General features: G+C 45.2%; 2 protein-coding genes across 4 annotated transcripts; one reads left to right on the top strand and one right to left on the bottom strand.

The window, feature by feature from the left end:
* The first annotated feature begins 20,445 nt into the window (after positions 1-20,445).
* BCL2L14 (BCL2 like 14) lies at positions 20,446-70,425 on the top strand. Of its 2 annotated transcripts, none has more exons than XM_060254400.1 (6): positions 20,446-20,759; positions 50,114-50,553; positions 53,857-54,054; positions 56,444-56,514; positions 58,569-58,841; positions 67,917-70,425. In XM_060254400.1, the coding sequence occupies exons 1-6, from the start codon at positions 20,743-20,745 to the stop codon at positions 67,956-67,958; spliced, it is 1,041 nt and encodes a 346-aa protein (XP_060110383.1). In that variant the 5' UTR covers positions 20,446-20,742; the 3' UTR covers positions 67,959-70,425. The 2 variants fall into 2 exon arrangements, with proteins under 2 accessions (XP_060110383.1, XP_060110382.1); XM_060254399.1 differs by having other exon boundaries at positions 20,665-20,848.
* Positions 70,426-76,591: 6,166 nt separating this feature from the next.
* LRP6 (LDL receptor related protein 6) lies at positions 76,592-222,811 on the bottom strand. 2 transcript variants are annotated; one of them, XM_060254397.1, is made up of 23 exons: positions 222,714-222,811; positions 198,102-198,495; positions 145,168-145,365; positions 132,081-132,277; positions 129,000-129,131; positions 122,731-123,127; positions 120,596-120,767; positions 105,078-105,294; positions 104,319-104,608; positions 102,932-103,158; positions 102,036-102,220; positions 98,178-98,504; positions 95,716-95,918; positions 94,057-94,268; positions 93,063-93,253; positions 91,353-91,562; positions 90,185-90,310; positions 85,835-86,071; positions 83,609-83,719; positions 82,175-82,405; positions 80,529-80,665; positions 78,922-79,019; positions 76,592-77,459 (listed from the first exon to the last, which is right to left on the bottom strand). In XM_060254397.1, the coding sequence occupies exons 1-23, from the start codon at positions 222,766-222,768 to the stop codon at positions 77,168-77,170; spliced, it is 4,839 nt and encodes a 1,612-aa protein (XP_060110380.1). In that variant the 5' UTR covers positions 222,769-222,811; the 3' UTR covers positions 76,592-77,167. The 2 variants fall into 2 exon arrangements, with proteins under 2 accessions (XP_060110380.1, XP_060110381.1); XM_060254398.1 differs by lacking the exons at positions 122,731-123,127; positions 129,000-129,131; positions 132,081-132,277; positions 145,168-145,365.
* Positions 222,812-248,724: the final 25,913 nt, after the last annotated feature.

Below are 248,724 nucleotides of genomic sequence, written 5' to 3'. Positions count from 1 at the left end.
TTCCCCAGTCATCTACACTCCCCCCCCCCAGCTGGGTACTCATTTTACCGACCTCGGAAGGATGGAAGGCTGAGTCAAACTTGAGCTTGCTACCTGAATCCAGCTTCCGCTGGGATCGAACTCAGGTCGTGAGCAGAGGGCTCCAACTGCAGTACTGCAGCTTTACCACTCTGCGTCACAGGGCTCAGAAACAACTGGAGCTTGCACAGGGGACCTTTCCTCACAGTCTTACTAGCATTTTAAAGTGGGTGAGGGAAGTATGTATTCTACATACTCCTACTCTTTAAAATGTAGGAGGGTGATAAAATGCAGGGTGCTAACAATTTATATTCCATTCTCCCCACAGGCAGGCTCAGGGCAGATTGCACATCAAATTAAACATCAGATAAATTACAGCAGTTAAAACAGTTAAAAGCAGCATAATTTAAAACAGATCAGATAAGTATCTATACTATGATTTCCAGTTGGTGCCAATAGGCCTCTAGGATCCTGGGCCTGGAAAGACAGTAACTTCAGTTTCAGTAAGGGAGGTGGGGCTTGTTTAGGCTTCCCCCTGCCAGGGGACCCCTGGTTAGCAGCCTAATCCCCCGCTCCCTAAAAATCTGATAGCGGGGGTGGGGGTGGGTTGGGTGGAATGGCGTCATGTCTCTTTCCTTGCCTGGCTTCAAGCTTCTCCCTTCCTCCGAGTTACAAAGACCCGCCCACCGCCGGCCTGCTATTCGCTCCAGCCTGGCCTCCCTTCGTGAGGTGCATGCTGGGACTTGTAGTCCTTGCATCCTCTCACGTCTGCTGAGCATTATTCTCTATGTGGAGATTGATTCTCATAGGGTATAATGGGGAATTGATCTGGAGGTTTCGGGGGCTCTGAGGGAGCTGTTTTTTGAGGTAGAGGCACCAAATTTTCAGTATAGTATCTAGTGACTCTCCCTAAAGTATCTCCCAAGTTTCAAAATGATTGGACCAGGGGGTCCCATTCTATGAGCCCCAAAAGAAGGTGCTCCTATCCATTATTTCCTATGGAAGGAAGACATTTAAAAAGGTGTGCGATTCCTTTAAATGTGATGGCCAGAACTCCCTTGGAGTTCAATTATGCTTGTCACACCCTCGTTCTTGGCTCCGCCCCGATGTCTCCTGGCTCCACCCCCAAAGTCTCCTGGCTCCACCCCCAAAGTCCCCAGATATTTCTTGAATTGGACTTGGCAACCCTAGGTTTGTTTGGACTTGGCAACCCTTTTTTAATGCCTGCCACCTCAGCCAAAGGCCTGGTGGAACAGCTCCGTTTTACAGGCCCTTTGGAATGGTGATAAAGAGTAAAATTAAGTGGAGGTTGAAGGGTTAAACCTAATTTTTCTTTCTCACATGGCTCTAAGGGAAATTGAGCCTGCGCAAGACTACAATTTGAATTTAGAGGGTATATATGTGATCTTATTATTTTTTAAAAATCTGTACCCCACCATCCTCCCCAATGCATAGAACCAAAGCAGCTTTCACCATTCTCCTCTTCTCCATTTTAACCACACAACAACCCTGTGAGATAGGTTAGGCTGAGAGAGTATGGTTGGCCCAGGGTGACCTAGGGAGTTTCCATCACACAAGTGGGGGTTTGAACTTGGATGTCCCAGATTCTAATCCAACAATGTTAACCACTACGCCACACTGGCTCTCTGTTCCTCTTGTTCACTGGCGCTCTCAATCATCTCATGAATTACATCCACAGCAAACTATGAAGTCATTCAGTATTCTTTCAAAGAAACAATGGACAATGTCAAAGAAACCCAGGAAACTCAAAGGAAAGTTTAATTGCTGCTCAAGGAAGCATGGCAATACTGTACATGAAGGTTTGGAACAAAGGAAAAGGAAAGGTCCCCTGTGCAAGCACCAGTCGTTTCCAACTCTGGGGTGATGTTGCTTTCACAACGTTTTCACGGCAGACTTTTTACGGGGTGGTTTGCCATTGCCTTCCCCAGTCTTTTACACTTCCCCGCCCCCAGCAAGCTGGGTACTAATTTTACCGACCTCAAAAGGATGAAAGGCTGAGTCAACCTTGGGCCGGCTACCTGAATCCAGCTTCTGCCAGAATTGAACTCAGGTCGCGAGCAGAGAGTTCAGATCACAGTACTGCAGTACTGCTGCTTTACCACTCTGCGCCACGGGGCAAAACAAGAGTATTAATGCTTCAGGGCTGCTAATATGGAGTCTTTAAATAACAAGGTTCACTATAACAACATTCAGTTAACAATATAACTAGATTCAGTTAGCAATATGTAGTCTTCATATAACAGGGTGCTAACGTGCAGTCTTTATCTAACAAGATTCTGGATATCAGCTTAAGGAGCAAAAAGGGGAAAAAGTTCACTCAGAAGAATTTTAATAGACTGCAAAGCTGTGAGCAAAAATTCCGGATGGCAAACGTGATTTTGAAAATGAAGATGCTTGGCCAGATGCTTTTTGATGTCAGACTCGAGTCAAGCACTAGACTTGGAAGTGAAAGGAAGGAAGCCGCGCTGATTTGTCCACAAAGATTTGGTTGCAGTGCATCTCTTGATCAAGCACAATGTGATGAGGAAATGGAAGCGCATGACTCTGCTGCACTGAGCATTGCCCCGCTGATCTATTTAATCTGTTTTCAATATGAAGGAGATTTTTGTAGGCTGCAGTCCCCAGAGATTCTTGTGTCACTGTGATGTTCTGTGTCCCAGAAGACTACATGGAGAGAGGGAATGCCTATTTCCACTTTCAAGCAGATGGGAATGCCAGGCCCATATCCTGCGGTGTGAATGAGGAGATATGGGCATGGCACACTTGCTTCCCTTCTGTATGTCTAGTGACTGAGCCAGCAAGGGGAATCTATATCCCAGCACTTGCTGCCGCCTTGGATCTCCCAAAGGCTTTGCTGAGATCATGTTGATTCAGAAGTGGCTCATTGCACCTTACGGAAAACTTACCACACTGCCTGGAGGCCACCTAAAAACCTCTTTGCAGATGGAATCTGAGCCTTTCTTTACCCTTTTGAAGCTCTGTTCAAGACCAGGCCCTGTGCCAGTGTGCTGGGGCAGCAGAGTGCAATTGGGAAGCTGAAAGATCTTCCCCGCCCACCCCCAAAGAAGAAGACAAAGCACCAAATGCCATTGTAAAAAGGTGGAGGGGAAAGTGAAGATGGGGGCAGGCTGTGTAGGGCACAGCTGGCAGTCCCGGGTGGGCCTTCTGTGCTGTAGAAGGTGGACAGAAGGCAGAGACTATCTGGCTGGAGAAAGGGAAAACAGGATAAGACAGAAGTGGGGATTTTCCTAACCTTGGGAGGGAAGGGTGGCAGAGGGAGAAGTAGTGCTTTAACAGAAGAAGAAGAGTTGGTTCTTATGCCCACTTTTCTCTACCCTAAAAAAATCTCAGTGGAAAAGAGCAAAAGTCCAGTAGCACCTTAAAGACTGGCAAAATTTGTAGCAGGGGATGAGCTTTCATGAGTTCACTGCTCACTTCTTCAGATACAGCTGAGCTGATTCACAAAAGCTCTTACCTGGCCACAAATTTTGTCAGTCTTTAAGGTGCTACTGGACTCTTGCTCTGTTCTATTACTTTTGTTGTTGTTCAGTCGCACAGTCAAGTCCAACTCTTTGCGACCCCCATGGACCAAGTCACACCAGGCCCTCCTGTCTTCCACCATCCTCTGAAGTCTGCTCAATTTCATGTTAGTTGCATCAGTAACACCGTCCCAAGATGTTGATGTTCAGTCTTGCCACCTCATGTTTGACCACATCCAGCTTACCTTGATTCATAAATCTTACATTCCACGTTCCACGTTCCAATGAAGTATTGTTCTCTGCAGCATCGGACTTTCCTTTCACCATCAGACACATCCAGACATACTAATGTGGCTACCCATCTTGATCGAAGGAGCCCCAAAGCAGCATGGGTGCTGGGGACCCTGCAGAAGAAGCTGAGCCTGCAGAAGAAACTGTGCCCCTGCCACCTGCACCAGTGCCCCTGCCACCTGCTGGAGAAGATCCAAGCCCCCCTGCCTCGCCCTCTCGGGTGGCTCGTGTGCGTGACCGCCTTCGTCAGGACCTCAGGGATCGGAGGAGGGCGGCACGCTCACGAGCAAGATGCTCCCTGAGCCCTGAGTTTTGAAAGGATACTGACCCTTCTAGGAGTGAGGATGCTTGAGTCTCAGCAGGATCCTGGCTGCCTCTCTGAGCCAGCAATTAGCCCAAATGGGCAGCAGACAGCAGAGGGCTATATAGCTGTGGGCTTTGGGAGGAGGCTTTGTGGAAGCAACTAGTCACTTACCTGATGTTCTAGCATCCACTTCGGCTTTTGACTTTGGCTTCTGGACCCCCTGAGTTTGGCTCTGACTTCTGGACCCCCTGACTTTGGCTTCTGAACCTCTGACCTGCGATACCTGGACTGTGATTTGGTTTTGGCGCCTTGGACCCTCTTTGCTCACCGGCTACAGACTGCCCCTGGACTTTGCCTGACCCGGCCCCAGCCCATGACACTTACAATCGCCTTCCCTTCCTCTCCCCATAACAGGCACCTTGTGAGGCAGGTGAGGCTGAGAGAATTCTGGGAGAACCATGATTGGTCCAAGGTCACCCAGCAGGCTTCATGTGGAGAAGTTGGGAAGCAAACCTGGTTCTTCAGATTAGAGTTTACCTCTCTTAACCGCTGGCCCAGATTGGGATGATCAGACTGAACAATGAGAATTTGAGGTAACGGAACTGAAGGCAGATTGGTTTGGGAGTGATTTGTGGGCATATGAAAGTGTTCTGTCTGAGAGACATCTGAGGGGGGTTAAGAGCAAACCAGCTCTGGGCTCTTTCAGGAGTGGGCAGTCCTTTTCCCAGCCCGTCTGGCCAGCTGCTTCTTTCCTGTCATCACTCCCCAAGAGTTCTGTCAAGCTTGTCTGTTGATAGAACAGCCAGGACTGAAGTCCTCCCTCTTCTTCTGTGTGCCTGCCATTGGCCTTGCCAATCCAAACAGACGCAGCTCAGGACGAGGTGCCAAGGTGCCACCAGCTGCTGGCAACATGAAGGTCAGCTCAGTAGTTCCTGCTTATCTTGGAGAAGTCTGCTGCCTGTGATTTAAGAGGAGTGCTGCTCTAATTAATTCGGAAAGTTATCTCGGTTATTCCATTTGCTGGTGTGCTTCTCAATATTGAGAAGAATATAAAAAGACATCTTCAGTCTTCCAGTACTTTTTTTTTTTTAAAGGAACTCAGCAAAACCCTCGTCAGGGCTGGGTAACAGTGCCGGATTAAACCCTGTGGAAGCCTCTAATCTTGGGGGGCCCCTTGCAAATTATCTCAGAGTAAGAGCACCCGCCCTGCCACCCACAGCCCCCACTGCAGCCTGCAGGCACCTTCTCAAATGCCCCTTTCACAAAGCTATGGGGGAGAGGCAAACTTGGTGACAACGCCAGCAGCAGCCGCACCAGGCAAGTCAGGCAAAGAGCAGCTCAGTTGCTGGCTGTGTGTGCAGGCTGGGAGGGCTGCAAACAGGGGGGAAACGGGGAGGCGGGGAGCCAGCCTGAGGCCCCTAAAGATGTGGGGGCTCATAGGCCAGTGCCCAGTTGGACTAATTGTTAATCCGGCCCTGGCTGGGTTGTCTCCACAAATGTGGGAGGAAGGGGCTGCTTCTCTCTCTCCCCCACCTTCCCTTGAACATCTCTAAGTGATTTGGAACAATCAGCCCGTAAACTATTTGCACAAGGCAAGTCAAAGCCCATCCTTTGCAAAGACCTGGAGAAAGAGTCAAGTGAAATGTCAGAAATAACCCACCATCACAAAACGGGCCACAATCCAGTCTCTTTTTCCTCAAGGCAACAGACTTTTAAGCAACATCAAAAGGAACTCTGCCTCAATAAAACCTTCCCGCTCAACAGCCTGAAGTGTCACTCAACAGGTTTATGTCTTTATGTATATTATTTATAGCCAGCCTTTCTCTCCGAGACAAGGCAGACTCTGCAGAAAAGTCAATACAATCAACAGGTAGATCCAGGTGGGCAGCCGTGTTGGTCTGAAGCAGCAGAACAAGGTAGGAGTCCAGTGGCACCTTTAAGACCAACACAGTCTTATTACCAGTTCATACATACAGGTAGTGGATGAGCAGCAAATTAGCATACAGCATAAAAGGGGGTTTGACAGATGCAAAGGACAGCTTCCATTTCAGTGCATCTGAAGAAGTGTGTGTGCACATGAAATCTTATACCCGGTATAAAACTTTGTTGGTCTTCAAGATGCCATTGGACTCCAACAATCAACAAGGTGAGACATCCAGCAGACAATGCAATAGGAGTTGATTTGTAGAAATCTGGAAACCAACCTTGGAGTATTGTGTTCAGTTTTGGGCACCACATTTTAAGAAGGATATAGACAAGCTGGAACGGATCAAGGGCATTGAATGCTACCACCTTTGTACCTTGAACTTTATACCAATAAAGCTTTTATATTAAAAAAAAAAAAAAGGGCATTGAATGTGCCGGTCTGATGTGGGACGTTGGGGAGGGGTTGGCGATCTGGCTGGTGTACCGTCCGCCTAACGCACCGGCTGGTGCCTTACCATCCCTGATGGAGGCCACAGCGGGCTGGGCGTTGGAGTGCCCAAAGCTTTTGGTCTTGGGTGACTTCAATGTTCATGCCGATGATGCGGCCTCCAATCGAGCGATGGACATGGTGTCATCCATGGCGACACTGGGACTATCCCAAATTGTTACAACGCCCACCCATCAGGCAGGGCACATGTTAGACTTGGTCTTTGCGGCGGGAGTTTTAGTGAACGATATTACTGCTAAAGCAGTGCCATGGTCGGATCACTATGCCCTCAAGGCTCGTGTGGATGTGCCACCCCAAACCTGTTTAGGCGGAGAGCGTATTTTAGCTTGCCCGCGGAGCCTGATGGACCTGGAACGGTTCCTAACGGTGCTATGGGATCCCTGGCCCCCTGGCGATTCCTTGGATGATCTGGTGGAGTCTTGGAATGATAGGCTCTCCAGAGCCATCGATGAGATCGCACCTAGGCATCCTCTGCGCCCGCGTTAAAGTCGACACCTTGGTATAATCAAGAGTTGCGGCAATTAAAACAGGGACTCAGACGACTAGAGAGGCAATGGCGGCATACTCGAGACGAAGCAACTCGAACATCTTATAGAGAGATTATGAAGTCCTATGAGATGGCAGTCAAAACCACAAAGAAAACATACTTTGCGGCTAAGATTGCATCTGCAATTTCGTGCCCGGCACAACTATTCAATATAATTCGGAATCTTACAACGCTGCCACAAGGCAGACCAAATTCTAACAAATTGGAGATTGGCTGTGAGGCTTTTGCGAATTTTTTTGCGGATAAGATCATGTCGCTCCGCCGCAACCTCCCTGCCATATTAGAGACAGTTTGTGAACCCGAGGCACCGTGCCTGTCTTCGGATCATGTTCTGGATGGTTTCAGTGCTCTCAGCCTGGAGGAAGTTGACAGGATCCTCTTATCTGCACGCCCAACAACTTGCAATTTGGACCCATGCCCTTCCTGGCTGATTAAATCCTGCCAGAGGGAGCTTAGATATCCTGTACGGGATATCATAAATAGATCCCTGAGGGAGGGGCACTTTCCAACACCGCTTAAAGAGGCGGTGGTCCGCCCCCTCTTGAAAAAAACAACATTAGACCCGGCCGAATTGGCACACTACCAGCCGGTCTCGAACTTGCCCTTTTGGGGCAAACTTATTGACAGGGCAGTGGTGATGCAGCTACAGAGATTCCTGGAGGATGCTTCCGTTCTTGATCCCCTTCAGTTCGGCGTTCGCCCGAGCCGTGGGATGGAGACGGTGTTGGTTGCCCTGGTAGATGACCTTCAATGGCATCTGGACCGGGGCAGCTCGGCAGTGCTGATGTTGTTGGACCTGTCGGCAGCGTTCAACACAGTCGACCATCGGCTACTGACCTGCCGACGCGGGGATTCAGGGCTTTCCTTACAATGGCTTTCCTCTTTCCTTAAGGGTCGGGGACAAAGGGTTGTGATAGGGGGTGAGCTGTCCCAGAGACAGACGCTTGATTGCAGAGTGCCTCAGGGAGCGGTTCTCTCCCCGATGTTATTTAACATCTATATGTGCCCCCTTGCCCAAATTGCCCGAAGGTATGGGCTGGGTTGTCACCAGTACGCTGATGACACCCAGCTCTATCTGCTTATGGACAGCCAGCCTGCGTCCCAGAAAACTTGGACCGGGCGTTACAAGCCGTGGCCAGGTGGCTCAGGCTGAGCGGGCTGAGGCTAAATACGGCGAAGACAGAGGTCCTTTGCTTGGGTTGTCGTGGTCCGGGAGGGGAAATCCCCTTGCCAATTTTTGATGGTGCGCCACTGACAGCGGCGCACAAGGTCAGGAGTTTGGGGGTACTATTGGAGCCTTCCTTAACGATGGAGGCTCACATAGCAGCCACTGCTAAATCTGCATTTTTTCATCTTAGGCGGGTGAGGCAGCTGGCTCTTTTCCTGGAGTGCGACGACCTAGCAATGGTGATCCATGCAACGGTCACCTCGAGGTTGGACTACTGTAATGCCCTCTACATGGGGCTGCCCTTGTGCCAAACCCGGAAGTTGGAGTTAGTGCAGAATGCTGCGGCCCGGTTGTTATTGGGGCTCCCAAGATGGGAGCACATTCGGCCAGGGCTCTGGACTCTGCACTGACTGCCAATAATATACCGAGTTTGGTACAAGGTGCTGGTTATTACCTTTAAAGCCCTATATGGCCTACCTTAAGGACCGTCTCTCCCCACATGTTCCCCAGAGAGTACTGAGATCGGGATCTCAAAATCTACTTGTTATCCCCGGGCCAAAGGAGGCCCGCCTGCAATCCACCAGGGACAGGGCCTTCTGCATAACGGCTCCTTTCTGGTGGAACCAACTGCCGGAAGAGATGAGGGCCCTGCTGGACCTTGGTCAGTTCTGCAGGGCCTGTAAGACAGCCCTCTTCCGGCTGGCTTATAATTAACTGTCATTGAAAGCTGAGTGTAGTTCTGATAGACCGCCATTATATGTTTTATATGTTTTATTATTCTACTGTTTTAACTGTGTAAGATGTTTTAAATTCAAATTATGTTAGATTTTTATGTGTTGTGAGCCGCCCTGAGCCACTTCGGTGGGAAGGGCGGGATATAAATAAACTTGAACTTGAACTTGAACCAGAGGAAGGCGGCGAAGATGGTGAGGGGTCTGGAGACCAAGTCCTATGAGGAAAGGTTGAAGGAGCTGGGGATGTTTAGCCTGGAGAGGAGGCAGCTGAGAGGTGATATGATCACCATCTTCAAGTACTTGAAGGGCTGTCATATAGAGGAGGGTGTGGAATTGTTTTCTGTTGCCCCAGAAGGTAGGACCAGAACCAATCGGTTGAAATTAAATCAAGAGTTCCAGCTCAACATTAGGAAAAACTTTCTGACCGTTAGAGCGATTCTTCAGTGGAACAGGCTTCCTCAGGAAGTGGTGGGCTCTCCTTCCTTGGAGGTTTTTAGACAGAAGCTAGATGGCCATCTGACAGCAATGAAGATCCTGTGAATCTGGAGTAGGTATTTGTGGGTTTCCTGCATTGTGCAGGGGGTTGGACTAGATGACCCTGGAGGTCCCTTCCAACTCTATGATTCTAACCAGAAGTGAAAGACAGCAGGAGTATTAACATTACATAGAATTCTAGAGTTGGAAGGGACCTCCAGGGTCAGCTAGTCCAATCCCCTGCACAATGCAGGAAATTTACAAGTACCTCCCCCCTACATATGCACCCAGTGATCCCTTCTACAAGGCCAAAAATGCTCTCCCCCTAAAAAAAAAACAAAAAACCTCAGGATCCCTGGCCAAACTGGCCTGGAGAAAAATTGCTGCCTGACCCCAAAGTGGTGATTTCCCTGGGTGCAAAAAGAGGAGCTACGAGAACTAAGCACTGATGCAACCCTTCCCGCCCTCCCTCTCATTATCTGCCTAAGTTGACAGAATCAGCATTGCTGTCCGATGGCCATCTAGCCTCTGCTTAAGAACCTCCGAAGAAGGAGAGCCCACCACCTCCCTCCCAAGGAAGCCCGTTCTTCTGAAGAATATTAAACAAATGCAAAAATTACATAATAGGAAGGAACCTACTTATATCAAAGGACAGTCTGAACTAAACACAGTGGTAGAGTCCAGAATCCCTAAGCCTTTATCCCAAGCTTCTTTAGGAGCCATACTGTCACAGTGCAGCCCCTCTTTCCCATGCAAAAAGCCCTCCTTTTTAATAATTCCGTTTTGTGTAATTTGCAGAAAGCCAGGAGGGTGGGAGCCCTCCTGACCTCACGAGGGTCAGGAAGCGTCAACAGGGAGCAGCAGCCTGGCTGATAGTTTCAAGGAGAGCCAGTTTGGTGTAGTGGTTAAGTGTGCGGACTCTTATCTGGGAGGACTGGGTTTGATTCCCCACTCCTCCACTTGCACCTGCTGGAATGGCCTTGGGTCGGCCATAGCTCTGGCAGAGGTTGTCCTTGAAAGGGCAGCTGCTGTGAGAGCCCTCTCAGCCCCACCCACCTCACAGGGTGTCTGTTGTGGGGGAAGAAGATATAGGAGATTGTAAGCCGTTCTGAGACTCTGATTCAGAGAGAAGGGCAGGGTATAAATCTGCAATCTTCTTCTTCTTTGTTCCACCCCAGCCTAGACAGAGCCCGTTCTGAATCCTAAAAATCTGGTAGTGAAGCACAGAGATTTGGTAGTGAAGCACAGAACAGAGACTGGCAAAACTGGGCAATGGCCTGGCAATAACCCCTTTTGTATGACAAGGGGTGGGACAGCAACCTGCGAAGGATATTGAAAGGACCCTGTGTACCCCTTTCATTTGCAAAGGCAGCAGACTGAGCATCTCTCCTGGCTCTTTTGGTGCCCCTTGCAAAATGAGAGTTGGCAGCTGGGGAGGGGCAACTTTGGCCAGGCCAGGAAGAGGTCCTGTACTCTTACAAGCTGTAATAGGCTCAGGTGTGATGGTCAAGTGTGCCTCCATTTTGAATTCCAAATTTTCTTTTTAAAATGTGCATCTCCCCAGTCAGAAATCTGGAAGTACATGCTAAACTACTCCAAAACCAAGCCCTTTTGAGAAGGGCTCCTCACTCGCTATTCAGGATGACAAAAGTACAGGTAAACATTCTGAGATGACTAATATGCCCAGTTGTGTTCCCCCGGCTAATGCATGAGGAAACCATCCAGCTTCCTGATTGTTTTCTCACATGGGCCGGGGTTTTGAAATTACCTATCCAGGAAGCTGGCTGCCTTCCCAAAGGCAGAACTGATAAGATTATTAGCAGACACAGCGTTCTCTTCCTCCCATGCTATTGGCTGCTAGTTGTGACAGGGGGACATTCGTTAGCATGGAAAGAAATCAAGCTGGGCTCCAATCACTCCCTCCACAGCAGGGGTACTAGGAGGGTGTGTGGAAGGCAGCCACATAGAATATCCCGCTTGGGGGAAGCTGCAAGCATTGAAATGCACATTTCCTTCCTAAAAGTAGAATATTAGTTATGAAGGTCTGTTAGATCACTTTCCCTCACATCTGGAAGAGGGATCTCTCTTCCTGAAGCAGTTTCACTAAGTGAGAATGATTCTTCTAGTTCAGGTCTGGCCAATCCCCCCTCAGGCTCCGCTCCATGGTTGAGCTGCAGCCAGTTTGGTGTAGTGGTTAAGTGTGCGGACTCTTATCTGAGAGAACCGGTTTTGATTCCCCACTCCTCCACTTGCACCTGCTGGAATGACCATGGGTTAGCCATAGCTATCGCAGGAGTTGTCCTTGAAAGGGCAGCTGCTGTGAGAGCCCTCTCAGCCCCACCCACATCACAGGGTGTCTGTTGTGGGGGGAGAAGATATAGGCGATTGTAAGCCGCTCTGAGTCTCTGATTCAGAGAGAAGGGCAGGGTATAAATCTTCAGTCTTCTTCTTTTTCAGCTGAAGAGGCAGTGAGCGCGGGGACCTGTTGACTCCGTGAGCTGAACTGAGCGTTAATTGAGCCACCCTGAGCCCACTTGCGGGATAGGGCGGGGTATATAAATCTAAAAATTTAATTTAATTAAGTAATCTTTAAAATCAACCAAGTTACAATCAACCAGATACAGGGAAACAAAACTTCTTCAGCCATTACATATATAGGTAGAGGGCGCGGGGGATGTTAGTTGCCAGGAAGGGCTAGCTGTAGCAAAGAATATGCTTTCTATGTAATTAAGCTAATGCGATGCTTTCCCACAAGATGTGCTGATGGCCAATAACTCTTAGGTGGCATTAAGAGAAAAATTAGAGAAATTCAGGGAAAACAGCTATTTTCAATACTGATTAGCTAGATGGAGCCTTCATGATGGGGGCAGCATACCTGAATACCAGATGTTAGAGACAAACGATGGGACCACAGCTGTTTCCTTTGAGCTGTGCTTATGAGACATCTTGTTGGCCACAGCTGGCAACTAGATGTTTGCTCAGATGCTCCTTTGGAGCCACCCAGCAAACCAGTTCTTAGGAAACCCCTTCCATGGGTAATCTTACTTTGCGACCCCTGAATCTTCTGAGACGTCACCAACCATTGCCCATGTGGTTTCAAGCACAGCTCTGCAGCCATAAGAGCTAAAAATGTGTTTGTTTCACAATGAAAGCAGAGATTCTTAAGAAACCAAATCCTTGCTGTACGGGAGAGGAAAAGAGCGAACACTATCAATACATCTAAAGCGGAACACGGTCCATTTTTAGAATTATTCTTACTTTAGCAGCATGAATTGGGTGTGAAGGGACCACCTCGTTTGGGATGCAACAGATGTCAGGGGTGATTTTAAAAACCAGCCACTGAAACTGAAACATTAAGAATGCAAGCAGGAAGGAGTGGGCCTTTACGCATAAAAGCATGCAAATGTCTTTTTTATTGAGACAAAAAAAACCCCAGTCTGTTTTGTGGGGGACAGTAATTTAGAAAAAGAGAAGCAGCAAGCAGAGGGAGCACACGCCAAAGCTGTTTTTCTCCCTCTTCTTCTAAGATGAGACACCAAACATGTAATGCAAGATACAAATGTAGAAGTCTGCAGGAAAGTGGCAGAAGGGGACAGGGAGAAGGCATAGTGGAGAAGGGACAGGGAGAAGGTGGCTCAGTGGTAGAGCATCTGCTTGGGAAGCAGAAGGTCCCAGGTTCAATCCCTGGCATCTTCAAAAAGGGTCCAGGCAAGTAGGTGTGAAAATCCTCAGCTTGAGACCCTGGAGAGCCGCTGCCAGTTTGAGAAGACAATACTGACTTTGATGGACCAAGGGTCTGATTCAGTATAAGGCAGCTTCATATGTTCATATGTTCAAGGTGTAGCGGAGAAGGGACAGGGAGAAGGTGTAGTGAATAAGGGACAGGGAGAAGGTGTGGTGGAAGAAGAAGAAGTTATTGGATTTATATCCCGCCCTCCACTCCGAAACTCAGAGTCTCAGAGCGGTTTAACTTCTCCTTTACCTTCCTCCCCCACAGCAGACACCCTGTGGGGTGGGTGAGGCTGAGAGGACTCTCACAGCAGCTGCCCTTTCAAGGACAACCTCTGCCAGAGCTATGGCTGACCCAAGGCCATTCCAGCAGGTGCAAGTGGAGGAGTGGGGAATCAAACCCAGTTCTCCCAAATAAGAGTCCACACACTTAACCACTACACCAAACTGGCTCTCCGGTCCCTGGAGAAGGGACAGGGAGAAGGTGTAGTGGAGAAGGGACGGGGGGGAGAAGGTGAAATACTCTTCCTCATCCTCTTGTCTGCTCTGAATTGTCCCTTATGAAAATGGCTTAAAAAAAAAAAAAGATGTTATAATATAGTGGGTTCAATGCATTGAAGAGGCAAGGTGGTGGTGATCATCAGCTCTTTGTTAGATACAGCATGGTAGGTGGCTGCACTACAAGACTGGGGAACTGGGCCAACTAGATACAACTCAGGGTTCCCACGCACGTTATTGGATCATTCAAACGAGCAGAGGGTTTCTGATTGGAGCAGGGCAGCAGGGATTTGGATCCTGCTGCCCATTGTTCCCGAGTCCCCAAGCTCCATTCATATGGCTCCAATGAGCCAGGCAGGAACACCCTATTCAGTCTTCACTCGAAGCCAGTGCACAACAGATGTTGAAGGCAGTGGACTGTATGGTTTTCATGTCACAGAGGGGACCTCTTCTCACCTTATTCTGGCAGCATGGAAGCCATTGCAGGGCTGCTCCTTCCCACATTTCCAGCAGGACCCCTAAACTTGGACAATGTTGGCCTGGAGAGGAACCGCTGAGTAAATGGCCCAGGATGCTCTTGGGCTCAGCAACCAGTGGGTCTGCGGCTGCTCCCACACCACCAGCAGAAGAAAGGGGTCTAATTCTGGTATTGAGCTCAGGTGGCCAAAACTGTGGATGCCTTCTGTGCATTTCAAGACAACGAGTAACTAGTAAAGGTGAGTCAGTTTAATGTTCACCATGCAGAATTTCTTGGCGGTTGAACATTCACAGGAAAGAAGCCAGAACCACTTCATGCCCCTTCAAAAAGTCCAGGAGCCAAAGCCAAGTTGGTGGTCCTCTCTGCTTCTTCTCACCCTCCCACAGAGAATCATGAAAAGGCTTCACAGCAGCTGTGCTCCCAATCTTGCCGGAAATCCACCCCCGCCTGTCCTGCCTTTGCCAAGCAGCCCAGTTGTTGGTGGCCACCGTGCTTCCCTGGCATCTAAGGTGCAAGTGCATATCGAATCCGCACAGCAGAACCTGTCAATCACAGCTTGTCCCATCCCAGTCACGCAAGCCCAGCTTTTGACATGGAAGGAAGTCACTGGAATGCTTTGGCTCACTTCGCGCATTCATCCGGATGCCACGGAAATTCAGCCCCTACTAGTGATGGGCTTTTCCTTCTTTGGAAAATAAATTGTGGACTAACCGTAGATGAGAAGGCCAGGTGCCCGGACTGAAAGGAGCATCAGGTTTGGGCTGCTAGAAGCCAGCTCCAACAGGAGATGCAAACATAGGACCGTTTTTTTATCCTCAAGATAGCCTGAGGTTCTCTCATCCGGTCTCATTTACCAGGGATGCCCGTATTTGCTAATGCAGCCATTGGTTTTCTCTTTGCTTTGCCTTCTGGAGCAAAGTCTGGGATGCAGTTCAAAGTTTTTCCAACAAGTTTCCAGGTGAGCTGATCCCTAGTTCCTTGGCTGATTCCATCACCAGTCAACATTGCCTTGGACATCCGAACTGAACCTTGGTCCCCTTTCAGACAACTGCTCAGGGTGACTACCAGTGTTCCCTCTAAGCTGAGTTAGCGTGAGCTAGCTCACAGATTTTTAGCCTCCAGCTCACACATTTTTGCCTTAGCTCAGGAAGGGTGACCCCAGAGCACACTAATTTATGCAACAGCTCACAACTTTAATACTAGTAGTTCACAAAGTAGAATTTTTGCTCACAAGACTCCGCTGAGAGGGAACGTTGGTGATCACCTCACTTGCATCCAATGAGAAAGAGAGATGGAAATCTGCATACACACAACTTCTTGTCCTAAACCCTTCAGATATGTACAGAAGTACATAAGAATGTAAGAGAAGCCATGTTGGATCAGGCCAGTGGCCCATCCAGTCCAACACCCTGTGTTGCAGTAAGATGGTCCAGGAGTGGGATGGGAGGCAGACGTGTGCCTTTGGTCACGCATTTTTGGTCTGCCCGCATCCTGTCCGTCTACTGGCTCAAAATGCCCATCTGGACTCAGCCTGAGACTCTGAGTGAAGGGCAGCATATAAATCTAATCTCTTCTTCTTCTTTCCCCCTCAAAACGTACCCCACACTCAGACATCCGATCAGAACAACAGACATTTCCTCTCTCCCACCCTCAGCTGCCATTCGTGCGCCATGAGGACAGGGAAACACAGTGGGTTGGCATCAGAATGGAGGACTGGCCTTATTGGTCATGGTGGAGGTTTTCAGCAGCAGACACTGCTGGTTCTTCTCGCATGTTCCCTCCTTTGCATGTTAGCTTTATGTCAGTTCAACCACTGCAGCTTCTATAGGGTTACATGTAAAAAAAAACTATCTTGGAAGCACAGAAGCTTTGCACAGTATCCCCGATCCTCCAAGTTTCCCAATTAAGGGGAAATGCTGTTCAAACAAATCGCAAAGATGATCTGACTCCAATGGCAACAAGAGAAAGAGATTTTACTTACAAAAACAGAAGCATATCTTCAGGGCTGGATCTAGGGCGGGCTGAGGGAGAACTTGCCCCGGGCGCCAATGGGGGGGGGGGCAAATTGGGTATGGAATCCCATTCTATTCTATGAACCCATAAGATAGAATGGGCCCATAAGGGGGCATCATTTTTTAAACCTCCCCCTTCAAAAACATTTAGATCTAGTCCTGTGCATTTTACAGGACATATTCATGTAGGGACATTCAACTGATTGTGGATTGACTTGGAAAAGGTTAACTTGCCACAGCTCAGAGCCCAGATAAGAGAGAGAAAAAGTGGGGTCCTGCATCAGATGGAGCACAGAAGGCAAGCAAGGACCAAAGAGGCTCAGCATCTAACCATTGAGAGGGTGGGGCCAATTGCCAAGGGTACCCCAGAGAGAGAGAGAGAGAGAGAGAGAGAGAGAGAGAGAGAGAGAGAGAGAGAGTTTTCTTAACCCTTTCCCTCCCAAATCCTCTTGCAGGCAGAGTTACAATATCCAACAGCTTCACCCTCAGAATCCTGGAATTCTCTCAAGGATCTCTTGCCAGCCATCAAATCACAGTTCCCAGGGTTACGTGGAGTGAGGACATGACTGTGAAACCAGGCTGGGGATGTGATGATGATAATATACAAAAGGACTTTCATGTCTCAAAAAATTTCCTTTCCTCCCCACACCTCCACTTCTTCCCAAGATGCATTAGCAGCCTTTCTCCAACTCCAGGACTGCAACAACGGGTAGGGAATGGCAATTCGAAGCCACCTTTGCAGAGATGCTTGCCAAAGAAGCAGATGCCGTTGATGGCCAATGCAGCTGGGCATGTGTTGGTCCAAAAATGGAAAAGGCAGCAGAGGGAAGGGAAACAGACAGCAAAGGCCAGCGCCAAACCATTGTTTATGCAGGACAATTTATGCCACATTTGCCCAGCTGGTGATCAAAGCCAAGGTTTCCTAGGAAGCAAGCTTGTGCAGTTCTACTCAGAAGTCAGTCCCATATGATTCAATGGGGCTTACTCCCAGGAAAGTGTCCTGCTGATATACATAGAAATGATTTGGGTGCAAGTTTAGAATGTGCTCCCAGGATCACTGCTCAACAGTGTACACGGCTCATGCAAAAAAGTAGCTATAGAGGGTTGCCAACATGCCTGGAGGAAAATGTCCTGTTCTTTTAATAGAAGGTTAATACATGGAAAAGGGCAGGTGAGGTTTTTCATGGCAGGGAGGAGAATAGCATTACTGGGTAAATAATAGCACATGAAGCCTCTGTTAGAGAGACAGGGCATTTTTTCCTCCCAGACAGTTAGCAACCCAGTCAACTTCTCTGCCCTTTCTCCCTTGGACCATCAATGCCTACAATTCCCGGTTTCTCTGACTGAGCCCTCTATGCTGCCTTGAAAAGCAGACTGGGGAAGCCCAAAGCAAGCATAGGAGTCTTTCCTCCCTTTGCTTTGTCTCCCTGCCAGGACAAGCTTCACTTCCAAAAATTTCTCTTCTTCCACTAACAAAATCTTGAAAACTGGCATTTCATCCATGCACTTTGCACTTAACCTTAGCAGCAAATTTGGGCTGGTGTATCTAAGTGTTTGGGTAACCAGTGGCATGGACAAAAAAAGCCCTGTCCCTTTAACAGAACGTTATTTATCTCTATGCTGCGAAAAGCTTCAGCTTGCCAGGATGGGCTTCTCCTGGCAAAGCTCTTGAATGTTATTGATGCTAAAAGTGCAGTTGTATTTGATCAACTGAATATTCTCTGTAGTATTTTCATTGCCTATGAATTGTGTTTTGGTTGTGTTTTTGTTGCTTATGAGTTATTTGCACATTCATGTATTCATATACTTCATGTATTCATGTATCCATATCCATATTCACAGGGCTTTGTTTGTTGAAAAAGCCCAGCAGGAACTCATTTGCATATTAGGCCACACCCCCTGACATCACCATTGTCTCCCATGGGGCTTTTTTGTGGGGAAAGGCCAGCAAGAACTTGTTTGCATATTAGACCACACCCCCTAATGCCAAGCCAGCCGGAACTGCATCCCTGTGAGTTCCTGCTCAAAAAAAAGCCCTGCATATTCATATATTCATGCATTCATATATAGTAACATAGACTGGTGTGTATCATATGAACATATGAAGCTGCCTTATACTGAATCAGACCCTCGATCCATCAAAGTCAGTATTGTCTTCTCAGACTGGCAGCGGCTCTCCAGGGTCTCAAGCGGAGGTTTTTCACACCTATTTGCCTGGACCCTTTTCTGGAGATGCCGGGGATTGAACCTGGGACCTTCTGCTTCCCAAGCAGATGCTCTACCACTGAGCCACCGGCACCGTCCCTCCCCATGAACAACAGAACAACAGATATATCTATCAGATTCGTATTTCACCAACTGTTATGTTCTATACTTACTTCTGAGCAACTAATGTGAGACTGCTCCAAGTAAGGGGTCCCAAAGAGGGAAATGTGACCCTGAAATTATTGCTGGTTTCCCTGGAAAGAGAAGAAGGAGACAAGGAAGAGTATTTTTGGACTGGAATGTGCAACCTTGACTTACCCAAAACATTATGGACCTGAGAATGCTTTTAAATATATTTTGGTGCTGGAATTGCATGCCCAGAATTCTGGCATGTAAGACTGGGTCTGTTAGGTTATCTGTTTCAGATTATATTAGTTTAGCTTCATTTTACCTCAGTCCTGCCAAGAAAAGGCTTTCTTGCTGTGTTTGCTTTGCTGATTTATCTCAAATAAAGCTACGTCTACATCCATTCTGAGACGTTCCCTTGAGTGATACTCAGAGCAAAACCTTACACAGCTGCCAATTTCCACACGACGAGTCTCTATGAAAAAACCAGGATCCCACCCCACCCCCAGCTCTGAACACACTGGAAAAGTGGGCAGATGTCAACCAGATGCAATTTAACAAGGATAAGGGCTGAGTTCTACATCTGGGTAACAAAAATGAGCAACACACGTACTGGATGGGGGATACATTTCTGGGCAGCAGTGTGTGTGAACAAGATCTTGGAGTACGGGTGGACTATAAGTTAAATATGAGCAGCGGTGACCGAAAAAAGCTAATGCCATCTTGGGGTGTATCAACAGAGGCATAATATCCAAATTGCAAGAGGCCACAGTCTTGCTGTACACTCCATTGGTCAGGCTGCACCTGCGGCGTTGTGTGCAGTTCTGGAGGCCTCACTTCAAGAAGCACACAGAATGGAGTGGGTGCAGAGGATGACCAGGGGCCTGGAAACCAAGCCCTGTGGGGAAAGGTTGAGGGACTTGGGAACATTCAGTCTGGAGAAGAGGAGGTTGAGGGGGCACATGAGTGCTCTCTTTCATTAGTTGAGCCGGGGAGCTGTTCCTATTGACCGCAGAGGAGAGGACTTGCAATCGTGGGTCTAAATTAAGGGTGGGAAGAGACCAGCTGGAAAATCTTTTTACAGTAAGAATGGTTCAGCAGTGGAACCGGCTGCCTAGGGAGGTGGTGAGCTCTCCTCACTGGCGGTCCTCAAGCAGCGGCTGGGCGAACACTTGTCAGGGATGCTCTAGAGCAGAGGCGGCCAAATTTAATGTAAGAGCCACACCGAATAAATGTCAGATGTTTGAGAGCCACAAGGCATGTTTAAGTGCTGCAAGACATGAACTTCAGATGTCTGAGAGCTGCCCAACAGGAAGGAAGGAAGGAAGGAAGGAAGGAAGGAAGGAAGGAAGGAAGGAAGGAAGGAAGGAAGGAAGGAAGATGGGGAGGGAGGAAGTGGTGGAAAGAAAGCAACTTTAACTTTAAATGCATTCTCCAAGCCATCAGTTGGCTTGGCTTGGAGAAGTGATTTAAAGAGAGAAATGCCTTTTCCAAGTCAGCAGATGAGACATTGAGGGTCACACAATATGTGTGAAAGAACCACATGTGGCTCCAGAGCCACAGTTTGGCCACCCCTGCTTTAGAGACTGATCCCGCACTAAGCAGGGGGTTGGACTGGGTAGCCTGTATGGCCCCTTCCAACTCTCTGATTCTATGATTCTGTTGGCAACTCCTCAGTTCAATAAAAGACCTCACTCACCAGGATGGTCAACTTTTCCCTCTATCCCTGCTCTTATTTCCTGTCACTGCTGTGGAAAAAAAGGACTCCCCTCCAATTCCTCCTTCTAAACAGAAGTTGCAGAGACATAGCATTGCCAACTCCAGGTTTAGGGATACCTGGAGATTTGAGGTGGAGCCTGGGAGGGTGGGGTTTGGGGAAGGGAGGAACCTTGGAGGGTACAATGCCCTGCTGCCCACCTTCCAAAGCAGTCATTTCTCCAGAAGTGGGATCCATCTTTTAAATAAACAATAAGCAATCTATGTGGTCTGGAGATGAGTTGTAATTCCCCAACTGGAGTTTAGCAGCTCTATGAGATACAGGAAACATCCTTTGATTTTGAGGAAAATGTTCTTTAATATTACAACGATAGAGTGTTTGGGAGCATTTCAGCTTCTCAGGCTTAAAGCACCCTCAGCTGCTGGAGGAGTGGCCAAATGTTCCTGCTAAAACTTCAGATCCCCAACTGCTGCCACCCTGAGAAGAAATTCCCTCAGCCCTCCTCCGATGAAGGCCTCTCTTAGGTGAGCAGAAGAAGGCATTTCTTGGGGGAAGTCTCCGCTTTCAGATCTCCTGGTCCTATCATGAAGAGTGGGGCCTGCAGCATTCTCATGTAAGCAGGTAACTTTGATATAAAGGGGAAAGGTACTGCTCCCAGACATCCAAGACATGTAGCTCTGTCAAACTAAGGCTGGTTGAAAATGAACTAACTGGGCAAAAGGAAAAGATTGACTGCCCTTCCCCTTTTGTGTCCTGGCTGCTGGTGCATGTGCATCCCTTGAAATGCTACTGCAGTCATGGGGACTAAATTGGGTCCCCACAGCCACTGCTGGTTGATGGAGAGGCAGGGTTGCCAGCTGAAGATTGGGAAACTCCTGGAGATTTGGGGAAGGAGCTTGAGGAGAACAGGGACCTCAGAGAGGTACAGTGCCATACAGAGTTCCATCCTCCATAGCATCTAAAATAATGGTCTCCAGAGGGACTGATCTCTCCCTCTCTCTCCCCCCCATCACTGAATGACAAATGCTAAGAAAAGCATCCATCCTTCAAGGCCAGTATTGCCTACTCAAACTGGCAGCAGCTCTTCAGGGTTTCCTACAGAAATCCTTTCTGCCTGGTCCTTTTTAAGGACCTTCTGCATGCAAAGCAGAGGCTCTTCCATTGAGCTACAGTCCCACCTGACTACATCTCCAGTTTTCTTGCTCTTCCACAGGAAGCCTACGAAGGACTCTTTTGTGTTCAGCTAACGGTGCTTTTGTGTTTGTGTGCAAAGTTTGGTCAAGTTTTTTTTTTTTTTTAAGTACAGCCTGAAAACTGGGTCGTGCATACAGAACTCCTCCTAGTGGTGGAAATAGGCCAAAGACTTTTAAGGCTCTCCAAATGGAACAAAACTCTCTGTGTGCGTCAAGTGCCATCAGGTCACAGTTGACTTATGGTGACTTCAGCAAGGGGCTTTGGAGGCAAGTGAGAAGCAGAGGAGGTGTGCTCTGGCCTTTCTCTGCAGTGGCTTCTTCGGTGGGCTCCTTTCCAAGTACGGACCCTGCTTAGCTTCTGAGATCTGATGTAATCAGGCTATACCAGGGGTGGCCAAACTGCGGCTCGGGAGCTACATGAGGCTCTTTCACGCATATCTTGCGACTCTTGGAGCCCCCACTGCCCCATCAGCTGACTTGGAGAAGACATTTCTCTCTTTAAATCACTTCTCCAAGCGAAGCCAGCCAGCAGCTTGGAGAATGCATTTAAAGTTAAAGTTGGTTTTCTCCACCTCTCCGTCCCCCCAGCTTGCTTGCTTCCTTCCTAGCACTTAAAAATCTGACAGTCAGGTCTTGTGGCTCTCAAACATCTGATGTTTGTTTGATGTGGTTCTTATGTTAAGCAGGTTTGGCCACCCCTGGGCTATCCCATTCTGCCTTCCTTCCCAGAAGAAATCTGTCCATGTACAAGCATCTGTAGCCACTCTGGGCTAAGGCAAAACATGTAAAAGGGTATCGGATACATATTTTTTTTCTAATTGTCTTTTTAAAGGAACAAAGTAGATGGTCATTTCTATTTTTTTTTTAATTTGTTCCATTTGGAGAGCCTTAAAAGTCTTTGGCCTATTTCAAGGGTTCAGAAGGTAGAAAATCTTTTTCTGACAGCAACTGTAGCATAGGATACCAGACAATAACAAAATTGTGATACTTTCTTTCTGAGATTGTCAAGTTCACTATTATTTTAGACAATACAAAATATGACCATATTTGAGTATACCATGATTGGATATTTAGAAGTAACTCATTTTTTCCAGTTTGAAGCTACTGTGGTTCTCACTGTGGACAGCGTGCTCACACCAGGTTCCATCCCTGCCCCCCAACTCTGGGCAAATTCCTTTTCTTGAATCAGTCTTTAATACTATTCAAGAAGGTGACGTTTTGTTGGGAGGAGACTTAAATTATATAGTGGACCAGGAGTTTGACATAACTAGACCCCCCTGAGCCTGTCAGGGGAGGGCGGGATATGAATATAAGAAAATAATAGTAATAAGAAAAAAGACAGAAAAATACAACAGAGCTTAGCATTTCTAAATAAGAGCTGACCTCTGCATTCAAAAGAGTTACCATAATGTTTCCTTCCTTCCCCATTAACAAACCTCCCCCCCCCCTTCCACACCAGCAGATCAGGGAAAAGATTAAGCCTTAAGATGATAATTTTCTGTATGTAAGGAGACTCTAATGTGAACTTTAAACCTTCCCACACATTCTGAAATAAAAAGCCCCTGGAAGGCTCTGCCATGGGATTTTCCTGCTCCTACTGTAAATCTCTCCCAAATGCCTTTAGGAGCAATTAACTGGATAAGGGGTTGCCAGCCTCCAGGTGTGGACTGGAGATCTCCTGCTATTTCAACTGATCTCCAGGCAACAGAGGCCAGTTCATCTGGATAAAATGGCCATTTTGAAAGGTAAATTCTATGGCATTCTACCCCACTGAAGTCCCTCCTCTCCCCAAATCACACCTTCCATAGGCTCCACCAGGGCTTTTTTTGAGCAGGAACGCATAGGGATGCAAAAAAAGCCCTGTGTGAAAACAATGGTGATGTCAGGGGTGTGGCCTAATATGCAAATAAGTTCCTGCTGGACTTTTTCTGCAAACAAAGCCCTGGGCTCCACCTCAAAAATCTCCAGGTATTTCCCAACCCAGAGCTGGCAACCCTAGTAGGAGAGCTGCTGCTTTGCACACAGAAAGTCCCCTGGGACAATGAACTGCAGGGTTATTGGGTAGTGGCTCTTCTTCTGAAGCAAATCAGCTCTGGTGGGCCTCTGGTTGCCAACCCCAAGGAAGAGCCTGGAGATCTCCTGGGATTATGGATAATTGCTTGACTACAGAGATCAGATCCCCCTGGAGAAGATAGCCGCTTTGGGGAGGTGAACTCTAGGGTTACCATCAAGCATGGAGAAAGATACTCTGTCCCTTTAATAGAGGTTTCATAGGATGTTATTTACTAGTTGATGCTATTTACGGCGTTGCTATGAAAAGCTTCAGCTTCCCATTTCTTCACATCAAGCCTCTAGTAAAGTCATTGACTTTTTTTTTTTTACAGGCCTGCTGGCAGCCCCAGTGGACTTTGCCCTCCCAGGCTCTACCCCAAATCCCAAGGCATCTCCCAACCTGGAGTTGGCAATCCTACTGCCAAAGCCGAGTACTTTCTTTTCCCGGTATTTTTTCCCCCAAAATGTTTTATTGGTTTTAAATAGGAAAAAGGAATGGGGAATGGGATAAAGTAAAAAAGAAAACACAATACATTCTGGTATTATTTTGTATAGGAATACTTTCAAAAAACCTTAATTCTACAATATTTTCTTTACATAGATTGCCCCCTATTATTTTGTCTCCATTGCACAGGAACCATTTTCAAATCTTATAGCATAAACCTTTTGTTAAAATTATCTAATAATTTTGACAATTCCAGTGTAGATAGATTTTATAACATAAAGTACAGGACTTGGTGGGAAAAGTTCTGGAAACAGCAGAGTTGGACTTCTTGTCCCAGCTGTTAGCTGGGAAACCTAAGGAAGAAGCAAGAAAATATTGGAGGAAATTTTATGCCTGGTTAGATAATCAAGACTCTTAAGATTCTCTGATGTGAACTTATTTTTCCCCTGGTATTCTTTGCACGTGTGTCTGTGTACACATGCATGTGCCCATGCCTGGAAGTCATAGTGACCTCTGATGACTCCTACTGGGGCACAGCAGAGAAGTGACTTGATAGCCTGCCTCTGCCCAGTGCCGGATTAAACCCTCTGGAGGCCCCTAGGCAGTCAAAATCTTGGGGGCCCCTTGCAATTATCTCAGAATTGGAGCACCCACCCTGCCCCCTGTGACACTCGCAGCCACTTTCCCAAAAGCCCCTTTGACAAAGCTGCGGGGGAGAGGCAGAGAGAGGCAAACTTGATGACCACGCCAGCAGCAACCGCACCAGGCAAGTCAGGCAAAGAGTGACTCAGTTACTGGCTGTGCATGCTTCAAGCAGGGTGGGGGAAAGCCAGCTCAGGGCCCCTAAAGGCGTGGGGGCCCATCGGCCAGTGCCTACTTGGCCTTATTATTAATCCGGCCCTGCCTCTGCCTCCAAGCCCTGGTATTCTCCTAGGGTTGCCAGTCCCCAGGTGGGACCATGGGATCTCCCAGTTTGGTAAGCTTCAAAGTTCAAACTGCAGCTGGTCAGCAGGGGGAAGCCCTACCCCCTCTACCAACCACCCCACACAATGTCCCCATCATGATGACACCATGCAGAAGTGATGTCATCATGTCAGCAATGCTGCACACTGGTATTTTAGGCAAAACACAATGGTAACCATAGAGTTTTGCCCAGAATACTAGAGTGTCACTGTATGGCATCCTCAGTGTGATAACATCACTTCCACATGACATCACATTGGGGACATCACCTCACCCTTGCATTCTCTCTGCCAGGGAGCAAAGAGGACCTGACTACCCTATGTTCTCTGGAGCTCTCTTTCAAGTCCCATTTGTTTCAATATGAATGCAGCTACATACTTTACATCAAATCAATGTGGCACAGGAGAAGATTAAACCAGGTAGAGCCACATGGCCTGATTCTTTTGGTCTGGTTCATTGCTAGCGTTGTCAGCTCTGGGTTGGGGGCGGGGCCTGGGGATGGGAGGAACCTCATAGGGCTGCCAGATCCTACCTGGCAGCCAGCAGGGGGCTCTTGGGTCTTCTCTGGGATCACATCATTGCATTGCTGAAGTTGGTGGGGGTGACGCTCTAGGTTTTGGGCAAAATTCTATGGGGTTTTGCCTACAAAACCATAGAGTTTGCCCAGAAACTAAAGTGTCACTCCCAATGCTGGTGATGCAATGACATCACTTCTAGGTGATATCATCGTGTTGGATGTTGCATGGCAGCAGATCAAAGCCCTCAAATGGAGGGGAACCCCTGCTGGGACCTGGGAACCCTAGAGCCTCAGCAGGGTACAATGCCATAGGGTCCACCCTCCAAAACAGCCATTTTCTTCATGGGAAGTGATCTCTGTTATCTGGAGATCAGCTGTAATACTGGGGGATCCCCCGGCCCCACTTGCAGAATAGGAACCTTAAATGCTACTCGGATCAAAGAAGGCAGCCTCTGGTGTCCTGGTAAAAACAGTGTCCTGATGACACCCAACTCTAAAGATCTACATGATCTCCCCAAGCAGCTACATATAGAGATATTAAATAACATTGGTGAGAGAAGGGAGCCATAGGACAAAGGATGTGTCAACCTCTGTGGGCCTGATCCAGCCTCCCAAGACCCACAGAGATGTGTGACACTTTCCCATCCATAGCTGGTGCTTGGCCAGGTGGAGTTGGGAAATACCTGGACATTTCGGGGATGGAGCCTGAAGAGAGCAGGATTTGGGGAGGAGAACAACCTCAGTGGGCTACAATGCCATAGAGTCCACCTTCCAAAGTGGTCATTTTTCTCCAAGTGAACTGATCTCTGTGGCCTGGAGATCAGTTGTAATCCCAGGAGATCTCCAGCCATCACCTGGAGGCCGGCAACCCTAGCAGAAGTTATGTAGGCCTGTGGTTGAATGGGTTAATACTAAAAAAAAAAGAGGTGGCTTTCAGCTGCCCAACAAATTGTCCTGCTTCTTTGCTGTGCTTGTGTGCTTTCATGCTCCCAGCAGCTGCTCCTCATTCTATGTGCAGAGCTTGACTGAACACTTCCTACTAGTTGGGTTAACCTCCAGTTCCCCATGAGTTCTCCTCATTACTTTGTTCCCTCTGCAAGGCAGGGTTCTAAATGGTGATGAAATTAAGCTTTTGCATTTGGCTTCTATGTGCGTGTGGGGAAACAAACTCCTGCTTTGGATGTCATGACATTAAGTCGTGTTCTGAGGAAGGGACTGTGAAAGGATGGCAGTGCTGCTGTGAGCAGGCCCCATGCTGAGGTTGTTGTGAGGTAAATGCAGTCTGTGTTTGGGGGAGAAGGAGGGCAGAGCTTGTTCTAAAGTTGCCACTCCAGGTTTGGAAATCCTTGGTGTTTAGGGATGGAGCCTAGAAGGGTGGGATTGAGGGAGGGGAGGGACCTCAGCAGGGTAGAATGTCACGGAGTATGTCCTCTGGTGGAGCCATTTTCTCCACCAGAGGACATACTCTGCCATGTCAACATACTCCACCAGAGGCAATTGATCTTTATCATCTGAAGCTCAGTTGTAATTCTTGAATATTTCCAGGCCCCACCTGGAGGCTGGCAACTGTAGTTTGTTCAAGTCTTTGCAGGCTCACAAATTAAAGGTTCTGACATACCTATATCCTGTTGAATTATTTGGAGTAATTCTATTTAATTGGCTGTTGAGGTGAAGAAATGGAATTCGTATAATAATGTTTGGCACTTGTTGAGTCTTCCAGCGTTGGTTGTGAAATGTGTAATGAATGCTTTGGAACTGTGGTTTTTCTTTTTTTGCATATTTCAATTTTCAAAAGGAACTTTAAGATTAGAACTTGGATTACCAGTGTAAATATTTCTTAATAAACATACTTGTTGTTGAGATCAATGTTGATGCAACATCTCTGAAGGTTGTTTTGTAGTAGGGACAAAAACATATTTGGGTGTCAACATTTCTAAAAAGTGGTTATTCTGCTCCCATTAAACTTGGGAACCTTACTTCTGAGGAAACATGCCTTTGGACTGCGCAGAAGGAGCAAACCCCCTCCCCCCAAATTTATCTTGAGGTAGACAAAAAGAGGAAGGACAAAACAGGAAGAAGGTTGAATCATCTTTGTTTACTGAAAAGATAACAAAGCACTTCTTTAGAATAAGAAGCTCCGCTTTTCAACAACTTTTAAATGACAATGGAGTTATTTAATTGGAAGGAGTTGTAGCTCATTGGCAGAACACCTGCTTGGCATGCAGAAGGTCCCAGGTTCAATCCTCACCATCTCCAGTTAAAAGGACCAGGCAGTAGGTGATGTGAAAGACCTCCGCTTGAGACCCTGGAGAGCTGCTGCCAGTCTGAGTAGACAATACTGACCTCGAGCATTGTGCATGTGACAACTTTCATCAGCAACGGGTATGTGAAAGCTCCAAATTTTGGTCAGCACAGTGTGTTTGTACCCACTTTCCTGCAGACTGGTAGCCTACTAAGAACTGTCCTCTCCTCTGTCCAGCCATTCTCCATGCCAAGGAAGCATTATGTGGACCTAATATCTTTCCTTCACAGTCGGGAAAGCCACTGGGGAAGGGGGTGAATGGTGAAGCATCCCCTCTGCACCTAAATAAAAACAGTGTTGTCTTGTAGAACTTTTTTCTCTTAAAGGTAAAGGTAGTCCCCTGTGCAAGCACCAGTGGTTTTCGACTCTGGGGTGACGTTGCTTTCACGTGTTCATGGCAGACTTTTTATGAGGTGGTTTGCCATTGCCTTCCCCAGTCATCTACACTCCCCCCCCCCCCAGCAAGCTGGGTACTAATTTGACTGACCTCGGAAGGATGGAAGGCTGAGTCAACCTGGAGCCGGCTACCTGAACCAGCTTCCGCTGGGATCGAACTCAGGTCATGAGCAGAGGGCTCCAACTGCAGTACTGCTCCACGGGGCTCTTTTTTCCCCTCTTACATAAGCCTTATTTTGAAGTCTGGGCCCTTTCTGCCTTGAACAGACTAGCTAGGAAGTAAATCCCATTAAAGATGGAGTGGCATGCCTTGAAGGACTCCTGGGTGGGTGTCTCTCATTTCCCCTGTTGTACTTCAAATGGTTGGGAGGTAGCAAAATGAGAGAGGTGCCAAGCATCTAAGAATTCTTCAATGCTGCTCCAAATTTTGGAGGAGGAGGCCAAAGAGACTTTGAGGCTGGGCCTGGGGAATAGGATCTCGACACGTGTCAGAAACTTGCTGTTGAATGTGTTCAAGATCAATTTGTAAAACAGCCCCCCAGACACAATGACAAAATCAGTGGAGCACCACAGTGGCTATTATCAAACGCAACTGAAGTCACCATTTCTAATGTCCTTGTTGAGTAATTCTGCTAACATTCCTGAAACTAGATCCAGGTGGGTAGCCGTGTTGGTTTGAAGCAACAGAACAAAGTTGGAGGCCGGTTGCACCTTTAAGACCAACAGTTTTATCCCAGGTATCAGCTTTTGTGTGCATGCACACTTTCTCAGATACACTGAAACAGATGTCAGGCGCCGTTACATATAGAAAGTGGGGCCAGGAAGGGCTAATTAGAGTCAAGATGCCGAAGTAACTGAGCAATAAATATAGCTAAGATTGAATTAAGGCAATTGGTAAGACCTGTGAATAGTAGCAGTAAATGAGTATACGGCATAATAATAGAGTTTACAAACTGATGTCATTACAAACTTTTTTCTTAATTTGCTGAGATTGTCAATAAGCTTGTTGAAATGAAATTAAGTTATCAATGACATTAGCGTTGCGTAGCAAAATATGTGAAACTGTAAGCGTGCAGAGGAGCTGATGGCTGTTGCAGTTTCTTTGCCCACTAGATGGCAGCAGTCCTCTTACAGAAAAATACGGAGTGGCTGTAAACGGGGCAATGCCTGTGTGCCTTCTTCTCCCCCTCCCCCCCCACCGCCCAAATTTAAATTGAAACCCCTGAATGTATAGGTGGTTTGTACTATCTTGCGAATATGATAGGTTTCATTTCCCATCTAGCACATAATTTACTGCAAACTGGAGCCTCCTTGGGAACAAAATGTGGATTTGACAGGCTTTTGGTCATGTAGAGCTGAATCAATATGCCGCGTGGAAAAGTTGTTAAAAGGCAACACTTATTTGGCAGAGGGAGAAATCAAAGGTGCAGTCTTATATCTGGCTAGGGCAGATGAGCTGTGAGTAAAAAGAACATAGCACATGCTTCTCTTTCAGTAGGTGGCTGTTTGGGCTCAAAAAATTGACATGTTCAGGAAAAGTGTTAGGCCCCACCCTCCAGCTGACTTGAACTTCCAAGAAGGAAGTGAAAGTGTCTCATTTGAAGAGGCTTCTCTTCATTCACTTGGATTTTTGTCCCTGGTCGTGTTTGAATCTAAAGGTGTGCTCGAGGGGAAACACTGAAATCTAAGAAGGAAAGTGGAATTGCACCGTTTTCGTGGCTTAAATAGGAAACGAGTTGAGAATATCAACAGAGTCATTGCGGAGTCGCTGTTCTGGCAGAGTCACAAAAAGGTAACAATTCCTAAAAAACCTTGGGCTTCACTTCTTTCAGTGTGGTGGCCTTGGGCCTCTCGCATAAGAGAATCTCATCTTTTTCTACCGTGAAGTGCTGTAAATTTAGCAGTCAGTGAAAAATTATTTTTAGCCATGCAGGAGATTATTTTCTTTAATCTGTCCTGCCTTTCAGTTTGGAGTGCAGATAGAAGCAGAAGATTGGGGGGGGGGGGGGGGGGGGGACCGAGCTAACACAGTGAAAGGGGCGGGGGGGGTGTGTTTCTCTGGCATGTCTCTCCTGGTTTCTAGCTGACCAGGAGTTCTTGTACAAAGTTGGAGTCCAGTAGCACGTTTAAGACCAATGAAGTTTTATTGAGAATGTAAGCTTTCATGTGCTAAAAGCACACTTCACCAGACAGTATGGGATGGAATTAGCAGTCCTACATATAGAGAGAGTGGGCAGTGAACTAGTATGCAAAATAGTGGAAACGTAGTAGATTAAAATAATGAGGAGTTGGGGGTCTGGTAATCATCAGTTTGGGTTCCCTGGGTGGGAAAAACAGCGAAGGCAATAAATGTCAGAATTGGGAATGTCAAATGTCATTAGGTCTCTTCATTGTGAAGAGTCTGTTGCTATTCCATGGGTCTCTTCTAAAGCAGAATGAAGCTGGAGTCTACTTTGTTCAGATACTAATATAAAAATACATTTTGAGTACAGTGGATGTTTACCTCTCAAGTATGGCTAAAACTAACAACATCCTTTTCTAAAAGTAGGGACCTTGATCTACCAGGATTACTTGAGTGTGTAAAACGTTGCTGAACATATCACCCAGCCGATCTGAAGCAAGACTCCCTTATGCACAGTGTATAACTGAGCTTGGTTGTTTTACTTATTCTATTTTATTATTAAAATATTTGTAGCTGGCCTTTTAGGGTTGACAGCTCTAAGTACAGGAACACCTGGTGATTGGGGGGGTGGATCCTGGAAGAGTGGGGTTTAGGAAGGGGAAAGATATTTATGTATTATTTATTATATTCAATTTATATCCCGCCCTCCGCGCCGAAGCAGGCTCAGGGCGGCTCACAACAATAAAATCACAATAAACAATAAAATTTCACAACTTTAATACATCATAATTTAAAATTCAACAGTTAAAAACAATCTGGTGCTACAATATTGCCATGCAGTCCACCTTCCAAAGCAGCCATTTTGTCCAGGAGAAGTGGAATACATATTTTAAGTGAACGAATAAACAATTTATGTAGTCTGAAGGACAGTTGTAATTCCAGGAGATCTCCAAGCCATGCTTGGAAGTTGGCAGACCGACTCTTGGTGGCTGAAGGCGGGAAATGTACTCCAGTTTTCCTTCCTTTAGTCTGACGAACCTCTGAGGTGCATACAGTTTCTCTCTCCTTCATCAAATTATGGCACCACTTTATCTGTTGGAAGTGTGCTGGGGAGGACTTTTTAAAAAATGTACTTATTTATATAAGTCGATTGGTGCCATTCCTAAAGTTTTAATTTCTCTGGGTCAAAAGGCAAGGGTTAATAAGGGCAAGAGCAGTTGTATTCCCCCCCACCCCATCCAGAGATAATGTCAGAGTCAAAGGGCATTGGGGTTGATAGGGAGGGTTGTTTTTTCCCTTCTCCTGCGCAGACCTGGAGTGAATCATGGCCCTGTGCAATGCCTTTTGCCCTTCGACAAACACCTCATATTTCGGTTTCACATCTTCCTCAGCCCTTGAGGAGGGGCAGATTCATCCCAAGTCTAGTATGCCTTCACTGAAGACACAGTGGCTGGGTTCAGAATGCCAGTGGCCTGGAGGCTGCCCTCCTTCCTTGTTGCCCCCCTCTTCATAAAGAGGTAAAGGTAGTCTCCTGTGCAAGCACCAGTCGTTTCCGACTCTGGGATATCATTGCTTTCACAACGTTTTCACGGCAGACTTTTTACGGGGTGGTTCGCTATTGCCTTCCCCAGTCCCCTACACTTTCCCCCGAGCAAGCTGGGGACTCATTTTACCGACCTCGGAAGGATGGAAGGCTGAGTCAACCTGGAGCTGGCTACCTGAACCAGCTTCTGCTGGGATTGAACTCAGTTCATGAGCAGAGGGCTCCAACTGCAGTACTGCAGCTTTACCACTCTGTGCCACAGGGCTCTTATCTCCCTCTCCATATCCCCAGCCAAAATCGAACTGTTGCTGGACCAGGGGCAGATCAGGATGTTAAAGTAGCTCATTACAAGCTGAACCAAATGGCCCCTGCAATGTTGGCTGCTCTGCAAGGGCCACTGGGCTCGAATCCCAGCTGTGGTGCCCCTGGGAGCCAAGCGTCCCTCTGCGTGGGATCCTGGGCAGCCCTGGAAGTAGGCAGCCTTCCTCCGGGAGATTTGGGGAGGGGAGCCTGGGGGGGGGGCAGGGACAGCAGCAGGGTACAAGGCCTATATAGCCCACCCTCTGAACCTGCCGTTTTCTGCAGGGGAACTGATCTCTGTCGTCTGGAGATCAGCTGTAATTCTGGAAAATCTGCAGGCCCCATCCGGAGTTTGAGACACAAAACAGGGAGAACCACAGTGAACAATATGGCAAAACCAAACTCAAGCACTGCATTACAATGGTGCTTGATATGAATGGTGCTATAATAAAGCTATACAATAAACATGTACACACAATTCAATACAGCAGTAATTGTTTGGTCCACTACATTTAGTCCAAATTCGTCAAGGTACATCCACTGTCAAGAGTTCAAAAATCTATTGTTAATCTCTAGCTGGGGGCTGGGGATCCCCCAGTTTGGAGGCCCTCCCCCCACTTCAGATTTGTCAGAAATGGGGGGGGATGACTGCTGGAGACCAGTTCCCATAGGGTATAATGAAGAATCAATCTGTGGGTATCTGGGGCTCGGGAGGGGCTGTTTTTTGAGGCAGAGGCACCAAATTTTCAGCATAGCATCTGATGCCTCTCCTCAAAACACCTCCCAAATTTCAAAAAGATTGAACCAGGGGGTCCCATTCTATGAGCCCCCCTAAAAAGGTCCCCTATTCTTCATTATTTCCAGTGGAGGGATAGCATTTAAAAGGCATGTGGTCCCTTTAAATGTGATGGCCAGAACTCCCTTTGGAGTTCAGTCCTGCTTGTCACAACCTTGCTCCTGGCTCCACCCCCAATGTCTCCTGGCTCCACCCGCAAAGTCCCCAGATATTTCTTGAGTTGGACCTGGCAACCCTACCTCAATATACAGTTCCACTGATTACAGCGCTACCAGTCAGTGCAGAAGCAGCAAACCAGGCTGTCGAAGATCCTTGATAGAAAAATAAGTGACTATGTGCATCCCGGTCAACACGCATGTTTCAAATCCAATCTTTTTCAAGATCATGAAACCATATATATTATAACTGGAGCTAGTAGAAAAAAATATATTATAATAACCAAGTCTACATCATACAGTCTTCCTGAATGGGTTGGTACAACTGAGAACCGACTTACCCATGCTCAAATAAAGAAATCTACAAGCAGAACTAGCCATTTCCAACTGTCATGGGCAAAAAGGTCTCATCAAAACAGCAAAAACACCCTCATTATAAAACCACCCGCCCATTTAGAGCAATTGCACCTGCGACAAGAACATTCTCAACATTAAGGGTACGGCACATCAACCAACTAGTTACAAAGCGCATATTACTACAAAACATGTATTTGTTTAAACATAAACAAAAAAAAAAAAAAATAAAGCACATATTTGTTACAGCAGAAAATACCCAGAAAACATCATAACATAATTTTATATGAACGGAGAAAGATCCAGCGACAAATTTAAGCCATTTAGTATAACTTTATAATATTACAATTTATATCAAGAGCCATTGTATTGCAGTGTTTGGTTCGTGTTTTCCTGTCTGGAGTTTGGCAACCCCACCTTGAGGGTAGTGGTAAGCTTCTTGGTAAGCTAACAGGCCAGGCCTTCTGCTGCCAAATCTAAGAGTAAGAGAGGCACAGAATGCTCTATACTCAAGAGTTTTTTAAGTTATCCATCCTATTGTTCTGCAGTCACAAGACAGCCAAGTTTGGTGTAATGGTTAGAAATGTGGGTTCTAATCTGGGAGAACTGAGTTTGATTCCCCACTCCTCTACATACAACTGCTGGATTGACCTTGGTCGGTAATAACTCTCTCAGCTCCTCCGACCTCACAGGGTGTCTTTTGGGGAGAGGAAGGGAAAGGGGATTGTAAACTGCTCTGAGACTCCAAGTGAAGGGCGGGATATAAATCCAGTCTCTTATTCTCTCTCTTCTCTTCAGAAAGGCTCTTTTAGAAGAAATGATCTGCAAGGATTAGAATCCTTGATGTGCAAATAAGGGCGTTAACCTATGTCTCTTTTGAAATGTTGCTCGGTAATACTGTTCTCTCCTCCTTGAGAATAATGAAACCGGAGGACAGATTATTAATTGGGTGAATAAATATGTCAGGCATTTATTTCTTATATTTTTATGCTGCCATTCCTTGAAGGAGCCCAGGGAAGTCTCGCTGGTGTTCCCTCCCCTTTTATCCTCCCAACAGTCCATTAAGGTACATTCTGCTGAGAGGGGTTGTGAGTGGGCCAAGGTCATCCAGTGAGCTTTTAATGGTGTTTGCTCCAGATTCACTTCTCCAGGATTGTAAACAGATTTGGGTCTGTATGATTTGTTGGGTCCAAAGGTCTCTGTTTAAAGCAGTTCCTATACTCCTTTCCTGCCAGTACTTAAGATTGAATCATCACTTATCTTTGATGGTTACTAGACTATATGTTGCCGAAGGCTTTCTACTAGACTCCTGATTAAAAAACAGTCAAATTACATTCCTCTCTTATCAGGGCAGTAGATTAGTGCTTGCAAGTGACAGCATTCTGAACAGGTTTCTGTTTGGTTTTAGAAAATGTTAATTTCTCTCAGGTGATAACCAATATTGAAAGATTTGGCTGGTTTTGCAGACCTCAGAGAAACTGCCTGAGGGTCCGGTTTGTTAATTTCCTTTCTGGGATAGCTGGAAAAGTTGGCCAAGGGTTTCTGGGTGGTGGAAGAGTTAGATTCGAGTCCGGTAGCACTTTAGAGCCCAACATGAATTTCAGAGTAGAAGCTTTTGAGAGTCAAACCTTTGAATGAAGGGAGTTTTGATTCTCGAAAGCTTACACCCTGACACATATTTTGGTTGTTGTTAATCCAAAAAGAAGTTGGCTGATGCTCTGTCCCTTTAATTTTTTTGATGTCTCTTCTCAGTCAGTATTCAATTCAATATATTTTCTCACCTGGACATTTATGCTAGTCTCATATCATTTATTTATTTATTTATGAGAGCCAGTTTGGTGTAGTGGTTAAGTGCGCCGGACTCTTATCTGGGAGAACCGGGTTTGATTCCCCACTCCTCCACTTGCACCTGCTGAGATGGCCTGGGGTCAGCCGTAGCTTTCATAGAAGCTGTCCTTGAAAGGGCAGCTGCTGTAAAAGCACTCTTAGCCCCACCTACCCCACAGGGTGTTTGTTGTTGGGGGGGGGGAAGGTAGAGGAGATTGTGACCACCCTGAGACTTTGAGATTCAGAGTATAGGGTGGGATATAAATCCAAAATCTTCTACCTTAGATTTATATCCCACCCAATCCGCAAGCAGACTCAGGGTGGCTAACAGTCATGTTAAAAAAACAGTTTCAGTTGCAATTTTAAAAACGATAAAGCTTGAATAAATAACAATTTAAACTAAATAGAAATTTTAACATAGGCAGATAAGATTATATTTACTTCATGGAATATCGTAGCCATTGCTAACATGTAGCTTACAGTAATCATGAGATTAATTTTGGAGTGCTCAATAGAGAGACTAGAAAAAGCAATATGATCCTTGGTGGATGGTGATATTTTATATTTGTATTTGAATGCAGTGTTGAAAGGATTTAAACACAAGAATTTGAGTAAATGTATTGATATATTTAGTTGTTGACATGGTGAAATCCTTGCTTTCCAGATTTGCAGTCTATTTTCCTGTGGTCCTGTTTAGTTCTGTAGTCCTCAGCCATAGGCCTGGTGGAACACCTCTATCTTACATGGGGTTGCCAAGTCCAATTCAAGAAATATCTGGGGACTTTGAGGGTGGAGTCAGGAGACTTTGGGGGTGGAGCCAGAAGCAAGCATAACTGAACTCCAGAGGGAGTTCTGGCCATCACATTTAAAGGGGCCGCACACCTTTCAAATGCCTTCCCTCCATTAGAAATGAAGGATAGGGGCACCTTCTTTGGGGGCTCACATAATTGGACTCCCTGCTCCAATCTTTTTGAAACTTGGAGGGTGTTTTGAGGAGAGGTACTGAATGTTATGCTGCAAATTTGGTGCCTCTACCTCAAAAAACAGGGGGGGCCCCACCAGAGCCCCAGATACCTGCAGATCAATTCTCCATGATACCCTATGGGAATCGGTCACCAAAGGGAATAATGGAATGTGCAGCAGATATTTCCCTCCCCTGCTTTCTGATGAGCCTAAAGCGGGGGAAGGGCCTTCAAACCAGGGGATCCCCTTCCCCCACCTGGGGATTGGCAAACCTAATCTTACAGGCCCTGCAGATGTATACCAGATCCCACAGGGCTTGGATGTCACTAGCCAGAGAGTTCCACCAGGCTGGGACTAGGGCTGTAAAAGTCCTGGTTCTGGTTGAGGACAGCCGGATTGTCTTTCGGGCCAGGGATCGCCCAACATGAGATGGATTGACTCAATCAATTCCAAAAACCTTAATTGGCTTAACGGATTGACTCAGTCAAAGAAGCCATGCCTGTCAGTCTGCAAGAGCTGATCATGGCTGTTAATGATAGCTACTAATGTTAGGAAGTTTGGGAGGTCGTTCATTGATAGGGTCGCCATAAACTGCAAGCAACTTGGCAGCACTTAAGGCGCATGCAACAGTGAATGCTTGAATTCCCGCCTCTTGTGGAGCTGTAAAAGCTGATCAGAAACAAGAGCCAGGCCTTCAAATCACACCACCCTTGAAAATGTGTCCATTGCAGTAAGATCCCCTTTGCACTATTAAGCAGGCAGTTTGCACAGTATATATGCCAGCTGGGCGCAGTAGTGCCGGCAAAGCAGAAGTTTCCTAAAACAAACCAGTTTCCAGGGCTACGCAGTGACCGTTCAGTTTCTACAAGAGGCGTAGTTCAACGGCTGAGAGCCTTCCCCTCTGTCCAAGAGCCAAGGCACAAGAGGGTTGACCTCTGGGGTTGGGTGAGGAGCTCTCTGATGACCCAGCCTTGACCTGCAGCAGCCTACCTGAAGGTGAGCTGGAAGCTGCCTGTGTGGCCCTGGTCATTAGCAGCCCAGGATGGGGGGTGGCAGCTAGTTTTCCCCTTCCCCTTTTAGGCATTACAAGAGAATTTGAGTGTGCCTTCACAGTAGAAGGCTCCACTTTAGCTGATGTTCAGCTGCCCTCAACCGCTCCATGACTCCTGAAGGAACAGTAAGAATGCTGGTTTGTCACGCTCTGTTGCAGGGGATTTAAATATATATATGGCTTCTTTTGAACAGGAACGCACAGGAATGCAGTTCCGGCTGGCTTGGTATCAGGGGGTGTGGCTTAATATGAAAATGAGTTCCTGCTGGCCTTTTTCTAAAAAAAAAAGCTATACACACACACACAAAGAATCTGCAACATTTTGTAGCAGGTGCCCAGCTATCTTCAAAATATCTAGTTTCAAGAAGTAGTGATTTAATAGCAGGGATAGCCACGAACCAGGAAATTGAAGGTTTGTGGGGTCTTACAAACCATGAACCTCCACAAACCTTTCCATTTACTGAGCCTTCAAGATGTCTTTGCAGTCACAAATGAAAGAGGTTTTGCTGAAGCACACAGGAAGTCTTGTGCTGATTTGTATGCTTCAGAACTGCCAAGCAGAAGTGCACACTCTGGCACGGGGTGCCACGTCAGGCAGTAGCAGAAAATGAAAACCAAGGCATCCGGGCTCACCCTAAGATAAACCACACGGATCTCTAGGGATGCCAGCCTCCAGGTGGGACCTGGGGATCCCTTGGAGTTACAGCTCAACTCCAGACAACAGAGATAAGCTCCAGTGAAGAAAATGGAAGCTTTGGAGGGTGGAGTCTGTAACATTGTACCCCATTGAGGTCCCTGTCCTCCCCAGGCTCCACCCCCAAATCTCCAGGAATTTTCCAACCTGGAGCTGGCAACCCTATGCCCTCCACTGGCCAGTGGAGACCTGGCAATCCTATTTTTTTTAACTGACCTAGGGGAAAAGTCAGGGCTTTTTTGAGCAGGAATGCACAGGAACACAGTTTTGGTGGGCTTGGCATCAGGGGTGTGGCCTAATATGCAAATAAGTTCCTGCTGGGCCTTTTTCTACAAACAAAGCCCTGGAAAAAGTCATTTTTAGGAGAAGGCGCTTCACATCCTCCCAAGAGCTTCCAAATCAGCCCAGTCTCTCAAACACCAGTGGTCACACCCTTCCCCCTCCAGCCTAAATGGAAAGGTTTATTTATTTATTTATTTATTCTATGACTTATATCCCGCCCTTCCCATAAAATGGCTCAGGGCGGCTCACACCAAACGATAAAACAATAAACAAAGTGCAAAATTATTACAATTAAAAAGTCAAAGCATTTAAAAACCTTAAAATCTTAACATTAAAACTATATGAGACTATCGCTAGCCTCAGATCACTGTAAAAAAAGAAATGACTCCCGGCTGCGCAACCCTCTCCTGCCACTGGTTTAAAGTGGGTGCTTGGAGGAGGCAGTGCAGAGCTGCACCTGCGGGGAACCATTGGCCAAAATCCCACACGCACTGGCCTCGAGGGTGCTGAACTGAGTTCTGCTCAACATTGTGTGACCACAACAGCTCATGCTTGTATCTGGCTGGAAGGTGACAGGGATCAGTCTGTAGGAATCAGACTGTAGGGATCAGTCTGACCAGTGTTGGCACTGAGAGGGTTCCATTGGAGTGAGTGGCTCCATCACAGCTTGCCATGCCAGTGGGTTCTACCATGCATTCTATACTCTCAGTGTGTTCCCCCATATTATGAGATCATGTGACTCTTTCCCAGTTTTCCCATTTGCTGAGAACAGAGAAGAGAATCTCCTGGCGCTTGGCAACATAGAAAGTGGAGCTTTGCATCTGCTTATCAATTTTTTTTTAATTAGTCAATTTCAACAGTGGGCCTTCTCCCTTTGCCTGCTTTCTGTTCCCTTCCATTCAAGGAACGAACACTAAAATGCATGGACAATACCTGAACCACGAGGATTTAAATGGAAGGAGCTTGCTGGATGCTACTGCACAACTGTGATTGGGCAATGGTGTAATTAAAAAAGAAAACTTTGGACACCACCCCCCCACGTGTCACAAGTGACGTTCCACCCTGATTTAGGAAAGTGCATTTTTTAAAAAAAATGTAGCTAGAGAATAAATGCACTGGAGGAAAAAGAATGGTGTGTAAGGTGGACACCGAATCTGAAGTCAAGCTTACAGGCTTACTGCTCAGAAAATCTGCAGTAAGCAATGCTTGCATAGTAGGACAAAGCCAAACCATACACTTTCCATCTGTTTAATCTTATGGCTCCCTCCCTCCTCTTTGTACCCTGGAGCAACTTGAGACTAATATTTAGAGTAGTACTCTAAGAGACAATCAAGGCAGTGTGTAGTAGTGGGGAACCATGCAGCCTGCTTGGGGGGTAGGGTTGGGGCTTGGGGTCTGGAGCCAGGAGCCAGGAGAGAAGATATTGGATTTAGAAGATACTGGATTTATATCCCGCCCTCCACTCCGAAGAGTCTCAGAGCGGCTCACAATCTCCTTTCCCTTCCTCCCCCACAACAGACACCCTGTGAGATGGGTGGGGCTGAGAGGACTCTCACAGCAGCTGCCCTTTCAAGGACAACCTCTGCCAGAGCTATGGCTGACCCAAGGCCATGCTAGCAGGTGCAAGTGGAGGAGTGGGGAATCAAACCCGGTTCTCCCAGATAAGAGTCCGCACACTTAACCACTACACCAAACTGGAAAGGGCAGCGTTTGGAGAGAGGAGGGACCTCAATGTGGGACAGTGCCACAGAGTCCACCCTCCAAAGCAGCCATTTTCCTCAAAGGAACTGCTCTTAAATCTGGCAATCAGTTTTAAAAGCAGGAGATCTCCAGGTCCCACCTGGAGGCTGGCAACCCTACAGGTGGGCTTGGATTGAAGAGAGCTGAAATCATAATCAAGCTCTTCTTCTCTCAGTCTTGTGCAGTCACTGCTTCGTTTCGCTCTTGGCCTCTACGTGGCTGTTTTTTTCAGTCTCCAGTTGCTCTAGGGTACAAAGAGGAGGGAGGGAGCCATAAAAGCAAGGAAGGGAAACTTGTGATGCTCTACTGGCTAATGAGGAAGTTGGAAGACGGAAAAGGCAAAATGGGCAAGAGGCAGGAGAAAAACAGAAAAGGAAACTCAGAAGCGAATGGGCGGAGGCCGCTGAGCAGTTGGAGAACAGATGAGTCAGCATGTCTGCAGAGAAACCGAAGGTGTGTGCCCCTGAATGGTACAGTTAAAGCGCAATACTTTTTTTAAAAGCAGAAGACCACCAGACTGTGATCTTACGTGAGTAAACCTGCTTACGTGGGTAAACCCGCTTGCACTCTGTGGGACTTGCTTCCGAATGAATAAACCTAGGATTGACAGTGCACAGAAAAGAAACCTCACTCCAGTGTAGGGTCACAGGGTCACTGTGACACTCAGTTGATAATGGGGGTGCTTTCACGCATGTGAAATGAGGCAGTTTCAATCCACTTCAGCAATTGTTTGCAAGTGGATTTTGCCGTTTCACACAGTAAACTCCAGTTGCAAAACGCATTGGAAGTGGATTGAAAGAAATCTTCTAGAACACAAATCTTAACAAGAAATCTTCTAGAACACAGGAATGTAGAAACATGCAGCATTTGGATTTTAAATTAGTTTAAGAAACCAGCAAGTTGTACCCCCAATACTTTCCATGAGCAGAGTGTTAGGTTTGCTGGCCTCCCAGTGCTGTATGGAGATCCCCTGCTAGTACAGTCAAGGTCCAGATGACCAAGATCAGGCAGGACTGGATCTACATGTTTTTTGAGGGGAATTAAAAAATGACACCCCCTTATGGGCCCATTCTGTTTTACAGGCCCATAGAATAGAAAGGACTCCATACCCAAATTGGTGCCCCCCCCCCTCTGACGGCGCCCAGGGCAAGCACCCCCTCCACTTCCCCCCTAGATCCAGCCCTGAGATCAGGTCCTCTGGAGAAATAATGTGAAATACATGAAATTCTGAATGAAGAGGATTTTTCTCCGCTGGTGCCTGTGTGTTGGGCTACTGGGACTTCTGGAGCAGTGATGCTCTGTATTCTTGGTGATTGCAGGGGACAAAGTGGGAGGGCTTCTAGCTTGTGAACCTCCTTTCTTTTTTGGCCACTGTGTGACACAGAGTGTTGGACTGGATGGGCCATTGGCCTGATCCAACATGGCTTCTCTTATATGTTCTTAATATATCTTTGCTTCAGTACTTTATTGTTTCTATTGGATGTGGAATTGTTTATTATATAAGTTTATAACATTTATGCTTAGTGTTACATACAGTCCTTAGTAATTTGTCACACCAACCATTTGGTTGCTTTGCTCAACCTCCAGTTGGTGGCTGAAGAGCTCCTGGGATTACAACTGATTTCTCTGCGAACGAGATCTGTTCACCTGAAGAAAATGGCTGCTTTGGAAAGTGAACTCTATGGCTTTATACCCCATTGAAGTCTCCTCCCACCCTGAACCCTGCCCTCCTCAGGCACCCCCCCTCCCCCCACAATCAACAGATATTTCCCAACATGCAGCTCACAACCCTATCTAAAGAGACAATGCAGGCTGAGGATCGGTAAACGCCTTCTCTGTTCATCACCTTTTCTCTTAAAAATACTCTTTCCTCCTTCCTTAAGTCTCATCCTCCCCCACTCCTCCTTGTGAGAGCCAGCAGGAGTAGAGGCTAGGAGCGGGAGACTCTAATCTGGAGAACTGGGTTTGGTTCCCCACTCCTCCTCCTCATGAAGCCAGCGGGGTGACCTTGGGCCAGTCAGTTCTCTCAGCCCATCAAATCTAGCTTCCATCTAGTGATCCATAATGCTAAAGAGTTACAACTTCAGCTGCCAGACAATCCTTAGATGATATCTCCTGGCTATACAGCACACACTGCCATAGGATAAGAATGATTAATTATTCCTCTTTATGACCATCCTCTGACGCAGAATTTCCAGTCAGCCAGAAGCTTGGCTCTCTTTTGCTTTCTCTTCTCTCTTGTAACTCTTCATATGGACATCCTTCGGAACACTATTTAACTGTTTTTATGCTTTTCAGTCCCTGAACCCCTATAGTTCCTTCACTGAATTCTGAACCTTGCTTTGGAAAATTGCTAGCTGTTTTGTAATTACTTTGGGCATAAACAATTTTATTAGCAACATATGGTAGTAGAACTATATCTACAACTTATAAAAGACTTAAGATAAAAAAAACATCATTCTACCCCACATCTTACTTTTCTCCCACCCCTCCCCCCAATACTTGACCCCCGCCAGTGTTATTTTTTTTTAAAAAAACAGATATTAAAGGTACCTTTAACTATCAAGAAAAAACAAAAATTGATAAAGAAAAAGATCCCCCCTTCAAAAGTTATATTCTTGTCTTAAATGTCTTAATCATCAAAAATTGTCCAATGTCCTTTTATTTTCCACTCTTTTTCTACATATCTTCTGAATTTCTTCCACTCCCGATTAAAACGTTCTAAATCGCAGTCTCTTAGTTTTCTTGTTAATTTGTCCATTTCACTCCATGACATAACTTTTATAGTCCAATCCCATTTTTCTGGTATTTTTTCTTGCTTCCACAACTGCGCATACAATGTCCTAGCAGCTGAGAGCAAGTACCATATTAAAGTTCTATCTTCTTTTGGAAATTTTTCCATTTGTAATCCCAGCAGAAAAGTCTCTGCTTCTTTGTTAAATTCATATCCCAGGATCTTAGATATCTCTTGTTGAATCATCTGCCAAAACATTTTAGCTCTTTCACAAGTCCACCACATATGGTAGAAAGAACCTTCATGCTTTTTACATTTCCAGCACCTATCTGGCATCTTATTGTTCATCTTTGCTAATTTTTTTGGAATCATATACCATCTATACATCATCTTAAAACAGTTCTCTTTAATACTATGACATGTTGCGAGTTTCATAGAGTTTTTCCACAGATATTCCCAAGATTCCATCTTTATTTCTTTATTTACATTAATTGCCCATTTTATCATTTGAGATTTCACTACTTCATCTTCTGTAGTCCATTGTAAAAGTAATTTGTACACTTTTGAAATTAATTTCTCATTATCTCCAAGCAGAACTCTTTCCATTTCTGTTTGCTCTTTCCTAATTCCTTCAGCTTTAATATCATTCTCCATCAAGCTTTTTATTTGTTGCATTTGAAACCAATCATATTTATAATTCAATTCTTCTGCAGTTTTCAGTTCTATTTTCCCACTTTGTATTTTTAGTAGTTGGTTGTATGATAGTTGTTTTTCCTTAACTGTTTTGGCCGTTAACTTTATCACTTCAGCCGGCACTATCCACAAAGGTCTTTTCTCATCGCCATATTTCTTGTACTTTATCCACACATTTAGTAAGCTACTCCTTATATAATGGTGAGAGAAAAGACCATCCATCTTCTTTTTCCCATAATACAAGTAGGCATGCCAGCCGAATTTTTTCCCATGGCCTTCTAACACTAGAAGTTTTTTATTTAATAGCGTTATCCATTCTTTCAACCATACTAAACAAATTGCTTCATGATACAGTTTCAAATCTGGTAATTGAAACCCACCTCTCTCTTTTGCATCTATCTGGACTTTCATTTTAATTCTAGGTTTCCTCCCGGCCCACACAAATTCTGAAAATTTTCTTCTCCATTTATCAAATTGCTTCGCATCTTTCACAATGGGGATGGTTTGAAACAAATACATAATCCTTGGTAAGATATTCATTTTTACTGCAGCTATTCTGCCCAACAATGACAAATTGAGCTTGTTCCATTTTAGCATATCTTCTTCTATTTTACGCCACAGCTTTTCATAATTGTTCCTAAACAGATCAATATTTTTCATTGTTATCTCTACCCCTAGGTATTTTACCTTAGAGGTAACTTCACAACCTGTTAGTCTTTGTAGTTCTTGTTGTCTATTTTTCTGCATATTCTTACATAAAATTTTTGATTTTTCTTTGTTTATGTAAAGTCCCGCCAACTCCCCAAACTCTTGTATTCTCGTTAACAACAACGGTGTAGCTTGTAAGGGATTTTCATTTATAAACATTATATCATCCGCAAATGCTCTATATTTATAGGTATACCCTTTTATTTGTAGTCCTTCTAAATCTTTTTCATCTTGGATCTGCATCAATAAAATTTCAAGAGTCATTATGAACAACAATGGCGAAAGCGGGCAGCCTTGTCTAGTACCTTTACTAATTTTCATTTCGTGTGTAAGATCTGCATTGATGCACAACCTTGCCCTTTGTTCAAAATATATTGCCTTTATCATTCTTATAAAACTTTCTCCAAGCTCCATCTTTTCCATCACTGCAAACATGAAGTCCCAATTTAAATTGTCAAATTCTTTTTCTGCATCCGCAAAGAATAGTGCTACTTCCTTTTCTGGATGTCTTTCATAGTATTCTACAATATTTACAACAGTTCTAATATTGTCTCTTATTTGTCTTTTGGGGAGAAAACCAGCTTGGTCCTCCTTTATAAAATTTATCAGATATTGCTTAAGTCGTTCCGCCAGAATTCTTGTAAATATTTTATAATCATTGTTCAAAAGTGAAATTGGTCTATAATTTTTCACATTTGTGACGTCTCTTTCTTCTTTAGGTATCAAAGAAATAACAGCTTCCTTCCATGTATTTGGTACCTTCCCTTTAGCTCTTATTACATTCATCAGCTTCTGTAATTTTGGTATTAATTCATCTTTAAAAATTTTAAAATATTTAGCTGTATAACTGTCTGGCCCGGGAGCTTTATCATTCTTCATCACATTAATTGCTGCTTCAATTTCTATTTTTTCGATTGGGTCATTCAAAATTTTTCTCATATTTTCAGTTAAAGGCTCAATTTTTATTTTCTGTAAGTATTCATCTATCTTTTTTCTCTTTACTTCAGCACCTTTAAACAGCTTGGCATAATACTTAAAAAATTCTCTTTTTATTCCCTCTTGAGTAACTACATCTCTTCCATCTATCACAATTCTACTAATTATTTTGTTTTCCCTCTTTTTTTTCAGCTGCCATGCCAAGTATTTCCCCGTCTTATTTGCTCCTTCGAACGATTTCTGCTGAAGCCTTTTCAAATTCCATTGCACTTCTTTGTTTAGTAAATGTCTTAATTGAGTTTGCAATATTGAGATTTCCCTTAGAATCTTCTTTTTCCCTGGTCTTTTCCTCAGCTCTCCTTCTTTTTTCTTTATTTCATTTTGAATGTCCAATAATTGTTTTTCTTTTTCCCTTTTATCTTTGTTGTTCAAAGTAATCAACAATCCTCTCATTACTGCTTTATAGGTATCCCAGACCGTCTGGAAGTCAATATCTTCTTTATCATTCACTTGGAAAAATTCCTTAGTTTCTTTTCCTAGGAAAGTCACTGTTTCTTTGTTCTGTAGCAAATCTTCATTCAGTCTCCATCTTCTCAGTCTTTTGGACAATTTTGTAATCCACATTATTGGGTTATGGTCAGCACCAATTTTAGGCTGTTTTGTAATTACTGATAGCCTGTTGGAGGCAGTTTGAGCTTCCTTGTTTGCTATCCAAGGTTTTCAGGGGTGGCCAAACTTGCTTAACGTAACAGCTGCATAGAATAAACGCAGGGTTTTGCTTTGTTTTGTTTTAAAGCAGGAACGCACAGGAACGCAGTTTCAGCTGGCTTGGTGTCAGGGGGTATGGCCTAATATGCAAATGAGTTTCTGTAGGGCTTTCCCCACAAACCCTGCGTAAAACAATGTGTGGTCAAATATGCAAATGAGGGGGTGTGGTCAAATATGCAAATGAGCTCCTGCTGGCTTTTTCTACAAAAAAAGGCCCTGACTAAAGTCTGATGTTTGAGAACCACAAGACTTGAATATCAGATGTTTTAAAACCAGAAGGGAGGGAGGGATCACATGTGGTAATACTATCTGTGCTGCCTCCCCCTTCCAGTTTGGTTAAGAGTGTACACCCTAATCTGGGAAATCTGGGTTTGATTCCCCACTCCTCCACATGCAGCCAGTTGGGTGAACTTGGGTCAGTCACAGTTCTCTTGGAGCTGTTCTCTCAAGAGCAGTTCTTGAAGAGCTCTCTCAGACTCACCTGCCTCACGGGGTGTCTGTTTTCGGGAGAGGGAGGGAAAGGAGATTGCAAGCTGCTCTGAGACTCTGAGTGAAGGGTGGGATATAAATCCAATCCTCCTCCTTGTAAACCATTCACTTCCGTTGCAAATAGCAGAGGAGTCTGGATATAATCCAGGCCAGGAGAGCCGGTTTGATGTAGTGGTTAAGTGTGTTGACTCTTATCTGGGAGAACCGGGTTTGATTCCCCACTCCTGCGTTTGCACCTGCTGGAATGGCCTTGGGTCAGCCATAGCTCTGGCAGAGGTTGTCCTTGAAAGGGCAGCTGCTGTGAGAGCCCTCTCCAGCCCCACCCACCTCACAGGGTGTCTGTTGTGGGGGAGGAAGGGAAAGGAGATTGTGAGCCGCTCTGAGACTCTTCGGAGTGGAGGGCGGGATATAAATCCAATATCTTCTTCATCTTCTTCATGACATTCTGGTTCCCTTCACTGATCACCCTCTGACTCCCATGATAATCCTGTAACTGGTGGCCCATTTTTAAACTCCTAAGTTTATTTTCTGATCAGTTGTGCCTGCCACAAACAGACCGCTGTTGCTTCCATTGCACATAGTGTGGAGGTGCGTGGAGGGGATGTCGTCAAGACAATCCAGTGCCCTTCAGCTTTTGCACTGTGGATCCCATGACAGTTAAAATGTGGAATTCACTCCTGGAGGATGTAGTGATGGCCAAAGGGATAAACAGCTTTAAAAGGGGATTAGACAGATTCATGGAGGATAAGTCTCTCGGTGGCTACTAGCCCTGGTGGCTGAGTGAAACCTCCACATCCAGAGGCACTAATCCCCTGAATCCCAGAGCCTGGAGGCAACATCGGGGGAAGGCCTCAGCCTCTATGCCCTGTTGTTGGTCCTCCAGAGGAACTGGTAGGCCACTATGTGAGACAAGATGCTAGACTAGATGGACCGTTGGTCTGATCCATTAGGACTCTTCCTGTGTTGTCACTCATTGCTTTATTTTGTGTTGAGTTATGCCTGCCACAGATGTGTGTGTGCATGTGCATGTGTGCACATACATGCAGCCCCCTCTAGTTGTTATGTAAAGGTACCAGGAAACAGATGGCACTTGGTTATCACAGATGCTTGGAGCAAACGGGAAGCCGCTCAGCCTTCCCGCAGCTCTTTTGGTGGGTGTTGCCCTATCCATCTGACCTTGTGCCTGTCAGGAAGGACCAGGAAGGAGCCTGGGGCAGCCCCGGTATGGGTTTATGACAGCCCTAGCCATTTGCAGATTGCCTCGCCCTCAAGCAAAAGTAAAAATGCAAGTATTTAAAGTGACTGCATGGCTGGTTCGTAGCGCATCTCAGCTGCGAAGCCGAAAGAACCGCCGAGAGCATCTTCTGCACTGCATTGGTATGATTACCGACTTTAATTAGCTGCGCATGTTGAGGCTGAGCATTTGCACGAGGCACTGCCCTCCAAAGATGGGAGGCCTGCTGGGTCTTCTGAAGACTAATCAAAGGGATGCTTGAACAGTTGACTTCTGTCTGACCTGGCCCAGTATCCTCCACCTGCTGCCTGGAGCATTTATTCCTCTCCTGCAGGGCAGCTTAGCTAATGGATGGTAAGTTTCCTTTAAAAAAGACTAACAGATATTAAGTTGAGTTGATATTGTAAAAAAGCTGCAGCTATACACAGGTTGCAACTTGCTTTTAGCCACATTTCTGATCGGAATAGGTGTTGTAGAGGGCTAAAAGGGAAGCAGCATTCAGGGCTCCTGACCATGCATTTACTTGTATCTGCATTGAAATCGAGGTCCTTCTGTCCCTACCAGTCAGAAAGTCAATGCAAAGGCAGGAGAAGAAATGTAGTGGATAGGATAAAACGGCCACTACAAGCTCTCCCATTTTACCTCGATGGGGAATTCACGACCAAGGTACCAAGTTACCAGTTCTCAGTGAGGAGAATTCCTTCCTCCACCCTAGCTTTATCATTGCATTCAAATATATAATCATATCTTTTAACCTCTGATGCCAGCAAGAGCATGGTGGTACCTGAGTTCTGCAGAAGTCAGTTCTCCCAGAGGATGCAGCAGCTTTAAAGGGTGGACTCTACGCAGGGGTGTCAAACATGTGGCCTGGGGGCTGAATCAGGCCCCCGGAGGGCTCCTATCAGGCCCCCGAGCTACTGGCTATAGTCTGCTTCCTTCGCTCTCTCTCTTGCTTCCTTCTGCATCGCAGCTTGCTTTGCCAGGCTTGCTCAATCATACAGCAGCTACAGAGCAAAGCCTCTATTTTCTCTATTGGCTGAGGCTCCTGCCTTGGAGAGGAAGGTGGGGGATGGAGAGCTTGCTTTGCCAGGCTCTCTCAATTGCACAGCAGAGCTACTGAACCAAGCCTCTCTTCCTTCTATTGGCTGAGCCTCCTCCCCCTCCTGGTCCCCTAGGAAAGGAAGGAAAGAGCTAGAGCTTCCTTTGCCCAGTTCCCTGGATCTCCGTTGTCTAGAGATCACTTGTAATTCCAGAAGATCTCCAGAACCCACCTGGAATCTGGCAGTCCTACAAACCCTAGCACAAACCTATCTTCTTGACTGAGTCTTTGGTTATGCCATTAAAGGTTACTGGAAGTGGATTGAATCTTTGTTGACAAAAAATGTATTATTATTAAAGAACTTGTAAATGAGCCCAGAGTTTCAGCCAGTTTCTGTCGATCCACTAAGCATTAACTTGGCTACCAGCACGTGTGCAATCTTAAAGCCAGTTACACTCTTCTAGGTCAACTCAAGTTGATGGCTTAGAAGAGCTTAACTCTGTCCAGGAGAGCCTTGTAAATGTCTCACCCCAGCCTCCACATTTTCAGCACGGAGTCTGGCAGCCCTCGCTGTTCTTTATAAGAGACAGAGGGAGGAGCAACATTTCAACTTGGCCAGGGAAGCAAAACAAATGAAGCAAGTTGGGTTGCATCTAGCTGGCTTCCCTGCTGGCCAAAAAGGAAAGGGGGGGGGTCTCCTTTGGGACCTGCATGAACAAAAGTCATGGGTGACAAGGGCTGTAGTAAAGAAGGGAACTGGATGAGATGGAGTGAAAGAGCTGAGTGGGTCCAACCCCTTGGGCTGTTTCAGATTTTTCCAGTTTTGCAGTGTGGTTAAGAGTGGCAGACTCTACCCTAGAGAACCAGGTTGGATTCCCTTCTCCTCCACATGAAGCCTTCAGGGGTGACCTTAGGCCAGTCACTATTCTCCTAGAGGTCCCTCAGCCCCACCTACCTTGCAAGGTGCTTGTTATGGGGAGCGGAAGGAAATGGCGACTGCAAGCCACTTAGAACATGTTTGAATCCAGTGGCACCTTTAAAACAAACAATGTTTAATTCAAGGTATGAACTTTTGTGTGCATGCACACTTCCTCAGATGCAATGAAATGGAATTCACCAGTCCACATATATAAGGCAGAGGTTGAACAGCAAATTAGCATACAACATGAAGATGTTTTCATAGACGCAAACAGGAATAACAATCTAAGTTTATAAGGTCACTATTGTTTGGATTTAATTCTGGGGGGGGGGGGAGACTGTGAAACAAATAAATATGTCAAAATTGGAGACAGATGTGTAAATGTATCCTCCTTAATTGTGGCGGTCTAAGAGCAATTAACAGAGACCTTGCTATTGCGCTCCATGTGTCTCTGGTCAAGCATGGAGGTAACTAATAGCATTTTTTTTTCTTTGAGGTGGGGTGATTTGTAGTGCAGTGTTATATCTCCTCTGTTACCAGAGAAAACGGATTCTGATTTTTCTTCTTCTTCTTCCTCTTCCTCCAAAGGAATTCCAAACATTGTACAAATACAAAGGATTGATAAATGTGGATAAGGGTAACTGAGGAATGTTATCTTTGCAGGTGCAGTATGAATTTCACCAGTGCTTCCAGTATGGAAGAAATCCCTTTGGAGGACGAGGACAGAACCAGTGTAGAATACAGGGTGCTGATGGCCTATGCCCAGCGCCGGCTGTCTGCTAGCAAATATGGCGAACTTCTAGAAAGGGGCGCCAAGGGCCAGGAGGGGTCATCTTTGACCAGGCAGGAGGCACAAGGGGTCACCCCAACAGACCAAGGAAAGGCACCCCAAGAGAAGCTTCCTGAGGATCTCAAACCTTTGGCTAAAAGGAAGAGCCAGAAGAAGAAGACGAGACAACCCCACTGGAAGCGCTTTTTGGTGCTTCCCTGTCTACGGGGCCAAACTGAAGAGGATCCTGGGAAGAGTGAAGTAAATGGGAAGCTGCCAGAGTTCCAGTCAGGTGCTGGAAGAGATTTAACCACTTTCTCAACAGAAACTCAAGGTGGGTTTGATTTTTCTTTGTCTTTTGTTGTTGTTGTTGGTTAAATATCGAAGACATGATCAAGCTGCAATTTGTGCCCCATATGTTTCAAGGGCAAATTTTTAAAATGTGTCCTCAACTTGGGGCTGTCAAACATGCAGCCCAGGGGCTGAATCAGGGCCCCAAACAAGTGGTTGTTGTCTGCTTTCTTCTCTTTCTCTTGCTTCCTTCTGTATCACAGCTTGCTTTTCTGTATCACAGCTTGCTTGCTCAATTGCACAGGAGCTGCAGAGCAAAGCCTCTATTTTATCCATTACAGGTAATACAATATAAGTAACTGGTACTGATGTACAAATGGAATATTTCCAAAAACCACCAGTCAACAATTAAGATATTCACACTCTCAATGTGTGTACATGCATTTGATTTAGTGCAAATACAAGACAAAAAAAAGAACAAAGGAACAATAAGGTACTTGTACTCCCCCAATTCATATACTTTGAAATTTCTACATAGGAAACAGCTTTAGCAAAGTTTGTAAGTAAGTGCTGTAGGGAGGAGTCCTTAAAAGTACCACTTGTGACATTGTAATGGAGAGAATAAGGAGGAACCGTACAGAGAGGAGTCCTCACGGTTTCGCTTATCTCACACTTCATCAGCCTCTTTTCTCATTGTTTTCCGGAGCAATAGTAACTTTGTTTCAGACACAGATCAACGCATGCTCCAAACTTCTGCTGCTGGTTCTCCGATTTTCTCCATTTGGCTGAGGATCTTGTCTTGGGGAGAGGAGTGGGGAAGGGATGGCTTGCTTTGCCAAGCTGTCTCAATCACACAGCAGGACTACTGAGCCAAGTCTCCCTTCCTTCTATTGGCTGAGGTTCCTCCCCCTCCTGGCCCCTGGGGAAGTAATGAAAGAGCCAGAGCTTCCTTTACCCAGTTCCCTGGATCACAAAGGAGAGATACAAAGAAAGCACTTTTAAGAACAATGAGTGCTAATGTTTTAAGCATGTTTTATTTTAATTGTTTTAAAAAATCTTTAATTGTGCTTGTGTACTTGATAAGTTTATCTCTGCTACCTGGCATTACATCTTATGACACACATGGCCCAGCCCGACAAGATCTCATTTATGTCAGATCTGGCCCTCATCATAAATGAGTTCAACATCCCCGCCTTAACTCTTTACCACTGAAACCAATGGACCCTAAACCCCCTTAACATGGGCTGGGCCACAGCCTGCATAGGAAGACAAGAGGGCTTCACCGGTTACCAAGATGAAAGAAGGCACGGTCAGATGCCAGGGAGGGGGGGCAGCAGGGGAACGGAAATTCCCTTTAGGGATACTTTAAAAGCCTCTACGTGTTTCCCACGCAGCTTCACCAAGCATTTGTATTTATACTTGTATTTTTCAATTGATGTAACATCCTCACCTGTGCTATTTCATTTACGTTTCTTCTAAATGTGGTCTTCATATTTTGATTGCTTTAATATGATTTATTGATGGTCCTTGATCTGAGTTCAGGAGCACTGTAGGCACTAACAAGATTTTTGGGCTGTAAGCGTTCGAGAGTCAAAGCTGTGACTTCCCAAAGCTCAGACCCTGAAAATCTTGTTGGTCTCTGAGGTGCAACTGGAGTGAAATCCAGCTGCTCTACAGCAAACCCACACAACTCATCTCTGGAATGAGTCATGTCCCTTCTCTGTCATGTTTCAGATCCCCAATGATGTTGCCATGCAAAACACGTAGGGGTTTTTCCCGTATCCCTTGAAAGAAAGCTAATAGTGTACAATGCTGACAATGCTGAAATAAATATGGTGACAGCAGTTCTAATATTCTTAAGGCAGGGAACTCTAAGAAGAGGCAGCTATTTATATTAAGAATCAGTCCACTAAGTCCAAGGCCTCCCAAGTGACTTGTGTAGATGTACTGAAGTGCACTGAATCTAGCCAAACAGCCACATTGGGTTCCCCGCCCGCAAATTCTTTGTCCCTTCCTCAGATTGATGATTAACTGCACTACAAGACTCAACAGTTCAATATTAATCTCCTCTTCTGAGTCATTTCTGTTGTTCTGTTAGGCAGGCTGTGGAGTCTAAACACCCTCAACAAGTAATTCCAAGGGGAGCTGAGAGGGAGCCGCGGCAGTTAAACTAGAATAAAACCACTGCATACCTCCCCCACCTCCCGACCAGGGAAAGCCTTCGACAACATATAAGTTAAATGTTCCTACGTTAATATGTCATGTACAATGTGCTTCTATTTTTGCAAGCCAAATTTCTTTCTCTTGTTACCATTGGAGTCAGATCATCTTTGTAACTTGTTTGAATAGCATTTTCCCCTTAACTGGGAAATGTGGAGGATTAAGGATACTGTGCAAAGCTTCTGTGGTTCCAAGGCAATTGACTTTTTTTTTTTTACACTTAACCCAATACTTCAAAAGGAAAGGAAAGGTCCCCTGTGCAAGCACCATTCGTTTCCGACTCTGGGGTGACGTTGCTTTCACAACATTTTCACGGCAGACTTTTTACGGGGTGGTTTGCCATTGCCTTCCCCAGTCTTTTACACTTTTCCCCCCAGCAAGCTGGGTCCTCATTTTACCGACCTCGGAAGGATGGAAGGCTGAGTCAACCCTTGGCCCAGCTACCTGAATCCAGCTTCCACCGGAATCGAACTCAGGTCGTGAGCAGAGAGTTCAGACCACAATACTGCAGTACTGCTGCTTTACCACGGGGCCGCTATAATACTCCAAAAGGGGCACCCTAAAGCAAACGTTGCAGCCTTTCTACCTCTACTCAGCATTTAAATGTCTGGGAGAAGATGCTCTGTTGGCATTCACAAGACCATGTGGGGCCTTAGGCCAAACCAAGTCCATTTAACTTGGGGCTGCCTTCCCAAATAGGCCAGGGCTTTCGAAGGGGAATCTTTCCAGCTGTATTGCCTGTGATGCAGGGGCCTGAGCCAGAGACCTTTGGGGTGCAAAGAGGGGGCTCTGTCACTGACTCCTACCCAAACAAGATCCACCCTTGAGGGCAAGTGGTGTCTGTAAAGAAAGCTATGCTCCCCCCCCCTCCGTATCTTGAAAGTGCTCCATCTTTGTGAAGGTGGCTGCTTTGGCCTGTCTATGCAGGCTGTATGGGTATTCCAACCCAGCCCATTAGACAAGGAGTGGACGTGCATTCGACCTCCTCTGTGGTGTCTAGTGGGATGTCCCTGTCTCCTGTGATAGTGGTACAAAAACTGTATGTGCCTGAATACGGCATCAGCTGGAAAATAAAATCCTAGCTAGTCTGATTCTGTGTGTCTTTTATTTTATTTTTTTTTAACAGAAGATTCGGACATCACTCGTGTAGCAGACAAGCTTGCTGAACTAGTAGATAATTCCAGGTCTCGCTCCAAAACGATAGAGGGCAGAGGATTAGTCCGTACACTGAGCCTCGAGGAAGATGGCGGATGGGCCTCCAAAATTGTGCCTGAAGGGGCCCCCAAAGCTGTGCCTCAAGGTTCTTCTGTGGATGACGGAAAAGGTAAACTGCCTCCCCTCACAGTGCAGCCATCGCTCACTCCTGCCGAGTTAAAGTTTTAAAACTTCCTGCTCTCAGGGCACCTTTCCTGTAGATTTACATGCAGGAGAACCTTTGCACATTTGGCATGGAATTCCTGTGTCTTGTACACATGTGTCTGGTACACATGTGCAAGTGCCCCCTGGCACATTGGCTGAGCATCTGGAGCCTCACTGTTGTCCTGCGATCCAGTTGCACACACCCATTACATTCAGAGGTGACTTGGGACACAGCAGGCACTGGAAAGGCCTATGCCTAGGGCATGGTCTTTCAGGGAAGATTGTCTGGCCTGACTGAGCGTGATATGTTTCCATGGAACTGGGCTCAGCCCAAGTCATTCTGTCACGTGATCTTCTTGCAATGATGCAAAGGATTCTGGGACTCAAAAGGCTTGGACTGAGAGTGTTGTCAGGCCAGCCTTGAAGTTAACTAAGAGCCAGGATTAGGAAGTTGCTCTCTTAGTCTTTGAAATGATTGTAGAAGGGGGGGGGGAGGGTTATGTGAGAGGTTTCCTGTCAGAGAGTTCCAGCATTCCCCTTCTCTTATGACTTCTCTTATGACTTCTGAAATCAGAGCATTTCAGTAAGGAAATGCAAATTCAGCTGTGACTGCACAAAAAAGGGGATTTTAGAGTCCTAAAATTGCTGAAAATTGTCCTTGAAAAGCTGAGGAAGCCACAAAGCTGGGAACTCTTAGGGGCTGGGTAGAAACTACACCTGAAAGCCTCAAACGGGCATGACGAATGTGTCATTCTTGTAGTTTGGATGGCTCCAGCAGGGCTTGCAAGTAGGAAACCTATTCTATTGGCCTTTCTCACACAGTAGCTGGAACAGGGCTGGCTTAAAACATTTTGGTGTGTGATGCAGAAAACCCCCAAAGTGTCACCAAACTATTAATATCGGGGCACTCACATCATAATCGAAGATGAATGGAGTTGGAAAGTAGTTAGGTGGTGATCTTCATAACACAAATTAGAGATTTTGCCGTTTTTAAAATGTCTGGTATGTCCCACAGGGAAGTTTCACTGTTTCTTTCAGTGGACTTATGGGGGAGGATTCCCCCCCTCAGCTATCCTTAACCGCACTCAGCTTTCTCTATCTGAGGCTCAGTTACTTGTGCATTAAAGAACATTTTTGTTTTGCAAATTTAGCTGCCCAGATTGCTTTATCAAGGAGGAGGGTGGCATAGGGGGAGAGAGGGAATGTTAAACTATTCAGTGGGTGCCATTTTCTCTCTGGAAAATCGCCCCAAGCTGCTTTTACTCCCATTGGAGGGCAAAATATGGGCAACTGTTAGTTTCCTCCAGAGCAGGCATAATCAGATCCAGTTAGGGTTGCCAACTTCCAGGTGCTGTCTGAAGATCTTCTGTCATTAACTGATCCTCAAATGACAGAGATCAGCTCCCCTGGGGAAAATGGCTGCTTTGGAGGGTGGACTCTATTGCACCATGCCCTGCTGAGGTGCTGCCCCACCCTAAACTCTGTCCTTCCCTGGATCCGCCCGCAGCTCTCAAATTTCCCTACCTGGAGCTGGCAACCCTATCTAAGGTGGCTTTCTCCAGCAACAAAAAAGGAAGAGTTACCAGGGGTGGCCACTGGTAGCTCTCCAGATTTATTTATTTTTGCCTACACCTCCCATCAGCCCCAGCCAGCATGGCCAATGGCTGGGGCTGATGGGAGGTGTAGGCAAAAAAAAAAAATCTGGAGAGCTACCGTTGGCCACCCCTGAGTTAAACATTTCCCTTTCTTTGCATGCCCTTCTCTTCCTTGATAAAGCATTCCTGGCAGCTGCACTTGGGGGAAAAATGGGGGAAGGAACCATAACATAGAGCCTCATAGGGTTGCCAACCTCCAGGTGGTGGCTGGTGATCTCCCCCTATTACTACTGATTTCCAGGAGACAGAGATGAGTTCATCTGGAGAAAATGGCTGCTGAGGAAGGTGAACTTTATGGCCTCATACCCCATTGAAATCCCTCCCCTCCCCAAACCCTGCCCTCCTCAGTCTACCCCCTCCCCTCTCCAGGTATTTCCCAGTCTGGACCTGGCAACCTTAGGTGGGAAGCAAGGAAGTGATGAAATATAAGGGGGGCACTTAGGAAAAGTACATGATTTTATTTGTTTAAAAAGTCTACCAACAAACTCTACAAATTATAAGCATACTGCAGGGGTGGCCGGCGGTAGCTCTCCAGATGTTTTTTGCCTGCAACTCCCATCAGCCCCAGCCAGCATGGCAAACGGAGAGCTACCGTTGGCCACCCCTGGCATACAGTGTTATTCCTTAATTTGATGATGTGTTTAACTGCTTGAGTTCAAAATTAACCACTGTAGGTTTATTCTCCTGTCTTTTTGCCAGATGATGAAGAAAAGATAATTGGCACAATAGTTGCCTTGTTAAGAAAATCAGGAGATGAACTAGAGAAAGAGGTAACTTGTTTGGGGAGGCCCTTACTTTTCTACAATCTTCCTTTGCAGCAGGCAGTGAGTTCTACTGCTCACAAACCAGAAGATTTTCTGTCTCTTTTTGTTGTCAAAAGCCCCATCAGGCCTGTCTTGTCTCCGCTTCCCTTTTCACAAAACTTTATAAAAGAAAGCTTCCCTTGAATGGAACAAGGACAGCAGTTTGTTGGACTGGGCCAGCCATGGTACTAGGCTTGCTCTTATATGTAAATATAGGGAAAAGAAAATTCTTTTTCGAGTGCTCTGTGTGAGTTCAATGCCGTCAGGTCACTTTTGACTTATGACCACCTTATGTTCTCCAAAATATCCTTTCATTGCCAGCCTTGCTCAGGTCTAGCAACCTGAGGGCCGTGGCTTCCTTGATTAGTCAATCCATCTCAGGTTGGGTCTTCCTCTTTTCCCGTGGCCTTCAACTTCTCCTGCCATTATTGTCGTTTCCATTGGTTTTTGTCGTCTTATAATGTGGCCAAGTATGATAGCCTCAGTTTAGCCGTTTTAGCTGCTATGGAGAGTTCATGGAATCTGTTTTTAGCTCTCTCAAGGCCATATTTGTACCGCCTCAGCTACGCCTGAGTGTGTATGCACGCCGTTAGTCAAAACCCTTTCTGCTCATCATTGCCAGCATCAAGGCCTGAGAGCTTGTGCTGCAAACTTCTCTTTTGGCTCCCAGATTGTCCTGTGGAGAACAGAACAAGCCCCAAGAATTCAGACGTGGCTGTCCCGGACACAGATCATTGGCACACGCCTCAGTTAGAGGCAAAACAGTTTTGCGTTTTAGAACAAAATAGGAGTCAAGTTGCACCTTTAAGACCAACTTAGTTTTATTCAGAACGTAAGCTTTCGTGTACTCTCTAAGCACACTTCATCAGACGAGGAATCTGGTACAGTGAGCAAAGCCACACGTAATTGGTAGTCAGTGGCTCAGAATGCAAACTGTTACAAATGTAAGAACCAGTGACAGTATAGTAAAATTATCTGGTAGGGAGTGGTTTAGAATGCAAAATGCTAAAAAGAATTTAAGATTCAATGGCAGAATAGTAAAATTAACAAATTGAGCAAACCTTTGATCTGAGTAGCATGAGCATGCAAAAGCAATAAAACAGTAATATGTAAAAATGTGAGAGTGTCTGTTCATGACTATATTGTATTAGGAAAGGAAAGGTCCCCTGTGCAAGCACCAGTCATTTCCGACTCTGGGGTGACGTTGCTTTCACAACGTTTTCACGGCAGACTTTTTACGGGGTGGTTTGCCATTGCCTTCCCCAGTCTTTTTTACACTTCCCCCCCCCCAGCAAGCTGGGGACTCATTTTACCCACCTCAGAAGGATGGAAGGCTGAGTCAACCTTGGGCCGGCTACCTGAACCCAGCTTCCGCCAGAATCGAACTCAGGTTGTGAGCAGAGAGTTCAGATCACAGTACTGCTGCTTTACCACTCTGCACCACACCAATAATATTGTATTAAGCCTGGGTCAAAAGGAAGGTATTTATATGTGTGAGTGTGCCACAAGGTGGAGTCCCAGAAGCATCCAGCAACGTTTCACAGTTTTTGAGATTGGCTTGAACTCTTTTTCATAAAGCTACTGGCCCTACAGTAAGTTGGCTGCTAAGTAGTCACTTGTGTTGGGAAATGGCAGGTCTTCATCACTGGGGCAGAGAGGGGGAAACTTGATTTACTTTGTCACACTCTGTTTCCTGGACTTGAAACAGCGAGGTCCAAACCACACACACTGCCACTGTCCAGATCATGAAATCAGTTGAGTGGCCTGTGGGGGGCTGGGTTACCAACTTCAAGGTGGGGCCTGGAGTTCTCGGCATTACAACTTATTTCCAGATAGGCAGCTTTGGATGGAACTTATGGCATTGTGTATTCATGGAGCTCCCCCTCCTTCCCAGACCCTGCTCTCCCCCAAGATCTCCAGGAAGTTCCCAAGCCAGTTGGCAGCCCTGGTGGTGGTGGTGGGGAGAACGGCTCTCTCTGGATTCTTCCCACTCTGACAAATTGCTTTATGTTCATCCCCAGATGGAAAAGGACAACACCTTCCGTTTGAACTTCCGGGATTTGATCTCCTACTCGTTCTTCAGAAGAATCATAAATCAGTTCTTAGAGGAGGTTCCTGTGGACCCTACGAAAGACTCTGAGGCCCACGTGCAAAGTACAAAAGTGGCTTATGTGATGGAAGTCACAACCAAACTCACTGCTGTTGACAACCATCCCATGAATCTCGTGCTGGGCTTTGGGACAAAGTACCTCAAGGAAAACTTCAGGCCTTGGTTCCACAGCCATGGCGGATGGGTAAGAAAGCTAAGGATCCCCTTTGACCTTGATCTGTGATGGCTCTGTGGACTGGGGCTGGTGCCTGGGCGGGTAGGGTTTTTATATTTTGCCATCAAGTCACAGCTGACTTACGGCAGCCGGTGGGGTTTTCAAGGCAAGGAGAGTTCAATGGCAAGGAGAGTTGCCATTGCCTGCATCATGACCTTGGTATTCCTTGGCAGTCTCCCTTCCATAAGCTGACTAGGACCAACCCTAATTAGCTTCTGAGGTCAGGCAAGCCTGGACTATTCAGGTCAGGGCAGAAGCTAGGACTGTTTGGATATTATGTTGTGCTCTGTAACCAATGCCTTTGTGCTTCCTCTCCAGAAAACTGTAGTTCTGTGAAAGGGTTAGAAGAAGAAGATATTGGATTTATATCCCACCCTCCACTCCAAAGAGTCTCAGAGCGGCCCACAATCTCCTTTAGCTTCCTCCCCCACAACAGACACCCTGTGAGGTGGGTGGGGCTGGAGAGGGCTCTCACAGCAGCTGCCCTTTCAAGGACAACCTCTGCCAGACCTATGGCTAACCCAAGGCCATGCCAGCAGGTGCAAGTGGAGGAGTGGGGAATCAAACCCGGTTCTCCCAGATAAGAGTCCGCATACTTAACCACTACACCAAACTGGCTCTCTTAAGACACCAAACTGGCTCTCTTAAGAGACTTCATCACAATGTGCTGATCAAATTACAATTTTCAAGATTCTTATATAGAAGTCATGACTGATGGAAATCTGTAGCATAGGTTTTCCCCAAAAGCCCAGGGAGCAAGGGCAGGGACGATGGCTGAGTGCACGTCTATATGGGGAAGAAGAGCTGGTTTTTATGCCCTGCTTTTCTCTGTGGCACGGAGTGGTTAGTTTCAGTCTTGCAGTCTGAGCTCTGCTCATGACCTGAGTTCGATCCTGCCGGAAGCTGGGTTCAGGTAGCCGACTGAAGGTTGACTCAGCCTTCCATCCTTCAGAGGTCGGTAAAATGAGTACCCAGCTTGCTGGGGGTAAGGAGTAGATGACTGGGGAAGGCAATGGCAACCCATCCCATAAAGTCTGCTGTGAAAAAGTTGTGAAAGCGACATCACCCCCGAGTCAGAAATGACTGGTGCTTGCACAGGGGATTACTTTTACCTTTTTTTTCTAACTTAAGGAGTCTCAAGGCAGTTTACAATCCCCTTCCTTTCCTCTTCTACACAACGGGCAGGTGGGGCTGAGACAGTTCTGAGAGAATTGTAACTGGCCCAAAGTCACCCAGAAGGCTTCAGGTGGAGGAGGAGTGGGGAAGCAAACCTGATTCTCCAGACTGGAGTCTGCCACTCTTAATCACTACACCACATTGGCAATGTGGGCACATTGAATTGTACGGGGAATTGCTCACTGCCATTTAGGTTGGCCAAAGGCAACAGGGAGGGGAGCTCTCAGCAGTAAACAAAACCCTGGTTCCTCATGTTGACTTCTGGGTGATCCCTGAGGACCAATCAGTAGCTGATCTGCCCTTGCCAAGAACTCTTCTCCTTTCCCCAATCAGTGTGGCCCACAGTCACCCAGTGGGGTGAAAAGAGATCCAGGTGGGTAGCCATGTTGGTCTGAAGCAACAGAACACAGTTGAGTCCAGCGGAACCTTTAAGACCAAAGTTTAAACTTGGTTGGCCTTAAAGGTGCCACTGGACTCCAACGTTGTTCCAGTGAAGTGACGGCATGGATTCTTCCTTTTAAACTGGGACCAACTGAGAGGGGAGCTTGCGTGGAGTCCTGGCCAGCTGCCTGCGCATGAGAAATTCCTCCGTGAGTTCCATTAACCTGAGCTCAGCTTTAAACTTCTGGAGAGGGCATCGAACAAGAAATTGCACTATTCCTTTATTTTAAAATTTGAAACATTTAAAATCCAACAATTCCTCCTAGTGGCTAACGGAATATCATAAAACTGTACCTAACTGAAAAATCATCAATCCATCATGACAGGTCACGCGTGCAATGATAAGAAAAAAGACAGGTTGCTTACCTGTAACTGTAGATCTTCGAGTGGTCATCTGTGCATTCACACTCATGGGATAGTGCGCCTGCGCCGATCCCCGAATCGGTATCTGAAAAAGCCCGGGATTTTTTCGCGCTCGGCGCCAACGGGCATGCGCAGGCGTCCCAATGCGCATGCCCACCGGCGCCCGCGCGGAGGATCCCGCCAGTTCCTTCCTGACCGCTGAAAGCCTCTTACTGGAGGGAGACCGTCAGCAGTGGGGAAGGAGGGCGGGTAGTGTGAATGCACAGATGACCACTCGAAGATCTACAGTTACAGGTAAGCAACCTGTCTATCTTCTTCGTGGTCTCTGTGCTTCACACTCATGGGAGACTAGCAAGCAAGCATACCTGGAGGCGGGAAGACGGTCAACCTGAAGACACAGCTTGCAGCACCGCAGCTCCCAACCGAGTCCTCTGCTGAGCATGCACGTCCAGCGCGTAGTGCTTCATGAAGGCATGCGGAGAAGACCAGGTAGCCGCCTTGCAGACATCAGAAAGGGACACACCCTTCAGGAACGCCACCGACGTGGCCATCGCCCTTGTGGAGTGTCCACGAACAGGTCCAGGTAAAGGCCTCTTAGCCAGCAAATAACAAAGTTTAATCGTCTCAGTAAGCCACTTGGAAAGTCTCTGAGACGAAATCTTGGACCCTAACTTGGGGGCAGAGTAGGAAACAAAAAGCTGGTTATCCTTACGAAAACCCCGTGAACGATCCAAATAAAACAGAAGGGCACGCTTGACATCTAGCGCATGCAACCTACGTTCCTCGTCCGAGGAAGGGCTAGGGTAAAACGTGGGTAACCAAACTTCTAAGTTAAGGTGGAATTGGGAGACCACCTTGGGGAGAAAAGTAATGTCCGGAGCCAGGGAAACCCCCGATTCCCTAAAGGCGAGGTAGGGGTAGTCACAGCGCATTGCCGTAAGCTCCCCTGCCCGACGTGCTGAGGTGATGGCAACTAAAAATGCAGTCTTCCAAGACAAAAACTGTAGGGAACATGTTGCCATGGGTTCAAAGGGGCGACGAGTCAACTTGTCCAGAACCAGAGTCAAGTCCCACAACTGTGGGGGGGATCTAGAAGGGGGATGAAGGCGAAACAACCCCTTCATGAACCTCTTGGAATGAGGGTGAGCAAAAACAGAATAACCCTCTACAGAACCATGGAAAGCCGAAATAGCTGCCAAATAAACCCTGATGGAGGAGAAAACCAGCCCCTCATCCAGCAAGGTTAAAAGGAACTCAAAAACTGCTGAGAGCCCAACAGAGTCAGGCGGCCTAGGAGAGCCCGCCACAAAGTTACTAAATTTCCTCCACTTCCGCTCATAGGAGGCCCGAGTGGAAGGCTTCCTACTGTTCTGGAGGACCTGCTGGACCCTGGCAGAAAAACCTAGTGGTCGATGAGCCACGCAGTCAACTTCAGGTGAGGCACGTTGTGGTGGAGTACGTGCCCGCCCTGGGCTGTCAACAGGTCCGGATCTGCCGGGAACTGGTAGAAGACCCCCCTCGACAGCTGGAGCAGGATTGGGAACCAGCCCTGACGAGGCCACCAAGGAGTCACCAGGATGCAACGTGGCCTCTCTCGCGTTAACTTGTGGACTACCCTCGTCAACAGAGGCAAGGGCGGGAACATGTAAAGGAACCAGCCCCCCCACTGAAGTAGGAGTCCGTCTCCCAGCGAGGCTGGATCCGCACCCCCCCTGGCACAGAACAAGGGGCACTTCTTGTTCTCCGCCGTGGCGAAGACATCAAACTGTGGGAACCCCCACCGTTGGAACACCGGCTCTAGGAACCGCCACCGCAGTTCCCATTCGTGCGGCAGAGCTGCACCGCTGCTGAGAGAGTCCGCCTGAATGTTGAGGACCCCCGGCAGGTGTGTTGCCTTCACAAAAATGTTCCACTGGAGGCACTCTGTCCAGAGATCCACTGCTAGCGAGCATAGCCTGCGGGACACTGTCCCCCCTTGTCTGTTTATGTAACATAGGGCGGTGGTGTTGTCCGTAAGCAGTGCCACAGACCTCCCCGCTAGCAGAGGACGGAAGGAACGAAGAGCGAAACGAACCGCCAGCAGTTCCAGGTAATTTATGTGACACCGCCGCAGCTTCGGTGGCCACTGACCTCCCACACAGAGGTCTTCTAGATGAGCTCCCCACCCCCACAAGGAAGCGTTGGTAGCGATAGTCACAGTGGGGGCTGGTAGATGGAAGGGGGCCCCCTGGCAAATGTTGCTCTCCGATCCCCACCACTGCAGAGATTGGAGAGTCCCAGTAGGAATAGAGAACCTCTTGCGAGGCGAGTCTCTGAGGGGACGAAAATGGCGTAAGAACCATAGTTGCAGCCCTCTCATTCGCAGTCTTGCGAAACGTAGCACGCTTGTCGTCGCAGCCATCAGCCCCAGCATGCGCTGGAGCTGCTGGGCTGTGCCCCACTGCCGCCTTTGAAGAATCCGTACCAGGGTGATAATGTCCTGTGCCCTCTGCGAAGGCAGGAACGCTCGGTGTTGGTCTGTGTCCAGCAGAGCCCCAATGAATTGAACTGTCCTTGAAGGAGTGAGATGGGATTTCTCCAAGTTGACCTGCAACCCCAGGGCGTCGAGGAGACGTAGGGTGATGGCAATGTGCGTTGTTAAACTCCCCTTCGACTTCACCACAAGGAGCCAGTCGTCGATGTATGGGAAGACAACGACTCCCTGAAGACGAAGATGAGCAGCCACCACACTCATCAGCTTCGTAAACACCCGAGGGGCAGTAGACAGTCCAAACGGCAGGGCCCTGAAATGAAGTGCTGAGCACCCACTGCAAACCGTAGGAAGCGCCTGAATGCAGGATGAATGCTGACATGAAAATAGGCGTCTTTGAGATCCAGGGTCGCCATCCAGTCTCCCTGATTGATGAGAGGCAGGATGGTTTGCAGGGTAGCCATTCTGAACTTCTGGTACATAATGAATTTGTTCAGACTCCTCAGGTCCATGATAGGCCTCAGGCCCCCGTCCCGTTTGGGGACCAGGAAGTAACGGGAGTAGAAACCTCCTGTCCTGGCCTCCGGTGGAACCACCTCTATGGCTTGTTTCTGTAGGAGGTTGTTTACCTCCGCCAGCAGAGGTGAGGAGGGGGGAGTGGTAACTACCACGGACTGGTCTGGGGTCTGAACAAACTCTATCTTGTAGCCCTCTTTCACGATGGACAGAGCCCACCTGTCTGTGGAGATCAACTCCCAGGCAGGCAGGAAAGGGCGAAGGCGGATGGAAGAACCAACAGTGGGAGCGACGATGCGTGCTTGGAGGAAGTCAAACCCCCTGCTTCTGGGGACGAGACCCCTTCGACTTGTTGGAAGACTGGGTGCCGTAACGGTTCCTGCCGTTACCCGAGTAGGAGGGTCGTTCAGGCTGTGCATTGCTCAGGGGAGAAGCGTTGGTAAGGTTTCTTGGTCCAAGGCCTAGGCCACTGCTTGGACTTAGAGGACTTAGGGTTGGATTGGACCCCTAAGTTCTTAGAGGTCTTCACACTCTTGTCGAACTCTTGCAGCGCCGTGTCCGTTGTGGTGCTGAAGAGCCCATCGCCCTCGAAAGGCAAATCCTCAATAAAGGTCTTCGTGTCTTGGTGGAGTGCCGTGGACCGAAGCCAGGAGTGACGCCTGATGCAGACCGCAGAGGTGATCTGCTTAGCTGACGCTTCTACCATATGTTTCGCTGCAGCCAGTTGTTGTCTGGCCACAGCGAGACCTTCCTTTTGCAACTTGAGCGCAGCAGCCTTCTTGTCCTCGCTCAGAGACGATAGGAACGGGGTAAACTGCTCCAGTACGGCATACTGATATCTAGCCATGCAGGCTGCATAATTAGATATCTTTATGCCGAGTGCCCCAGCCGAATAGACCTTTCGGCCCATTCCATCGATCTTCCTCCCTTCTTTATCCGGTGGGGAAGAATGGACCTTCCTTGCCTTCGAGGAGGAGGAGACAACCACCGAATTCGGGCGTGGGTGTGTAAATAAAAACTCCGCCCCTGTCTCTTGGACCTTATACATGTGGTCCAGCCGTTTGGAGGAGACCGGTGTCGAAGAAGGCTTACTCCAAGGCTCCTTGACCACCTGAAGGACTACCTTGGTAACCGGAAGGGCGACCGCAGTGGACGTATTTTTCTGCATGATATCAAACACGCTATCGTCCACTATCAGTTCTGGCTGGGTCACAGGTAACCGGAGGGTGGCAGCGATGCGTTTCACAAGGTCCCCATAAGACTTTAGGTCTTCCGACGGCGAAATCGGGAGGTCCTCAGCCGTCTGGGAAACCGGTGAAGGTTCCAAGTCCTGGACTTCGCCCTCCGACTCCGATGAAGACTCCTGATGAGTGGAGTGCTCCGACAGGATCGGGGTCGACTCTCGCGGTGTCCGCTGGACCAGCAGTGACTTGCCTGGAGTCTCGACCGGAACTAGCTGCCGCTCTGGGGGAATCGACACCAACGCCTTCCTGGGTCGGTGCGAAACCCTCGACATGGAGGAGTACTCCGATGCTCTCTCCCAGTCCTGGTACTCGTCCGGGTACCAACGGCCGGGGTCGTACCGCGAGTAGGGCGGTTGCCACCTTCGTTGCTCCCAAGGAGGTATAGGGAAGCGTTGAAGCGGATAAAATGGCTCCGGTTCACGCCGATCCCGAGGTCGGAACGGGATCGATGGGACAATCGGTGCCGACGGCTCCACCTCCGAGGCCGATCCGCTAGCCGACCGTCGACGGGACCCAGAAGATGACGAACGCTGGGTCAAGTCGATCTCCTGCTCCTGTTCCGACGCCGACAGACGCTGCTGACTCACAGGGCTCCGGCGTGGAGAGGCCAGGATCTTCTTAGGCGGCTTAGGGATCACCGACGCCGATGTATCGACCGATGGGGAAGGAGTGCGGGGTCGCTTCCGCTTTTCCTTCGATTTCGCCTTCTTAGGAACTCGGGTCCCCGAGTCCTCTCGGCGCTTCTTAGCGGGCGTATCCACCGAGCCCTCGCGGGAACGTTTTGTGGAGCCACGCTCTTCCGGCTGATCAATCAAAGTCAGTATCGGAGCAGCATCGGCCGATGCAAGCTCCTGTGCCGGGGTGTCGGTTGATTTCGGTGCCGAAGACTCCATTGGTCCACGAGAGCAAAGCACCGATTCGGTGAGCGCCGCCGACAAACGAGCCGCTCGATTTTTCCTTGTCTGCTTTGAGAAGCGGAGACAATGCGGACAGGAGTCGACTCGGTGTGCTTCTCCCAGGCACAGCAGGCAAAGGGAATGACCGTCCGGAGGGGTGATCTTCCTTCCACAAGCACGGCAGCGCTTGAAAACCCCCCAGCGACTTTCCGTAGAAAGAAGCCGCGGGGAAAAAAAAACTACTCAGAATGATCTGAGAGAGAAACGCGGGGGAAAGCGGGAGCGAAGCACCCCAAGGGGCCGTTCGCCACACAAACAGAGGACGCTTTTTTTTTTTACTAACACTAACTATACTAAACTGTAAACTCTAACTAACAACTATAAACGGGCTAGACAAGAAAAAAGGCAAAGCCAAAAATTCTCACCGACCGGAGAAACGGAAAGGAAACCTCTCAGCGCAGCGGTCAGAAAGGAACTGGCGGGATCCTCCGCGCGGGCGCCGGTGGGCATGCGCATTGGGACGCCTGCGCATGCCCGTTGGCGCCGAGCGCGAAAAAATCCCGGGCTTTTTCAGATACCGATTCGGGGATCGGCGCAGGCGCACTATCCCATGAGTGTGAAGCACAGAGACCACGAAGAAGATCTAACTATTCTTGTTTGAGAGCAGTACCTTTCCCCTTGTGTCCCCAAAGGAGGAGATGTGCTTCTCTACCTCTGGGATAACACATGGGGGCTGCAACACAGGAGCATCATTCCAACTCTCTGGCCTGACAGTGAGCTAGGTCTCACTCTGACTTCCTGTGCAAAATATGAAGGGCTTCCACCACCTTGGGCAATGGCGCTCTCCCCCTACGTAGAATCATGGCTCCTGGGTAGTCTCCAGTGTGGAACGGAAGATCAGGTTGTCCATGGCTCAAGCCTCTTTTTTGTTTCCATGGAGAGAATGTTGAAGTCCCTCGTGAGTCATAAGAATATAAGAGAAGCCATGTTGGATCAGGCCAATGGCCCATCCAGTCCAACACTTTGTCACATAGTGGTCAAAAAAAACCCAAGCGCCATCAGGAGGTCCACCAGTGGGGCCAGGACACTAGAAGCCCTGCCACTGTTGCCCCCCCCACACAAGCATACAGAGCATCACTTGCCCCAGACAGAAAGTTCCATCTATACCATGTGGTTAATAGCCACTGATGGACCTCTGCTCCATGTGTTTATCCAATCCCCTCTTGAAGCCATCTATGCTTGTAGCTGCCACCACCTCCTGTGGCAGTGAATTCCATGTGACAATCACCCTTTGGGTGAAGAAGTACTTCTTTCTCTACCTTTTCTCCTGCATTTTCCTCTCCTGCATTTTCCTTTGAGAGCCCAAAAAGACTTCGATGCTCTGACTGTGGAGTGCTGTGGCAAGCAGATTCTGTCTGCAAAGCCATCACATGTGAACTTTGGTGCCTTCAATAACATCACACCTGTTTGTGTAGAGAACCTGAAGTTGGGAAACTGCATTAAGAAAACTGCTTTCCCTGCATTGAGTGTTGTACAAGTTCGGCATCCCCTGAGTAGAATATGGCTGCCTTAGCTATGCATTGTGGTCTCTCTTGTGCTTGTCTGGGGCAGTGATGCCTTGTATTCTTGGTGCTTGGGGAGCCTCAGTGGGAGGGCTGCTGGAGTTCTGGCCCCACTGGTGGACCTCCTGATGGCACCTGGGTTTTGGCTGCTGTGTGACACAGTGTTGGACTGGATGGGCCATTGGCCTGAACCAACATGGCTTCTCTTATGGCTTCAACTTGTTTTTGTAATCTTTTTTGCTATCTGGTGGGTCACACCTTGTGGCTGAATCAATACGCAGCAGTAGTTGTGAAGCTGGTCTCACTGTTCAGTTGCCCCACTGAGAATCCCAAAGGATCCCGAACTGTATTAATGTAACTTTTCTCTTCACTCTCAGGAAAAGGCTTTGGGAGTATCGAACCAGGAAGAAGTGGAATAATGAGGCTGTGCATTTCTGAAGATGGCTTCTTAATTTGGAACAGCCCCATTGCAGGAAGGAGAAAGAGAAGAATGCTACTTTGAGAGTGAAATTCCTCCCCATTCCCCTGTACAAGATTCATAACAGCATCCTAAGCAGCCTTACACTCTTCTAAGCTTCTTTACCTCAGTGAGCTTAGGAGGATGTAACTCTACTTAGGATGGCCACTTTCAGGTGGCTTTTTGGCACTGCTAGGATGCTTGGTATGCTCCTGATGCTGTGCATACTGCTCTTTGGAAGAGGGGAGCATATTTGGCTGTGACATTCTAGCTTTTGGCTCAGCACACTTTTTTGGTGGGGGGGGGAGGAAACACCCCCCCCCCCATTTCCCCTCAATATGTGTTTATAAAGAAAATAGATGAGTGGAGTTAAAGTGGCCTGGGAACTGGAGGAAGAGGGATGAGAGTGCCAGTTTAGGCCTAAGGCTTTGAACAGGTGCATAAATTTCACCTGCTGTTGTCTGTCCCAGTAACCTTTGGGGATCTGAGGCAGAGAATGGGGGGAATCCTGTAGTGGAGTTCTTGCTGCTTCAGACCAAGTGGGCAACAGCACATTTGAAAGGATTTCCTAGATTAGTCTTTCCCTGTTTCTCCTCCTCTCCAGATAAAGTTCTGCATGCAGGGAGATATTTACAGGGAAAAGTGTTTGCTAGGGGAGATACCCCACCTGCAGCATCATGAAAAATGCTGAACGTCAGCTATGGGGAAAGCATAAGACCCTGAAACCACTGCATACACATATGGAATATAAATGAGTGGTTAAGAGGGCCAGAAGCAAGCCACTTTTGAAAGTTTGTTGAAATGCTCTCAATCTAGCTGCCAGAATCATCTGAGCCTGTAGTTGCTCGTATCATACTTGAAATGTTTGTAAGTGCTTCCAGGACTTCAAATGCCCACCATCGTCGACTCTCATCTCCTTCCCCTTTTCAAAATGGTGCAATCTCCTTCCCCTTTTCAAAATGGTGCAATAGTAATGCCATGAGGGATGGCAAGTGGAGGCCTTTGGTCACAGCCTGCTTCCTTACCTGCTATGCCCATTTCCAACCCAGGGAGGGGCAAAGAGGGCTGTGGAAGTTGTCACATCTATGACCCAAGGGCTCTTTGGAAGGCCAAGTTGTGGGGCTTGGGCTCTTCAACTCTGCTTTAGTTCTCTTTGTGGTCTTCCAATGCCTGTTGCCCACCCACAGGATTTATTGATTGAAGCAACAGGGCAAAGGGCATACATGTGTCAAAACTGTGAGGAATGCTTTAATATGTTTCAGGATCAGGCCTGTCTGCTGCTTCATTTCCTGTCCACCCAAGACCTGATTAATCGGGCAAGTGCAATTTTGCTCAGGGTCCGCCGATGGCTGTGAGCACTTGAAAACTGCCTCTGATGGGCATCTAGCATAGTGTCGTGGAACAGTGCAACAAACGAATCTCTTGTGGGCTTTGTTTAAAAGGCAGCGCTCAGAGTCTTGCCATTCATCTGAGGATTTTTCCCCCTTATGGAGTTGAGCCAGCCAATTGTGACTGATCCCAGTGTACCTTGATCAATAATTTCGGTTCTGACCGGAGGAAGGCATCATGTTCTCTTGGCTTTGGTCAGAAGCTGGGTGGTGGCAAGAATCCCGTCTCTACAGCTTTGCTCTGCCCCTTCGTGCAGGGAGGCCGGATGTGAGGCGGACGTGCCCAAGACACACTAGCTCCGAGGAGGGTGGTGAGCTGCAGCGGTCCCTGAAGACTCAGCTGTTTCTCATTTCCCCCCCTCTTGTGCTGCTGGGTGGGGACCAGAGGGATTTTCTTCATCAGGAGCCAGTACAGAAAACCACTAGCCAAGAAAGCGGAGTTGTATTGAAGGCCTGCTTTTAATTTGATTTTGATTTGCGTCATGGGATTAGTTAAGTATTACAGTCTCTTGCTTTCCAGAAAGTGAGAAAGTAACAGTAGGCAAGACATGTTGACCTTGGAATGCATTAATCCTAGTGGACAAAGCCATATTATGGGCGATTGCTTGTGGGTAGACTAACAAACAGTGACAGGCCATCAGTTCGGATGGAATCATCTGCCCCCGTTCTTTTTAAAAAATTCTCCTGCCGAATTAGTCCAAAATCTGATTCCAGGTTGCACTTTCTGCCATTCTCTCCAAGAGGTTTAGTTAGTTATATTTAAAAAAAGGCATTGTCCATTATTTTTAATGGTTGGAGATTTCGAGACTTTACTGCTCAGTATGAATGTAAAAACAGCATCTCAATTTACGACTATCCCAAATGTAACGGGAGGCCAGAATTTCTTTCAAAGGTGAAGAATAGATTCAAGAATAGCAAGGGGAGGGAGGGTGCCCCAATTGAATGGAATTGTAACTATTGTCAACAGACTGACTGTACAATCTGACCATCTTTACTTTTGCCAAATGTAATAAAAGAGAAAAAAACTAACGAAGTAACAAAGGAACTACTTCATTAGGGTTTGTAGAATCTTTCGGGCTCAAGTGCCGTGTTCTACTGGAGAAAGTTTTCCTTCCAGACATTTCGTTCTCAGCTGCAGAGAACATCCTCAGTGGCGTTGCAGCCGGAGCAGGCGCTCTGACCTTCTTGGCTGCTGTGCATTGAGTGGGGCCAGGGCTGCTGGAGAGCTGGAACTATAAGGAACTACTTGTTGGAAATGGAACCCTGGACAAGATACTGACTTAGTCTAACTCAGCAGGATTTGACAGTGGCTGTGCTTGCTCTACCCACCCGCACCCAACAAAAAGCACAGCTACAGTGGATCTTTCCTTATGTGATAGAGAAATTCCCAGGAGCACCTGCATTAGGAGTAAAATGGTCATTTGGTCCTTCCTTTATAGAACACATGAAGATTCTCATGTTACAGAGGAGCTAAAATTAATTTACCTTCCTGGCTGCCAGGTCCTTTGAAAGTGTACTCTTTTATGAAGTGTGAACTAAAAGTGGGGGTAAACATTGCAAAAACAGGTATTGTGCATCTACTTGGTGAGGCAGGTTCAAATGTTTGATTGACACCGTGCTGTCCAACTGGTATCAGAGTGTGAAAAAGGCTCTTTAATTGGAAACAGATCAGCAGAGAGGATCATTACAGAAGGGCCATGGCTCAGTGGTAGAGCATCTGCTTAGAAAGCAGGTCCCAGGTTCAATCCCCAGTTGAAAGGGCCAAACAGTTAAATGGTAACATGAAAGACCTCTGCCTGAGAACCTGGAGAGCTGCTGCCAGTCTGAGTAAATACTGACTTTGATGGACCAAAGATCTGATTCAGTACAAGGCAGTTTCATGCGATCTCCTCTTGGAGGAAGACAAGTTCAGATAAGTCAGCAGGCCAAGAGACTGGGCAAGAAGAACTGATAAGAGCTGCTGTGCTTATAGCTCCCCACTGTTGTGTAAAAACCATCCCCTTTTGCTAAAGTTGACAGACTTAATGGTGGTAGAAAATTTCTTAAGTTAGCATCCTGAACGAGTAGTCTTGTTCTAGTTACAGACAGCACCAAGAGGCAACAGAGCTGTGGTGATTATGCTGGTATACTTGCATGCAAAAAAAGTTGTTTTGGAGGCTGCTCCTGCCAAGATCCATATAGAGCTGACTCTGACCCAGGCCTGAAAAATAAGATCTCACAGAGAGGTACAATTAGAAAGCCTTAGCAGAAGATGATATTGGATTTATGTCCTGTCCTGTCCTCTGAATCTCAGTGGTTTACAATCTTTTACTGCCCCCCCCCCAACGAACACCCTGTGAGGTAGGTGGGCTGAGAGAGCTCTTACAGCAGTTGCCGTTTCAAGGACAGCTCTGCAAAAGCTATGGATGACCCAAGGCCATTCCAGCAGCTGTAAGTGTTCGAGTGGGGAATCAAACCCGGTTCTCACAGATAAGAGTCCACACACTTATCCACTGCACCAAACTGGCTTGGAGAGCAAATATACAACAATTAAACCTTCAAAACAAGCCCAACTCTCTTACAAGGGAATTGCCCATGTGTTTTGGAAGCTTAGATGATTAATTCTCAGCCTTTTCCCCTACCAGCCCCTCAAGCATTTGGGATTTTGCTCTGGAAGTAGGGCAATGATTTGTGTGCTCTTTGTTGTGACACTCGGTGCTATTTCTGCAGAAATTCCTCACTGCCAAATTGTTTCTAAAAGTGAAACACAGCACACTGGTTAGCCTATGAGGTGGTTCCAAATCGCTTACATGCACATTGTGGACACACATCTACAATACAAGCTTGCACCATCATGACTTCCTCTAAAGCAGTGGTCTCCACCCTTTTTGGCACCAGGGACTGGACCTAGGGCTGGCCGGCCCACTGTGGCCCCAGGGTGGGGGCACTGAATTTGGCCCCCCCCCACAGCACCGTGAAGCCTCGCTCTCCACCCGTGGTGCCTCCTCCTTCCGTTTATGGGGGATGAGGGGGGGGCGGCGAGGCTCCGTGGCCCAGTTAGTAACAGGCCACGGCCCGGTACCGGTCCAGGGATTGAGGACTCCTGCTCTAAAGAATCCAGGGAGCAGTGGCTCAGAGAGGGGCTGAGAATCCTGAGATGCCCCCCGCACCACAACAAAATATCTTCTTACGTTTTCCACGTTGAAAATCCAGACACATGGAACACTGTGTACCGTGAGGACTGCAGGAGTTAGATGTTCACTGGCTAGATATGTATGCCAAAGAGTTCGGTTTCCAAACGTTCACTGTTTTGTTAACCAAAAGCAAACCCCCCCACATCCCATCAATACATCGTCCACTCTTGTTATTATTATAAAAATCAACATTTTTTTATTTGTTACAACTCCATGTATAGTAATAATTGAAAAGGCGGGTGGGAAACTTTTTACAAGGTTTATATACACAGCTTGCAAGCAAAACATTTATTTTATGATACAAAAAAAAAGAGAATGGATTAGTGAGTGAACAGGACTGACCAAATGTTGGTCATTATAACATAAATACATCCTCGCGAAACTCCATCATACAGAAACTGATGGAAGAAGATGAACACATTCGCTGGATTTCTCCCCCCCCCCCCCTCAAAAGACAAGGACAAAGGAATTAAAGCTTATGGACACAGAAGAAATTTTTTAAGAAAGAAAAAAGATTAGAAGCAGCACCAGATCCTTCACTTACAAACAAGGCTTGTTCAGCTTATAACGATGGTACCCTCTTTATGTGAAGATAATGTCGCTCCTCTCTCCCGCCCCCTGTTAGCTAAAACTAATGACAGATTTAACCAGAAGATCTACCAAACCTTCACATCTACTGCACCCCTTTAAACCTCCTCCCACTCCGACAGAGGTGGCGGCTCCCCCACTCTCAGCTGCCCCCCCCCCCCGAATGGATGCTGGAAACATTTCAAAAATGTATTTTACACTGATTGTATTTGGTCTGAGATTTAAGGCAAACAAAAAAGACTATTAAACTTCCGAAGTCAATAATCAGCAGATGCAAATACATTTCAGAAAGAGTGCATGTGCAGGTTTAGGAATTATCATTTTTGCTGCAAACTCTTACACGGAAGGTTTTATGGAAATCCCCAAATCCTATTAATAACTGTTTTTACTATCTTAGGTGCTTTAGTGTATTTTCATTCTTTGACATTCAAATGGAACTGGAAGTTGGGCTGCATGGGCCTGCTCTGGATAAAAGCTACAACTCCTTTGATTAATTTCAGTGGGTGAGATACATAGCTCTCTAGCCTCTCCTTCAAGATTCCTGCCATTTTTCTCATGCCTGTACACAGAAGAGAGCAGCAGCAGTAGCTGCAAAGAATGACTCGGACGGAGCAGTGACACCAGAGGAATGGCATAAGGGAAGGCAGCAGACGGGGCCAGAGGCAAGCTAAGGAAAAATGGAGCCCTCCCATCTTTCTCCATCTCAGCCCACTGGCCCAGTGGCTCCATCTCAGCCCACTGGCCCAGTGGCTCACTCCCTCTGAGGTCGCCCTCCGCATCCGTTCCAAGGTAAGCCTTCTCCTGGCTCAAGCGGTGGTGGGAGTCATTGCACCTCCTGCTGGCAACCCATGAGTAACACTTCACATTAGTGGAGGAGAAAGCGTGCAAATTTAAGCCAGCAGCAGAGCACTCAAGAGGACCCGTCGTGCTTATGCTCAAGGTGGATTTGGCTCCACATCCCAATAGGATCCTCAGCTGCTGGTGGCTCTCCTTTCCAGTGCTTGCCTTTTGCACCCCTCAAACAAAGTGGCCTTCTAGCACAAAAGAGCATCACGCCAGCTCTGCTTAATCCAAATCCTCACAGGTCACAGATTTCACCACCTCCGACTTTTGATTTTTAAAGACACCCCAATGGAATCCAATACGCAGGGCAGACACTGCCACAGAAAGAGGATACCACGACATAAGCGTCAACCACCTTGCAACAGAAATTGGCACAAAACACACGCACTCGTGGCAAGAAGAAAAGATTGCTGTTGATGGAGTACAAAGCTTCTGAACTGAAATAAAGCAATACAATAACCCAGTGTGAATGTAAGTATGTGAACTCCTACTCAAAACGGCATGTTTATAGATCTTGGCATCCCCGAAACATCACTTGTGGCACTCTGGCTTGTGTTCAGCATCCAATACTTTCCACCCAGTGGCTACTTCACTGAGGCTCCTGACTGACTGACAAGACAACATCCATCTTTCAGAAGATCCAATTTTTTACCTCTCCAAAGAGCAAAACTGACAGATGCAGAACTTCCTGCGGATCTGAAATGATACCCCCTTTGATCAGGCTGTGCAACCTGGCCTTTGGTTCCAAAAGTTTGATATTTCCAAAATCTGAGTTGTGAAACTAAAAATCACTGGGAAGTTAAAAAAAAAATTAAACTCAAAAGTTTACCTTTTAGGAACAGAATCCAAAGAGATTTTCCTTAAAGCATCTCTGAGCATATCCAGGGACACTGTATATTTCCACTGGATATCCAAATGCCATGATTGTCCATAGAGCTGAAGTAAAGCTGAGCTTCGGTCAACTGAGATGATGTGAACAAGTTAGTGCAAATTCTCCTGAAACCCACAAATCCAAAGCCAGAAACGCTTGGAGTCTAACAGCTTTTGTTTGGCTGGAAAAGAAGGCAGTTGGGGGCTGTTTCATTCTTTCCGATCGCTACAGCTCCACTGGCATTTCCCAAACAACTGTGCAATTCATGCCTCAAAACAAGGTGGAGGAGAAATGAACTGCATTTTCTGACTCCATCTACATGGGCCTCCAGGTGAGTTCCACCTTTGCACATTTAGTGCAGCAGACACAAGCCTATCTTGAGAGCAACCAGGGCCAATATGTACTGTTGGCATTAGTGAAAGCCATCAAAGTTCCCAACATTGGGCAGAAAATCATTTTCTGAGACAAGGAGGCGAACACTTGCCGCTCCCTCTTCATGCTAGTAAGAGTCAGGGGAAATTTTAGGAAAACCTGTATACAAGATTCAGATATTCATCACCTAAAAGCATTTTTAAAAAATCTGCAGACTCCCAGCTTTTTGGCAACTGTTGCTGGGAAGGTTTCCATGGGTTGTGTTTCTGCTGCCATGCAGAGTCACCATCAAATGAAGACACAGCACCCCTTTCAAATCACTACTGAGGTGGAAACAACACACAAAATAATATATAGGTATATAGAGATATATATATATAATGCATTGTTAGACAAGGGATATCCTTAAAAACATGTTGAGTGGTGTATGCTTAAGAACTGAATTTATGCCACGTGAGAATTAGTGGCACGTCCAGGTCACATGGGCTTCTCAAAACCACATCGAAAGGAAAGCGGTCATGTTTTTAGCAACCCAAACGTCCAGAGAGGGCATCCTGGCAAGGGGGGAAAAAAAAAGTTAAAATGCTTCCTAGTAGTGGATGTGTGTGTCTTTACACACACATGTGCACACACGGAGGATTTGTATACTGCGATATTAACTCTATACTCAAAAGTACTGCAAGAATATAAGATTCATTTACATTAAACTAAAAAGTTCAAAGTTTAAACTTTATATTTTATATAAATACGTTACCCTATATTATTATTACTATGTTGTATAAAAATATGACAATTGAGGGGGCGCGGAAACATTCTGAAGTACTGGGATGGAAAGTGATTCAGGTATAGCGAGGGTTACCTTTGTCATTGTCATGAAAACAGCATTTACAGGAGATCAGAACGTCACCCTATTGCAGTGCCAGGGAAAGACTTTTCCATCTGTTGTGTATGTGGGTGTGTACACACATACAGACTCTAACACACACACATATGCACACTCGCAAAGGGCCTGTTCTTTCACAACTTGGACCCCAGGACTTACTCATGACAAGGCTGGAGGCGGCAGGCTTCAGACACTCCTTTCTCCACTTCTCCCGCTCTGGATAAAAGCGCTAACAACGCAAACGAGGCAATCCCACATTCAACAAGCATCAGGCCTGCCTTACCCTGCGTGAAACAAGTGAGACACTGGGGAAGAAATGTGCCAATTGGGGCCTGATTTGGATCTCCCCAAGGGAAAGACGCATGCGCGCGCACAGCCTTAAACAAGACTACACTCAACAAGACGACCCAAACTCCCAGGATGGGATGAAAAGCTATTCCGCCGTTTCTGATGATCTGAATTAAGTATCCAACATTCTCACTGCGGTGACTGCTGTATTTCTGTAGAAAACAAAGCCCTTTGTGTACCGTTATTTATTTGTAAGAACAGTTTTCTTCAAGTTTAATTTAAACTGCTGGCCCATCAAAGTTAAAACGCAAGAGGTGATTTGGCTCCAGATGCTGCTCCGTGACAGACTCTTCTCGTTCTTTTGCCTTGCTCTGAAAAGCTCTTTTTTTTCTTCTTCCTTTTTGGTATTTGGCTCATTGAACAGTGACATCCTCCGCTCCTTCCATTTCCCCTGTGCTCAGTCACTTCACTGATTTAAGGCATCTTCTTGTGTTCCATTTGGAAAAATAATAAAAAAAAAAACCCCACACAATTCTGTGTACAAATTTTAAAAAATTTTCTTATGGCACAAAGCAGCAGACTCTGTCTTAAGAAAATATATAAATAAACCTTCTGCCCCCTCTTTCTATACAAGTTCTCCAGTATCCCTCCCCCCTCAGTTTAATAATTTTAGTATACCCTGCCTCAGGCCCTCCCTCCTCTTGAGAGAAGCACTGGGTATTTACACAGTCAGGTGGGAGGCAGTCAAAGGGGGGAGGGGGTCTCTCACGAGGAGTCCGTGCAGGGTGAGGGGGGCGGTGGGTACAAGTGATGCGAATAGCTCCGCTCTGTGAACGGAGACGGTGGGCAACTCTCGTAGGTCTCCTCTGCTGACAAATACTGGCTGCGTGGTGTGGGTGGAGGGGGCACAGGCTCAGAATCATAGTTTAAGTCACTGGTGTAGCCCTTGCCCACGGCAGTCACCACTCGACGGCTGGGTGCATAATCGCTGTCACAAACATCCGTGCTGCAAGGCGTCGTGGGAGGGGCAAAATGGCGGTAGCTGTACGGCCTGTAACTGAGGCAAGAAACGTTAAGACGTATCAGTACCTTAAAGCAGTCTCAGGTGCTTGCACTTCTCAGATCTCACAAAAATCAGAGGGATTCACAGGGTCTTATTTATTTAATTAATTAATTTAAAACACATTTATGCCCCTTTTCCCACCCGTATGGGGTCCCCAATTTCTCGCGGTCCACTTGGAACTTAAGACCTAAAACTGGCAATGAGATATAAGTCACAGGCCAACATGGTTCTTATGTGCAGGCAAGACTGCCTGAAACAAAAAAAGCTGAAGTGGGCTTGTCTTTTCACCTGTGGCAGGTTAAGAACCCCCCACCCTACCAGGTGACCAGGCAAGTCCCCATTCTCCACAAAGAGGGTGGAATAGGAGTAGTGTCAGATTTCACCTTCTACATACAGCATTGCATTAAACTCATGTAGAAACCAAGGTCCTGCTTCACACACCATTTTGGTAACTCAGGCTTACACCTCCTAATGTGGGGTGGTGGTTAAAGCATCAGACTAGGATCTTGGAAATCCTATTTAAATCCCCACCACCTTGCTGGGCGACCCTGGACCAGTCACACTCTCTCAGTCTAACCTGCCTCGCCGGGAAAGGACAGGAGAACAATATCAGCTGCTTTGTCGTCCCCACTGGAGTGAAAAGTGGGATACAAATAAAGTAAATAATCGATAAACAAACAATGAGGAGTACAAAGTAGTATCCTCATCTTTCTCTTAGGCTGTAAAGGCAGAAGAGACTGTAAGCAAGAACTATCTTCAGCTGAGCAGACAGAAACCGTTTGTGAACTGCGGGGGGGCCCCCTGGCCAGGTTAGTGAGGTAAATAATTTGCAAGCTTGCTCAGGGGGCAGCTGGGGAAATTAACGCAGTCCCAGAACAAGCCAAGCTCCCTGTTTCAAGCCAGCCCTAGGTGGGCCATGGGCTCAGTGCTCCAGTACCTGCTTGGCATGCAGAAGGTCCCTGCTTCAAGCCCCTCTAACTCCAGTTAGCAGAATCACATAGGAGGAGATGTGAAAGACCTTAGCCTGAGACCCTGGAAAGCCACTGCCAGTGTGAATGCATGAGACTGACCTTGAGAGACCTACAGTCTGCCTTGGCAGCAGGCAGCTGCTAAGTTCACACCTGTTCATTTAGTTCTGATCTGACCAGAAGCACCAACGATGGGTGCGTTCACCCGACCCTAAATAATGTGTTTTGCAACTGGATTGTTACTTTGTAAGAACAGCAAAAATCCAATTGTAAAATGCATTTATGTCGTGTAGTGTAAATGAATCCAAAGTGTATTAGGTTACCTACTGCCTCCTCCTGCACGGTGAACTGACTGCAGAAGAGGGAGAGGAGGGCAACTGGAGACCTGACGCCCACTGCCACTGAAGAGTCTGAGCTGAGAGGTTTTAGTTCCACTTGCTCTTAGCTGACGGTGGCTGTCCAAGACAGCAACCCACACAATCTCTTACCTGTATGAACGATGGGTAGAAGGGCTGTTTGAAGAATAGCCAAACTCCATAGTATAATGTGAACGTTCAGTAGCTGGTGATGGAGGTGGGTTCAGAATCTGTTAAGAAAAAGCAAATGCAAAAGAGGTGCTTCCAAAATCAAGACGAAAGGTTTTTAACACAGGGGGTGGGGCTCAATGGAAGAGCATCTGTTTAGCAGGCACAGGTCCCAGGTTCAATCCCTGACATATCCAGTTTGAAAATGAGCAGGTGATGTGAAAGACCTCTGCCTGAGTCCCTGGGAAGCCACTGTCAGTCTGAGTAGACGATACCGACCTTGATGGTCTGATGCGTTTATAGGTCAAGATGGGCTAGTCTAGTCTGCAGCAGACGAAAAGAGCAAGAGTCCAGTAGCACCTAACAGACTAACGACCATTCGTGGCAGGAGAGTTCCTGATGCGCCGCTCACTTCTTCAGATACAGCTAGGTTGATGTGTTCTCAAGCATCAAGGAACTTCTTGTTGAACAGGACACTGTTTTTTGAAAATTCATCCTGCAACTCTTTTTTGGTTCTTACTGGTTCTTATTTGGTTCTTTTGCATTGGGATTTGCCCAGACACAACTGCTAAGAATGTCCTGTTGCTGCCGAGTTAGTCTGCCAGGTGGCTTAAGAGACACCTCCCTGGCCTAGCAGCCTACTGTCAACGCCCCTGGGACACACCTGTCGGTTCTGTCTGGGCAACTGGCCAAATCCCAACACAAGGCATTTACCGATACATTTAACAAAAGAAGAAGAATAGCCCCTGGTTACAAAAGGCCTGTAATTCTTTCTGCCTGCAGATGGCCAGGTCAACTGAAGCCCTTTTGCTTGAGTGAATGCTTTGCACTCTGCACATGCACAAAGGCACGGTTGTCTTTGGTTCAAAAATGAAAGCACTATTTTTGATACTGTAGTTGTTTAAAGGCTGTAGTCTACCTTGCCCCAAAATATCCTTTAATTTTCTCGTCAGACTCTCCAGCCAGATTAACTGACTGCTGTCACAGCCAGGAAACACTCTGTATCTGCTCAGAGGCCTTGTGATTTTGTAGTTATGTATTTCTGGTGGAAAGTGTGACAACAGTGTCAGGCAATGGTTAGAGTCAGATTAGGATCTTGGAGGAAATAATAAACAGCAGGGCTTTTTTTGTAGCAGGAACTCTTTTGCATAATAGGCCACACACCCCTGATGTGGCCAATTCTCCAAGAGTTTACAGGGCTCTTCTTAGAGGGTCTGCTGTAAGCTCCAGGAGGATTGACTACATCAGGGGTGTGTGACCTAATATGCAAAGGAGTTCCTGCTACAAAAAGCCCTGATAAAACAGTATTTTTTACTTTTCTCATCTATAAGTTTTTGCCTTGTTAGGGTATAAAATAGGACACTGCTCATTCTCTCAGCCTCTGTCTCTTATTTTAGACATTCTTTACACCACATTTTCTGTAGAGTGGCGAACATGAACACCATCAGTTTCTGCTGCTAAGAATGTCCTATTGTGCATGAGCAGAAACATTTAGCTGCTAATCTGATTGGAGTTTTTGCACTGGCATTGGCAGTAAACACCAGAGGAGACGTTTCTGGGAAATTACTTACTGGTGGGAAGTAAGTGCCCTTAGTGCTTGAAGAACTACTGGAGGAGGCCCCAGTAACGTGGGCCCTGTCATAGGGAGGTCCGCTGCTTCCACCCATGATGCTGAGAGAGCTGATCACGGATTTCCCCCGGGACATTCCTGAGGGAAGAAGATGCAGCTTCAGCAACATACCAATCTGCAAAACAGCCGCTGCTCAAAAAGGATGGCGGAAATGAGTGGAGCTCAGCACTACATATACAGGCAAGTTTTTATTCATCAGTGGTCCCCTGGCACGTCATGGGACAGATACTTCAGAATAACCACTCTCAGCCTCGCAGACACTTCACACAAAATTCCCCACTGAGGGCCAGCTTGGTGTCCAAAATTCTGTAATGCAGCACATGGCAGACACAAGGTGAGGGAAGAAGGAGCGACACAATAAAGAAAAGATCAATGGAGACCTACAAAAAAACGATCACTGACATTTATCATAGGTCTCCATCGATCTTCTGCAAATAACGTTCCTATTCCTTCCCTACGTTTGTGGAGACAAGCATCCAAGCATGATGCTCATTAGCACTGCAGTGTTTTCAGCAAAGCATGTGAAGGGAAAATGCAATGGAACTTCCCAAGCGTGCCTTCTACTGAAGCACTGCAGTGCGAACAGACCAGGGGAAAGGGGACAAAGTAGATCCTGAGAATGTATACGAAAAGGGGCACATTTTCCAGGGTCAATTCCATTCCCCACCACTGTAAACCTTTATGCCATGTAATGGCAGCCCCCTTTGCAGCACAAGGGGTTAGGGCTGCCACTGGGTGGACTCTCCTTTTCTTTGGTAGCTCTTTGGAGGTGGTGGGCAAGACATGTCAGGTGGGAGCCCCATCCTGGGCCACTGCTGTCACTGGAGGAGAGGTCCTAGTGAGGCCATGCTGGCTGAGTTTAAGTGAGCTTACATGAAGTAACAACTAACGTGCAGACATGCTTAACTGGCATAATTGACAGAGCTGACACAATTCAGTTTTTCATGTCTGTTTGTGTTATTAGGAGGCAAAAGCTGACTTTAAAAAAAAACCTAGAATACTTTAAAGACAAGACTGTAAAGTATCTTCTAGTTTGGTAGTGGGTCAGCAGGCAAAGGACTCAGCATTTTAGCTGCTGAACTTTAAAGGGTCTTCTTTGTGCAGAACTCCATCTACCTTTTCTCCAGGTTGACCATGAAGGCTATGAGTCTACTCTCACTGCCTTTAGGAAAAGCCCTGCTGGATCAGATCAGTGTCCTTCCAGTCTAACCTCCTGCCCCACACAGTGGCCAACCAGATCCTCTAGAGGGCCAACAACAGGGCATAGAGGCCGAGGCCTTCCCCTGATGTTACCTCCTGGCTCTTTCCACACTACTCAAATCTTGTCATGGATCTAGGAAATGCTGATTTACAGCAGCAATGAAACAGCTGCAGGTTCTTGAGTGCATCTGTTGGCTTGCAGATAATTTCATGACTGCAATTCTGACTGGAAACATGAATTGTAATCTTACCCCACCTCCCAGGTTTCCAATTCTAACTTACATGAAGCTCAACTGCTAAAACTGTAAAGGCAGCATAGGCTGTGTAGGCACACATCAGGTGTAAATATGAAATGACACGACATGCAACAAAATTCTAGAAACTAACCAGGGAGTGATCCGGAGAGTGAGCTCGGGTGAGGCACGTAGCCCAGAGGTACAGAAGCCGGCCCATGCACCACGTAGTCATTGGTCATGGTTTCGCCATCCCCTTTCATGCGTGGGCACAGCACCCTCTGGCACACAAAGTACATAGCACCAACCACAAAAACAGTCAGGATCACACCAATGATGGAGCCGATCGTATTGCTGGCTTGTGGGGCAGGTTCCTCTGTTGTGTCTGAAACCAAGCAGACAAATCAAGAGACGTCAAGTGTGTGTCTTTCACAGCTTTGGTTCTAGAGCCCTTTCCAGCTGCTGCCTTCTTGGGTAGATTCCACCTAGGTGGACAGAAAACCTGTACGGGTATCCTCAAATGAAGGCCCATATTTACGCTACACCTCCTGCTGGTTGGGACTGAGTTTTTCATGCCTGTCCCCGCCCAAAACTAAGGGGACAAGGGAAATGTGAGAGAAATATCTGCTCTCAGCCTTGGTGAGAAGGGAAGGAGGAGGCAAGCGTAACACAACGGTAGAGATACTTGAGAGAAGACGGGATTCATGGCAGCTGAGAACAGGGAGAGAGCAAAAGAAAATATGATGATCTAGTTGAGGAGAGTAAAAGCTCTAATATTTTGGCTACCAATTGGCATCCCACAGTTGAACCATACAGAACGTTCTGCAGCATGGACAGCCTGCATCAGATGGAAAGGCCTGTTATGAAGGTCGAGCCTGAACACAGAATGCTTCCATATATGTGACAGGTGGGACCGTGAGATTGGAGGCAGAGAACCAGCCACAATGGCATCCCCACAGTCAGAACAAAGTGTGCAGTTGGCACATCAGACTTTTCAATGAAGCCTGGACATCCCCAGCTTGAAGGAACATCCAACAGCAACAAAGAAAAATAATCGAAGCCCCCCCCCCCCCAGGCTGGAGTTGTTTATTCCAGGGGCCCCCAACATGGTGCCCATGGTCACCGTGGCAACCGCCAACATCTTCCCTGGTGCCTGCCAAGAGTTTTTAGAAAGTGGAATGAGCCAAGTGCAGCTTCTGCCCAGCAAGGCTTCTGACTGGCCGCTGGAGATTTGATTGGCTGTGCAGATTTTTTAAAAACACTGCTTTGGCAACTGCTGCCACCCACAGCACTGTGTGGCTGACTCCACCTCCTGTGACTGCCATTTTGTGGCAGCCATTTTGTGCTGTGTCCACCACAGTGTCTCAGAATTCCAAACGAGCCCACAGACTCAAAAATGTTGAGGACTCTTGGATTCTTCTGTTCCTGGAGGACAGAGGTGAGAAAGGGCATTCTTTGGAATCCTGAGCCATTTCAGGTAGCTGATGCGAATCAGCATAAAGCTCCATTCCATCCTCTCTGATCCACAAACAAAAGGGATTCTGAGCTGGGCTGAAACAGCAGTTGCAGCATACATTTTCATACTTACAGCAGCCCTGTTCATCGGAGTTGTCACTGCAGTCCAAGTTGTGGTCGCATTTCTTGTTTTTCCCAATGCACTGCCCACTGGTACATCGGAACTGGTCAGAAAGACAAAGCACTGGAGAAGAGGAAAAGCAGGTCAGTGATCACTTGGTGTCAAGAATTAAAATTAAAAGTTACATATATAATATGATGAGATTGTAGCACTGAAAAATCACAGGACCATCCGAAACAGAATTACACGTTTTTAAGTCCAATGAAATCAGTGAGTTTAAAACAGGGTAATGGTGCTTAGGATGACACTGCAAATGTTCTAGAACACAAAGAAAATCAAGACCATTTCACCTGGACAGTGTGGAAGCCTAAAGCATTTAGGGCTTTGGTGGTCCACGGACCTTAGCAGTGAGCAGGGCTTTTTTGTAGCAGGAACTCCTTTGCATATTAGACCACACCCCTCTTATGTAGCCAATCCTTCAAGAGCTTACAGGGCTCTTATTATAGGGCCTTCTGTAAGCTGTTGGAGGATTGGCTACATCAGGGAGGTGTGGCCTAATATGCAAAGGAGTTCCTGCTACAAAAAAAAAGTCCTGGCAGTGAGCCATTCAGAATGCACAGGAAGGGAGATGGTGAATCAAGCACCTTCCCCAAAGTTCCCTCTGTGCTACTTTTCATACCCTTAAAATGTGTGTGTGTGCATGCAGTTCAGAGTATACTGGGGCACAAGGTTCTTGAAGGCAGATGAGGGATGAAGTGACCACTGCAGGCCAGGAAGAATGGACTCCTTCCTCTCCCTTAGTTGCTTGGGTTCCCATCTGTCCCAAATAGTTCAGGAAAACCACTGGGGAAGACGGGAGAAGAGGAGTGACAAGTGTGAATGTCCAAAGAACACCCCTCACACCCCCTCACTCCATCTGCAGTGAAGAAACTGGCTCTCTGAGACACAAATCATTTAAAAACAGAAGCAGACAGATTTAGAGCAGGTGTGTGCAAGAAGAAAGTAAGATATGAAGCGTCTGTTGTTTAAACATTTTGAACTGGATTCTTTAACACTGAGAAGGAAACCTATAATGAAAAATAATCTGATATCCATTTCTGTTGGTCTCAGTGAAACATAGATTTCCAGGTGTACCTACCCATCCTACTAGGCTGAGGGTAGCTCAGCCCCCCCTTCCCCAACCCATCTTGGTGCATACAGTGCTCCCCACCCCCCGGTTTCTATAGCAGAAATCAGCTAAGCTGAAAATACCAGAGCAAAATGGGAGATGGTGGGAAGGAGTTAGCTCCTCAGATCTACACACTGGGGGTGGGGGATGGGGAGGCACAACTGGTTGGAGCTTTTCCATGAAATTACAGGCATTAAAAGATTTCAGGTCCTGAACTAGCAGTTCGGATGGGCTTCCTATTGACAGGGGGAGACTCCAGACCTTAGCCTCTATCCCCTTCAAAACTGCAACCCTGTACCTGCCCTACCAGCTATTTTTTATTTACTTTCTAGCTTGCTTTTCTCACTGAGACGCAAGGTGGATTCTATGGTGTAAAACAATGCAATTGTATTGCATGAAGCATCTAATAAGCAATGCAACAATATTCAAATTAGAAATTTTAGAAACAGCACATAAAAGAAGTATCAGACATGGTGTGTCAAGCAATAAGGAAATGATATTTACAAAAGCAGAAAAGAATGCAGCTAATACAAGAAAACCTATATCCCCTGATACTCTGCAAATTATACAGGCTCTGAAGAGGTAGCAATGCTTGATGAAACCCAGGAAGGGAAGTTTTCTAATGGGTGTTGGCTAGGACTTCAGTATCCTGCATCCTTCCATGCTCATTCCTACTAATTAATAAAGTCAGAGCAACTTATGGACAGTCGGGGTTTTTTTTGAGCAGGAATACAGTTCTGGCTGGCTTAGTGTTAGGGGGTAGGGCCTAATTTGTAAATGAATTCCTGCTGGGCTTTTTTCTACCAAAAAAAGCTCTGTGGACAGTAATGATGGAAACTTGCGAGATTAAGTAAAGTGAGGGTTTGGGCAAACTGACTCAAAATCTGTCATTTATAGAAGTTGCAAAATTTAATCCTTCCTCTCAGTACAAAATTGTATCACCTGGGTGCAGCGCATGTGAAGTATTGGCGTATTAGAAAAACAGGTGAAAGGGAACATTCCTAGTTTGTGTGGCAGCTCTGCGCCCTTCCCAAAGCCATGGCGGCCATGCGTTCGAATTATCTGCCTACCTTCACAGTTCTTCTCATCAGAGCTGTCCTGGCAATTGGCCTCCCCATTGCACTGCAGGCTGCTTTCAATGCACTGCCCGCTCTCGCACTGGAACTGGGCATCTGAGCACACAGGGCAGTTCTGCTCATCACTGTCGTCCTCGCATTCCGTGAACCCATCGCAGCGCCAAACGACAGGGATGCAGTCAATCTCTCCTGTGAAACATGTGAACTGTTGGGGGGAACACGTTGGCGGCTCTGTAACAAAAAAAGGATCAACTGCCTTAATGTGGGCACATCTTTCTGGAAAGGGAGAACTCATACTGGATCAGGCCAGTGGCCCATCCAGTCCAGCACTCTATGGTCACACACAGTGGACAAAACCCAGGTGCCATCAGGAGGTTCATCGGTGGGGTCAGAACCCCAGAAGCCCTCCCCTTGTTGCCCCCCCCTCAAGCACAGAGCATCACTGCCCCAGAGAGAGTGTTTCATCTATAAAAAGGTAAAGGGAGTCCCCTGTGCAAGCATCAGTCATTTCCGACTCTGGGGTGACGTTGCTTTCACAACGTTTTCACGGCAGACATTTTACAGGGTGGTTTGCCATTGCCTTCCCCAGTCATCTACACTTCCCCCCCAGCAAGCTGGGTACTCATTTTACCAACTTTGGAAGGATGGAAGGCTGAGTCAACCTTGAGCTGGCTACCTGAACCCAGTTTCTGCTGGGATCGAACTCAGATCATGAGCAGAGAGTTCAGATTGCAGTACTGCAGCTTTACCACTCTGTGCCACGGGGCTGCTTCTATACCTGGTGGCTAATAGCCACTCATGGACCTCCGCTCCATATGTTCATACAATTCCCTCTTAAAACTATGCTTGTAGCTGCCTTCACTTCCTGCAGCAGTGGATTCCATGAGTTAATTACTCTTTGGGTGGAGAAGTACTTCCTTTTATCTGTTCTAAGCTTACTGTTCATTAATTTCATTGAGTGCCCACACATTCTTGTATTGTGAAAAAGGGAGAAAAGCGCTTTTCTCTCTGACTTCTCCATCCTATGCCTGGTTTTGTAAACCTGCCCCTCAATCAACACTTCTCTATGCTAAAAAGTCCTAACCTCTTTAACTACTGCCCGCCCCCCACGCGTAGCATCCCGCCCCCACCCCCCAGTGCCCCACTCGCCTGCGTGCCGCCACTTCTAGCGTTGGCGCTCCGCTCGCTCCCTTCCTGCTGCTCGCCGGCTAAAAGTAAGCTTTGCCGGTGAGCAGCTCATGCCTGCGCATTTTGCCTCTTAACAAAACGCGCAGGCACGGGCTGCGAAGCCGGCAAAGCTTACTTTTAGCTGGCGAGCAGGGGGGAGGGAGCAAGTAAGCGGAGCAGCAGCGGTGGGCAGGCTAGCAGAGCATGGGGGCTGGGGAGGGCAGGCGGGACACCGCATGGTGGAGCGGGGGTGCAGAGCCGCAGGGGGGGCCGTGGGGGGTGCTTGGGGGGGCCAGGCAACAAGTCTGCCTAGGGTGCCCCAGGGCGTCAGGCCGGCCCTGGCTATAATATCTTCTATGAAGTACAGTGACCAGAATGAGCGTTCCAAATGAAGCAGCACCACTGATTTATACGGGAGCATTATGACGCTGGCCGATTTGTTTTCAACTCCCTAATAATCCCCAGCATTGTATTTGCCCTTTTCACTGTATTTTTGGAAGAAGTTTTGTTCAAACTAACCAAATCTGCAAGTTTATTTGACCGTGCGCTGATGAAGTCAGCTACCTGGAGCTACTAAGCAGATCTTACCGTTTACTTGAATGGAAGACAAAATCCCTAATGTGTTCATTTCAGTTTAAGAACTGTGCTGAACTGACCAAAGCCTTGGGTCATTGTTAAACTCCCTCCTCTCCAAACACCACAAGCATACTGCCGCTGTTTACATCTGTTTACCCTTTGGCATCTTCATGCAATGGACACAGCCTGTTTTTCATCGTGTTCCCGCTTTAAGGGGTACGGCTGTGTCAAATGCCTGGGAATGAGACGGCTGTCAAGTTTGTAATAGGCTACCGCAATTCAATACCCAGTTTATAGTTTGGTATGCCCAAAGCTGCTCTTACTCTTAGAGATGTGAGTGTTTTTCCAGAAGCTGGCTGATCCAATTCATGCAGTGACCTGCAAACTTAGGAAGTTACCCTCAAGGTCATTTTTGGCTGGCATACCCCCAACATATTCTTCATCAATCCACATCAAATTGATCTGACTTCAGTGCTTGCTTTTCATATGCTGAAGCCCGTACAAATTAAAGCAGACACTGTGGCTGCTTTGCTATCTCAGATCTGCAAGGACCCAAGTCACTTAGCATCAGCATCGGGGTGGGAAAATTTTCACACATGTCTCAGAAAGCACCAACTTCCTACCCCCTTTCCCTTCCTAGTTCTGCAGACTCTCATTAGCGAGTTCCTTCTTGTGCCTTCAATTTTCACAACTGCTGCCTTCAGTGCAATTTGCATTCCCAAAAACACATTACATTCCAATGTTCTCTAATAATTCTACATGAAAACATTTTTAAAAATATAATGCCCAGCAGATGGATCCACCACAACTCAGGGTCTAGTTATGTCCATTCTACCACTGCATTTGCTCAGGAAGGACTCAGTTTGCTGCTTCAAGTCAATTATGGCTCTCTCAGTGCAGCTGTTTGCACTTCCTTAACGGGGACGGACAAAGGTTAGCATGAGCCTCATGCAGGAGAGATGGAGATTTCCCCCCCTTCCCACGATTCTTTTGTGGCCTAGTACACTATTCAGGAAAAACACAGCCAGACTATGCTAGCAGTTATTCCAGTTGTTTAATTACCCTGTACAGAACTTGAGACCACTGTGAAATCTGGCCAAGTTGATGAATAAAAGCTCACATACAATTCACACAACCAAACCTTTCCAGTTCAATACTGGTCTCAGAAATTCCACACTCGAGACAAAAAAGAAACTCTGAAGTGGTCTAGTAACAAATTTTAGCTGCAAATGTACCTCTTAATGCCTGGGTTTTGGCTCTTGTTTCTTTAATACAAGCAGAGGAGAGATCAGGAGTGGTCTGTGGTAAGTGCCATCTCCATCTTTCCCTTTCTGTCTGGAATTATGACTTAGTGCAGCTAAGTCCAGTAGGACCTTACAGACCAACAAGATTATTGGGTATCAGTTTTCGAGAGTCAGAGCTCCCTTCTTTGTTTCGAGAGTCAGAGCTCCCTTCTTGAAAGCTTATATCCTGAAACTCTTTTTGGCCTCTCTTAAGGTCCTACTGAACTCAAATCTAGCTATTCTACTGTAGACCAGCATTGCGACTCTCTGAAACGATGACTTAGCGCTGTATCTGTCTAGCACAGAATCACAAGAGTTGGAAGGAGCCATACAGATCATCTAGTCCAACCCTCTGCTCAATGCAGGATCAGCCTAGAACAGGGGTGGCTAAACTGTGGCTTGGGAGCCATGTGGCTCTTTTCACACATATCGTGTGGCTCTTGAAGCCCCCACCGCCCCATCAGCTGACTTGGAAAATGCATTTCTCTCTTTAAATCACTTCTCCAAGCCAAGCCAGCTGGTAGCTTGGAAAAATGCATTTAAAGTTAAAGTTGCTTTCTTTCCACCTATCCTTCCCCATCTATTTGCTTTCCTTCCTTCCTTCCTGCTCTCAAACATCTGACATTCATGTCTTGCAGCTCTCAAATATCTGATGTTTATTCCATGTGGCTCTTCTGTTAATCAAGTTTGGTCACCTTTGGCCTAGAACATTCCTGACAAGTGTTTGTCCGGCCCCTGCTTAAAGACTGCCAGTGAGGGGGAGCTCACCGCCTCCCTAGGTATCTGATTCAACCGTTGAACTACTCTTCCTGTAAAAAGGTTTTTCCTAATATCCAGCCGGTACCTTCCCATCCTGAATTTAAACCCATCATTGCAAGTCCTATCCTCTGCTGCCAACAGGAACAGCTCCCTGCCTTCTAAGTGACAGCCTTTCAGATACTTAAGAGAGCAATCGTGTCCCCTCTCGACTTTCTCTTCTCCAGACTGAACATTCCCAAGTCCCTCAGTCTTTCCTCATAGGGCTTAGTCTTCAGGCCCCTGATCAACCTCTTCACTCTCCTCTGCACCCACTCCATCCTCTCCACATCCTTCTTGAAGTGAGGCACACTTTCATCTTACCCTTTCACCAAGGGGTCCAGGGCAGCATATATCATTCCCTCGTCCCCATTTCCCCTCACAACAACCTGTGAAGTAGGTGAGGCTGATAGTTAGTGACGGAGCCATGTCACCCAACCAGCTTCCTGGTAGAGCCGAGATTTAAAATCAGGTCACCAAGCTCAACACCGGAACCGTTATACCGTACTGACAGTAGGCTTACCTCCACATGAAAGTTCATCCTGAAGCAGGACTAAATGCACTGGGCAGGAGCATCGTGTGGTTCCATCACCTTTCACAATACAAATGTGTGAGCATCCACCGTTATCTTGGGAGCATGGGTGCTGCCCTGCAAAGCAACACAAGAGGGGAGAAAGGATGCGTTGAAATCACTGCTACAAAAGACCAGAGACAGCCGGCCATTAGTGCTTCTCAAACTGTGCTCTGGAAAACGCTGGGCCTCTTCCAGAGTCAGTCAGCAGATTCCCTCAGGTCTGCTCCATTATGATTCTGCACACTGCTTATGCCTTTGGTTCTGCTTTAATGGTCTCCTGGTAAAAAAGGAGAATTCTGGAACACTGATAACTGATACAATGCAAGCAAAAAACTCGAACAAATCAGTTTACGCTTTGGGGGGGTTATAAATCAAAGGTGGTCAAACATGTGGCTCTTTCACACATATTGTGTGGCTCTTGAAGCCTCCACCACCCACCCTGTCTGCTGGCTTGCAGAATGCATTTAAAGTTGCTTTCTTCCCACCTCTCCTTCCCTTTCCCCTGCCTGCCTGCTTTCCTTCCATCTTGTCTTGCGGCTCTCAGACATCTGACAGTCTTGTCTTATGGATCTCAAAATCTGACGTTTATTCTACGTGGCTCTTACATTAAGCAAGTTTGGCCACCTCTGTTATAAAAATACATTAAAAAATTAAAAATCCACTTCCCTGGGGGGGAAAATGCTTTGTTACCTTTCCACAGAAGTGTCTCAGCAAGGCAGCAGAACATAAATAACACAGCATTCCTGACCAGGGCCCAAGAACAAAATAAGTAGAGCGTTGCTCTCACTCATTTGAAAACTGGAACTTGTAAAACAGTCAGACAACATGCACTGCTTTCTCCAGGTTCTAATCTTATCTTCTGCATTCACACTCGGCCCTTCCTTTATGAGCCCAAGGCAGCAAAAGCAAGAGGACTCCCATCCGGTCATGACCATACCCAGGTCTATGGAGCCTCAGCAAGGATGCTGCCTCATGGGTTGGGCTGAGGGAACTGAAGCAGCGTGACAGACAAGTCTCTCTGGATCCACGGTTTGCAGACGAGGGGGTTGAAAACCCTTAAATGCGAATGCTATTAACGATTCAAGTTCTCTTTTCCATCTGGATTCACGGTACTTACTGTACTCCTGCATGTTGAGTTCTTTAACGGCATGAATATCGCTGAGCTGAGCAATACGAGCCTGAACTTTTGTACGCCCTTCCCGGCCGGTCATGTCGATTTTCTCAATCATTTGTTGATGCCGATCGATCCAGTAGAGCCAGTTTTCGAACACAGTCAGTCCTACAGGTTGCAAGATGTTGGAATCTTCTAGAACGATCCTATTAGCACCTTTAAAAGGGGAGGGAAATGATTGCCTGGATATTTTCCAAGAATTTATTTCATGTTCACTTTTCAAACACTTGTGATACTTAGCTGAAAGCTGCTCCCAAGTTACACATTCAGAGCTCAAGCTAATACTGAATTCCTGCATGCTGTTCAGAATCATTCAGCCACCACTGGTCTGTCTGGGAAAGTACTGTCCACGCTGGTTGGCAGTGGTTCTCCAGGTTTTTCACACCTCCTGAAGACCAGACCTTTTAAAGGGACATGCCAGGAATTGGATCTGGGACTTTCTGCACACCAAGCAAAGCCATGGCTCTATGTAGCATCAATGTTTATATAACAACAGGGCTTTTTTTTGTAGCAGAACTCCTTTGCATATTAGGCCACACACCCCTGATGAGCTTACAGGGCTCTTTTTACAGGGCCTACTGTAAGCTCCAGGAGGATTGGCCACATCAGGGGTGTGTGGCCTAATATGCAAAAAAGGATATTATAGCATTGGAGAAAGTCCAGAAAAGGGCAACTAGAATGATTAAAGGGCTGGAGCACTTTCCCTATGAAGAAAGGTTGAAACGCTTGGGACTCTTTAGCTTGGAGAAATGTCGACTGCGGGGTGACATGATAGAGGTTTACAAGATAATGCATGGGATGGAGAAAGTAGAGAAAGAAGTACTTTTCTCCCTTTCTCACAATACAAGAACTCGTGGGCATTCGATGAAATTGCTGAGCAGACAGGTTAAAACGGATAAAAGGAAGTACTTCTTCACCCAAAGGGTGATTAACATGTGGAATTCACTGCCACAGGAGGTGGTGGCGGCCACAAGCATAGCCACCTTCAAGAGGGGTTTAGATAAAAATATGGAGCACAGGTCCATCAATGGCTATTAGCCACAGTGTGTGTGTATATATAAAATTTTTTGCCACTGTGTGACAGCAGCAACCCCGTATCTAATTATCTAAGCTCTATTCTGAAGTCTTGGCCAAAAAAGACTGAAGCAACTGACTACATCAGCAAAATAAATCATTGGCATTTGCCTATTTGATTTTAATCCACTAAAAGGAAAACCACGCCTTTGTAATTCTTTCATCACAACTGCAGTTTAACAATTACATTGCGAAAAACCCAGTTAAATACTTTTAACTTTGCAATGGAGTACAGAGAGAAATAGCACATGGATTCTTTTTTAAAAAATAAATAAATAAAACTGAGCATGAGAAGTTTGACACCCACAGGAAATGTTCCTGCTGTAGTTCCAAAGTGTTCCCGGACACAAAGCAATATCCAAAATTAGGAAAGAAACTGGACTTGCCAACATTCTCCACAAGCAGCCATTGAGAAAAAGAGACATTCAAGACCACTCAGTTAAAATGCAGCAATTAAACCACCCCCACCCCCCGCCCGACTGGAGCAGAATGAGGAATACACATTCCTTCCTAGGAAGTTATGCAACATTTGGTTTTTGTAAAGAAGAAGAGAAAAGAAAAGGTTAAAGAAGCTTATGGCACCTGAGAGGTCGCTGCTCTCAATTCTCCGAAGGTCGGAATCTGCCCAGAAGAGTTTCCCTAACTGGCCATCAATTGCCAGGGCCACCGGCTTGCTCAGCCCACTGGAGAAGAGGACCTCACGTTCCGTCCCATCTAAAGCTGCCCTTTCTATTTTAGGAGACCTTTCCTGGAGGTTGGTGAAATACATGTACCTGTTAAACAAAAAGCCAAGAGGGTAAATGTGTCATATTTTCTAAACCTTGCTCTTCCTTTACCTTTGTGATTTTTGATAACAGTGCAGAATGCTTCCAGTTAAGGGGCATTTATCTCACTACTCAATGAAATAAATTTGGTCCTCATGACTGTAATCCTATGCAGTTACTCCAGTTTAAGATCACTGATTTTAAATGAAACAACTCTGCTTATTGTATTGTGAGGGAAGAAGTGGATTTTCAAACAGCTCTCAGAACCAGTTTGGCGTGGAGAGCCAGTCTGGTGTAGTGGTTAAGTGCACGGACTCTTATCTGGGATAATTGGGCTTGATTCCCCACTCTGGGGATTCCCCACTGCCCAATCCAAGGCATGTGGGAGAACTGGGTTTGATTCCCCACTCCTCCACTTGCAGCTGCTGGAATGGCCTTGGGTCAGCCATAGCTCTGGTAGGAGTTGTTCTTGAAAGGGCAGCTACTGTAAGAGCTCTCTCAGCCCCACCTACCTCACAAAGTGTCTGTTGTGTGGGGGGGGGGGAGGTAAAGGAGATTGTGATGCTCTGAGACTCTGAGATTCAGAGTATAGAGCAGGATATACATCCAATATCTTCAATCTTCTTCCGTTTGGTAGGGAAGATGCAAGAAATCCAAGGCACATGAGTAACAAGCCACATCAGACTGTCACCATGTTGCAGGAGGAAGATACTTGTCAGATTCTCCACCAGGACTCTGCACCAAATATCTGAATTCTGGAACATCTGAGAATATTTGAGAAAGGGGCACCTTCCAAGCAGCATTCCACCTACCCTTTCTCCGGGTTCAGGACGATAGCCCTGGGCCTATCCTGGTCACCTCTCAGTACCACTCCTATTGGTCTCCCATCTAGGCGAGTCACATTGATCACATTTTTGGCTTCACAAGTCCAATAAATGTAGCGACTATAAATGTCAATGCTCAAGTCGTATGGCTGGATGTCAAGGTTCTGGTTTGGAACTGGACTCGTCACCACAGTAAAACTCTGCAGATGAGACAAATTCAGGGAAACAACAAAAGAAAATTATAAACTGGCAAGTCACTGCACAATGCAGAGTTATGTGGAGCTTCAGTTATGTCTTCAAAATAAGTAGGAAATGCAGAGTTAGTGTTCCACCTAGAAACAATCCTGAAAGAGGAAAAATGAACAAGCAATGCTTTCCTTAGTTTTCATGCTTGTATCACAATGTCCAAAAAGGGAACTTGCCCAGCTCCATTGAAGATGTGTTAATTTGACAGCAGGTGCCAATTCATCTGCCTGTGTGTAAGCTCCATTTGGGGGCATATGAGAAGTATTCATCACACCTGCTTCCTATTTCAGTGCTAGATGAAAGCGCCCCTGCTTTTAAAAAAACATCACAAAACAAAACTAAAAGTGAACACGCAGCTAAGTGCTTATTTCAGCAAAGAGAAGCTCTTTTAATTAATTAAGTTTGACTTCTTGGGATTTTCAGTTCAAAACACAGGATCTTCCATGAACACTGATGTGTTGGAAGGAAATTCAATATACTCAAATTTCTTCAGATGTATTAAATTGAGAGTGTTGGAGTTGGAGGAAACGAAACTCCAACAGACCCTTATATTTGCTCCCCAGCTTCCTTAGGTCTTTATGCTTTCTGCGGCAAAATGCCCCATTATCTATCAGACTTAACCATTCCAAGTCATCGCAGGGCATTTAGGTTGGCTAGACTAAATGCGTTTCCCTCCAAAGTTTTACAAGGGAGATATCATCAAGTCCCTTTAGGCGACAGACTCTGTTCCTGTGGAGCGAATATTCCCGACTCAATTCAGCATATATTGCTTGATTGTTCCTTTTATCATAATCTCCATAAAGATTTATTATGCAAGCTTTCTTTCTCCCCAGATTTGTCTATTCTGCCACCCTGTTATTATTTATTGAATGATACTGAGGGGGAGGTTAGCGAGGCTGTGGCAAAATTTTTGGCTGACATCCTTAAATTTAAATCTGACCATGTATGAATGCATCTATAAGCTCAGTTTCATTTTGATTTTATCTCTAATGTTTAAATTTTTATATTCTGTGTATTTTTATTTGCAACTGTTATGCCATTAAAGGTTTGGTATGGTATGGTATGATATACTCAAATTGTCCTAAGTCTCAAAACTCAAACAGTGTGACCTCTGTGCCCATTTTAGGGCTTGGAAAGAGTTAAGTTATACTATATCTAAAGCAAGGCTCCTCGAATACTGGGTTTGACTACTTATCATGGGCAGCGCTATAACATTCATGCATCTTGAGTGAATCTCCAGAGAACCATATGCTGGGGGCACGCCTAAACAAGAGGCAAGGCAGACTCTAGCCAAACCTGGTTACCATAAAACGGAAGTGGTTTCTGTCAGTTATCGTCTATAAGATACTTAAACCATGAATTGTGTTTTTCTGCAAAACAAAGGAACCCTTGCTGAGATACCTGACCACCATCCTCCTGTGACCTCCGGATAATGTTCTGCCGAGAGTCGATCCAGTACAGCTGCTTATCCACAGGATCGTAGTCGATGGCCCGGACATTCCTGAGACTATGGATTGGAAGGATGATATCTGGACTCTGCTGCTCATCTATCACCATCCGATTGATGGCATTTTTCTGGCTGAAAAGTAGGAAACTCGTAGGGGCTTTAATACAAGGCGAGAGGAAGAAATGAAGAGAGTAGTTACCTTTACAAGGAAGGTATGCAGGGCTTGAATTCAGCAGGAGCTCACAGGAGCACAGCTCCTGAACCTCCAGCCAGGGTCCAGGATCCCGGGGCATATGCAAATGAGATATGCTACTGAACTCCTGGACCCTTTTTTCTACAAAATGACCCCTGAGGATATGGAAGTTTCTGAACAAAATGCCGCCTGTATCCCACACAGAGTAAAAGGTTGATATACAAGACCACTTCTTTGATTGAAAGAAAATGGATCCAGATATAACATATCCAAATGGTTTCAAGTGAAGGCCACAGCTTTTAAAAAATTCCTTTTCAAAGAGCATACGAAAGCAATGGATTAAAACAATCAAAAAACACAATAATGTTAATACATAAGTTAATAAACTGAATAGTTATATAGAGACAGGTTCATTTGATGGTATTAGAAAATCATTAGTTTATGTAAAGAGACTTCTAGCATTAGATTATGGTTGTGTGAATGTAACAGGGCACAGCTCATTATGAGTATGTTATCTCAACTGTAGTATAAATCTAGCTAAGATGTGTGCTATACGGAGAGACCCGTGTGTCTCAGGTAAAGTATGGAGAGATCAAAGCAAAATATAAAAGGGATTAAAGGATGTTTTAACATCATTATACTACCAGATTCAGCAGAATTCTGTTTATGCATGATTATTAGAAATGTTCTTCCTTTCTGTTTTGATACACGATTGTAACCCCATTGTTCTACATGTGATACACAAGTTTATGCAGCTTAGCCAAGCCACTCTATTTGGGTGGTAATAATACTAAAAGTAGTAATATTACTATAAATAGTAATGCTACTACCCAAACACAGGATTAATATGACTATTTGATTCAAAGAGACCCTCAATGAATCATCATTTGGTATCTGAAAATGTAGACACAGCCTGGTATAATATAGTGGGTTTTGGCATTCTGGGGTTAAAATCCCCATTCTGCCTTGAAGCTCTCTGATGAACAGGGCCTGTTCTCACACTCTCTCGGAATTATCCACTTCAGAGGGCTGTTGGGAGGATAAAGTGGGGAAGGGAGACTGCTGTGAAATCTCTGAAGGAGGGACAGGGAGATAGGTAGAAAGCTACTCCAGTCTAACATTAAACACATTACATGGTGCAAAGGATCATTGTAGTACTATGGGGCAACTACAGTGGAAAAAAAAGTACACACAAGGCTCACAGAGATTTCACGTAAAATGTGTTAAATTAAAAAGAATTGAAGGGCCTGAATTATCCTGCATGCACAGGAGCCCCAGCATTTAAAAAAATACATCCAGTCCCTCTTTGCAAAAGAACTGCCCTCAGATTCTGCTCATCTTCCAAGAGTTACCACAGTCAGGTCCAGCTGACCACCAGTGGGGTTTCTCTAGGAGTTTTATCCAATGCATAATTTGAAAATGAGAGGACACTCTTTTTGTTCCGCACCATCGGGGCCGGTGCATGGGGTTCTGCCCCAACGTGCACCCCACCCCCGCAAAAAATTTTTCACGCGTGTGCAGACATCACACAGAGGTGATGTCATCATGACGGTTACGAAAGTGTTGTTGTTTCTGGGTAGTGAGGGGCCGGGGGAGTTCTTCCAACCCCTCAGTGCCCAGAAACAACACAGCGCTTTCAGTCCTTGGTGTTCTCCGAGTTTGGAGAGCGCCCAGAAACAATGCGCCCCTCCAAGGGCTGGCGCCCCAGGCAATTGCCTAATGGATGTGCCGGCTCTGCACACCACCTCAGCTTAGCTTGAAGTTTGAAAACATTCCAGCATAGTGGTTGAAACCATAAGTTCAAGTCTTGAATTCAAATCTTGCTTGAGCCCAAAACTAGCTAGATGACCTTAACAAGCCTCAGACCTGGTTGTGCGCATGCTCTGTACCATCAAATTGTTTCTAACTTTGGCGACCCTATGAATTAAGGTCCTCCAAAATGTCTTATCATTGACGGCACTGCTCAGATCTTGAAAACTTGCTTGAGTCAATCTATCTCATGTTGGATTCTCCTCCCTTCCTGCTGTTTTCAACTTTTTTCTATAGTACGATTGCCTTTTCCAGTGAGTCTTGTCTTCTCACGATATGACCAAAGTATGATAGCCTCAGTTTAGTCATTTCAGATTTGGTTTTACCCCGCCACCCCGCCAAACAACAGCAAGTTAAATAATACTATCTGACCTTACTGATCACTGAGGCAGTGCATACATGCTGAAGGCTTACCACTACAAGTTCTGTTGTCCTGGTTTAAGGAATAATGAGCTGGACACCCACAGACAAAACCACCAACTGGCACTGCCAAGCAGAGGTGGGAGCAGTGCCCGTTACTGGAAGCACACTCATTCCAGCCCGCTTGCCGGGATGAGTGGAAGACCAAGATATCCATCACATAATCCAAGTGGTTTTGGATCACTGTTCTGTTCTGGCCACTGGTCTTGTTGGCCCGTTCAATGCTACGCCGGCTCCAGTCTGTCCAGTAAATGTAATCCTGATACTGAGTCAGGCCGAACGGATGAGGCAAATCATCTGCAATAACATCACGGTTGAGTCCTGTTTTCAAAACAAAAAGGAACGAGGAATATGAAACAGGATGCCGGAGACATTTTCCAAGTCTACCCCCGCCACCCAATACGAATCGAGACTCATTAAGGAGGACGGTCTTAATGCAACACATCTGTAGTTTGGGGAGCCTCTCATTTTTTCCAGCACACCCAAAGCATAAAATGAAGCATTCGTATGTCTACGAAGCAGTTTTCATATTATGTTGAACTTTGCAAGTGAAATGAGATGCTGCAAGCTGGCCACTTCTTATAGAAGGAAGACCCCCAAGTCACTCCAAAACAGAACAATTGTCCTTCACAGGGAAAACATGTGCTTTTTAGACATAACAGTCACATGAAGTGTGACTACAAATAGCCTATATTTCTGCATCTTCATTCCAATACTTTAAAGGTTCACACAAGCTGAGAACAAAGGCCGTGCATGATATTCCATGTGTTCATTGGGGCACTTTCAGTCCCCCTTCTCTGTGCAAGTCATCACTGCTCACAAACACTAAGAAGAAAGACCATGCCTGCAGTGCAATCTCAAGCACAGTTACACCCTTCTCAGCCCACGGCCTTAGAGTGATGGACTCATGATCTGATTCAGTATCCGGTGCAAAGCAGAATGACATCCTTCTAGAAGAAGAAGAAGATATTGGATTTATATCCCGCCCTCCACTCCGAAGAGTCTCAGAGCGGCTCACAATCTCCTTTACCTCCCCCTCCCACAACAGAAACCCTGTGAGGTAGATGAAGATATTGGATTTATATCCCGCCCTCCACTCCGAAGAGTCTCAGAGCAGCTCACAATCTCCTTTCCCTTCCTCCCCCACAACAGACACCCTGTGAGGTGGGTGGGGCTGGAGAGGGCTCTCACAGCAGCTGCCCTTTCAAGGACAACCTCTGCCAGAGCTATGGCTGACCCAAGGCCATGCTAGCAGGTGCAAGTGGAGGAGTGGGGAATCAAACCCGGTTCTCCCAGATAAGAGTCCGCACACTTAACCACTACACCAAACCTACATCAGGGGTGGCCAACGGAAGCTCTCCAGATGTTTTTTGCTGGCTGATGGCAGTTGTAGGCAAAAAACATCTGGAGAGCTACCGTTGGCCACCCCTGATGTAGAAGGATGTCATTCTGCTTTGGATTGGATACTGAATCAGATCATGAGTCCATCAAGGGCAGTACTGTCTGCTCAGACTAACCGTGGCTCTCCAGAATCTCTGGCTCAGGTCTTTTGCATCACTTGCCACCTGAGCCTTGAAACTGGACACACCAGGAACTGAACCTGGAACCAAGCCTGTAGTTAGGATTTTATAAGTTGGGGGGCATGTAAGAAAGACAGTGGGCACTTTGAGGCTCCCCTCCCCGGTCCGCTGCCGCCATGACTCCGACCATCCAACTCAGGGTGCCTGACCTTCCCTCCCACCGCCCACCACCACTTGTAATCACAACCATATTGCTCCACTCCTCTCCAGAGCCACTCTGGATGATCTCTGGTTCTCTAGGAGTGTAAAGGGGAGGGACTATGGTTCAGTGGTAGAGCATCTTCTTGGCATGCAGAAAGTTCCAGGCAGGCCTGCAGCTACAAGGGGTCTGTGGGGGCCCTGCCCCCTGATTCCTGGTGGGTGCCCCCTCCCTCTCCTTGACTGCAAGCACCAGTCGTTTCTGACTCTGGGGTGACGTTACTTTCACAACATTTTCATTGCAGACTTTTTAACGGGGACCTTGGAAGGATGGAAGGCTGAGTCAACCATGAGCCAGCTACCTGAACCCAGCTTCCGCTGGGATCAAACTCAGGTTGTGAGCAGAGCTCACCACTCTGCACCACAGAGCTCCTACTACCACCACTTGAGGGCCCTTTAAATGCCATGGGAGGGGCAGCAGCTGCTTCTGGGTACCCCTCCTGTGCATTTTAAATCATGGGGGAAGAGGGCAGCCCCCTGCCTCTCAGCTTTCACTCCTGCGGTGATAGTCAAGGAGAGGGAGGGGGCACCTGAGTTGGGGCACCCACCAGGAATCAGAGGCAGGGCCCCCACAGACCCCCTTGTAGCTGCAGGCCTGCCTGGAACCTTCTGCATGCCAAGAAGATGCTCTACCACTGAACCATAGTCCCTCCCCTTTACACGCCTAGAGAACCAGAGAACATCCAGAGTCGCTCTGGAGAGGAGTGGAGCAATATGGTTGTGCCCGGGCCCCAGAGACAGTATCAGACCCCTCTACTAGGATCACTTTGGGGCTGAGATACCTTCATATTTAGACCTTGTCACTGCCAGGTCACCCCACAAAGCTGTGATACCAAAACAAAGGCACTCATCTCTTCGGATTGCTCTTCCAGGGTGAGATTCTGGGGAGGGGACTAGTGAGTTGCTGGTGAATTTTACATTAGCCAAGAGCTGACTATCATGCACTTGAAAACTAGAAGTATGGGAAGGGAGTGAGGCAATACTAATGGTCAAATTCAGGGGGAGCTATGTTGGTGGGAGAGGGATGAGCCAGGCAAGGGGAAAGGCAAGTTTAGAGAAGGCAGGCCTGTACTTCATACTGGTCTATTGACAAATGGGACTTGAGTTGCCATGCCAACAAGCTGCTGGGCCTGGAGGTGCTTCTGGATAGCAGATTGGCAGATGGGAAGTCACCAATCAGGGACCTGACCCGACTCACCCCTGTAAGACTTGCTTAGATAATGCGGGAAGAACGGCTCTCTCCTGAGGATGTGCTAACAGCAGAGTTTTGCACAGAACTGGTTCAACAGACAAGGGAGGGGTGAAAGTGCATGTCTTTCTACTCCAGGTTATTTGGTTGTGGAGTGTGCTATGTTCTGAGGTTTCTGTTTGGGAGTGTGCTATGTTCTGAGGTTTCTGGAGGTGGTCTGCTTTTGGCTTTTGCTATGAGTACACACACAGGCTTCAGCTGCTTTAAAGTGGAAGCGATCCAGACAATCCACGTGTGTCTAGCCCTACTGGAATTCAGGGGATTTTGGCCAAAGAACTAGGAGGGAGAAGGAATTCGTATAATAAACTTAATAACTGTACAAAGATTCACCAGCCTCTACTGTCCTGCTTATTAGTAAATACCTATGCGCACGCCTTTTAAACAAGCGGCTTCTGATTTTTATTCCTCTCGCCTGACGTTAATCAAGTTTTCCTTTAACTGAATGAAGTCAGTTTGAATTTGCTTTTCACTGCTGGCTAGGCCTCACTTCCATCTTTCTTTGTGGGACAAGAGCAGCTAGCCCATCTGACCATAAGCACTGTCATAGTGCCTTTGACACTTAGCCATAAACTATGGCTTGACTCTTGAGAAACAGATATGCAGGATCCATCACTGTGAGCTTCACACTGGCTCAGCTTTTAACGGTTGAGAAACTGCAGTTATTATCACCTGATAATCATTACCAGTGTGCGACCTCACAGTATCTGAATCGACACCTATCTGGAGGCGACACATTTTGACCTCCTGTTGCTCTGGTAAATGTCTTGCCTCAAAACTTAAGGTGCGAGGGAGTATCTTAATTGTCATGAACAAACTAAAACTTACCCAACATGTTTGAAGATTCTATCAAGTTGGTATCCAAGTCAGTCCAGTATAATCTTCTTTTAGCATAATCAATTGTCAACCCGTTTGCTCGGCCCACATTGGGAACCAACGTAGTACGTTCACTACCGTCCATGGCCGCTCGGTCAATTTTGGGCTTCCCACCCCATTCTGTCCAGTACATAAACCTGAAGATACAGATTTTAAAAAATCATATTTACAGATATGCAGAATCAAGAAGGAATAGTATAGTAGAGAGACAGGTCTGTGCTATAAGCACAGAATACTGAAATGACTGAGCCCAGCACAAGACATGAACCTAGGACACTGAGTAGTGTACTAGACCACTGCTAAGCAAACAAACAGAACAGGAATTCACAGTAAGCAAATTCTCTATTCTCCCTCCTCGTCATTGTCTAGCAGCCCAGACAATGTGGTGTCATAGACCGGTATGCTACCCCTTTTCTCAAGCCCAATGATGGAAAGCGACTGAATAAAGTGTTGAAATCCTCTTTTGGCCACAAGCAACCAAAGCAAAAACAAAACCCTGTAGTATTTTGTGGAGGTGCAGGGAGAAGAAGAAGAGAAGAGACTGGATTTATATCCTGCATGCAAAAGAGTCTCAGAGCAGATTACAATCTCCTTCCCCTCCCCACAAAAGACACCCTGTGAGGTAGGTGGGGCTGAAAATTCTGAGAGAACTGCTCTTGAGAGAACAATGAGAGAACTTGTGACTGACCCATGGTCGCACCAGCAGATGCATGTGGAGGAGTGGGGAATCAAACCTAGTTCTACCAGATTAGAGTCCATGCAGAATGGACAGCCCACAGGTGGTTCCTTGGATGCCATTAGTGACTTGAACAAGCGGTAAACACAACAAAATTAAACAAACAGCTTACCCTTCAGCAGGATCCAATGCCAGAGCTCGAGGACTATCCAGATCCTTCCACACCAGAACCTGTCGATGCTGTCCATCTAACTTGGACACTTCAATTCGATTTGTGCCCGTATCGGCCCAGTATAGGTTCTTCCCCAGCCAATCCACAGCCATGCCTTCTGGGTAATCCAGGCCAAACTCAACTACGTGTTCCAGGGAACTACCATTCATGAATGCTCTGCTGATGGTCTGCAAGATGACATTGGGGGAGACACAGCAAAAACAAGCATTAAGAACCAGTTTGCTCTCTTTAGCCTATTCAATGCAATTTGCCCTTCTGGGATGTTGTCATGGATGCACATTGGCACAGAAGGTGAATCAAGGCCAAACAAAATGTCCTTACTGCTATGGGAACAGAATTCTGGATGCATCCAACATCCCTGGCACCCATCTAGGGACATGTGGCCAGGTTTTCAGTGAAGGCAGCAGAAACACTCAGAAATGCATGGGTCTTAATTTTCTATTTATGTTTATGATAGTTTTATAAATGTACAAAAATGATTACACATATGTACCCAATCAAACCGTGCTGGAGCACTTTCCCTATGAAGAAAGGTTGAAACGCTTGGGACTCTTTAGCTTGGAGAAACGTCGAATGCGGGGTGACATGATAGAGGTTTACAAGATAATGCATGGAATGGAGAAAGTAGAGAAAGAAGTCCTTTTCTCCCTTTCTCACAATGCAAGAACTCGTGGGCATTCGATGAAATTGCTGAGCAGACAGGTTAAAAAGGGATAAAAGGAAGTACTTCTTCACCCAAAGGGTGATTAACATGTGGAATTCACTGCCACAGGAGGTGGTTTCAAGAGGGGTTTAGATAAAAATATGGAGCAGAGGTCCATCAGTGGCTATTAGCCACAGTGTATGTGTGTATATAACATTTTTTGCCACTGTGTGACACAGAGGGTTGGACTTGATGGGCCGTTGGCCTGATCCAACATGGCTTCTCTTATGTTCTTATATTTACAACCTCAACTCCGCTTATCTAGTTTCGACCTCCGCTGAATCTTAGAACTGGTTAACTTTAATGGAGTTAATGTATTCCAACATTTAATTACCCTCTCTCCTATAGCAGGCATTTCCTGGTTCCCCCCCCCCAACAATTTGCCATCAAATTGTTATCCTTACTGCCATTGCTAAACCAAATATCAGCCCAGTTTCTTATTTAGAAAATGGTTTCTTAACACAGACTAAAATAATAACTCCAGGTTCTAAAGTGATTTCAACCCTTCCTCTTTCCTTAAGTATTTGATGTTATCTTGATGTATCTCCCTCCATTCTGCAAACCAAAGTGTTAGTGCTTTGACCAACTTTCCTCCTTAAGCCAAAAGCCACTTGTAGCTCATACCTTTAATGAGATGTCTGTCCAATATATGCGATTGTCTGTGACATCAAAATCTAGAGCAGACGCTTCCTTAACTCCTGTAAGAGGGATAGCAACGTTGTTGTTGTTGGTCTCCAGAGAGATCCGCCTGATATCCGCTCTACGGGAAAACAGCAAGAAAGCTTCTGGGACTATGCAGGTCTTCATATCACTGATGAGCTCCAGTCCCATGGGGCAGGCACAGCGCAAACCCTGGGGCCTATACAGGCATAGGTGGCTGCACCCCCCATTAGTTTCAGCACAAGGATTTGTACCTAAAGAAACAGGAATGAAATTATTTAGCACTGATTATTGATGCAAATTAATCTAACGTACCAGTGATTGTAACTACAAGGGATATTATCAGTCAGGGCAGGGGTCACTAAAGGTTTTGAGCAGGTAGGCACATTTGAAATTCTTACACAGCACAGTGTTCACAGCCACAAAATGTTTGTCACAAAATGAACTGAAAACAAGGGCCAACCTTTTCGTTTACTTTGTAAAGAGGTGTTGCTGAATAAACCATAAATAATAAGGCAATATGATTATATTTTAACCAAATAAGCATAATTGTCTCTAATGCGCCTAAAGGCGAGGTATTAATTTAAATGAAATAGATTAATTCCAGCTAAATCAAGTTTAAATGGACTGTGTTGTATGAAATACAAAAAAATTCAACACACAATCCCCCCCCTCCCCACCCAAATGCTTGTAACTCGGAACTCAGATTTTTTAGGTACTCACCGATGACCTGGTGGACGTTTGTAGCCTTCAGCCCCATGAGGTCAGGTAGTTGGTCTATGATGATCTCCCTTTCAGCTGTCCGCTTATGGACTCGCTCAATGCTTCGCCTTTGCCAGTCTGTCCAATAAATGTAGTCCCCCAGCAGCGTGAAACCAAAGATATGAGGCAACTTGTCCTCCACAAGGACTCTCCTGTTGGTACCATCTGTGTTCATGACCTTCGTGTATACAAAAGAGATGGCTGTGAGGGACACAACACCATTCATGTATCTCAAACAACTGCTATCAGGCCACTGTCCAATAATGACTCAAATTGTGTGCCGCAATACATAAAGAAATGAAATTTAGACGTTCATGTTGAATCCCAGCAGAAGGCTATCAATCACATCTCTGTGTGATGATCCGGCTTTGCTTCCTTCCAAGACCGCCTTTATTGGGGAAAAGGGAATCTTTTAAAACCCTATTTTATTTATTCACATCATTTATAGTCTTGCCTTTCTCACATGGACTCAAGGCGGATTACAAAGAGTGAGTCAACACAATCAGCAGGCTTTGGTACTCAATAACCACAGGACTGGTTCCCCAATCAGAAATCTATAAACAGAACTGAAGCAGAGGATAAGCATAAGTCTTAACATGACACATAGGGGGAGGATCCTAGTTTCAATAAGCTAAACACAGTCGTATAAGACCACAGTCCCTAATAACTTCTTTTAAGTAACTCTGTGAATCATTCCATACAGGACACCACTATATTGCCTGTGTAGAAAAGCTCTCCTGAATAATTCAGTTTTGCATCGCTTGTGGAAAGCCAGGAGAGTGGGAGCCTTCCTGACCTCCTCAAGCAGGCCATTCCACAAGGTTGGGGCCACAACCGAGAAGGCACATGTATAGATAGTTGTTGATTTTGCCCATTTGCAGACGGGCCCCTGCAGAAGACCTTAACCAGATGCTGCAGTTAAGCGTGACTAGGTTCATAAATCCCTTCAGACACAGACAGATAGCAGAATCAACAGCCCTAACAGGAGGATGGGTGTTTCTTCTCTGCATGACTAACAACTGCAGTTATCAAAAGTGTTCCTTCCCTTTAACATCCTTTGGATGTCGGTTATCAGGTGATGTTACTTCCCTCCATACTTCAAGCTTCACCTGCCCATTCCCACACATTAAGCCTCCATTAAAGGGACAGGACATTTTTCTTCTCCAAGTTGTTAGCAATCCTGCTCACTGCCACTGAGCTTCTCTCCATTCAGTTAGCAGGCTTATTCCACAAGTGAAGCCCACCTACATCTGACAAAGGGAGATCTGATTCTCAAAAGCTCATGCCCTGAAAATCTTTTTTCCTTCACTTTTTTATATTTGTGTATTTTTTAATGTGTGTACACCTGGAAGTCATGGCGACCTCTGGTGACAGACCCCTACTGGGGGCCTGGAGGACACACAGGGAGATGGCTGAATAAAGCCTGCCCTTGCCTCCCGGCTCTGGTATTCCAAGGAGGTCTCCCATCCAAGTACTTGCCAGTGTCTGCCCTGCTTAGCTTCCGAGATTTCATGAGACCACGCTTGCCTGGGCTATCCAGGTCAGGGCATGCCTTGAAAATCTTGTTGGTCTCTAAGGTGAAACTGGACTCCAATCTAGTTCTTCTACTGCCAGACACCACAGTTACCCTCTGGAACAACCTATGGCAGTTCAGTTTGTACTTTTGCCTGTCTTAAAAGGTTGTGTAAGAATGAATCATGTTTTCAGTTTTAATTTGGCATGGGTGAAGATTTATGTCTCAACAATGAAGTCAGGGAAAACACTGACTTAGTCAGTTAAATTAAATGTTACTGGTATTAGCCAAAGACCAAAACAAAATAAAAAGCAATAAAAACACCAATCCTCATTAAATTACAACTCATGCCAATATATACACAATTCAATTTACAAACCTTAGCTATTTTTGCTTCAGCTGCTCATACCAGTTTTGAGGCCTAGTCTTCCCTCAGGTCATTTTAAAAAATACCTGGGAGGTACCACTTCAGGCTTTACACATGAGGCTCCCACACTGAAATCCTTATCTCTGTGTTAAAAAACATTCTCCCTGCTAGATTTCTAAGATGATGGAATGTTTTGTAAGGGGAACATTCCATCACATGAGCTCCCACCTTCAGTCTAAAACAGCCCAGCCCAGCCACGGATTTATCACCACAGTTTAAACAAGGTCTCAGTTGCTATCAGATCTATATGATTTGTTGAAAACAAAACTTCAGTTATCATTTACTGCTGCACAATTTGTTTCAAAAATCTTACAGCCATTGATCTCTCATGTGTCTGTACCATACACAGTGTGGTCTACACTCAGCAATGCCTGTCTTTGTGAAGTTTAATAACTTGGTTTCTGCAAACACTTTTTCAGAACCTTAATGGGTACAGATTGGGTACAGAACCTTGACAGGTACAAAACAGGAACAGGCAAGGCAGGGAAGTCCAGTTTCCCTCTCCTGCAATCTTTAGATGGGGGAAGAAAGCATTTTCTAGTCATTCAGCCTTTCCCAAGACCTTCCCTTAGAATCATAGAGTTGGAAGGGACTTCCAGGGCCACCTAGTCCAACTCCCTGCACAATGCAGGAAACTCACAAATACCTCCCCCTAAATTCACAGGATCTTCATTGCTGTCAGATGACCATCTAGCCTCTGCTTAAAAACCTCCAAGGAAGGAGAGCCCACCACCTCCCGAGGGAGTCTGTTCCACTGAGGAACCGCTCTAATGGTCAGGAAGTTCTTCCCGATGTATGGTCCACTAAGACCCCTAGATCCTTTTCGCACATACCACTGCTAAGACAAGTCTCCCCCATCTGATAACTTTGCATTGGATTTTTCCTACCTAAATGCAGAACTTTACATTTATCCCTGTTAAAATTCATTTGAGACTTGTGCTGGCTCAACCTGTCAAGCATCTCTTCCAACAAGAGGGAGAGAGAAGTACTTGCCCAGTGCAAACTGCTTGGCTGTCTGGCACAGGAGAAACTTATGAGAGAGAATTCTAAAGTAGCGAATCCAGACGCACCAGAGGCCAATGAGAATCTTACAGCTAAATCGTCCCGATATAAGCAATGGCTGTCGATTCTTTATGTTTGTTTACTTTATTTATAGCCCACATTTCTACCCAATGGGGACTCAAAATTGAGTACACTCCATTTTATTCTCACAACAACCTTGTGAAGCATGTTAGGCTGAGGCAGTAAGCCTGGCTCAAAGTGACCCAACAAGCTTTCATGGCAGAGTAGGAATTTGAACTTAGATCTCCTGGAGCCAACAGTCTAAACCTCTTCATAACACAAAATTATCTTATTTTTGTCTGAATAATAATAATAATAAATTTTATTTGTATCCCGCCCTCCCCACCGAGGCGGCTCAGGGCGGTTAACAACCTTTTATACATGTACAATAGTAAATAAAAACGTTAAGGTTAACAATAAAAACATTTAAACATTATAAAAACCAGTTAATATTTGAAAATTCATAAGTTAAATTTAATGGTGGCATTCTGATGCTGGTTCTGCCAGTTTAAGTAATTCTATGATAATGTAGGTCCTTGAAACAGGACCATACTGGCGGATCCTTAATTCACAATATTTCAGCAGCCGGTGTATGCTCGTTTAAAAAGGACAGTTTTGCAGGCCCTGCGGAACTGGTCAAGGTTCCGCAGGGCCCGCACCTCCTCCGGAAGCTGATTCCATAAGGCCGGGGCCGCAGCTGAGAAGGCCCGTGCTCTGGTGTTCTGGAGCTTGACCTCTCTCGGCCCAGGGATAGTCATTTTATTTTTTCCGACTGACCTCAGTGCCCTCTGGGCTTCATATGGGGAGAGACGGTCCCTCAGGTAGGCTGGTCCTCGGCCATACAAGGCTTTAAAGGTAATAACCAATGTTTTGTACTGGACTCGGTATGTAATTGGCAGCCAGTGCAGTTCGCGCAGCCCCGGCCGTATGTGCTCCCATTTCGGGAGCCCTAACAGTAGCCTGGCCGCCGCGTTCTGCACTAGCTGCAACTTCCGGGTCCGGCACAAAGGTAGCCCCAAGTAGAGGGCATTACAGTAGCCCAATCTTGAGGTGACTGTTGCATGGATCACTGTTGCGAGGTCACGACGCTCCAGGAAAGGGGCCAACTGCCTTGCCCGCTTCAGATGGAAGAATGCTGACTTGGCAGTGGCTGCTATCTGGGCCTCCATTGATAGTGAAGGCTCCAGTAAAACACCCAGACTCTTTACCTGGCACGCTGGTTTCAATGGCGCGCCATCGAAGGCTGGGAGAGCTATTTCCCCTCCTAAAAATTGTACATTTGTACATTGTACATTTGTATATTCCCCTCCTAAAAATTGTACATTCCTCCTGACCTAAAAATTGTACATTTTAATATTCTTCAGCAGGTGGAACACCAGATGATACAATTTCTGGCCACTCGCAAAATATTTTTGAAGAAAAGGAAATGTCAATAGTAAATTCACTTCCATGCAATGCAATATATGCACACTGCAAACTCAACAACTGACCAGTAGCTTAATTACCTGTTGCGTACCACACTACAAAGTGAGTTACTACTCTGACAAAAAATGGCTAAAAGTAGTGATGTCAGTTTTCCAGAAAAATTTTTGATTAAACTTTAAATAAATAATTTAAATATTTAAATCACACTACTAAAAGAAAGCAATACATACATCAGCCTGGACAATGAACGAACACCAGGATTTGGCCACACTTCATATCCAACATTTAGTCTATCCAACATGATTGATATGTGACACAAGTCCTGAACATTTTCCACTCCACACCACTGATTAAAAGGGTCATCCTAGATCTACTCAGGAGTAAGCTCACTATGTCCAGTGGGATTTACTTCCAGTTAAGAATCTACAGAACTGCAGCCTAGATTCCAATGCATGAGAAAACTCTGGTCCTAAACCCTAAAGCCAGCACTTCCAATGATTTCTGCTGATTTTAAGCACAGTGCGGTCAGGTTTCACATCCTGAGGCCACCCCTAAACCCACCAAAACCACAGCAAGAGTACAGAGTACAATAGAAAACAGATGTGGCTTTACCACATGACATGCTGAATCTTTCTTGCTAGGGTGACTCTAATACACAAAAATGTTACTTCTGCTAATATAACAGGGGAGACGCTGACAGCTAAGACGTAGTGCCTTTTTCCTAATTAAGACAAGAAGAGCACAGCTGGATCAGACCAGACCAGAGATCCATTTATACAGCACTCTGTCCCACACAATGGCCAACCAGTTCCTCTGGAGGGCCAACCACAAGGCGTAGAGGCTAAGAGCTTCTCCTGATGTTTCCTCTTTGCACTGGGATTCAGAGGCTGACTACCTCTGAACACGAATATTCCCTTTAGTTACCAGGGCTAGTAGCTACTGATTCACCAACAGCCAGCAGCTACCCACTGACTCCATCTAATCGCCCTTTAAAGCTGCCTGTCTTCATAGCTATCACTATTGCAGTGAATTCCACATTTTAAAGGAGTAATTCCCCTTGTCCATTAGTTTCATTGGATGCCCTTGAATTCCAGTATTTCAGCAGGAGGACAAAAATCTCTCTTTTTTCAGTTCTCATGCATAATTTTATAACCTCTATCATGTCACTTTAGTGTCTCTTTGCTATACTGAGAAGTCCCAGACTCTTCAGCCTTTCCTCATAGCAAAGGTGCTCCAACTCCCTAATCATCTTGGTTGTCCTGGCCTGCACTTTTTCCAGCTCTGTGATGTCCTTTTTGAGACATGGGATCAGAACTGCACACAGTATTCCACATGAGGCTGCACCATACATCTATGAAGGGGCATTATAACAGCCGCTGTTTTATTTTCAATCCCTTTCCTAATAATTCTCAACACACAGTTTGTCTTTTTTGCTGCTGTTGCTCACTGAATTCACACTTTCTATCTACCGTGACCTCAACATCTTTTTTTCCCTTTCAGTCTCAGCAAATTCAGACCCCATTAGCCTACACTTGAAGATGAGGGGGTTTTTTTTGGTTCCAATATAGATCACCCTACACTTACCGACACTGAGCTTAATTTGGCATATTGTTGCCCACTCACCCAGAATGTGGAGATGCTCCTGGAGCTCCTCACAGTTATCTGTGGTTTCCACCATCCTGAATAATTTTGTGTCATTTGCAAATTTGGCCACTTATACTACTCACCTCTATGAATAAATTAAATCGTACTGGCCCCAGCACCAATCTTTATGGAACCCCAATGATTTCTTCCACTGTGAAAAGTCCATTTATTCCTACTCTTTGCTTCCTGTCATTTAATCAATTTTTAACCACTAAGAGAACCCATCCTCTTATCCCATGACTGCTTACTCAGACATCTTTGGTGAGGTACCTTGTCAGAAGCCTTTTGAAAGTCCAAGTATACAATATCTGCTGGGTCATCATTGTCCTATTCACTTTCTCAAAAAGGTAACTGAGGCCAAACTTCCTTTTGCAAAAGCCCTGCTGATTTTCTCTCAGCAGGCTTCGTTCCTCTATACACCTAATAATACCATCCTTGATTATTCTATTAGTTTTTCAGGGATAGATGTCAGGCTAACTGGCCTGTAATATCCTGGCTCCCCTCTGGACAACTCTTTAAAAATCGGTGTAACATTTGCTGTTCTCCAGTCTTCTTGTACAGCAACTGAATTTAGTGATAGATTACAAGTTGGTAGATCAACATATCTGGGTTCCCTAAAGAACTCTTGGGTGTATGCCATCAGGATCTGGTGACTTACCGGTTTTTAATTTGCCCAATAGATCAAAAACTTCATCTCTTGTCACCTCAATTTGACCCAGTTCTTCATAGTCCCTTCCTGAAAAGAGTGGCTGTGGCAAAGATTTCATGCCCCACAGTTTCCACAGTGAACACAGAAGCAAAAAATTAACTGAGTTTCTCTGCCATCTCCTCAGCTTCCTTTTAAAATTGAATATGAGTGTTTATGAGGCTTTTAAAATTTGGTCCATCACCTTGAGAGCATTATAGCTATGAGGAATCATACAGCAACTTCAAATAAATAAATGAAACCCAAAGAGCCACAAAAAAACAGAAGTTGTCACTAATGTTTCTGCATAAGTATACAAATGCTACTCTTGTTTTTTAAACAAAAGCAGTGGCTTAATTCAGACCATAGTTTGGAGGATCATGAGGAGCCCATGCACTCCAAACAATAGCCCAAGTTCAAAATATAGCATGATTCGCCTTGACCTGGATAGCCCAATGGAAGAGTCCGATGTTCACACTGAAATGAGAAGTTTAATGCTGTGATTAGAGAACGTAGAACAGCACTCCTAAATAATTAAGCCGTCAAACTGAAGAAAGAATTGAAATGTCATCAAAATCTAGAGAGACGTCTTTTTAAGAAAGCGGCTGTGTTGAAGCTACACTTCTCAGGAGCACCCACGTTGTGAATTTCAGTAGGACTATTTCCAAGTTTGGACATAGCTTTTCATTTGGAGATGGCGGTTTTTTGGCCCCTTGGGGTTTTCTGTTACTTTAAAAGGCCCTAGCACCGCTGGCCTCTATCATTATCGTATTGTTTATTGTGCGTTGTACACAATCCTTATATTTTTGTAAACTGAAAGACGGTGTAATACTTGGTGGCTTTGATCAGTTGAGTAACTACACCAAGTGCCCTACAAGCAGCATCTTGGAAACTTAAGAAGGGCTAACCCTGGCAAGTACTTAGATGGGAGACCTCCAAGGAATATCAGGGCTGTGATGAAGGGGCAGGCAATAAAAGCCACCTCTCTGAATGTCCAATCAGTAGGGCTTGCCAGAAGTCAATTATGACTTCCAGGCACGCACACACAAATATGATTCCAGAGATCGCAGCAAACTATGGATTCGTTAATACTAAACAGAAAATGGAATGTGAATGGAGATGGGAGGAGGGAGCATCAGAGCTGCTGACTCTGGGTTGGGAAACCCCTGGAAATTTGGAGGTGGAGCATAGGAAGGGCAGGGTTTGGGAATGTGCAAGACTGCAGTGGGGTACGATGGCAAAGATTTCATTCACCAAAGCAACCACATTCGCCAATGGAATTGTTCTCTATAGTATGGAGATCAGTTCTAATTCTGGGAGCTCTCCACACCCCACCCAGAAGTTGGCAACCACAGGAAGCACACAACTGTAGGATTTGTTCACAAGCCTCCAAACTCCGGATTGGAAGAGCAGCTGGGATTTTAATGCTTGCACTGAGTGCCTGCCTGGGGAGGGACTGTTTTTACCAAGGGCAGAGCTGCCCCCTCCCTGCTCTGCCCCCCCCACTCCTAATCCTGTGCATTAGACTTTTGATGGAAGGCAGATTCCTTACTTGTTATCCTGTGTTTAAATTTTCTGTGGAACCGAGGGACTTGTGGTTGCGTTGGACCTTGTAAGACACTTCAAGGTTGTATTCAAGGAAGAAAAATGGGTTAAAGCACACAAATCTAAAATAATTACAAAATATTCTTGAATTATTTTCTCCCCTTTCCACAACCATATCAATGTCCATATGAGATTTTTTTTAAATGCCCAACAACTCTTCAAAACTTGTCCCAGTCTGCTTTCTGTGCCAATGATTTCACTGAACCCCACTAACATAGAACAAATAGATTTAGGTTTATAGCTTTTGCTGGAGGAAAGCCCTTTTAAGCATTTAGAGACAGGAAACTAAATCAGGACTCCAAGAGCACCCACTGTATCCACACTCATTTGGAAATTTCAATACAGTCCAACCAGCTCTAGAATTACAATACTCAGCAGGTTTGGAGTATCTGTTTCGTCTGCATTTTTCTCCTAATACTTGCACAAGCCCTGGCCCCTTTCTAAACTGAACTATGCAACAGTCTGTTCTCAGTTTGGCAGGGAATCAACTGTTCTCCATATGATATAACTGGAGAGACTTCTCGCTCCTACACTCAAATATATGTAAAAGACGAGTTTTGTGTCTCTTTAAAGACTAACAAATTTACTGTAGCCCATTTCTTCATGTGCATATAAATCTTCTCAGGCAGCTTCTGCTACAACAAACAGGCGTCCTTTATATGCTCACCTTTCTCTTGGGCATTTCAGAATCCAAAATAAGTAATATTAATATAAAAAAAATGATTTGATAAACATTAAAAGAAAGCAGTTTAAAAAAAAAACACCTTAAAACACCTTATGCTCCAACCAACAGGGCATTTCCCTGTTGGCCTGGCTCAGACTCTCCCAAAGCTCTTCAGAATAAATCTGTTTTGCAGCCTCACCATAAAGCCAGGAGGGTAGAAGTCCCTCAGGAAACAGTTCCAGAGGCAGGGGGCAGCCAGAAAGAGCAAGTCTGGCTTGTTGCTGAACATGCCTTAGGGAAGGCTAGTGACCACTTTCTTCCCCTTTCCCAGTCGGGGGCAACTAGGGCACAGCCCTCTGCTTTCTGGGAAATAATGAGGCTGTGGAGACTGTCCCACCATTGCCAGTTGTAACACAAGGTTCCTAGAGATCGTATTGCTTCCTTATTTCCTTGGGATGATGTCACTGCCACCCACATATTTGCAATGAGAGTGAGGAGCAATGCTTTGTCAAGGTGTGTGTGCGCCTCTCTAATGGCACAGTGTACCATGCTTGCCAAACAGCTTAGGATTCACTTGGTTGAGGAATCCAAAACTTCCTTGCAAAATGTTCTATCAAGCAAAATTCTGTCTGATACTTTGTTTATACCTCCCTTTCTCCTTAATGGCGACCCAAAGTAGCTTACATTGTTCTCTCTTCCAATTCAATCTGTGCAGAAGATCAGGTTGAGAATGTGTGACTGGCCTAAGGTCACCCAGCAAGCTTCCGTGGCAGAGAGAATCGAACCTGGATGTCCTAGTCTGACACTCTAACCCAGGGGTGGCCAAACTGCGGCTTGGGAGCCACATGTGGCTCTTTCATACATATTGTGTGGCTCTTGAAGCCTCCCTCCTTCCTTTCCTTCCTTCCTTTCCTTCCTTCCTTCCTTCCTTCCTTCCTTCCTTCCTTCCTTCCTTCCTTCCTTCCTTCCTTCCAGCTGTCAAACATATGATGTTCATGTCTTGCGGCTCTCAAAAATCTGATGTTTATTCTATATGGTTCTTACATTATGCAAGTTTGACCAGCCCTGCTCTAACCGCTACACTACACTGACTCTCAATGAGAGACAGAGGTTTTGGTATCTCAGAAAGCCTCTCTGATGGTTTTTGTATCACCAGACCGAGAGAGTTATTATTGGGGGTGCTGAGTCATCACACTAGGCCCTGATCTCTGGGGTGTCACAGGATCCAGAGCTTCCCACAACATGCATTTTAATGTCAGACCATTAACTGAGACCATCCAAAGTTTTCCAGCTATTAATTTCTTTAACAAAGCCTCCACCTAAATCTATCTCTGGATGCCATCCATGATCAAGAGGGTGAAGGAGAGCAAAACTGAATTCTAGGTAAAATGGAGGTGATGACAGCTGGGAAAGAGATGATCTTGCCCTGGACTTAGGGAAGGGTGGGGTATAATTTTTAATTAAATTAAATTGCAGGCTTGCAGTTCAGCATGAAGGTATTAAATGGAGCACTCTCAGGATACCAATCTTGCCCTCAGGTTTGATATTTTGATCACTGTAAACAGCTGGGCAAGTTCTTGGCCTCTTTACATGCTGTACTTTTAAAGGCGTGCACTGAAAACCCTATGCAAACACTCAATATTAGTATTGTTTAGATCTAAGAACAAAGGTCAGGACGGGGATTGTGCCTGCTGCCCCTCTCCCAGTCTGCAGCGCTAAACAGCTATCTGCACATGAGCCTATGCAAATAGTGCCCTGAATGCGGATCCCCAAACCTCATCCACACATTCATTAGAACACTGAAGCAAATGTCTGCACAAGACTTAAGATATTTACATGGTTATCTGAAATTGAAAGAATGAATGTGAGAAAAGCCTTGTTTGAAAATATCTGCATCATAAAGGGATGCTGGTCCCTGAGCCAGGATAGAATTAAACTCCTTGTTGAGTTTAAAAAGGTAAAGGTAGTTCCCTGTGCAAGCACCAGTCGTTTTCGACTCTAGGGTGAGATTGCTTTCACAACGTTTTCACGGCAGACTTTTTACGGGGTGGTTTGCCATTGCCTTCCCCAGTCATCTACACTTTCCCCCCAGCATTTTACCGACCTCGGAAGGATGGAAGATTGTTGAGTTCACATTCATGCAAATTCAGATTTGCCTCTGAGTGCTTATGTAACGGCTCTCTTTTAGAAGGTTTACGAAGAATTTGTGTTGCAGTGAAGTAGGACTGTGGAAGACTAAATGCACAGACATATGGCACTGTACCATTAGGAACATGGAAACTGGCTTTCAAATATATTAATCCTGCACTAACAAAAGAGCATGCTAAAACTGGAAGACTGTGTCAGTGGATATTAAAGATCACCACTAGTAGGGGTCTGTGTGAAAATGATGTTTTCATTGGACAAGGGAAGGAAAGAGAAAGACGGCTAAAAATAAAAATTAAACAGCAAAATCAAGGGCTTAAAACTGGAAAGCCCGTTGCAACTAAATGGCTTCGTTTTTAATATGCAAGGATGTAATTGTACACTTGTAATTGTGTCACATCGGTGCAGGATATTTTGGACCAAGTCTAGGTCATAAGACAGCCGTGTACGTGACCAGCACTCCAAAAAAAATAAAGAGACAGAAGAAAATCTACCCCATATTCAATTTAGAACAGAGAATAAATAAATATACAACGCCAATTCAACAAAGCAGATCGTACATTTTTAACCTCATGGCACGGCAGGGGGGAAAACTGCTTCGAACCTGTAGCAAGTCAATGAGAAATCTTCCCCACTGGCAAGCACAATAGCAGCCATCCAATTCAATAGACGTTTATCAGCAGTGAAACCTGATCGAGATAAATGAAGAAGCCGTTGAGCCACAGCCTGCCTCTGCCTGCTGCAGGCTGCCAGATAAAATGGGAACAAAAGCTCCCCGCTGAACCCCCCACCAGTCTCCATTAGCCCCCGCTGATGCTTTATTATCTGGGGGGCTACTGGACTGTGCAGCATGAATCAGTGAGCGTGAAGTAAAATAAAAATTAAAAGCACATAGACAACACACAAAAAATAAATAAATCAAAACACAAAATCTAGCTTTGCCCAAGTCATCTCCCTTCCTCTAGTGATGTAGCAAGCAATATCTGAATAATGCCACATGCTGGAAAGCAAAAGGCTGCCATTGTTTATAATGTAGCTCTGGAAGTCTTAAGAATGCATACACTGCAAACCTAAGTAGGTCTACTCAGAATCTCACTGAAGCCTATGCACTGACACTTACTCCCAGGAAAGAAGGACGGTAGCCATATCATTCTAATAGTCCAAAACACGTGATTTATTCCATACAGTATATGCACAATTATAAGAGACCATTAATACCACTCATGTAAATATGTATACTAAACAATTATTACTTGCTAATTTTTGGAGCAGCTTTTCCAGGGGAAAGAATAATTTAGAACTACGGTATCTTAAGATTTTGCAGCCAGTTTGGTGTGGTGGTTAAGTGTGCGGACTCTTATCTGGGAGAACCAGGTTTGATTCCCCATTCCTCCAATTACAGCTGCTGGAATGGCCTTGGGTTAGCCATAGCTATCGCAGGAGTTTTCCTTGAAAGGGCAGCTGCTGTGAGAGCCCTCTCAGCCCCACCCACCTCACGTGGTATCTGTTGTTGGGGGAGAGGATATAGGAGATTGTAAACCGCTCTGAGTCTCTGATTCAGAGAGAAGGGCGGGGTATAAATCTGCAGTCATCTTCTTCTTCCTCTTGACTACTGGTAGTATCCAGAGACATGCTGCACTGGTACCATTATGGCATCTACCTCATCCAAAGAAAATCCTTTTTTTTCCCCCAATGTAGTACTGCTGTTGGAATGGGGGGGGGGGTTGTTTGTTTGTTTTAAAAAGAGCTATCTGCATTCTCTACTAATCCTAGAACAGTTTTGTACACCCAAAAGAAAGCCACAAGACAAGAGGGGCTGCTAATCCTAGAAGTGTCACTCCTTATTCCTTTAAATATATTTGTGATGTTAGGTTCTCTGAAGCCACTGAATCCTAATCACAAGGCATCAGCCAAGGCTGTAGTAGGTCAAAGAATGACTCTTGGGAATATTCCTGTGATTTCTTCCCCAATTATACCCTGCAGCCACTGTGGCCGGACCTGCCTGTCCCGCATTGGTCTTGTCAGCCACCAGCGAGCCTGCAGCAGACGTGGACTATTGCACCCTTCTTAAATCTTCGTTCGCGAAGCCAAGCCAAGCCGAGAGAGATACTCCACTGCACCAAGTTTTTATTACACAACTGTAATAAATAGTTTTACAAGTAGGAAGCCACAGTTTAGAACACGGAGTGGGAACTCAACTCTAGACCCCAGGGATCCTCAGGAAAGAGGCAAAACACCGACCAAAGAAACTCCATGGTGGGAGAAAAAGTATACCAACGTTGGTCATGTCCACTAGATCAGAGAATCTGTGAACTAAATCCCAACTAAAAATCTGCTTTAAAAGCAGTGGCTTTCAAACGGTGGGGTTGCAATTTTGCACAGGTGGGTCTTCAGGCCAGAAGGGAGGAGAAGGATGAGCTAAGAGGCTGAATGGTAAATTTGGGACTGCCTCTGTACAGGGTTCAAAATGGCCATGTAAGGTAGCCTGTTGCTCGGTGATATCATTGTTTTTATAAGTACTGAATATGGAAAAATAAAATGCGGAACTACTCCCCTCCTTAGAGCAGTCCCCAACCACATGGCTTTTGTTCATGCAGCTCCCACGATAGCCCTTTTGGGGGTGCTTTTTCACCAGCAGAAAAGCTGGTTGGAGCCTGCCCTGTAAATTTACAAAGAACGAATAGGGAAGGGGAAAATCGCACCCACTGCTAGTCCCTGCTTCTTCCTGTCTTTCTTACTCTCTGGCCACCTTATCCTACTGCTCCTGCCACCTGTCCTTCCTCTCTGCTGCTATCACCACTGCCTGACTTACTAGTCTGCGCTACCTCCTACCTTGATGCCTTCACCGCCACTGACCTGGTCAGCCTGACTCACCAGCAGCCACTTCCTTTGCCCACAATGCTACTACTCACTCCTCCTGTCCACACTGCCTTGCTCACCCTCCTCCTTTGGTCCCTCCCTCACTTATCTGCCTCCTGGGTCACACAGTAGCAGCAGCAGGCCCTCACCCTTCCCTTACTGCTGCCAGCCATCTGTTTACGGGGCTGCAAAGCTAATTTCTTCCCAGTAAGGTGTGGTTTTAAGGATTTTTAAAAGCCCCATTCTTTAAAAATAAGTTCTGCAAACCTGGGTTTGCCATTCCAATTTGTAGAAAGGATCACTCTTCTCTGTACAGGGCTCTTCTACTATGTGGATTAATTGATCTGTATTCTAGGACCATGTTCAGAACTTGGGGGGGGGGGCAGAACTTGTGGAATTCACTGCCACAGGAGGTGGTGGCGGCTACAAGCAAAGCCAGCTTCAAGAGGGGGTTGGATAAACATATGGAGCAGAGGTCCATCAGTGGCTATTAGCCACAGCGTATTGTTGGAACTCTCTGTCTAGGGTAAGTGATGCTCTGTATTCTTGGTGCTTAGGAGAGGCAACAGTGGGAGGGCTTCTAGTGTCCTGGGCCCACTGATGGACCTCCTGATGGCACCTGGGAGGGTTTTTTTGGCCACTGTGTGACACAGAGTGTTGGACTGGATGAGCCATTGGCCTGATCCAGCATGGCTTCTCTTATGTTCTTATCTTATTTTCCTCTTCCCCACTTTCCTGAAAGCCCATAGTCTCTCCTGTTTCCTTCTCTCCTTACCATCCACCAGATAACCTACTTTTATCTGCCTCCCTGCACCCGAGTCTTCAGCTTTCTCTCCATCCTTCCCCTTAACAGCCTTTCCCTGGGCAAAGTCTGGGCCAAGTTGTGTAGAGAAGGTCACCATGTCAGGCTCAACAGTGTGAGTAGTGAGTCTCCACAGGGCTTGCCCCAGAAAAATCCTCTGCCTGGCTTTAGCTTCATTTTGTGGATCTATTAACCATATCCTTTATGGTGCAGTTCGGAATTAGATGTAATGATGATGTGTACAATAATTTCAGAATCTAGCCTTCTGTGGGCAAGCATACTTAGATAAATGAAGCATAAAGTTCAGAACCAGAAATCCAGGCTCTCTCGCATACAGGCAGAACTGCAATGGGCAGAAACTAAGCATTTTCATAACTGATGGTACCACAAAGCTATTTTTCTTCTCAATGCAGCCTTGACTTTTGCCCAGATCAGCAATGATAGACAATTCAGATAACTGTCCAAAGACTCAGAGAATTCCAGAATTAGAATTCACCACTTGCACAATCTAATCCTAAAAATTACTTCTAGTTGCTGCTTTTTACAATGATAGACACAGCTATGGTTACAAATTCAGTATCTGCCATCTCTCAAAAATAACAGCCAAACATGTATTTTCAAGTAAAATAAAATGCAGCTGCCGTTTACCTCAATTTTGTCCGTTTTGGCATCACCCCAGTATATCTTGTTTTCTGCATAATCCAGCGCCAATCCATTAGGCCAACCAAGTGACGTATTCACCAGCACAACTCTGTCTGATCCATCCAAAGCAGCTCTCTCAATCTTTGGAATCTCTCCCCAGTCGGTCCAGTACATGTAGCTGCAAGAGAAACAAGAGTTAGGGAGAACATCTGATATTTCTATAGTCATGATAATATCTTTCTTTCTCCTAAAATGGAATGGCACCAACAAAATACAATAATCACAAAGAATGAACCACTGGTAAGTTTTAGGGTGTTTTCTGCATAAAGTCCAAATGGTATGGATTTGTGTTGTAGTCTCTGCTTTCTTTAATCCAAGTGACTTATTGCAGTGAAATATATGGCAATTTGTTGTACAATTCTCATAAATTTGCTATGGAATTCTATACGAACAGGGACAGCAGACATTATCTTGCCAGTAATATACTGGAAGAGACTGAGGGGTGCTTTACATGCATGAACACACACATACAGGAAAGCACACTTTGCTTGAGGGGGAAAACTTCTAACATACAGCTACCGTTTTAAATGGTCCAATATGTAACTGCTTACTAGCTGAGACCTAAATATTTTGATCAACACATTTTGAAAGAAGGGAATTTTCTTTTCTGGCGCATGGCAGAGCAAGTTAGTAAATATTCAAAGGAATAAGGGAAGCTCTTATGGCCTAGCAGCAGCATCTAAAACTGTGGGATCCCTGTGCTCCCTCCCCACCCTTTCTCCACTCTGCAAACCAATTAATAATTTTCAGTTTGCAGCTGAACTGGCAAATGCTAGCAAAACTAGCAAAATATGGTGCTTTCCATGGAGACTGGTCAAGATGGGAAGTCATGTTAGTCTATCTGTAGCAGTAAAGAGCAGGAGTCCAGTGGCACCTTGAAGACTAACAAAATTTGTGGCAGGTTATGTGTTTGAAGAAGTGAGCAGTGAATCATGAAAGCTCCTACCCTCACCCAAAAACAGTAGCATGGAAACTGTATTAGGATTATAAAGTAGAGCTAGAACTGCTAGAACTTCTTATTTAGATTTCTTGTTTTACTGCTTATTGCTTTGTTCTTTTGGAAATAAATTTGTAACAAAAAAAAAATGAAAGCTCCTCCCCTGCCACAAATTTTGTTGGTCTTTAAGGTGCTACTGGACTCTTGCTCTTTTCTACTGGCAAAATATCATTTGCACTTTCCCAGCAAATTAATATTCCAAACTGCAAAGAAACCACAGTTTGGAATCCTGGTCTGCAGAGAAAGCACAAACTATAGCTTGCTAGCTTGAATGTAATGACCCCTGTGGTTTGCTGCGAAAGTAGAAATTGTTCATTGGCTTGTCCTAAAAGAAGGGAGGAAAGAAAGCAGAAGTCCAAGTCCCCACCCCATTAACACAGCAGCAACTCACAGTTTTCCATTACATCTGGAAAGAACCAGCTGTACAAGGTCACTAAATTTAGTTTAGTCAGTTTAATGACTAAGCAAGAATTTGCACCAGAGGTTTCTTCAGTAAATATCCCATATTTTGCACATTGCAACAGGTGTCTCACTGGGAATGAGAAGCTCTCCACATACAAAGCATGCACAGCAGCAGCAGAGAACTGCATTGGGGTTGGAAGGCTTTAATGCTAAATGAAAACTGGTATGAAACAATGGCTAGGAAAGTGAGCCATTGAGTTCCCAGTTCAGCAGTCAGCATGTCCCTCATTAAGAGCCTGCAAGCAAGCTGTTCGCATGGCCTCTCCTCATATCCACAATACAGAGATTACAATATTAACTGTTGTTCTGTAGGTTACTGAGAAGACGTAAGTAAAGGGCTTTGAACGCTTACAATGCAACACATAAATTAATACACAGAGATCAGTCATGGCATATTGGTGGTTAACAATGTAAAGGAGAGCTATGCAAAATCAGGGACTATGCTGAGGTTGGTAGAAAACTTTTGGGGAGAGATTTGGCCCTCAGGTCTCCAGATGCCAACTCCTAACTCTAGAACTGGAGTGGATGTTTCTAAACAAGGAGAAACCAGAAACCTGTTAAATGACATTAGGTGTTTGTTTGTTTTTTAAAAAGAAGCTCCACAATAACATAAGCATCTTACCCAGTCATGGGATCCAGAGCTATCGCTCTAGGTTCTTCCAATTCTTCTGAGATCAAAATCTTCCTCATGGTCCCATTAAGCCTTGTCACCTCAATACGGTCTGTCCCAGTATCGGTCCAGTAAAGGTTACGGGCAATCCAATCCACAGCAATGCCATCTGGATGTGCAATTTGCGCTTGGACAACAAACTGGCTAGATGACCCATCGATGAAAGAGCGTCGGATGGCCCTCACCTCATCGTCTGTCCAGTAGATGTACCCTTCTACAGGATCGTAGTCAATAGCAATGGCATGTCGAATGTCTTCCAGTTGCAAGACGATATCAGTAAAATCTGGAGTGTCCAAAGAAATCCGCCTCAAGTCAGTCCTTCTGGCTAACAGCAGCAACTCCATGGCTCCTAGATAAATTGGGGAAGAAATGAACTGAGCATAAGATGGTTACATGACTGTTTAGTAAATCTGCATCTGCATCTTCCTCTTTGTCCAAGATGTTCAGGGCAACACAGGTGATGCTGCTCATGAAAGACATGGTTAGACTGCTGCAGTCCAAGCCAGAGGTCACAACACTTCTTCCAGGAAAGGTCACAGCTGCCATACTAACCAAAGTTAAAGGGGCTATGCGCCACAAAGGAACTCTATGCCTCCATCTGGACACTGGGATCTACCAGCTCCCCAGACTCCAAATTGGCTCTCTAGGGAGAAGTACAGCTCCCTTTGCAACAGGGTGACTCTCCAGAACCACAGCCGGCTTCACAACAATATTGTAACATCTCAGTCTTACCTGTATTCATCTTCCATTTCATCTTGATTACTCCCACTTCCAGATAACAAGTCAAGACATCCACTGTCTCACCAGATTTAGTTTATGACGAGAAGCAGTGTTTGCATCACTCATATATTGACAGCACCCCAAATTCCCAGATCACCTCTCCCAACAATTTCATGTACATATTTACAAAGCAGGGTGCAGTGTTTTTGATAACTGTTCCTTTAATCAGCGCCAGGGCTTAGGCTGCCTTGGTGGGAGTAGGAACAGGGAGAAAGGACCTTATCTGGGCTGCGCTGAGCCCCCAAGGCATCATCACCACCTCTCCTGCAAACTAGGCCACTACTTATCTCAATTGAGGCTACCTAGCCACTGCTGCCACTGGTGGAGACAAAGCCAGAATTGGCCCGAGGCAAGTGGGGTTGCATTGGGGCAGGTGGGTTAGTCAACAGGGTCTGGCACTCTGATGGGGGATCAAGTGGCAGACCAATAGCAGGCCAGGCAGGGTGGGGGCAGGAATGGCAGCATGCCAATGCCAAGCTGGGCTGGTGCTGCCACTGGGAGGTTCCCCAAGGCTTCAGGTCTCACTGGGATCTTGCAGAGGTGTATTTAGAAAGGGTCCACATGCAGGCTAAGCTCAGTAAACCTGCTCTGGATGAGGAGAAAGCAGAGGTTATGGAGAAGAGGAGGAGTCAAGAGAAGCAATCCCTTCCTGTCTCCGATCTGAGGCCTCATAGGCCTACTGTTTGGAAGGCAGACACAGCAAAAGGAGGGGGCTGAGGGCTGGGCAAGGGAGAGCCCCGCACATCCTGCCATAATCCAGTGCTATCTTCTGGAATTGACCAGTCAATAGGACCGAACCACTGGAGCCCAGTGGCCCTGACAACTATCTCTTGGTGGATATTATGACCCCATGTTATCAAAAGCTGCTGAAAGGTCTATGAGAATCAGAGGGGGGTTTCTACCCACTTCACTCTTAGTGAAGGTTGTCAGAGCAGTGAAGACAACCTCAATCCCCAAACTATGTCTGAAGCCAAACTGAAAGTACTTCAGTTTTGTCCAAAAAAGACAGACGTTGTACTTCTACTATTTGGTTAAGTCCTCTGCTGAAAAGGAGGTTATTTTCAACCAGATGGCAATTGTTCCTTCAGGGTCCAGGGAAAGCCTCCAAGGAGGATTCTCATGGCTGAATTCTTCAAAGGCAGCCAAAGTCATCTCTCCTTTGAGAAGCATTAGCCATGCCCCGAACCCAGCTGGAAACTATAAATACTCCAGGGCAAAGGAAGCATATAGAACACAAATGTTATGCCACACTCCTCCAAGCGATTTGACCACCTCCAAGCAATTTGACCACATCCTCAAGTCACAATAACTGAAATTCATCCAAGCTACCACAACAGGTCTGCACTCTGATAATAATGTGTACAAGAATATACGAGAAGCTATGCCAATGGCCAATGGCCCCTCTAGTCCAGCACTCTGTGTCACACAGTGGCCAAAACCCAGGTGAGATCCACCATGCTAGACTACTGAACTGCCTTGTGTTTGAATACACTGCTACTTGCCATTTTGGAACAAATCTGGAGACTGAAATTCAGTGACCAGTTAGTAATTTGTAAAGAAATAATTAGTATAGAGTTCAAGTAAATCTATTCTAGTCTTTATTTCAGATCGTTAATGAATATTTATTTTGGAAATTTCAAACAGAGCTGGAGGCAATTATGCACCACAGCTGTAAGACAAACAATTGGCTTCTCCAAAGTGCAGTTTAAAAAAACATACACACACTAGATCTCTCTGCTAAAAACTGAGATGACAAAAAAGTTAGTTGTCATGGAAACTGCTCTGCTGGGGTCAGCTGGGCTTGCCTGTGGCTGCACGGATCATCTGTCAATGCCAAGACAGTATAAACACTAGAAATCTACACAGTATTCCCTCACTCCCAAAGCTTCTCTAAACTCTCCAGCCTTACACACCAAGGAATGAATGCAAGATGGCTGTTAGGTAAATAACCATTATTCTTTGAATTAATTGAGAAGAAATTGTGCCTGCCATACTTCTGCCAAAACCTGCTGCTGAATCTAATGTTTTACCACTGAGATGCTCCTTCATGCTGGTTTATATGAAATACTTTGGTATAATAAAATAGCAAATCTGGTTATAGATGCAATTTTTTGTTTTTTTTTTTAAAAAAAAGGTAATGGAAAACTCAGCATAACTGACATGCGTAACACACACCCTGGCTCTCTTCCAAGTCAGACTTTAATGCCAAATCTTTCCGTGTCTGTCTTTTCTTCTCTTTTCTTTCTTTTTTTTGCGTGTGTGTGGTTGTTTTAAACAAGCAAACTGTTAAAAAGAAAACTGCAAGACTTCAACATTTCATTATGCAGTGTAAGGGAGGAAAGCTACACAGAAAGCAGAACAGCTTTATTCCTCAAAGCGGAATCAAAGATGAGACTCACAGTAACTACACCAGTCGTCCTGGTATGAGAATATAAAAATTGACCTGCTGGTTCCAGAAGACCATCCTGTTTCCAGGATGCTTCTGAGAAGCCCCCAAGTAGAGGATGAAAGCCACAGGCCAGCTGTGCTTTCTGCTGCCTCACACGTAGCACCTGGCATTCAGAGGCACTCTGTTCTGTTTGATTGCCACAGATGCCTACCACAGCCTTATCCTCCATGGATTTGCAGAAGTCATTAAAATTCATTGAAGTCCACAGCCATCACCAAATTCTGTTAATTGGTGCAATTTATGAAGAGCCATTTTCTTTGGTCTGTCCTGAATCTGCTTCTATCCATTTTCCTGGGGGATCCCAAACTCCACTACTGAACTAGATGCAGAATTCTAGCATTACTGCTGGTCCAGGGAAACTGCACTGCCACAGAAGGCAGAGATGGCAGAAGGGTCAGTTCTAAATTTTTGAGCACGTTGCCTCACAAAAAAATAAAAATAGATGAATAGATGGTAAATAACCAAATTGAAGTTCTTTGTACAGAGGTATACTGCTAGGTATCAGGCGCTTGTAACAAGCCATGGTGGAAGGCCTTCACTGCTTTCCTTATGATCTTTGAAAAGCTGGCCATTTCGTGGAGGACATGGAGAGAACGTTAGTTCAAAGCCAGCGAGGTTGTGCTTATGTAAATCCTTTGGAATACTTCTTTACCTGTGAACTATCCAGAAGCCTTCTGACTAACACTTATTATTAGAAAAGGTCAGATGTCACAAAGAATTTATCCAAATTAGGTAAACCCACTTGGTAATCCAACCCTCCCTCTTCTGTCACCCTCCCAAAAAAAACTACCAAGATTCCGCTTGCGAAATTCCCCCAATTACAGATGCTAGGATTAAACATCAGGGGAAGACCATCTTGCCATACTCGCTAACCAGAAAAACCTGGGTTTATCTCTACTGGAGGCAGAATGCTGAACTAGCAAGCCCCGTGAATGATCCAGCAAAATAAATCTTACATTCTAAAGGGAAATGTCTATACAATTTTGTTGCTGGGGTATGCAGTAGATATTTACTTGAATCGTTGAATTCTTCTGTTACCATTTTGCAATGGCAAAATTATTCACTGTACACCTCCTAATAACAATTTTTTTTCAAACTCCTTCAATACTCCCTGCATATTAATTAATATGCCTTTTTATTTTAATATCACCTTCCCCCCATATGGGTATTATAAAGAAATTCTCCCCACTTTACCATTACAACTACCCTGCTTACAGTTCTCAGCACATACATTTCCTGAAAGAATTATATCTATATTTTTGTTCTCGTTAATTTTAATGCTTTAATGTTTCTTGCAAATATAGCTTTATTAGCGGCTCATGGGTGACAAACTGGAAAATCTAAGTTGTCTAACATATGTGTTACAAGTTGTTGTTTCAAATCACTTTTTGGAGTGTTTTTGTATTTTCTCTTACAGCTAAAACCTGCTTTTCAAAATCCATCCTCTTGCCTAGAATAATAATTGAGACAGACAATGTAAACATCATTAGCTTATGCATCACCACAGCTGGAGATGGGGAAACCTATTTTTGTGCAAGGGCTGGTAATTTACTGCACCAAATTTTGCAAGCTCAGTCTACAGCTCTTGGATGACACAAGGCAATAAATATCTTAAGAAAATATTCCACAGATCTATATAACCAAGTTAAAACAATGATGGGAAAACTGAAATGGGAAAAAAGGGAATTTAATATGGAAAGGTAAATGATGCATCCTGGAAAATGTAGCAAAGAACATTAAAATTGTGTGTATACCAAAACAAAATACTGACATAAATTTTAAGTGTTTTTCCCCTGGTGTTTACACTCAGTCTGACAACTAATGATAACAAAACAGCTGGATCAACAGTTGCCCCTGGAAAGCTTGAAAGCAGGGCTTGGTGGCCAAAGCCTCCTCCTGTAGTGGCCCCAAATGCTGGTATTCACCTCTGAACATGTAGGTTTCATTTAGTTGTGGCTAACAGCCAATGATGGACCTGTACTTCATGAATGTGTCTAATTCCTTGTTAAAGCCACCTGAACTAGTGGCCCCACCAATACTCACATCCAGGGGTTTTGTGGTAGAAAAAGCCCAGCAGGGACTCATTTGCATATTAGGCCACACCTCCTAACATCACTATTGTTTCATACAGCTTTTCTGTAGAAAAAGCCCAGCAGGAGCTCATTTGCATACCAGGCTACACCCCTTGATGCCAAGCCAGCCGGAACTGTGCTCCTATGCGTTCCTGCTCAAAAAAAACCCTACTCACATCAACCACTGGTTCACAACCTATCCATAAATTGTGACCAGCACAGTGAAGCGTTCAATGCACTGTTTGTATGTGGTCAAAGTTTTTGCATAAGCTCAACTACACATGTCCATTCGCATACTGCTTCCCTCTCTAGGCAAAGTCTGTCCTACTCGCTGGAGCTCTTTCAGCATAAAGGGTTTGTGCTCTGACCCCCTCCCCCCTTTCTTATCATCATCCCTTCATTGCTGCTGGATGACTATGGGTCAGATCAGAAACTCCTTTTCAGCGTTACATCAGAGTTTACGACTTTTAGTGCGCTTTCAGAAAAGACTTAAGTCAAGGCAAAATCTCATCCAGGCTTGGCAAGGAAGACGATGTACGGTGTTCTACAAATGCAGTGTTTCAAAAACTTTTTGATACACCCCCCTCTTCTAAACCCATACAAGTGTGACGTCGCCTCCCAGCCCACCAGCAGCCATCTCTTTGCTAGGGAAGCATACAAAACCCTTGTGTGCAGATTCATATACATACAACCCTTAGCACTGCAGTACTATGATGTTCTTCTTGGCACAGCCTGATAAACAATTCTCTCCCTCCCTGCAATTCTGCACATGCATCCCCTTTCCAGGCATCTTGCACACTTCCCCGCAGTTCAAAAAGTCCCTGTCGTAGTTTGCTCTAGATTGGAACTTCTTGCAACTTTGCTTCCCTTCATCGGGGTTAAGTTTATTCCATAATATTGTTTGAAAGCCCAAAGCCTACCATTTTTGCAGGTCTTCTCATTCTCAAGGAGCTTCACTCCTGTGGGACATGCACACTGGTAAGATGGCTTGAGAGGAGACATCAGGCACAGGTGGGAGCAGCCCCCGTTATTAGTTCCACATGGGTTTGTAGCTGTCAAACACAAATAACCCCCAGGTCAATTCTCCTGGTAGCACTATGTGGCATTACTTTACAAATTAAGAGGTATTACTTTACAAATTAGTATCAAAGCTGAAAGGATATGGACAACGGAAACAGTTACAAAAAGTAAAAAAGGTGAGTGTGTTTATCTAGGGAATTTATATGCTGACTCTCCAGAGTCCAATATAAGGTAGATGGAGAATTTAGAAAATGGAAGAAAATTTATGAAGAAGAGATGAGGCCTCAATTAGTTTCCCTGTATCCATTTTCAAAGCCAAAGCCAGCTTTGATTAATCTTTGAGACTCATGGAAAATAAGAGAAATAGCTAATTAAATCACACACAAAAAATACAGATTTGCACAAAATATTGGTTTTGCCAATTCACGCCTCAGATCAGTGTGTCAAAAGAATAAATCTGAGGTAAATGCAGTCTGTATCTTTTGGCCCACATTACTGGTTTCAAGAGCTAGCACTCCACAGTGATTAGCTTAACTGCTTGGATGTTACGGAATTATCTGGGGTTGGTGTGAAGGGATATAGCACAGACGGCCCTGATGCCAGTATCAGAATCAACTGTTGATGCAGGAGTGGTTATAATCTGTATACTTATGCACAGTCATGATTGCAAGCATAAGCATCAGCTAGCCAAAAAAACCCACCCCAAAATTGTGTCAGATGTCGTCATAATAGCCTTTTATAAAAGAGAACAAAATGTATACTGTGCTCATATAGAGAAGCAAAGGAAAAAACAATTGTGGATCCCACAATTGTGGGATCAGCTGTGGATCAATTTAGACTTCATGCTACATACTTCATGCACTAACTTTTATGTTGTAAGCCGCCCTGAGCCCACCTTGGTGGGGAGGGCGGAATATAAATTGAATAAATTAATAATAATAATAATAATAATAATAATAATAATAATAACTACTGTGACACAACAGTATATACATTTTTAACGAGTAAATGCAACATAAATATAATAGTTCAGGAACAAATCAACAGATGGAGTTCTCCCAAAGCAGGCCAACCACCACTTAGCACACTGCTTTTGGTTTTCTATTGGCTCGTTCTGCATTCCTATCTTGCCCAGAGCCTCTAGAGTCAAAGCAGCTGCCCAAAACTCTGCTCTATAAATCCAGACATCACACCAATCCAGATCATATTTAGCTAAATTCCTACACTCAGTGGCACCTTAAAGACTAACAATTTTCATTTCACGATGAGCATTCACAGCTCACTCCTTGCACAAGGCAGGTATCTGAAGAAGCAAGCTGTGACTCGTGACAGCTCACACTGAAATAAATGCTCTATTGGCATTTCTAAGGTACTACTGGACTTACAAAATTAATGGCACCTAATTAGTCCAGTGGCACCTTCAAGACCAACAAAGCTTAATTCAACTTCAACAAGTGTGCTTGCACATGAAACCTCCCCACCCTGAATTAAACTTTTTTGCTCTTAAAGGTGTCACTGGGCTCTAACTTTGTTCTATTGCTTCAGACCAACATGGCTACCCACCTTGATCTATCACTGGACTTACATTATATTTTGCTGTGACACAGTAGCATAGATATCACTTATTGATCAGTTAAAGCCAGGGCTCACAAGCCCCTTCTAAAACCATGACTTCTGAATCTATTTTGCCATATTTTAGACATAACAGCAAACCATGCTTGGCTGCAACATGAACCATCTTGGGGGATCCTTGGGCTTGTGTCTACACTCCTCCACTCATCTCATGTGTAGGGATCTGAAATGGACGCCACTCTGTGGCACATCACAGGTTGCTGTTAGAGCAGAACTATAACTGCTGGTTATTCTTTCCTTATAAACCAGGATTAAACCTTGATCTGGAATCCTGTTGCAAGGAAGAGCGGTAGGCTTCCCAACCCTCCTGCCCTGGCGGGGGACCCCAGGATTTCCACCCTCTTCCCCCGCTCCCCAAAAAAACGGAAACGGGGGGAGGGCGGGGAAACGGCGCCGGGGAGCATGGCGAGCCGCCCGATCCTGGAGCGGGCGAGGCCGCTGCGCCGCTGCCGCCCCCTCCCCGCAGCTGCTTCTCCAAGATGGGCCCAGGCTGAGCCCATCTCGGAGGAGCAGCCAAGAGGCGGCAGCAGCGCAGGGGAGGGCGAGGCAGGCCAGGAGCATGGCGAGCCGCAAATCCGGGCCCTTCTAGGACCCGGACTCGCGGCTCGCCACGCCCCCGGCCCGCCTCCACCCCATCCCTCTGATTCCACCCCAGAGGCGGAGCGGGCGAGGCCGCCGCGCCGCTGCCGCCTCTTCTCCGCTCGCTGTGGCTGCTCCTCCGAGATGGGCTCAGCCTGAGCCCATTTTGGAGGAGCAGCCACGGCGAGCGGAGAAGAGGCGTCAGCGGCGCAGTGGCGTCACCCGCTCCGAGATGGGGCGGCTCGCCGTTTCCCCCCCTCCCCCTAGCTCCACCCCAGTGTCTCCTGGCTCCACCCCCAAAGTATCCTGGCTCCACCCCCAAAGTCCCAAGATATTTCTGGGGTTGGACTTGGCAACCCTAAAAAGCGGAAACCACAGTTTGTGGGTTTTCAAAGGCAATAGTTGTTGACTGCCTGGTGTGAGGGCAGAAACAGACTAACCTGAAGATCCAACCCTCTTCAAATAGAAGCAAACCATGCTTCACCAGAGGCACATCACAGTTAAGCTTCCATAGCCACGGTTTGACCAGTGGTCTGTATCCTGCAATTCTGTTCAGTCAAGTCTGACGCTTCCTCCAGACTAAAGCACGTTTCTTCAATTTAGTTGGCTCTTCCTCTAGCAGAAGAGACATAAGTTGGAGGAAGGCTTCAGACTTTGCTGAGTGCAGTAGTAGGATACAGGCTAGCCTCTTCCTTTTCAAAAGGAAAATGGAAGACTAACACAAATCAGTTTTACTTTGTAGAGAGCAAAGAAAAAGGCAGAGAACTCACCATTCGGTTGCCTCTGTTGGCTGAACACATGGATATCCATGGGCGAAAAGATGTTGGAATGTATTTCACGCAGGTTCTCCCCAGTATATTTGTTGCAGGCCAAGATAGAGCGAGTGGTCCAATCAGTCCAGTAAAGTGTGCTCCCAAATAATGTCAGAGCAAAAGGATGTGGAAGGGATCCTTTAACAACGGCTTGCCTGAAAAGGGAACATATGGGAATAGTGTGACTTCCATTTATATACTACATCTCGAAATCTATAGGAAGATACTCTTACTGGATACTTTCACCCTCAGGGCTAATCAGCTAATGTCCCTTCAGACCCAATTTTAAAAATGGAGGGATCATTTTCTCCTCAGTCAGCAACAAGAAGAAAAAGAAGATTAGGGGGGGTTTTTACACCCTGCTTTTGTCTTCTTACAGAAGTCGCTGTTTTCTCAGAACTTTCTCAGCCCCACCTACCTCACAAGGTGCCTGTTGTAGAGAGAGGAAGGGAAGGTGATTATAAGCCACTCTGAGACTCCTTACAGAAGTGGCTTACAATCACCTTCTCTTCCTCTTCCCTTCCCACCACAGACACCTTGTGAGGCAGGTGGGGCTGAGAAAGTTCTGAGAGAACAGGGACAGTCCCAAGGTCACCCCGCAGGCTTCAAGTGGAGGAGCAGAGAAGCCAACATAGTCTTAATTACTACATCATGCTGTTAAGCCTGGCTGCATTCTTTTAAAGGTTAATAAATTTCATTCAGGATTTCAGCATCTGAGGATTTGTATCTCTGGCATACAATTTATGCATCTGAGGGAACATTTCAAGGTTGTACTGATAAACATGCATTATTAAACTGCGGATGGATCTGCCACTGAATGCAGCTGAAGTCCCTGTCACTGGATGGGGGATCCCCTGGCTGCCCCCAGAGCATCTTTGATCTCTCCAGGACGAATTCCTGGCTACGCTGGCACTATCCTCTCTGCAACTTTAGGAGAGAGTCTAAACTGTAAAACTTTTCAGAGCCATAGAAAATCACGCTACAAACACACCATTTTATGCCTGAACGCTGCTCATAATTATTTCAGAGCAAATATAGCAACAAGGGAAGTGCAAGGCACCTCAGTGCCTGACAGTTGCTGAAGTAACATTTTCCCCCGCTTATATTACAGCGTTGGCCTTAAAAACCTGTCTCATTAGCAAAAATGCTTCCTAGGAGACTGTGCAAGTGCATTTCCCTTCAGCCAGTAACGTGTTAACTTATTAATTAGGACTGTTGCTGCAGGGTAAAAAAATGAGAAGAAAATTAATTCAAGATCCTTCCTTAGCTGGCGATGCAGCTCTACATATCAGTCACAGGAGAGCATGGTAGAATTCAGTCTCATTGAATTATTCTCACAAGATGCGACTGCTCACTCTGATAAGAAAGAAAAAACTTAAAACAAAGAGGAAGCAGACTTTCTCCCAATACCAGGGCTATTTCTCCCCCTTGCAATTTGCTGGAGAAATGCTGTTTTTCCAATCGATACCCGCCCGCCCCCTTTAGAAGGTAATAATAGAATCATTTTAGATTTTCATTTGTTACAAGTCAGTCATTAGAAAATACAAAATTATTAGGCAAGAACTGGTTACTTAAAATTCATTGCTCATATTTGCTTATAAACGCACATTATTTCAATAACGTGTGGTGTGGTTGCCAGACAGGTGGAGCACAAGGACATGCAGTTTCTTGTCTTATTTCACTTCTTTAAGCTTTGCTTGTTTTCATTATTTGTGTCCTTGTGCTCATTCACTTTCGTTGCCCAGACAAATCAATAAGTCTTCTCCCTCCTGCCTTCCCCTGAATTCCCTTGCCATTCCTGCATTTACCTTTGCCCAAGGCTGGTACAGAAGCTTTTTCTGGGTCACTGGCAGAAGCAGGGGGCCTGCAAGAAAGCAAGTCTCTTCCCTCCCACCATCTCTCCGGGTGACTCAGGTGCACTCCAATGAGGACTATGTTTCCCACGGTACATCTTGTTTTGCCTCTGAAACAGTATCTGAGATGCCAGGAGAGGCAGGTGGGATGGAGATTCTCTTCTGCACCAGTCCATCAGCCTGCCTCCCCAGGTGCAACCCTGCAAGCTTGAAGGATTACTGCCCCAGCCCAAAGAACAGAACGGGAGGGAGAAGAGGGTAAAGAGGCAGAAGAATGACCATTGGTACTTACCGTGAGGGGTCATTCTCCTCTGAGTACAGGAGGACATCTTGGGTGCTTTCCACCATCTTGTCAGGGAGACAGGAAATAGAATAATTCTTCTTCCTCTTCCTTGACTCTGGAGCACCCAGATCTCCTCAATTGGGATACTCCGATAAGCAGTCTCTAAACTATCAACCTTACTCACAATAAGGAAACAGTAATAACAGTCAGTTAATATGCAAAAAGCATAACATAAGGAACTGTAAAGAACTGTAGAGCAGCAGAAGAAAACGGAATAGATATAGCAGAATAGACACTAGTATGAGCGATGCAACGTGGTGGGCAAGATGTCCTCCTGTACTCAGAGGAGAATGACCCCTCACGGTAAGTACCAATGGTCATTCTCCCTCTGAGTCAGAGGCCATCTTCGGATCTCCTATAGCAGTAAATTAATGACTGGGTGGGGCATCACTCTCTTCTAGGACCACATGTTGTAAAACCTTTCTGCCAAATGCTGCTTCTGCTGAACTGTAGGAGTTTAATTTGTAGTGTCGGACAAATGTTGAGATAGAGGACCATGTTGCGGCCCTGCACACCTCGTCTACCGAGGCATAATTGTTAAAGGCTGTGTTAGTTGCAGCACTTCTAGCTGAATGTGCTGTAATTCCTCTGGGTACTTGTAATTTCATTGCTCTATAGGTTTCCGCAATACATTTTTTAATAGCATAGCTGATGGCTGAAGTTGACATCTTTTGGCCCAATCTTGGTTGTGCAATGTTAATGAACATGGCATCCGTTTTCCGGATTGGTTCAGTCGTGATTAAATATGCTTTTAGACAGCGTCTGACATGTTTAGGGTCTGGACAAAATGATGGCAAGTGAAGTTCTTGAGACTTGTGAAATTTTGACACAATCTTGGGTTGAAAAGTAGGATCTGTACAAAGAACTACTTTGTCTTTGTGAAAATACAAAGTTCTTTCTTTACAGATAGTGCATTGATCTCCAACACCCTTCTTGCTGAAGTGATCGCTACTAAGAAGATTGTCTTTAAGCGTAACCATCTTAGAGAAATGCCTTGAATAGGCTCAAAGGGTGTTTTAGTGAGTGCGGACAAGACAGTGTGTAGACACCACGTCGGAAACCTATGAGTCTGTGGAGGGCACTTGAGGGTGGCTCCCCTTAAGAACCTCTGTACATGTGCGTGCTTGGAGGGATCTTTATCTTGTATCAGTCCCAATACGGAAGATAGTGCTGCTACCTGTCTCCGTAAAGTGACTGGTTTCAGTCCAGATTGTAATCCATCTTGTAGGAATTCCAATATGTCTTGAATTGATGGATTTAGTGGATCTTTTGCTTTTCTGCAACACCACCTATGAAAAGCTTTCCAAGTGGTATTGTAAATTCTAATGGTGGACTTCTTTCTGGAGGCCAATAATGTGTCAGTGATCTCTGAAGAATAACCTAACTTCAGGAATGTAGACCGTTCAATTTTCACATGGTCAATTGCAGCCAATCTATATGTGGATGCCAAATTGGACCCTGCGTCAACATGTCTGGAACGATTTCTAGCTGGAGAGGTTGAGTGGTTGTAGCCTTTGGATAGATGAGAACCATGGGTGCCGTGCCACCACGGGGCTACTAATATGACCTGTGCTTTCTGATGTTGTACCTGTCGAAGAAACCTTGATAACACCGAAATCGGGGGGAAGGCATACAGTAGGCCCTGAGGCCAGCTCACTGTCAGTGCGTCCACCACTGCCGCAGCCAGGTGAAAAAATCTGGTGCAAAAGGTTGTTACCTGGTAGTTGTCGTGAGAAGCAAACAGGTCCATTATAGGTTGACCAAACTGTTCGACTAGCTGCTGGAATATTGACGTCTTTAATCTCAATTCCCTGGTTGTATGGTTGTTCGGCTGAGCCAATCTACTTGAACATTGGCAATGCCCTTGATGTGTTCTGCCCTGATGGAAAGAAGGTGGTGTTCTACCCAGCTGAATAATGTCTTTGCTTCCCTGGACAGAGCTGACAACCTCGAGCCCCCCTGATGGTTTCAGGTAGGACTTTGCAGCCACATTGTCTGTTCTTACTAGTACATGCTGTTTCTGTACCTGATTGGTGAAGAATAATAGGGCTAGGCATATTGCTCGTAGTTCCAATACATAGATCGGCAGTTGGGTTTCTGACAGTAACCATCAACCCTGCGTTGGTATGTTGTTGAGCGTTGCTCTCCAACCTGACATACTGGCATCTGTGAACAGCTGCATCTCTCTGGGAAGACAGTAAACTCTCCCTTGTTGCAGATTGGAATCCCTGGACCATCACATCAGAGATTTCTTGACCTCTAATGTGACCTTGATCTGTGGATTCTGTTTTGTCATGATCTGGTACTGGTGAGGGCGGATTAACCTTTGTAACAGTCTCATATGTAATCTGCCCCACTGAACTGCATCTATGTTTGAGATGAGCAAACCCATCAATTTAGCTAAAGTCAATAATGGAGTGTGAGTGTTCCGAGTTGCTTGGTTTTCACGAGTTGCTTGGTTTTCTGTATCTTGTCATTCGGAAGAAAGACAGAGTTCTTTCGTGTATCTATAATCATCCCCAAGTGTTCCAACCTTTGTGTTGATTCTAGAGAGCTCTTGGCTATATTTATAAGAAAGCTGTGTTCCTGTAGACACTGCATAGTTGCTTGGACATCCGACAGAGCTTTCCGGTTGGACGCTGATCTGATGAGAAGGTCGTCTAGGTATGGATGAACGCGTATCCCCTGTTGTCTGAGATGTGCCACAACATTTACCATCACTTTCGTGAATACCCTGGGGGCTGTGGCTAGACCGAAGGGAAGCACTCTGAATTGAAAGTGTCTGTTCCCCACACAGAACCGAAGGAACCGGCGATGAGATAGCTGGATCGGAATGTGCAAATAAGCTTCTGTGAGATCCAGTGAGGTGAGGAACTCTCCTGGTTGTAAGACCTCTGTGATTGACTTCAGGGTCTCCATACGAAAGTGTCGTAGATGAATGAATCTGTTGAGAAACTTTAGATTGAGTATTGCTCTCCAGTCCCCTTTTTTCTTGGGTACTGTGAAGAATATTGAATAAACACTTCGACCCCTCTGATTTGTTGGAACGTGTTCTATGGCATTGATCTCTAAGAGATGTGTGATGGCCTTGTTCATTACAGATCTTTTTGTAGCGTTCTTCCGGATCGGGGACACCAGAAAATGTTCCGGTGGAATGCTTTTGAATTCTACTCCATACCCGCATGACACGATTTCTAATGTCCAGCAATCTGTTTCGGAAGCCTCCCAAGCGTCTTGAAAATATTGAAGTCTTCCCCCTACCGGAGTTGAAGTCCAGTCATGCCTTGTTGAATTTTGGCTCCCGGTCCTGCTTGTCTCTACGCTCTGAATTCTGCTTGTTGAATCTAGGATTATTGAACCCTTTTCTGAAGGGTTGTCTTGGTTGGTTCCAGGATCATCTCTTGTTATCTGCATAGGATCCTGATCTGGCCAATGTGTGTGAGGAACGAAAGGACTGAGAATAGAAGCTTCTTCTGTCAGTTCTGAGAATGTTCCTTGGCATGGCTTTCTTTTTGTCTTTGGTTTCCACTAAGATCTTATCTAAGGCACTACCAAAGAGCTTTTCTCCTTGAAACGGATACAATATCACGATTTGTTTAGAATGGTTGTTTGCAGGCCATGCTCTAAGCCAGATGCCTCTTCCGGCTACTGCCCCTGACGCCAGACCTCTGGAACAGAAGGTGAGGGCATCTAGAGAAGTGTCGGCCGTGAACTCTGCTGCTTTAAGTAGTCTGGTCAATTTCTTATTATTTTTCTGGTAGCAATTGAAAGAGTCCCCTAGCCCAGACTATGGCTGCTCTAGATACAATAGACGATGCAGTACATGCCTTAATTGCCATAGTTACCGCCTCGTGTGATCCTTTTAGGGCTCGAATCGAATAAAATGAAAAAGGCCAATTTTCTTGTCCCAGTTGTATCTAATGGAACCATGCCCGTCTTCTGACACCAAACCCAGATGTTGAAGAGCCGTCACTGGTGCGTCCACTACTGGAACCTGCAACACTTCGTTTGCAAAAACAGGCAAATCATATATAACTTTTTTACAAAGGCAGGAAACTGTCGATTAGAGTTAGGTTTTCCCCATTCAGCTTTTAATTGTCTCTCAAAGAATTGTAGAAAAGGGAAAACCTTGGTAGTGGTGTGTAAGCCTGGGAAAAACTCCCTATCCCCAGTAGTTTTATTCCTGGGATTAGTATTGGTACTGGGATTCTCCTCCCCAGAGGCAGAATCTTGGAATGGCAGTGCTGCCATGACCCTGGTTAACAAATACTGATAGTCATCAGCTTTAAAGCAGCGAACTGACTGCTCTGGGACACAGACATCCTCCACCTCCTCATCTGAAATAAAACTCTCTTGATCTTTGGATTGTGAATCCACATCCGACTGATTCGCCTCTGAATCTTCCTCTAACAATCTAGAGTTAGAGATCTCTTCTCTGGCTGCCTTAGTTGGCCAGTTGCGCTCTCTGGAAAGATTTTTCTCTGGGCGCCTTGAGGAGGAAGAAGTAGGAGAAGGAGGTCTGGATCCCACTGATCCCATGCCCATAGCCCCTGACTGACAGGCATTAAACTTTTCTGCTCTAATTGTTTGCTGGAGCATAGTCATAAATTCAATAGAAAATGGCCCTTTAGGGTACATTACATTACCACTTTGATGTATTAGGGCTGGGTCGACCATGGAGGCGTGATCCGATAGGGGTTGGCCTCCTGTATTGTTTCCCACCAGGAGATTGGTAACCGTCCCAAGGGGCAAAGCATAAGGCTCCTGGCGCCTGTCTGGCAAAACGCGCACCAAAAATCCTCCTTCAAAATGGCTGCCATCAGATGCGAGCCTCTGGTGGGGAGGAACTTCAAGCCCTTCTGTTGAAGCTCCTAGACGTTTCAGCCCGCGGTGACTAGAGTCACTAAAACGGGCAACGTTGCCGGGAACCGCAGCAAGCTGGGAAGACATGCCGGTCCCGGGGTCCACTCCCACAGCCTCAGTGCGAGGACTTACGGAGGATGCGTCTTCTAGGAACTCATCCCTGAAATTTTCCATCCGCCGCTCTTTGCCACGCAAGTGAAGGCAAGGGGGAAAAAAAGTCAGCCACTTTAAATGCAGCCGCGGCCGCACCACTCTCCCAACTACAGTGAGGGTGTGAAGGCAGATGGAAAGTGAAAGTAGCTCAGTGTTACAGACTGGAACTTAAGAACATTGTTAGACAGAGGAGTAAGGTTGGAGAAAAGGAAGAATTAAATTAGGAATAAAGAATAGGATTAAAATTGCTTCCTATCTTCTAGGAGCTAAGATAGCTAGTTGCTCTCCCTCTAGAGGCAGGAAAGAAACTGAGGAGATCTGGGTGCTCCAAGGTCAAGGAAGAGGAAGAAGAATTATTCTATTTCCTGCCTCCCTGACAAGATGGTGGAAAGCACCCAAGATGGCCTCCGACTCAGAGGGAGAATGAGGAGGAAATGTGAAAATGAATGCACAAGTATTCACAGGCTTCCCCTCACGTCTTTCCTAGCAACTGGATTAAAATGGGCCTTTTTGTTTGGGTTTCTCATTCACTGAGAAATGAACGCCTATCAGGGACACTTCAGTGGTGGCACCTCACTGCTGGAATGTCCACTGCCCTTAAAGCTTGTCTGGCACCTAGTGTAGTGACTCTTAGGCACCAGACCAAAACTTTTTTCCCTTTTAGCCAAGCTTTAGATTGAAGAATCTGCCACCTTCTTAAGCTGTTTGTATGGTCTGCTTTGTTGTTTTATGACTTGTGATTCTTTGGTTTGATTTTAATAATTTTAACGACTTGTTTATATGATACTATTGTATGGCTTTTTTTAAACTTTGTAAGAAGTCTTGAGCCTATTCTTTGTTCATGTTTTTACACTGGCTCCCACTCAAGTCTACATAACCACACAGCAGGCTGCGGGCTCTGTACTATGATCTACCAGTAGATTATTTTAATATCTTTTCTATTTAGATTTTTTTTATTCTCTCTGATATGTCTGAGTCCAAATATTCTCAGACAAGGAGGTCTGAGCTGCCAGTCAATTTGGCAGATAAAATTAAAACAGCTCAGTTTTCTTAATTAGATATGAGATGAGTAAGTGGGTCTTGAGGGAGACTAGAATTCTGTTAGCATGTCCCACTGGGAAATCCAGTCTTAGCCAAAATTATACACTTACACTTCAAATCCAATACAATAACTGACGTAAAACATAATACAGAAGTACTTTAGTTACATCTAGAGAGAGATTTTCTTCCTTGTTCTTGTTTGAAATGAAAAAGAAACTAAACTAAACAGAGTTCTCCACAACACTGTACATTTAATTTAACTATATCTTGTTTACAAATACAACAAAGAGACTTGGGCACAAGTTATTGAATGATTACAATATCCCCTCACCCAAATTATTTTTGTTTGTTTTTCCCCTGTTAAAAGAAAAAGGAAGACTGACTAATTTTGTCTAGTGCCAATATAGTTAACTGTGAGGTTAGCCTGAGGCAGTTAATGGGATATTCTCACAGGTATTGAGCATGGTTAATGCAGCTGCTAAAAAATCTTGCAGGAAGAGAGGAATTCAAGAGAAGCCTGGAGCAACTCAGTATTCAAAAATGCACAGAGGGCCACAGGAAATAGTGAAGCTGCTGCAAAGTGAAGAGGACTGGGAACTACAGATAAGATTTGGAAGAAGAGCACTTGCGTTTAGAAGCTGCTGTTGTATTTGAGCATTGGATGCTTAATCAAGAAAATACCACCATGGGCATTCTGAGAACTTCAGTCCTAAACACTCTGAGCTGCTTCATTCACACATGCTTATCTCTTGATGACTGCAGCATTAAGGCATGATTCATGTATACGTGGACATGAATGGTCCAAGGTATTCTTTCACCCCAAAGCAATGCCCACGTAAAGGCAAGGAACTGCAATGCTTGTGCATGTGGCTCCTTTGCAAACGCCATGAGGAGGAGGAAGAGGATATTGGATTTATACCCTGCCCTTCACTCTGAGTTTCAGAGTGGCTTACAATCTCCTTTCCCTTCCTCCCTGATAACAGACAACCTGTGAGGTAGGTGGGGCTGAGAGAGCTCTCACAGAAGCTGCCCTTTCAAGGACAGCTCTACGAAAGCTATGGCAGACCCAAGGCCATTCCAGCAGCTGCAAGTTGAGGAGTGGAGAATCATACTTGGTTCTTCCTGATAAGAGTCCACGCACTTAACCACTACACCAAACTGGACTTCAAAACTGGAAGCACTGAGAACTTCCCAGCAGCAACTTACACGTATGGGCATTCATAGATGTAGCACAGGCTAGCTGGTGCTTGACCAGAGAAACCCACCTCAGATCAAAACACTGCACTCAGGATTTTCAATTTAAAACAGTGTCTTTTCCAGTGGTGTCTTTTCACACATTTCAACTATGAGTCACCAAACACTGAGGTAAAGCAAGTCCTTACTAATTTCTGCAGGGCTGATTTCCAAATTTGCTCATAATTTTATCTCAGACACAGGCAGTTGCCATCCAAAAAGCCAAATCTCTCCCACAGAATAAATTCTTAAAAACTGCCAACTGATTTATTTCAAAAACTTCAAGAAACAAAAACACAGCAAACTAGAGTATTTTATGTAATACTGAAGGACTTGATCACAGATGCAAGGTGAATTGTGAAACCCTCGATCAGGGATCCCCAACCTTTCTGAGCCTACATTTGGAATTCTGACATGGCGTGGTGGGAGCTGCAACAAAATGGCTGCCACAAGAGGCAGAGCCAATCACAAAATGATTGCCACAGTTTAACTTCAGTAACAGATTACTGTGTAGATTACTGTGTTGCCAGCTGCTGCCAAAGCTACATTTTTAAAAGTCTGCATGGCCAGTCAAATCCCCAATGGTCAATCAGAAGCCATGCTGGGCAAAAGCCCTACCTGATCCCACCAACTTCCTAAGAACACTTGGCAGAACAGGTGTCAGCAGGTGCCATAGCAACCACGGGGGCACCATGTTTGGGACCCTTGCCCTAGCTCTTACTGCTAGGAGCCTCTCACTGCATGGTAAATTATGATCACCAATAAAGGGGCCTGCTTGTCCAGCAAAACATATTTCCAGCCTTCTAGCCATTGTCTGAAGAGTAGAGCAGTCACAGAGAATATGTGGCCAGACTTGGTCTGTATAGATGAAATGCACCGTACATCCATACATTTTGTCATCTTTGAGCTAACGTATTATTACAGATAATCCAACATGATAATGCTGTAGAGCTCAAAAATGCAAAGCCACTTCGGGGGGGGGGGGGGGAACCAGCTGTCAAAAACAAACTGAACCAAACCACAGTTATGCAAACCTTGGTTATTTCATGACTGCAAGAGAAACCACCTTTCAGCCTTTAGCAATTTGTAACATAACAGGCTATCATTTTGGGTCCTGTGCGTGGTCAGTTTGGTTTAGATGCGGCTTTGAAGAGTACTCATTACTTAAGCAGATTTCAAAGCTTTGCTCTGACCAGAAGAAAGAAAGGCTTAAACTTTATAATGCCAAATTCATACTGAAGTTTGCATGGGGGGAAGGGGCATTTTTCCCCATCACCCCTTAACATTGTCAAAAACTGAAAAGATGTGGGAATGGAGCAGTGTTCTGTAAATGGCAATAATTTCCCCCTTAAAAAATACAGAATATAAATACTAACAACTAGGTTAAAAAAACCCAGCCTTTTCCAAGGAGTCCTATAATCATCCTGTACCTGATTCTACATTACTATTGTTTATTTCCCCCCAACCACTAAAACATTCTAGCCAACACAAAAAAGACAAAATATTAAATGCAGTGAAAGAAAACTGAACAGTGAAGTTAGTCCACATGCCCAAGAACGCTTTAGACAAGAATCTACAAATATGATAATCAACGGGTTGTTTTGTAGAAAAATAGGTGGTGGAGCTCATTGGCAGAGCTCATTAGCACAAGCCGCCCCACCCCCCAGCCAAAAGCAACCCGACACAAGAAAGGAGAGCCCCGGCCAAGCAAGGCCTGCTTGGGCTGGCTAGAGATCCAGCCAGCACAAGCAGGCCTTGCTCACCTGGGGATCTCCTTGGCCACCCCTCACCCCCCCACACCCAATCAAAAGGCCAGCAAGTCACCTACCACCCAAAATCACAAAATAAGTGGGGAAAGGGTGGCTCGGGCTTCTCCAGGGGTTAATGAGGGCTGCTGCCGGTGTGGCAAAGTTCCTGGCTGGCTGCCCACTCTTCTAATCCAAGGATTGTTATACAGCTGCACCTACTATTCAATGGACAGGTGGAGAGGAGGAGGGGGAACCCTCAGGAAGGTTCAGGAGCTGTGCTGCTCCTGTGAGCTCCTGCTGAATTCAAGGCCTGATGATAATGCACCAAAGGTAAGGACTTTTTTTCACCTGGGGGGTGCGGGGGAGCTAGTCTTTTATCAAAGTGGACTTCAGCAGCAATCAGAAAACAGCTCCAAGATCTACCTGCTTTTGCATGCACTGCCAAAGTCCAGTCCAATCTGAGGAACAGCAACACCCCACCCTCAATTGGATTGGTAATAATCTAAAAATGACTGGCTATAACGACCAGCTAAGATTGATAAGATTTGTCCTTTCTAAGCAGCAGCCCCATCCCAATGGCTACATAGCAGTCTACTTCTCAAATCAGGGGCAGAAGTGTGTGTGTCAAGAACTATTTGTTACAGGGAACTGCAATTCAAAGGAAATGGTTCAAAATTTTCACGGAGTATGATTAAATCCACCTGAGTTACCTCTTTAGATCCTAGCTAGTGAGAGGCAAACTGTCTCACCTTAAAAAAATGTGATATGATTGCAAATTGCAGACAACTTCCCTGAACACTTGGGAAAATGCTCACTTTTTAATTGAGAGTTACAAATATTTGGGGCATGTGCATTCTCACATGGCCTCTTAGGAACTCTGATTTGTACAGTGGACACTGCCTTGTCTTGCCACACTGTGTATCTCATGCAGGGCTTCACTGCTGGCTGCTAGCTCGTCTTTATCATGGATATTCTAAAAGCACATTTTCAGAATGTTTAAATTATGCATGACCTGCCCCTGAACTTGGAGCATACATAACTTTGCTGGCAGTTTAGTAAGTTCTCTACCTGTGCCAACAGCAGGCATTAGCCAGTTGCTTAGCATGGTGATTAATGCCCCTGACAGCACAAATGCAAAAGCACAACACAAATTCCCCATTTATCTTGTTTTAAACTGCAGAAAATGTCAGCAATATGAGATTACATGGGACTGACAAGACAGAAAACAGGCATTTCAGGCAGGAGGAGTCTGATGTTTGAGCAATTTTATTTGTCAAGAGCTGTGGTACTGCCAAGGGACATACAAGTGAATTGCATTACAGCAAGCATATCCCCTTCCTCTCTGTGCAGTTGGAATAGCTTTGAGGTGGGGGGAGGAGGTTTCAACCCTCTTTTTTGTATACATAGCCAGTTTCTTTCTTTTTCCCCCCCTGTGTATATTTCTTAAAACAAGGTAAGGGATCCATAAACTTTTCTTTCTATAAATGTAACATCACCACTATTGCATTACCATTGACTCTCAGGATGCAGGGAAGGCTCTGAAGAATTTTTTAAAATGTAGATTAAAGTAGCTTTATTCAGAAATGAGACAAGTTAAGAAGTTTCCCTTTGGGACCTTCAGTAAATACTCATTTGATCTCCCTCTTCAGGTAAAAATATTTTTTTCCCCTTTCCAAACTGATCTGAAGTTTAATGAAATATAAACAGTGAAGGGCTCTGCATTAGTCCACACTCATCTGAGAGTAGTTCATCACTGTATTTAGAAAACAACACAGAGGGGGTTTTTTTGTAATACCAACTGCAACACTTACCGATGAGTTCCATCTAAGTTTGACCTGTGAATGAAGTTCAGTTTAGCATCTGCCCAGTAGAGCTTCCGTTCTTCATAGTCCAAGGTCAGTCCATTTGGCCAATAAATCTCTGTGTTGATTATAACTGAGCGGGTTGAACCATCCATTCCAGCACGCTCTATCTTTGGCACTTCTCCCCAGTCTGTCCAATACATGAACCTACAATTTAAAAGAGAGAAATGAGTAGAAAAAACACAGCAGATCACATACGGTTATACATACATCGCATGAGGGACATCTTCATATCCATTAGAAGACTTAAAATCTTAACTCTGAAGTAGCTGAAATCAATCATCTCTTTTTAATTATATCTTGCATATCATATCAAAACATGTTTATTTACTTGAAAAGGGCAGACTATACTTACTATGCAGTCTTACTATATAGTCTTAACACAATGTTTTAGCCCTAGAAAGCCAATCATGTTATTGTTTCAGGGGATACATGGCGAAATTTTGCTATAACTGGACACGCTCTGCCCAGTGCAAAGTGTGCATGTTCTCTCAGCCCCAAGCATTGCACCCCTACGTGCATGAAGGCCCTTCTTCCTCCTCTCCAGGAAATGCTGGCAGGTTCCCTTGCTGACACACATGGACCCTGACTTCTAGGACTAGGTAAACATCACCATTCTCAATCAGTTTTTCCCAGTACTCCCTTTCTAAATGCCTCTCAGTTAGTTTGCTTGTTTTTCTTCCCCATGTGCTTTGTATGTATTTGCTCTTTTATTCCTGTTACAATAAAGCATCTTTTTCTGTAGTACTACTGTCCATTTATTTGAGAGTCCTCAGGGAATCATCCCTATGAACATTGGTGGAGATCCCCTAGTTAATCCCTCTCACTAGTCTTCAGTTATGCTAATTCCCTCAATTAATGTGGAGACCCCCTAATTTGGGTAACAGTAAAGACCTCTACAGCAGGGGTCCCCAACCCCCGGGCCATGGACTGGTACTGGTCCATAGCCTGTTAGCAACCGGGTCGTGAGTTGCATAATTATTTCATTATATATTACAATGTAGTAATAATAATAAGACGACATTGTATTTATATCCTGCCCTCCACTCCGAATCTCAGAGCAGCTCACAATCTCCTTTACTTCTTCCCCTAAAACAGACACCTTGTGAGGTAGGTGGGGCTGAGAGAGAGAGTTCTCCCAGAAGCTGCCCTTTCAAGGACAACTCTTTGGGAGCTATGGCTGAGGCCATTCCAGCAGCTGTAAGTGGAGGAGTGGGGAATCAAACCCATTTTTCCCAGATAAGAGTCCACGCACTTAACCACCACACCAAAAATAAAGTGCACAATTGTATCATCCCGAAACCATCGCACCTCACCCCCTCCGGTCTGTGAAAAAATTGCCTTCCACAAAACCAGTCCCTTGTGCCAAAAAGGTTGGGGACCACTGCTCTACAGCATCATCAGGTGATCCGGATAAACAAATATAGACCTGCTGACTGTCATCAGCACATTGGTGAACATTCTGCTCCAAACCCACGACTGATTTTCCTTAAGAGCTCTATGCAAATACTGGAATGTATTATTATTATTATTATTAGCACCAAACTGTTTTTAAAATGTTTTAATTGTTTTACTGTAAGATTTTAATTAGTTAATGTTTAACCTGTAAATGCTTTTACTGTTGTGAGCCGCCCTGAGCCTGCTTCGGCGGGGAAGGCGGGATATAAATCCAATAAAATAAATAAAGACTGAAGAGCATGGGAGACAAAACCAATTTTGTGATACCATGTAAACACAGTCCCACACTGATGACAACTGATTTCCAAAAGCGACGCTCTCAGACCTGCCCATATAGGATGTTCAAACCAATCCAAAGAAGAACCCTTAATTCCTAATTCTCAATAAAAGGACATGATCCACAGTACCAAAAGCTTTTGTTAAGTTCAGTAAGAGCAACAAGTTGGCACAGCCTTTGTCTACATTCAGATGGAGATCATCAACTAAACCCACCAACACCATCTCTGTCCCATAGCCTGACTGTAAAAGGAGTCTAGAAGAAATGAGTCATTCAGGAAGATCTGGAGTTGTTCTGCCATTGCTCTCTCTATCATCTCCAAGGGTCCCCAACCAGTACCTTATGATATCTGCTCTGGGCTTTAAAATATTCATAGGATTTTTCTCCATGATTCTTAACAGAGAGCTTCATTTTCAGAGCTTGTCCTCCATTCTGGGGACACATGACTGAGTCCCAAAAGGGCAAATCAGAGACTGGCCAATAACGGGCCACATCATTCTTTGCTAGCAATGCTTTACGTTTAAAATAGGGGGCAGATGACCACCTGTTTTAGTGACCAAGGAAATGTGCCCAGAGTCAGCAATTGATTTATGGTAGACATCAGAAGCTCATTAATGTGATCCTGACATGATTTCAGTAACCAAAACAGACAAGAATCCAGAATACAAGTGGCAGCCTTCTCACATCCCAGGATCCTGTCAGCATCCTTGACAGGACCAAAATGATCCTACAACAGACCAGAAGTCCAATTGGGTACTTCTAGCTAAAAGAGCCCAATTGCACAGAGTAGTAAAGCTGCAGTACTGCAGTCTGAACTCTCTGCTCACGACATTTCAATCCCAGCGGAAGCTGGTTTCAGGTAGCTGGCTCAGGCTGACTCAGCCTTCCATCCTTCCAAGATCGGTAAACCACCCAGTAAAAATTCTGGCAAACCACCCAGTAAAAAGTCTGCTGTGAAAACGTGAAAGTAACGTCACCCCAGAGTCGGAAACGACTCCATTCTGAACTTCCGTTTTTGCACCCTCTTGTTGAGGCCTCTCAGGTTCAATACCGCTCTCCAGTCCTCTGATTTCTTTGGGTGTAGGATGGAGTATGGAGTAGACCCCTTTGTAGTGTTGTTTCTCTGGAACTTCCTCTATTGCTCCTATGCCCCTTAGGTGCTGGATGGCGTGCTGTAGCAACAGTCATCTGCCTTTTAATTTCGGTGCTGAGGAGGGTGTGAAGCTGTAAGGTGGGGTAGCGCTGAACTCTATTTTGTAGCCTTGATGAATGATGGACAATACCCACAGGTCTGTGGTGGTGTTGCTCCAAGCCTCTGCAAATGCCTGGAGCCAGCCTCCAATCTGATAGTCATGTGGTCTGCTTCTTGGTTGCAGTACCCTTGTCATTCCTGAAGGATGCGGGTTGTCTTGAGTTGTTTCTGGCTCCGTACCTGAATGGTCTGAAGCCTCTGTAGTCTTTGCTGTCTCGACCTCAACTTGAACAGCGAAAGCTCTGAAAGGACTTTGCAGGTCGGCTTTTGTAGTCCTTGTCCTTACGGAAAGATGATGAAGACATGGCCTTTTTTTTCCCCTTTGTCTCTACCAGAACCTTATTCAGGTTTGATTTGCCAAAATGCAGTCTTCCTGAGAACTTCTCTGTAGATAGACTGCTCTTGGAGAGAGTGTCCACTTTCCAACTGTTTAGCCAGACGTCGCAACGAATTATGATGCCTGCTGCCTGTGCCCTGGCACAGAACTTAACATTGTCCTGCGATGTACCCAAAGCAAACTCAGCTGCTCTCTTTATTTTTAAAAGGGCTCTCCTTAGCTCCAGTGGTGAGACATCTGGGTTTTGGACAAGATTGCCTGCCCAAATGACAATGGCTCTAGTGAAATTTGAGAGTACTGCTGCAGAACGTAGGGCTAGTGACATTGCCTCATGAGCTTTTTTGAGAGCTGTCTCATTCTTTCTGTCTGTAGTTTCCTTCAGAGCATTTTCCCCATCTTTCGGTAGAACAGCTCCAGAATGTAGAGCTACCACTGGCGCATCCACCAGGGAAACCTTTAGGTCCTCCATTGTCTCTGCTGGTAACATATAGAGTTTCTTGGCCATTGATAACAAAGAGTTCCCACCTCCAGGGATGGCCCACTCTGCCTTCACGATATCGTCAAAGAAGTCTGGGGAGAAATGGTCTGTATCTTTACTGGTTTCTTGAAGCCCCTTGTGTCCAGTTGAGCTGAAACTGAGGATATAGGCTTTTCTGTTTCCTGCATTTGGTAGTTCAGTGTGGAAATCACTTTACTCAGCAATTGCTGGAAGTGTTTCATTTGAAACAGTCTAGATGAGGAGGCCTGAGATTCAGATTCTTCCTGACCATTCACCATCCTCCCTCTCCCAGAGAAGTAATCAAGGATGCAGTATCTCCTCTGTCTGATCCAGATGAGGGGGGGAGTCTCTGCTGCAAGCTATTGCGATCATTGCTACTACTTAAAGGTGCAAGCCGCTCTGCCCCAGCCTCTTCCTCCTCTGCCCCAGCCTCTTCCTCCTCTGATGCTTCTGGTTGTGCAGATCTGGCAGGGCCTCTGGATCTCTTAGAGGGAGGTAGGGGAGACCTTGATCCTGAAGAGGAATTGGGGGAAGCATGGTCTCTGCGACCCCTGTGGCCCTTGGACGCTGACCTTCCCCTCTGCAGGGTGATCCTCTGCTGTGCTTGTCACCCCCCCCCCCTTGTGTTCCAAAGCTGGGTGCCCATGGGGAAGGAAGGGGCCAAGGGGACCCCATCATAGGCCAAAACGGGGGGGGGGCTGGCTGAAACTGTGGGGGCAAGAAGGGGCCAGGCGCCATGTTGTAGCATGTTGCCTCCTGCTGCTGTAAGGGCTGAAGTGGCTGTGGAGGCCCTAGGGGGTGTTGGCTAGTTTGCCCCCAACTCCCAGGCACCCCCGAACCTGCCCAAGGACCTAAGCCTGGCCCCAGGGCTGGTTCTGGCACTCCTCCATCAGGCCTTCCCCCAGGGACTGGAATGGGCTCACCACGTGGGCTCGCCAACCCTTTTTTGCTTCCTGCAGCGTCTAGTTGCTTCCTTCCCGCCAGCCAACTTCTTAGTCACTTTCCTAAATCAGAAGAAACCTTCAAACTTAAGCCAAAATGAAAGGTGGAGTATAAATATTTAAATACATAAGGTATTAAACGTTGCTCCGTGCATGGTGGAGCAGAGGCAGGATCCATCCATCTAGGGTACAGAAGTCTGCATTTATCCCTGGGTTTTGAACTCGTTAATGATAGAAATCTTGCTGGGGATCCAAAGACAGGGACCTGAAGAGTCAAGTGGTGGGACAAACACCTGTGAAGAATGTAGAATGGCAAAAGGGCAGAGGCCATGCACCAGTGATGGAGGAATGCAGACACCAGGAAATGGTTGGTTCCCCTAACACGTGCAGCTTTTTCATGTTCGTAACAAGTCCTATGATGCTAGGCAATTAGCCAAAAAGCAATCCTCAGCAAATGCTTAACTCAAAAGCTGAGCATAGCTGCAGCTCACATACTGAATTGTGTATATTATTACGCAGCACATTAAAGGGCTTGAAGGGCTGTCATATAGAGGATGGTGTGGAACTATTTTCTGTGGCCCCGGAAGGTAGGACCGGAACCAAAGGGTTGAAATTAAATCAAAAGAGTTTCCAGCTCAACATCAGGAAGAACTTTCTGACCATTAGAGCGATTCCTCAGTGGAACAGGCTTCCTCGGGAGGTGGTGGGCTCTCCTTCCTTGGAGGTTTTTAAACAGAGCCTAGATGGCCATCTGACAGCAATGAAGATCCTGTGAATTTAGGGGGGAGGTGTTTGTGAGCTTCTTGCATTGTGCAGGGGGGGGGTTGGGCGAGATGACCCTAGAGGTTCCTTCCAACTCTATGATTCTATGATTATTAAGGAGTTAATGCTGGAAAACTATTTAACCATTCTTGCAAATAGGGAATATTGAGGGCAATGGACTATCTGTGAATAAATGACAGGGAACACAAAACTCATGCAAATCAGAACTGTACTGGAGCCAAGCAACAGAGTTAAGTTGTTCCAGATCCATTGAAGTTGCTCTGGATATAGCCCTGGATATAGCTCTGGATATAGCCATATAGTTAGTAAATCTATGAGGGGGAACCCAACACCCAGGCAGAGCAAATCAAAGATGCAAGCGAATTCTCCCATGTATAATCACACATCCCTCACCCATTTGTGTAGATGAGTGCACACATTTCTGCCCTCACCCGGCCCGGTCGTTTGCCTGCTTCTCAACCCCTGCAAGGCATTCACAGGGACATTACTAGGAGCTATTACAAATGTTAGACCCTTGAAAATACATTAGATTTTATTTATCGCGGTGAGTGTGGTTCTTTTGCAGTGTGACCAGTGTTCCCTCTAAGCTGAGTTAGCGTGAGCTAGCTCACAGATTTTTAGCCTCCAGCTCACAGATTTTTGTCTTAGCTCAGGAAGAATGACCCCAGAGCACACTAATTTATGCAGTAGCTCACAACTTTAGTGCCATTAGCTCACAAAGTAGAATTTTTGCTCACAAGACTCTGCAGCTTAGAGGGAACATTGAGTGTGACTATTATTGACATAAAGTGGACAATTGTGGGTTCCTGGCATGTATACCTGTATTAGATGTGTTTGTTTATGTTTGCATACATGAATTCAGTGCATTTTTATGATATTTTAGCATGTGCCTTTAAAACATCTGTGGTCTGTATCTTTATTTTGGGATGCAAAATACAGCATCTCCTATGCTACCCAGGATTTTGGCCATGCTCCAATGCTTTATACCAGTGGTCCCCAGAATGACACTCAAGCATCATGGCACTCACCAACACTTTTCCTGGGGCCTGCCATGTGTTTTTAGAAAGGGGGCAGGGCCAATTGGAACTTCAGTCCAGCAGGGTTTCTGATTGGCTACTGGAGACCTGACTGACTGTATATCGCTTACGGTAAGTATCCTACCATGTAATTTTTGCATTGTTTGATGTGTCATATTAATACCTTCTCTTTGCTTCAGCTGTTGTTTTAGATACCCAGGTGGTTCCAGATTTCTATAGTTCTAAACCTGCTCCATTGTTCATGGAATGTTCCATCCTGTTAATTGTATTGACTTGCTTTGTGCAACAGACTCACTTCGTGCAGTCCCAGTGAGAAAGGCAGGCTATAAATAATGTAAATAAATAAAATAAACCAACAGGACGAGTATGGTTTTGCTGTTGGAGTAAATGAAAATAATAATGGCTGCTGGGAAAGGAGAAGGGAGAAACTGAAATAAAGGGAATTCAGGATAACGTTAGAAGGGAAAGATAGAATGGCGATCGGCAGCAAGACCTCAAGGGAGCGAGTCCTTGAAAATTCTAGGATACAAATCCCACAATAGCTTTTCTCCCTGAATTTTGTTTTCTGAACCAAATGCTCTGGATTTGTAGCCAACTTAAATGTCAGCTGGGGCAGTTTTGGCTTGCAACCTAGTCTTTGAGCTGTCAGGCTGCTCATACTTTGAAGTTACGCTGGTTTCTGTAATTGTGTTTCGGCAAAACTGTTCTGTGCGTGTGCAAAGGGAGCTTGCCACCTCTACTTCATCACAAATATTGTACAACACCAAACTGGTGAGGAACAAAGCTGCACTCTTATATGGTTTGCTGGAGAAGGGAAAAATCGATCTGGTTTGCATGACAGAGGCTTGGCTGGAAGAAAAAGATGGGGTATATCTGTCTTGGATAACTCTGACCAGTTATGTCATCAACGCCAGGGGCAAGTGGTTGACTATCATTCTCCATGACTCCCATTGTAGATTCCCTGTGCACATTATAGCTGGCACTGACTACCTGCTCTTTATGTTAGGTTCTAGGGACAGGCTGGTTATTCTACGATCTACCAGCTGCTTAGAGCCCTACTGGACACCATGTCTGACTTGGTGGAGCCAGTCTTGGGCTTGGTGCTGGAGACACCCCGATTTATTGGTCTGTCTAGATTTTCACATGAGTCAAGCCCACTGAGACGTGGCTTGAGTATGGAAGCCCCATGAGGAAACTGTTCTAGTCTATGGCTTAGTCTGTCAATCGGGGGTGGAATTCTAGCAGGAGCTCCTTTGCATATTAGGCCACACCCCTGATGTAGCCAATCCTCCAAGAGCTTGGCTCTATAAGCTCTTGGAGCATTGGCTACATCAGGGGTGGGTGGCCTAATATACAAAGGAGCTCTTGCTAGAATTCCACCCCTGCTGTCAACTAATGAGTATTTCAACTGTCTATACTGTACAAGGACAGCAGACTGATACAGGTTTATTTTGAAGGTATACTATCTTGAACAAACCACTATGGAGAGAGCAGGAGATACACATCTCTACCAGTCAGTGGGAAGAGACACACCTCTACCAGTTAGTGATGAATAAAAATTATCTTCCCAGGGAACTAAAAAGCAGTTTACAATTCTGGGGTGCTCCTGGATCTAAGCCTCCTGTTGGATAATGTGATGACAGCAGTGGCCCAAACCGTGGCTTTTTCTGGGCAGAAAAGATCTTGCTATTGAGGTGTATGCCCCGATGATATCTAAATTAAATTACTGCAATGCACTTTATGATGGGCCACCCTTGAAGACTGTCTGGAAGCCACATTTGATACAGACAGGCCCAGTGCTAGGGGTGTCTGCGCCCCTAGACCGAACTGAGCTCCTCCACCACCACCCTGTATTTTTTGTGTACACACGCACCAATGACATCACACACACACACACGTATGACTTTGGCAAAGTTCGGAAGAGCAGCGGGCGTGCCTAGACCACGCTCACTGCCCTGCCACACACACACCCCACGCTCATTGCCCTGCCACAGCCCCCACTTTGCCGCAGCAAAGTCAGGACGGCAGCAGCACAGCCGCAGGGCGTGGGGAGAGGGGAAGCCTCATGGTGTCCCTAAGCCAAGTGGCGCCCTAAGCGACTGCCTATTTGGCCTACTCCCACGCGCTGGCCCTGGATACAGAATGCTGTGGCCAGAGTGTTGACCTGAATGGGTTGAAGGGACTGTATCATTCCAGTCTTGTTCCAGCTACACTGGCTTCCAATCTGCTTAAAGGCTAAATTCAAGATGTTGGTGTTGACCTTTAAAGCCCTGCACAGTCTCGGACCAATGTACCTTGAGAACTGCCTTCTTCTACGCAAAACTACTGATTCATTCCAGTTGTTTTCAGTGGCCCCACTTTGGTTATCCAGACAGACTGAGGCTAGACAGGCAGCAACTCAAGAGCATCAAACTTTGAAACTCACTCCCAGTAAGAGTATCTTCTGCCAGGGGGGTTAAGACTTTTTTGTTTGGCATATCCCCAATAGTGGTTACTAGCCCTCCTCCCTGGTTCTGGAGTTTTTTAAAAATACGGTATGTGTTTGCACTGAATTTTAAATGTTTACATTTTTTCAATTGTTCGAGTGCTTTAATGTTTTATGTTTGCTACTTCAGTGATCCTGATCAGGTGGAAAGGTGGTATCATAAATGTTTTAAAGAATACACCTGAGAGCTTTTGAAGATTTGGTAGAGATTTGGTACCTTTCATGTTAACAATGTTCAAACAAATAACAAAAGTAGACCAACATGCTACTAAACGTTTTTGTGGCCTTTTTGTTGCAAGGCTTTTTAAAGGGTTTGAATGACACACCAGGAAAAAGAAATATCAGTACGTGCAACCCTACATGTTGGGGATCAGCAGAATATCTTTTAAAAGTAAGAATGTTAACTGTGGAAAAGACTAGACCTTGCTTGCTTGGGATGCTCTCTGGCTCACACAAAACGACAAAAGATCCATATGTTGATACACAGCAAGGAAGAGCTATTCTACCTTTCTGCTTTTCAAATCAAAAACACAAACAAACTAAAAATGATGCCAGCAGCACTGAAAAGAGCCAGTTCTTCTACAGCATCTGTGCAATCCCACATGTGGGCTGTTAACAAGTTCATGTGCTGGTGGCTGCCATCCCCTCAGGAAAAAAAATGGAATGAAATACAGCCAGGCCAAATGCCACATCCTCATCTATTCCAAACATCGAAGGCACAATGAATGATGAAAGCTGAGGCCTTCACTACAACATTGCTCAACACTGCTCCCTCAGAAGAACAACACCCTTTAGGAAAGCAAGGAAATGCACAAATCCCTCTTGCTGAGCATTCTCAAGGGCTCTGAGGCAAAGGCTGCTTCACCACTGGATGAGATGACCCATTCCGACAACCACTGAGCAGAGGCACTGCATTGTTGAGCTGCTGTATCGCAAGAAAAGACCATGGTCCTGAAACCCTTTGTTGCAATAAATGAAAAGTAAAGAGGATCATTTGACATCTAAAGTGTAAACTGCAGAAATGGGAAGGTAACATAAAAATGTCATCATGACCATGGTCAAAAGGATACGATGCACACCACCTTAGGCAGAAAACTAAGGTCAGCTACTTTCTTGTATTGAAAATGTGTAAATGGTGTGCTTGCAATTCACCCACTCTTCTTGCATATGGAACAACCGAAAAAGCAGTTGTGCAGAACAAAAAGCTCACGTATTTTATATACATGCACACATACACACACACCCATAACATGGGGCGCTTTCATACATGCTAAGTAATGCCATTTCAGTCCACTTCAGCAACCTTTTGCAAGTGGATTTTGCCATTTCACAGAATAAAATACAATTGCAAAGTGCACTGAAAGTGGGTTGAAAGTGCATTAGTGTGTATGAAAGTGTCAATGGAGTTCTTTCAGCCCTAACAGGTGGGTTAGATAGATTAAGCCCTTTAAGAGCAATTATACCAAATTGTGCAAAAACAAGAAACATGAAAAACTAAAACAGCCATCAGGTGAATCAGTAAAGACAGACCTACTACTCCACAATGCTTTAACGAGACTAATGCAGAAGGCCTCAGTGTAACCTTATGTGAGAATGGGAGGAAAAACAATTTTCTTTTGTAGCTAGTCACCAGCATAACCTGCTCAAACCCAGTCCAGAACAATTCTGGCAACCTTAATGATTTGTTAAATCTTAATTATTTGTTTTATTTTTCCCCTCGGAGTCAATGTGCGTGCTCCAGATTTCCCAGTGCCACTAAAAATTGGAAGCAGTACAGTGGCAACATCAAAGCGCAAACTGTCCTCTATTAATGTCTACCACGATACGTGAGAAAATTGGACAGAAAACTGGAAATTTTCGTAGAGGGGATCACTTCTCTATTTGTCGTAGGGAATTTTTTTCCAGTAATAGGATGGGGTATGAAACAAGAGTAGAAAACAAATACCCATTTTGATTAAGTCTGATACCTGGTTTCAATCATTATCTGCAAACCATTTTGCCTGTATAAAGGAATGTGTGTTTATGAGCACGTGCAGAATGTATTTTACTCTCAGATGAATAAATGCTGTCAAGCTTCTGTCCTCAGCTCTCAGTCCCCAAATATTTGGGCACAGGACTGAAGAGGCATAATGTTCAGGCAGGTTGAAACTCCATCCAGCATCTTTCACAATAGAAAGTTAAAGTCTTCACCAGAGAAGGGCCAAAGGACTGAAAGGTTATGAGACTTTAGCAATCTCAGGGCATGCCACCTCTCAGTACAGAAAAGAAGAGCTAAATACGTTTGGATTATTTAAAATCTCAGATGGCAAAAACCAATATATACTTGCTAAAGTGCCACAGGGTACAGCACTATGCAGCTCGCTTTCTTTCTGAAGTATTAAGCATATTCGCAGCACAGAAAACTGAAACATTTAAACTCCAAAAAAATACAGAACTATAAATGACACGTTACTTTTTTTAAGCAGCAAAGTTAAGTATTGTCTTGTTAAGAAGGTATTACATCTATTACAAGTTTTCCAACATTTCTCCCCCCGCCCCATTTCTTCATCTCTCTTCCAAATTTCTGGAAATTTCACATCTCTAAGCAGGGCAACAGATGTAGTTTTAAAAAGCAAAGTTGTGTATACACAGAAAACCTATTTAAGCCACACACACACAAAAAAGCACACTCTGATATCTGTCTTTCAGTGTGCCTTTATAAACTCTGCGTCTGCATCCCTTCCATAAGAAAACTCCAGATCCAGAAAAGTATTTGTTTTGAATGATCAGCTCTTCACCATCCAATTTGGCTACCCTGAAGTCATTAAAATCTGAAAAGGCTAAAGCCTTTTCAAAGGAGGCCGGCCTGGTGAATCACACAAAGGAACAAAATGAGGGAGAGCTGGCCAGTCTCACAAGCAGAGTGCTTGGAACAGGAGCTTCATCACAGAGGAAGCTGTAGCTGGAAAAAAACACAGCAACGGTATATAAATTAAACCATCTCAGAGGAGCTCATTAGGACTGCTGAAAAGACGTGTGCTGAACCATCTCTGCAACATCTGCGAACGTGAGCCCACGCTCTGAAAAGCAAGTGGCTACCCCACTGATGAATTCCCAACACTCAAACCTCTGCCCTTCAGTTACATCCACAGGATCCACAGAGGACAGAAGGAAATCATAGTATGTGCTAGGTCATACAGTCCGTGCTAGAAGATAGTTTATACCAAAGTACTAATTACAGCACCACATTTTTTTAAAAGTGCCCACTGGGCTAATTTGCTACTAAGAGAACAATTTGTAAACTGAATTCTTACTGAATTCTTACTGTAAACTGAATTCATAATTTACAGGGCCACAAGCTTTAGTTGGTTTTAAGAAACAGTCACATTCTCAGCTGGCTGACAGTCTTATACAGAGTTTCAACCCTTCTAAGACCAGTGACTTAAAATGGATTTAGATGGGCATAACTCCATTTAGGATTGCACTGGAACGGGTGCGGGCTGCAAATTAAGAGCCAGTGGGGATTACTCTGATTATCTTACTCTAATAACAAATGAAGGAAAACACTGCAGATGCTTTTCCCTCCAACCATGTTAACTTTTGTTCACCAAATCCAGTGTTTTCTCACTCTTCCTCCAACACCTCAAAAAGGTGTCTACAGTAAAGATTTGCAGACAAGCAAATTTAGTTATACATAATCAATTGAACAGGAAACCCGGCCTTCCAGTGCAACAAACACACAAATCTACAATTTAAATATAACTGAATAAAATCCCGGGAAAGGGAAGGAAGAAAGATGCAATTTCCCCCCCCCCCAGAGGGGAAGCAATACTATTACTTCCATGCAGCTTCCACAAAACTGTGGCTCAGCTTACTAACCAGTCATTATTTGTGGTCATTGTTAGCACGCACACACACACTCTCTCCCTGCCGCAAATGTCAGAGGTCTGTGGAAACAGGATCTAGTTTCATTTTCCACAAAGTTATTGCACAGCCCTGGAATTTGCCAGAAAAGTTGGCAGAGCTTCTTGCAGCGAAACAGTGAGTTCGAAGTCCCGCTTCTCTTTTCTAGCTGTGATACCAAAATCCGTATTCATTTATTACTGCCGCCTGAAGGTATACGTAAATGTGCTATCTACTTTAAATTTTCACAGTCCTCAAGGCAGAGTGTAATGTTAACCCTGAAAAGGTATTACTGGGGGCAAACAATGCTCATGTTAGTGTGTCTGCAGAGTAAGGAAGGGTGTAAGCTCAGTATATACAAACCCAAATAACCCCCCCCCCAAAAAAAAAATACCTTATCAATATTTTTCAGGTATTTAATTCAGCTGAACACAGATTAGACAATCTGATTCAGTTACTGAAATAGCCATGCGGCTAGAGGGCATTTAAAGAGACTGCGGTCTCTTTAAGGGCCAACTTCCCAAGTTACACCGCTGTGGCAACACAACCCAGCGAGTTAAGTTCTCTATTATAGGGTATAATGGAGAGTATAATGGTGCTGAATAAATTCCAGTTTCCCAAATACCAACACAATACCAAAAACTGGTATTTGGGAAAACCAATATTTCTCAGGTGCAATAGACCTGAATCAGGAAAAAAAAATTGCACACCCTCATCAGAGAGCTCATGCTGGAAGCAGAGGCACACATGCACCAAGGAAAAGCGGCAAAATCTAGGAATAGGAAGTAGGTGTAGCCAGAGAGAGGAAGAACCAGATTTAGCTTCAAGTCTGCATTACTGCCTTTGGAGAGCATCTGCTACAACAGGGGTGGCCAACGGTAGCTCTCCAGATGTTTTTTTGCCTACAACTCCCATCAGCTCCAGCCACTGGCCATGCTGGCTGGGGCTGATGGGAGTTGTAGGCAAAAAACATCTGGAGAGCTACCGTTGGCCACCCCTGTGCTACAACTCCTGTCATGGCATCTTCTCACTTGTACTCCTTTGCATATTAAGCTACACCCCCCTGATGTAGCCAATCCTCCAAAAGCTTACAGGGCTCTTCTTACAGAGCTTACTGTAAGCTCTTGAAGAAATGGCTACATAGGGGGGGTGTAGCCTAATATGCAAAGGCGTTCCTGATACAAAAAAAGCCCTGCTTGTACCACACCAAAAGCAGCAGCCCCATTCTATCAAAAGCTTACTCATCTTCATATCTTCTAATGTAACAATGCTACTTAGCATCAGCCATGCCATATTTACTTTGGCCAAACTACCCAAGGAAATTAATGGACACATGGCAACACTTCAAATTCCCCAGGCATTCAACAACAATAGAAGACCACAGAAGTTCAAGCAGAAGGGTTTGAAAGGGAGACGCTGCAAGAAGAGGTGGAACTTATATAATGATTTGGTGCTCTCTGAATTACTCTCATTAGAGACTTGGGGGTGGGGTTAAGCGCTGCTACAAAAAACAATGGGCTTTTCTTTCACATGTTGGCACACTGACTCTATCTATTAACTAAACCATCTACAATTGAAAGTCACACCCATTCTGATTGGCTCATTTACTCTCTTGACTAGATCTCATTTATATCTGTGTCATCACTGTGTTATTATCTTACCTGTTACTTAACACACATATATTCCTGGAAACCAGGCACTCTGGCCTCCACTTGCAATAACTTCTTCCACCCTTCTGCACTTTTCAGCTTTAGGTAACGAAGCTCGGTCTGAATCACAGACAGGTCAGACGACAGCAATGTACTCTAAAGCTTCACTGGTTCAAAATGCAGCATGCAATTTACAGGAATGACAGCTTGCCAGTTTTAAAATTTTGAAATGGTCAGTCAGTTTGGTTCTGGGCACAATGCAAAGTGGTTGTTTTGACCCTGGGACCAAGGAGAGTGCACTTGTCCGTAGGCACCTCTCTGCCAGCAAAGTTCTTCATCAAAAGCCCTGCTCTGTGTGCCTCTATGTTCTGGAGACTGGGCGGATAAGGACCTTCTCAGTGACGTCACCATTCCTTTGGATTCCTCCACACAGAGACTTACCTGGTGCAAAGTTTAGCAGCAAAGACAAAGTTATTCTCCTGATTTTTTTAGATCCTCCAGTCTGTCAACAAGAGGCTCATTTCAGTGAAGGTTTCAGGATATTTTATGATCTTATCCGGCTTTAATCTGAGATGTTTTATTGCTGCTGTTTTATCTGTCGGTGCTCTACCTCTGATGTTGGTGGCTTTATTATATTGCCATTTTATTGTAAGCCACAGCAAATACAGTTATACAGAAAGGCAATATATAGAGATGTTTTAAAATAAATATATCTACCTGCCAACATTGTCTATATACACAGCCACCATTCTGGAATCTGTGCCATTCATGTGGCAGCTGGTGCTGTCTACACCCTTAAAATGGTTTGGTCCCTATTCATAGGCTACATTTTTAACGTTATGATGTACATTTATCATGCAATTGTAATGTTGCACAACTCCCAATCCACCTGTTGAGGAGACCAAGCACTTCTCTATTCAATGCAGAACATGCAACACTACCCCATCATCATTAGCTCATGTCTAGACTCCAGAAATACATTATTGGGGGAGGGAAGGGAGTAGTCTCTGATGACAATGTGGAAGAGGCAGCCAAAATCCTGACGGATGGGGATGACTTGACGGTCACATAACAGGTGTTTGGCAACTAAACACATCTCATTCTCAATGCCTGCTTGCTGCCAAGTTAAGCACCTCGTAGGGTCACTCTGGTGAGCACTGCGGAATCCAAAAATGAGTAGTGTTTTGAGCACTAGTGTGCCTGACCAGCACGTTTAATGTTGAGTGTTTTAATGCCTTGATGTTCATTGCTTTGGGGTTCCTATTTTGTGGAAAGGTGGCACAGAAGTGCTTTAAAGAAATACATTCAACACATCCATGCACACAATTGCTTAGATTAACTACACCCTTTAGAGTCCACGGGGAAGAGCCCCATGGTGCAGAGTGTTAAAGCTGCAGTACTGTAGTCCTAATCTCTGCTCACAACCTGAGTTCAATCCCCAGTGGAAACTGGGTTTTCAGGTAGCCAGCTCGAGGTTGACTCAGCCTTCCATCCTTCCGAGGTCGGTAAAATGAGTTCCCAGCTTGCTGGGGGGAAAGGGTAGATGACTGGGGAAGGCAATGGCAAACCACCCCATTAGAAGTCTGCCATGAAAACGCTGTGAAAAGCAACGTCACCCCAGAGTCGGAAACAACTGGTGCTTGCACAGGGGACCTTTCCTTTCCTTAGGGTCTACACAGGGCACCTTGCATGGGATTTAAAAATTTTTCAGAAATCAGAGTATGTACTGCCTTTGTTCCTATGCAGTTGGTGGCACTCATCAGCCCTAACCATGCTTAGCTCATGCTCAGAGAAGAAAACTGGACATACTGAGAAGCAGGGGTGGCCAAATTGCTTAATGTAAGAGCCACAAAGAATAAACTTTAGATGTTTGAGAACCACAAGACATGAACAAATACTACCCAAATGTTTTTATTAATACTCTTAATACTGGACTTGCAGCCACCTTACATGCTCACTTTTCTCCCTTGGCTCTTGTGCTCTCTTTCCCCATTCTAGGTGTTTGGGTGACCTCTGTGGTGGAGGAGAAGAGCTGGCAAGCCTGCCTATTTCCCCCTCTTTCCCTGCTTCACACATGGCGGAAATAGTTGCCTACCTATGGGTCAGCACTCAGAGGCTGACTGAGGTCCCAATGCTATGCACACTAACTCAAGCGTAAGCCTCCACCTCTGGGAGCCACACGATGTGTGTGAAAGAGCCAGATGGCTCCCAAGTTAGTTTGGCTACCCCTACTGAGAAGGTTTCTTCAGCTGGAGGGGTGCAGACAAAGAGGTACAATTTCTAAAACTTTAGCGGGGAGTGATTTTCCCCAGGTTTTTTGGGAAGGTACTTGGGGGTAAAGGAAAGAGCTGCAATTCTTAATTTTTTAACTTCTTTAACATAAAATACATCATGCATAACTTCGCATATACAATTTTGCTACTGGCAAATTAATGTAATTTAACAGTATTCTGCAAGCAAAAATGCAGTGCTGCCTTAGCACATGTTTTTTAATTTTTGCTGCCTGAAAGCTAAGAAAATAGTTGAAATTATAAAACTAATATTACAGTCAACAAAAATATGTTGGACAGAAACAGTCACACAGTCACAATAAAACTGCAAACATATTGCGGATATCAAGCCAAACTTTAGAACCTTGAAAAGACTGAAATCTTGAATAATACATTATCAAGCATATTACAGCACGTTAATGGTTGCCAAAAATACTTATATTAGAAACAGCAAACAAATCCTTGATAATATATGTTCACGCTACACATTTCAAGTTAATAAAGCTTTACCTTAAAAAGCTTTTCACTCGTTCCAAGAAAGTTATTTATTCCTGAAGCTCTTCTCTGCCATGGCTGTTTACTCTTGTGTGCTAAATGCTATCATACTACTTCTGACTCTATGAATTAATGACCTCCAACGGGTCCCATCATTAATACCCTCACAAACCGAGGGCCGTGGCTTTCTTTCTTAAGTTAATCCATCTCACGTTGGGTCTTCCTCTTCCTGCTGCTGTCTCCTTTTCCTAACATTACTGACATTTCCACTGACTTCTCAGAATGTGACCAAAGCATGATAGCCTCAGTTTAGACATTTTAACCTCATGGGAAGGGTTCAGGCTTGATTTGGTCTAGAATTCACTCACTTTACTACTTTCTCAAATTTCCACTGGCTTTATTCTTTCAAATTTCCATTTGAAAAACTGAAAAAAGGTTTTTAAGAAATATTCCTTGTTCCATTTTTTTCCCCCTCCCCTTTCCATTTTAGGTAAGAAGGATATCCTGCTTTTAAGGTACTTCCTTTCTCACCGTCTCCGCTGGAAGGAAGAAAAGATGGGGTCTTAAGGTTGATAACCTATGAGACAAGAGTTTACTGGATGTGGACGACAGACCCGATCTGTGTCACAGCCATACGTGATCGAGTTGTTGTACACAATGTACACTGTCCCTGTTCCATCAGAGCGTCAACCTTCTTCCTCATGCTGTTACCTGGAAGAGAAAGTCCACAAAGGTTGAGCTCTTTGCCCTGGTGAAAAACACCACAAGCAAAGCTGCTGCTGAGGGTATGAGGACAATCAATGTGACCTTGTGAGATCTGCCCACGGCTAGTTTGCTTTTCCTGTCTGCAGCATATTTTAAACAGCCTGGATTGCACTAGAAGCTAGCTCATCCCACTACAAGAACATCAACTACAGGATATGTGAATTAATTCATTGGCCACAAGGGGTACTTTACTGGCTGTATTAGAGAAAGACTGCTTATGTCCTAGTATGGGCAGAGTGGCTTCTGTGAGACATCAAAGGTGTCCACTCCTCTTTAATTGCTTCCACAAATAAATACAAGAAGGTAAATATGGAATATATGCCTTTAAATCTGTGGGAAATCTCGAGTACTCTCAAGATTCCTTGGAAGTTTCCTCTTCGTGGACTGAAAGCTTAGCTCTGATATGTAAAAGGAGGGAGTTCTTCCTGTAGGGAGGAAAAAGACATCCACTCTTCTGGCTCTGTAGTGTCAAAGCTTCATCTGAAACTTTGAACTACTCTCAATATGAGAGAACATTTGAGTTTTCTGATTTAATTAACTGAATCTTCTCTCACTTTATGCACAGTGATAGAAATATGGCTACTACAAGCTGCCTTGGTGGGTCAGTTAGAATCATAGAGTTGGGAGGGACCTCCAAGGACATCTAGTCCAACCCCCTGCACAATGCAGGAAACTCACAAATGCCTCCCCCTAAAGTCACAGGATTCTCATTGCTGTCAGATGGCCATCTAGCCTCTATTTAAAAACCTCCAAGGAAGGAGAGCCCACCATCTCCTGAGGAAGCCTGTTCCACTGAAGAACTGCTCTAACGGTCAGGAAGTTCTTCCTAATGCTGAGCCGGAAACTCTTTTGACTTAATTTCAACCCGCTGGTTCTGGTCCTACTTTTTGGGGCCACAGAATACAATTCTACACCATCCTCTATATCAGGGTTTCCCATTTGCAGGGTCGTGACCCGGTACCGGGCCATGGAAGCCTCACTACTGGGTCACAAGAAAAGCCAAAGCTAGCCCCGCCCCCAGCAAAGCTAGCCCCGTCCCATCTCTGTGTTGTGCGGAGAGGAGCTGGGCTGCCTCTCCTTCTCCCCCGCTCCCAGTGTTTGAGAGAAAAGCTGGAATCCACTGGCACTTTAGACCCATGAAGCGTTCTTCAAGGTATGAGCTTTCATGTGCCTTGCAGTATGTTCTTTTGGGGAGATTTTCCCAGGAGGCCTGGGCGGCAAAGAAGGGTGTGTGTGTGTTTTTCCAGCCGGGAAGGGCAGGGAGTGGCATTCCAGTGGTGAGGAAGGCTTTTCTTTGCCCCCCTACTTTATTTCTTTCCCTGCAAGTGATGCTCTGTCTGTATTCTTGGTGCTGGGGGTGGGAAGCAACAGTGGGAGGGCTTCTAGTGCCCTGGCCCCACTAGTGGACATTCTGGTGCTTTTGGGCCATTGTATGAGGGAATTTTTGACTGGATAGTCCACTGGCCTGATCCAACATGGCTCCTCTTATATTTATGTTCTTTCTTTCCATGTCTTTCTTTTCTTTTCCTTTCCTTCCATTTTATTCTTTCCCTTTTTTCTTTCTTTCCTTCCATTTTTGCAGGATGAAACTTTTCTGTTCATCATACTGTTGTTGCAGACATAGGAGCTCTGCCAGTGAAAAGTTGGCACCCCCAGTTGTAGCCAGGTGGCCTTCTAAGAGATTTCTGTGTGAGTGAGTGAGAGTAAGAGGTATGGGGCAGAAAGAGATTATTGGAGATTACTGTGATATATCTCAACAGCACTGGAAGAGATGGTACTATGAACTTGGCACCATTTTACTGGTCCTGCTTTTAACAGCTGTCTGACACCAAAATTAAACTCCTCCTGTAGATATTAAAAAGGATGAAAGTAGTTCACTGGCTAAGTATTTGCACAACAGGTTGCTTTTAAAAGCATGGGAAACACAGCCAGTAAAAAGCTGCAAGGCCCTCATTAATATCCTTTTTGGGATAACTGCAGAAAAGCTTGTATGAACTTCATATAACTTGAAATTAATTCATTAATTCTCTGCTACCTTTCACAGCAATTTTCCAGTGTTTCAACCAAAGAAAAGTATGAAAAATAGCTGTCAAAAGTTCTTCTTGAAACCTAGCAAGCTTGGTTGTAGCTTGAGGCAGCTGAAGGAAGGGCCTACTAAATGTGTTAGCATATTTTGAGGTAGAGCAGCTGCCAGGGCCCAGTGTGGGTGGTACACAGTGCTGGCATTCCTGATGGCAATGGCAACAGCACTCCCAACTGCATACACTGGCCAGTGCTGCTGTGGAAGGGATATGTAGGTGGTGCAGGCAATTGAACATGGGCATTAGGAGTGCTTGCAAGCTGGAGAAGAATACACAAACAGATAGGTGCAAGCAGGTGTGGAGGTGAAAAGAGAGGACCACCCACTTTCCACCCCCATTTTGGCTCAGCATGAGTTTCAGAGAGATTTTTCTGAGAATGAATCTACTTCCAAAGAAGAGACAGATTTGGGGGAGTGCCCTGGAAGTGACATCACAGGAAAAGGTGGCGTTTTGGTTCAGTGTGCCCCGGAAGTGACAGCATTTGGTCTTTGACACCACAGGAAATGACATAATTCCTGGCTCCTGGCTCCACTCCCAAAGTCTCCTGGCTCCACCTGCAAAATTTAGTGGGCCACGAAGGAGAAGTGTAAAAATAACTGGGCCATGGGAAATAAAAGTTTGAGAAACCCTGCTCTATATGACAGTCCTTCAAGTACTTGAAGACAGTGATCCTATCACCTCTCACCCGCCTCCTCTCTAGGTTAAACTTGCCTTGTGATTACTTGGATCCCTGTAATTGTGTATCAGGGCTGGTTCCCTGCATAGCCTGTCTCTTTTTCTGGGCACGCAAGGGCAGGGGGTGGAGACAGAGAACAGACACTGGTGCTTTCAGGACACCTGACTGAATCTTATTATGAATCTCCCATACCTGTAGACCAGGCAGAACTATTTCCTTCTTAACAAAAGAAAAGGTTGGAGAGCTGATACTTCCTTAGATTCACGCTGGATATGCTGGAAGTTTCCTCTTGGGTGGCCCTCTCCTCAACTACTAGACTGACTAAGAGTTAGCTAGTACAAGCTAGAAACCAGGATGATACTAACCCCCAAACTCGCTTGATGGACAAAGATGCTAAGGAAACTCTACCATTCAAATCATTTACACTCAAAGCAACAGATGACCCAGTTCCCAAATAATATTTTGCACACTGTTCATTCCTAATGTGATAATTCCAGAGGAAAAGACTAATTAGTCTAGTGTAGCAAAATAAAACTAAAGTCCAGTACCTCAAAGACTAACAAGTTTGCTTTTTCAGCTCTGACCCAGAAAAGTTCATCCTGAAATGAAATGTTAGTCTTTAAAGGTGCCATTGACTTCAGTTTTATTTTTATACCGAGCCCATCACATGGCTTACAAATTGCCACAACAAGCTTGTTCCATTTTCATTCTACTTGCCTTTTACATAGAATTCTTTTTTGGACCTACTGTGGCTGATTTTATCTGGGAGATCTGATGCTCTAATTCTTACAGTCTAATGAGATGGCTTTGAAGCATTACTGTTGTCTTTGAGACAGGCTGCCATGCTTGTTCTCTCAAAAAAACAATTATTTTCAATTGATCAGTATTTTTTAAAAAGTCTCATACTGCAGCTTTTCTCACTCATGTTCATTTCTTTAAGGGAGGAGGCATTTAATGTTTGTCAGCTGCTGCTACCTAAAAGACCAGCTTTATTTATTCCCTGGATATATTCCCTGTCTCATTTGGGATTAGATGAAGAGCGATTATGAGTACCAATAGTTTGCAAAGAATAAAGCGAATCCCATTGTCCTTTTCTGTGCAATGTTATAATCAAAATGACTAGAGAATACAAATCCCTCTTTTCCTATGGAGGTAAGTTTTCAGGTTTCAATTACATATAGTTTATATCCATAAAGGCCATATTCTGGTTTGTGTAACTTCCCATTTATACATGGGAAGTTACACACACACCCCTGCCTCACGGTCTGGACACCTTATGAACAGCAAGAATTCCAACTGTGCAAAATTCAAAACTGGCTATTGCAGGTTATATGTATATATATACCTTGCCAGACCCACTGAGTCTGGCATTTTGTTTTCAAGATGCCTCTATAAAGCTCACTATGTTCCCTCATTTCTTGTTAACATTTAGAAACAGATACCACCATTTCAGGTGAATAAGAGAAGACAACACTGGAACTCAGAGACACAAAGCCTCTTCTCTTCCAAAACAGCACTTACTCCTGCCTTTATTGTATACAGGTAAGAGCTGAGATCAGATAGCACTGAAGCTGTTGGTTGTTCAGAACTGACAGCTAAAAAGACAACTGCTTCCAATTATTCCTGCCAGTGTAATTTAGCTCTCATTCCTTTTTTTGTTTTTTAAAGTCTCAGATTTATTTAACAGTTTGCAAAGAGATAGTAGGTTACAGAATAATTAACAAGCCTAATAATCAGACATCTCAATATGCAACAAGCAATGGACATGAGGCTAAGTGAGCGGTAACTACCACAGTCTTCTCTGGAACCCTCCTTACAACACCTACTTCCCTGTTTTTGAGTAGGCCAGTCCTTGAACAACTTTGCTTACTTTTAACTTAATAACCCCTGGATAACACCCAGACCTGGTTGTTCCATTAGCCCTCAAACAGCATCACATCCAATCAACTCAGTTTTTCAGATGGCCTGACTCCATTGCTAACTGCCCTATATATTCCTGCAATGAAAACCTACACAAATAATTAATTTGGTTTCTCTGAATGAATTTTTAGCACTGGGTTTCTGCTGCAGAAATGTAGGGTTGTGACCCATACCAAAACTGCTGCATCCATGCCAAAAATACAGGGAATGAAGAGTTAACAGAGTTTATATAATTATCAGCTTCCATCTGGCAAAATAATTGTAAGTTGAACAAAGCAGACCTAATTAATTATTCCCACAGAAGTATGCAAGGTAACTTCCACCCTGCTTCCCACTGAATGTGGCTATTTAAAGTACTTACACAGCCTACCTTTATTCATGGCTCAAGGCAGTTTACAAGTCCCAATTTAAAACATTACCATTTAAAAAACAAAAAAATAATACCCCAAATAATCTCCCTCTTCCCTAAAAGATATTTGCGGTTCATACTTCATAAAAAGCCCTGACAAGTAAAATGGCCTTACAGCAGCTCTTAAAAATTTCTAAAGACAGTGCCCTCCCCTTACTTCCTCAGAGAGCCTGTTCCTCACAGAAGGAGCTACAATGGAAAAGGTGTAGGATCTTGTTGATACCAGGGAAGAAATCATTAGGTGGTAGCCTGAAGACCATAGTCACCACATGGAGACAAATGGGGAGAGATGGTCCTTTCAACTAGGCTATGAAGGATCATACAGGTCATAACCAATGTTCCCTCTAAGCTGTGTTGTGAGCAAATAAATCTGCTTTGCAAGCTACTGGCATTAAAGTTGTGAGTGAGCGATTTGGCTGCTGCATAGATTAGTTTGTTCAGGGGCCATCCTTCCTGAGGTAAGACAAAAATATGTGAGCCAGAGGCTAAAAAACTGTGAGCTAGCTCACACCAACTGACCTTAGAGGGGACAGTGGTCATAACCAGCACCTTGAATTGGAACTTGAAACTAACTGGCAGCCAATGTAGCTATGTTAAGATTTGGAGAAGTATTCATGTACATGAAAGCTTATCCCCAGAATTGAAATTTGTTGGCCTTAAAGGAGCCACTGGATTCAAACTTTGTTAAAATAGGCAAGGTCCCATCAGCTAACCTCTGACAATAACTGGGCTGCCATATTATGGACCAGCTAGAGTTTCAGGGTTGTCTTCAAGCAGTCCAAAGAGAGCATACTACAGTAGTCCAACCATAAAGTTACAAAAGCAACTAGCCTATAGTTGGCCAGTAGGTCACAAAACATAAATTTTAAAAAATTGGTTCACAAGTTCATAAAGTAATGGAAGCACATGAGTAAAACAGAATCACTCCACAGGAAAAAGGCTTAAAAACAGAACTTAATGTCCATCATCTGGAAACCAGCAGAAAGGGAAGAGTTAACAGAGAACTAATCACAAGTTTACAGTGGTAAGTATCTGAAGGTTTAATTCAGAAGTAAAACAGAGAGACTAGCTTTGCCTGCGGTTATCAGAGCTTGGGAGCTATGCCGGGTTGGCCATGGTTAATACTTTGATGACAGGCAATGTCAAATCACCTCTGAACTCTCTTGCCTTGAAAACCGTACGGGGGTCACCATAAGTCAGTTGTCACTTGATGACAAAAACAAACACACCTTTCCTATTCTTCCTACAGCACCACAGGCAATGACTGATTTAAAAAACTAAGTACTATACAGCAATTTCCTGTCTTCAGGGAATCTTTCCACACTCACTGACGCATCGGTTTTGGAAAACTGCACACTGTAGAGGATTTGGGGGCATGATCTAGGGGGCCTGCTCAGTGGTGCTCTACTGCCCCACTTGAAATGAAAAGATAACTATCTTTGCATCCTGCAAAGGTATTAGCAGGGGATGAAAGTTTGTACACTACTGACCTTCGAATTGAACAGTCCCTAATAAATCTTGCAAGGAGACCCAGCAGATGCTTTTTGTGCAACATAAATGAGATTTCAGTATAAGAACATCCAGTCATTTGCACCATTGTGGATTTTAAGCAATTACGGTTTCCTAACTACAGACAAAAGATTCTTCAGGAAAACGCAGATCAAACACATGTCTTTATGCTGAATAATCACTTCAGGAAATATCTATCAGCAGACTGAAATAACCACTGGATTAGTTTGCATGGTGCACTTTTTTTTTTGTTGCTAACACATTCCCTGAATACATTTTTGTGCAGACAGAAGAGGCTGTGCCATAATTCTACAAAGCATATTCAGCATCCAGAAATTAACTATAATACAGTATGAAACACTTTTACACACCTCTTCAGCGTGTTCAAATTACTTCTGATACATTGCTTTAATTGTTACAACAGACTGAGCTGTAAAATCAGTATAGATTCTTATTCCCCTTCAGTCATAAACTCACTAAACAAGATTTAATCAACACTTCCCCCTCAAGAACTCCTCCACTTCTTGTGATATGGAGATAACAAGAACTGACAAAATATAAAAAGGTAAAGGTAATCCCCTGTGCAAGCACCAGTCGTTTTCGACTCTGGGGTGACGTTGCTTTCACAACGTTTCCACGACAGACTTTTTACGGGGTGGTTTGCCATTGCCTTCCCCAGTCATCTACGCTTTCCACCCAGTAAGCTGGGTACTCATTTTACCAACCTCGGAAGGATGGAAGGCTGAGTCAACCTGGAGCCAGCTACCTGAACCAGCTTTCGCTGGGATTGAACTCAGGTCATGAGCAGAGGGCTCCACAAAATACAGGGCTGCTACAAAACTTTTAGATGGTGGGAAACCAAAGACCCATTTCCTAGGAAGAACTTACTGAACAGAAATGTTTCCACAATCAATCAGTGTGATACTAAGATAACAGGAGGTGCTGTTAACACGAGAAATGCTATATAAATCAGGGGTGCCAAACATGCAGCCCGGGGGCTGAATCAGGCCCCTGGAAGGCTCCTATCAGGCCTCCAAGCAACTGGCTGTCATCTGCTTCCTTCTTCCTATCTCTTGCTTCCTTCTGCACAACAGCTTGCTTTGTAAGGCTTGCTCAATCGCACAGGAGCTATAGAGCAAAACCTCTACTTTCTCCATTGGCTGAGCCTCCTCCCTTGGGGAGAAAGGGGGGAAGGCAGCGCTTGTTTTTCCAGGCTCTCTCAATCACACAGCAGAGCTACTGAGCCAACTCTCTCTTCCTTCTATTGGCTGAGACTCCCCCCCCCAGTCCCCTGGGGAAGGAAGGAAAAAGCAGAGTCTCTTTGCCCCATTCCCTGGATCCCATGGGAGAAATACAAAGAAAGCACCTTTTAAGACCCCTGATAAATGCTAAGCATTATTATTACTATTGCCAGTGCAGGTATTGTTTGATTCTCTGGTAGTTTCAATTCCTCTCTGGTTCCTGGGGTCTGAGACATGAACTGAACCCACTTACATCTCCAGTCCCATCAGTGGGAGAGAAGCCCCCCTCTTCCAACAAAACTTCGATGCTTTGCCCCAACCTGGATAGCCCAGACAAGCTTGATCTCATAAGATCTCAGAAGCTAAGGGTTGACTGCAGTTAGTATTTGGATGGAAGACTTCCTTGAAATACCCAGTCAAGGGGACAGGAGCAGGCTTTCAGCCACCTTTCGGAATATCCCTTCAGTTCCCCAGTAGAGGTCAGTCACCAGAGGTCAACATGACTTCCAGGTGCAGACATGTGCACGCACACACAAATATTTTAAAAAACCAGGATTTTTTAAAAAACTTTTGATGCTTTAATACTTATAAAGATGTTGCCCTCAAGATATATTGTCTGGGCAATTCCTTCAAGCTGAGAAGTGAAATAGAACCTCCTATTATCCATCAGAGAGCCAGTGTGGCGTACTGTTTCAGACTAGCAATGGAGACAGAGGTTTGAATCCACACACTGCCACGGAAGCTGCTAGAAGCTCTTATTCTAACCTACCCCCACAGGGTTTCAGAAGTAGAGAATATTATGAGCCACTTTGGGTCCCCACTGGAGAGAAAAGTGGAGTATAAATTAAGTAAATAAGTAAATAAAATCTTACCACAAACAGAAAAGAATGGGGGACTCTTCTTGCCAAAATTTCCTCAGCAGGAAAGCCAATCAGACCAACATGCTTTGGACTTTTAGGAATGTCTTGCAGAACTCTAGAATTCCAAAATCCCTGGGGTGGGGGGAACCCTCACAGTGCTCTCCCAGGCAAGAGGCTATCCTTTACCTTAGAGAGAACTAAGGGGACACCAGCATGAGCAAAGCCAACGCAGCTACAAAAAGGAAGGTGGTTTCTTTATAATAGGGAAGGTAAACAACATGAGGTAAATAAGAAGCAGCACGGGTTCTGGCAACACAAATTTTAAGCTGAAGGCAAGGCACCTTAAGTGACAATTCAAGGAGCATATAGCTAAAAGCAATACAGACCTCTTTAGATACATCTGAAGGAAGAAACCAGCCAGTTACATGGTAAAGGAGAGAAAAAGATTGCTAGAGGAAGACAGGGAAGCGCCTCTTCACTGCTAAAGATGTGAGACAGTTACTACTGCTGGTGGAGCCACTATAGTCTAGAGCAGGGGTCCCCAACCCCTGGGCAGTGGACTGGTACCGGTCCGTGGCCTGTTAGCAACCAGGCTGTGAGTTGTAGAATTATTTCATTATACATTACAATGTAGTAATAAGAAGACGACGACAACACTGGATTTATATCCTGCCCTCCACTCTGAATCTCAGAGCAGCTTATAATCTCCTTTATCTTCCTCCCCCACAACAGACACCCTGAGGTAGGTGGGGCTGAGAGAGCTCTCCCAGAAGCTGCCCTTTCAAGGACAACTTTGCGAGAGCTATGCTGACCCAAGGACATTCCAGCAGCTGCAAGTGGAGAATCAAACCCGGTTCTGCCAGATAAGAGTCTGCGCACTTAACCACTACACCAAAGTAATGGAAACAAAGTGCACAATTGTATTATCCCGAAACCATCTTGCCCCAAAAACAAAAGCCCCATGGCACCTTAGTGACTGGCAATATGAGCTTTTGAGAGTCACAGCCCATTTCATCAGATAGTTCCAATTTAATACTTCCACTTTGTATATTCCCTTTGATGTTTTTGTTGTTGTACAGCAGTGACTTTCAGGTCTATAAGAGAGATCTGGCAATAGAACTACTCTCATTGGGGAATGAAAGCACACCTTTATAGTTACATAAGATAGATTCTCTGTGCTTCATCACAAAGATTACTTGTCTAGTTCTACCATCAGAGACAGTGCAAATCCAGTTACTAGGAAAGAACAAGGTCTCTTCCCATCCTTGTACAAGAAATTTACAAAATGTCACTACTAAGGACAGAGGATTAACCTGGGTAGAAAACAAGATTTCAGCACTGAATGATGTTATGATTCTCCTTTCTGAATCCTGCCATTTTGATATGCCAAAACATTACATTGGTTAATATGTTTTTTTTAAAAAAAAAAAATAAAACAAAAAAAATGCTTTTTGCTATACAGTACTTCTGAAAGACCAGAGTATATTTTAAAAAGAACAACAGCAGCACCTTTTGTAATCCGGCCTGGTCATTCTCATTGCCAACAGTTTCTGTTGCTGAAATAGATCTTGCAATATAACAGAGTGTTACCCAACTCAGTCTCCAAATGCCTAGGTGGAGATTGAAATGAATCATAAAACATTCGCATTATAATTATGTTAACTACACAATATCTTCTCAATGGATATTAGCATCAAATGCTTTAAGAGCTAGGATGGTTATAACGTAAAACTTAGAATTCCTTGGTCCAAACTAATTCTTCCAAGACAGGCAATACATTTAAGAGTAACCAACAAATGCTTTTCCCCTCCGAAATGAGTCATTACATTTGCTAGTTACTTTAAAAAAAAAAAAAAGAAAATTAAATTACTGTTTTTAAATTACTGTTTTTAATTAATCTAGTACTTAGCTTTAAATATCTCGCCAGACTTGAGAATTACTTCAAAGGTCATGGAGATTCTTGCCAATAGAAACTGATGAAGCAAAAAGATCTGGCTTTGCTCCCATTCTAAGCTTGAAACAGGTATTCACAGAAGACAGTACCACACGTAGCTTCTTCTAAACGCCAACCAAAATCAGACACACTTCAGTGCAAAATACAAATTTCCCAACTTGAATGACATGTGAGTGATGGGACACTTCATCAGGAACACATACCAAAGTCAACCAGTTACCCCACCTTTTGGAGGCTATACTTTGTTTTGCACACATAAGAAGAACATAAGAGAAGCCATGTTGGATCAGGCCAACGGCCCATCAAGTCCAACACTCTGTGTCACACAGTGGCAAAAAATGTTATATACACACATACACTGTGGCTAATAGCCACTGGTGGACCTGTGCTCCATACACTGTGGCTAATAGCCACTGATGGACCTGTACTCCATATTTTTATCTAAACCCCTCTTGAAGGTGGCTATACTTGTGGCCGCCACCACCTCCTGTGGCAGTGAATTCCACATGTTAATCACCCTTTGGGTGAAGAAGTACTTCCTTTTATCCGTCTTAACCTGTCTGCTCAGCAATTTCATCGAATGCCCACGAGTTCTTGTATTGTGAGAAAGGGAGAAAAGTACTTCTTTCTCTACTTTCTCCATTCCATGCATTATCTTGTAAACCTCTATCATGTCACCCCGCAGTCGACGTTTCTCCAAGCTAAAGAGTCCCAAGCGTCCCAAGCACAACTAGACTGCACTGACTGCAAGAATACAAAACACACAAACACAAAGAATAACAAAGAAGATGAGAAAGGAAGGCAGATGAGAAAAAGTAGGCCAGTCAAGAAATGGAGAAACCACCAACAATTCTCAGGCTTGAATTATGAAAGCAACAATGTGTGTGTATACAACAGCCATATGTACGCTCACCAACAGTGTAAAATTTCTTAACGTAACACGTGGTTCTGAATAACGGGAGGGCTGGGTGAAGGATCCTGGGAGTTTTTACAAGACATCTGGAGGGAAAAAATTAAAAAGGAAAGGGAACCAAATACGCACAAATAAGGGTATGCACCCTTCCCAATACACATACATAGTCTTATGAGACACACACTAAGCAGGCAATCCCTTAAGAGCCCCCAACTAAGAACTTCATTTTGTTCCAACTTCAAAAGGGAACGTCACAAGCAAGACAATTTGCTGAAATCAGAACCAGATTCCCAACTCCAGCTTCCCACCCTGTTCTGTTGCCAAGATCTGCTACACCCCAAGTTCCATTTCCATTAAAGACAACAGCAGAATCATATTAGTAACAGAACAGGAGAATTAGTACAGTAACGGGGAGGGGGGGGTTGAATTCATCCTACGTAATGCAGAAAGAAAAAAAGACCTTGTTAGAATTCTACCAAACCCTCTCAATGTCTTAAGTGCCATCCTAAGAACACTCTCCTGGGACTAAGTCCCATTCAGTAGAATTCTGAGTAGACCTACTTAGGACTGAAATGCTAGTTTAGATGCAGGGGTTGCATAAATTCTATCAGTTCCCAACAGAGATGCTCGTTTTTGATAGGGGTAGGGAGTGTATGCTTATCCCCAGCTTAACATAAAAGAAACACTGGCATTTACCAAGCAGGTTCCCTCTGCTCTGAGGAAGGGAGGGCATCTTGACATGGCTTCTTACCACTCCTCCCTCTAAACTGTGGAGTCTTGTGAGCAAAACATTCTACGTTGTGAGCTATTGGCATTAAAGTTGTGAGCTACTGCATAAATTAATTTGTTCCGAGGCCATTTTTCCTGAGCTAAAATAAAAATGTGTGAGCCGGAAGCTAAAAATCTGTCAGCTAGCTCACACTAACTCAGCTTAGAGGGAACACTGGTGATTACCATCTGCCCATCAAGGAGGCAGGAATAAAATTCTTCCGGACTTCCTGTCTCCTGGGCAGTCACCCATTTCTTGCAACAACTGAAGCAGTATCTGCAGTAAAATACTAACCATTCAATGTTTTAGGAAACACATTAGAACAGGAAATGAGAAGACACTAAAATACAGACAACAGCTGGTTATCCCCCACTTTAAATCAGGGTGGGACAAGATGTCCTCCATTCCTAAAAGCAGAAGGAACCCTCACAGTAAAGTGCCAATGTTCCTTTCTTGCTCTGAAAGGGAAGGCATCTTTACACGTGATGTTCAAAAGCAGCTGTATCCCACATTAGGTGGGAAAACCAGTCCACCTGCACCACTTACTGTAATACCATCTTTCCAAAAGCTGTGTCAGTTGAGGCAGGGGTATTCATTTTGTAGGGTGTGCTTGCCCAGAATTTCTGCCCAGCAGTTTGCTGGAGGCAGGGCCATGCTGCTTGAAGGCCTGAAGTAAAGAGACTCTATTTTGCTGTACACAGTTAGAAATACTGATTTTAGCCTAGCAAAGGTAGTCCTTCTCATTTTGTGTTTGCTTGTCTGTTTTCTCATGTTCTCGGTCTGATGTATTTTAGTTACCTTAGAATGGAATAAGATATTTTATATATAAAAAAAAGTAAATAAGTCTAGTCACTTGTGTACTCTCTCCCTGAGTGACCTGAAGAGTTGGCAACCCCCTTGCTTCACATGGTAGCACCTAAACCTCAGGGATATAACTCAGTGTAACTCAGTTGTCTGAACTGTGGTCTTAGGCTGTGCCAATTGTCTGAATTATGGTCCTTTTGATTTAATTTATATGTGTTATATTTATGAGATTGCTTTATTTTTATATGCTTAATTTTGATATGCTTCATTTATTGTTGTAACGTTCTTAATGTTGCAAGCTGCCCTGAGCCAGCCTGTGGGATAGGGCAGGCTATAAATCACAAATTTAATTTAATTTAATTTAAACTAGCATATTTTATGGGCCCTTGAGGTTCTGTTCTGACCAATGCATGATCTGTGTCATCCGTGTGCAGGGACGAAGACTTGCACACCTGCCTGTCTATATAGGCTTTCACTGAGATATTGGCTGTTCTTATTGAGACATGATTGTTCCTGATTACATCCCTGAACCTGACTAGAACCAGTCTGATTGTCCTGAGCTCAAGAAGGCTGATGCTCGTCATCTTCTCTGCACTGTTCCAGGTCCCTTGTGCATATCTTTCCTGACAGGCTGCTTCCCAAAGTCTCAGGCTCTTGGTTAGAATGGATCACTGAGTCCACCACCTGAGGTCCTGTAAGCTGGAAGAATGGGAACGTGTAGATATGTCTTGGTGACGTCTGCAGAAGCCACGAAGTCTTGTGGGAGAAGTGCTTCTGTGATAGATTAGAGAAGGGGTGTGTGGCCCATAGACCAGGCCCCCGGAAGGCTCCTAGCAGGCCTGTGAGCAGCTCACTATCATCTGCTTCCTTTTCTCTCTCTTGCTTCCTTCTACGTCTCAGTTTGCTTTGCCAGGCTTGCTCAACTGCACAGGAGGTTCAGAGCAAAGTCTCTATTTTCTCCATTGGCTGAGGCTCCCCTCTTAAGGAGGAAGAGAGAGCTTACTCTGCCAGACTCTCAGTTTGGGGTAGTGGTTAAATGTGTGGACCCTTATCTGGGAGAACCGGGTTTGATTCCCCACTCCTCCACCTGCAGCTGCTGGAATGGCCATGGGTCAGCCATAGCTCTGGCAGGGGTTGTCCTGGAAAGGGCAGTTGCTGTGAGAGCCCTCTCAGCCCCACCCATCTCACAGGGTGTGGGGGGAGAAGATATAGGAGATTGTAAGCTGCTCTGAGTCTCCGATTCAGAGAGAAAGGCAGGGTATAGACCTGCAGTCTTCTTCAATTGTACAGCAGAGCTACTGATATATATATATATATATATATATATATATATACACACATACACACACACACACACACACACACACACACTGTGGCTAATAGCCACTGATGGACTTCTGCTCCATATTTTTATCTAACCCCTTCTTGAAGGTGGCTATGCTTGTGGACGCCACCACCTCCTGTGGCAGTGAATTCCACATGTTAATCACCCTTTGGGTGAAGAAGTACTTCCTTTTATCCGTTTTAACCTGTCTGCTCAGCAATTTCATCGAATGCCCACGAGTTCTTGTATTGTGAGAAAGGGAGAAAAGTACTTCTTTCTCTACTTTCTCCATCCCATGCATTATCTTGTAAACTTCTATCATGTCACCCCTCAGTCGACGTTTCTCCAAGCTAAAGAGCCCTAAGCGTTTCAACCTTTCTTCATAGGGAAGGTGTTCCAGCCCTTTAATCATTTTAGTTGCCCTTTTCTGAACTTTCTCCAATGCTATAATATCCTTTTTGAGGTGCGGCGACCAGAACTGCACACAGTACTCCAAATGAGACCGCACCATCGATTTATACAGAGGCATTATGATACTGGCTGATTTGTTTTCAATTCCCTTCCTAATAATTCCCAGCATGGCGTTGGCCTTTTTTATTGCAAACGCACGCTGTCTTGACATTTTCAGTGAATTATCTACCATGACCCCAAGATCTCTCTCTTCGTCTGTCTCTGCCAGTTCACACCCCATCAACTTGTATTTGTAGCTGGGATTCTTGGCCCCAATGTGCATTACTTTGCACTTGGCCACATTGAACCGCATCTGCCACGTTGACGCCCACTCACCCAGCCTCAACAGATCCCTTTGGAGTTCCTCACAATCCTCTCTGGTTCTCACCACCCTGAACAATTTAGTGTCATCCGCAAATTTGGCCACTTCACTGCTCACTCCCAACTCTAAATCATTTATGGACAAGTTAAAGAGGATGGGACCCAGTACCGAGCCCTGCGGCACCCCACTGCTTACCGTCCTCCACTGCGAAGACTGCCCATTTATACTCACTCTCTGCTTCCTATTACTCAGCCAGTTTTTGATCCACAAGAGGACCTGTCCTTTTACTCCATGACTCTCAAGCTTTCTAAGGAGCCTTTGATGAGGAACTTTATCAAAAGCTTTCTGGAAATCATGAGGAACTTTATCAAAAGCTTTCTGGAAATCATGAGGAACTTTATCAAAAGCTTTCTGGAAATCATGAGGAACTTTATCAAAAGCTTTCTGGAAATCGTGAGGAACTTTATCAAAAGCTTTCTGGAAATCGTGAGGAACTTTATCAAAAGCTTTCTGGAAATCGTGAGGAACTTTATCAAAAGCTTTCTGGAAATCATGAGGAACTTTATCAAAAGCTTTCTGGAAATCATGAGGAACTTTATCAAAAGCTTTCTGGAAATCATGCGGAACTTTATCAAAAGCTTTCTGGAAATCATGAGGAACTTTATCAAAAGCTTTCTGGAAAGAGCCAGAGCTTCCACTGTCTAGTTGCCATGGGAGAGATACAAAAAAAAGCACCTTTAAGAGCAACAAAGGTATGAGCTTTTTTGCCAAGAGTGTGTGTGTTTGGCTGGCTCATTATACCAGGGTTCTTCTGAGTGCAACAGGGTTTGTCTCCCCCTTTTCTCTGTATTCATGTTTTCATGATCTAGTTTTTCTCTGTACGAAAGCAATGTGAATGATTTAGATGAGGAATAACAAGCCAGTCAGGTGGATTAGGCTGAGAGTATGTGTCCAGACCAAGTTCACCCAGCACATTACGTCTGTTAAACTGGATTTTTAAAAAAAAACCTAGGCTTCCCATATAAGTATGCTGATACTGACCACTATACGTTACTGTCTCTGTATTCTTGCACTGTCTCCTAAGAGCTATTTCTCTGGGGAAGACTATAGTTTTGTAGACAAGCACATAGCCCTCAGTCTGTGTCATGGTGCCTTCACATGTTCTTGACTACATGAAGAAACTTATGTACAAAACCTCTCAATGCCCAGCTGATTCATGTTTTCCTCTGGGTTTTAGGCTTAAAAATTTCACCATGAGAGATTTCTTTAATGAATGGCAATAATACAGATGTAAGTTTGCAGCTTACAGATACACACCTGAACAGCATGCACAAGATTGCATACAGCAGACAATGTCTCCAGATTTTGATGCAATACTTCAGAGTATGAGGTGTCAGTTAGCAGAGACTGTTAAATAACAAAATATTGCAAGAGTGCTAATTTTTTAAACATGAACTATGAAGCTGCCTTATACTGAATCAGACCCTTGGTCCATCAAAGTCAGTATTGTCTACTCAGACTGGCAGCGGCTCTCTAGGGTCTCAAGCTGAGGTTTTTCACACCTATTTGCCTTTTTTGGAGATGCCAGGGATTGAACCTGGGACCTTCTGCTTCCCAAGCAGATGCTCTACCACTGAGACACCATCCCTCCCTTTAAAACTTTATTTAAAACATGTTTTATTTTAAGTTTTTTTTAAAAGCTTTAATTGTGTTTCGGTCCTTTATAAAGTTTATACCTCCAATACCTGGCATTATATTTTACGACAAACATGGCCCAGCAAAGTCTTATTTATTAACAAATGAGTTTGTCACCTCTAGCATAGATGACTGGGGAAGGCAATGGCAAACCACCCCATAAAAAGTCTGCCGTGAAAACGCTGTGAAAGCAACGTCACCTCAGAATCGGAAAGGACTGGTACTTGCACAGGGGATCTTTTCTTTCCTTTTCCTTGTCACCTCTGGATTAAAGTGCCTCCATAATTTAAGTATTTTAACTCTAGAATTGTCCTCCATTGTCCTCATTCACTTGGAAATGAAGAAAACTGCATAAACCCCTGATGATACTTTGCAGTCAAGGACCTGTTCTGTGGTCAAAATGTTTACTCGTGGATGAAAGGTTACCATGCAATGCTCCCTCTAAGCTGTGGAGTCCTGTGAGCAAAAAATTCTACTTTGTGAGCTACTGGCATTAAAGTTGTGAGCTGCTGCATAAATTAGTTTGCTCTGGGGCCATTTCTCCTGAGCTGAAACAAAAACATGTGAGCCAGAGGCTAAAAAACAGTGAGCTAGCTCACACTAACTCAGTTTAAAGGAAACTCTTGGCAGGTTTTCTACCTTTGTTTGAATTCTGGAGATAGGAGAAACCTGTCTGGTGGAAAACATTTAAATTCTATTTCATATCTCATTTTTATTATATCCATTACCCATTGGTCCATGAAGGGTGTGGCAAAATGTCATTTTAGGCTAGTGTTATCCGTGAGTTAGCAGAAAGAGGCTGTCAAACTCAAAGAAGGTTTGGGGCCTAGTCCCTTCCTCCTTCCCTCTTCCCTTCTGTCTGGAAGCAGCAATTCTGAGAAGGCCTCCTAGAGAGACAGAAAATCTTTCAGGCTGGTCTCCCAGATGGCTGCAGGAGGGGTAAACCAGTTCCTAGGCGGGAACTGGGTTTGATATTGGAGATTTTGGGAGGGGAAATGGTGGGTTAAAGTTGTGAGGGGAAGCTGACAGTCAGTTTGAGTTTGGGTTCAGTCTTGGAGATCAGTTAGATGAGAAGGTATGGTCAGGGCAAGTAAAATAATAGGGAGAGAAGGAGCGTTTTTCCTTCCTACTATGATTTGTTGCTTCTGTTCACTTTTTAAAAAATGCCTGTAAATAGTTGTATGTTGTAAATAAATGTTATGTTTGTTTAAAGTGGAGTCCCTCTGTACCACATTCCCCAACCGCCTTAGACCATGCTACCGTAAGAGGGGAATCCAGGGAAGGGGGAAGGCATGCAGTTGACAAGGGTGCCAAACCTCCAGGGGGTCTCCCGAAGAAGGACTTTGGTCTCTGTGAAAACCAGGTGCTGGGTTGGCAGAAAACCTTGACGGCAGACCTCAGAACTGGAAAGGGGGATTGGGAGTCCTGTTCCTCTCAGTCAGGAACCCCTAAATTGAGCAGGTGGTGGCAGTGCACCTAGTGGCAGGAAGATTAGCTCCCTCCAGGAGCTGGCAACCCAAAAGGGAGTTGACGGGACTGGGTCTGAAGGCTGAATCAGGCCGGTTCCGTCACAAGAGGGACTAGGGAAGGAATTGGGTCAATATTCCTCCCACTTGCGGGAAGGCTCACATCATGCTCTTTTTTGTCGGGGTTTATTTTCCTTTATTGGAATTAAAAGGGGTATGGGTTGGGTCTTTTTGGACTGAAAATATCCCTATTTATTCTCCTTTGTCTTTCTAGTTGGGTTGTTTTTGGTTGCCCCTGAAGCATGACAGAGTATGTTGGTTAAGGATGGAATGTGAAGGGTTTTGCCAGTTTGGTGTAGTGGTTAAGTGTGCGGACTCTTATGTGGGAGAACCGGGTTTGATTCCCCAATCCTCCACTTGCACCTGCTAGCATGGCCTTGGGTCAGCCATAGCTCTGGCAGAGGTTGTCCTTGAAAGGGCAGCTGCTGTGAGAACCTCTCCAGCCCCACCCACCTCACAGGGTGTCTGTTGTGGGGAGGGAGATAAAGGAGATTGTGAGCCACTCTGAGACTCTTCGGAGTGGAGGGCGGGATATAAATCCAATATCATCCTCATCCTCCTCCTTCTTCTTCTTCTATCATCTCTCCTATAACGCTCTATATTATCTTGGGATGGTAATCAGCCTGTCATTCTCTGAGCCACAGGCTGATGCCATAACACTGGAGGAAAAACATAATGTGTTCATCACCCATACATATGACTACTTTAAGTAGCCTCCTAGATCTTCGCTGGTGTTTTTGTTTTCCTCTGGAATCAGCAGAACCAGCTTCATAGCCAGAACAATGGAAGACCTCACCAACAGAGATGATGTGGTTCGTGACCTAATTGCAAGAGCTGAAGCCTCATGGAATAATCTGACTTACAGTACAGTCAGTCATGTAGGGATCTATCACCATCTTTAATAACTAAACCTCCCTAGAAGGAGAGCCACAACAGGAACATCTACTAATGGAGCCTGTAAGAGATCCATAGCTTGGCTATATAAAGAATAAGGCCTGGGTTTTGTTTATCAGAAAGAGGGTTTTGCCCATTCTTTTTTCATTTGGTTCTCAAAGAATTCAGGGAACAGCACTTCCCCTCCACGCACACACACATACTGCCTAATCTACAGGGAATTTGGCTTTAGGATTGGTCTCTCTCCTAGTTTCCGGAGGGTCCAAAGAGATCTAGTTATGTTACAGACTTGGCTAGTAGTCTGTGATGGTCGTCATGCTTACAGAGACATTTGAGTTGCTCTGGGACTACTACTTCTTCTTCCTTAGCAGAAGAACTGTGACTCCCCCTGAGTCCGTGCAGGAGGGGGCTGGGTTGCTGAGAGAAGACTGCAGTCTTTGCACTACCATATTTTTGGTGCTACCTTACTCAGGTAGGGCTGGTGCTCTGCAACCTGCCCCTGTCTGAGGAATCCTCCCTGCTTCACACTCTAAACAATCCACAAGAAGAGTGAAAAATGTAATCTGGGGAGAAGGAGGAGCTTGAACAGTATCTTTTCTGGCTCCCTCATGGGGAAGATGTGGCCTGATCTTACAGGGGCTAGACTTCCATCAACATTGCATGGTGAAGCTAGCTTGCTCTTGGAGGGAGGGTGAGATCTAGAAAATGGGGGCTGAGAAGGAGGGAAGGCACCTCTACCTTGCTCTACAGTGGTACTCCATTGCCCTGACTGCTCCCCTGCAGCCACGAGCACCAAGCATTCACCATCTTTATTGGAATGGTCTTCCCATTAGAATTGGCTGGTACCGATGAGGCATCCTCCAAGGTACAGCAGAACTGTGCATCATGCTCCTTTCGCTGCTTCAGCTTGCCTGCTGTTGGCTGCTCTTCTGCAGATCTGTACCCACTGGCTCGCACCAGGGAGTAGTCCCTTTTGGGGAGGACAAGGCAGTCCCCACCCTCCTTGTAAATCAAGCCACTGTTGGAAGGCTTTGTTGAAATTCTCCATGTTCTCCCATTGCCTCAGCCACTCTGCCCTCAAAAGTGGTGGGGAGTAGGCCAAAGGGAGGACTTGAGGTATAGAATAAAGAAGTAGGTAGAAAGGCATAGAAATAGGAGTATTAGGTGCCTTCTGTTAAGTTGTAGAGCCCTTGCTGAGCAGCTCCTACAAAGGCCCACTCTCCTTAATGAGGGAAGAAACGGAACTGAGGAAAGTGGATGGCCCCGCCCAGGAGACAGGAAGTCTGGAAGAATTTTAATCCTGCCTCTTTGATGTACAGATGGGAATCACCCATGTCAAGATACTCTTCCTTTCTCAGAGCAAAAATGGAAAGCCCACTTTTCAGCTCTTCAAATAGCCACTCTGGCATTCTAGACATCGTTTATCAGATGTTCCACAAGGAACATTATTTAAATACATTTGTAACATGCACCAATACATGTGTGTACTGTAAAGATTACCAGAAAAGCTACCCTTGCAGTTGTATGACTATCACCTTTTAAGACACTGAGCTTGAGTCCTCAATCTGAGGAAAGGTTTGGTCAAAGAATCTGGAGGAGGGACTTTGTGTGTGGCTGGGTGAGCCAGAGAAGGAGAAGAGCTGTGGGCAACCACAAATAACAGTTTGGGTAGTCAAAGTTTGTTAACCTCTGTAACCACTGCACCTGAGATACAAAAAATATAATTAGGGTTTGGCTGTAGGAGTGAGCTGAGATTCTAAATACTTGAGTCAATGTCACTGCAAATTAAAGACTTTTGTCTTTAAAAGCTGATATATAACAGGCTGCTTCTCTGTGTCCATGTTATGGTCTGCTTTGACAGACCATAGCAAAATACTGAATTAATTAAGTTAGAAAGAAGTGCCTGGAGATACAGAGTTCAGATGCACAAAAAAAATCTTTCCCCAGATTTTAAACCAGTAAGCTTGTCCATAAGCATAAACAGGGTTCACTCTCATAAAAGTCATCTTGAATTTCCTCTGTGTCATTGTTAAAATGGATATGAACTGCAGTTCTGTGTCCGAATATTCAGCACACAAAGAACCCACAAAGCACAGAAGTTGTAATAGTGGCTGATCTTGGTCTGCAGATGGATATGGATACATCTTCCTCATTGGGTATACATTAGGAAACTTGTGCACCTTAAAGACCAAATAAGACCTGTTGCAAACTGTTCAGGTGAAAGTCCCTGGAACAGATATTGTTGTTACATACAATGGTTGACGAAAGAGGTCAAGGCCCCAACTGCTCATGGGGTGCAGATAAGGCAAGAACCAATAAAAAATCCATTCCAAGTGAGTGAGGGTGAACTTGCCAAGTAGGAGAAATACACACTTAAACAGAACTGCATGGTGAAAATTGTTAGGTAGAGCTCAAATCCTAAAGAAAGTACAGAGTACATGATTTCAGTAAAAGTAGCTAACACCTGTAAAAAGCTAGGGAATCACAGGTTTAAACAAGATATTTAACTATTTAAGACAGATATTTAAGACAGAAATCCTAGGCCTCTGTTATGTCCCGGGAGGAAGCTGGTATTGAGCTTTGTAATAAATTCTAATCCAGCAATTTCACATGGGAGACTCCCCTAAAGTTCTTCGTTGGGAGAATTGTGACTTTTAGATCCGCAATAAATGCCCTGGGAGGCTGAAGTATTCTACCATTGGTCTCTAAATATATATATTACATATATATACACATCTATCTATCTATCTATCTATCTATATCACATTTTTGATGTGGAAAATGAACACAAACCAGCAGCCCTGGCACTAGGGGTTCTGCCGTGCCAGACAGAACCCCACTCCCCTACCCCTCCAAGGGGCTGTATTTGCAGGACCGCCCCTTGCCCAGCCCTGCAAACCTGACAAGAAGCTATCTCGATTCAGGTGGGTAGCCATGTTAATCTGAAGCATTAGAACAAATTTTGAGTTCAGCAGCACCACAGTTTAATTCTGGGTATAAGTTTTCGTGTGCATGCACACAGAAGTGACATCATCACTTCCGGCTTGGCCCACCCCTTGCCCAGCCCTATCCCACTTCAGAGGGAGCCAGACATGCACCACATCGTCCTTTCTTTGCTCAGATTGCTCGGAGTGAAGAAAGGATGATGTGGAGTGAAAGGGTCAGCGTGAGTGGGGAGGGGGTGCCTGCCTCCACCCCCGCAGTGAGGTGGCGCCCCAGACGGCTGCCTTCCTTGCCTGCTCCCACATGCCGGCCCTGCAAACCTGACAAGAAGCAATCTAGATTCAGGTGGGTAGCCATGTTAATCTGCAGCATTAGAGCAAATTTTGAGTTCAGTGGCACCACGGTTTAATTCTGGGTATAAGCTTTCGTGTGCATGCACACTTCTTCAGATACACTGAAACAAGACTTCCTCAAGCCTTATATATAGGTGGGGGGTATAGTTTCCAGAAAGGGCTAGTTAGAGTCAAGATGCATAAGTATCTGGGTGATAAGTATAGCTTAGATTGGATTAAAGCAGTCACTTATGCACCTTGACTAACTAGCCCTTCCCAGCAACTAACTCCCCCTCCCACCTATATGTAAGGCTTGAGGAAAACCATTTCAATGTATCTGAAAAAAAAAAATTATGCCCAGAATTAACTTCGTAGGTCTTGGAAAGTGCCACTGGACTTAAATTTTGTTCTAAGAAGAGATCTAGTTACCCTACGGAGAGAGCAAGAGGCCACAGTTGTTATATGATTATATAGCACTCATTTGTTGGCACCTTTCAATACTGTGGATGATATCATTTTGTGACATCACAGATATTGACATCAGGACCTCTGAATTGTGGGGTCACCCATGTTACATTCGTCTACTGAACGAAATCATGTGGAACTACGGGGCTGAGAGCCATCAAAATGCTGATATGCCTGGCTCTATATTACTTTAACTAATTCCCACCCCCATGCAGTGGTCACTGTCCTGAATCAGTACCTGACTGCAGAGGTCACAGGGATGGGCAATGCTAGGAAATGACCTACTGCTCCTCGTGGACTGCTCTTTTCATTGCACACAGTTATGCCAGTTATGAAGTAATGATTAAGAGCTTCAGAAGTTTATCTTTATCTACATGATACCTGCCTAGATACCCATTCAGGATTCCATTTATGTGCATCTGCAAAAAAAAGGCCAAAGAACCAGCAGAGTTTGCAGGTTTGGGACCCCATAAAACATTTCTGCTCTGTTACAAAAGGATACTAACTTCTAAAGACAAAAAGTTTGGCACCTGGGTGAGGTAGTCAGTGAGCACAGTCAGGCAGCAAAAAGAGCAGAGTTCATAGAAGAGACAGTATTCCTTGCTTCTGAAGTCCCTTCTTATGCACACTCAAACATAAAAATACAAAAATACCAAAAAATAAAAAAATTAACTCCCTGCTTTAAAAACATTCTATTTATACACAATGGCAGCAGCATCAGACAATCCAAACTATAGTTTCACAAGCACACAGTAAGACCAAAAAAGTGTCTTGCACAGATTAACTCACCACGTGCAAACTATATGTCACATCATATATGAACAGCATATTATGGAACTGGCAGTATAAAAATTGTCTTCTAAACTTCTGCCATTTTAGAGGCAGAAAACAATAAGGCTGATGTTTTTCAGGACCAGGGATGATTGGTGAATCTATGGCAGAGAACTCAAAACCCAGGCAGTAGAATAGCATAGCCATGGACTACACATCTTCCTATACTGCTAGATATAGAGTAAATGAGGAAGCCAGACCTGACCTCTTGAAAGGAATGAGGTCCAAGCCAGACACAGGAGTGCTGCAGCAGAAGCCAGAATTTCTCCCACCAGTGGCACAGGCAAACACAGCACATACGCATGCACAAAAAATGTAAAGAAAATTAAATGGATGGGCAACTGGATAGAAAACCAGCTTTCACCTCCCTAAGTCAACAATGGAAGGAGCAGATGCCCTCAAACCACAACTACAAAATAGAACCACACTGAAGGGGGCTGCATATTACCAGCAAACACTTGTTCTGTGAAACAGTTTAAGAACACCACATATAAATGTTAGCACATTCTAGTAGGGATTGCATGCATTTCTACAATTCACCAACAAATATTTATCCTTACTACAGCATCAAAACATATACATTAAGGATAAAATCAAAATGGCAACACAGGTCATGAAATCCTCTCTATCTTTAATTCAAAACAAGTCTCACAAAATACAGCTTCAATAATACATTTAGGATCCGGGTGTCGGCACTTGTGTCTAAGATATGTAGCCATTAACAGTGATGTGCATTTTTGCATAAATTAAAAAATGTATCAGTATTTTTTAGGGTATATTTGCTTGTCTAGCGTACTGGTAAGTGGCCCTGAAAAACGATGGAAGTATTCAAGGCCAGCATTTTAAGGTTCCTAAGATGGTTTTTCTTCAATTGTACAGTGTGTCGGAGTTGGTGTCATCTTGCCTGGTCTTGGTTTTGGCTTGCCAGGTTGGTTTGGCTTAGATTCTCTGGCTTGACATTGGCTCTACAGGGATTGCTGTTTCTGTTTGTGGAGTATTTAGCCAGTGGTTGCTTGTTCTTGTGTGTCTGCCTATCAGCTTCTTTGCCCTGGAGAAAGCATAGAATATCCTCCCCCCAGTCCCAGGAAACTGTGGAGACAAGTAGGATGGCTGGGGGCACCTTGCTCAGAGGCCCATAGAATTGGTCCTTTGATGCTATACTTCAGGGGTGACCAACAGTAGCTCTCCAGATGCTTTTTTGCCTACAACTCCCATCAGCCCCAGCCATTGGCCATGCTGGCTGGGGTGATGCGAGTTGTAGGCAAAAAACATCTGGAGAGCTACCATTGGCCATCCCGCTATACTTGAAACTTGGGGAAAGGGCTCCTTTGGTTGACAGGCACCATAGTTGCCTGAAATTTTAGTTGAGTTTATTTAATTTCTATCCCACTCCATTTCCTGCAAGTAGGACTCAGGGCAGCATACAACATATAATATACACAGCACTTTTTTTGAGCAAGAACACACAGGAACACAATTCCAGCTGGCTTGGTATCAGGGGGTGTGGCCTAAAATGCAAATGAGTTCTTGCAGGGCTTTGTTCTACAAAAAAGCCCTGAATATACATAAAATAATAATAAAATACATATAACACACAGTTCAATCAGATGCCATCATATGTCTATCTCTCAATTAGCTGGGGTGGTTGATAAACAATTCATATTCTACTCAGAAGGAGGTCTTAAACTGGAAAGAGGAAAATATAAAAGGAGGGAGGAAATCTGGGAGGCCACTGATTTCCACAACCGTTGCTGTCATCAGCCATATGCCAGACGGAACATCTGTCTTACAACCCCTGCAGAACTGAGCCAAATCCTACAGGGTCCAGATCTCACTAGGGAGAGAGCTCCATAAGGTGAGGCCAGGACCAAAAAGGCCCTGATAGAGGACAGCTGGACCATTTTGAGACCAGGACTACCATCAAGTTGGTACCAGTTAAGCATAATGCTCTCTGAGGGGCATATAGAAAAAGGCGGACCTGTACATATGATTGTTCCAGACCATTTAGGGCTTTGAAAGTAAATATTAGATACTTGAAATTGATTTGGTAATCAATCTGGAACCAGTAAAGCTGTGTCATTTGCTTGAAAAACAGCCACTCCAGCCCTCTGGAAATATTCATCATAGGAAATAATGTATCTGAAAAATCTCAAAACTAAAAAACCTGAACCTAAATAGCAAAAGAATATTGGCAGATCTGAATCACCCAGCACACTAGTCTTTATGCCCCTCCCAAAATCTGAACCAAACAATACCATTTTTTTTCCAAGTGCACATCCCTAATTGTGACTCTCCAAAACAAAGTTCACAAAACTTGGTCAGCATCTATACATGCACAGCAACAGATCTTTGGGGGATTTAACTGGTTTGTATTTCAATGGCCAGAACTCTTCTATGTCAAACTGCCAACAAGGTGAAAATACAACTACTGGGGGGAAAGAAAGGGGAACACCCAGGGAATGGCACTAATGAGCTGCTGGCAACACCTAAAAAGAACTTTGGATTTATAATGAAGGTTGCTTCTACCTGAGGTAGAGGAAGACATCCTGATGTTTGAGTACTCCTTCTTCCACAAGCCCTGGAGACAAGATATTAGGTCATTTTCTTCCTGCCCTGAGGAGTGGAGTATCTCCAGCTCAGAGGTTTCCAGACCTTTCCATAGAAAACCATGAAGTGAGCCATCATTGTTGTTGCCAACAGGACCTAACTAATGGTATGAGGCCAGAGAGCCAACCCCACTTCAAAGAAGAACTAACATTCAACTATTAACAGTGGAAATCAGTTTAAGATAACTGAGAAAAAAGGGCTATTATCCACAAAGCAATCAGATTCCCCTATATCAGGGTGGGTCCAGGATGTCCTCCTCTACCTCAAATAGAAGAAACCTTCAAGGTTAAGTCCAAAGTTCCTTTCACATTTGAGGAGAGGAGGAGCCTGGGATATTACAAAGCTTTTCCTGAGACAAGAGGGCAGCCCTGTGTCTCAGTTCCTCTCATACCACTTGTTGAAGCAGTTGCCACCCAAAGGCTGCATCAGCTGCTGTATATGAATCCATTTTGTAATGGCCTATGAAGGCAGATTCAGCTGCCCAGGGGGCTGCTCTATGTATCTCCAAAATTGATGTGTTGGGGATTGAAAGATGGCTGTGATGGCTGCACTCCAGTTTGAGTGGGCTGTGATTCCTTCCAGAGGTTTAAGCTCTTGAGAGGAATAGGTCAAAATAGTGCATTCTTTCCGCCACCTACTGAAAGATGCTTTAGATATCTTCTTGCCTTTGGCTAACAGACTATCTGATCTCCTGTTAGAAGACATATGCTGCATCTAAATACATAAAGGCTTTTTGCACATCCAAGGTATGCCAATTCTTGAGGTATGTTGGATTAGGATAGGAGCTACACCTCCTGAGACCTGTGAAACACAGCATTCACCTTTGGGATAAGCAAAGGATCCAGACACAGAACCACCACACCTTTCTGGAGAATGCAGAAGCCTTTCACTATAGAGTTCCCAATTCTGAAACTCATCTGGCAGAGGTGATGGCTGTAGAAACTGGCATCTTAAATGTGAGGAACCTGAGTGATACATCTTGCAGTGGCTCAAATGAAGATTTTGTAAGTGCTCGGAGACCACATGAAGTTTCCAAGGAGAAAATCAGTGAACTACTGGTAGGCTGAAGAGTGCAGCTTCTCTGAGGAAATGCTTGACGGCTTGGTGGTTTGAGAGAGGACTGCCCTCAACTGGAAGCAGAACTGAGGCTAGAGCTGCTGCCTGTCTACACAACATGTTAGTTCTAAGCAGGCCTTGGATTCAGTGGGAGCTCACAGGAGCACAGCTCCTGAACCTTTCCGAGAGTTCCAACTCCTCCTTCTGAGAGTTCCACCTCCTTGTCCATTGAATAATAGGTGCAGTTGCATAACAATCCCTGGATGAGCTCCACCACCTATTTTTCTACAAAATGACTCCTGGTTCTAAGGCCCTGGTAAGTATCCAGAAAGACTACCTGGAAGAATTGGAAGCATCCAGGGAAGTTGGACTGACAATGCAATCAGGTCTGAAAACAAACATGGAGCCAGGAAGATCACTTCTGCTCTCTCCCACGTCAGTTTGTTCAGAGCTTTGGAGATCATTGGGATCAGAGAAAAGGTATATAGCAGACCAGCCAGCCACATGGAGCAGAGCACATCTGTCTTTTCCACTTGTGGTCTTCTTGCTGAGGGGAGAGGTGGAGAGATCTACATAAAGCTGAGTGAACCAATGAGTCACTTGAATAGTGCCTGGGACAGGGACTGCACCTTTTAGTCCAAGCGAATCTGGCTGAGCCAATCAGCTTGGATACTGGAGATGAATTTTACGGAATTTTATATTAATATTAGGTAGTCTTTCAGATTATTTAATTATGTTTTGTGATTATGATTATTGGTTTTCCCTCTTGTTATTAGTCTATTTTGGTTTTAAATTATTTGTAATTTGTTTTCCATTTACTGTCTTGTTTTATCTTCAGCTTAAGCCCATTGGTCAAAGAAGCTAACAAACAAAAGGAAAAGGACCACTTCATTATCAAGGCTGCTTCCTGTTGAAGCTTCCAGGGTCATGTGCCTCCCTGGCAATTGACATGGGCCTTGGCCATGGTGTAGTCTGTTTGACCACAAACATGAAGGTGCCAAGATGTTTTCAGGGAGAATTTTAGCACCAGGAAAATCATCCTGAGTTCCAGGAATTTAATGCTCATGGTCTGTTCCAAGACCAGCCATGTTCCTTGGACCTGGCCCAGAGAGCAGTGGACTCCCCATCCCAAAATGTTAACATTTGTGGTAATCAATAGGCCCATCTCTAGATGGATCTCTTTTCCTTTTATTAGATGTGAAAAGACAGTTCACCAACAAGGGAATTCCTTAACTGTGGATGCATTGACTCTCAACCTCAAGAGCAGCCTGAGGACAAGTGACCACTGGTGAAGAAGTAAGAATCACTGAAGGTCCCTGGAGCCCACTCAAGCCCATGGGACTGTGGCAATGACTCCAATCCTGGAACCCAGGAGCTGGGTCAGAAATATTAGGTTCATTGATCCTGAGGTAATGACAAGATTTCCTGCACTCTTTTAGCTTTGCCACCTCCTTGCCATCACAGTGGGGGCCATAGCCTTTGAGGAAATTTTTATTGAATTAAAACTGGCATCAGACATGAAGGCTACAGCGGTAGCACTGAGCTTCCGTGATAAGCCAGAGTTTCCCTCAGGAGTTTGCAAAGCTGCATGATAGAGCTCATAGCCATGAGGGAGGTAGGAGCTGAAGCTCTAATGGTACAGGGTGCCATCAATTCATGAGCTCTGCCTCACTTTTTCAGTCCATTCCTCCTTGACTCTTTTAGGGGGGGGGGGGAAACAAGGAAATGGAAAGACAGAACCCAAGATTTGAGGCATACTGAACATATCTGTGGCCCAGTCCTCAGGCTCTGAATCTCCCATGAAGAGGAATGAGGAGCTGCAGAATCTTTAGGGCCCTGTACAGCAGTGGTCCCCAACCTTTTTGGCACCAGGGACCGGTTCTGTGGAAGGCAATTTTTCCATGGACCGGGGGTAGGGGTGGGGATGGTTTAGGGATGATACAATTGCGCACTTTATTTTGGTGTAAGGTTAAGTGCACGGACTCTTATCTGGGAAAACTGGGTTTGATTCCCCACTCTTCCACTTGCAGCTGCTGGAATGGCCCTGGGTCTGCCATAGCACTCATAGAGTTGTCCTTGAAAGGGCAGCTTCTGGGAGAGTTCTCTCAGCCCCACTCACCACACAGGGTGTCTGTTGTGGGGGAGGAAGATAAAGGAGATTGTGAGCTGCTCTGAGATTTGGCGGGGAGGGCAGGATATAAATTCAATGTCATCGTCTTATTATTATTATTACTACATTGTAATATATAATGAAATAATTCTACAACTCACAGCCCAGTTGCTAACAGATCACGGATGAGGACCGGTCCATGGACCGGGGGTGGAGACCCCTGCTGTACAGTAATGGCGGCAACTCATCTTAAGAAAAGTCTGAGGAGGGTCTTCATCTGATATTTCCCCTTCCCAGACTCTTTTAACCCAGACTCTAAGTGCTCAGAAGCAGCGTTATAAATCTCCTCCTCCAGATGGGGAGACCTTGGGGATGCAGCCCAGGAGGATGGGAGAGGAGAGATTTTTTGTGCTGCATTTAGTAGGCCAAGAAGATTTTTTTGGTGATCTGAATCTGGCCCGTAAGACACTCCCTGGCCATCTCCCTTGCCTTTTAGGTGAGCTGAAGGCCAATGATGGGGAGGGGGCATCTAAAGAGCCATGTCTCTTCTGCCCTGAGACTGCTCTCTTCTGACTACCTAATTATTAAAGAAGTTGGTCAGTCACTGATGAAAAACCCACAGCAGCAACAAAGGCATCTCCACTTCCTCGTGAGGGGCCTAGGGAAGCAGAATTGAGCTGTGCGCTCTCCACCTCTTGATCACAGATTCAGGCAGGTAGCCATGTTGGTCTGAAGCAACGGAACAAAGTCTGAGTCCAGTGGCACCTTTAAGACCAAAACAGGAGTCAAATGGCACCTTTAAGACCAACGAAGATTTGTTCAGAAGATAAGCTTTCGTGTGCTCTAAGCACACTTCATCCAACGAGGAACCAGGTACAGTGAGCAGAGCTACATATAGCTGATAGGCAGTGGTTTAGAATGTACCATTTTGCATTCTAAACCACTGCCTACCAGCTATATGTAGCTCTGCTCACTGTACCTGGTTCCTCGTCAGATGAAGTGTGCTTAGAGAACACGAAAGCTTACATTCTGAACAAATCTTTGTTGGTCTTAAAGGTGCAACTTGACTCATACTTTGTTCTACTGCTTCAGACCAACACAGCTGCCCACCTGGATCTACCTTTAAGACCAATAAGGGCAATTCTGCCACTGGACTCAAACCTTCTAACATCTGTTTGTTAACTGTTGTATTTGTATGCTCATCTGTTGTTATTCACAGGTCATACCAGCAGCTTTAATCCAATCTCAGTTGCACTTATCACCCAAATTATCTCCCAAATCACCCAGTAATTTATGCATCTTGACTCTTAATCCTTCCTGGCAACTCACTCCCCCCACCTATATGTAAGGTTTGAGGAAGTCTGTGTTAATATATCTGAAGAAGTGTGCATGCGCACGAAAGTCGATACCCAGAATTAAACTTCCTTGGTCTTAAAGGTGCCACTGGACTCAAACTCTGTTCCACCTCTTGAATAGTTTGCATTTGTGCTGCAAGGGAAGTGGCAGCTGAGGCAGACCGCTTGCCAGCTGCTGCAAGAAGACGCAGGGATTTTGGCGCCAAAGATCTCACAGCAGGCTGAATTGCTTTTGGTTCCAGCTTGACCCTCTTTTGTTTGCTCTCTTGTTGTCATTGGGAGCAGCGAATTTACACCTTTGCGTCTGCAGCCCTCTGTTGTCCAGTATGATGACCCCTAAATCATCTGCTAATATGCCTGCCATTTCAAATGCAAAAGACATAGCCCCAGGGGTTTATTTTGAGAACAGAAGTGGAGATGGGAGGACAAACGAAAAGTGCCCCACCCCCTTTCTCTCCTTTCCAGTTACAGCAACTGAGAAGAAAAACACAAAGTAAGGCGCATGAGAGAAAAGATGACCTAAAGAGGAATTTGGAGGCAGAAAAAAGGCTAAAAGGCAATCAGAGCTCTTCTAAGTCCTGCGTGTGTAAAGGAGACAGAAAAACGTAATTGTATGTGTACAAAATGATTTTTGATGATTCTGTTGTATCTATTTTAACATTATCTATTTTAAGTGTTGTCAGCCGCCCTGAGACCAATAGGGGATAGAAATAAACATAAATAAATAAATAATAAATTAAAAGACCTGAAGAAGGAAGAAGAGCTGGATTTACTCAGAGCAGCTTCACTTGGAGTTTCAGAGTGTCTTACAATCTCCTTTCCCTTCCTCTCCCCGCAACAGGCACCCTGTGAGGTAGGTGGGGCCGAGAGAGCTTTCAGAGAACTGCTCTTGAGACGACAGCTCTAAGAGAACTGTGACTGACCCAAGGTCACATCAACATCTGCATGTGAAGGATGGGGAATCAAACCCGGTTCTCCCAGATTAGAGTCTGTGCACTTAAATCTTTTTACAGCAACAGATTTATTGTATGTGGCCACTGGCTGTCACAACACAAGATAAATGCTATATCATAAAAGAGTAGTCAAACAGAAATAAAGAATGGTCCAGAAAACATGCAGAACAATGGGTTAAGTGAATTCCAAAGTTAAATACATTGCTAAAATATTAAAGTAAAAGCAATTAGGTTTAAACTGCTAAAATATTAAAACACCGTAATGCTAAGATAGTAGCTAACTATTGCTAATCACTTAATCACTACACCAAACTGGCTCTCAGGGGGTACTCAGAATCCTCTCCTCAAGAAGATGACAGCAAGAAGATGACCTACTTATCTTGCCTCCAAGGATTGTGGGAGAAGGAGCACCCAAACGTAAGGAAGGCCTCCTCTCCTCAAATGAAGCCCACAGTACCTTTGGGGAAATGCAATTAATACCACATGGAGAATAGTAAGTATTGAAGTCACATGACCATTTCTATACAGCCATATTAGTGTTTTTTTCCCAAAAAAGAAGATCTTTCTTAGAGCAGTAAATGAGCATATGTAATAAACAGAGACACACTGGCTTCCAATGAGGGGAATTTTGCAGAATTTTGTACATTCAGGGAACCTTTCAAAACAGCTGTAGAAAAATGCTACATGTTTGTGTCAGAGGATCTGAGGACAAGAGTTTATACACTAGGCATGGACACGAATCGAAGCAAAAACTGCAATTTATGCTATAAATGGCCAATCCACGGTTCATTACTAATTGTTTCGGCAAATGGTGCCGCACACAAAATAAAAACAAAATGGCTTGGTTTTTTGGTGGTTTGTTTGTGTTATCAGCCGGGGATCCTCCTCACATGTCACAACATGCCTGGATGATGACAGTACCTTGAAGTGATGTTATCATGCTGGGCATGTCGTCTAGGGTTGCCAAGTCCAATTCAAGAAATATCTGGGGACTTTGGGGGTGGAGCCAGGAGACTTTGGGGGTGGAGCCAGGAGACATTGGGGCGGAGCCAGGAACAAGAGTGTGACAAGCATAATTGAACTCCAAGAGAGTTCTGGCCATCACATTTAAAGGGACAGCACACCTTTTTAAATGTCTTCCTTCCATAGGAAATAATGAAGGATAAGGGCACGTTCTTTTGGGGCTCATAGAATTGGACCCCCTGGTCCAATCGTTTTGAAATTTGGGGGATACTTTGGGGAGAGGCACTAGATACTATATTGAAAATTTGGTGCCTCTACCTCAAAAAACAGCTCCCCCAGAGCCCCCGAAACCTCCAGATCAATTCCCCATTATACCCTATGAGAAGACGTTTCCCTCTCCACCTCCCTCCCCCCCCCTCCGTTTCTGGGAAATCTGATGCAGGGGACAGAACTCACTCACCTCCAGAGGTGCAAAGGCACATGGTCCTTTGGGGGCGTGGCTGGGCTCCCCTCCCTTCACCGGCCAGCTGACTGGGGGCGGGAAGCAGCCTGAGAAAACGGAAGAGCTCTGGCTGCTGCGATCGGGGCTGGGTGGGAAGGGCTGCCGTTCTCCCCCTCCCCCCCCCCGCTTTCCCTTTTATGGCCAGCGGGAGGAGGAGGCTCCAAATCGGGGGTCTCCAGGCCTAGCGGGGGATTTGGGACCCCTAATGTCGTCAGAGGAGGTAGGACATTCTATCACTTGGGGGAATCTCTATGGTTATCATAGGGTTTTTTTTTCTGAAGTGACAGAGCATCTCGCCACCCAGCAATGTGCCTGACACGATAATGTCACCTCCAGGTGACGTCATCGCACCAGGCACATCAGGGCACACCTGTGCTTTCTAGCCCTCTTGGAGGTCATTCCACATTTTCCCAAACGGAACGAACCACAAATTGTTCAGGAAATTAAAAAAAAATACGAAACAAAACGAACCACCAAACTGGGTAACCCAACAAACCACAAAATGAACCACCGTTTTTTCATTTTGTGCCCATCCCTATTATACACCTTTTGAGAAGCCTCGAGGGTTTCTGGAACAGTTTGAAAACCCAGTAGTCTAAGGCACTGGTACTCAAATTGTGGGCTGGGACCCAAAAGTGAGTCATCATCACCATCAATGTTTAATACGGTCAAAGACCCATCAAATAACAACAACAAACAACACATAACATCCATGTAACAAAATTTACAGCCCAATTTAAAATCGGGCATACAATTTCCAAAAATTTTCAAGTCTGGAAAATTAGGCTTAAAATAATTAAGTATTTCCACCTATCAGCTGTTTCTGAGGTCTTATGGCCTACACTGTAAATGATGCCACCTTTAAGATAATTTTCAGGTCTCTCTCTGCTAAAAGCTAAACGCTGATCTAAATAAAATCTGATGTTTCTCCCTGGGAACTGGGAGAGATCAGCTGTTTTGCCTATTTTACTAAGTAGAGTGTACAGATGAGGTCAACAGCAGAAACAACTTTCCACCAGTCACTTAGCTATACAGGGTTGGCAGGAAAGGGAAAACCTGCAATAACTGTATTATCTGTGAGAACACTCGGCTTGAACCATCCCACTCAAAACTGATTGGCTTTCCAGAACACGACATAGCAAAAGCTGCCAGAGTGTGGCCTTGGAAACGTGACTGCAGTAAAACAGAGACTGAAATCAGTTTTGACTTGTACCCTTTGCCTAGGAATAGCTACACAACTGGGAGGAGATGCAAAAAAAAAAGAGAGAGTTTTAATAGATGACACTTACCCCCTTGCAGGATCTAAGGCGATTGCTCTGGGTTGATCCAATTCTTGCCAAAACAAAACTTTCCGTAAAGATCCATCTAAATTGGAAACTTCTATCCGGTTCGTTTCAGAATCGGTCCAGTACAGTTTCTCACCCAACCAATCACAAGCCAGACCATCCGGAGATAAAAGCCCAGAAACCACCACGTTTTGCACACTCCCGGTTTTGTTGAATTCTGTCCGTTTAATGGCTTCTTCACTTACATCACTCCAATATATCAAGCCATGGGCAAAGATGAAGTCCACTGCGGCTGCATCTTCCAAGCCACCCACCACAATCGTGGCATTCTCATTCCCCTGTGTGGCGTCCACCAACCGCAGGTCACGCCGATTTGCATACAGCAGCAGCGGAGAAGCTTTGAAAGAAGAAGGCAGCATTTAGTCAGGGCACAAATCACAACAAGCATACGTTATTACCATGTAAGTGACCAACCAGTTAATAATCTGTGGATACTGAAGAGCTCTTATAGATATCTTTTTCGAATAAATTGGTAGAAATCTCAACAGATAATCACCATCCATACAAAAGTAAAGAGGCTGCCCACCCCAATTTTGATAATGCACGTGGCAAAGCCAAGAGTTCTCCACAGATAAACTGGGGTTCTTGATGTACCCAGGGGACTCCCCGGTGTTCAGAAAAAAAATGATTTGGTAAATTAACCAGAGGAAACACAATGCCCTTATAGCAGCGCCCACCTCACGGCCTCACTGGATCTCTATATTTTCGTCTCTTCGGGGTATTTTTACTTGTTCTGTTGATGGGACCCCAGCAGCTTTGTTTATTCTTCCCACAAAATATATAGGCTCACGAGAACTTTAACTTAAACCACAGATTTATTGTAACAAAAAGTCTTAACTGGGGATATGGGAGATATTTACACAGGTTTATTCTTTGTTCAGTTGTTTCAAGCTTACAGTCACTTTTACTTTCTTGGATCTCTCACAGTTACACAGTTCACCGTTCCCTTTAACTCACTCTCCACCTCTAGCCAAGGTCTGGCCTCTTGGGATTGATGTGTCTAGTCTCACCCCTCGACTGGAGTCTCTCCTCTCAGCCCTTCTTGGTGTCTCAGACCCACATCCACTCCCTCAACCTCCTCACTAGATCTTTAGAGTAGTTTCCTGGTGTCTGTGACCATTCTGGTCTTAACTGACTCACACACACACAGCCCTCTTGGCTGGTTTGGTCCAGCTGGCAGTCTCTGGAAGACTTCCCCGTCTCCGTCACAGGATCAGCTGCCCTCTCAGCCCTTCTGGCCGGCACTAACTGACCCTCTCAGTCTCTGTCAGGTCCCCACTGACAGACTTCTCTGACAGGCCTCCACTCTGTCAGACTCCAACTGACTGAACTCCTGCCTCAGCAGTTTCTCTCACTAAACTAACTTTTTTTTCCCTCCCTGAGAGCTCAGAGCACTTTGCCCCCACCCTCAGGTCACCTGACGCAGCCCTGTGCGTCTTCAGCTTATGCTTAACCCATTGCTTTCCGTCACATGTCCCTCCCCCTTTTGAGACATTGCGCAAGGCGAAAGGTCTCAGCCTTTTGCTGAGCAATGGGACAAGGGCACACTTGCTTGGGTTACACTACGTTATAACACTTTTGTCATAATACCAACTTCAAAATTATATACATTCTTCCTCAGTTATACAGTCTAATACTCTTTAACATTACTATACAAACAGACTTTTCTTTTTAAAATTTTACATTCTTCTTGATAGTGCATCTGCTATCACATTTTGCTTCCCAGGGATATGCTGAATGTCAAAGTTGTAATCTTGGAGCTGTAAACTCCATCTTATCAGTTTGCTGTTCGTATCTTTAACCTGGTTCAACCATTTCAGGGGAGAATGATCTGTACACAGTGTAAACTTCCTTCCCCATAGGTATGGTTTCAATTTACCTATTGCCCACACAATCGCTAAACACTCTTTTTCAATTACTGAGAGGTGTTGCTCTCGGTCCAATAACTTTCTACTTAAGTACAGAACTGGATGATACAGTCCTTCCTCTCCTTGCTGACTTAATGTTGCACCTACCCCAACATTAGATGCATCAGTAAAGAGGGTAAACTCCTTTGAAAACTCTGGAGTTTTCAACACTGGCTCAGTGGTCAGAACCACTTTCAGATGTTCATACGCTTGTTCACACTCTGCATTCCAGATTACTGGATCAGGGTTCTTCTTCTTCGTGCACTCACATAGCGGTGCTGCTATCGTGCTAAACTCAGGTATAAACCTCCTGTAGTATCCTACTACACCCAAAAACGCTCGAATTTGTTTCTTGGTTTGGGGTCTAGGCCACTCATGTATGGCTTGCACCTTTCCCCAATCTGCTTTGATCTTACCCCCTCCTAGCACATGCCCTAAATACTTAACCTCGGCCATGGCTAGTTGACACTTAGATGCCTTGATGGTGAGACCCGCATCTTTCACTCGCTGTAATACAATGGCCACATGCTGCAAATGTTCCTTCCACGTAGCACTGAAAATGGCAATATCATCAATATAGGCAAGTGCAAATTCTTTCAGTCCCACTAGCATCTTGTCAATTACTCTTTGGAATGTGGAGGGAGCATTCCTTAACCCAAATGGTAACACAGTAAACTCAAAGAGTCCCTCCTTGGTTATAAACGCTGTTTTCTGTTGATCTTTTGGATCCATAGCTACCTGCCAATAACCTTTTGTCAAATCTAAGGTGGTAATAAAATTGGCAGCTCCTATTGTCTCGACTAACTCGTCTATGCGAGGCATTGGATACACATCCGGTACTGTTATTTTATTCAATCTCCTGTAGTCCACACAAAACCTCATAGTTTTGTCTGGTTTGGGTACTAGGACTACAGGTGAGGCCCACGGACTTTCTGAAGGTACAATTAAACCCAGTTGTAACATCTCTTCTACCTCCTGCTGTACATACTTGGCATTCGGGCCAGTCACTCTGTATGGTTGGAGTGCTACAGGCCTCGAATCCCCTGTGTCAATCTTATGACACGCTAAGTTCGTCTTCCCTGGTACATCTGAAAAGATTGTTTTGTACCCTCCCAATATTGTTTGTAATTGGGCTCTCTGTTCTCCATTAAGAGAAGGGGCGAACTGAACCTCCTTAATGGTTTCTTCCTGGGATATTTTCCCCCAACCCGACAATTCAGTTCCCTCACTCACTCCCTTCTTTGCAACTAAAACCAAATTACCCCTGTCAAAATAAGGTTTTAACATATTTACATGGAACACTCTACATTGTTCCCCATCTTCACTTAAGTTCACTACATAGTTCACGTTGGAGACCTTATGGGCGATGGTATAAGGTCCCTCCCAGGCCACATCTAACTTGTTCTTCTTCCTGGGCTTCAACACCAGCACTCTGTCTCCTGGCTTGAACTCTCTGTCTCTGGACTTGGAGTCGTACCACTGCTTCTGCCGTCGTTGCGATCTTCTCATGTTGTCTGCAGCAGCCGTCCTCACCTCCTGCAGATGCTGTTGTAGTTCGTGTAGGTAAGAGATGACATCTGCCTCCTGGATGTCCTCGTTCCCGGACCACGCCTCTTTCAGAACATCAAGGGGTCCTCTGGCTTGCCTTCCATACAACAGTTCAAATGGACTGAACCCGGAACTTTCTTGGGGTACCTCCCTGTACCCGAAGAGCAGGTGTTGCAACCTCTGGTCCCAATCGTTGGGATGCTTGTATGCGTAAGTCTTTAGCATATGGTTCAGGGTGCCATTAAACCTTTCATTGAGCCCATTTGCTTGTGGGTGGTATGCAGTAGTGGTCACATGCCGGATTCCACAAGCTCTTAACAATTCTTGCATCACATTTGACATAAATGTGGTGCCTAAATCAGTCACCATCTCTTTTGGAAAACCCAATCTTGAAAACACAGTCAATAGGGCTTCCGCCACTGTCTTTGCCTCAATATCCTTAAGTGGAACCGCTTCTGGAAACTTGGTGGCATAATCTACGATGGTCAGGATGTACTTGTTTCCCCTTCTGGTCACTCTGGAGATAGGACCAACAATATCTACTCCTATCTTCCCAAAGGCTTCTGTGACTATAGGGACTGGCTGTAATAGACCCTTAGTTTTGTCTAGAGCTTTCCCCACCATTTGGCAGGCCTGACACGATTTGCAAAAAGCCCTTATGTCCTTGCCCATATTTGGCCAAAAGAACCGTTCTTGCACTCGGTCCCTTGTCTTATTGATGCCAAGGTGAGAGGCCATGGGTGATGCATGAGCCAAATCCAACACTTGCATCCTATACTTTCTTGGCAGGACTAATTGCTTCTTTCTTTCCCATACTATGTTATGTTTTCTTTTTAAGGCCACCCGGTATAGTTTCTGGTCTATCACTTTAAATTGGCATGGGTGTTCAATTGTGATCTCATTATCACTCACCCCAGTTCTCTGCCATAGTTCCTTCAGGCTGTCATCTTGTTGCTGCTCTCTGAGGAATTCTGCAGCAGGGATGGTCTGCAACATTGTTTCCTCTTCTTCTGCTGGTTGCTGTACCAACACCTCAGGCAGGGGCTGGGGTCTGCTTCTTGTAACAATGTTTACAGGATTAGCTTGCTGTCTCTTTAATTCAGAAGCCAAATCATTGCCCAATAAAAGCGATGTTCCTATGTCACTCAGGACTCCCACAATCCAATCACCTTGGAACTCTCTATACTTGATAGGAACTTCTGCCAGGGCCACTTCAAATGTAGGTCCTTTAATGCCTTTTATGGTGTAAGTTTTCCCAGGCAAATACTGATGACTTTTTACTAATTCTGGCTGTATTAGGGTAACATGCGCCCCTGTGTCCCTATAAGCCTTGACTTCCTTGTCATTTACTGTCACAGTCTCAGTATATTCCTCATCCAAGCTTTCCTGTACCTTCCACACTTTCAGAACACTAGTGGGTCTTTCTGGTGGTGTGTTCTCTGGAAGTGAGGGGTTTGTTTCTACTTCTTTCTGTTGAACTTGTACCATTTTAACTGTCTTAGCTGGTGGGGTCTTTTTTCCTTTTTCTGGGCAAAACCTGGCATAGTGCCCTATGCCCCCACATTGGAAACAAGCAGCCTGAGTCTTTCTGTAAGGAGGCGGACTGGACCGCTTTGCAGGGCTGTTGTTACCCACCCCAGACTTCTCTGGAGAGTTCCAGACTCGGGGTTTTTTAGTTGGAGCAGTCCACATTGATCTCCCTAGATCTGATTCAATCTCATCTAGAATCATAGCTGCTTCTTCTACTGTCTTCAATTTCTTGTCTCTCAGAACCCACCTATACTGAGAGGGGACTTGGTTATAAAACTGTTCCAAGCCCACTAAGTTTTTCAGGTCCTCTAAAGTGGAAACTTTACTCCCTTCTACCCATCTGTTCAGGGCTCTGTCTAACCGACAACCTAGTTGAGAGTATGTTTCTCCAGGCTTCCTTCTGATTTCTCTAAATTTTTTCCTGCTTTGCTCTGCTGTTAAGCCAAAACGGACTCTGACCCTTTCCTTGTACAATTGATAATCAGAAGTTTCCTCATCCCTTAGTTCAGAGTAGATTTCACTCAACTCTCCACAGATCTGAGGTCTCAAATAAATCATTCTGTCCTCATCAGCAACCCTTAAATCTTTACAGGTTCTTTCAAAATTAAACAAAAAAGCTTCTACATCATCCCCTTTTTGGTACTTAGGGAATTTCTTTTGTTCTACTGTGAGGTGCCTCTCATTTCTAGTATCACGTTGAAACTCTGGCCTTCCCTGAATCTCCTGAAGTTTCAAACTGTACATTTCTTTCTCATGTTCTCTCTCTCTTTCCGCTTCCCTCTCTCTGCGTTCTCTGTCCTCTCTTTCTGATTCCAGCCTAGCCATCTGTATTTCTCTCTCTCTTTGTTCTCTCTCTGATTCCAGCCTAGCCATCTGCAATTCTTTCTCTCCTTGAATCTTGGCCATCTGAATTTCTTTTTCTGATTCTATTCTGGCCAATTCCAATTGTATTTTCATAGCCTCTATGCTCTGACTAGGATTCTCCTCAGGAATCTCTTCTTGTGTCTGCCCATCCCCCGTGGCTGTGGTAGTTCTCTTAGGAGGAGCCATTTCTGACAGGAATTTTCCACAAAACTGTCTTAATTCCTTGACTGCAGTGTCCCTCTACTTTCTGTGTGTCTCAGGGACACTTATTTTGGGGTTTTTCTTCGAAATCCCGACGCTGGCACCAATTATAGCAGCGCCCACCTCACGGCCTCACTGGATCTCTATATTTTCGTCTCTTCGGGGTATTTTTACTTGTTCTGTTGATGGGACCCCAGCAGCTTTGTTTATTCTTCCCACAAAATATATAGGCTCACGAGAACTTTAACTTAAACCACAGATTTATTGTAACAAAAAGTCTTAACTGGGGATATGGGAGATATTTACACAGGTTTATTCTTTGTTCAGTTGTTTCAAGCTTACAGTCACTTTTACTTTCTTGGATCTCTCACAGTTACACAGTTCACCGTTCCCTTTAACTCACTCTCCACCTCTAGCCAAGGTCTGGCCTCTTGGGATTGATGTGTCTAGTCTCACCCCTCGACTGGAGTCTCTCCTCTCAGCCCTTCTTGGTGTCTCAGACCCACATCCACTCCCTCAACCTCCTCACTAGATCTTTAGAGTAGTTTCCTGGTGTCTGTGACCATTCTGGTCTTAACTGACTCACACACACACAGCCCTCTTGGCTGGTTTGGTCCAGCTGGCAGTCTCTGGAAGACTTCCCCGTCTCCGTCACAGGATCAGCTGCCCTCTCAGCCCTTCTGGCCGGCACTAACTGACCCTCTCAGTCTCTGTCAGGTCCCCACTGACAGACTTCTCTGACAGGCCTCCACTCTGTCAGACTCCAACTGACTGAACTCCTGCCTCAGCAGTTTCTCTCACTAAACTAACTTTTTTTTCCCTCCCTGAGAGCTCAGAGCACTTTGCCCCCACCCTCAGGTCACCTGACGCAGCCCTGTGCGTCTTCAGCTTATGCTTAACCCATTGCTTTCCGTCACAGCCCTGCAAAATTCTGAGCATGCTCCATGAGGTACAGCCTGTGGCAAGCAGCTGAGCATCATGAAAAGGGGGAGAGCAAATCAGCCTGCTTAAGCCCAAGAGCATGCAGAAACCTGGAGGAAGGTAGGAGAGGATTTTCATATATTCTTCCCATACAATTCCTTGTTGGCCTTAACCTTGTTACTATAAATTGGGGTCCCTTACATGCTGCCCATGGGCACCTTTCTTGACACCCTCCAAGTGTTTTCAGAAACTGGGTGGAGCCAGGTGAGTCTTCTGTCCAGCAAGCCTTCTAACCATTAGAGAACAGATTAGCTGTGCAGATTTTTTAAAAATGCTGTTTTGGCAGAAACTGCCATCACTGCACAAGAATCTTTTCACTGCCTGAGTTAAGGGAAACTGTGGTAGCCGTTTTGTGGCTGCCTCTACCTCCTACAGCAGCCTTTTTGCAGCTGCACCCATCACATTATGTCAGAACTCCAAAAGTGCACCCACAGGCTCAAAAACGTTAGGGATCCCTAGACTCAAAAACGTTGGGGATACCTGCTCATGCCAATCACAAAAGCAGCAAAAACACAAAACACCACTCTTATTGTTTTAAAAAATCCACAAGTAGCAGCATTTTTGAAGAAGCGACCAAAGTCTCAGCAAACTCTAGCAAATACCTCAGCATCCCATCTCTAAATTCAGTCTCAAATTTATCCTTTTTGGGTAAACTAATTGAGAGGGCAGTGGTGTTGCAGTTACAGAGTTTTCTGGAGGATGCTTCCGTTCTTGATCCCCATCAGTCCGGCTTTTGCCCGGGTCACAGGACGAAGACAGTGCTGGTTGCTCTGGTGGATGACCTTCAGCGGCATCTGGACCGAGGCAGCTCGGTGGTACTGATGTTGTTAGACCTATCGGCAGCGTTCGATACGGTCGACCATCGGTTGCTGACTTGCCGTCTCACCGACGCGGGGATTCAGGGGCTGGCCTTACAATGGCTTTCCTCTTTCCTCGATGGTCGGGGACAAAGGGTGGCGATTGGGGTGAACTGTCCTGGAGGCACATGTTTGATTGCGAGGTGCCTCAGGGGGCAATGCTTTCCCCGATGTTGTTCAACATCTACATGCGCCCCCTTACCCAGATTGCCCAGAGGTATGGGTTGGGTTGTCACCAATATGCTGATGACACCCAGCTCTATCTACTCATGGGCGGCCAGCCTGATTGTGTCCCAGAAAATTTGGACCCGGAGTTACAAGCCGTGGCTAGATGGCTCAGGCTGAGTAGATCGAAACTAAACCCAGCAAAGACAGAGGTCCTTTGCTTGGGTCGATGTGGTCCGGGAAGGGAAATTCCCCTACCAGCCTTTGACGGTGTGCCACTGACAATGGCACACAGGGTCAAGAGCTTGGGGGTACTATTGGAGCCTGCCCTGACAATGGAGGCCCAAATAGCAGCCACTGCTTAAGTCCGCATTCTTTCATCTTAGGCGGGCAAGGCAGCTGGCCCCTTTCCTGGAACACGACGATCTGGCAACAGTGATCCATGCAACAGTCACCTCAAGGCTGGACTATTGTAATGCCCTCTACATGGGGCTGTCCCTGTGCCGAACCCGGAAGTTGCAGCTAGTGCAGAATGCCACCGCCCAGCTGTTATTAGGGCTCCCCGGGTGGGAGCACATTCAGCCGGGGCTCCAGGGACTGCACTGGCTGCCAATAATATACTGGGTTCGGTACAAGGTGCTGGTTATTACCTTTAAAGCCCTATATGGCCTAGGACCTGCCTACTTTAGGGACCATCTCTCCCCACATGTTCCCCAGAGAGTGCTTAGATCTGGTTCTCAAAATCTACTAACAATCCCCGGGCCGAAGGAGGCCCGTCTGAAGTCAACCAGGGACGCAGCCTTTTCGATGACAGCCCCTTGCTGGTGGAACCAGCCACCAGAAGAGGTGAGGGCCCTGCGGGACCTTGGGCAGTTCCGCAGGGCCTGTAAGACAGTCCTCTTCCGGTTGGCATATAACTGACCGGTACCTGAAAAACCCCAAAGGAAGGTTGTAGGATAGCACATTGATAGATCGTTTTATTGTTTTAACTGCTGTAAACTATTTAATGTATTTTAATATTCATTAATCTTGTTAGAATTTTATGTTGTGAGCCGCCCTGAGCCGCCTCGGTGGGGAGGGCAGGATATAAATTGAATAAAATGAAAATGAAAAACATGTAGGCAGCATGGATAAACTGCCAAAAGGAACTTCCCAAGTGTCAGAATGCCTTCAGCATCCCAGAATATTCTTCCCTTGCCAATACTCCCAACTTTATTCTAGCCATCTGAAAAGGGCAAGAAGCAATTCCCTCCAGATAACGAACTCGCCAGACACACATCCCATTCAGAAGCCATGCATAGATTAACTGCAAGTAAGCTACTAAAGGCTTGGTGCTGGTCTGGCAAGGCTCTAACACCTTGAATTCACAACCATACAAAAGACATGCTCTGACCTGGATAACCCAGGCTAGCCCCATCTCATCAGATCTTGGAGCTATGCAGGATCAGTCCTGGTTAATACTTGGATGGGACACCACTAAGGAAGTCCAAAGTTGCTACATGGAAGTAGGCAATGGCAAATCATCTCTGGACGTCTCTTGCGTTAAAAACCCAATGGGGGTCACCATTATGTAGGCTGTGACTTGATGGCAATAAATACATTTTTAAAAATAAAGGACTGTAAGGGACCGTCAGCTTGAGGGAAGTGACCACTATGATTTTTTCAGTCACTTTCACCCAGTACCTCAGGTGCACAAACTAGAATCCTGTCAGAAAATAACTAAGCACCAGACATTTCCAAATTCCAAAACCAAAAAGTATATTTATTTGCAAAAGGCAAGAAAGGGTGTGAAATAATAGTAATTGGTTAGTATTTAACAAATCAGTTGGCAGGCAGCAGTTCAACTAAACAAATAATCTCTAATCACAAGAGATGTTGGCAGGCTGAAGTTCTATAAAATTACTGGCAAGCTTAAGATCTATAAAACAAACAGATTCTAAATACACAGGCAGTGCTTCCTTATCCCTAAGAAACACTCTAATCAGAGAAGGATTATAAAATAAAAAAGGGTCACACACTCTTTGCCTTTCACAGAGGACTATCTGACTTTTGCCAGAATTATCCCCTCACAGACTCTCTCTCACTAGCATACAGGCACACCCCAGATACCTCAGGACTTACACCCTTGAGTGCTATCTCACAAGCCCCTCAACCCTGTTTGTCTAAGTCCCACCCAGCCAGTGTCCCTGTCTGTCTCCTGGGATTCCTTCTTAGCCACAAGAATTTAGTCTCTCCCTCAGTGTGTTGATGTGTTCTTAATTGAACCAGGAGTCTGCCCTGAAGTGCTGACAGATCTCTCATCAGCAGGGTTTCCAGTTCTCCTGTGCTACCACTCAGAGAGTTTCTTCACAGAGAGCCTGGCTTTGCCCCTTCTACCAAATAACTCTCTCACAGGCAGAAACCCTAAAATCAGTTCTGTCTCACAAGGAATTCAGCCCACAGGCTGTTCTCAGCTCCTTCCCAGTTGCTTGTCACAACTGAACTCCTTCAGAGCTAACTTCCAACTCTGAACTGCTTCGGTATTAAAGCTGAACTAAACTGTGAGGTGATTCCCCCCCCCCCCCACTGCAAGCCTTCTTGCAAACTGATACATTTGGTATCCATGGCTGCAGCTCAGCCAATCAGATCAAGCTGTTCCCTGCTTACTCAGGCTAACTGCTTTAGTCCATTACAAGGACATACTAAGAAGACTGGCCTGTCATATTCGTTCTTCAATGTTCATCATAAAATGGTACCTGGAAGCTGTGGTCAAGTGGGCTATGACAGAACAAGGTCAAGTTTAACCCAGACAAGGCAGAGATGATGTTGACCGGGGTACAGCTGACTTGTTGAGCAGTGCACAGTCTACTTAAAGCAAGGTGTAAAGAGCTTGAAGGCACTGTTGGGTCCAGCCTTACTATTTGAGAAACAAGCTGTTACTGACACTAAGAGTGCTTTCTATTAATTACATCTTCCTTATCAGTTACCTTCCCATCTGAACTAAGTTTGAGTCCAGTGGCACCTTTAAGACCAATTAAGTATAAGCTTTCGTGTGCAAGTACACTTCTTCAGATACCCATCTGAAATGAGTGGGTTAACTGATGCCAATCCCCACTACTGTAACCTTGAGGTTACATGCTGTATGTGGGTCTGTCCTTAAGAACAATTTGAAAATTTCAGTAAGTGCCAAACGTGGCTACCTGATTGTTAGATGGGGTAAGTAGATATAAACATATACTTGCCCTCAAAACAGGTTATGTGCTTGCATATGAGCTTAGAATAAGCTGCTGGTTCTTCCGTCTACTGAGACTGGCAGTGGTTCTCCAAGGTCTCAGGCAGAGGTCTTTCACATCACCTATTGCAGGGGTGTCAAATGCCTGGCCCATGGGCCAGAGCTGTCCTCGCCAGGGCTTTAATCAGGCCTGTGAGGCTCTTTTCTTCCCCCCTCACCCTCCTGCCCTGACCCTTTGAAGCTCCAAGACTGCTGAAAATCCCTGCTTTTTCTGCCTTGTCTTTGCTGGTTGCAGCAGGAAGCAAAGCTGCAAGGAAAACATGGAATAGATTTTTCCATTAAGGTCTCTATGCCTAGACAGATAGGGCCCAGAGACCTTAACAGAAAATTCATTCTATCTTTTCCTTGCAACTTTTTCTGTACTGCAACGCGTTTCAATGGAATGGAGATCAGTTTCAGTTTTCAATGTTCCTACAGCCAGCTGAAGCCCATGCTTCCTGGAGTTTGTCCTTGCGAATAAATGTCTACTCAGATTGACAATGGCTCTCCAGCTGAAAAGTCCAAGTGGCAAGTGATGTGAAAGACCTCCACCTGAGAACCTGGACAGCTGCTGCCAGTCTGAGTAAATACTGACCTTGATGACTCAAAGGTCAGATTCAGTGTAAGGCAGCATCCCATGTCCTGTGGCAACATCTTCAACAACTACCAGGAAGAGATGGAAAGCACTTTTGCCTGAAAGGGCATTTTTCCAATGTTTTGGAACTGCCAGTATAAAATATCAGGTGACTTGGGTTGGCTTGAAATACTTGGCTTCAAAGTATTTTTATTGTTTCATTTTTGGTGTCTCTAAATATTACACAGTTTTGGTGTCTCTAAATATTACACAGTTTTAATTGCAGTTGGTTGATGGCGCTTGGTATCTCTTCTTCTTTTTATCTGCCTTGGGCCCATTGCAGAAAAGTTAAGCCATAAATATTTTAAGTAAATAAATAAAGGCAAAGCACAACTCACAAGTACACTATGCATAAACCAATTAGAGCAACCTGAATTCTGAAACTATGCAAAAGCAGCAGATATGCGACCCTCAAGGTTTGCAATGGGAAGCAGCATCTAGCATAAACCATAACTAAATATTACTTGCAAAATAAAACCGGCGACAAGAAATTAGGGGCACGGGGAAGGCAAAAGTGTTTTATTTTTTAAAATGAGAATGTTGAGAATAGAGGGAATTTACTAGGCAATGAACATGACAGAGCACAGAATGAATAGGTGGAAGCTCGCCCTTTTTCAGGTTTCTCAACCCACTAAAAGAATGTTTCAAGATATTGCATCTAGAAGTGTTTAAAACTCTTCGTTTTAAAAAGAAACCCAAGATCCCTCACACCCCATCCTGAAACATACAAACTGTTCCTACAGGATTTCTTTAAGCTGGCCTTGTAAATAAATCCATGGGAGTTACTAGCTCACCTGTCAATTTATACCAACATGAGTCATCTGGGCACAGCAATTGCCTGAAAGAAAAACAATCCATTCTCACCCAGCTACCAACATCTTCCCTGCATTGCTTGCCTGGAGACAATTTCTTAGTCATTAAAGAACAGTGGTTACTTGCAAGCTTTCCTTAAGCTACACACGCCCATTGTTTACAATCTGTTCTAAAGATGCGTGAAATATGTACTATTGTTATTACGATTAAATCTTAACATACAGTGTTTATTCAAAACGAAGACAACCTTTTAAACCTTTCTTGGCTTTCTTAAAAAGGGTGTGTGTGTTGTCCTCCACTTGGGCACACAGATCTGCTGACTGGTGCTAGGCAGAGATGGTGGGAGGGGTGTAAAAGGTGATTCCTTGGGCATGCAGACAGGGATAGAGAACACACAGGAACTCATTCACCAGCAGAGCAGACGGGTCCTGAAAGGGGCATCTCAAGCTGCTGCTTTGAGTTTTGAGAGGAGAGAGTAGAAGTCAGGTGGACTTGCTGGTTTTTCAGGAAGTTATCACATTAACGATAACTGTCAGCGGACATTTCAGATTTTGTGGAGAGTTTAGATCGGGAAACAAAGACAGCCCTGCTGGATTGGTGATAGAGTCCCTTGGGAAAGTGTGATTTCTAGCTAACAGAAAGCATTGTGACTGGGGTGGGTGGGGTGACAGGTTTAACAATGCATCATCAATGAGAACAGATTTTGAGCCCAGTGGCACTTTTAAGACCAACGAAAGTTTATTCAAGGTATGAGCTTTCATGTGCATGCACACACTTGGATCTATCACCAATCAGTGTCAAACTTTTCTAAGCCCAATGATTTCAATGGACTTTTTCTTGCCATCAAGTCACAGTGATCAATTCCATTCGGGATCACAGAACTGCCATTTGGACAGTTGTTAGCCTTTCCCTAGTAGCTTTCTTTTTATAGGATGGATAGTTATACATTTAGGGTCATTTGCTTTTATGTATAACCTTTTCTGCAGAGGTCATCTTACATTCAGAGTTCCATTTGAAGAAATATGGTATGTAACAGCATAATTAGCAATATCCACCAGACACTTCTACTGACAGAAAGGATTTCCACCAGCGAAGCACACCCTTCTTTGCCTGTGCTCTCCCACCATCTCCCAAAATGTTATTCCTGGGACAGGACCACCAGGAACAGCATATGGGGGGAAATGGAGGTCAGAAATGCTTTAGAAGGTACAATGTTGAGAGCACCTCAATGCTAACTGAAAGGAAAAGGGAGAAAGTTACCCAGCTCAAGTTTCTGAGACCTTGGAGAGGGTAGATTTTGAATGAGGGAAATTGTGATTTCTAAATTATATCTCCTCCCACCCTAGTTTCCAGGTATACTCATCAAGCCTACAAGAATAATGGAAGAGCCTTTACTGGATCAGGCACTAAGGAAAAGAGAGCGCTCTGCATATCTCCAGAAAACTTCCATTTTAAAGAAATCCTTCACATTTTTTTAAAAGCTGCACACATGCATTGCAACATACTGTCATGAAACATTGGCAGGACACACAAACATTGTGGAAACACAAACAGTGGTCTGGATTGACTAACAACTGGAAACCTTTGGGCGTTTTCACACATGCTGAATAACGCAGTTTCAATCCACTGCAGTGACTGCATATGAATTTTGCCATTTCACACAGTAAAATTCAGTTGCAATGTGCAGTGAAAAGTGCTCTTTGAGAACCCATTCAAACAGCTAGTTGTCACTGGGGGCCTCAAATCAGCCATCCTAAGCACAGACTCACTCATCTAAGCTGACTGAAGTCAAAGGGCATAGAAGAGGTGCAACTATTCAGGATGCTACTACCTCCTCTGCTACCCAGACACGCACACAGCCTATCCCCAGTTGTTCTCAACATACTACACTCTCTATATAGGCACAGGAAGTGAAATGTCCATAGAATCAAACCTCCATGTTCATCTAGTCCAACCCCCTGCACAATGCAGGAAATTCAAAAATACCTCCCCCCCACACACATCCTCAGTGACCCCCTGCTCCATGCCCAGAAGATGGCAAAAACCTCCAGGATCCCTGGCCAAATTGGCCTGGAAAAAAAATGCTGCTTGACCCCAAAGGTGTAAACAGAATTTCTCTTGAGCGTGTAAGAAAGGGCTACGAGAACTAAGCACAGATGCAAGCCTTCCCGCATTGTTGTCCGATGGCCATCTAACCTTTGTTTTAAAACTTCCAAAGGAGAGCCCACCACCTCCTGAGGCAGCCTGTTCCACTGAGAAACAGCTTTGTCAAGAAGTTCTTCCTAATGTTTAGCCGAAAATTCTTCATTTTCAATCTGCTGGTTCTGGTCCTACCTTCTGGGGCAACAGAAAACAATTCCACACCATCCTCTATATGACAGCCCTTCAAAAGTACTTGAAGATGGTGATCATATCATCTCCTCTTCAGACTAAACATACCCAGCTCCTTCAACCTTTCCTTGTAGGACTTGGTCTCCAGACCCCTCACCATCTTTGTTGCCCTCCTCTGGACACGTTCCAGCTTGTTTATATCCTTCTTAAATTGTGGTGCCCCAAACTGAACACAATACTCTAGGTGAGGTCCAACCAGAGAAGTTATAACATCTACAGTGGGAAAAGCCTAGCTGGTGGTGGAGGAAAATGCTGTCAAGTCACAGCTGACTTATTTCAACCCCATAGGATTCTCAGGGCAAGAGACATTCAGAGGTGTGATGATGCTTGTGTTCCATGGAGGTCTCTCATCCAAATATCAGCCAGGGCCAATCCCGTTTAACGTGTGACACCGTGATGAGATTAGGCTAGCCCCGGCTATCCAGGTCAGGGTGAAGTCTAGCAAGGGGAACAATTTTTAGAACTTTGACTTTTTCTAGTGAAAAGGGGGATGACAATGAACAGGCAGTTGCCACAACTACCAATCCCTTCAACTGCAATTGAAAGCAATGAATCCAGTCCTGAACCCAGGATAAAGAGTACTCATAATTGCCTACAAACCAGAAGCATTGTTCTTAACAGCACAGGGTTGGAAACTTCCTCCTTCCACCCACCTCCGCCCTTCAATTCTACACTGCAGACCAAACAACAACAAATCCTGATCTTCTGTGAGTTTACACTAAAGCAAAGGGTGGCCAAACTTGCTTAATGTAAGAGCCACACAGAATAAACGTCAGATGTTTGAGATCCACAAGGCATGAACATCAGATGATCAGATGTCTGAGAGCCACAAGGAAAGGAGGAAGGGAGGGGGGAGGAATTCAGGCAGGTGGGGGTGGGGGAAAGAAAGCAACTTTAACTTCAAGTGCATTTTCCAAGCTGCTGGCTGGCTTGGAGAAGTGATTTAAAGAGAGAAATGCCTTTTCCAAGATGAGGCAGTGGGTGCTTCAAGAGAAGACGATAGAAGATATTGGATTTATATCCCGCCCTCCACTCCGAAGAGTCTCAGAGCGGTTCACAATCTCCTTTACTCTCCTCCCCCACAACAGACACCCTGTGAGGTGGGTGGGGCTGGAGAGGGCTCTCACAGCAGCTGCCCTTTCAAGGACAATCTCTGCCAGAGCTATGGCTGACCCAAGACCATTCCAGCAGCTGCAAGTGGAGGAGTGGGGAATCAAACCCAGTTCTCCCAGATAAGAGTCCGCGCACTTAACCACTGCACCAAACTGGCTCTCCACACAATAGGTGTGAAAGAGCCACATGTGGCTCCCAAGCCACAGTTTGGCCACCCCTGCACTAAAGTAAACACCAATTAGTTCAGGAGAATTGCCTTTCAAGGTATAAGATGTTCAACCGCACAGAGAAATGGAGAGAGGGGAAGACCATCCTGATGATTCCTCATCGGTCACCCACCTGACGCCTTTAAGTGCCACAATAGACATTACAGAAATAACAGGAGGGAAATAATGTTCTCAGCACCCTGACCTGGATAGCCCAGGCTAGCCCAACTCATCAGATCTTGAAAGCTAAACAGGATTGGCCTTGGTCAGTATGTAGATGGAGACAACCAAAGAAGTCTAGGGTTGCTATGCAGAGGCAAGCAATGGCAAACCATATCTGAACATCTCTTGCCTTGAAAACCCAATGGGGTTACCATAAGTCAGTGGCAACTCGATGGCAAGAAAACATGTTCCCAGCTGTTTTATCCTAAACATACTGCATTTCAATTTTGCATTATATAGAGAGACCACAATATTTGATCATAGAGTTTCACAGAGGTAACACCTTGCCTCAAGGAACTTGCCCCAATCTAGATTTCAACAATGTCAGAAGGACAGGAGGGAGGAAAGGGACAAAGGTGTGGAAATGTAGCTCATACCTGCTTGGGCTTTGTTTTGATCAGAAACAGAGCCTGAGGGCAAAAAGGCAGAGGGAGGATTGATAGGAAGAAAGAGAAGCACAGAAGGAGAGAGTTTCAAGCCTAAACACCAGCGAAGGAGAATGAGAGTCAGTTCAAATAGCATGCCTAGGAGAACTCAGAGTGCTGCTGTGGAATAGTGGAAGAGCTTCCCCTTTGCATACAGAAGGTCCCATCCCAGGTTCAATCCCTGGCATCTCCACTATAAAAAGCCCCAGGCAGTTTGTGATGGGAAACACCTCTGCCTGATAGAGTCAGCTGGGTAGCCATGTTGGTCTGAAGCAGAAGAACAAAGTTTGAGTGGCAACTTTATCTGTATCTGCAGGAGTGTGCATGTATACAAAAGCTTATACCCAGAATAAAACTTTGTTGGTCTTAAAGGCACCCCCTGGACTCAAACTTGTGTCTTCCTGAGGTCTTGGAGGGCCGATGCCAGTCTGAGTAGACAATACTGACGCTGATGGCCTGGTGGCCTGATTGAATATAAGGTAGCTTCATGAGGGTTCAACTCAGGGAATGATTGTCATGGGTAAAGACTTAAAAACTTGATGCCCTAAAGCCTTTGAGAGTTTTAAAAGTTTGTACTGAGATGTGTGTACTGAGACACACACAGAGCCAAGATCTAGACTCAGCCTCTAAGGAAACTGGAAACAGTTTTCACCAGAAAAAGCAAGCCATACCAATGAACACACTAAGAATAGCCTAACTGTAAGACATAAACCCTTTCTGTATTCTAGCTTGGCATGCCCCCTCCCCCTAAAAAGAGTCAACAGCATCAGCATTCTGTTGGCCATCTCTCAAACAGCAAAAAAATTGAGGGCATATTGAAAGATTCACTGTATACAGTGGTGGGAAAATTTATTTAACACAAAGCAAATTTTCAACTTTATTTCAAGTTGGAGCCAACAGAGAGAGGGCCAGTTCCACATCATTCAGCGTGCAATTTGGAACAAAGTTCTCTTTTTTAAGAACAGCACACACTACTTCTGAATTGCAATTTCATCCAAAACAGAAATGGCAGCACACTCTTTAAGTTTTAAATTAAGTTTGCAGTAAAGTCACTTTATCAGCTCCCATCCACATTAAGCTCTGCCACAAATGCTATAATCCTTTCCTAAGACTTTACTAAATTTGTTTCAGCAAAAAACTGTGATTGTTCAACATGCTGGAAGGAGAACAGGCTAAATAATATGGTATTAAGAGTATACACCAAATCTGAGGTGAAAGCTCCCTGCATTTCTGCATGAAACTGTATTCTGAGCTTATCTAATTCAATAAGCAGTGGTGTGAAAACACCGACACACAAAAACAAGAGATGGGTTTCTCCTGTCTACAGATCAATAAACCTCTAATTTTAATTCAGAGAAAAAAAAGTGTCTCAGCTATCAGAAGTTTGGAAAACTAACCCTTTTCAAGGAGCAGCAGACTTTTTAGAGCAAACCTGCTCATATAGATTTGCCAAGCATGCAGAAGGAAATGGCTTGTCTTGTAGGAAAATGTATTTATGCAGTCAGTGGCAAACTCAAAGAATAGCAGGAAGGTGGTGTGTAGGGCAAGGAGCAGGGAATGAGTCATTTCAGAACAGAAGCAAGAGCCCTGGTCTTGAAAGCACAAAAACATCAGCATACAGAGATCTTAAACTTTATCTGATCAACAGAACCCATAATCATACACAAAGTTTCCATTATGAAAAACCAAAATCTTGACAACATGTGTACAAGGGCTTGGCAGGCTAACAGTATCATCCTAAGCAGAGTTACACCTTGCTTACCCCAGTGCTTACCCACCTTGCCTTACAGACTTGGAAAGGAGTTAACTAAACTCAGAATAGCGCTGTAAAACTTCAGAAAGAGAGGAGTTGGGTTTTTTTATACCCTACTTTTATCTACCTCAGGAAGTCTCAAAGCGGCTTACAACTTCCTTTCTTGTCCTCTCCCCACAACAGGCACCTTGTGAGGCAAGTGGGGGTGAGGGAGTTCTGAGAGAATTGTGACTGGCCCAAGGGCACTCAGCAGGCTCCCTGCGGAGAAGTGGGGAATCAAACCCACTTCTCCAGATTAGAGTCCGCTGCTCTTAACCACTACACCATTCACAAGACCACTAACACCAGCAGAGGCCTAAAGTGTAGAACTTTTTTCTCAGTTCTCCATTAAAACTCATTTTAGGCCCTGACCTGGATAGTCCTGACAAGCCTGATCTCACCAGATCTTGGAAGCTAAGCAGGGTTGACTGACAAGTATTTGGATGGGAGACTTCTGTGGTACACCAGGAGTTGGGGGCAGGCTTTATTCAGCCGCCTCCCTGAATATCCTCCAGGCCCCCAGTAGGGGTCAGTCACCAGAGGTTGACATGACTTCCACATACAAACACACATAAAATACAAAAACAAAAACCACCCATTGTAGAGCCATGTTGATTTCAGAAGAATTAAATACAGTTTCCTCCATTACTAAACAAGATACCTGATATATTACTGTATTTGTTTTTGACATATTAGATCACGTTTAACAGTTTTGCTATTATAACTGTTGGGATCCTTGGTTTTGTTCTGTCAGGGCTTTTGGCCAAAATAAAGACTAAACTGATACCAGCATCCTACTTCTTTCCCTTTCAACTGGTCATCCAACAGGGGCATGAATACAATGCCAGCAATCCTGCACTGCTGTTCCTTAAAAGACTTTTTACTTTGGACTACTGCCTAATTATTTTCCACCAAAGCTGCATCCTCCTCTCCCCGCATAAAGTATTTACATCTGAGAGTCATTTCTATAGAATGCATTTTCAGTTTCTTCCTGACCTGGCCCGGCAATCACAGCTGCTCTGCTCACAGCAATAATGCCACACCGAGATGTTCCATAAATATTTGATAGTCCCTTGATGCTGGTGTTGCGTGAGCAACATATTTAAAAGGGGAGTAAAGGTGAAGACTACCAACTCTCCAGCATCTGGTCATGACTTCCAGCTGTGAAAATTACAATGTTTGGGCAAATTTCATCCTCCACCCCACCTTCTCCTACTGAAACGCCTTATAATGAGGAACCTCACTAAAGAAAGCTGCAGAAAGTGTTCAAGGACTGCCTTACATTAATTGTTGTGGGACTTTTGGGGTGGGGGGGGCAGAGGATAAGGGAATTCCCCTTTTTTAGCAACATTCTATGAGACTATGATAAGACAGGTAATAATTTTTTTTAACTGCACATCTTTTAACATAAAAAAACCCTTAAATGTACTCCAGGAATTATAAAGGATGCAAGTTGCAGCTATGTGAAAACATGCATGATCATACATCAGAGTCATAAGGTTGCCAGCCTCCAAATAGTGGCTGGAGAACTTCTGGTATTAGAACTTGTCTCCAGGTTACAGAGATCTGTTCCCTTGCAGAAAATGGCTGCTTTAGAAGGTGGTCTCTGTGGTACTATACCCTATGGATGTTTCTCCCCAGGCTCTACCCCCCCCAAATCTTCAGGAACAGGCCACAGCTTTTGAGGCAACCACAGGTTTGTTGTTAGGCAATGTGAAATAGATCTCTGTCAAGCCCAAGTCCACTGCTTTTAAAGAAACTGCAGTAAATTCTGCCAGCCGCCAGCCAATGGACTTGTACCTCTGGACTTCTTCTTCTGTTTACAAACCATCACGGTGATTTACAGCCTGATTCTATGGCTGTGTACATTTACCCTAAAGCTACTCCAGTGTTACCTGACAAAAGTTGCTTCCAAGTAACTACTTAAAGGAAGACAAAGAATCTTGTGGCACCTTGAAGGTTAAAAGACACAAATTGTGGCACAAACTTTCAGTGTGCTTCCTCCAACAAGTGGCTGACCATGGAAGTTTGCACTACAAGACCACAAGACTCTTCTTTGCTTTTGCTGTATCACACGATTTCTCCTTTGGAAATTATATAAAAGCTTGCTGCTCAAGGATGAACTTTGTGGAGGTGTGTGTCCAACTAAACAAGCAAAGGCTTGGGCTGTTGGATTGGTAAAGTAGAAGACATTAGGCGAGGCTCACAGGAGAGATGACACCTGGCCCAAAATTACGCTAAGAACTTCAAGGCCAAGCTCAACTTTAATCCAGGATTCTGCAGACACAGTCCACCCCTCGAACTATGCCACCCTTTAATTATATGGATTATTACAACATACTGGTTCATAGTTCCATGTAAAATGTCAAGGCATTCCTCAAACAATTTAAAAACATCTCTTTTTTTTAGCCTGTGTACATACTGCATAAAAAGCTAATAAAACTCAGTCCCCTGTACAACAGAATCTCATGACAGGGTCCCCCAACTATGTTAGTTTGCCAGTTTATTAGCAAGTTTACAAATATGAACAATATTCTGGTCTGATAGTGTCAGTGAGCGGCTGTATTGGTCTCCAGGAGAACACATAGATTCGAGTCCATAACACCTTATAGACCAATAAGATTTTGGGGGTATGAGTTTTGACTTTCAAAAGCTCATACCGGAAGAAATGAGCAGCGATTCACAAAAGCTCATATCCTACCACAAATTTTGTTAGCCTTTAAGGTGCTACTGGACTCTTGCTCTTTTCTAAGACCCTACTGGACTCAAAATTTTGGTCTGAGGTGTAGAACGGAGCCACAACATATCAGGCACTGAGCATATTTAAAAACAGCACATATTCATTTTTTTTACAAAGTATTAAAACAGCACTTCACAGAAAAAGGCTTTAGGCTTCTGCATGCTGTGCTAGTTTTCCACTTAAAAGTAAAGGTCGTCTCCTCTGCAAGCACCAGTCGCCTCCGATTCTGGGGTGACATCGCACCACGACGTTTTCAGTCATCTACACTGGGTACTCATTTTACCGACCTTGGAAGGATGGAAGGCTGAGTCAATCTTGCGCTGGCTACCTGAACCCAGCTTCTGCTGGGATTGAACTCAGGTTGTAAGCAGAGAGTTTGGACTGCAGTACTGCAGCTTTACCATTTTGCGCCATAGGGCTGCTTAGTTTTCCACTTAGAGAACATTTAATCTAGAACTTTGAAAAATGTCATCTCACTTCCAGCCTGAAGAACATTCTACCTCAGCATTGTGCCACACCTTTCCACAGCGAGTCAACCAGATTCAAGCCAGTTCCAACCATATTGCCAGTGGTTTTAAAGGGGATGCAGAACTGCATACCCCTCATTACAAAGTCAGAATCTCTGTAACATGCTAGTTAGATCTCAAGCACATGTGTGCTTCTTACTACAGAATAAACTACCACGCTTACCTACTTTCAGAGTCAAACTGCTCCTATTTTTCACCCCTATGTGAACTCAGATAGAGATACAATGAAAATTAGGTACAGCCATGCATTGTGCATTGTCCAACAGAAAAAAAGAACAAGAACTCTGAAGTGACCAGGGTCACAGAGTTCTGAAGCTCCAATGAAATGAAGGGGGAGGCACATAAGAGCAGGGTGTTTTCCTGCAGTTTGCATTCATTTCAATGGGATGTGCAAGGCCAACACCCTGCAGGCTTTTGCACTATTTCCACTCATTTCAAATGGACCAGCAAGGGAGAACAATTGTTTTCTTGCACAGTTGCTCTAAATTTCAATGAGAGTTGCTAGAAGTATCTCCCAGTGGATTATTCCCGATTTTTCTGTTTTTCTTTTAAGCAGGACTTCACCCTTGGCAGTAAGATGGAAAAAGGAATTGGAGACTGACAACCTCAGAAACTTTCCCTACGAAGGTGTTAGAAGCTCAGGGAAAATTCACAGAAATATGGTAGTGGAGAATAAAATCTGAAAAGAGGAGAATTTGTGCTTGCTGATTTTTACACTCTTTGCTGGAACAGGAACTTTAAAAACAGGCTATCCAGCTATGGGCAACCTAACAGAGTTCTGGTAGATTCTGTGTAAGAAAAAGGTCACCCCAAGGATTACTCTTTTTTCATGCTGAATGCCGCAGATCCAGTTAATTCAGCCTGCCTTTCACAAGTAAACCATGTAGTGTTACATCACACATTTAAAACATGTATACTATTTTTCCAGGATGATGCAATATGGTGAACAGATGCCTAAATTTGGGATGGGAGAACAATTTCTCGTCCCTACAGGACTGATAAACTGGCTTTCCAAAAAGTTTCCTCTAATCCAGTTCAATTTTCCTAAGCTTCCATCAAAACAAACGAAAGTTGGCAGAAAAACCTAGGGGAGGGGGGTTAAAACAGGATTCCTTCTCACGCAAATACAAGCAACATTCTTCTCCTTCCTCTGCAGTGAAAGAGGATTGATCCGAACAAAGATTCCTCTCCAACAGCATTCGAATCAGCCACAGCAAGCCAGTATCTGAAGCCAAGCCTCTCCTCTCACCACAAATACAGGAAGTGAAGGGAGGGGGAGGGACAAGGAAGAAATCAAACCTTGAATAAACAGACCATTATAACCCTACTTTCCCCCCACCATGGTGCAAATAAATAACCATCTATGCCAACCAGGTCTCTAGAACAGAACATAAACTTTTCTTGGAAGTCCAGGAACTCCCCTTTCTTCAAAACTGAACTCACACTGTGCATAAGACGTTAACATTTAATAAGCTACACAGACTTTGGCTTGTCTGTGTTTGTGCGCTACACGTAAGTACATTAACACCCATTTCTCAAGTGTGGCGAAAATGATCTGCCGCCCGTTCTCAGCCGACAGCAGCATGTTTCTAACCCTTTTTCACCCAAGAAGGGCAATTATCATTTACCTCTGGCCGTGATCAGGGATGTACTCATGGCCCTTGTTTCCTCCAATAAAACTCACTTCCACGTAAACACGCTTGCAGGAGGGAGCCTCGACTCGCAGAGGCCCCATTTCTAAAGGGGACTGCAGCGCTACGACGTCCCCAGCCTTTACAAAAGAAGAAAACCCCATGGAACTCAGTGGGGCTTGCATCCGAGTAAACACGCTTCGGGGCGACTCTCGGGCCGGCAGCCCCTCTTCAAGCCTCACCGTGTTTTCTCCATACAAGTGCCACATGTTTCCATGGGATTACTCGTTGAGGATTGGGAACCTCGGGGAAAGCAACCTTTCCAAAAGGGAGCGTCCGAGGCTGCAAGCTAAAATCCAAAAGCAAGTTTTTTTTTGGGGGGGGGGGGGGAGGGGGAAGCAATCCCTCCGTGACATCCAGTGGGCTTACTTCCGAGTAAGGAGGCAGACGTGCATTTTGCTTTTTTTTAAAGTCCAGAGAAAGACGTCTTGTAGAGGAACTCCTACCCGCCCCCCCCCGTCCTCCTCCCTTCCCCAAATTCCACCAAATTCAGCCCAAAGTGCCCAGCAGACCGTGAAGCCCCTCTCCGCTCCCTTCCCAGCTCTGCTTCGCCCCGGCTTCCTCTCCCGCTCTGCACAACCCGGGGACCGGGGAAGTTCCGGCGGCGAAGGAAAGGAAGGGAAAGGAAGGCGCTCGGCCCCTCGCCGCGGCCCCCTCCCGCCCGCCCGCCAGGCCTCTCGCGCACCTCCGGGCCTCACCTCTCGCCAGGGAACACAACCCGCAGACCAGGAGGCTCCTCAGCACGGCGCCCATCTTCCCTCCTGGGCTGTGGCGCTCACCGGCGGCGGCGGGCAGGCGGAGGGGGAAGCGGCCGCGGAGGGTGGCGGCGGCTCGGCCGCGCTCTCATACTTTCGGGCGGGTGGGCAGGCCGAGGGGAAGGGCAGCGAGGGCCGGGCAGAAGCCCCGGACTGCGGCAGAGAAGCGGCGCCCCCTTCACGGCGCCTCTGGGGCCGGCAGCTCCTCGCCCAGGCGGAAAAAGCGAGGCGGGCGGGCGAGATCCTCCATCGCTGCTCCTGCCGCTGCCGCCGCCGCCTCGCTCGGCGCCTCCTCAGTGCAAAAGGCGGCTGCTGCTGCCGCCGCCGAGGCGAGTCTCCTCTCCAAGCCCTTCCTCCTCCTCCTCCTCCTCCTCCGCTTTGGACGGCGGAGCCAGAGCAGAGGCGCAGCAGCAGCAGACGCACATCGCCTCCCTCCTTCGCTGGCAGCCGCTTCGCCTCTCCGCCAGGATTCCCCAATGCAATCCAGGGGAGGGGAAAGAAGAGCCTCCTTCGCCCGCCCAGCCGCCGCCGCCTTCTCCTCCGGTTGCAATGAGGTTCTCCCCGTGCAGAGGAAGGGCTACACCGCGCCACACCGGAGCTTCCTGCCTGCCTTTTCCATGCGGGAACGGCGGGTCTTCCCTTGGCGCGCGCGCCTCTCCCCGGGGACAGGGGAGCCGGCAGCGCCCGGCAGCATTCCACAGGGACTCCTTTGCCTCTCTCTCTCTCTCTGGGCTTTTTTTTTGGGGGGGGGGGGGGGGTTAAAGTGATGAGGTCCTCGGCTGCAGAACACTCCTGGACCTGGGGAATGTCGGATCTACTTTCGAGGGCGCAGACAGCCAGGCCGCTGCACAAAGGAGGCAGAGCAGCTGCGGCTCCCTCCAGGTGAACGCGAGGCCCGGGCTCCAGGCAGACGGGGAAGGAAGCGGAGGCTGCATTGGCCGCAGCTGAATGGTGCTCTGCCCTGCTCTGCGCCCGAGCGGGTCGCGGGAGGAGGAGGAGGCTGCCGGGCTGGCAGCAGCACAGACTGACTCTCCCTGCAGAAGCCCTGCCTGCCTGGCCTCCTTGCGCGGGCTTCAGTGCCTCGCCGCTGGAGTCGATTAGCCGGTGCTGTGGAGGACCGTGAGGGCCGGTTCACACGTTTGGTATTGAGTCCGACGCGTGTCTTGAAACTCGGGACTCTCGTGAGAGAGCCAGGGTGAGAGAGGCCGTGGCGGCGCTAAGCTGGCGTGCAGTTGACTAGCTATATAGCCCCGAAGCCGGGCTTCCCCCCTGGATTGAGAGCTGGTTCGCTGGGATCTTTCAAGGCTGGAATCGCGTTTATACTATCAATCCACATTTACTGATCCTAAAATGATATCTGTTATGTGTTGTACCTGTGGTATGTTTTAATTTGTTCCAGGTTACTCTGTTCTTTGATATTTCTAAATTACTCTTGGTTGCTTTAATGTATCAGAAACATTTTCTAAATAAAATATATATATTTATTTTTATTATTTAAAAAAGAGGCTGGAATCGGCAACAAATCAGTTGTTTGCTTAGAGGCGAGCCACTGTCCCTTCAGCCTCGCCCCACTCCCTGTTCACACTGTGGGCCTACAGCGCCGGGTCGTTGTTGCACACAAGGATTATAATTCGGGGTGGCCAACAGTAGCTCTCCAGATGTTTTTTGCCTACAACTCCCATAAGCCCCAGCCGGCATGGCCAATGGCTGGGGCTGATGGTAGTTGTAGGCAAAAACATCTGGAGAGCTACCGTTGGCCACCCCTGTATAATTTGATCATATATCTTTTGAATACTCAAGCAGCTGTATATCAACACATAATAAATATTTAAAATTCCTAACAGTGGTAGTGATGCAGTGCCTCGTTGGGTTGCCAACCTCCAGATCGCCCGTTATTACAGTTGATTTCTACATGACAGAGATCAGTTCCCCTGGAGAAAATGGCTGCCTTGAAAGATAGGCTCTTTATGGCATTGTACCCCATTGAAGTCCCTCCCCTCTGAAACTGTGCATCTCTCAGGCTCCCCAAAATCTCCAAGAATTTCTCAGACTCATAGTTGAAAATCCTAATGTCTCACACAATGCTTATGGAATCCAGTGGGACCTACTCTCAAGGAAGAGTCCATAAGCATGCAGTCTTGTACTTACTGTTCCTCCCCCCACAACACAGTCTTTATTATTAAAAATTGATAGATACAATAAAAAGCAAAATGCAGTTAGTAAAATTGTATCATACTATTACAGAGTTTAAAATACTCAAGAAATAAACTGCAAATAATACCATGTGGAAGAGGAGGTATATCCATATATGTGTCAACAGCATGTAACACTCAGAGATGGGCCTTCCAGATCTTTTATAAATTTTAAAAATAACCAAGAGTGATAGGAACAGTTAGAGGGGAGGGTGTTATGTTTCGACATGAAATTTAGTACAGACGCCCAAATATAAATACATTTATTGTAAATTCTTTCCAAATAGATGAAGTTATGGATCACGAATGTTGAAATTTTATGCATAACAAATTGATCCCAAATCTTGTCATGCCAAACTGATATGGAGGGAGGCGAAGGAGATTTCCATACTGATGCAGTGGCAAGACGAGCTGCAGCTATAAGAATGATGATCAATTCCCTATGCAAGGAGATTTGAAGAGCATCATCCCAGAGATTCAAGAGCTGTTGACAGTGGTCAGAGTTTAACACCTGGGAAGTAATGCATGACACCTAGGTTTGCTAGGGCTCAGGGCTGCCTGAAAGACACATCACACAAGTGGGCTATTTAATGGGTGGGGTAAAAAGGTCAGATGCTGTGCAAAGCTCCTACTGAGCCTTAGCTCTGATGAAACCCCAGCAGCTGATTGGTCAGGAAAGAAGAATGAAGACATTTCAAGTCTGGAGTCCATAGCACTTCAAGGAGGCTCTATTGTGCTTCCCACAATCTGTTGAACTGTTGTTAATACATATGCCTTTGCAGTTGGGTTGCCACATTGCACACTGCCTTGAGTCCAAGCAGAGATGAATAGAAATATAAAAATGAGTGAGTTGCAAGCTCAGTGGTCTTTTGTTATCCCTACTTAGCCTTTGCCAAGGTTTGATTATGATGGACTGAATCAGACCTTTGGTGCATTAAAGTCAGGATTGTCTTCTCAGACTGGCAGTGGCTTTCCAGGGGTCTCATAGTCTTTTGCCTCACCTATTGCCTGGTTGAGAAGGAAGGCAGCATGGTACAGCCCAGTCTTGTCAGATCTTGAAAAGAAAATAGGTTCAGTCCTGGTTAGTACTTTATTGTGAGGACTTCTACATCACCTACTGCCTGATCTGTTAACTTGAGGTGCTGGGGATAGAACCTGGGACCTTCTGCATGCCAAGCAGATATTCTACCAGTAAGCCACAGCCCCTCTCTGGTCACTCTGTCTGGTCCTAGAGTTGTTATGTGAATTCAGAAGATGAGTTCTAAGAACTATTGTAACTTGATATTCTGTGCTCAACGAGCATTTATGGGAAAAGGCTGTAATATGTATATATTGCCATGGACCCTGTCATTCTGTTGTACAAAGTGAGAAAAAAACAGTTTGGTGTAGTGGTTAAGTACATGGATTCTTATCTGGGAGAACCGGGTTTGATTCCCCATTCCTCCACATGCAACTGCTGGATTGGCCTTGGGTCAGTCATAAGTCTGTCGGAGCTGTTCTTTCAACAGCAGTTTCTGTCAGAGCTCTCTCAGTTCCACCTACCTCACAGGGTGTCTGTTGTGAAGAGGGGAGGGGAAAGGAGATTGTAAACTGCTCTGAGATTCCTTTGGGTAGTGAAGGGCGGGGTATAAATCCAATCTCTTCTTCTTCTTTGTTCTGAGGTAGCCTGGTAGCAGATTGTAGCTGTTACATAAACACTGAGTATTCATCGATGGAGTATCACAACCACATTTATCTGAAGCTACATCCACCGCTTTGTGCAGGTGCTGAAAGGAAAGGTTTGTGCAGTTTGAAATTGGTTTGAGAAAAACCAGGCGGCCATGTAGGGCTTCTATTTGGAATGACAGCCCAGGGTAATGTAGTGACAGGAACTTAATGGCATAACACACCTGATGCTATGAAGCAAGGTGTAAAAATGTACAACATCCAGATCTGAAATTGTGTTTTTATTACTGCCAGTTGCAGCAACTCCAGAAAGCGAACTCAATGCAGGGTTGCCATTTTCACCAGCAGCTCTGCTCCATGTTATTTGGCATGTCAGGTTTCTCCCAGAACTCTAAAATTTTTGAAGCTGGTTAACAAAAAAGCAATCTTCTAAGGCTGTGACAGGGCAGGTGCAGCTGTTTACATGTGGCGTAGCTTAGGGATCTGCCTTGCTTGCTCCCCACCTGCTCAACCTATATGCTTGTCTATATATTTGTAACAGTTCATTGGGTCCAACAGTTTATACACAGCATTCAGGGTACTTGAAGCATCTCACTTAACATGATTCCGGTAATTGTTACAACAGTTTTATGCCCATATTGCAGTAATTGTTGCAGACAGTAATATGCCCATTATGCAGATGGGGGCTGGGAAACGGTACCCTGTGAAGAGTATCTTGCAAGCTCAGAGCAAATATGACGTTTGAACTAAGGACGTCATTGTCTCTTAGCTGATTTTGTACAAGATGGGAAGCCGTGTTTGTCTGTAGCAATAGAAAAGAGCAAGAGTCCAGCAGCACCGTAAAGACTAACAAAATTTGTGGCAGGGGAGGAGCTTTTGTGAGTCGCTGCTCATAACGCCCTTCTCTACAGCAGCAGATGAATATCACAATAAAGTCCAGACTTATCCCAGTTATAATCCTCATTTACCACCACAGGCTTATTTAATGCTGAAGATTTCTTAGTAATTCCTGACATGTCATAGTAGACCAGCAAAGCCCATGGTTCTTCTGGAACGTATTTTCCACCCTGCAGGCAAAAGCAGTTTATTAGAACACCCTTTCCCATGAGATGCCTCATGTTCAATGATTTCATGAGAATCCATCCTCTGGTTCTCAGAAATCAAGCTCTAAGTGTTCAGAGCACACCACATGTTCTACCTCAGTTTGCCTCACAACAACCTGGCAAGATAGGCCCAGATTGGTCTCCCAGCACCAGCATTAGTCAGGCAACATTTATTTTATTGCCACCAGCCCCAAACTTGAAGCCAGTACTGTTTGAAGCAACTTCATCAGGACCAATATTATGTCAGCTTGGTTGACAAACAATATTATTGTTCCTTCCTTTTTGGAATTATTTTTTAAAATTATTATTCATAACATCCAACCTGCCAAAGAGCTCTGGCGAATTCAAAAGCTCGCACGCTGTTTTGTGGTTGGGTTGGTCCTAATAGGTCTTACATGGACTGTGTTCTAGTGTTTTGGATTTCAGCCTGAAGCAGAGGCGCAATCAGGCTGAGGGTCAGATGTCCCAAATGAGTCCCAGGCAGGAGTCTGGCTCCAGGTCCAGGGAAGAATACAAAGGACCAACAAGCTATCCAGGAGGGAGTGGCCCAAAGCAAGTGGTAGAAAGTATGAAAAGTGGGTGGGTTCCAGGAGGTATTAGGCTACCAGGAGCACTGAGCACCTCTGTTTTGATGGTGGTGCTTTTCCAGGGCTTCATCCCACTGCATAGCTTTTATCTTCAAAGAGGCCTACAGTCCTCTCAACCCTGTGCACCTAGGGTTGCCAACCTCCAGGTAGAGCCTGGAGATGTCCCAGATTGACAGAATGAAGCCCAGTTCCCCTGGAGAAAATGGCCCCTTTGGAGGGTGGGCTGTACGATCTCACTGCTCCAAACCCTACCCTTCCCAGGCTGCACCCCTAAACCTCCAGGAATGTCCCAAACCTGTGTGCACCTGGCTCTGCCTTGGTGGTTCGGGGCCTTAAACTTAAAAGGCAAAACTATGGATTGTGAGGCACTCCAAAGGGATCTGTGGAGGCTGGGTGAGTGGGCGTCAACGTGGCAGATGCGGTTCAATGTGGCCAAGTGCAAAGTAATGCACATTGGGGCCAAGAATCCCAGCTTCAAATACAAGTTGATGGGGTGTGAACTGGCAGAGACTGACCAAGAGAGAGATCTTGGGGTCGTGGTAGATAATTCACTGAAAATGTCAAGACAGTGTGCGTTTGCAGTAAAAAAGGCCAACGCCATGCTGGGAATTATTAGGAAGGGAATTGAAAACAAATCAGCCAGTATCATAATGCCCCTGTATAAATCGATGGTGCGGTCTCATTTGGAGTACTGTGTGCAGTTCTGGTCACCGCACCTCAAAAAGGATATTATAGCATTGGAGAAAGTCCAGAAAAGGGCAACTAGAATGATTAAAGGGCTGGAACACTTTCTCTATGAAGAAAGGTTGAAACGCTTGGGACTCTTTAGCTTGGAGAAACGTCGACTGCGGGGTGACATGATAGAGATTTACAAGATAATGCATGGGATGGAGAAAGTAGAGAAAGAAGTACTTTTCTCCCTTTCTCACAATACAAGAACTCGTGGGCATTCGATGAAATTGCTGAGCAGACAGGTTAAAACGGATAAAAGGAAGTACTTCTTCACCCAAAGGGTGATTAACATGTGGAATTCACTGCCACAGGAGGTGGTGGCGGCCACAAGCATAGCCATCTTCAAGAGGGGTTTAGATAAAAATATGGAGCAGAGGTCCATCAGTGGCTATTAGCCACAGTGTGTGTGTGTGTATATATATATATATATAAAAAAAATTTTTTGCCACTGTGTGACACAGAGTGTTGGACTGGATGGGCCATTGGCCTGATCTAACATGGCTTCTCTTATGTTCTTAAGGAATCCATGGGGCACCTTGGTGCCATTGTGGAAGACATCCCATGCTTGGCATTTATAGGTGACTTCTTCCCATAGGCTTGACCTTTTTGCACCATGACTCAACATCGCCTGCATGACAAAAGGAACAGCAGTGGGGGGGGGGGGTCACAAATGGCTGTAGATAGTCTCCCCATTCATTTGAATGTCTTTGACCCAGCAGCCCCACCACCACCACCACACACATATACACACGTAGCTGAAGGGGACAGGCAGCTTAAGCTTTGGAGAAGGACTCAGAGATACAAATTCTGATTGGAAATGTATACTGAATTATGTGTAGGGTCAACAACTGCTTTCCAATAGCTAAATTATGCAGTCAAATGATCAAAACATCATCTGGATAAACTTATTTTTCCCCCTCATATTGGAAGTACTTTCAGCTTGGTTGACAAACATAATTTTTTGTTGTTGTAAAGGGATTGCATTTTAACTGCCAAGCCCTAAAATATTGTTTTGTTTGACTTTGCAAAGCATTCAAGAACTTTCGGCACATGGACTCCATTAACTATAATGCGAATCTTCTCTTTGAGCAACAGGAACTGTAAACAGCTATCTTCTCAGAACTCTCTTAAGGAGTTCAACATTTTGCTCTGTGCATCTCCTAGGATCACACAGTATGGTTTGCATTGTATCTTTTAAAACGGAAGAGCTGCTTGTAAATGATCTAATGCTGTAGACTCCAGTTTCTTTCCAGTATTGCACAGAAACTATGGTGAAAATCTCTTCCTCCTATTTTTGGAATACAGTTGTAAGCATGTTTATTCAAAAATAAGGCCCATGCAGGAGGGCCGCCAGCTCTGGGCTGGGGAATACTTGGAGATTTGGGGAAGGGGGGGTGGATCCTGAAGAGGGTGGGGTTTGGGGAGGGGAGGGCGTTAAATGGGATATAATGCCACAGAGTCCGCCATTTTCTTCTGATGAATGGATCTCTCTCACCTGGTCATCAGTTGTAAGCCCAGGAGATCTGTCAGTCAGCACCTGGAGGTTAGCAGCCCTACCATGAATAGTAAAGACATGTAACGTCATATGTGGAGGAAGTTGTTTGAACATACCATTGCTACCCTGCAACTACTCCTGTATACTTCTGTCTTGGAGCAAGCTTTAAGAAATACCCTTTATGCAAACGTCCAGTATGTCAGGAGGAAAGCTGAGTGTTTGTTGGCGAATCCCCTTACATTATCGACATATGCTACACCCCCACAATCCCGATCAGGTTTTACAAGCACTTTTTGAGTTGCATTCAAGTTTTTATGTAAGGTAAACTATAGACATATGAATTAATTATCTGCATGCCAGTTTATAAAGAGAGAGATTTCCTGAATGGAAAGGCAAAGTTAAGAGCTGATTCAGGACTTGGAAGACAAGTTTGGGTTCAGACCAAGTTATAAAAGCAGATGATTATACTGTGTGTCACGGGCTGGGGCCGGGTCAGGCAAAGTCCAGGGGCAGTCCAAGGTCTGTAGCCGGTGAGCAAAGAGGGTCCAAGGCGCCAAAACCAAATCACAGTCCAGGTATCGCAGGTCAGAGGTTCAGAAGCCAAAGTCAGAGGGTCCAGAAGTCAAAGCCAAAGTCAGGGGGTCCAGAAGCCAAAGTCAAAAGCCAAAGTGGATGCTAGAACGTCAGGTAAGTGACTAGTTGCTTCCACAAAGCCTCCTCCCAAAGCCCACAGCTATATAGCCCTCTGCTGTCTGTTGCCCATTTGGGCTAATTGCTGGCTCAGAGAGGCAGCCAGGATCCTGCTGAGACTCAAGCACCCTCACTCCTAGAAGGGCCAGAATCCTTTCAAAACTCAGGGCTCAGGGAGCGTCTTGCTCGTGAGCGTGCCGCCCTCCTCCGATCCCTGAGGTCCTGACGAAGCCGGTCACGCACACGAGCCACCCGAGAGGGCGAGGCAGGGGGGCTTGGATCTTCTCCAGCAGGAGGCAGGGGCACTGGTGCAGGTGGCAGGGGCACAGTTTCTTCTGCAGGCTCGGCTTCTTCTGCAGGGTCCCCAGTACCCATGACACTGTGGGTGAAGAACCTGCTTTGATAGCTGTTGAGAATGTTATGTATGTCTTTCCATAAGGGTCTTTGGATCCTTCCACACGCTGATGATTCTGCATGTAGCTTTCATTGCTACTATGAATGCAGAAGTATTTTCATTGGCAATTGATAGGGTTGCCTGCTCTGGGTTGGGAAACACCTGGAGGTTTTGGGGGTGGAGCCTAGGGGGGGTGCGGTTTAGAGAAGGGAGAGATTTCAGTGGGGTACAATGCCAAGGAATCCGCCTTCCAAAGTGACCGTTTCCTCCAGGAGGACTGATCTCTGTTACCTGGAGATCAGTTGTGCTAGCAGGAGATATTCAGCCACCATCTGGAGATTTGCACTTAGGCCACAGAGCACCTGCACAGTAGTTTCCCCCACACTGTCCTTGTCTCAGCCCATTTCCTAAACAATAACTGATTGACTGACTAGCTGTATCATACTCATAATCAGGGGTGGAATTCTAGCAGGAGCTCCTTTGCATATTAGGCCACACACCCCTGATGTAGCCAATGCTCCAAGAGTTTACAGAAAAGAGCTTCCACCCCTGCTGGAAATCCATGTCGAGTACCAGTGGGAAAGGCAGATAATACATTTAAATAAATAAATATGACAGCATTGTAATACTGGATCCTCTGAATCCAGTTCAATTTTGTTTAGAGCAAGTCTCTAAGTCCTTTCATTGTGGAGGGATGTAGGGGGTTATATGCACAATTAAAAAGGCTAGAGGACTTTTTTGGAATATGAACATATGAACATATGAAGCTGCCTTATACTGAATCAGACCCTTGGTCCATCAAAGTCAGTATTGTCTTCTCAGACTGGCAGCGGCTCTCCAGGGTCTCAAGCTGAGGTTTTTCACGCCTCCTTGCCTGGGCCCTTTTTAGTGGAGATGCCGGGGATTGAACCTGGGACCTTCTGCTTCCCAAGCAGATGCTCTACCACTGAGCCACCGTCCCTCCCTGGAAATAAGCTGGAAATCCAGAAAATCCAGTTGATAGATCATTATAATATTATATTATAACATTATAGAGGTATTTCAATCACTGATTTTTTTAAAGATGCCCTCCAGTTAGGGAATCAGCAGCCACTGGGGAGCAGAGGTAAAGAAAATAGTGCTGATGTGTCCACATGGAATAGCAAAGTGGGGGGAAACATAGAAAGGGGACAATTAGGAGATGACACTGTGGATGTTCAGAAGACCTCGGGAAGCAGCCTTGCTACCTAGAGTAAATTTTCAAACAAAACCTCTTTATGCGCTTAATGTTGAAAAACTGTGCTAAATATAAAACTGTTTATCCTCCTAGAGCTTTGCTTCCTTGGTACTATACTACCCAAAACAGTTTTTACATATGAACATATGAAGCTGCCTTCTACTGAATTAGACCTTTGGTCCATCAAAGTCAGTATTGTCTTCTCAGACTGGCAGCAGCTCTCCAGGGTCTCAAGCTGAGGTTTTTCACACCTATTTTGTCCATTAAGGTGTTGAGAAATTTTCATTAGCAAAGGAATATCTTTCCATGTGTTAGAAATGAATCTGTGAATGACTGCTCTGTTTAATTCAATGGTCCCTGCAGGGAACAGAAAAACAATCTTTTCAGCACTTCGCACAGGATAAATGAAGAAGGAACAGCTTACAGCGTCAGGCCTTGGCTTGGAGCAGATTCTGTCAACCAGAAGATGACCGAGAAGCCTGTTATTGAAACTCTGATATAAGCAGAACGGGACAATAACAATGTTTAAAATCAAAACAGGAGCAAACGGCAAAGGAAACAGCAAAGCCAGTGGACATTAATTACTAATTGTATCTGGTCATTCGATCCATGCATCTGTTAAATAAAGCTCTATACCAATTGAAGATCCCTGTCTCAGGGGCTTGGCTTTGTCCCAACTGCTTGGCGTCCAATTGGAGCCTTCCCAGTAAGTGAAAGGGACCCATCCTTCCCTGGAGAGAGGAGGAGCTGCCTGCTTTTTGCAGGGGAAGGAAGGACGGTGCTTGCCAAGAACTTCTGACTCTGGTTTCCTCCTTCTTTTGTAGACACATGTCCTGAGCATCACTGCTTACACCAGGGGTGGATTTATGCTCTTCCTTGGACACAGGCAGTGTTAATGCTTTTCCCAGGGTTGCCTGCGATGTATCTTTAGGGGCAAGGGGGGAGGGTGAAGCCATTATTCCTGGGTTAAAATGTATTTGCAATCTCCTCATTTCTGCTGGGCTCCTTGCATAATTTTTTGTACACGGACTGCAGAAGAGCAGCTGTCCCCAAAACAAAGGCGACTCACAGAGCCAGGCATTAATTATACCCATCCAATTGTTCTAAGGATAATTTCTTTGGGGACAGAAGTAATCATGTTTTTCTTATGCTTGGGGTAGGGAGAGTATTACAAGATAATCAATTCTCTCCATATTTACCCACTCACGAATGGGATTGTTTATATGCACAGAACCAGATTAATAATTAGGCCAAGTAAGCACTGGCCTATGGGCCCCCACACCTGTAAGGGCCCCGGGCTGGCTTTCACCTCGGTTTTCCCCCTGCTTGCAGCTCTCCCAGCCTGCAGGCATAGCCAGGAACTGAGTTAGAGCTTTTTCACACAGCCTATGTATTCCGGTATGGAAGCTGGTCAGTTACTGAACAGTAACGGGTTTCTGCTGGCATTTCAGACAGACCCGACTCAGTAACTGGCTGCTACCGGAATACTCTCACCTTTTCACACAGTCCCGCGGCTGTCCCGGTAGTGAGGCATGCCTGAGTTGTTACTAACAAAGAGCAACTTCTTCCAGTTTTCAACCCCTCCTTCCGGGTTGAAATTGGTATGGAGCGCTGTGTGAAATGTCCAGTATCTAATCCGGGAGCAGTTTTCGCGCCCTTTTTTGCCTGCCGGCACACAATCTCCGGCCTTTTTTTTTTTTAAACGTCGGGCTAAGATTAATATAGCGCTATAGCGACATATCACAACAGCACCACCATAGACAGATGTTGCTAACCTAGCTTGATGTGCACCCATCCATGCCCGCAGGCTATTGGCTGGAAAGTTACTTGTGCCAAGCTGCAGCAGGTATAAACGTCAGGGGGGGAAGCCACAGATTTCTGTGGGTTGTAGTTGGTGAGCGGATTGTCTGGTTTAATAGGTTGGTGAGTGGTTTATCAGGAATTGTGAGGAGGATGAGTGGGTCAAGAGGTGTAGTTTGGAGTGAGCAGGAGATTCTGGATCTCCTAGCAGTATGGGGAGATGATGAAATCCAAAAAGTCTCAATACTGTTGTGATGGAAACCATAACTATTACAACAATAGAACTAACAGAACAATAGCCTTCCACACAAACCATCTGTCTCACCAATCACTGCTGGTCTGTTCTCCCGCTGAAACCTGCTGCCCTATGGGCAACCCCTCTCCAGGAGGCAACAGCCCCCCCCCAAAAGAAAAATGTGCCTCAGAGTCACCTACAAACCAATCTCATTCCCCTGACTCCTGTGTGGGCATGGAAGTGATAGCAACAGGTGACAGACCAATGCCTGGTGCCCTGATCTCCCGCTTGAACTGTGTATCCAATGGGGCACCTGTTACCAAGTTTCAGCAGCGGTGATCTCTGGCATCTCAATGAAGCCCAGGCATCCTTATGGTCGCTATAGCGCTATAGCGATCTTAGCCCGACGTTCCCCCCCCCAAAAAAGCCGGAGATCGTGGGCCAGCAAGCGAAAACAGCTGGTGCTGGTGGAAGCGAGATAAAAGCAGAACAGTGTGAAATGGCTCGGTTCAATCATGGAACCGTATCGGGGGGAAAACATGTGTCTGAAAACTCCCATCCCTGTCTCGGATTACTGCAAGGCGGCACAATACCGACTCCCTTCCGGTTTCCACTGGTAAGTGTGAAAAGGCCCTTACTCTTTGCCTGACTTGCCTGGTGTGGTTGCTGCTGGTATTGTGGGCAAGTTTGCCTCTCTCTGCCTCTCCCCCACAGCTTTGTCAAAGGGGCTTTTGAGAAGGTGCCTGCAGGCTGTAGTGGGGGCCGTGGGCAGTGGGGCAGGTGCTCAGACTCTGAGATAATTTGCAAGGGGGCTCCCAAGTTTTCAACTGCCTAGGGGCCTCCACAGGGTTTAATCCGGCACTGTATATACATATACACACGGTGACTCGTGGTTGATTGCTGAGATGTTAAGGTTTTGGGCATTTCATTTGCTTGTCACATTTTAAAGCCAGATTGGCTTTAAAATGGGAATGGGAAAGTTTCCTGGCTCCACCCCCAAAGTCCCCAGGGATTTCCTGAGTTGGACCTGGCAACTCTACCTCATAGGGCCTACCAGCAGGACCGGATCTACATGTTTTTTGAGGGGGGGCAAAATTAAAAAATGACGCGCCCTTATGGGCCATTCTGTCTTATGGTCCCATAGAATACAATGGACTCCATACCCTATTTGGTGCCCCCCCTCCACTGGCGCCCAGGGCAAGCACCCCCCCTCTGCCCCACCCTAGATCCGGCCCTGCCTTCCAGGGCCGACTTATCCATTAGGCACAGCAGATGCAGTGCCTAGGGCCCACAATAATTAGGGGCCCACAAAAATGTTTTAATTTCTTTTGAAACCAAAAGGGGAAAAACAAACGTTTGGTTTCAAAGGAAATGTTTTCATTTTTTTTCTTACATCAGAAAAAATAATAACGAAATGCTTAGTGCCCATGAAAATGTATTAAATTTTGCCTAAAATATATATAAAATAAAATGTTGAATATTTAAAGTTATAGATCAAAATAATTTTAATATTGATATTCTTATGGGGGGCCATGAAGGCAAGAGTGCCTAGGGACCATGAAAGTCACAACGTGGCCCTGGGGAGTACATTTGATTGGCTAGTCATGCCAACACAGGCTGCGAGGCATAAAGCAAAGATCCTTCATTCTAGTTTTACCACTTATCATGGCTTGAAGCTCTTGGTCTTAAGCCTTGCCTTTGGATGCTTTGAACAGGACAGCAGGACTCCTGTTGATTTTGGACTTAGTTTCAAATCTAAGTTTATCTTAGATGCTGTCTTGTTAAATATTCTCTGGATTGGAGATCCATTGTGTGTAAGTATCTAGGATTAGCTATCCAGTTTTTATTCTTATATTCTCACTGCTGTTTGCGCTTTCTTTGCATATTACTGCACATGCTTTAATTATATTCTGAGGTGTTCTTGCCAGGGATGCCAACCTCTAGGTGGGACCTGGGGATCCTCTGGAATGACAGCTTATCTTCAGACTACAGAGATCAGTTCCCTTGGAGAAAACAGAGGCTTTGGAGGGTGGACTCTATGGCACCCTATGCTGCTGAAGCCCCTGTCCTCCCCAGGCTCCAGCCCCACATAAGAACATAAAAGAAGCCATGTTGGATCAGGCCAATGGCCCATGCAGTCCAACACTCTGTGTCACACAGTGGCCAAAAGAAAGGAGGTTCACAAGTGGGGCTAGAAGCCCTTCCACTTTGCCCCCCCACACACACCAAGCACCAAGAATACAGAGCATCACTGCCCCAGACAGTTCCAATAATATGCTGTGGCTAATAGCCACTGATGGACCTCTGCTCCATATTTTTATCTAAACCCCTCTTGAAGATGGCTATGCTTATAGCTGCCACCACCTCCTGTAGCACTGAATTCCACATGTTAATCACCCTTTGGGTAAAGAAATACTTCCTTTTATCTGTTCTAACTCTACTGCTCAGCAATTTAATTGAATGCCTACGAGTTCTTGTATTGAGAGAAAGGGAGAAAAGTACTTCTTTCTCTACTTTCTCCATCCCTTGCATAATCTTGTAAACCTCTATCATGTCACCCTGCAGTCGACGTTTCTCCAAGCTAAAGAGCCCCAAGCGTTTTAACCTTTCTTCATAGGGAATGTGTTCCAAACCTGTAATCATTCTAGTTGCCCTTTTCTGCACTTTTTCCAATGCTATAATATCCTTTTTGAGGTGTGGTGACCAGAATTATACACAGTATTCCAAATGAGACCGCAGCATCGATTTATACAGGGGCATTATGATACTGGCTGATTTGTTTTCTATCTATCTATCTATCTATCTATCTATCTATCTATCTATCTATCTGGGATTTATATCCCGCCCTTCCCACCGAGTGGCTCAGGGCGGCTTACAACATATATAAAACTAACATAAAAGTATAAAATTACACTTTAAATTAACATTTCACAATATATAATTAAAATCAAACATTTGTTATAACTATACATCATTAAAACAGCCAGCAGTCGTGGAGCTACACTCTATTCAATTCCCTTCCTAATAATTCCCAGCATGGTGTTGGCCTTTTTTATTGCAATTGCACACTGTCTCAACATTTTCAGTGAGTTATCTACAATGACCCCAAGATCTCTCTCTTGGTCAGTCTCTGCCAGTTCACACCCAATCAACTTGTATTTGTAGCTGGGATTTTTGGCCCCAATGTGCATTACTTTGCACTTGGCCACATTGAACCTCATCTGTTACGTTGACTCCCACTCACCCAGCCTCAACAGATCCCTTTGGAGTGCCTCACAATCCTCTCTGGTTCTTACCACCCTGAACACTTTAGTGTCATCTGCAAACTTAGCCACTTCACTGCTTACTCTCAACCCCAAATCATTTATGAACAAGTTAAAGAGCATGGGACCCAGTACTGAGCCCTGCGGCACCCCACTGCTTACTGTCTTCCACTGCGAAGATTGCCCATTTATACTCACTCTCTGTTTCCTATTAATTAGCCAGTTTTTGATCCACAAGAGGACTTGTCCCTTTACTTCATGACTCTCGAGCTTACTAAGGAGCCTTTGATGAGGAATATCTATAGGAATTTCCCAGGAGCCGGCAACCTTACCCCGCTCACCTCCACCAGCTGCCAAGGGGGCCTTGGAGGCCCTAGTTCATGTATTCAGGATGCTTCAGTCTGAATCCAATACTTTGGCCCAATCTGGCTACAGCTACCAAAGCAATTTGCTTTAGGACTCACTTTGTGAGTGCGTAGCCCTTAGGTTGGTTTCTTGTTTAAATCCAGGAAGGGTGAAGGCTTGGTCCCTTGGCCTCTGGTTGTCTGGGTTGTCAAGAGGACGAAAACCCAATGTGAGAACCCAATGATCCTGTTGTAGCTTTGAACTTTGAGTCTGTGTAAGAAATTATTGAAATTGGGTTCCATTTTGATTAACTGAAGAAGACCAGTATTGAAACATCATGGAAATCTAGAGGAGACGTCTTATGAAGGCTGGAAGGATTTCCTGGCCCCTCCATTGGAAAGAATCTCACAAGAAGTTAGGGACTGCATGATGAACTTTGTTTATTGGAGGGAGGATTTCTGAAAATTCCCCTATTGGAACTAATTGTTTGTTTGTTAATAATTTGTAATTTTTTCCGTAGAGGAAGAAATTGGAAATTGGTGTTGTTATTTGTATACACTGGTTTAAAGTTGTATATGGGATAAATCATACATAAGGATTGAAGTACACTCATTGTTTTTCAGTGGTATTCTATCTGCTAAGAGGACTGGTGGCAGCAATACCCTGAGGTGTGTGGATTCACATTTCAGCCTTTTGTGTGTCCCTCTTGGAGTGGAAGAGCCCTGTGTCACAGAGTGTTAAAGGTGCAGTACTGCAGTCCTAAACTCCGCTCATGACCTGAGTTCGATCCCCGGTGGAAGCTGGGTTTTCAGGTAGCCGGCTCGAGGTTGACTCAGCCTTCCATTCTTCCGAGGTCGGTAAAATGAGTACCCAGCTTGATGGGTGGGGAAGCGTAGATGACTGGGGAAGGCAATGGCAAATCACCCCATAAAAAGTCTGCCATGAAAACGTTGTGAAAGCAACATCACCCCAGAGTCGTAAATGACAGGTGCTTACACAGGGGAGCTTTCCTTTCCTTTGAGTGGGCCCTCCTGAATATTCTGTGGAGAGGGTGGGTTTGTGACACACAAAACAACTGAAACAGCATTTTCCACACTTCACACCCATGGCAGTTTCTAAACACATTGAATGTTTTTATAGAAGCCACACATTGCAGGACCTTTAAGTGCATAATTGGGGCATGTATGATAGTATACAGTTATGACATGTACTTTTTCTACCATTCACAAGACCGCGAGTAACAAGATCTGAGCTGATTTGTATTGCAAAACAGTTTCCTAGCTTCACAGTTGATACAGTTTTTATTCCTTTTTCCCCCTCTTTACAATAGTTGTTAAAAATCTTAATAGCTTTAGAATGATCTCAAAGAAGCTTACGTAGAATAAAATCCTGCTTAATCTTAGCATATTAACAGATTTTTCCCTTTGAACAATGTGTCTTATATTCTATTTTTCCCAAAACAGTTTCCCTTCTCAATTTAAAGCTCCAAAACAAATTTATATAGATCTACAGAGACTTACAATTTATAAATCCTCCCGTTTGCAGGAGTGTAAGCAATTACATATCCATCACATTGTAACACCACATGGTGAAAAGTCAAAAGCCTGTGGCACTAACAACTAATAGTATTCTGTGCCTTTTCCTGTAGAATAGGGACCTAACTGCTGCCATGCCATGTATGTTTTGGTAACCTCTTGGATTGATTACTGCAGTTTCTTATATGTGGGGCTGCCCTTGAAGACAGTTTCATGTATTAATGCAGTAATTTATCTCTTATTAGAAACCAGCAGGTGGGATTATCTGACCAGGGGTAGGGAACGTTGGCTCTTCAGATGGTTTTTTTTTGCCTACAACTCCCATCAGCCCCAGCCATTGGCCATGCTGGCTGGGGCTGATGGGAGTTGTAGGCAAAAAAACATCTGAAGAGCCAATGTTCCCTACCCCTGCTCTAGACAGTCACACCAATTTCCAGTGCTTTTCTGCCCCCACACCCCTCTACTGCTTTAACACCTGACAGAGAGGGGTGTGTGGGTACATAATATTTTTTTTCCCTGGGGTTGCCAGACATTCTGTACTGCCTTCCTCTAGGATTCTTATCTAGCTCACACTCAATACACTTTAAATAGCACCAATCCCAGTGTGCAAGGAACACAGGTAGGATCAGCTCAGGTGAAGCCAGAAGAAAACCCAGAGGAAGAGCGGAACCAATCCTGTGTCTTGAGCATCAGTCAAGAAACTAAAGCAAGTGAGCTGAATGTGATCTGCAGTGGGGTGGATCCAGGGCAGCCAGTGTTCTCAGGGCAACTCAGGAGCAAACAACCTCGAGCTAACTCTATGTTGGGAAATACCTAGCAATTTAGTGGTAGAACCCAGAAAGGGTGGGGTTTAAGGAGAGAAGGGACTTCAGTGGAGTATAATGCCATAGAGTTCACCTTCTAAAGCAACCATTTTCTCCAGGGAAACTCATCTTTCTAGTCTGGAGCTCAGGTGCAATTCTGGGAAATCTCCAGGCACTGCCTGGTGGTTGGCAACCCCACTCTAGACCCACTGAGAAGTGGGAAACACTTGAAAGTGCTTAAAATCTCTTTAAATGCCTCCTGTGGGCCAACGAGAAGCTGTACAAAGAACCGACGCCCTTGGACTATTCTTTTTGAACTCTATGAAGTACTAAGCACACAGACTTAGCAGAAGGGGATAAATAAATTGCTTGTGTATGGACCTCCCAGTGACATTAATGAAAACTGCACACACTGATGACAGACACCATGTTGGGTGACTTGAAAACATTACACATCAACACCAAAAGCCACCACGTCCTGCAAGTTATAGCCATGTAGTCATGCGCAGGCAGAAAACTTCAGAGAGCTCAGACGCACATATCTAAAGTTTCTTGAGGCACTTTTCTCGTTGACATATAAGCTAGGAAACCTTTGCTTAGAGAAACCTTCACTGGCAAGAGATGAGCTGGCCAATTATAGGAAAAGAAAAGGACTCCTGTGCAAGCACCAGTCGTCTCCGACTCTGGGGTGACATTGCTTTCACGACGTTTTCACGGCAGACTTTTTACAGGGTGGTTTGCCATTGCCTTCCCCAGTCATCTACGCTTCCCCCCCCAGCAAGCAGGGTACTCATTTTACCGGCCTCGGAAGGATGGAAGGCTGAGTCAACCTCGAGCCGGCTACCTGAACCAGCTTCCGCCAGGATTGAACTCAGTTCATGAGCAGAGAGCGCCGACTGCAGTACTGCAGCTTTAACACGCTGCGCCACAGGGCAGTCCCCAAATTTCCTCGCTGGGAGAAATGAGTGTGGAGCAGCAGAGCAGTTTCAGGGGTTCTAGGATGGCACATCTGTCCTTGACCCATTTCAATCCAACTTGAGGGCTGGGTTAGGAATAGACAGCTTTAATTGCACTGATAGATGGCCTTCAGTTAAAGCTTAGCAAGGGACAGTCATCCCTGTTAATTAATTAAATCATTGCATTCATTTATACCCTGCCTTTGTCACCAATGGAGTCATGAAACAGCTTGCATAATTCCTCCACTTAAGCCTCACAAAACCCCTGTGAGGTAGGTGAGGCTGAGAGTGTGATTGGCCCAAGGTCACCCAGCAAGCTTCCATGGGACAAGTGGGGATTTCAGATATGAGTCAGATACTCTCTTAGCCACTACGCCACACTGGCTCTACTATGAATACTGTTAGATCTAAGATCTATCTGACATGGTTGATTGTTCCATTCTTACCATGGCTTGGAATATGGAATTAGTGTTAAAGGAGCAGCCATTCGGTGGATTTTGTCTTTTCATTCTGACTGGGCATAAAGAGTTGTCCAGAGCTTCGTGGCTGGATGTCAGCAATATGCCTCCAGATGTATCTATCTTGGCTATAAACCAACGCTTTGAGGCGTCTAAAGCAGAACAAACTGCAGCCGGACAAGACAGAGGCATTGCTGGCCAGGAAGGCTGATGTTCCACAGGATTTGGATCCATGCTTTATGGAGTGGAGCTGGCTTTTGCAAAGCAGGTTAGGCGTTTGAGGGTGTTCATGAACCCAGCCTTGCTGCTTGAAAAGCTGGTTGTTGTGGTGTCCATTAAACGAATCTGAATCAGCAGCTCTCTTTCAACTCAGCCAATCTGGCCATGCTAATCCATGCTTTTGTGACTTTTTGGGATGTAATGCATTCTATGTTGGGCTGCCCTTGAAGACAACCTGAAAACTGAAGTTGTTTTAGAATGCAATTATGGTCAGGAGCTAGCTGAGTGGACCATACCTGGTCTATCTTAAAAATGGCTCCCTTGCCAGTTTGTTTGCAAGTCCAGTTCGAGGTTATGAACTTGAAAGCCTTTCATGGCCTAAAACCCACATATCTAAAGGACCTCCTCCTCCTATATGACCCCAAGGTTTCATTATGGCAATTATAATTCAAGAAGCTTTTTAAGGTAGATGCTGAGCTGATATAATTTAATACACCTTCCAGTGATGTCAGGGGTGTGTGGCATATGCAAATGAGCTATGCACCTTTTTCTATGAAATGACCCCTGAGTGTTCCTTATATACATATCTGCCTCAGCACTGATCCAAGGATTCAATCACACCCAAAGCAGGAAAAGAGGAGTCAGGAGCACTTAAAGACTAACAACACTCGTGGCACACATTTGTTAACTCTTTAAGGTGCAACTAGATTCTCGTTCTTTTCTACTGCTAGACAGACAGACAGACAAACACAGCTTCCCATCTTGATCTATCGCCACAGCAGGGAAGGCGGCAGAATTATTTCTCTGCTTCCAGCTGACTGAAAGGAGGGAAGTTCAGAGCAGTGAATCATGCAGACACACGATACCTCCCCAGATACTTTCTGGGGAGGTCCTTTAGGGCACACAGCAACATGTCATTTAATTCACCTTTTTTCTGCATGTGCGTTTTGAAGAACCTGTGCAAAATTACATATATATATATATTTAAAAAATGCAATCCAGTCTGGAAGACAGATCTGCGTCCACAAGACATTCAACCATTCAGACTCCATCTAAGTAAATGGAGGGAGAACCAGAGTGAGTACATTGGCCCCATCCCAGTTCCTGATGCTAGATCCCCTTCAGCTAGACCTGCGTCTGCTGCATGTTTCTGTGATGTTGACACAGAGCCTCTGCCTTGGTGATCCAGAACCTGCTTTTCCATGCTCCTGATTGAGGGATGTTGTGGCACGTGGGAATGGGCCAACTTCTCACCCAAATGCATGCTTAGTCTGCTTCCCTTCTGTGTACCCATAATGTCCTCTGCACAGGACTAGAGTCCTATGACTCCTTTCTGCTAGGTGAGGAAAGGCTTCCTCTGGAGAAGCAAACCTCCTGCAGAGGGAGCAAGAAAACTCACTTAGAGGGAGTGAGTGAAAAGGCCCAACCACTACTTGTCAAGAGAGCAGGAAGCAAGGTGGAAAAAACATTCTGGCCTATGCAATCAGCCAGAGGGCCACTGAGAAACTGCTTCTATGCTAGTCCAACAAGAAAAGCTCTGCCCAGCCTGAATTCAGTAGCACTGCCTGTCAACTCACCTCTGTCCTGGCATTGTCAAACTAACCACCTACCTCCATCTCTTTCCTCCACTCCTCCAGTGTCCCTTGTCATTTACATCTGAAGCCACAGAGCAGGACCAGTTGCTTCTTTTCAGTTATGAAAAATGTCTGCAAGGAACCCTGGGCATTCAACTTTAGCTGCCACAAACCGCTCTGGGAGGCTATGTTTAACAACATAACAAGTCGTTCAACGAAATAGAACAAGAGGCATACCAGTTGACTTTTCTCACTTCTGGTCAAACAGGTATGGCAGGTTTTCAAAACACCGCACAAACCTGTTTGCCAAAGGTAGTGGAATGAGTTTACACATAACAGTGCATACAGAGAAGCATGTTGCTAAGATGGAGCAGAAGCAGCATCAGGCAATTCTGGCTGTATGATAAAATGATGTCCATCCCTGCTTGAGAGGGCTAGTTCTTCCCAGCAAATCATAACAGGATGCAAATGCAGCACCATCCAAGTGTCTGCTCTCTTGAGAGCTGCACATTATTGTATCGTCTTTAGGACCTGGTCAAGGTAGGTTAGGCTGAGTGCGTGACTGGACAAAGGACACCCAACAAGCTTCCATGCCGGAGTAGGGATTTAAAACTCGGTCTCCCAGATACTAGTTCAACACTCTAACCACTACATCACACAGTATTTCTGGACCTGAGTCCAGAGTCAAAGGTATTTAAATGCCAGGCATGGCCAGGGGAAACCATTCCTCAGGCAAGGTTTTTTGGCCCTTGGCTGGCGGCCTTGAAAGACTAGCCCAGTGGCCCTGGGTGTGCTGTGTACTTTTTGCTTGTTTTCACACTGTGCTTTATTGGTATATAAATAAGCCACCTGGTGGGAAGGGCGGGATATAAATCTCAAATAAATAAATAAATAAATAAAATATAAGCCACATTGGGTCTCTCTACCAGGTGCAAAGAACAGGTTAAAAAGACAATAAATAAATAATGTGATCTTATGTGGCCTCCAGATGAGGATGTATATTTGGATACTATCTAATTAAAACTTGGAACAGAAAAAAAGTTAATTTTGAAAAATTAACAATGGTCAATAATATGTAAAAATTTTCAGATCTGTCAGTCCTTCCGGTGCCTGGCTATCTGGCGTAGAGTCCATGAAGGTCAGAGAGAGGAGGTCAAACCGGAAGGGACACTAATGTATGTAGCACTAGCTTCCAGTTCTACAAAATGACTTCTTCCTGCCACTGCAACAGCTCCCCCTAGTGGCCAAGGTATGTCCCTGGCTTTCTTGGAGTTCACCACTTGGGTGGAAAAGTTAAGGGCAGAGATGGATAATTTCCAGAAATGTTGACACCACAAAGAGAAACATGGTTCTGCTCCCTTTGTGGGGGTAAACTAAAGATGTAGGAGAGGGAAAATAAAAATATATACAATATTTTCTTATCAAACTAACAGTATAAAACTTAACAGCATAAAATTAACTCAGAGCTTTGCATACAGAATGTACATATGTATGGAATTTAGAAGCCTGAGTTTTCTACAAGCAACATTGTGAATCTACCAAATACATATGAGAGAGTGAGAATGAACTGAAAACTGCTGCACTGAATGTTACCTCAATACATGTACCTTAATTTTTGCCCCCTTAGGGGGAAAAACAAAAGCAGAAGTTGAAATTAGAAAACAAAAACATTGTAGTAAACAAAAGACAGTATTATTTGAAGAGGAATAGTATAATAGCAGCAACATATCTGGATGGCAAATGAAAACTGAATGCAATGAACTCTATAATAGTATATTGATAACGGGTATTATGATTATGAAAAAGAGCCCCGTGACACACCGTGGTAATGCTGCAGTACTGCGGTCGGAGCCCTCTGCTCATGACCTGAATTCGATCCCAGCAGAAGCAGGTTCAGGTCGCCGGCTCCAGGTTGACTCAGCCTTCCGAGGTCGGTAAAATGAGTACCCAGCTTCCTGGGGGGAAAGGGTAGATGACTGGGGAAGGCAATGGCAAAACCACCCCGTAAAAAGTCTGCCGTGAAAACATTGTGAAAGCAATGTCACCCCAGAGTCGGAGACTACTGGTGCTTGCACAGGGGACTATCTTGATGATGATTATACATCTAATTCTGAACATGGCCCTAGAAATCAGATCAAAAAATCCACACAACACAGATATGTGCAAATGGGCCTGTAAACCTAGAGGAACCTCCAGGTTTGCAAAAAAAAAAAAAAAATCCAATTTAAAAAGGGGGGAAGGTTTTACAAAACCATACAAACTGTGGAAGCTCTTGGGTGGCTGTTAAGGTAATCAACAGTAGAAGATGGACCAGCAAGGAGAAGAGGCAGGCAAGGGGGGGTGCTGGGAGGAAGAAATAAGGTAGAATGTTGGTGCTGCTGCCACTAGGTAGGACAGAAGCTGGCTGGGCAAAAAAAAGAGGCTGTGGAACAAGGAGGCAGCAACTCCGCTTTCTCCTTCCTTCCAGTCACCAGCCCTGCCAGGGAAAGAAGGCAGGAATGCAGAGGTGACTGTGAAGAAGTGAGGAAGGAGGCAGAAGCAGTAGCTCCTCCCCATGAGTTTCTCGTGGGTCCCCACTTATAGCATACTATAATTATTTTTGGTTTTCCACAGAACTCTTGGCATTTGGCCCTGCTTTCTTTCATCTTGGTGAGTGATGCATAATAATCATCAGGGCTTTTTTGGTAGAAAAGGCCCAGCAGGAACTCATTTGCATATTAGGCCACACCTCTTATGTCTCTATTGTTTTGTGCAGGGATTTTTTTGCAGAAAAATCCCAGCAGGAACTAATTTGCATATTAGGCCAAACCCCCTGACATCAAACCAGTCGGAACTGCATTCCTGTGTGTTCCTGCTAAAAAAAAAAAGAATCACAATTTAAAAATAACTGTAGCCTTGAAAAGAGTGTATAATTTTGCTTTACATGTATCAATTATTGTTTTTAAACAAGAAAGTCTTACAATGAAAATTTTCACACTGCACATTAGGAAAGATTAACTCCATGTCTTAAAAACAATTTCATGGTTTCCAAAAGAGAAAATATTTTAGATTTTTCCAGGGCTTTTTTTGTACAGGAACTCATTTGCATATTAGACCATACCCCTCTGAAGTAGCCAATCCTCCAAGAGCTTACAGGCCATGTAAGGAGAGCCCTGTAAGCTCTTGGAGGATTGGCTACATCAGGGGTGTGGGGTCTAATATGCAAAGACGTTCCTGCTACAAAAAAAAGCCCTGGATTTTTCTTCCTGCTGGGCTCTTGCATCTTGAGTTCGGGGTGGCCCAAGATAACCACGGCCTGAGCTTCCAGCTGTGAGCCCCACCACACCTTACAATAAAGGCAAATATATGTTGGCAACTTAGCATCAGATGCAGAAGAATCGGGAGATGAGAAAGCCCTCAATCTACATGCTTGTAAGAACTGACTCTTTTGGTTTATTTTGGGCATGAGCCACAGCAAGCAAGCAAGATGCCGTCCAAAGTCAGCTTGGGAGTTTCCCAGAAACATCTACCTGTCTGCAGCTGGCAACAACGTGCTGGGCATTTGGCTTAACCCAGCAGGACTTTTCTTATTATATAGAAGATGGTGCAATAGAGAGTCAAGTCTACCCAAGGGTGGATGGAATGGGACATTAAAACGCCAACAGACCAAGCTCAGTTGAATGGCCCTTCCAGCACTGGCAGAGCCAAAGAGGCCACCAAGAGCCGTGTAGGACAGCGGCGCAGGAAGAACTCGCCCAGGCCTGCCCAATGGCCCCACCCTCCTGTATCTAAACAAATATTTAATATCTGCACTCCACCATTGGTTTTATGGAGTCAGGCAGACTTTTGCTGCTCTCTTGTGTTCACTTCAAACAATGCACTCTTTCTTGCTGGTTTCTGACTACTTTATCAGATTTTTTAAAAAAACACAAACAAAAAACCCACACCCTCTTAATTTTATCACCTGGGACAAATCTAACCATTTGTGGAAAATATCCTCGCTATCAGAATAGCATATATATATTTTAACCATCTTCTATTAGAAGGAGGCTTTCTCTGATCTGTGGCCCCGTGGTGCAGAGTGGTAAAGCTGCAGTACTGCGGTCTGAACTCTCTGCTCACGATCTGAGTTCAATTCTGGCAGAAGCTGGATTCAGGTAGCTGGCTCAAGCTGGGCACTCATTTCACCAACCTCGGAAGGATGGAAGGCTGAGTCAACCTTGAGCTGGCTACCTGAACCAGCTTTCGCTGGGCTAAGGTCATGAGCAGAGGTCATGATCAGAGAGTTCAGAACTCAGGTCATGAGCAGAGAGTTCAGATCACAGTACTACAGTACTGCTGCTTCACCACTCTGCGCCACGGGGCCGCTTCAATAAATAAAGCAATCCATAAATGATATTCTCTTATCCTGTAAAGCTCTTTAACAAGAGGCTGCTACAGAACCTGCCGTAGTTTTGAAAGTTTGCTTCGTACAAGTCCCAGTGAAACTTGACAAGATGCGATATTCTTTGCATACCTGTAATAATCCTTCACTAGGATATGAAGAAAAAACAATTGTAACACAGGAAGGAAGAGTGGCAGGCTCTGGATACATTTGGTTGGTTTTTAGAACTAATTACAAAGGTCTGCAGTAGAGACCTTAAAGAGAGAATCTTCGTTTGTTTTGTATTTTTTTAATGTGTGTGCGTGTGTGTACGCGCGCGGACCTGGAAG

The sequence above is a fragment of the Heteronotia binoei genome, chromosome 14 (assembly GCF_032191835.1).
Source record: "Heteronotia binoei isolate CCM8104 ecotype False Entrance Well chromosome 14, APGP_CSIRO_Hbin_v1, whole genome shotgun sequence".
In the NCBI taxonomy this organism is placed as follows: domain Eukaryota; kingdom Metazoa; phylum Chordata; class Lepidosauria; order Squamata; family Gekkonidae; genus Heteronotia; species Heteronotia binoei.
Note: the sequence above shows the minus strand (reverse complement) of the source record. Positions and strands in the feature narration are given on the sequence as shown.

What these genes read in the sequence shown, in the direction of transcription:
- BCL2L14 (XM_060254399.1), top strand. Translation starts at nt 20,820, where the DNA reads ATGAAGAGTGGGGCCTGCAGCATTCTCAT. An exon ending in GGGGCCTGCAGCATTCTCAT is followed by an intron (nt 20,849 to 50,113) that starts GTAAGCAGGTAA and finishes TTATCTTTGCAG; the next exon opens with GTGCAGTATGAATTTCACCA. An exon ending in TTCTGTGGATGACGGAAAAG is followed by an intron (nt 54,055 to 56,443) that starts GTAAACTGCCTC and finishes TCTTTTTGCCAG; the next exon opens with ATGATGAAGAAAAGATAATT.
- LRP6 (XM_060254397.1), bottom strand. Translation starts at nt 222,768, where the DNA reads ATGGGCGCCGTGCTGAGGAGCCTCCTGGTCTGCGGGTTGTGTTCCCTG. An exon ending in GTTGTGTTCCCTGGCGAGAG is followed by an intron (nt 198,496 to 222,713) that starts GTGAGGCCCGGA and finishes CTTCTTTCAAAG; the next exon opens with CTTCTCCGCTGCTGCTGTAT. An exon ending in TGAGAAGACCTGCAAAAATG is followed by an intron (nt 123,128 to 128,999) that starts GTAGGCTTTGGG and finishes CAATTTATCTAG; the next exon opens with GAGCCATGGAGTTGCTGCTG.